The following is a 243,793-nucleotide window of genomic DNA, read 5'->3' as shown; positions in this document are numbered from 1 at the left end:
TGGTACATTAGCTTATTTGTTTGAGTTGTAAATATTTGTCATGCATTGTTGTTTTTCTGACATGTTCTACATCCTGGAGGACCCCCCTCACTACAAATCAATTGGAATGAAAGTAAATCTAATCTAATCTTATTCCCCATTACAAGCTCCATTGGATAAGTTGGCACCATTTTGTGTATTATGCAGTGGTCTGATGATGTTATGAACTGAACATTGCTGGGATGCACATAACCAGTTCAGCTTGCTAAGTTTGTTTGAGTCTGTAACAGCTTTCCTGAGTTGTTAAAGCCTCTGATGAAGTCTCCAGCAGTGGAAGATGAATTGTTAGGCAATGAATTATGCATTAGGCATGGAATTAGCCATAAATCTAATATCAACAATTCAGCCTACCAACCCCGTCAGTCATGGAGACCAGACAGAAATTTTGCACAAACACCTGCAGAAAATGACCCACATGTGGATCAGGCATGATGCAGTGTGCCCACTGCTCATTTCCCCATAATCAGGACCCCACAGGGTAATCTCAGGAGGAAGTCACAGTTTTGAAATTGGCAAGGGTGGCAAGCAGGAGATGGTTTCTATAGAACAGCTCAAACCTGTATACACCTATGATGGTGTACTACTTACTCAGCCTGCATCATTGCACTCAGTGTAGAGTACACTGAAGCAGCACTCACAGAACAGGAGAAGCCCATAGCTGCACCAGCCATCTTCACAAGAACTAACAGACAAGTCAACTGCAAATTCTCCCATATACCAGAGGTCTAGAGAGGGGCTGATATGACATCACAAATTTTCTTCGCAACAGCAAGGGAGCGAAGTTATTGTTGACTATAAAAGGAATCGCTGCTTGAATTGACATGGTGACCTGGGGATTTATTCTCTTTACAGTTGTAGTTGTGTTTCATGCAAGACTGAATAGATGTTATTAGTATTTAACTAATAGCTGTTTATGTGGAAATTGCCTATTGTACTAAGTTCCCTATACTGTCAGACAACATTTATGAAATATATTCAGGATCTAAATTTAAAACTGTACAACAAATTGTAGGGTGGCATTACTCCACAAGTTCTGTCATTGAGTTAGCTGCAGTTTTAGTACTCTACAGCACCTGTGTTTCAGTTCCACTCTGCCCATTAAGTGTTCAGTTGATCTAAGACAGATACTAATTTCTGCCAAGTGCTATGCAATGTATTTTCAAAAGTATAACTAACTGATCTTGGTAAGATATTCAACTAAATGGTTGTTCTACAGAGAAATACAAACATTAAGAACTTGTATTTCATTAAAGTTCATGGAAGCTGAATAATGATGCATTTTTCATCTCAGGAGATATTTAATATTTGCCTGAAAGTGATATTTCTTTCAAGTTCAGATTTTTACAGTACTAGATAATAGAAAGCATCTGGTTCGACAAGTATACTTCTGGTGAAAATTTTTTTATTTATGTACAAGAATTGTTAAAATTTGTAAAAAATACAAAATGTATTATAAATATCACATTAAGAAGCACCTTTGTGCTTTCATCACACAATAATACTGAATTGGAGTATCATCTCATACACTGTGTTCCACAAAAATGTCTTGTACTGAAAGTAACATATTCACACAATTTGGTGTTGGGAACAATTGTTCTTCAAAACTTACAACAGTAATAACTTCCAGCACTCTTGCAGCACTAAGAAATAGTTGACTGAATGAACCACATTGTGGCATTTGTAATTCATTTCTGGAGCAATAGATGTTCATATCTTGAGGTCAGTCACTAGTTTATCAGTGTATTGTGTACTGAACACAAAATCTTCACAAAATTTGGTGTTGATAACAACTGTTCTTCAAAGCTTACAACAATAGTAACTTCTCGCACTCTTGCAGCAATATAAAATACTAGACAAAATGAACCACATAGCATCATATGTTATTCATTTCTGAGCTACAGATTTCATGTACTGAGGTCAGTTACCAGTGTATCAACACTATAACTCTGTTAGCCTTTTTAATGAGGTTTCATTGTTTGAGTTTTAGCTTCTCCTTCTTCATAAATTTCTTTATCTTCTCACTTTTACAGCCTTTTAGAGCCTGAAATGAATAACTCCCTGAAAAAATGGAGAAGGAACTATATGACTCAAGTAGATATAATTGACAGATAATTTTGTTTACAAATCCTGCTTAAAATAAGTAAGAGGAGAATTTTTAAATAAAGTTGTCTTTTGTTCACGTGCTTAATATATTTAAACTGCTCACTGATGGCACAACTGATACTAAAAATTATACATGTAAATTTCAAAAATTTTAAAAACTTGATTTTCTGTTACTTATGCAATTGAGGCTTTTTAGATTTATGTCTGAGTTTAACTTCTCACATTTGTACCAAGAATATGAAGAATTTGCTTAAACAGCAATGGTAAAACAATACTGTACCAGTTGATATTGGCCGCGTTAATCTTAAAAGCTGCTGCGGCACGGTTATCTGTGGGTATTCACTGAGAGATGGTATTTGAGAGAGCAGGACAAATGTCTCACCCAAGAAAGTTCCACTCATTGTAAATATGCTACTGCTTTTTTAGAGTGAACCTAATGACTGCATTATTGAAATTGCATTGTTCTGTTGTGAGATCACTGGAAAAGAAAAAAAGAAAAATATAGATGAGCTCTCATACACACAATATGTTTAGTGACAGACATTCCACTTTTAAAAAATATTCCCAGGAAATTACTATTACTGCATAAGGAACAGAAAGACTCAAAACTCTATTGAGAAGAATATGCCAATCACATATGTGAAAAAAAATCTCGGGTGACATATCTTACTTGAAACTAAGGGGAGGTAGTGAGCTTGGAGTGCCTTAGAGTGACATACTTTGGGCTATTACAGTCACATATTTTGTATGGTCTGATTATATGGGTGCACTCCCCTCACATCAAGAACATTTTGAAATTACAAAAAAAGTCTTACACATAATATGCAAAAGAGGTCATAGGGAGCACTGTCATCCTCTTTTTTTTCCAGGCTCAGAATACTCACAATTATAAATTTATACATTTATGTGTCTGTACTCTATATTAAAAATAATATTTCAGAGTTCATTGCCAGAGGGGAAATACATGAACATAACACCAGAGCTAAGGGTAATTTAGACATAATGGTGCGTCTAAATTACCCTTAGCTCTGGTGTTATGTTCATGTATTTCCCCTCTGGCAATGAATTCTGAAATATTAGCAAGAACAGGAAATTCCCACAAAGTAAACTCATTCAAAATGGTCAATAAACTGCCAATTCTATGGATATAAATTTTTTAAAAATTAGTTGGTACTTCTGGCTGTCAGATCATCGATTTTATGACATTAAAGATTTCTTTGAGATTTCTGAGGAGCATATTCGCATTTCAAAGTTTTTTGTAGTTAAACATATTGTTGTATGCTTTGGTTAAGTTGTGTGTAATTACATTGTGTATACAATACACTATGTACAAGGTATACTTTACTACACTATAGTATATTATAGTATAGCTTATTGCATTAACTTTTAGAAATTATTGTGATGTAATCTGTTACACTGCCATGCTTTAAATATATACTATAGTGTAATGAAGTTAGTTTATTTTGTTATTATGTTTCTACTACTACATCCTGTATGGCAAAGCCAATGTCATTGTAAAATGATCTATGGTGAATAAAATTCTCAAATTCCTTGATTCTCGAATTCTTGTACCTGTCATGCCAATATTCAAGGGCAAATCCCGTTCTGGAAACTTTTATTATGTGGTCGGTCTCACACAGTGTGTGCCCATCCAAGGTTGGTTTCTCCACATTCCCCAATCTCAAATACCATTTACATTCAGTGATCCTAGTGTTGATGGATTGTCCAGCTGCTTCTAACACAGACTTTCCTTTGTGTACAGGATACACAGTATATTCCCAACATTGTAAGTTAGTTCCTTTTGTGCTTTACTGATCTGAGACAATCTGTCACCTTATTGACCACTTTTTAAATAGTATTTATGTCATATTTAAACAATATAGGACTGAATCTGTCCATCATTCTAGGGATGTGTGGCAGAAAGGCCACACCTGACACTGCTTCTCCCAATGCATCACTTTGCTGAGTGTCAGATTTTGTGATGCTTTTTATGCAACTCGTTGAGTACCTATTACTCCTCAGAATGGTTTCAAAGTGTTGCATCTCACATCCGAGGTACTGTGGCTCATACATTTGTCTTGCATGCATTATGAACTTATTAATTATCTCTCTTTGCTGGCTTGGGCAATGGCTTGCCAATCTGTGTGGGTATTGGTCCCTGTGTGTCAGTTTTCAATAGATGCTGTATCCCAGGTTCTCCCCATTTCCCATAACCAGAATATCTAAAAAGGGTAGCTGTTGGTCTTTTTCTACCTCCATAGTAAATTCTGTGTTGGCTTGGAGGCAGATCAGATGTCTAAGGAATTCAGTGAGCTGTTTCTTACCAAGGCTTCACACAACAAAAGTGTCATTAATCTGTCTGTGCTACACCTTAGGTTTACAATGTTCTAAGTCTAGTGCCTGTGCCTGTGTTTTGAAATGGTACATGAAGAACATGGCCACCACTGGACTGAGTGGATTGACCACGGTGATGCCTTCCGGCTGTTCATAGAAATTGGCATTCCACATGAAATAGCTCACAGTAAGACATGCATGAAAGAACTTGGTTATGTCATGAAAGAAAATGGAAGCAATACTCTGTGGAATATAAATGAGTGGCACTTTTGTACACACAGAAACAGCATCAAACTTAACCAAGATGTCGTTTGCTCCAGTTGCAGTTTCATCAGCTTCAATGAAATGTTGAGTGTCCTTTACATATGTATCAGTCTTTCCCACATGTGGCTGAAGCAGAGGCCAAATGTTTTTCTAGTTTATATGTCAGTGAGATGAGGGCTAGTAGAAATCCTTGGGTAACAGAAGAAATATTGAATTTAATTGATGAAAGGAGAAAATATAAAAATGCAGTAAATGAAGCAGGCAAAAAGGAGTACAAACGTCTCAAAAATGAGATCGACAGGAAGTGCAAAATGGCTAAGCAGGGATGGCTAGAGCACAAATGTAAGGATGTAGAGGCTTATCTCACTAGGGGTAAGATAGATACTGCCTACAGGACACTAGGTGCACAGTCCGGAACCGCGCGACTGCTATGGTCGCAGGTTCGAATCCTGCCTCGGGCATGGATGTGTGTGATGTCCTTAGGTTAGTTAGGTTTAAGTAGTTCTAAGTTCTAGGGGACTGATGACCACAGATGTTAAGTCCCATAGTGCTCAGAGCCATTTGAACTGTTTTGAGCCTACAGGAAAATTAAAGAGACCTTTGGAGATAAGAGAACCACTTGTATGAACATCAAGAGCTCAGATGGAAACCCAGTTCTAAGCAAAGAAGGGAAAGCAGAAAGGTGGAAGGAGTATATAGAGGGTCTATACAAGAGCAATGTACTTGAGGACAATATTATGGAAATGGAAGAGGATGTAGATGAAGATGAAATGGGAGATACGATACTGCGTGAAGAGTTTGACAGAGCACTGAAAGACCTGAGTCGAAACAAGGCCCCCGGAGTAGACAACATTCCGTTGGAACTACTGACGGCCTTGGGAGAGCCAGTCCTGACTAAACTCTACCATCTGGTGAGCAAGATGTATGAAACAGGCGAAATACCCTCAGACTTCAAGAAGAATATAATAATTCCAATCCCAAAGAAAGCAGGTGTTGACAGATGTGAACATTACCGAACAATCAGTTTAATAAGCCACAGCTGCAAAATACTAACATGAATTCTTTACAGATGAATGGAAAAACTAGGAGAAGCTGACCTCAGGGAAGATCAGTTTGGATTCCGTAGAAATACTGGAACACATGAGGCAATACTGACCTTACGACTTACCTTAGAAGAAAGATCAAGGAAAGGCAAACGTACGTTTCTAGCATTTGTAGACTTAGAGAAACCTTTTGACAATGTTGACTGAAATACTCTCTTTCAAATTCTAAAGGTGGCAGGGGTAAAATACTGGGAGCAAAAGGCTATTTACAATTTGTACAGAAACCAGATGGCAGTTATAAGAGTCGAGGGACATGAAAGGGAAGCAGTGGTTGGGAAGGGAGTAAGATAGGGTTGTAGCCTCTCCCAGATGTTATTCAGTCTGTATATTGAGCAAGCATTAAAGGAAACAAAAGAAAAATTCGGAGTAGGTATTAAAATCCATGGAGAAGAAATAAAAACTTTGAGGTTCGCTGACGACATTGTAATTCTGACAGAGGACAGCAAAGGACTTGGAAGAGCAGCTGAATGGAATGGACAGTGTCTTGAAAGGAGGATATAAGATGAACATCAACAAAAGCAAAACGAGGATAATGGAATGTAATCGAATTAAGTCGGGTGATGCTGAGGGAATTATATTAGGAAATGAGACACTTAAAGTAGTAAAGGAGTTTTGCTATTTGGGGAGCAAAATAACTGATGATGGTCGAAGTAGAGAGGATATAAAATGTAGACTGGCAATGGCAAGGACAGTGTTTCTGAAGAAGAGAAATTTGTTAACATCGAGTATAGATCTAAGTGTCAGGAAGTCGTTTCTGAAAGTATTTGTATGGAGTGTAGCCATGTATGGAAGTGAAACATGGACAATAAATAGTTTGGACAAGAAGAGAATAGAAGCTTTTGAAATATGGTGCTACAGAAGAATGCTGAAGATTAGATGGGTAGATCACGTAACTAATGAGGAAGTATTGAATAGGATTGGGGAGAAGAGAAGTTTGTGGCACAACTTGACCAGAAGAAGGGATCACTTGGTAGGACATGTTCTGAGGCATCAAGGGATCACCAGTTTAGTATTGGAGGGCCGTGTGGAGGGTAAAAATCGTAGAGGGAGACCAAGAGATGAATACACTAAGCAGATTCAGAAGGATGTAGGTTGCAGTAGGTACTGGGAGATGAAGCAGCTTGCACAGGATAGAGTAGCATGGAGAGCTGCATCAAACCAGTCTCAGGACTGAAGACCACAACAACAACAACAACAACATGTCAGTGAGCCATGAGTGCTTATGATTGGTCTTAGTGGAATATTATCTTTGTGGATTCTTGGTAATCCATACAGCCAAGGAGGCAGAACCTCTGTGATGTGAAGACACTCCTGTAGATCCCCTGAGAGAGAATATTCCTTGATTAACTGTTTTATTTCCATGTAATCCATTGCTCATATCTTTGCATAGCTTTCACCAGGTCATTGGGTCAAATAGGTCCCAATCCTTCTGATAATAATCTTCAGTCTCCATTAAAATGGTCACATTTACCTTGTCAGCAGACAGTACTAAAATATTCTTGCAGTGTTAAAGTTCTTGATAGTTTGAACTCTTGTTTTTGCAGGTTGTAGTCTGATGGTTTGCTTGGCACAATACCCTGGCAGTTACAGGGGATATTTCCTCACTTTTTCACAAGGAAGGGTCCAGATTGCCACTTCTGTGTTAGCAATCACATCCTTCATAGGTACAGTTCTGTGGATGACAGCAAAATTCACTCTATTTTGAAGGATAGTCTGTTCCTCTGATGTCAATGACCATTCACTGAGGTTGACTCTTATGCATGACAGGCCAGGAAATGACATGTCAATCTGCTTCCCACATCTTGCGAACTATTTCTTCTGTTGCTCTGTGCAGCAGTTGAGTTCATTTTGCATGCTCTTGTGAGTGATGCTGTCTATCTTATGCCAGTCATCTCAGTGCATGTTGCCCCTTTTTTTCTGTTGTGGTGCCACACCAAAGTTCCTAATCACCACCACTATAAGGAATACTGCTGTCTTTGATATTATGACACAGCAATTTTGTACTCCTCATTTATTGCTGGCTTCTCAAAATTTTGAATGTGAATGCACCTGTTCTGTGGATGAAGTATTAGCCACTGTTGGCTTCAGCACAGAGTGGTCATGTACAGTCATGTCATGGATAAACAGTATGACGAATTTTCTAGAAAGTATAATTAAGACTTGAAATTATTACATCAGTTACTAGGAGAAAAGTGTTTGAGCAATCCAGTTATTTGATGGGAAGACAGATGGGATTAGTTTTGAGATTTCTGGCTGAAACTGTATCATGTTCATGAATCAGTAACTTTCATGGAAGAATCTATTGACATTAGAACATAAATGAAAAAGGCTCTGTGATCAGTGATTACTGGTTTTATTTGTGTGGAAACACATTGTAGCAACTGTTACTTCAGTATGAATGTGAAATGAGCTTAACTGTTTACACATGACTGGATGAGTTGAGGAACTGTTAGGAAAATTTGAAACATGCTAAAGAGATAACAAAACAAAATTATCTGACTCGTACTGTTATTATTTCAAAGTGACATTTTCCATTTTTTCAACTGAATAACTTTAATATTTAAAACATACAAGACACATGTGTTTGGATTAGGCACAAGGTCAGATTTATTTTGTGACAAAGCATAGTCTCTCAATAAAGCCGCCAAACTCACATCTGATGACAAAGGTAAATGTATTACATCTGACAATTATGGCAGGATGTAGTTTGCATTTTATCACTTTAGACAATTGCTTTTTTGGTGAAGAATGGGGAGGTGGTATGGAATAATGAGTATTGAACAATAAAGCGGTGTGTCTGCAAGTGGAGAGAGTGACAAGAGTGGTTCATCACCAATAGAATTGCAGGTAAAACAGAATCTGTACCATCTCAGATTGCAGTGGTTTGAGATGAGAAGAATATTCAGCTTCTTCAATTGAAGTGGTTTGAGATGACCATCTCCACAAGGTAGTTGTGCAGTTTTCAGCATCAAACCACAACACAACAACCAACAGACACAGCAAAAATTGGAAGTGCTGCAATAATGGCAATTCTGAATGGTTTGAAATTACAGCTCAAGGCAAAACTTTAGAATCATTTACTGTGTGATGAATCTTGTGTGCAGAAAGTTAGTTAGGCTTGTGTTTTGTGCTTTTGACTCTTAAGTGTAAAAATGTCATTGGAAAAGGAGCAAACCAGCAGATAAGATTGTGGAAAATCAGCTTGATAAAGAGGGAGATTGAGTGTGATAATACAGGGTTCAAAGATTCTTATTTTGAAGATGTGAGTAAAGGAGACATGGAGCTAGTGGTGGAATTAAGCAAGAGCAAAATATCAGTTCCTCAGATACAAAAACAGGAAGAGAGAAAGTGAATCCTGACTAGTAGTAAAACTGAGCATCAGTTGCTCCTAGTTATCAGTCAGTTAGATACAGCAGCACTGTTAAACACAATAGAAGAAAACACAAAAGAAAACTCAAGAACCCAGAAAGAAATCTAGAGAGGATGCCAATTCATTTATGGAAAGTCAAGACAAATTTGCAAAAGAATTAAAAGAAAGTCAAAAAGAAATTGCAAAGGAATTAATGAAGGAATAAAAGGAGGAACTTAAATCAGAGTTTCAGGAAAACCAAGAGAAAATTGTGAATGAAATGAAATCTGCATTGAAGGAGGGTTGAGAGGAAATGGCAAAGATATGTGAGGAGAGACAAGAAGAGAAAAATGCAGACGTATGAAATGAAATGCAAAAAGCACCTATTATTCTTATGAAATGTTCATTAACAATAGAGTTGCAGGTGGAAGTAACATCAGACAAGGGTTTTATAATTGAGATATCTGGTTTTGACCTCAGTTTGTCATACAGAATGACTGATACTGCAATCTCAAATGACAAAACAACTAGTACATGCACAGACAGTGATAATACTTAACTGAATGCTAAAATCTTTGGTATGAATTCAAATGACTTCAGTGGATAAGGAATGTACTTTAAAAAGGGATACTCATACAGAGGACATGAAGAATATTATTGCAGAAGAGCTGAAGCAGACTGTTACAAAACAAAAACAAGATTTTGAGAGAAATGTCAGAGTTCATTAGATCGTCAGAAGAAACTTTGAAAGTATGTTGTTTGGGAAGCAAGAAGCAATCATATTCAGTATTTTGGCAAAAGAAATTAGGAAGGCCTCTGTATTTTGAAGTAAGTTTTAAGGAAAATAATATTGTATGCAGGGCAACCCTATGGCTACAGCTTGAAATTCATGATCTTCCACCAACTGAAACTGTAGACCGGGTGTGAAGAAGATTCACAGAAAATGGGATAGAGAATATGTCAAGAGGAAATGCAACTGAAGGGAACAAGAGAAGAGACAATTACCACTGCAAATATATGTGAGAAAACTATGGCTTGCCAGTTTATAGACAGAAACATAGAAAGGAATGGAAAGAGAGGAGAGAATGGCCAAGGTCAACCATGCATGCATACATGTTGTGAAGTCAAATAGGCAGAGCTGAAGTAGTGTATTCTTCTTTGTTTGTTTACAAGGATGTAAACATGGAAGAGAAGATGCAAAAAGAGGGAGAAGAGGTTTGCAATGATGCACTGTGCATGTTGTAGGCCTGCAAGAAGACTGAATGGTACTCACAAATTGCAGGAGTGTCAGATGTTTATGAAAAGTGAGTTATTTAGTATTTTGGATCATTTTTATTAATGCTAGCAGCAGTGTAGGCTGTCTGCAGAATTTTTCTTCTTATAGCATTTTACAATTGTGGCACTTACAAAGTAGGAATGTTATGCCCTACGCATAATCAATTTTTGTCGGTGTACGAATGCTGACTCATACTATTTGTTAGCGTGCTTGCGTTTTTCTGGCATCAGAGTCCAGTGGCATCCCAGCCTCTACTGCCTCTACAGAGCATGAACAGTGCAGTAGGGCTTGCATTCATGCCATTCACTTTTCGCTGCCTGCTCTTGCAGCTGCTGGTTGCTGACCAGCTGCCAGCAACCAAAAACAACAGCTATTGCCTCCTGCCATGAAGCAACTATTAATGCCTGTCATGCTCAATTTGGATTATCAGCAGAAATGAAGTGTTAAAATCAGCTGCTACAGCCACCTATCAGCGAGTGTGGACACTGTTCAAACTGTTGCACAGAAAAGTACAAGTAAAAGGTTTTTGTTGCAGGTAACTAATCAAAATCTTGTATTTTCTTATATTAGAAACTTATTTTTTCAAATTTTTTAATACAAATTTTTCTGGCTGTCTTACATTACCCCAACATAAATAAATTTTTATCAATTTTTTTATGTCATGGTAGTTAATGTACTTCAACTTGAGGACATGTTGTTTGCTGTACATGTATAAATTTTTAAGATGCTGTACCATGTTAGGGAAAGAGTTTGCAACTAACTAGGTTCTAGTTTAATGGAAGTTTACATTCTTTTAATTTCTTCTATGTACTGAGCAGCAGTTATAGATACAGGGTGTCCATAATTACAGTTCCATTTTCAAAATGCTGTAGAAAGAGAACCACTGCTTAGAGTGATGTCAAATATGAATAGCATATTATTGATACAGAGGGAAACATCATGGGAAAAAATTAATGAAAATTTGACCAATAGAGGGTGCATTATGTGTCAGAATATGCAACCAACAAAATGCAGCATATGGCTGTTCCTCAGTTTCTGTCTGAGGCAGTAACATGACTGTCTCCATGAAGGATCATGCACTGCTAGTAAAGCTCTTTTATGAGAATGGTGGCTGTGCACCAGTAGCCCTGCAGAATTTCTGGATGCTCAAAGGTTTGAGAAGAGGTTACAAAATGTTCAGTACCTGCTAAGCATCTGGAGAAAAGATTAAAAAGTTAAGAAAGACAATTCTTGTGAAGTGTAATGTGGCAGAGGGAGGAAAGCGGTTGATATGACATCTGTCAAAGATGTGGCCACAACACTGTAGGAGGTGTCAAGCAATGGTGTGCAAAAATGCAGTGCACAGGGAACTGCCCAAATGTTGGATGTGCCTGCGGTCAAGGGGCATAACATCCTATGAAATATCCTGCATCACTTTCCATACAAAGTTACCCATGTTTAGGAGTTGTTTTCCACTGACCTGCTTGATGGACAAATGTTCACTCAGGAATTTCTTGCCTATATGGAAATGTACAATCAATGGTGATGGAATGTTCTGTGGACAGATGAAGCCCATTTCCATCTCCAAGGGCATGTTAATGTCTAGAATTGTGGAATATGGGCAACAGAAAATCCACACACACACACACACATACACACACACACACACACACACACACACACACACACACACACACACACACACACACATCAACTGGTACCACTCCTTTCTGTAAATGCAGCTGTGTGGTGCAAGTTGAGGACACCATTTATCATAGGGCTGTATTTCTTTCAGGAGATGAGTCCTGCAGGTCCTGTTACCTGTGTCATCACCGGTAAGTGTTATGAATCTTTCATGCAGCAATGTCATTCCAACTGCTCAAAAGCATGAATGTGTGCATAGGATCATTTTTATGCAAGATGACATACGTCTGCATGTTCCACAGCCAGTAAAGCAGTTGCTACAGAGGCATTTCAAAAGTTCTAGAATTATCAGCCATCATTTCTCTGCATCCTGGCCATCAACATCACCTGATCTTAATCTGTGTGACTTCTGACAGTGGGGTTATCTGAAAGATGTTGTGTTCAGTACTACAACAATAAAAGTAGCTGAACTAAAGGCATGCATTGTGTAACACATTCTGAACATGGCCTCGAGATATTCCCATCTGCTGTGGAACATGCTGTTTCTTAGTTTCAGCTTGTGGCAGAAAATGGTGGACAGCATATTGAAGAAGTCTTGCACCAGTCTCACAACAATTAGAAACTGTTACCATTTTGCTTTTTATGCAGTTTTTGGCCCCAGGACAATTAAAAACCAATGTCATTTTGCTTTTTATGCAATGTTTGGCCTCATGACAACCAAAAACCTATTTTTCCATCTGATGTGATACAACTTTACCATGGTGGATGGGCTTTCCTAACTAACAGTACCACAGTACCACAAATGTTGACTGCTGAACTTGTGCAGTCATGCATATTCAGTATTGAACAGTATGGGTGGTGTGATGAGAAAGTCAAGCCATAGCCCTCATACTGCAATTCATTTACATTAAGACATGGTGCAATCTACTGGTAAAATTTTCATATCTTTTTCCATGATGTTGCGCCCTGAATAATAATACACTGTTCAAATTTGACATCATTCTGAGCAGTCATTCTCTTTCTAAAGCATTTTGAAAATGGAACGTTGTGCCTGTCTAAAACATGACATGTCTTCTTTACAGGAAGTTCCAATCTGTCCATTCCTACATTGCTGAACTTTAGTTATGTACAATCTGTATAATAATATTCCTTTTGCATAGACAGATCAATGTGTGTACACAAAAGACAACTGAAGTATCATAAAGGCTGAGGTTATGAAAATATGCCTGAAAGAGATAAAGTTCATGTACTAGTACAGTCAAGAAGTAGAAAAAAAGAGGTACACAATTTTTGAATTGTATGAGAACTGATAATATTGTAATACCACTGTTTTTCATGCATCCTGTGCCCATAACACCCAGTCTTTGATGCAGCAATATTGTACTCCTTACTTATTGTTGGCTTCTGGAATTTTTGAAGCTGATCAAGCCTTTTCTCTGGAGGAAGCATTGTCTTGCAATACAACATCAAGAATGCTGCAGTAGTACTGGCCATGGGCCAAGTTAATGTGCAGTGAGTCATCGTGGGGCTTCAGTATGGAACAATTATGCACAGCTTTGTCTCAGATAAGTAGTATGAAGAATTTTCTAGAAAGCATAATTAAGAGTTAAATGTGTTATATCAGTTTGTAAGAGAAAAGTGAATAATTCAGTTATTTTGCAGGAAAGCGTACGGGACTAAATTTGAGATTTATGGTTGAAACAGTACCATGTTCATGAATATGCAACTTTCATGGAGAAACATACTGATGGTAGAACACAAATGAAAAGTCTTTTGTGACCCATTGTAACATGTTTAATTAATATGGAAATGCAATGTAACAATTCATTATGACTGTGAAGCAAGCTTCACTACTGCCACACAATTGGATGAGTTTATGCATTGCTTGGGAAGTGTGTTACATGCTAAAGGGACAATAAAAAAGTAATTTGACATGCACTGTTATTATTTCAAAGTGACTTTTTCAACTGAATAACTTTAATATTTGAAAAATATAAAAGACACACCTTCGTATTAGTCACATGTCAGGTTTATTTTGTAATTAAGCACGTTCTCTCAGTAAAGCTGTCTAACTTGAGTCTGATAGCCATAAGAAAATTCATTAACAATCTTAAGAGACATGGAAAGATTTGTTACACCACACAGACACATCATATGTACGAGCTTTCCTTCGTGAGTGAATTCATACAACACGGAGAGATTTGGCAAGAACAGATGAGCTACTTTTGGACAGTTTATATCAAATAAGTGGCAGCATGAACTGAGACAACTAGGATATGGTTGACAGCTTCACTCACAAGAGCATGCAGAACAAACTTGACTGTAGCATCAAGCAACAGAAGAAAAAATTTGCAAGATTTGCAAATTGATTCCTTTAGTGTACAAGATGGCAGCTAGTGTAAAAATTCGTTGTGCGTGTCCGAGAAAAAGTGTGAATTTTGCCGTGAAAAAGAAAAATTGTGACAGTTGTAAGGATGAAATTACAAAGCTCAGCGAACGGGTGTCAAGTTTACAATTTATTATCAGTTCCTTGAAGATGGATATCAAGAAACTTAAAGAAGAAAACAGTGAACTGAACATGAAAAACTCGCGCCATGAAAGTACGAATATGTTGGAGAATTGGACGTAAGTGAAGTACAAAAGACGCAAACAGATAATACAAGATACAGAAAACGGTGAAAGAAACATAAATATAGTGAACGAAAATTACTTTCAAGCTCTTTCGACTACGGATTGTGAAAGTGAAGTTAACAGTGCGAGTGTACCATGTGGAAAACCAAATGACTTTGTGAATAAGGTAAAACATGGTATACAGCAGCAGTTAAGTAAAAGATCATATGCGAAAGTGCTCACGAAAAATCTTCCACCGCTAAGCTGCTCTACTGAGACAATATCGACATGTGTTAGCAAAAAAGACACAATAAATAGAGCCAAACAAGACTTCGCTTACTGCAAAGATAGGCAGGAAACAGGGAATCTTGGAACAGCAAGTACCGGTAAAATTGAACTGTATGCCGACAGCCAAGGACGAAATACAGCCGCTGAATTTCAGCGTGCAAGTAGTCAGAATTTTAGTTTTAACTGTACAATAAAACCAGGAGCAAAATTCAGTGCTGCTACGTCAATGAGTCAAGAAAAAATTTCCTCATTGAGCAAAAAGGACTTTTCCATCTTCCTGGCGGGATCAAATGATATAGCTAGGAACGAAAAAAACGATCTCTTAATCTCGCTAAAAAGAAAACTGTTTGAGCTGAGAGGAACAAATGTTATTGTTTTTTCAGTGCCACACCGTTACGACTTGATAGAATGGTCCTGTGTAAATAAAGAAATTGAAACAGCAAATAAAGAGATGCAAAATATTTGCAAGCGGTTTGAAAATGTAACATTTGTGAACATCAGCAATTTAGGGAAAAGATTTCACACAACACATGGTTCCCATCTAAATGTACTTGGAAAAAACGTAATAGTAACCAAAATTTTAGAACTTGTAAATAAAATCTCAAATGTGCAGTGTGATGATAGAAAAGTCATACCTCTCATGGACAGGAAGTGTGTGTATCCTGTAGAATCCAATGTGAAATCTGCTATCAGTGAAGCTACACCTCTCCAAGACAAATGTGAAATTTTATTAATGCAAGTGAACACTCCAAATGTTAATAATTCACAGAAAGGCACAGCAGTTATGGAACAACAAACACCAGAAATAAGTGAAACAGCAGCAGCACCATCATTATCAGCAGAAGCAGCAGCAGTAACAGAACCAACAACGACTGGAGCAGCAACACAGCAATGCTTAAGGAGGAGCCAAAGGAAAAATACATCTGTGTCATTCAGTGATAATTTTTTATGGTCTCAAGCCAAGAAGAAAATAAAAATGTGAAAAACCAGCCTGCTAACTCACAGATAAGCCACAACAACATCCTATTTTTAAACATTCAGGGTCTTGAAAATAAAGTTGAAATTCTGGATGAGTCATTGCCACAGAATAAGTATTCTTTCTTATGTCTATCAGAACATTGGCTTAAACCAGAACAAATACAATACTATGTACCAGAAGGTTATAAATATGGAAACAGTTTTTGCAGATCTCAGTACCGTAATGGTGGTACTGTTATCTATGTTTCAAATGAAATAGAGTGTAGAGAACTAGATCTTAGTTGGGCATGTGTAGAGAAAGACTTTGAAATTACCGGGATCATAAGTGATATAATGAAACTTATCATAGTATGTATCTACCATTCCCCTGACTCAGATGATAAAACTTTTTTAGATAATTTAGACAGTGTACTCTGCTACATAACGAAATGGAAACAGTATGTAACTGTAATTGGGGGAGACTTTAATTCAAGCTTTGATATAACATGTAACAAACCCAGTGTAAATAAGTTACTGAATATGCTAAGGCAACACAACTTCCATCATGTAAATTCAGAACCAACAAGACTACAAGCGTGCTTGGATAATGCTTTTGTCAACTGTGCTCGTGATATGTACTCCACCAAGGTAAAGGAGTTTGTTTTCTCAGACCACTCCATGTTAACAGTAAAGTTAAGACATTTTATAAAAGGGGATGAGAGCAAGGCTGGACAAAAGTTAACAAAATCTAATACCTTAATATTAACAAAACACAATCTCATAAAACTAACACACCAGTTGAGCATAACAAACTGGGACAAATTATTTCAAAACTTTGATTCCAGTGCCCAAACAGTTTATGAAACATTCCACAATTACTTAACAGGTATTTTAAAAGCCCATCTTCTTCAAAAGAAATGCCATAAAACAAGAAAAGGTAAATTTTGGTACACCAAAGAACTGGAGAATCTAAAAAATTAGCTACTGCTGTTGAAGCACCTTGCCAAAGTAAACAGTTCTAATGAAATTAAGGATCTCGAAAAAATCACTAAGAAACTGTATAAGAAAGAGTTGCAATTAGCGAAACTAAGATACAACACAAATTACATAAAAAATAGTAAAAACCAATGCAAAGCAGCCTGGTCAGTAATTAATACTGTTAAAGGTGAAGTCAGAAACTTCAACAAGACAGTCCCAATACCAGCAGATACATTCAATAAATATTTTGTAAGCTGTGCTGATGATATGAAAAAGCTGATCGGTAAACCCAATGTAACATGTATAGATTATCTGAAGAGAGCAAACCTAAATCATAATAGGGCCAGATCATCATTAAAACACTTCAAAGAGGTATGCCAACATGAAGTTCTTAAAATAGTCAAAGAAATGAAAAATTCATACAGTACAGATATTTTTAATATGTCAAACAATCTATTGAAAGAAATCATACATTACATTGCAGCACCACTAACATATTCTATAAACCAGTGTCTCATAGAAGGGTTTTTTCCTGATCCTCTCAAACTATCCAAAGTAACTCCAGTCTTTAAGAAGGGTGTCAAATCAGATCCTGCAAACTACAGACCAATTGCACTAATTCCAGTACTAGGAAAAGTCTTTGAAGGCATAATATATAAGCAGATGTATGAGTACCTAGAACTAAATGGTATGTTAAGTGCATCACAGTTTGGTTACAGAAAAGGAAGGTCAGCTATACATGCCATAGAGCTCTTAGTCAGAAACATTCTAAGAGCATTTGAGGACCATGGGCACGCACAGGTAACCTTATGTGATCTGAGCAAAGCTTTTGACTGTGTTGACCACTCACTTCTGCTCTCTAAACTTGAGTACTATGGAATATGTGATAAAAGTTTAAAACTCATCAAATCATACCTCAATAAAAGGAACCAGGTGGTGAGTTCAGGAAGTCATCTGTCAAACATACTCGAGGTTCAACATGGAGTGCCACAGGGATCTAAATTGGGACCCCTTCTTTTCCTTGTACACATAAATGACTTACCAGGAAATATAGATGTAAAGGCATATATGTATGCAGATGACACAACTTTTCTATCTGTAAACCATGTACTTGATAACCTTGTAAGTGATATGAAATTGGCAAAAGAAAATGCAACATCATGGTTTAATGCCAATGGTCTGCTATTAAATGAAGAAAAGACCCAGAATATGTGGTTCAGTCTATCAAAGACTACAAAAATAGAAAAACAAAAGCCAAAGTTTTTAGGTATTGTACTTGACAACAGTCTAACATGGAGCTCTCATGTTGATCACATAGTGGTTAGGTTGTCAAGAGTTATACATTTGTTGAAGAGACTGATGTGTTGTGTGACATTTGAGTACGTAAGGACAGCGTACTTTGCCTTTTTTCAATCTGTTTTAAGGTATGGGTTAATACTCTGGGGAAACAGCAGAAAAATAAATGAAATTATGGTGATCCAGAAGAAAGCAATCAGAGTAATGGCTAAGGTAGATAATAGAACACATTGTAAACCATTGTTCACTAAATATAGAATTTTAACAGTAATTAATTTATATATTCTTGACAGTGTTAACTACATACTTGCTGAACTACCTAATTTAAGTGTAACAAATGAAAGACATGGCTACTATACAAGAACGTGTACTTCTCTGCTGTTGCCACAAAATAGATTAGCTAAAACTAACAATAGTCATAAGTATATGGCAATTAAAATATATAACAAATTGTCTAAAAATGGGTCAATCAAGCCTGACAAATTATTTAAAGACAATGTTCATAACTTCTTGTTAACTAATCCATTCTATTCATTAGAAGAATTTTTAGAAATGCCCAATATCAACTTAAATATGTAAAATTTTTTTTTGTAAAATTAATAGATTAAGTGAACTGACGAAGTCTATTGCATGTAACAATGCTGAATGACTAATAAAGAATCTGAATCTGAATCATATCACACACAGTGGTCAACCTCAGTGAATGACCACTGACATCAGAGGGACTGTCTGTTCCTCAAAATGGAGGGAATTTTGGTATTGTCCCCAGAACTTTACCTATTGAGAAAATCATTGCTAATATCAAAGTGGCCGTCCAGGTCATTCCTTGTGAAAAATCTGAGAAAACGTTATATGAAACAGTCAGGGTATTGTGTTGAGCAAAACTACCAGCTTTAAACCTTAAAAAAGAAGTGTTGCAAGCTATCATGAGCCTTAACAGCTACAAGGATACATTAGTAGTGCCTGCCAAGAAAATGTTACTTAAAATGAAGACCAAAGATTATGAGGAAAAGATTTGGGACCTATTAGATTCGACAATGTACTGAAGGCATAGATCCAATGCAGCAGATCACAGGGTATATGACTCAATTAATCAAGGTGGCTTCTCTCTTGGCAGACCTATATAGAATGCTGTATGTCACAGAAGTCATATTATCTTGGCTGTATGGATTATGTTGCATTAAGACGGATGATAAAAACTCCTGACTCACTGATGTATAAATTGGTGGAACACTAGACCTCTCTACTTCAACTACACATAAGAAATACTGACACATACATAAAGAATTTGGGACATTTCACTGAGAAACTGAAGAAAGTCAAATTGGACCAAGCAATGTTTGGCCAGCTTTGACATTGTTTCTTTGTTTACAAAAGTGGCATTCAGTGATTCCATGGAGACTATGAATTCCCTTTTCCTGGATGACATCACCAGGGTCTTTCATGAACGTCTTACCACAAGCTATTTCATTTGGAATGTTGATTTCTATAAACAGTTGGAAGGTGTCACCATGGGTAATCCACTCAGTCCAGTGGGCCAATTTCTTCAAGTAACGTTTTGAAAGACATGCTCTGGACTTCGAATCTTGTAAACATAAGGTGTGGTACAGGCACATTAGTGACAACTTTGTTGTATGGGGTTGTAATTAGGAATGGCTTGGTGACTTCCTTTACTTCTGAACAGTCTCCATGCCACATACAATTTACTATGGAGGTAGTAAATGACCAACTAGATGTGCTGGTTATGAGGAAAGGGGAAAACATGGGACACAGCATGTATCAAAAACTGACACAAACTGACAAACCATCAGCTAAGCCAGAAAGAAAGGGGATGACTCTCAATGATTCAAAGACAAGTATTATGTCAGCCACAGTGCCTCAGACAATGCAACACCTAAAAAGCATTCTGAGGAGTAATGGGTACTCAACCATTTGCGTAAGAAGTGTTGCAAAATGTATCACTCAGGGAAGTGCCATGTTGGAAGAAGAAAAGTCAGGATGGCTTCTCTGCCATACATTTCATGGTCACAGACAAAACTGGCTGTATATTGTGCCAACATGGCATAAAAACTCATTACAACCAAGAAGATCAAAGGGTGTAGCAGATTTGCAAAGAGCAAAAGGGACCAACTTACAGTGTTGGAAATGTATCATATATCTGTACATGTGGGAAAATCTATGTTGGATTGATTGGAAATCCATAACACCAGGGTCACTGAATATAAACCATATTTTAGGTTGGGACAGGTGGAGTAGTCACCCATGGCAGAGCATGCACATGTGGCGCTGATCACATAATAAAATTTGCCAACACAGAATTTCTTGCTGTTGAGAACTACCACAACCACTTCTTCAGAGAAGCCATAATATCCATAAATGTGATAAGAGCTTCAGCAAGAGAAACTGATATGGTGAATGGATCCTGGATTCCTGTGCTGCAGTGCATGAGTGTTGCAGGCAGCAAGGATGGGGAGAAGCCCTCAGACATTGGTACAACAGATACATAAGATCTGTAGCCGCAAGTTCCATTTCAGTCAGCTAGCAGCAATGGAGGGTGAAGCTTTGACAATACCACCCAGTGGTGCTTGTGAAACTTAAGAAAAATCATCAAAGAAATTTTCACCAAAGAACTTGAGATAGAAGCCAATAGACAGTTTGTCACTGAATATATTGCCTGATCAAAAAGCAAGGTTCCCAGAACATATGATCAGGTTTCAGTGCAACTTCATACACATACACACCATTGGTGGGTATTTTGACTAGAATTGCAATTCTCTGTGGCAGACAGAATGGCCAACAGAGCGCATTAGTGTTGTTCACATTTAGGACTGATATGGTATATAAGGGGCATAATCTATGTCAGATGTTGGTGGATCATTGTGAAGGACATGAAGGTACCATGTAATTGTGTGAGAGTGTTTTATCAGCATCTGATAGGAGTTTTAGAGGGCCTCATTGTAGTCAAATTGTGCAATATCTAAATTTGTGGGGCACTGGAGTGTGAGAGTGGCTCAAAAAGTTTGACTTCAATGGAACATGAGGGCAGACATGCTTGTCAAGATTCTGGCTGAACATATCTGACCACCACAACAGAGGATCACCATATTCTGCACCAAGAACATCAAAACCCCTTCACAGCTGCACTTGCCATCCAGGAACCAGTAACGGGCTCCATGCAACCTTCTGTGTTATCGTATGTCATTGGTCAGAGACTAGCAACAGTCAGACTAGGGAATTATCATGTCATTGTTAGGCTGCTGTTGACACCACAAAACAAATGGTTGAGTTTGGAGTGGCACCATGAACAGGCAGCATGTACTGCTGATGAATGTCCTGCATTGGCTTCAGTGATGAATCATAGTTCTGCACGACCCTAGATAGCCATTATTGTTGAGTGTGGTGCCTTCCTGAAGAGGTCCCATTCTTCCAATGTTTTTGAGAGGCACAATGATCTTACTCCAGGAGAACCTCAGGTAGGACTTCAGGTCACGGCTGTTAGTGATGACACAATGGTACAGCTCACGTATCCTGTGTCGTCATGCATTAATTCTCATGCAACACAATCGTTTTGCCATTTTTCAACTGGGCAATGCTTACCGACATATGCCACATGTCTGTATGAAATAGACAAAGTATAATACCTACTAAAAAGAAATGTATCCGCCATATGAATATGTATGGAAGAGAGCAACAGTTAATGACAATGATAAAATGTGGATTACCTTAAAACCCTCTTTAATTGTTCCTATGACACTTGGCTGTACTCTTCCCTCCAGTCATTTTCATCTTAATCCTTACATGTTCCAACACTGGATTTCTCTTTTCATTTCATGTATCTTTCATTCACACTGTGCCATCCCAGTTTTGTGACAGATAGTAGTATGACTCCACATTTGCCATTACTGCTGATACAAAAACCTCTCTCCTCTCCTACTTCTCAGTAGATTCCTAAATCCTCCTTGCCTAGCACATTATGATGGTCCACAATGCCCCAATTGTCTCTCTTAATTCATGCACATCTATCTGGAGAATCAATCATAAACAATCTCTTCATGTCATCTCCATACAATGTCAACTCCATACAATGTCATCAGTTTCAGCAACAGTTTCACATCCAGTTTCTGCAATCCCACCTTTTTCTTCCATATCTGAGGTTTCAACAGTCCTTTTTTGTAGCATATTTCAGTAGATTCTGTAATTGTATGGAGTCAGATTTTATATCTCTGCTATAATGACACAAAGATATTCTGGAAAATGAACATTATGCCCACAATCATCATGGGCTACCACAAAACAATTAATAGATTTAATATTTATTGACACAAAGCAACAGCTTTGTCTCAAGAGACAAAATAAGATGTTTCTTAGCCATGCAATTAGCCTTCATCCTGCACATTTCCTTCTGCTTTCATTGATTTGCCATTAACAACATAAAAATCTCTAAAAGAGTCTTCACAATAATTTACCTGCTTATCCAATTTTCTTCAGCAGAGAGGTTTCCAATTTGTTGCTTATTGTCCGCCATCATTGATTATTATGACGTTGTATAATGTCATGATGCTGTCAAAAGCATTTACAACTATCTCAGTTGATTGCCACAGAACTTCAGTATTCTTGGCAGAATACTTTCACAGACTTTGTACATTTCAAAGCATAGTTTCATCTTCAGAACTTCAAGTGAATCTTGAAGGACCTTCACTATCAGTGTGACAGAAATATATGTCTGTGAATTTTACTGACTTCTGTTGCATTTATCTGTGATTTTTGCTGATTTATGTTACACATGAAATTACACTGAAGCATCTTCCATATTCTATGGTGAATTTAATGGAAAATGAACAGGGCACAAGTGCAGGGCCTTACCTCTTAGGGGCCCCCAGAAACTCAAAACTCACAAAACGTTTTTTGAGCAACCTTGATCAGATTATTGAATGTGATGAGATAATTAACAAGTTTGCAAAATAAAAACCATGAACAAATATTGTATAAGTATTTTCAGATGTTATTTCTGTAATATTTTATCATTTTTATTCAATTTTCTGTCATGTTATGTTGTAGGAGGATACATAATGATTCAGACAGAATTTGTACTTGGTGTGATGAATTGCAGCTTGTACAGAACAGGGAACAATGTAAGCTAATGCAGATGAACAGTCAATTACTCCTGTAATGTTCAAATACAGTATCAATAGTGTGCTGCCTAAACACTGACTTTAATTAAATATCTAGGTTTGAAGTTGCAAAACAATATGACATGGAAGGAGCATGTAAGGCTTGTTATAGGTAAGGCAAATGGTTGGTTCATCTATAAAGGAGACCACATACAGAACACTTACATTATCCATTCTTCAATACTGCTTGAGTATTTGAGACCCCACCTATATGGATAAAAGGAAGACATTGAAGGGATTTGTTACCAGTGGTTTTGATCAACACCTAAGTATTACAGAAATATTCTGTGGACTCAAATGGGAATCCCTGAAAGGAAGAAGACATACTTTTTGCAAAACACTCTTGAGAAAGTTTAGAGAGCTGGCATTTGCAACCGACTGAAGAACAATTCCACTGCCAGCAATATACATCTCACATAAGGACCATCAAGATAAGAGAAATCAGGGCTCATGTAGAAGCATTTTTCACCCACTCTATTTGTATTTGGAACAGTGTATGTAGATGTATATGTAAACATTAACCTACTTCTACAGTTTTGAAAAAGAAGAAGCTACTGAAAAATTACATAAAAGCAAAATGTAGATGGGAATGTTTAATTCCAACTTTTAGGAATATTCTTTCACCATTATGAAGACACTAGGCTTTTCTATATCACTTTTGTTACTGACTTCCAACATGCTTATATTTTCACATTCGAAAAATGTGTACTGTTTTACTGTACCTCTCAAACCAACTGGGATATCCTACTGAAGCATGAGCATGAAAAACCGGTACAAAATAATTGGTAACACCTGTATCTATTCTCTGGACAAGCTATCTTACAATGCTTGGCAGAGTGTCTTCATGTTGCTATGGTCACTTCCCCTTTTGTTGTTCTAATCATTAATAGTAAACTGGAAGAATGACTGATAGTAAGCCTCTTTATTAAGTAAAGTCTCTCTAATTTTACCTTTGTGGCCTTTTTGTGAGATACATGGAGGAGAAAATGATATGTCGACAGACTCTTCAAGGAAATTACATTCTCACATTCTCAAAACCTTAACACTATAAAGCACACTGTGTTACACAACATTCTATTACAAACTCATAAAAAAACATGCTGCTCTTCTTTGAGTAGTCTCTGTTTCCTATATCACCCCTCCTTCTAAGGGTCCCAGCAGGAGGGTGGACTGCACTTCCTAAGGATTATTTCAGTGAGACAGACTCTAACATCTATCTTTCCTATGATTAGTTTTTATAATAATTCAGTTTTTAAGCTAGATGAACATATACTGGGGTATATTTTTATATCTTGCAAAGGTTTTTGAGCTGGTCAACCATGCACTTCTCTAGCAGCATGTTCACATTTTTTGAACTCCTGTCTGCATACCTAAAAAGCCATAAACAAATAAATTATCAAAATGGGGAGAGAAAAATCAACAGTCAGTCTATGACTGAATCAGTAATGAATGACATGCCACAGGGGTCAAGACTGGGATCATTTATTTTTCTTGAGTATGTAAATAATATTGTACAACCTTCTAATTCCCATTTAATTACTTACACTGATGATGCCTCTGTGTTGTTTAACACTGACAATGAAAAGGATATAACATATTTTTCAAAACATGGGTCATCAGAAGTAACCAAACATTTTAGTAACCAGATATTAAAAGTCAATTACACAAAATCATGGTTACTGTAACTGAAAGCAAATATGGTTAACATTTACTTTTATTTCCTTTAGTTATTATTTTTTGGGGAAAGCCCATAATTTTTGTTACATCTAAGTCCTTGACCATTCTCAGCCCACCTGTATACATACACACAGTTTGGAAAAAAGAAGAAAGAAATGGTAGCTAATTGAAACCCTGAAGACCAAGCTGTGCTTCAAGGTATACACTCATGAATAAAATTTGCTACTGAAAGTGCAGTAGAGAGAGGTTATTGTGAAATTTTATATTTGCCAAGTTTACTTATTAGCGATTAATCAATATGGTGACCACTGTTAGGTAAGATTATGAAATAATACTGGATATGATGTAAATATATATTGGCATTTCCCACCATAATACATTTTCATGGTGCCCATAATGGCTATTCCTGGTAAGGACCAAGACAGTAAAATGAATGGAAAATATTCTAATATATTTGTCATTTTGTGTAATCACTTGCATGTGAGAGAAATCTGTCCATGCTAACAAGCAAACAGAGTAGTTTCAAATGAAAGAGTTCATGGCTTGCAGCAAAGCATGGTCAGACCTGTCTCACTTTCATCTTTATTCACAACAAAAGCAGTCATTATCATTATGGCCCCAAAAGGATATCTGAAAGTACTTCCTGGAAATCAGTTGCTATGAAGGAGACCACATTGTTCCACATATGGAGAAGGGTGCCTGTCTTCTTTGATTCCTATGGAATTTTGGGTCAATGTTAGATACCTTTTTGCTTGCTTCATTTGCCATATTTTTATATTTTCTCCCTTATCAACTAAATTTAACATTGTGTGTATTATCCTATGATTTCCACTAGGTGTTGTCTTGTTGACCAGTTGTTACTGCACTAACTTTACTATTTAACCTCTCAAAGATACCGATTCCTATTGCATTGCATTCCTTTCCCAGGTTTCAATTAGTCATTGCTTAGTGCTTTCTTTGAAATTCTCAAGACTATCTGATTTTTCAACGTTTTAATTTCATACATCTCCAGATTCACTGACTTTACTCTGCATTTCATAACTAATATTATCCATCTGAAACTGTCCAGAGATCTCTTCCTCATATAAAAAATACCCATTCCTATTGCATTGCATTCCTTTCCCATGTTTCAATTAGTCATTGCTTAATGCTTTCTTTGAAATTCTCAGTACTATCTGATTTTTCAGCTTTTTGATTTTATATGTCTCCAGATTCACTGACTTTACTCTGCATTTCATAACTAATATTATCCATCTGAAACTGTCCAATGTTTCCAGATCTCTCCCTCATATAAAAACTTTCCTCACAACTCTTAAACTGATTATAAGCAATGATTAAAGTGTGAATTGTGGAGAATTCTATCAAGTTGCTTCCCATTCATTCCTTTTTTCTACTATTTTTCTTTCTGTTATTTTTCAATTCTGAGTTACTTAAGACTTAAATTTTCATTTCCTTCAAAATACTCCAAATTTCTTTTATCTCCTCAGATATTTTTCCAGTATCTTCACCATCTGTGGAGTAAGTAGGCATATACAATTGTACTGCTGTGGTGGGTCATGGTTTTGTATCTACCTTGGCTATGATAATCTGTTATTCATACTGCTTGTTCTAGTTAACCTGCATTCCATTTTGTTGTTCATTATTACCTACTCCTACTATTTGATTTTGTGGTAATGGACTGACTTGACCAGAAATTCCTGTTCCTCCTCCCATTGCACTTTACTAATTACCACTATCTAACTTCAACCTATCTCTTTCTCTTTTCAGGTTCTCTAACCTTCTTGCATGTTTAAGGTATCTAAAATTCCACATTCTGACCCCACAGTTTTCTGATGATAGCATTCTCCTGAGTAGTCTCTGCTTGGAGATACGAATGAGGGACTATTTTATCCCTGGAATATTCTACATCAGAGAATGTCATCATTATTAACCCACACAATAAAATTGTGTGTTCTGAGGAAAATGATGATTGTAATTTCCCCTTGCTTTCAGCCCTATCAGAGTACCAGCATAGCAAGGTCATTTAGCTAGTGTTACAAGGCCAGTTCAGTAGATCATCCAAGATGTGCTGTTAACTGCTAAATAGGCTGCCAATCCTTGTCAGAAAGCATATATCAACCATTCTTTCCAAAGACATTCCTTCAATGTGGCTGCACCTATGGCATATGTGTCATTGAGACACATATGCCACCCCACAAAGGCAAGGTCCATGGTCCATATTTCATGCACATCTTACAATGATCTCTTTCAGAATCTTGGAATTCTTACATTCACTTTCCAATATGCATACTTCTGAATTACTTCATAATTTTTTGAAGAAGGATATCTCTATTAATCAATTTTATACTGTAGATATTCTGATGCAGTACTTGTTATTTAAAAATTACTTCCTACATACTATTATGTAGATAACTATAGCCTTCAGTACCAACAATCACAATGAGATACATTCTCTTTGTGAGTGCTTTTTGCTGACCAGTTCGGTATTGCTTTGGAGAGCTACTATGTAACATATTTAGCATGTGTAGCTGAGTATGGAAATTACTCTGATTTTATAATTTAAGTCCCAAATATTTTACTATCCCCCTTTTTTTCTTTTTTAAGATGCCATCTGATGATCAACTGCAAAGAAGTTAAATCAGTTCTTGTACCACTTACATATACTGAGGCTAAAAAACATAGTAAAAATTTTTTGATTATGAGTTATATCATTCTCCCAATTAAAACTTACACATTGAATGTTTCATCAAATATGGGATATAATGTATTTTTCTGCACCTTAGTCTTCATCTTCCCAACAGACTTATATTTTTCTTTGGGAAGGAGTTGCATCTTTATATATGCATTGCAATTTGCTGAAACAAAGAGAAACAATTATAAAAGTTTCTGTAAAGAGCATTACAATAACATGTTTCAAAATTGCATCACCAAGCATGATAAATGTGATTGAAATTAAATTTTCAATATATATCAGAAACATTACAAAATACAAATGACTAAGATTACAAAAATGTTCTTAATTTCTGATTCTGAGAATCTAGTATGTTATAATACTCCTACATGCTGTAATCAGAGTCTTTAAACATCACGGCATGAGAAAAGAGGTCTTGGATATGTTCCCCAAGAATCTCCAGTAATGTGACTTGTATGTGTACCCACAAGTCATCCACAATAATTTCTGAAGAACGATGACAAACAAGTTGGTAATGAATCACGTACCAAACATATTTGATGAGCAACATGCAAAGCAAACATCTGGACCAAGGTAACAGTAATATTTGTAATTCTTTGAGGAAGATGTCGTATTCACTGTTACTTGTGAATGGGCACTGTCTTGCTGAAATATGACGTTTGGAGTTGCCTGAAGCAGGTTATAAAAAATGAAAGCTGTCTCAATGACATGTGCATTTATAGTTCAGCCCACTGCAAATGGTGTAAAACAGCCAATGCAAACAGATCCATGCCAATTCCAATACTCCTGTATTGAACTAAGTCTCTGGACAACATAGTATGGTCCATTATGGTTATGGCATGGTATTTCAGTTGTCTCATGTTGTTCTCACATTCTGAGGTGTGCTGGTATGTCAACACCTTTACGCCTCACTCTCATCATACGTTTATGTTATGTCCTTTGATTTTAAGAAGGCATCGGCTGATTAGCACTCAATTTCAAAGGTACAATTAATTTGATCACTGTTTAGTGCCTGAGAACACTAGAGCATTGACCTTTCTAGGTAAACTAAAGAGGGCACTGCTGCACACTCATGTACTGTCTCTGAGCAATCTTAATCATTCCTCTGCACCCTGTTCTATGCATTCTCTGAATTTAAAGTCATTTTGGACATTACTTCAGGATGTTACAATTTGCACAAACATTGGTACAATTAACTCTGTAGCACAATGTGGCTACTACAGTGGACAGCTGTTAATGGTCACTTCTTTGCCATTTTCAATCAATCCTGAGGCCACGAATGTACACAATCAACTGCAATGGGCACTCCCTACTGGTGTTGTGCTCTGCATGTATTTGCATCCTCATGACTGATTGAAAACATCAGAGAAGTGACCATTAAAAGCTGCCCACTGCAGTGAGGTTTATCACTGAGTTACAACAAGTTCTACTTCTACATTTACCTCTACACTTTACAAACCACTATGACATGCATGGCAGAAGGTACATCCTGTTGTGCCAGTTATTAGGGTTTCTTCCTGTTCCATTCACATATGGAGCATGGGAAGAATGATTGTTTGGATGCCTCTGCACATCACTAATTATTCTAATCTTATCCTTATAAACCTTTTGAGAATGATACATAGGGGATTTAACATATTCCTAGAGTAATCATTCAAAGTCGTTCTTCTCAGGATAGTTTATGTCTATCTACAAAAATCTTCCAGTTCAGTTCCTTCAGTATCTCTGTGATACTCTCCACAGATTAAGTAAGCCTGTGACCTTTTGTGCTTTTCTGTAAATGTTAAATATCCCCTGTTAGTTCTATCTGGTATGCGTTACACTCATTTGAGCAATATTCTAGAACAGGTTGCACAAGTTTATTTGTAAACAATCTCCTTTGCAGACTGATTGCATATCCTCTTTATTCTACCAATAAACCAATGTCTGCCACCTGCTTTATCCACGACTGAATCTATGTGATCATTCCAATTAATACCTCTACAAAATGTTACACCCAGGTAATTGTAGGAGTTGGTTGATCCCAACAGTGACTCATTGGTATTAGTCATAGGATACTACATTATTTTCATTTTGTGAAGCGCAAAATTTTACATTTGTGAACATTTAGAGCAAGTATGTATTCAAGAACAGCACCACATATTTGTAACAATGAAGTACTAACAAAAAGTCAATTTGGTTTTCAGAAAGGCTTTTCAACAAAAAATGCTATGTATGCTTTCACTAATCAAATATTAAATGCTCTGAATAACTGATCATCACCCACATTGAGATATTTTGTGACCTCTCAAAGGCTATTGACTGTATGACTCATGAAATTCCTCTAGATAACGAGTGTAACCCCTATGTTTGTGTCATAGAGTAATGGTGGCGTATGCGTACGTGGAGAACTTTTTTGTGCAGCGATCACCAACATAGTGTAGGGGAACCAGCCCGCATGTGCCGAGGCAGATGGAAAACCGCCTAAAAACCATCCACAAACTGGTCGGTTCACCGGACCTCACCACCAGACCTCACCACAAGTCCTCCTGGTGAACTCATACCGGGGACCAAGCGCTCCTTCCCAATCCGGAAAGTTCCTTTTTCTTGACTGCTATGTACTTTTCATCCTTACTTCTACTACCAGTTTGCCCTTTCCTAGTCTCTCTGACTCATAAGTACTCTGATCCTAGTATCTCACTGTTGATTTTTATTTCATACAATCCTGTGTGGCTCTGTAGGACTATGATTGCAAATAGTTTTCCTACTTAATCCCTTTTCCCAGCATCAACAAACCAAACACAGTTCTCTAATAATGTCAGAAATGTGCACTGAACTACAACAGTCTGTCACAACTAGAAATTTCACTTTCAACAGTCTTCTGAGAAAAAAAAATCAGCAGAATATTAATGGACACATTATGACAAATAATACAGGCATATGATGTGACTATTGAACAAGCATGTTTAGTCCCTAGTTTGTGTATCTTTTAGCTGATGCTAGCCATTGGTATCTTATCTGTCTTTGTGTTTCCTACTCAGAACACATTAAAAATGAAACTGACTGGGATATAGTAAGTTAAAGGAACTTCAGTTTTTCATAAATGCATTTTAAGTTTTATGTATATTTTCTATGTGGAAATCAATTTAGTTAAATTCTGGAAGGACATTATACATTTCTGCTGTAAAATGGTGTTTTAAAATTTCAATGCTTACCATTTGATTTTTTGGGTGGTAGTATAATGTCCCTTGCATTTAAAATCTCTACATTGAGGACATTGTTGAGAAACCACATTTTCACAGCAACAAGACCAGTGCTAGTTAGTGAATTCTGCTGAGACATTCTCTCCAAATGATACCGATGAATACATTCAGATGATCCTTGAATCAGTTCTGGAGCCAGCAGATCATTAATACTTGTGAATATAACTTTTTTCCTTTCATCGAGCCCCATTAGAAATCTCTGTAACCTTTGGAGTGCTGCACTTATATTTTTATTGAAAGTGCATCTGGAATTCTGAAACAATGTATTAAGTCATTACTGCAGCCATTTGGTGGTACTGTATTTATTTAAGTCATCGTGATAAACATACCTTTTTCACTCCATTTAGGAACCCACGTGTGCTGCTTATAGAACAGTTCCACACACATGTTAACATGTGTTCAAAATGGTGTACATGAAGTTGCAGATGCATAATCAAAAAGTTTTGTGATAGGTATTCTACCAATCCTTCACAGTGTTGTGATTTATGTGTTTTTGATTCTTCCAATAAAAGCTTTTTTATAGTTGGCTCCATCTATAAAACAAAAATAGGTGTTGTCAGACATCTTGTAGGCTACTACACATATCAATAACACAAACTGGTATGTAAATTTGTGACAGATATGCATAATTTAGGAGCATAGATAAAAACTCATTGAACAGCAGAAGCATAGTCATTGTAAGGCACACAAATATGAATGAAAACTTCGCTTGCATTCAGACTCCTTTATGAATTTGAGTTCACACACACACACATACACACACACACACACACACACACACACACACACACACCTATATAGCTATAATGACCTTGCACAATATAGCTGTGTGTGCGTGTGTGCGTGTGTGTGTGTGTGTGTGTGTGTGTGTGTGTGTGTGTGTGTGTGTGTTTGTGTGTGTGCACATACAAGAATATGTGAGTATGTATGTGTATTCTAGCTCATAAAAAGTTTGCTCAGAAGCTAGTGAAGTTTCCTTTTTTGTGCCTGTTGACATATCATAGCTTCCACTGTTCAGTGAGAAACGAAATAGATATTAAATTATAAGTTCACTAGTAAACGCAGGCCTTATAGTTACGGGCAGGTGAAGGGGATGGGAACCAGAGACAGACCAATACATAGGTAGAGAGAGAGATGCACAGAGAGTGAGAAGATCTCACATATTATAAAGCTAATAATATTATATTTTTAGCCAAATGATGTGGCTGGTAGTGATGAATTCACACATTGCTGTAACAACTCTTTGTTCATTAACCTTTGATTAAAGTCATTATGGTTTCATAGGATGAAGGGCCAACATGAGTACATCTGAAAAGTCCATCATGACGATGTCTAGTGAGTACCCACTCTGACGAAGTCCACAATCATTGTTAGTGATGATGAATTAGAAGGTACCATAGATGATCAGCAGTACTGCACCACAAGGCTGTGAGTTTGTGGTCCATCAAGATGCAGATCCATGCATGGAAGGGGTTGATGAACATATAGTGGATGATGATCCCAGCAAAGATATGAGACAGCACTGTCTAACGGGTAGCAGCAGCAGCAGCAGGTGTGTATGGAATCTTAGACTCGAAGCTGCTGATGGTCAGTCTGGAGCACAGAATGGAACTGGCTATCAAGGGGCTGAGCAGCAACCTAAGTATCCATCAGCAGAGGAATACAGGTGCATAGTCATGTGGACATGTGACAGTGCTGAAATAAATAGACGCTTGCGGCTGCAGAACTGATTACCTCGACCTGCGTACCACGTATTAGCATGGCCTGTGGCTTCAGATGCTGTGGCATATGCAAGAGGTTTGGCAGTAAATGGCCTAGCAAATATTCTGTTGATAAACAACATCCCAAGGTAAAGCAGAGGCCATGCCTGACACATGAAGCATGTCCATGAGTGTGATAGCTGAATATGCATAGGTCTATGCCTGCTTATACTACACTCCTCCCTGCTTAAGAGTGATTGTGCAGCCATCTCACAGAAGCGCAACATCATAAGGACATGCACCATGACTTAAATGAAACAACAGGATAATGGATAAACAATTTGTTGTTAAGTATTATGCCGAAAAAGACTCAAAAGTTCAGCAAAAATTCTGGGAATATACAGAACTGGACCAGTAATGGACAAAAAGAAATTACCCCAAAGAAAAAAGCATACCATTTCCACATACGGGAATGACAATTGTTTGCTGTAGGTGGTGTGTGTGACAGGGAAAGGTGGGAGCAGGTGGGGTTGGTGGTGGAGTCTCCAAGAAGATGCAGCTCATGGCCCAAAAGAACACATGATGGGATCTGCAGTGCCAGCTGGACTGTCTGCAGGACAGCCACAGGGGAGGCAGGAGAGGTGATGGCCAGGAAGAGTGCCAAGAGAATCGGGCATGACTGTGCTGGTGGGGACTGCCAAAGCGGCAGTGTGGATGGCCGCAGCAGCATGAGTGGGGACAGTTGGGCTGGCCAACAAGATGGCCACAGATGCGGTGGTGCTAGCAGTAGCAGTGATGGCTGAGAATGGCATTGTGATGGCTGTGACAGGGCCAGCAAGAGAGCAAGCATTAGCATCAACAGGGATCGTGAAGACAGGACGGCTGGCTGTGACCAGTACAGTGATGACTTGATTGACACCAAAAGGGCTGATGACAGGTGGATCAGTGTCTGATGATGGTTTCATGAGTAAGCACTGGGGCTGATACCAGAGGGACTTCCATCAGATAATTCTGTGAACAAAAATCAGTGTGCCACATGGTATGATGACATTCCAACAAACTCAGTGGAATGTGGCCAAGCCTGTTAAACACGAATTCCTGGTGCAAGCGTCCAAATTCTGGTCCTGATCACTGTAAGAAAGCCTGTAGAACCTAATTGAACAGGGAAATGCTTCACAGCAGGTCCAGAATTGCCTGACCGTGGAAGGGGAAGGCATATTAAGGCAATGATGCCTCCAGCAATTGAACATACATGGTACACAGAAAGAAGAGGATACTCTAAGAAACTGAAAACAATGCTGACCAGCAACATCAAGCAAGAAAATGTGCATTGATTAACAAATGAAAGGACACCTAAAATATACTCAAAACAAAACATTGCGAACAACTTACATCTACTGAGAAATCTGAACATTAATTGCAAAAAACGAACACCTACTGAAATCAAGACAAGCATGCAATTTAACACAGTACAGAATTGAAGAATGGAATGGTCCCTGTCTGGTACATGGATGGATACCCTCACACTGTGGTAGGATTTGCCTACAGACAGTCACAACAAAATATCATTAACACGATGTCCCATCAAGATGACGAACCAGACACATCAGAAACCCTGAAACACATGCGAAGAAGTGGCCTCTGCATCCATGCCCTTTCCAGGCACCACCACTCTCAAGAACAAGGCCGGCAACAGCTGCATCGTCCACGTGAAATACGACATGGCATGGCAATGTTGGGCTCAACATGAAGGAGGGCAGTGACCAGATCATGGATAGACCAGGAGATGGTGCTGCAGCCAGCAAACCTTGGACAGCTATTGGAGTGGGCAAATTATGAATAAGTGCTATACTGTGAATCCTTGTGAATTACGAGTGTCTCACCTTAGAGAGTCACTCCCATCATCACTGTACTATACAGCAGACAAGGGAATAGTACTGTGTCACAAAACCATCATTCTCATCACCAGTGTTATAGCCTTTGCCAATCAGTGTAATTGATAGAGATTGAATTCATATATTGCTATAACAACTCTTTTGTTTATTAACTTGGACTTAACTCAGTTCAGTATTAACGGCCACACATGAGTACAACTGAAAAGTTCATCACAATGATGTGCGGCAGGTGCTCACTATGATAAAGTCCATAATTATCATTAGTGGTTATGAGTTGGGAGGCACTGTGAATAATTAGCGGCACTGCCCCATGAGGCTATAAGCTCATGGACCATAGAGACACAGGTCCATGCAAAGGAGCAGCTGACAGATGTCCAGTAGCTGATGATCTCAGTGAAGGATGGACAGCACTGTCTGATGGGTAGTAGCAGTGGCAGTCATTGTGGTCCAAAGTGCAGATTCAAGGCAGCAGATAGTTGGCCTGGAGCCCAGTGCCAAACTGGCTGTTGAGGGACTGAATGGTGATCTAAATACCAATCAGCAGAGGAATACAGGCACATTGTCACATGGACACATGACCACGTGGACACAAATAGATACCTGTAACTGTAATGCTGATTACCATGACCAGTGTGCCACATACCAGTGTGGCTTTTGGCCCCAGATGTTGTGATGGCTGCAGGAGGCTTGGAGATAAACAGCACAGGAAATCTTCTGTCAACAAAACAACCTCCTTAGGTAAAGCATGGGCAGTACATGGCCCATGATGCACATCCATGAGTGTGGTGGCTGAATATGATTGGGCCCAGCCCCGCATATATTACAAGTACAACGTGTGCTACCATATGAAAAGACAATAAAGGTAAATATCAACTTAAGACACAAGATACAAGATGTGACATAGTTTTACCTTCAGTAAGTGGAAATATATAATGGCTCACCCACCCATTATTTGTGAAAAGTGATGCTTCTATTATGATCCTCTGAGCTGATGAAGCCACCATAAAAATTGTGTTCTACATCTAAGTCAAATGACACACTATCAAAGAAGATGTTATCCATTTTACAGTTTCAAAGAAGGGTGTGTTAAAAAACTACCATTGACAAAAAATCAATCATAATTTTTTCAAGCCCTGTGAGACACCAACTATCCTTACTTATCTTTCATCAACAATTCTAACCTCTGTGAATAATCTCATTGTTAAATATTCCTGTTGTAATTAGGTGTAACTACAACATGACCAGTAGACTGAATACAACTTTATTCCATGGAAGCTTTAACAACTTGAACACAGTATTTAATAAAACTCAGTAGGAACAAATTATGTACACAAAGAGATATAGCAATACACATAGTGATCTGAGGCCTAGTATAGCTTGGACAGCCTTAAATAGACTGGAGGACTGGAGGCTCTCTCTCTCTCTCTCTCTCTCTCTCTCTCTCTCTCTCTCTCACACACACACACACACACACACACACACACACAACACAAACACAAGTCTGAGCTACCCTCTGTGGATGATATAGCATTGCCGCTTATGTGGCCTTTTGAAAGTACATCCACACATCACTACTGCAGTCCTCCGCTCTTAGGGAGACAATGGATTCTTGAGATGTCTGTGCTGTCCTCCTCATCTGCTGAGCTCTGGCTAAGGCGGAATATGGTCTGAAGAGCTTTGAGTGTGGACACATTCTGCAACCACCTTCCCATGTCACATCACATGGCAACACCAGCAACGCTGGGGTTGTTTCCATGTTAACCTAGGGCATCAGTTATTGTCACGGTGCTCATGGTGCTGATGATACTGATATCAGTGGTTGCTCAGGAATGGGTGATGAAATTCCTGACAACAGTGCTGGAAAAAAGAGAGGAACTGCTGGGTTGACCACCGAGAGTGGAAGCCCTCGGCCCTGTGGGAGGGGAGAACCAGTGGCAGCAGCAGGTGGTGTGATGGCAAATGTGGTCAGACTTGTAGGTGATGGTGTGACATCACTGGCCTGTCCACATGAAGGCAAAGCTGATTATGATGCCTCAAGCAGAGGCCACCCTCTGTGCAGATATTGCAGAGACACTGCCCCTCGTATCTGGGGATGACAGCTGGAATCAGTTTAGGGCGATGTCTGAAACTGCATGCCCAGACAGCCACACACAGCCAGAAGAGGCATGGTAGCTGCATGGGTTTATGTCCAGGTAAGGACACAAGAGATGTAGCAGTATCATCAGCTGGCACCTGTGGAGTAGCTCTGCTAGGCTCCTCGCGGCAAACGGTGTTAAATGGTATGAAGAGAGAAACCTATCTAAGGCAATGTCAGACAAATAGTTGGCAAGATACTTTCTCATCTGAGTTTGGAATGTTTGCACTAGGCATTCTGCCTCACCGTTGGATTGTGAATGGATCAGGGAGGCAAGAATGTGATGGGTACCATGGGAATCACAAAATGCCACCTACTCTTGAAATGAAAATTGGGGACCATTGTTGGACACAAATGTCGTGGGCAATCCTTTGAGTGACAAAACTTTGGACAAGGTTGCAATAGTGGCACTTGTGGATGTGGAAAAACAGCAAACAACATTTGGAAAATAAGAATATGGATCAATGACCAACAGCCAATAAACACTGAGAAAGAGGCCAGCGAAATCCACATGTATACAGTCCCATGCAGGCAACAGCATGAGCCAAGGAGAAAACGATGCCCAGGGATCTGCTTGGTGCATCACATAATGTGAACAGGAGGCAACCAGGTGGGTAATGTCACTGCCCAAGCCAGGCCAATGCTCTTGTGTGTGATACACCACAATGAATTGCATGTAATAAATGGAGAACCTCTGAACGAAGCACTGAGGGGATCACTACCCAAGGGGCTACATTATCTATGTCTAAAAGCTGATCATCACTGACAACAGAGAATCAATATCAAAAGATGTAATAATTATGGAAGGGGTCAGACACACTAGTAGGTGGTGTATCCAACCAACCATGTTGTACAAATATTATGACCTTCCACAGAACAGAATCTAAAGCTACCAAAGCTACAGCCTTCACAATCAATGTGTTAGTTACATAAAAAACTATCAATTGTCTGCTATATGACAACATCGATGTGGAAACAAACCAATTCATACTGAAGAAATCCTGGGTTTGGACCAGCTGGCAGGTGGGACAAAGCATCAGAATTAGATATCTGCATCAGGATTGTTGTGCTGAATTTATGCATTACAAACAGAGACAATGTGACCTTCTTTGCTGCAATTATGACAGGTAGCCCAGTGGTTTGGGCAGTCATGCTCTTGGTTAATGAAACAATAAGAGCAGGATGGAGCATTGAACACATACATTGCTGTTTACTGGACTGTTTACTTTGGTGGTGCACCAACTGCTGGGAGCAAGGCTGGGTGCCATGACTATGTCTTCCCCCTGCAAACCATCTGTAGCTTGGTGTGGAGGAGAAGGTTGTATTGCTCACACCTCACACCATGACTCACTTTGGTCACACCATGACTAACTTTGGTCACTTGAAGCTTGCAACACCTCAAATGACTGTGTAATAGCAAAAGCCTCATAGAGGAATGGATTTACACGCTGGAAGGCATGCTCTCACAACTCCCAATCCAGAGCTAAACAAATGATAGCATCTTCCACCATCTGATCAGCATATGGCACTTTATGCACATCAGACACAAAATGACAACAATGACTTAACCCATCAAGTTCAGCTGTCCATGCTAAATGGGGTGAATGTGGTTGGTTGCCACAGTGGTAAAACTCAACGGGGGATGCAACAACATGGGTCTGCTTAGAGTAGTATTTTGAAAGAAGTTCACACATTTGGTCAAATGTTAAAGAAGATGCATCCTGCAAAGGGGTGAGCTGATGTAGGACTTGATGTATTCTTGGTGACATCCATGAAAGGAACAAGGCATGACATAAAATATTGTCAGTAATCCTAAAAGCTTGAAAGTATTGTCACAGACATTTCTCACTTGCATCCCATTCCTCAGCAGACTCATTGTATATAGAAAAGGGAGGTGGATAAACCATGAGGGCAAAACAGCAGGTGACATAGAGTGAGGAGCATGCCAACTAGACAACGCAGAAACCAATGACTGAACTATCTGAGTTTGATTGTCCAGTGCCTGTCATTGTGGTGAAATACCATTGTGAATGGTTCTTGCTGTTTGAACAACTGATGTAAAATACCCTCTGATCCACCATCAGCCATTGTGAGGATAAACAGAGGACCAGCCAGGGTAGAAATTTATCCGGACCACAGTCACCGCCAATCATGTTTTAATTAGGTATAAGTAGAGCATTACCAGTAGACTGAATACAAATTTATTCCATGGAAGCATAAACAACTTGAACACAGTATTTAAGTAACATTCAGCAGGAATCATTATGCACACAAAGAGCTGCAGCAACACACATAGAGAACTGAGGCTGAGCGTAACGTGGCTAGTCTTAAATAGACTGGTGCCTGTGGCAGGCTCTGATGGTGATCTCTCCCTCCTGCACACACACACACACACACACACACACACACACACACACACACACACATGTGCAAACCACATAGCACTGCCGCACGTGCGGCCTTTTGAAAGTATGTGAATGCATCACTGCAGTTTCATAGTACCAAATCCACCTGATCTTAATTTATATTCATTCCCTGCCCATTTTCCTCCCCACTGTCTTCTTCTACCTACCTACCTTTGTATCCATTTACATCCACACTCTGCAAACTACTTTGAAGTGCATGAGAGACATTACTTTCTACTGTACCACATATTAAGAGTTTCTTCCCTTTCTATTTGTATATGGATAATGATTTCTTACCTGCCTCTGTGACCACTGTAATTAGTGAAATCTTGTTTACAAAGTCCCCATGTATGGTGCTGTAATATATTCCTAGATTTCTTACTTAAGTTTCTTGAAGTTTTGTAAGTAGGCTTTCATGGTGTAGATAGTACCTTTATTCAGAAGTCAACCACTTCATGTTTTACACCTTTTCTGTCAAGCTATTCCTTAAGTTAATGAGTCTACGTGATCATTTCTAATGCAAAACTAGGAACAAACTTATAACACAGTTGTTAAAACAGAAGAACTTTACACACCTGAAACTATGATAATTGCTGGTTGGTATCACATAAAAAATGTTGAGAAGTAAGACAGGAAGTTGAAAAATAAGACAGGTAGTTTCTTAGGAGAATCACAGAACCAAAATGCCAAAACAGAATTAGGGCGAAACAAAATTTATCAAGCTATATGCAAACATCGCAGATACAATCAGGAAATGGCAACTAATAAGTCAAGGTCACTTACATAGGATGGATAGCACCAATGCATCAGAAAATTCTGAACTTAGATTTACTGATAAATAACCAAAGTTGTTGGCTAACAGAAACTTGTGAAAATCTGAAGGAAATTAGCGTGTATGTAGAAATCGCAAAGACAGAACAAAATCCAGAGCTGTAATCAACATCAGGCTACAGGATGGATGTCAGAATGGAAGAAGAAAGTTAGGGAACAGATAAAGAAATACTGAGAGGAAAAGAAGTGGTACTTTATTTCAAGGATACTCCTTTGTTTTACAAACTCCTTATATAGAAATGTACTATCCTTCTGTTGTTCATAAAATGTGGCAACACTTTCTAATAAAAGTGAGAGGTTTAGGTCACTTTAGTTATTTGAATGTTCCATGGATCACATTTACAATAATTTGTTTTGATGTGGAACGTGCTGATGGTTTCACAAATATTATACATTTGCTCAGTTTCTTTCTTTCTGTCTTTAGCTGCATTTTGCGTTATCTATTTTCCAGTCCCTCATACCCTCTTTTCCATAATCTCCCCCCCCCTCTCTTTTCTCTCTCTTTTCTTCTCCATGTCTTTATCTTTTGAGTCTGTTTTCACTCTCCCATTTATTTCAAAATTATCTTTGGTCTTTAATAATCTGTGTAATGATTAGATAGGATTTGTTAACAGAACATCCGCAACTGAGCTGCTACAAATACTAGTATGGTATTAACAACAATATTCAATACAACTGTAATCCAAAAGAGTGAACAACAATAAAGAGGAAACCATTTTTAAGAATATTTTTTTCCACCAAGCATTATCATATATCCAATCATACAGCATTAGTACTATTAATTTATTGCCAATTTAGCACTATTAATATTTCTTGGCACCATCAGTTCCTTCATGTACTACATTTCCTGCCTCGTTTCAGTAAATTTGTTCATCTGAAGATGGGAATATAATTCTCCCAAATAAAAAATAAACAAAGTCACAATTGAAGTTGATATTTTAGATCTCACTATGTACTAATTGCTCGTTATTGGTGCCACTAGTACCAGTAAACTCTTCTACCTTGGTTCTCTTATAATGGAGAGATGTAGCAACATTTATTACTATTCAGCAGTTGTACATTTCTCATTTTTTTCCATTTCATGCCTTCCCCTTTTTCTCGAGGGAAGACTTGAATGGCTCATAATTCTAATAAATCAACTTTTTTTTAAACTGTTGGACACTGACTCTATCTGCTCTCCAGAAGCCTTGCCCACCCCTGCTACATTTGTGCCACCATCAGACCTTTCTGCTCTGAAAATCACTCACAAATAGCATTGGCTTAGCCACAGAGGATGATTTGTGTGTGTGTGTGTGTGTGTGTGTGATCTATTTTCGATTAAGGTCTTACTAGATGAAAGCTTTTTTTGTGACAGTCTTTTTGTTGTGCCAATCTGTGACTCGGCATATCCGCTATATAGTGAGTAGCAACTTCCTTCCCATAATATTGTTACATCCTGGAATTTTGAATAATGTAATAAATGTTTCTATGTGTTGTTCTTGGAAAATTATTCTAATTCATAATTATTATTATGGTTATTAGTAATATTCTACTGTGAAATTAAGATGGGAAATAACAGTATCATCTTGTTAAACAGTGGAATTGAAAATGAAGAAAGTTTAACTATTCAGCAGAGTGTGTGCTGATATGAAACTTTCTGACAGATTAAAACTGTATGCCAGACTGTGTCTCTAATTCAATACCTTTGCCTTCTGCACAAATGCTTTACTGACTGTGTTACTCAAGCATAGCTCACGATCTGCATTCAGAGCTCTATTTCTGCTAGTACCTCATCACTTACCTTACAAATGTCCAAGTTCATGTCTCTGTGCAACACACAGTTTTCATCTATTCAAAATACACTGTAGCTCTTCTTATTTGGAGTGGCCATCAAATGACAATCATTTATAGTCATTTACAGAAAAAGTGCACAATATTCACATACCCGTTCTGTTATGGAGTCAAGCTGATGTAGAACTTTCTGCTGTGCTGATTCAGATGTGCGTTCCACAGTATTTGATACAGTCTCATACCACTGGGATGCAAACGTTTCAGAACGGGCAGATCCTAGATCCCATAAAATTTCTTCTAATTTCATTTCAGTCACAAATGGAGCTAGTGACTGATAAACATATTCAGATGAATTAATCCCAGAACACATCTGTAATAAGAGAGAGTTATCAAAATCTCAAACTGGAGTAAGCATTTCCAAATTTTAAATGTGTTAATCATATTAGATGAGGAAAACATGTAAATTATGAAAAACAGGGGAAAAATTAAGCACATTTTAACAAATGTGAAAGAATTAAGTAGGAGTAGGTCTTCACAAGAAATACCATTGATAATCAATAATAAACTCATTTTGTTTTAATAGTATTATACTGAGTTTCATAAACATGGAGGAAACAGATACTATATACGAAAAGACGTGCTTTCATATGTTGGAATGTACCTATTAGTGGTTTCTAGTTTTTTCTTGGTGTCTCATTGATTGGAGATCATTGAATTTCTCTAAAGTGGTTTTATGGTGACTTCTCCAATAATGTACACAACACAACTTTTAATTAATTTGGCTTGTTCCACATTTATTGTCACTATTGACAATAAGATGACTAGTTGCAGCCCTCACATAAAATGTTATTCGCAGGTGGAAACTTCCAAAATCTTACTCATCAGTATGACAGTGTCCAACTATTCACAGTATGCATTTACAACCAAGTGCTAACAGAAAAATGCCACAACACTGGTTTTAGTTCACACAGTCAGTCAACATATCAGATTTCCAGATATGTGCTACCAATACACAGAGGTTCATAATAACAGGACCTGAATCAATGTTATTCACTGACTGACTCAAATCATTTAGTGTAAGATAATACACATCAACGCTTGATCTTAACACTTGGCATGAGTCATACAGATATGTTCATTGTACGAATACTGGTAACAGACTTCCACAGAAATATTAGTCATGTATGAACTTACCTGGAACTTGTTACACTGTTCTTATTTGCATGATTATCAACTGTAGGCTTTATAATTGTTTGGATTATTTATTCAAGAGGAAGAGCTCCACAAACTGAGAAAGTCAGTAACACATTGGTCCACCTCTGGTTGTTATGAAGCAGTTATTCAGTTTGGCATTGACTGACAGAGTTGTTGGATGCCATGCGAGGAATCATCATCATCTTGGACAGTTTTCAGCCTCTGGCCGTGTCTGTTTGGAACATAAGCCTCTCCATTGTCTTCTGTCTTGCCACCATCTCTCTGTCTTCATCTTGGTCCAGTCTTCTCCTTTCTTCTGGACACATTCCTCCACTCCTATCAGCCACCTGCCTCTCGGTCTTCCTCTTGATCTCTTTCCTTCCAGTTTCATCTTATGTATATTCCTGGGTATCCTCTTCTCCTCAATTTGCTTAACATGCCCATACCATCTCAGCCTTGATTTCTCAATCTTGTTCTGTAATGGTTCCACCTTCATTAACTCTCTGATCCTCTCATTTCTTAACCTGTCTATCTTTATCACTCCAGTACTGTTCCTCAAGAATTTCATCTCACTAGCTTGTATTTTGCTTTTCTCTCTTACTTTCATAACCCAGGTTTTGGATGCATATGTCAGGATTGGGGCATAGTATGACCAGTATATAACCTTTTTACTGATTTGGGGTACATCCTTGCTTCATATCAGGCTTTCGACACTCTTCTGAAATGCTTCTGCTTTTATCTTCCGCTCATTTATTTCTCTGTCATTTTTTCCATTTTATTGTATCAGGCTTCCTAGGTACTTGAAACTCTCCTCTCTCCTCAATCATTCCCCACCAACTGTTATTCCAGTTGTTCCTCTCTTCTTCATTCTTGTTGATAATCATCTCACTCTTACTTATACTAAATTTCATCCCATATGCTTGCACTGTTCGTTCCCCTACGTCCAGCTGCTCTTGTACTTCCTCCTCCTTATTCCCCCAAATCATCAGATCACCTGCAAAAACATAGCTTTCATCTTTCCTTCACCAATAACTTGTGCCACTGTACTCAATACATCATCCATCACTACAATGAAGAGTAATGGTGAAAGTGCACTTCCATGTCTCAATCTATTCTTCTGTTCAATCCAATCTAATCTCTCTCCTCCCACTTTCACACAGCTCACACTTTCATGGTACATTTTCCTTATCCTCCAAATAATCTGTTTTGCTACTCCTCTGTTCTCCAGGGCTTTCCACACTTTGCTTCTATGTACACTATCATATGCTTTTTCAATGTCCAGAAAGGTAATTAGTAGACCTATTCCATATTCATAATGCTGTTCCTACAGTTGTCTTACAGAAAAAATTAGATCCACCATGGATCTTCTTGCTCTGAAGCCATGTTGCTCTTCTCTCATCCTTCCTTCTAATTTTTCCCGACTTCAAGCTCCCAAAGTTTTTTCAAAAGTCTTTGCACAATGACTCATAAATGTTATCCCTTGGTAGTTCTTGCACTCTTTTTTATTTCCTTTCTTAAAGACTGTTCATACCCATACCCATACCCATACCCATACCCATACCCATACCCATTCCCTTCCTCCAGTCTTCTGTGATCATCTTCAGTCTCCACACAATTTTCATAACTCAATATAGCCATTGTATCCCCAATTCTCCTGCTGCTCTCACCATCTCTACACTTAGCTCATCCAGATCTGCCCAATGCCTCTGCCACTTCTCGCCATGTAAGGTCTTTTTCTATTTGCTGTCCCTCCTCTTTTTTCTCCTCGGCTTGTACCTCCTCATCCAGGTCTCCATTCGAGTTCAGGAGTTCTTCAAAATACTCCTTCCACACATTCTTGAGTTCCTCCTTATTCTCTGCGTCTTGGCCACTTTTGTTCACCATTCAGGCATAATCTGTCATACTGTTCTTCCTCTTACTTTTAATCATCCCATATAACACCTTTTTTGAACCTTTACTATCCCCCTCCATCATTCTGGTCCACTGGTTCATCCACTTTCTTCTCCTCTGCCACTCACTCTTTTTGATTCATTCTTTCTTGCTTGACACGCTTCTCTTGTCTCTACTGTTCTCTTCTGAAACCGTACCCTAAAGGCTCTATTCTTCATCTGTACTATATCCTTGTTTTATTATCCCACCATCTCTTTTTGTTGCTTGTACTCTCACATATTGTTTCAACCACACTTACTAATATTCCCTTTAGTCTACCCCATTCCTTTTCAACCATTTTTGGTTCATCCTTTGGAATGCGTTCCTTTACTACTCGTAGGTACTGTAGCCTGCTTTCTTCCTCCTTCAACTCCCATACCATTATACGTCTTTCCTGGTTTTCTGTCTCTTTATTATGCTTAGTCCCTCTCAAGTATATTACCAGCAAACAGTGGTCACTATTTAAGGCCTCTGATGGTATTACCATTCATCTCACTATCATACAGGAAGTAGTCAGATCAACTTTCTCTTTAAGTCTTGACTGTACCAGGTAATGTTGTGGCTCTCTCTTTTCCTGAACCAAGAGTTCTCAACCAGCAAGCCATTCCTTTGACAGAACTCCAATAGTCTTTCACCTCCCTCATTTTGGCAGCCCCAACCCTCCGGTCCAAGCACACTTATTCTCTTTGCTTCCTCATTTAATCCATCTCTTACTACTATTCCCACTCCACTTCCCCTCCCCTCCTCATTTCCACTCCAATACAGTCAGTAGCCTTTCCTCAGTTCTCTCCTTCCTTCTCCTTTCGATCTCATTTCAGGTAACCCCAATAGGTCTAACTTCCTTCTTTCCATCATGTCTACCATCTCTTCCACCTTTCCAGTCAGTGTTTGTATATTTAATGTTCCAAATCTTAGGGCATAAAATTCTATCTGACTGGCACATTATACTGTCAAAATCCTGAGCTAGTTGGAGGGCTCTGCCCACAATGCTCCAAACATTTGCAATTGGAGCAAAATCTGGTGACCTTGCTGAACAAGCAAGCATGAAGACAAGAAACTTACACCATTTATAGGTGGGCATTACCTAGCTGAAATGTAAGCCAAGGATGACTTACCATGAAGGGCAAGAAAATGGGGCACAGAATATTGTCAACATACTGCTGTGCTGTAAAGGTGCAGTGGATGACATAAAAAGACATCCTGCTATGAAAGGAAATGGCACTCTAGACCATCACTCCTGGCTGTCGGGCCATGTAATGGGTGACAGTCAGGTTGGTATCCCACTGCTGTCTGAGGCATCTCCAGACACATGTTTGCTGGTCACTGGGGCTCAATTTGAAGTGGATCTCATGAAAGATGAATCCTGCTTTGAATTCTGTTCTGATGACCAGTGAAGATGTGTCTGGAGACGTCCTAGACTGTAGTTGGTTACCAACCCAACTGTAGCTGCCATACAGCCCAACAACCAGGTATAATGATTTTCTGAAATTGTAATCATTTGTCTGTCTGTATATGTACATCACATCTATCAATTTCCATCCAGTTTGGAAAATTCCTTTGAGGTGTATGTGGTTTTTTTCCCTTAGAGTATAAATGGTTAGAAATTACAAAAATGTTATGGAACTCTAATGTGTACCTATGCTGTGAATGTCAGTACAGTTGTCATATTTGAAATTATGATAAATTATACAAATTCTTAGTTAATGGCTGAACTGATTAATGGTGGTTGTCATTTGGTCCAGAAAAATTAGGGCACCAAAATTACAATGGTTAACTTGGGAATTTAGCACACAAAAGGAAACAATAGTTTTAGGTGGATGATAACTTCAATTCTAAATATCTGATAAGTTACTTAGTTTCAGAAATATTAAAAATGTTACTGTAAAGTCTGGATTCTGGGCTTTCTAATGGTATACATCAATGTTCATAAAATGACTGATTAACAGTCAAGATCTAGAATTACCCACTACAGTAATAATTTAAGTTATTAATTACTCTGAATTAACCTGGTTTTCAGAAAACATAAATGCATCACTGCATTCTACATATTGAAAATTATTATCTGAGTACCAAATTTACTTGAAATAAGGTCTCAATAATATTTAGATAGATTTTAGGATGCACAACATATGCATGATATGCATAACTACATTTATAAGGGAACTCGGAAAGTAAAAAAATATATATAGTTATTAGCAGGACCGCAATAATAGCAAGTGACGTGGTTCCAGCTTGCTATGTTATAATATGCTCTTCATAGTATTGTGCTTATGCAACAGAGCACATGCTCCAAAAATAAATCCAGCGAGTGTCAGGGGAAGACAGCTACTTCCACCTTCTTGGGAAAAAAATATCTTGGGAAACCAAATTGCCACAGAGATAGAAGTACAAACTCAGTATTAGTTTGAAGAAAAGCAAAAAGTGTAATGGATATTGACTAGTAGAAAGTGCACTTAGAGCCACTTGTTGTGAAATGTCAAAACTATACCACAATTCATCACTATTATTCTTCCAGCTGAAAATGGTTCCAGTAGCATTATACCTTCAATTCACGATGCTTTTCTTGTGTTACCAACATATGGCAAAAACTATTAGAAAGCGAGTATACAAAGATCTGCCAATACTGCGGTTCTCTTCAGATCACCAAAGTTAAGTGCTGTTGAGCTTAGCTGGGTCTACCAAGCACTGTTGGCAAGCAGGGTGCACTGAGCTCTTGTGAGGCTAATTGAGAAGCTACTTGACTGAAAAGTAGCGGCTCTAGTTACAAAAACTGACAATGGCCAGGAGAGTTTTGTGCTGACCACAAGCCCCTCCATATCAGCAACCATCAGTTGAGGATGACATGGCAGTTGGTCAGTACTGTTGGGCCTTCCAAGGCCTGTTCAGACAGAGTATACGATCATCTCATATTACCTTCCTTACAGCAAAATAAAATGCACAAATCTCAAACAAGCTGTACTCCTTATGATAAGAATGCTGTAGTAGGTACTAGATATCTATTATAAAATGATAACATTAGTATGTTTGGTAATTAATAATCACAGATTTTCAATATACTTGAGTTTTATTTTGTAAGAAACTGTGCTTTGATTGCCCCACTCAATCTGTCTTCCACAAAATTAATATGAGTTTCCACCACCAAGCACCAGCTCAGATCCTGTGTATATGCTCACACATATTATTTCGTATTCCACCTCATATGCAGGTTTCTATATGATGTTGGCTCTCCACCTTTGTCTGTTTCCTGTCATTTTTATTTTGATTACCTATCTGACAATTTAACTTTGTCTATCATCTCTCCTTTTATTTTTCATTTAACCAATCCTTTCAGTGGATATACTGATGAGGACTGTCTTCTTAGGCAATGTGAAAGATAATTTTTGTTCCTCTTTATTATTTGCTGTAATATTAGTTTATTTTCACTAACCCTTTTTAGTATTTCCTAATTTTCAACTCTTTCTGTCATGCTTGTACTTTTTAACTTTCTCTGAATCCACATCTCAATGGTGTTCAATCTCATTTTATCTTGCAATAATATTTCTTATGTCTCTGCTGCATAAAATGTCACAGTGTAAGACACCTGACCAATATTTTCTCATTTCTGTAATCAATGTCCTACATGGTAGTTTTCCTTCCAGTTTAATTCTTGTTTGGCTATCGTAATTTTGAATCTTATTTCTTTCACCTTTCATATCTTCCTTGATTAAGATGCTTAAGTGTTGACTTACTTGGTCAATTGTGGCTGGTTCTATGTTGTGTTCTTATACTCTCTCTCTCTCTCTCTCTCTCTCTCTCTCTCTTTCCCTGTTCCTTTCACTTGCCACAATTAGTGATGGGATGCTGTTAGTAATGCTGAACAGACCAACACCATCCTGTAATGCTTTCTGCATAAACACTATGAGGGAGCTGCAGAACATTTTGGAGAGAGCTTCAGATAATGCAAAAAGTTTGTGCGTAGTATTCATTAAATGAAACACTGTCCTTGCAGTTTGTTAGGTCCTGCTGAGTAACAAGTTGAAATGAAATAAAGAAGTTTAGTCCACCAAGTATTGTGCTCGAAAGTATTTGCCAAGATGCTGACTTAGAAACTAGTATGTTACTTCAAGTTGCATATTTTCATTCCCTCTCTCCTGTGGCAATGCAGCTGAAGTAAATAAATTTTTTGTTCAGTTTATCTGAGCTGTAAGAATATTGTTTAAAGTATATATCTACAGATCTTTCAGAGGCTTTTTCAAAGATCTTGGGATTATTACACTCACATTCCAGTAGGCCAACATTTTCAGTTGAACTGTGATTTACACAATCAGGACATAAGAAACAAATGATTTTCATCTAGACTTTGTCTCCTTCTCCAGAGTTAAGTGTAGAGTTGTGGAATTTGGTGGGAAAACCCTCAGTGTAGTTGATTCTTGTTGGCCACACAGCAAGTAGCACTGTTCAGAATAGACAAGGCTCTGTTGTAATTGTTATGCTATGACATATAACAATCTCATCATATAGATATGAAGCTAATAATGTGAGCTAAATGACAAGTGGAAACTTGAGTTCAAAGCTCCTGTTTTTTAATTAGCTATGTGCAATTTACAAAGTCAAAAAACATAATAGACAAAGCAAGTCAGACTTCTGTTTCTTTGTAAGGAGTTGTCACCATATGATTAGTCTTAGAACTTACATTTTTTTGGTTTTCTTCAGAGAAATAGTGTTTTAGTATATAACAGTAAACAAAAATAATATAAATTTTAATTATTTCATTCTTTGCCAACTTTTATTCTCTGTTCCTGTTTCATTCTTACTGTTTGATAACTTTGAATTTTTATCTTCTTTGGGTCAATAATTAGTTATGACTCAGTGAAATAGTGTCATACCCAGGAGTTCCATCATCCAGAGAAAGAACAGAGTTTAAGAAAACAGAACTCAAGTTTGATAGATAAGAGCATGACATTCAACACAAAAACTTAAGAAAGGGCAAACAGTGCCAAACTCCAGCAAAGTTTACAGTGATAACTTAGTGCCAAATTGGCACAAAATGGGCTCTGTAGTGAAAAAAATTTGTTGCTATCCACAAAGAGACTGAACATCAGAAAACAGTGTTCAATTGAAGGAAAACTTATACAAAGTTTGACAAAATCTCAGTGTTATTTATCTGTGCAAGTGGGAATTAAGAGACAATCAGAACATTAATATAAATGTGCTGCATCTGTGTAATTACAAATTTACTGTTGTGCATGAGTTAAAGCATCCAGGTGAACTTTTGTGTGTTGAGTTCTGCCAGTGATTTCTGAGTGAAATGGAATCAGGACTTTAGGAACTTCAGATTTTCATTTCTTAAGATGAGGCCCAATTCATCCTGTCAAGGTGTGTGAACTCACAGTGCAAACACCATTATACATCAGAAAAAAACCATGGTGTTTTGAACAGCAGTTGGGTAATCTTGAGATTGGTGTTCGCGCATGTAATATCTGGTGTACACATCATAACACGATTTTGTCACCAAACTGTTAATGCTAACCAGTGTGTGCAGAAACTGTTTAACCCACATGTAGATCAACCCACAGTATATGAATGACTGTATAGATATTTTCAGCAATAGGAACAACAACATGTACCCTCTTGACAATCTTGTCAAAAATGCATGAGTTGTTCATTGGAAGAAGACACTCAGGAGAGGCAGTGCAATCTTCTGGCCACCTTGATCACTTTATCTCCCTCCCTGTGATTTTTGTCTGTGGGACAAATTGAAGCCCCAGGTACACTCAAATAATCCTTACACAATAGAAAAGCTACAGCAGAATATTGAAGACACTAGTGCTGTTGCTGCTGTCCCCCAGGCAAAGCTGCAATGCATGTCTCACAATTTGATAAATAAAATACAGCACTGCATCTAATGGTTGCCATTTACAGCATCGTTGATGATGTTAACTGATAAAGGTCAATTGGATGTTTCCCAGTTTATAAATATTTTCCAGGCTAGTTTTATTTTGCTCACCATGTATACATTTAATTGCACCTTGAAGGCTACAGCTCTTCACATATTTTGAGGTTATACCTTTAGTTGGAAAATTTTTATTTAACATTTACACTTACATTTAGAACTAAAAGGAAAGAGAGTAAAAAGAATGATTTACCAACAATACGTCAAAATATACTAACCTCAGGGGAAACTTTGAATGGCCTATTGCTGTCATCAGCTTCCTGGAGTGACTTAATCTTCTTGGTAATTTCATCAATGAAGAAGAGCACACATCTACAAAAATCCTTGAGAAAGAAATAAAGTCATAACTTTTTTGAACAAAATAAAAATGTGCTAAAACTTATATTGAAACAGAAAAATAAAATTCAAATGTAATGACCAATACATGAGACCCATATACGGTTTAAGAAAAGCCTGTTTTTTTTATTTTAGTCATAGAAAATCTTTATACTTTTACTGTGTTTGCCTTACACAAAAATGTTATGAGTGCTAATGGCTTTTGTCAATGTAGTTACCTCTTATACATGTTCCTCTTGTGAAAATTTACGAGCAAAAGAATTGTACAGGAAATCTTTGAAAAAATATCATAAGAAAAAACTGAGAGTGGCATGTCTCCCTGTGTCTGTATATGTGCAGATGGATATGTGTGTGTGTGTGTGCGCGAGTGTATACTTGCCCCTTTTCTCCCCTAAGGTAAGTCTTTCCGCTCCCGGGATTGGAATGACTCCTTACCCTCTCCCTTAAAACCCACATCCTTTCGTCTTTCCCTCTCCTTCCCTCTTTCCTGATGAGGCAACAGTTTGTTGCGAAAGCTTGAATTTTGTGTGTATGTTTGTGTTTGTTTGTGTGTCTGTCGACCTGCCAGCACTTTCATTTGGTAAGTCACATCATCTTTGTTTTTAGATATATTTTTCCTACGTGGAATGTTTCCCTTTATTATAACCATATATATAAACAAAGATGAGGTGACGGTTTCCTTCTATTATATATATATATATATATATATATATATATATATATATATATATATATATATATATATATATATATATATATATATAAAAAGAAAGATGATGAAACTTACCAAACAAAAGCGCTGGCAGGTCGATAGACACACAAACAAACACAAACATACACACAAAATTCTAGCTTTCGCAACCAATGGTTGCCTCGTCAGGAAAGAGGGAAGGAGAAGGAAAGACAAAAGGATATGGGTTTTAAGGGAGAGGGTAAGGAGTCATTCCAATCCCGGGAGCGGAAAGACTTACCTTAGGGGGAAAAAAGGACAGGTATACACTCGCACACACACACATATCCATCCACACATACACAGACACAAGCAGACTCCTTACAAATGTCTGCTTGTGTCTGTGTATGTGTGGATGGATATGTGTGTGTGTGTGCGAGTGTATACCTGTCCTTTTTTCCCCCTAAGGTAAGTCTTTCCGCTCCCGGGATTGGAATGACTCCTTACCCTCTCCCTTAAAACCCATATCCTTTTGTCTTTCCTTCTCCTTCCCTCTTTCCTGACGAGGCAACCATTGGTTGCGAAAGCTAGAATTTTGTGTGTATGTTTGTGTTTGTTTGTGTGTCTATCGACCTGCCAGCGCTTTTGTTTGGTAAGTTTCATCATCTTTCTTTTTAGATATATTTTTCCCACGTGGAATGTTTCCCTCTATTATATATATATATATATATATATATATATATATATATATATATATATATATATATATATATATATATATATATATATATATATATATAGAAACATTCCCCAAAACATTCCACATGGGAAAAATATATTATATTGGCCTTTGCATATGTCTGCTTGTGTCTGTATATGTGCGGATGGATATGTGTGTGTGTGTGCACGAGTGTACACCTGTCCCTTTTTCCCCCTAAGGTAAGTCTTTCTGCTCCCAGGATTGGAATGACTCCTTACACTCTCCCTTAAAACCCACATCCTTCTGTCTTTCCCTCTCCTTCCCTCTTTCCTGATGAAGCATCCGTGGTTTGCAAAAGCTTGATATTTGTATGTGTGTTTGTGTGTTTTTTATTGTGCCTATCTACCAGCGCTTTCCTGTTTTGGTATATATTGGGAACTATAGTCTGTATTTGTGTAGCAATATCTGAGAAATGAATGTAAAATAATATAAACTCTTGTATTTCTCTTAAAAGTGTTTCCTATTGTAAATCATAACACAAAATCAAATGCTTTGCAAATTGCAAGAGATAAAATGAACAAATCACATTTCATGTTTCACATATTGTTTGTGAAACATTGGCTGTAAACTGAAGTATTGGAGCTAGTTTTTATGAAACAAAAATACACTTGCTGCATAGCACTACACCAGTGAAAATGGCACTTAGAGAAGCATTGGTGCCAATAATTGGTAGGGAACTGGGTGTTACTACACTACAGTACAAACAAACAATATGTTTTTGCTTTAAAACTACACTTAATGGATTTTGTAAATTATCTGAGTAAATTTCTGTTAACTGTAAAGTTAATTGAAATCCTTAATACTTTCAATTTCTGTATGATTACTATTCTTATCCTATGTTGTAAAAAGAATTTAGCATGTAATACATACATCCAGCATTTTTGCGGCACATTTGTAAGATACTCCTTGTTTGTAAGTGGCCCTTTTCAACTGTGAAAAAATAAATGTATAGGCTATAGACATCTATACATTACTCTGTACAAGTGTTTAATCAAACACAAACCACTGTACATAAGCCATTTATTCAGAGGTACTAACTTGATAAAAGAGCTCCATCATATCCAGAGCTGATGATGTGTACTTAACATCATTATCAATGGGTTTTAAGGTGTCTTTCCTTATTGCTGTTTCAATCATTGTCATGATCCTAGTAAGTGAAATATCAAGCCAAGATACTTTTCCATTCTTTGATACTTCACACATTTTATGAAGATTAAATAGTTCCCAAGTATCAGGTTCTTGTCCACTCCCACTGCTGCTGCTGCTGAAAATATGTAGTGCATCGATACAGAAGTTTATTTATTTATGAGAGCCTTGTATTATGTATCAAAAGATAATTCTTAGATTTATACAGCAAACTATAGAAAATGAAATGCAAGATACAGACCTAACCCATTGAAATCACTTGTGTAGGAATGACAGTGGATGCCACAAGAAGATTTATTTACTTTGAAATTGTGATAGTACTTTACTGGTCATTTGTACTGCAAGAGAAACCGTATGATACAGCACAAGTCAGCCTTTAGGCTCCACAGTTGATATGAACTTGGTGAAGATTAAAAGCATGGGTCTGTTTGGACTCCAAATGTTTGCCAACAATTAAAATTTATTAGTACATCATTTCTGGCCATTTTTGGCCATAAAGGCCATTTTGAAGTGATACCAAAAGCAGCCAAATGTGTCAGTTATCATAATCTTGGGAGACACGATAGAGCAAAAGTTTCCTCACAAGTATGAGACACACGCTATGTCTTGTTTCCCAAGATTACAACAGCTGATGTATCTTGCTACTTATTGGCCTTCTTATTCTTCTTGCAGCCACAGTACCCTCTCTTCAGCAGTCCTTTTTATCTCCATGTATGAAGAACATCTCCTATCTCACTAATCATATTTTTGAAATAGGATGTTCTCAGTTGTCCAGTCATTACTTTCCCTAGAATCTTGCCTCTGAAAATGTTTTGTAAGAGAATATCATCTCTAATTAAGTATTGAATTAGTCTTGCTTAATGTTGAGCTATAGCTTTCAGCAATTATTTCTTCTCTCCTGTTTCTTGTAGAATTATCTCATTCATTTTTTCTATCAATTCAGCTAGTTCTTGCAGCACTTCTCCTGAACTACATTTCCACAGCTTTGAGATGAGGTGTCTCCTGCTTTAGTAACATCCAGATTTCACATCCATACATCAGGACACTCCAAACAAAGCTCTTCACACATATAGCTTCTTGCTATCACTTGAAAATTGTCTCTGGAGTAAAAACTGCTCAGTTATGACACAAATACATTTTAATTTCTGATTTACATGCCTTGTAGAACTGTGTTTTTAAAATAACTGTGACAAGGTGCCTTCCATCAGCAAAAGTATTTTACTCTGTAGACAAGTGCTTCTGAGAGGATGGAGCATTTGTGGTGCCTCTAGGATTTAATGGCTGGTGGTGGCTGCCGACATAATGTAGACAATGAAGAGAACTTGTTGCTGACAGTTGTGAGGAACTGAAATGAAGCACCAGGTCTCACAGCACTGTATCATGAGTGTCAGAAAGTTGAATTGTGTGAGTATTACCCAGTAACAAATTCCATCCCTTTCAAAACCAGTAGGTACAAGCTTTGTTGCTGGGAGACTACCATCAGAGACTGGATTTCTGGAGCTTCATTGTAAGTTATTGGATGCAAGATCAGCAATTTTCAAGCACTGTATTCTTGCAATAACAAAATTATTTCATAAAGGATGGTTCTTTCTCATAACATCCATAATGGAGAATAGAGAATCCCCACACCAGCAAAGTATGAGGGTACCAGCAATGGTATTGTGTCATAGGCTGATGTGGCTCTATTGATCATTATCTCAATGGACCACATGTGCTACTTCCAAGATTGACAGGAGAACAATATTTGCATTTCTAGGATACTTATTCGGAGGAAGAAGTTAGTGTGGTCATTAAATGGAAATGTGGTTCATATATGATGGAGTTGCCAGTCACTTCAGTGCCACAGTGTGATGCCAGCAAAACAATTTCTTTCCTTCAAAATGAAGTGGTTCTGGAGGCCCTGTAGCATGATCCATTACACCCTCTTGCCACAATTCACTTTTTCTTTTTTGAACCATCTGAAATCTTTAGTTTATTGAGGTGAGATCTCTGACAGCATCAATTTGTGATGCAGAATATAAAATAACTTGACACTATGTTAAAAGACACAGACATGACACATCATGTGTAGCAGTCATTTCTGGGAAGAGTCATAGTTTGCCTTACTCATCATAGACACCATTTCAAATAATAATTGTGGAATGCCAAGAGAGTTCATGACCTTGTGTTGCTACATTATTTTTATTTTTACACTTACTGCATTAATTTGATTTAACTGACACAATATTTGAATTATTTATTGCAGTTATTTGCATGTGTTCTTTAAAACTGACTCTAGAACATATATATTAAAAAATGAATAACATTAAAAGAACTTTTTTTAATATGTGTAAGGTCTGTTTTCTCAAACACGTTCAAAATAATAGCACCATTTATAATACAGCAGCCTTATTTACATGATGAAAAATAAATGGTGACATTGTTGTAATCAGGTGTTGAAACAAATCCAATGCTGAAAAGCAAAAATTTGTATTGGACCGGGACTCAAATCTGGATTTCCTGCTTATCATGAGCAGTCACTTAAACTGCTTTGCCTATCCAAGAACGATTCCCACATGTCTCAAATTACACACATAGTGTCCCCTATCCATTATCCTCATTGCTTGCAACCTCACCTGATTCGTGTAAGAGGTCAAACAAAGAGTGCATCCACACTGAAGGTATCATTATGTATATATATGTATAAATGTGGTGTCTGTTCTTTTTGATATGTCTGAATACACTATGTATACAGTGTGCAACATAAGGGAATTTGGGTTAAATGAGAAGTATTCTTGGATAGATGAAGTAGTTGAGGCAACCACTTGTGAAAAGTGGGAAATTTGGGTTTGAGTCCCAGTCTTACACAGATTATCACCACAGAATTTATTTCAGTGCCCAATTGCAGATGCTGTCAGAATTTCTCTTTTATTATTAATGCATGTCTTTCTTGATTATCTTTCCCAATGCCAACTAGCTGTGGCACATACCATGCACGCACACACACACACACACACACACACACACACACACACACACACACACACTAACACACACAGAGAGAGAGAGAGAGAGAGAGAGAGAAAGTTGACACTACCTTGATAGCTTTCAGCTAAGCAGACCACTGCATGATGCCTTGTGTTTTGCCATATAATCTATAGTAAGGACTACTTTGATGCATTAATGTTAGGCTGTCTTGTTTCTCTTTCCTCTTAGCTTTTGCAGTCTTATAAATACACTGAAAAGCTCTTTTCACACTTCAAGACTTTTGTGATGTTCAGTTGCACTGTCATTTCTTGCCACGAAACAAGAGGAAAACAATTTTGTGTGTAACTTAATATGGCACTATGTGCTACTTATACACCATACTACTTCTTTGACTCATGGCATTACGATGCTGCATGGATCTTAGCCTCTTCAACAAGTTTCCTCCATTCTACCTTCTCCAGTATGTTTATCACCATCCTCTGACATTAAGGAATTTGATATTTCCTTTGTAATCATCTATCCACCAAGCTCTGTCTTCTTCCAGTTGGTTTCCATTCAGAAATCTTCACTGTCTTCTTTTGGTATCCATCCTAAGGATATGTCCAAACCAGGCCATTCCCCTACTTTTTACCAATCTAATGTCAGTTTCTAGTATGAGGAACTCCAACTCAGCTTCCATTCTAGATCTCCAGAAACAATTCTCATACTGAACTGCTCTACAGATCTTGCACAGAACTCTACACTTAGAATTTGTACTGTTAATATTAGATCACTGTCTGTCAAAGTTCTGCACAGGTTCAAGATTGAAGCAAGCTGCTGAGAGTTTAACCAGGTTATTATTTTACTTCCTGATGAAATTTATGTATTTAGTCTTCATTTCATTGACAATAAAGCCTCTTGGTTGTGTGGTTTCTTTCCATTCACATATTGTTTTCCCTAGTGAAATTCTCCTTCTGTTAATAATTGGTACATCATCAGCATATGTCTGTCTATATCTGGGCTGACTGTGCCAACTGCACATTTAAGTTTGAGGATTACTAGATTCCAGTGCAATAATGAAGGTGAATATTTGTCACATGAAGTGAAAACCTTCTTTAAAGAGAAGGGAATCCTGTATGAACTGACAATGAGATTTGGCTACACCAACAAAATGAAGTAAGTGAGTAGATGAACAGGAACATTACAAACAAGGCTCACTGTGTGTTGCTGAACAATAAACTAAAAAAATCTTTTTGGTCAGAAGCAGTACAGACTGCTGTTTTGTTAATAAATGGAACATCAATATGTTACATTAAAAGTGACAGTTCCTGCTACTCTGTGGTACAGTGAAATGCCCAAGTTTCAGAAACTGAAAGTGTTTGGTTGTGTGGCATATTTAAAACTTCCTGAAGAAGTGATTGTTGAAAAGTTTGATTCTATTACAGGGAAGTCCTTCATGGTTGGACGCTGTGTTGAGGATATTGGCTATGGTGTCTGGAAGAGAGATACATAATTCTTGGAAGAGAAGCCAAGTTTCATGAAAATCATTCTGATTTTAATAATGAAGATTGGTTCTCTCGGAGGCAACAATGAGGTTACCATTGATGAAGAGAATATTAATGACTACAGAAATGACAATACATCAAGTGATAATGAAGTTGAATAAATGAGATCTCCTGAAATATGCAAAAGTGCAGAGAAAGAAAATGTCTGGCATAGATGAAAGACTATGCAGTATTAGAAGTGAGTGCAGAAGTATATATCAAGGATGTTCTGAGGACTTTCAGTGACATCTTCATCAGATCAGACAAAGAAGAATGACTTCCCAGCAGCAAAAGAGATTGAGTAATAAATGAAACCAGTATTTGAATTACCTGAAAACAAGAACAAGAAAAGGTTTATTTTTTGTTGTATGCAGCTATTGTCATCATTTTAAAGAATGATAAGATAAAAATTGAAGAATTCAAATTAGCTTTAAGGGTGAATTTAAAATGAAATGTTTTGGAGGTTTCAGACTGTTCTTGTGAATTAAGACACATAAGAGCAAAGATGGAATAATTTTGAGTCAGAAAACTTACTTGGAAAAATTATTGAAGAGGTTTGATATAAATGAGTGCAAGCCAGTTAACACACTCCTAGTACTCAATTACAAACAAGATTGTATGATAAAGTGCCTTACAGAGAATTAATAGAATGATTGCATCATTAACTCAAACAACATGACCTGATTTAAGCTGTGCTGTTAATTACACCGAGGAGCCAAAGAAACCGGTACACCTGCCTAACATTGTGTAAGGCCCCCACAAGCACACAGAAGTGCTGCAACACGATGTGACATGGACTCTACTAATGTCTGAAGTAGTGCTGGAGAGAACTGACACCATGAATACTGCAGAGCTGTCCATAAATCCATAAGACTATTAGGGGTGGAGATCTACAGAACAGCATGTTGCAAGGCATCCCACATATGCTCAATAATATTCATATCTGGCAAGTTTGGTGGCCACTGGAAGTGTTTATACTTGTAAGAGTGTTCCTGGAGCCACTCTTTAGCAATTCTGGACATGTGAGGTATTGCATTGTCCTGCCGGTATTGCCCAAGTCCATCGGAATGCACAATGGACATGAATGGATGCAGGTGATCAGACAGGATGCTTATGTGCATGTCACATGTCAGAGTCTTATCTAGATGTATCAGGGGTCCCATATCACTCCAACTCACACGCCTACACCATCAAGAGCCTCTACCACCTTGAACAGTCCCTTGCTGACATGCAGGATCCATGGATGATTCACGAGGTTGTCTCCATACCCGTACAAATTCATCCACTAGATGCTATTTGAAATGAGACTCATTTGACCAGACAACATGTTTCCAGTCATCTACAATCCGATGTCAGTGTTGACAGGCCCAGATGAGGCATAAAGCTTTGTGTTGGTAGTCATCAAGGATAGACAAGTGGGCCTTTGGCTCCAAAAGCCCATATTGACAATGTTTCATTGAATGGTTCACATGCTGACATTTGTAGATGGCTCAGCACTGAAATCTGCAGCAATCTACAGGACGGTTGCACTTCTGTCATGCTGAATGATTTTCTTCAGTTGTCATTGGTCCCATTCTTGCAGGATCATTCCCGATATTCACGCAACATCCGTGAAATGGTTGTATGGGAAAATCCCCACTTCATCACTCTCTCGGAGATGCTGTGTCCCATCACTCGTAAACCAACTATAACACCATGTTCAAACTCACTTAAATCTTGATAAGCTGCCACTGTAGCAACAGTAACTGATCTAACAACTGCACCAGACATTTGTTGTCTTATATAGGCACTGCCAACCACAGTGCTGTATTCTGCCTGTTTACATATCTCTGTATCTGAATATGCATGCCTATACTAGTTTCTTTGGCAATTCAGTGTATTTCAATCTTTACCAAAGTTATCCATTGGAAAAATTTAAAGAGAAGAGACACTGCAGGTTATGGGATGCATTATAAAAATGAAGAAAACAATGAAACTGTCATAGCTTATTTTGATGATGATTGGGCCAAGAGCTCACATAGAAAATCAAGCTGTTTGTTAACACTGTAAGTTGGAGAACTAAAAAGATGAGGTACTTTAAAGTAGTCTGTTACAGAAGTAAAATTTTTATAACTTGCAAGATGTGTTGTAAAATATTTGTGGTTTGAGAATTCTCCATGATCTAAAAATTTTGATGACTGAAAAACTCATAATTTATGAAGACAATCAGTCTTGCATTGCTTGTTTTTGTAAATGGAATATAAAAGACTAAAACATATAGATATTAAGTATAAGTTTATTAGATACTTATATTTTAAAAGGAAAACAAATATTATGTACATTGCTACAGAAAATCAGTTAGCTGACACTTTTACAAAATCATTGGGCAAACAAAATTTTGAAAAATGATCACAAGGATTGAAAAGATTTAAAGTTGCAGACTGAAGTGTAGTGAAAGAATAACAGTTCTATACTATCTTCTTATGATTTGTTTGATATGTGTACATCTTTGGTAGAGGGAATGTTTTGGATTTGTTGTGTTCATTGAGTGTGCATATTCTGTCTGCACAAATTAAGTTATCACTTTGTGCAGTGGCTGATAGAAGTGACTGTAGTGGCATTTTTAATTTACAGTTACTCCAATAAGCCACTGTGCTAAGTGTCAATTTAGTTTGTGCAGACTGTGTGTGTTGTCGTAAAGTGCATCTAATGTATTTTCTTCATTCAGTGAATAAATTAATTAAAACTAAAGTTTCTTGTTTGCAACCACACTCTGCTACCAGTTTATTCATCAGAAGGGAGGGACAGAGTAGGACATGAGTTGGTTGTCTTGAATAATTTTTGAAGAATATACTTAACAGAAGTTTCCAGCTTGCATTTTAGTTCCCTTTTCTTAGCTTTACATCCTTTTTTTTTAAGTTTTGCATGACAGATGTAGCAAATATCTAAATCTATTACAAATATATTTAGTCCTAAGACATTTAAATATGCCGATAGTGATTGTATTCATATTAACTGATGGGTTAAGAACTAAACTACTACCTCTGTCTATTAAAGTTAGTGTTTCCATTTAGTGACTCACTGGAACATGTTCTGTAATGAGAAGCACTAATAAAGTCCCTTGTTGTTTCTGTACAGACCTTTGCATTTCTTTATTGCATCTAAACGAACTATATAAAATATTGTCTTAGTTCATTGTATCCTTTTTATCATTGTCCTATTTTTCTATATTACCCAGTATCTACATGCCACAATGAAGGAGACTGAAATAGTGTCATTTAATATCAAAAAGTGACTATTTAGAGAGATCAAAAATTTTAGGAAGTCAGGGAGCTACTGAACTTCTATAGCAAATTTATTCATTTATTAAAACTTTCTTGGTCCTTAAATAGCTTGAAAGCTGGCTTGTGGCCTAATGAATGAATGAACAAAAAGAAAACGTGCAAAATCTCTTTCCTGCTCAGAGCTAGCATTTGTCTTAACATAAAAGACACAACTGGCTGTCTCTAATTTCCATTTTACAGACTCCTAGAATCTGTAGCAGGCAATGAATACAAACATATCTCTGCAGAAGTACAGTTTTCATGTTAGAGAAACAAATACGTAAAGCAATGTATGCAGCTCTCTCGCATCTAATGGATAAAAGAGGAATACCACTTTATTGTGACTGAGCTAATTATTATTATACACCTAAATAACCACTGTCAAAATGGTCAATGAGTATTCCAAAATGCTCTTTTAGCACTGTGACAAGTAAATACTTTATGTCTTGTGTGTACCACAGCAGTAGGAGTTATTACTGTCTTGTTTAGTTGATTATAAATACCGTAATTGCTACTGTTCTTTCACTTATCAGACATCAAGTTGTGGGGTACTTTGTCTTATGTGACCGTAGTTGTACCACAGAAATCTCTGGACATGGGCCATTATTGGTTGTATCAGTGCCCTAGGACTTTTATAAGTGGAAATTAGAAACATTCTTGTTTTCCCCTTTAGTTAAGGTTTGGGTCTGTTGTTCCTGAATTTATACCATTCCCTGTATCAATGTCTCAAGCAAAGCACTTCATGGATTACATATGACATAAATTTTAGATTTTGCTATAGCTTCAAAATCATCATTCAGAGAGCTTAAATATACGCTACTGGCCATTAAAATTGCTACACCAAGAAGAAATGCAGACGATAAACGGGTATTCATTGGACAAATATATTATACTAGAACTGACATGTGATTACATTTTCATGCAATTTGGGTGCATAGATCCTGAGAAATCAGTACCCAGAATAACCACATCTGGCCGTTATAATGGCCTTGATACACCTGGGCACTGAGTCGAACAGAGCTTGGATGGCATGTACAGGTACAGCTGCCCATGTAGCTTCAACATGATACCATAGTTCATCAAGAGTAGTGACTGGCGTATTGTGATGAGCCAGTTGCCCGGTCACCATTGACCAGATGTTTTCAATTGGTGAGAGATCTGGAGAATGTGCTGGCCAGAGCAGCAGTCGAACATTTTCTGTATCCAGAAAGGCCCGTACAGGACCTGCAACATGTGGTCGTGCATTATCCTGCTGAAACGTAGGGTTTCGCAGGGATCGAATGAAGGGTAGAGGCACGGGTCATAACAAATCTGAAATGTAATGTCCACTGTTAAAAGTGTCGTCAATGCGAACAAGAGGTGACCGAGTCGTGTAACCAATGGCACCCCATACCATCACGCCGGGTGATACGTGAGTATGGCGATGACGAATACATGCTTCCAATGTGCGTTCACCATGATGTCACCAAACACGGATGCAACCATCATGATGCTGTAAACAGAACCTGGATTCATCCAAAAAAATGACGTTTTGCCATTCGTGCACCCAGGTTTATCGCGTTGAGTACACCATCACAGGCGCTCCTGTCTGTGATGCAGCGTCAAGGGTAACCACAGCCATGGTCTCCGAGCTGATAGTCCATGCTGCTGTAAATGTCATCAAACTGTTCATGTAGATGGTTGTTGTCTTGCACACATCCCCATCTGTTGACTCAGGGATCGAGACGTGGCTGCACGGTCCGTTAGAGCCATGTGGATAAGATGCCTGTCACCTCAACTGCTAGTGATACAAGGCCGTTGGGATCCAGCAAGGCATTCCATATTACCCTCCTGAACCCACTGATTCCATATTCTGCTAACAGTCATTGGATCTTGACCAACGCAAGCAGCAATCTCGCGATACGATAAACCGCAATTGCGATAGGCTACAATCCGACCTTTATCAAAGCCAGAAACGTGATGGTACACATTTCTCCTCCTTACTCGAGGCATCACAACAATGTTTCACCATGCAATGCCGGTCAACTGCTGTTTGTGTATGAGAAATCAGTTGGAAACTTTCCTCATGTCAGCACATTGTAGGTGCTGCCACCGGTGCCAACCTTGTGTGAATGCTCTGAAAAGCTAATCATTTGCATATCACAGCATCTTCTTCCTGTCGGTTAAATTTTGTGTCTGTAGCACATCATCTTCATGGTGTGGCAATTTTAATGGCCAGTAGTGTAGTTACATTGAGGTATCAATAATTGTGAGAAATAATTTTGTAGAAATAAGCCAAGACCCTGGGCTTTTCACCAAGTCCTACAATTATCTGCCTTTGTTAACAAACTACAGGGAAGATAAACCAAATTTGTGTTCAGGTATTTTATGGGGAACCAGTAATATTAGATTAATACTAATGAGTAGGCACTACAGAGAAGAGCTGCTGGTGTCAGAAAATAAGTGGTGGTGAAAGACTTACAATGCAGATCAACTGAATTAGAGACAACTCTCCAGTAATATGTAGCCACCCTTCTCTGCCCTGGTGCTAGGGATTTGTGATTTTTCATGGTGTGGACTCCACATCAAATTCATTTGGGAGCCATACTGATTCCTTGCTGTGTTAAACAGTAAAAGGTACACTAGTTTCTAAGAGCGTACTTCATAATCATTATTGAAAAACTTCATAGGTTTTTATGACTTGGCTGTGGTTATGACCTAATAACTTGTCACTTGTGTAGGATATCTCATCTAACATCTGTGTCCATGAAAAACATTCATCTGCTCTGATATTAATCACATCATACATATGACTTACATGAGTTATAACACTTTCCAGGCACAACCTTGACAGAAAACTCTCTTTAAGTACAATCATGAATATAAGTAATTTTACCTTATACATCTTTCTGTTCTGTCCGTTCCAGCACAAGATTCATCTTGTGAAGGGATTCTCTTTCTTCTACCATTCTTTGGTGTAAACCTCTTACTGTTTCGCTGTATTCCAGATCTGGGAGTTTCTACAGTAACAGTCCTCTTATTTGCATTGTAATATCCAGCGTACTTTATCCTGTCTTTTTTATGGGGGCAGCCACATAGTACATAAGCTGTAACAGAAATAATATTTTATGAAATTAGTTGTCACTTGCAAGATAAATTACATATGCATTTGGGAAAGAACAAATTTCTTGAAAGTTATATCAGTCTTGCAAAGCTGCTCCTTTTATAAGAGATATTAGATTCATCTTATCTTTTTCTTTTACATATATCACATGTTACCATTCTGTGTCTCACTGATGGCTAATTCCATACTTTGATATACACTCCTGGAAATGGAAAAAAGAACACATTGACACCGGTGTGTCAGACCCACCATACTTGCTCCGGACACTGCGAGAGGGCTGTACAAGCAATGATCACACGCACGGCACAGCGGACACACCAGGAACCGCGGTGTTGTCCGTCGAATGGCGCTAGCTGCACAGCATTTGTGCACCGCCGCCGTCAGTGTCAGCCAGTTTGCCGTGACATACGGAGCTCCATCGCAGTCCTTAACACTGGTAGCATGCCGCGACAGCGTGGACGTGAAACGTATGTGCAGTTGACGGACTTTGAGCGAGGGCGTATAGTGGGCATGCGGGAGGCCGGGTGGACGTACCGCCGAATTACTCAACACGTGGGGCGTGAGGTCTCCACAGTACATCGATATTGTCGCCAGTGGTCGTCGGAAGGTGCACGTGCCCGTCGACCTGGGACCGGACCGCAGCGACGCACGGATGCACGCCAAGACCGTAGGATCCTACGCAGTGCCGTAGGGGACCGCACCGCCACTTCCCAGCAAATTAGGGACACTGTTACCCCTGGGGTATCGGCGAGGACCATTCGCAACCGTCTCCATGAAGCTGGGCTACGGTCCCGCACACAGTTAGGCCGTCTTCCGCTCACGCCCCAACATCGTGCAGCCCGCCTCCAGTGGTGTCGCGACGGGCGTGAATGGAGGGACGAATGGAGACGTGTCGTCTTCAGCGATGAGAGTCGCTTCTGCCTTGGTGCCAATGATGGTCGTATGCGTGTTTGGCGCCGTGCAGGTGAGCGCCACAATCAGGACTGCATACGACCGAGGCACACAGGGCCAACACCCGGCATCATGGTGTGGGGAGCGATCTCCTACACTGGCCGTACACCACTGGTGATCGCTGAGGGGACACTGAATAGTGCACGGTGCATCCAAACCGTCATCGAACCCATCGTTCTACCATTCCTAGACCGGCAAGGGAGCTTCTTGTTCCAACAGGACGATGCACGTCCGCATGTATCCCGTGCCACCCAACGTGCTCTAGAAGGTGTAAGTCAACTACCCTGGCCAGCAAGATCTCCGGATCTGTCCCCCATTGAGCATGTTTGGGACTGGATGAAGCGTCGTCTCACGCGGTCTGCACGTCCAGCACGAACGCTGGTCCAACTGAGGCGCCAGGTGGAAATGGCATGGCAAGCCGTTCCACAGGACTACATCCAGCATCTCTACGATCGTCTCCATGGGAGAATAGCAGCCTGCATTGCTGCGAAAGGTGGATATACACTGTAATAGTGCCGACATTGTGCATGCTCTGTTGCCTGTGTCTATGTGCCTGTGGTTCTGTCAGTGTGATCATGTGATGTATCTGACCGCAGGAATGTGTCAATAAAGTTTCCGCTTCCTGGGACAATGGATTCACGGTGTTCTTATTTCAATTTCCAGGAGTGTATCTTGGAACCAACAACAAGCAAATAGCAATATCAACACTTGGACATTTGTCACTCTTCTGATGATCCCTCTTCTATAATCCTGTAATTGTTGAAAAACATTTACCTTCAAAAGCTGGTACATTATCTAAATATACAATGCCTTCTTTTCTCATGATATCCCACCAACTCAGTTTGAAGTGGATTTTTCATGATGTCTCTCCCAGTCTTCATCCTACTGACTCCCTAAAAACCAATGGTTTGTACTTCGAGACACTCGGGAGTACTCTTGCCAGGATTACAATAGACAACTTCTACATCAAGATAATGGTTGACCAAAATTATGCCCTTTAATGAACCCCACCATACTACTTTTTCTAAAAAAATATCAAACTACCTTTTCAGTGCTCTCCCAAACTTTACAATAATCTGGTCAAATGCCATACTCCTCCTCACACCATTTCTTACTCTTTGAACATGACACACACTGTCAAAGGAATAGGCATTTGTGAGTCGACATCAATGACTACATCAATATCTACATCTACATGTATGTTCTGCAAACTACTGAAGTGTATGGCAGAGGGTATGTACCATTGCACCAGTTATTAAGGTTTTTCCCATTCCATTCATGTATGAGCACAGGAAGAGTGACAGTTTAAATACCTCCATGCATGCTGTAATTAATCTAATCATGTCCTCACAATCTGCATGCAAGTGAGCTGTAGAGGGTTGTATAGAGTCCTACAGCCATGATTTAAAGCCAGTTCTTGAAACTTTGTAAGCAGGTTTTCGTGGGATAGTTTATGTTTATCTTCAATAGACTGCCAATTCTGTTTCTTCAGCATCTCTGTGACTCTCTCCAATTGACCAAACAAACTTGCGACCATTCATGCTACCTCTCTCTCTATATTTTCAATATCCCCTGTTGTCCTGTTTGGTATGTGTCCCACACACTTGAGCAATATTCTAGGGTGGATCAAATGGATCAAATGAGTGACCTGCCAGCAATCTCCTTTGTAGACTGACTGCATTTCCCCAGTATTCTGTCAATGAACTGAAGTCTAACACCTGTTTTACCCATGATTGAGACTATGTGATCATTCTATTTCAAATTGGAACGAAGTGTTACACCCAGGTGTTTATATGAGTTGATTGATTTCAGCTGTGACTCATTGATATTGTAGTCATAGCATACTATAGTTTATCATTTTGTGAAGTGCACAATTTTACTTTTCTGAACATTTTAAAGCAAATTGCCAAAATTGGCACCATTTTGAAATCTTATCATGATACAAGTGAATATAAATATATCTTATTTCAGACTGTACTTCACTATAGATAACTGTGTTATCTGCAAAATAATGTTGTCCATAAGATCATTAATGTACAGCATGAAAAGTGAGGATGCCAACACACTTCCCTGGAATACACTCAAAGTTACTTCTATGTTTGTAATGAGCCTCCATCAGAGATAATATGCTGTATCCTCCTTACCAAAATATTCTCAATCTAGTCACAAATTTCATTTGATACCTCATAAAACTATACTTTCGGTAATAAGCATACATGTGGTACTCAGTTAAATGGTTTTTTGTAGATCACGGAATACTGTGTTTAACTGATTGCCTTGATCCAAAACTTTCAGTATGTCGTGTGAGAATAGTGCAAGCTGGATTTCAAATTATCGATGTTTTTGGAATTGTTACTGGTTGGCATAGAGGAGGTCATTTTTCCAAATTGTGTGATTATATTTGAGCTCAGAATATGTTCTAAGTTTTCTGAATCACTTGTATTACCCTTCTTGTAAACGGATGTGACCTGTGCTTTTTTCCAACTACTGGGCAAAGTTCTTTGCTCACAGGATCTGTGATAGATTATAGTTAAAATAGGGCTAATTCAGCCACAAATTCAGTGTAGAATCTGACAAGAGTTCCATTGAGCCCTGGAGCTTTGTTCAATTTTAACGATTCCAGCTGTTTCTCAAATTGAGACAATTCTCCTCAATTTTCCTTTGTAAAAGAACACTTGATAACTGAGTTAAGCATTTCTGCTTTTGCTTTGCTAGCTTGAGTTTCAGTTTGTGTCTCATCCCTGAATGACTGGACACTAACTCTGATGTGATTAACAGCCTTTACATACAACCAAAATTTCTTTGATTTTTGTGAAAGATCATTTGACATTATTCTGCTAAGGTAGTCATTGAGGGCCTCATGCACTGCTCTCTTGACAGCCAAATGTATTCCATTCAGCATCTCTCTATCTATAGACTCATGTTTTGTTTTACACCTATTATACAGTAGCCTCTATTTCTTCAGAAGTTTCTTTACAGCAAGTGTATATAATGGAGGCTCCATCCCATTATGAACTGTTCTACTGGGTACATATCTATCCAGTGCCTGGACAACTCTCCTTTTAAACCTGAGTTATATTTCCTCTATATCCTCAAGTTCCTGTGCTTAAAGTTTCAAGTTCCTCATTGAGATATGACACTACCGCTTTTTTATCTAGTTTACTGGACATATATAGCTTTCTGCTTAGTTTAGTTGTCCTTTGTACTTTGGTAATCATTGATACCAAACCTTGCCATGGTCACTGATAGTAGTTTTGGTGTGGAGATCCTTAAGGAGGTCAGGACTGTTTGTTGCCATTACATCTGGTATATTTCCATCAGGGGTGGGGTTCTGAACTCCCAGTTATATGAACTTTTCAGAGAAGGCATCCGCAGGATGTCTTGTCAACTCACCACTAAATAACTCTGAATGATTAAAATCTCCACTGAAGATTCCAGTATGATGGGGGAATTTACAGAAAAGTGGACTGAGGTTTTCTCTAAAATTTTCAGTTACATCAAGAAGTGAGTCTGCTTGTTGATAGAAAGATCCAGTTATAATTTTATGCCCACCTCTGATACTGAGTCTTGCCCACAAAATCTATTATGCAGCATTAGTTTCTATCTGCTGTATTTGAGCTTCTTGTCTACTGTGACAAATACACCACCTACATTCCCATTAGTCTGTCCTGTTGTTATACACTTAAATTTGCCCCAAAAACCCCATTGCTATTTAGGTTTTAACCAACTTCCTGTACCCAGTATTACGTGAACTTCACTGCTTTTCAGAAGGCCTTCAGCAGTTAATTAATAAAATTTTATTACTCTCAACCATGTGGGGCATGTCTTTGAATTTCACACTAATGCTTCTTGATTCCCTACAGCTGTCATTATCTGGAGTTGATGAAGTTTAGCCCAATCTAAAAAACCATTGTGTGCACCTCATACCATCAATTACATACATAGTAGCCTCTGATGTACACTGCACACCTGACCCATTTAGGGGATCCTACAGTTCTCAACCCTCTGACACAATGCCAGGAAATCGTAGCCTATTTGTTCACAGAACCTCCAGTGTCTCTGGTTCAATCCTTCCACTCAACTCAGAACCAGGGAGCCACAATCGGTGCTGGTGACAATGCTGCAAATCGTGAGATCCATTGAAATTCCATGCACGAGGCTGGCCTTTTCAACCTTCTGTGCCCATCACTGGAATGATCCATGTATGAACTTGTAGCCCAGATGAGAGATGTCATTTGTTCCACTGTGCACTACAATCTCAAGCTGGATGTATCCTGTTTCCTCAAGGGCTGCAGGAATAGCCTCATCAACATGTTGAATAAGGCCCCCAGGCATACATGCAGAGTGCACCTGATCTTCCTTCCTGTCCCTTGGTGCCATTTTCCTAAGATGTACCATTGTTCACCGTAAATTTGAACTGCCAGTGATTAATAGGCCCCTACCCTTTTTTGTTTGCCTCCTCTTCACACAGGCCACAGCAGGTTTCACAACAGGTGAAGTGAGTCCCACCAGCACAGTTTCAATTTCAGCAGAAGACAGCACCTCGGTCTTGTCAGTTAGGAGGACTGGTATAACATCCTGAGTCCTCCTGGTTGCTATCTACCCTGTACTGAATGCCTAGACCTGTCACAGGCAGTCAACTGGACAAATAATGACAAATACTGTACTTCCTGCAGAGGAGACAGGACCAACAGAAGAGAGTGGAACCTCTGGTACGTGACTCTTGGGAGCTCTCCCAACATATCAATTCATAGCAGTTCCCAGTCATCTGACAATGGTCAGGGCGATTTACAGCTGTTTATTGCTGTCAACTAACTCATCCTGTGTTTGAGAACAGCATTTGCACTGGTGCTGTATGTGGCTGATGCAGTGTTTTAGAGGGCAGTTAATAAATAACTTTAAACTAGGCCAGCTGATTATCTTTCAATATATTGGACTCAAAATGTTAGTAATTCCCTCTAAGAACTGAGCAATTAGAGCACAAAATGTTATTTCTATTAAGACAATAAAGAAACCTGTGGTAAAAATTACTACTTACTTTTTGAGTTTATAGTAGCTAACAATCGTGGAAATAGCATTAATTTATGATAAATGTAGATAATATACACTCCTGTTGAAAAGGGAATACTAGATGTAATGTGATATGTTACCATAGAATGGGGTGAAGTGGGACAGATTTTCAGGTTTTTAGTAAATTTACCTACCAATTTTGTTTCCAAACTTTATGAAACTTTAAATATATAATCTTCTAACAATGTTTTACACTAGGTTTGGGTTCATTAGCTAGAGGGACTGTTTAAGATTGGGTGAAGTGGAACAGAAATTTATTTGTGTTCAAAATACCCTCAAGTTCACTATGGCAGTGAAGCAGGACAGGGAAATAACACAAATGAGTATGGTAAGCAGAAATTCTTTTTGTTATACGCTACCATACAAAAAAGTTTTGTAGAGAAAAACTTTTATTTTAAATTCAGGAACTTTTTCTGAAAATAAGACTATTTTAATGCACTATAACATGGTAATAATTGTCTTACAAATCTATATGCAGCTTTGTACACTGTTCATCGCTAATTTTCTCTCATCGGACTTTTGCAATGTCAACAATCTTGGACGGTGTTGGGAAGATAAATCTTCCTCTTCTGACGTCTTGACACATGTCAATTTTCCAAACAATATCAGTGTGAGGGAAATGGAATATGGTCACTTTTCCCCCATACTTTTCTCCTCAGAAACTTTATTTCAATTGTCTTATCCTTCGGTATGCCAATGATTTCTCCCACATAGAATTTTGTTTGGTGGCCTTGCTCTGTGATGGATTTCACCACAATGAAGTCTCTGAGTTGTTCTCTTGTTGACAGTGTAAATTTAGGTTTAATTTCCCTACTTCTCTTCTTACCTCTAGGAATTTGAATTCTTGTTGGGTACCAATGGACATCTGGAGTTTGCAGACACTATTATGGTTGGCAGAAGTTGTGAAAACATTCATGACAAAATCTGCACGAGAAATGCTCATACCTGGATGAACATTTAGTTTTCTACCTCTGCTTCTTGTGGAATCACTAGATCTGGCTATGACAAACTTTTCAGTGAGAACATCTGTCCAAACTTTTTCAGACTCAGAATGCTGAACTCTCCTCGGAATCTTCTGCAGCACTTTTTCAGGATCTAATGGTATTATACCACATGCTCTAAAGCCATAGATGATGTTCCTCTGCATGTTATCAACCTTCCCAGTGCTTCCTTCAGTTTTTTTGGAAACTGGACTTTAGGCAGACGCCCTTGTACAGTTTCTTCCAGTTCAGCAAAACAGCTCTCCATGCTGCTTTAATTGGTCTGAATACTGCAACATCCTAGGGCTGTGTTAGATGTATAGAATTTGGAGGCAGCATTATAAAGGCAATGTTATGATCATGACACAATCCTATCACTTCCTGAGAGAGACGACTTGGAAGATTGCCCCCTATGACAGCTTTTCTTCCATCAAACCTTCTCAGATATGGCAGAGCTATTTTGACAAACCATTCTTTAAATAATGGCATATCAAACCAACCAGATTTGCTTACTGCATAACGTGACCCTTCAACACCACCTTCTGCCCAAGTTGGATAGAGACTTGTGCCCAAAGTCTTGTACACAATAACAGGGGGGAGCATTTCTCCATTAGCAGAAACAGTAAACATCACATTGGTTGACTGTTTGCTATGGACATTAACTCTTTCTGTATGTTGACATCCTCTTCTTACAATAACCCTGGAAGATCCAGGATCATCTGTGAAATTTGTTTCATCATGGTTTAGAATCCTTTCTGGAGGAATGTCTTTCAAATTAGCTTCCAAGTTTTTGACATATCCAGTAAGGCAGTCTTCATTAACAGCAGCTCTTGAGGTTTTCATATTTTCTGAAAGACGAAATGTGAGGTTAGGACGTCGACGAAAGAAATTCTGAATCCAATCTCTCCCAGGTCTATTGTCTTTGAATTTTTTCATATGGTTTCCAAGTCGATCAAGAAAAGTTTTTATTATGTCCTTAACATCATCACTTTGAAGAGGAAACCCCCATTCTGCACAGGTTAAAATTCCTGCCACTATTAAATTTTCGTGCTCCTCACTTAAAACTTGTTGACCTCCATGTTTCTTCTTAAATTTTTCATTTGCCCTATTTGCCAACTTGTAGTTTTTGGAACACCATATTCCAGCTATGATCCTTAAGCTTCTGCTACTTCTCCTGTACTCTGCAATAGCATTTTGCATCGCATTTTCATCATATTTAAAGAGTCCACCACTCCCTACAGCTTTTTTATAGTTTTGCTCCATGTCCCACTTCACCCCTGAAAATGGCAATTATTTAAACTATTTAGTCTCTTGAGTACATTAATGACAATAACATCACGACAATTTGGATAAAACATAACCTCAATACTAGTTCTGAGACTATAGGTTAAGCTGAGCATTACATTAATATTCTTCTGAGCACTGGAAGAGGTTTGTAAGGATATTTTATAATTTAACCATTTATGGCACAACAGAAAAAAACAATCTCTGAAGCGCTTACCAGCAAAATAAGCTTCAAACACTATGTATCTGCTTTGTTAAACTTTGATGAATGCAATTAAGTAAAGAGATCGCTTTTAGAGGCAGCCACTCAATGTCAGCACCAACAAAATACCAGAGAAAACATAACATCCCACTTCACCCCACATGTCCCACTACAACCCATTCTACAGTAGCTGGTATGTGCTACAGTATGTAAATCACATTTGCCAATTTACTATGCACTAAGTTATGTGCACAACAATGGCTTACAAAAATATAGAAAACATAGAACTAACTACAACATCAGGAGACAAGAAGAACCGCATTCCAGTCAAGAGTGTTGCAGCCCACGCCCTCCTTGATGAACCTTGTATATTTCTTGGATGTTCACTTAATTTTAGCTTGGATATAAACAACACATTCTCACATGGAAATGGATGGTTCACCATTGCCATAGTGAGAGATGGTAGTGGAGTGTCTAGTGTACCTGGACTTGAAAGTTTTAATGATAGAGATGTAATTGCCTATCGTACGTACCATATGTTTGAAATTGCTAATAAAGACTTTGGTAAATCCGCTTATGATTCTACGTCTCCACTTGTATTGTATACACGTAACAAAAGAAAACTCAAGGGTAGGCCAGCTGTTGCCAAAATTTTAAAAAAGAGAGCTGTCAATGAAATATTATGCAGAAGTGACTTGAAGAGTAATATGCCAGAATGTAGAATGTCAAATTGGCATAGTAATCTGCCATACACTGTCTCACACAAAGGAAGATTGGTAAAGTCAGGTTTTATACACACGTCAAAAAAGTTTTGCATCACCTCAGTTCCAGGAGCTCCAGAACCCGTACAAAAAATTGGAATAGAGATCAACACAAACATAATTACTGCCTTTTTTATTGCTCATGAAAACCACACATTGCATTTTGTACCACCGTGCTGCAAAACTTTCAGAGATGGTGGTCCAGATTGCTGTACACACCGGTACTTCTAATACCCAGTAATATGCATGCCTGTTATTCATCATGGCTTACTATCCACAAGTTCATCAAGGCACTATAAGTCCAGATTGTCCCATTCCTCAATGGCGATTCAGTGTAGATCCCTCAGAGTGGTTGGTGGGTCACATCGTCCATAAACAGCCCTTTTCAATCTGTCCCAGGCATGTTCGATAGGGATCATGTCTGGAGAATATGTTGGCCACTCTAGTCCAGCAATGTCTTTTTCCTGAAGGAAGTCATTCACAAGATGTGAATGATGGGGGCGTGAATTGTTGTCAATGAAGATGAATGCCTCACCAATATGCTTCCGATATGGTTGCACTATCAGTCGGAGATGGCATTCACATATCGTACAGCCGTTATGACGCCTCCCATGACCACCAGTAGCATACATTGGTCCCACATAATGCCACCCCAAAACAGCAGGGAACCTCCACCTTACTGCACTCATTGGACAGTGTGTCTAAGGAGTTCAGCCTGACCAGGTTGCATCCAAACACGTCTCCGATGATTGTGTGGTTGAAGCCATGTGCGACACTTATCGATGAAGAGAACATGATGCCAATCCTGAGCGGTCCATTCGGCATGTCGTTGCACCCATCTGTACCATGCTGCATGGTGTTGTGGTTACAAATATGGATCTCGCCAAGGACATCGGGAGTGAAATTGCACATCATGCCAGTTATTGCGCACAGTTTGATTCGTAACACGACATCCTGTGGCTGCACAAAAATCATTATTCAACATGGTGGTATTGCTGTCAGGGTTCCTCTGAGCCATAATCCGTAGGTAGCAGTCATCCACTGCAATAGTAGCAAATGGGCGGACTGAGCGAGGCATGTCATTGATAGTTCCTGTCTTTCTGCATCTCCTACATGTCCGAACAACATTGCTTGGACACTTCCCTTGTTGAGAGCCCTTCCTGGCACAAAGTAACAATGTGGACGCAGTCAAACTGCCGTGCAGACCGTCTAGGCATGGTTGAACTACAGACTACATGAGCCGTGTACATCCTTCCTGATAGAATGACTGGAACTGATCAGCTGTCGGACGCCCTCCGTCTAATAGGCGCTGCTCGTGCATGGTTGTTTACATCTTTGAGTGGGTTTAGTGAATTCTCTGAACAGTCAAAGGGACTATGTCTGTGATATAATATCCACAGTCAACATCTGTCTTCAGGAGTTCTAGGAACCGTGGTGATGCAAAACTTTGTTTGAAGTTAGTATGTAAACAAATGCATTAATTGTACAGATGTTTTACTTAGTTGATTCGGTGAAACCTTCTATGGTGGCATGCCAAATATGAACACTGCAGCGTCAATTTACCTCACAGTCAGTCAAAATAGCGAAAATTGTGCACCAACCAAACACATCTTGTGCTTGGAGCAGCTAACAATGAATCCTCCCTTGTAGCAGCTTATGTGAAATCTTATTCACTTACTTTTAAGGCACTGGCTTTAGAATCACCAAAAAATGTAACAGAAACAGGTATCACAAAACTGAAATAAATGGAAAGACAACAATAGAGTCCTGAGTTACTGCTTAACATTATACCTCCTCTAAGGTACTACCAAACATATGAATAGACTGAAATGAAGATCAAGTGGTCTTCCAAAGAATGAACAAACTGTAATGTGCTGATGTGCTAAAATTAACTGGATAACCATAGATAGCATGCAGCACACTGTGCAGTTGCTAAATGAAAAACCTCTGGAGGAAATTACACGATGCCATTGTAACACGTGTCTCTAGCTCCTGGTATTGTGCAGTGATACTTCCTGATGGGAAGAGATACATACACAAAAGTTACAAAAGCTCTACTGCAACTGCAATGATGAATATGTTGAACAGCTCATTATGTGAAATATGCCAGAATGTTTATATGAAAGGTTAGAGACACTCCTTGCTCAAGAGCATGAATGCTGAAATATACTATTGGCTTGATGCTGTGGTAACATGTGTCTTTCCAAATTAGTCACCATTACCACACCTCTTAGACAAAAACTTTTACTTTTTCTCTAGTGTTACACTTAATATCTTTGTAAGCTGTGTTGATTTATCCTATGATAGTCTCTTTCATTATTTTAGCTTGTCTCACTTGCTCATTGTGGTATTACATGTTTGCATTTGCTGTTAATTTCATTCCTAAGCATTCCTTTTTTCATGAATTCCTCTATTTCAACATATGTATGCATTCTATTTCCTGCAAGTAAACCTGTACAATGGTGGTTTCACTGGCTTCACTTCAGTCCTTAGAAGGACAATTCATTCACTGCATTACTCATAGTTACTCACACATTACTTACAGTTTGTTTTTACCCTGTAACCATTTCACAAGATATCTTTATGCTCTTGTAAAATCTCTTGGTTTACAGCCATCATATTTGGCTACAAGAAGCTCTCCTTACAGCTGCTGAGGAGGCAGCAGTGGCAAGATGACGTAATTATGGAGTGAGGTACCGATGACAGATGGTTTGTTCGGTTTGGGTGTCGTGAGAAAGATCGCCTAAATTGTAGTCATTCTCCATGATTGGCTGCTGCATTCGGAAGTTGCGCGCCAAAATGATAATCTTGTTATTAATATAAAAAAAAACTAAAGAGCGTATTTACTTGCATTTCATATTAAAGCAGCTCTCAATAGCGTGCTACCATTCCATTATTTCACAAGCATTAATAACTAGCACAATAATAAACAACGGCTACACGAAAGGGCAGACGAAGCATTTCGGTGATCTTCTTATCGCACCTAACTTGGATGGCGGGCGAAGTGGTTGGCTGTAAGATCAGAGCTGGTTCGGCAGTCGCGGAGGATAGACATGTTGTCTGCCACAGCCGGTATCAGTTAAGACTTAATTAGCAATGTGCAGTTTGTAAATGTGAGAGCTGGTTGGGCAGTGTCGGAGGACAGACACTTTGTCTGCCGCAGCCGGCCGAAGTGGCCGTGCGGTTAAAGGCGCTGCAGTCTGGAACCGCAAGACCGCTACGGTCGCAGGTTCGAATCCTGCCTCGGGCATGGATGTTTGTGATGTCCTTAGGTTAGTTAGGTTTAACTAGTTCTAAGTTCTAGGGGACTAATGACCTCAGCAGTTGAGTCCCATAGTGCTCAGAGCCATTTGAACCATTTTTTGTCTGCCGCAGTAGGTGTCAGTTACGATTTTATTAGCAAACTCTGCTTATTTGGACATGCAGTTGTGAACAGTGTGATAGTAGGCCTAATTACGGAAATACGCATTTCATTAATTTATAGAGGAATGGAAATTATTTGTGGCTCTAAACTGGAATGTAATAGTGCAGTTTCTCGTGTTCTGCTAATAAAAAGCGAGTGGAAATTTGTTTCTAAAATATCGGATCTTCGCTAAGAGTTTATTGCAGCCTCAAGAAACGGATCCACCACCTACGCGCTGGTTTCTGCACAGGGGACAACTATAGATGACTGCAGACTGGCGAACATTAATTAGAACTTCTGCATTCCACTCAGGGCGGTGTAAGCCAATAGATACAGCGCGTGTACTGCAATCTTTAAAAGTACAAATGAGATCAGTGCCACGTCATCTGTGATAACACAGAGAAGGTATGGAGAAGAGAAATTTTCAATGGAAGGGATTTGTCATATGGACGTATATATCTCACACTCTCTCCCACCCTTTCTTTTGCAGCCGGCCGAAGTGGCCGAGCGGTTCTAGGCGCTACAGTCTGGAACCGCGCGACCGCTATGGTCGCAGGTTCGAATCCTGCCTCGGGCATGGATGTGTGTGATGTCCTTAGGTTAGTTAGGTTTAAGTAGTTCTAAGTTCTAGGGGACTGATGACCTCAGAAGTTAAGTCCCATAGCGCTCAGAGCCATTTGAACCCCTCTTTTTCAAGTTGCCGTACTCTTTCCATTTTGCGTCATTAGTACTTCCTACATATAGCTTTACATCTACATGGATACTCTGCAAATCACATTCAAGTGAGTGGCAGAGGGTTCATCGAACCAACTTCACAATTCTCCATTATTCCAATCTCGTATAGCGCGGGGAAGAATGAACACCCATATCTTTCAGTACGATCTCTGATTCCCCTTATTTTATCGTGGTGATCGTCCCTCCCTATGTAGGTCGGTGTTAACAAAATATTTTCGCATTCGGATGAGAAAGTTAGTGATTGGAATTTCGTGAGAAGATCCCGTCACAACGAAAAACGCCTGTCTTTTAATGATGTCCAGCCCAAATCCTGTATCATTTCTGTGACACTCTCTCCCATATTTCGCGATAATACAAAACGTGCTGCATTTCTTTGAACTTTTTCGATGTACTCTGTCAGTCATATCTGGTAAGGATCCCACACCGCGCAGCAGTATTCTAAAAGAGGACGGACAAGCGTAGTGTAGGCGGTCTCCTTAGTAGGTCTGTTACATTTTCTAAGTGTCCTGGCAATAAAACGCAGTCTTTGATTAGCCTCCCCCACAACATTTTCTGTGTGTTCCTTCCAATTTAAGTTGTTCGTAATTGTAATACCTAGGTATTTAGTTGAATTTACGGCTTTTAGATTAGACTGATTTATCGTGTAACCGAAGTTTAACGAGTTCCTTTTAGCACTCATGTGGATGGCCTCACACATTTCGTTATTTAGGGTCAACTGCCACTTTTCGCACCATTCAGATATCTTTTCTAAATCGTTTTGCAGTTTGTTTTGATCTTCTGATGACTTTATTAGTTGATGCTCAGATTCATGGAGGTGTGCTGTGCAGGGTCGGTACAATTTTGTGAAACGCGCTGGGTTTCTTCCTGCGACGTAGTGGGAAAAATAGAGCGGGGAATCACCTGCTCGATCTTCCGTTTGCAGACCTAGGAAGGAGGAAAATGCGTGACCGCTATCTTGTGACCTACCTTCTCTCGCACAGCTACCACCCACGTGCCCCTGCCCCCCTCCCCCCTACTCCAAGACGTTACATCCCGGGAACGCAATTTAGCCCTTCATACCACTCAAGCTGCACTTAGACATGGAACACACGTTTAACATTTGTTGTCAACCTACTTCATTTAAAGATTTTGTAGGCTTAAAACAATATTTTTAATAATCTGCGATTTCTCCATCCCCTGCGATGTGGAGACTATTAGTCTTAGACAAAAAATATATATGGCAGTTCTTCAAAACACTGTACAAAATTTGGTGACTACACAAATGTTTTCCCTTGATTTTCCTTCGTTGATTGGACTTAAAGACTACAAGGTCGTGCGAGCATGCAAGAATTTCTAAGTAACTCATTCTACGCAGACCTCGCCATCGTCCTGTGACAACTTCTCAATTCAGACACTTCCAGATTTCCGCTCTGTCATACGTTACTAAAAGTTGATCGGCCTAGAAAAAAAACCATAAAACTAATTCGTTTTCGTAACCAAATTCCTTTTTTTTGTGGTAGTGATCCTTCCATCAACAATTTAATATGAACAACTGCATTTTCATACAGTTGTCCTCCTTTGTTAATCATTTTGAAAATTCACATTTTGTGATGATCATGTGAACATTGTCATAGATTTGTATTTGCGAAAGACTGAAGGTCATTTGCTTTCCTGTTCAGTTGTGTGAGTCAAATAGTGCGATTTAATTTAATTCTACCATTAATCTTCCTTTGAGCTTCTGTCATTGGAACTTCGCGCTGTGTGCAGCCTGTACGTAAAAGATGAAATGGGAGGTATGATACTGCGTGAACAGTATGACAGAGCACTGAAAGAAGTGAGTCGAAACAAGGCCCCGGGAGTAGACAACATTCCATTAGAACTGCTGACAGCCTTGGGAGAGCCAGTCCTGACAAAATTGTACCATCTGGTGAGCAAGATGTATGAGACAGGCGAAATTCCCTCAGACTTCTAGAAGAATATAATAATTCCAATCCCAAAGGAAGCAGGTGTTGACAGATGTGAAAATTACCAAACTATCAGTTTAATACGCCACAGCTGCAAAATGCTAACGCGAATTCTTTGCAGACGAATGGAAAAACTGGTAGAAGCCGACCTCGGGGAAGATCAGTTTGGATTCCGTAGAAATGTTGGAACACGTGAGGCAATACTGACCCTACGACTTATCTTAGAAGAAAGATTAAGAAAAGGCAAACCTACGTTTCTAGCATTTGTAGACTTAGAGAAAGCTTTTGACAATGTTGACTGGAATACTCTCTTTCAAATTCTGAAGGTGGCAGGAGTAAAATACAGGGAGCGAAAGGCTATTTACAATTTGTACAGAAACCAGATGGCAGTTAGTTATAAGAGTCGAAGGACATGAAAGGGAAGCAGTGGTTGGGAAGGGAGTGAGACAGGGTTGTTGCCTCTCCCCGATGCTATTCAATCTGTATATTGAGCAAGCAGTAAAGGAAACAAAAGAAAAGTTCGGAGTAGGTATTAAAATACATGGAGAAGAAATAAAAACGTTGAGGTTCGCCGATGACATTGTAATTCTGTCAGAGACAGCAAAAGACTTGGAAGAGCAGTTGAACGGAATGGGCAGTGTCTTGAAAGGAGGATATAAGATGAACATCAACAAAAGCAAAACAAGGATAATGGAATGTTGTCGAATTAAGTAGGGTGATGCTGAGGGAATTAGATTAGGAAATGAGACACTTAAAGTAGTAAAGGAGTTTTGCTATTTGGGGAGCAAAATAACTGATGATGGTCGAAGTAGAGAGGATATAAAATGTAGACTGGCAATGGCAAGGAAAGCGTTTCTGAAGAAGAGAAATTTGTTAACATCGAGTATAGATGTAAGTGTCAAGAAGTCGTTTCTGAAAGTATTCGCATGGAGTGTAGCCATGTATGGAAGTGAAACATGGATGATACAGGGTGTTTTAAATGACCGGTATATTTGAAACGGCAATAAAAACTAAACGAGCAGCGATAGAAATACACCATTTGTCGCAATATGCTTGGGACAACAGTACATTTTCAGGCAGACAAACTTTCGAAATTACAGTAGTTACAATTTTCAACAACAGATGGCGCTGCAAGTGATGTGAAAGATATAGAAGACAACGCAGTCTGTGGGTGCGCCATTCTGTACGTCGTCTTTCTGCTGTAAGCGTGTGCTGTTCACAACGTGCAAGTGTGCTGTAGACAACATGGTTTATTCCTTAGAACAGAGGATTTTTCTGGTGTTGGAATTCCACCGCCTAGAACACAGTGTTGTTGCAACAAGACGAAGTTTTCAACGGAGGTTTAATGTAACCAAAGGACCGAAAAGCGATACAATAAAGGATCTGTTTGAAAAATTTCAACAGACTGGGAACGTGACGGATGAACGTGCTGGAAAGGTAGGGCGACCGCGTACGGCAACCACAGAGGGCAACGCGCAGCTAGTGCAGCAGGTGATCCAACAGCGGCCTCGGGTTTCCGTTCGCCGTGTTGCAGCTGCGGTCCAAATGACGCCAACGTCCACGTATCGTCTCATGCGCCAGAGTTTACACCTCTATCCATACAAAATTCAAACGCGGCAACCCCTCAGCGCCGCTACCATTGCTGCACGAGAGACATTCGCTAACGATATAGTGCACAGGATTGATGACGGCGATATGCACGTGGGCAGCATTTGGTTTACTGACGAAGCTTAATTTTACCTGGACGGCTTCGTCAATAAACAGAACTGGCGCATATGGGGAACCGAAAAGCCCCATGTTGCAGTCCCATCGTCCCTGCATCCTCAAAAAGTACTGGTCTGGGCCGCCATTTCTTCCAAAGGAATCATTGGCCCGTTTTTCAGATCCGAAACGATTACTGCATCACGCTATCTGGACATTCTTCGTGAATTTGTGGCGGTACAAACTGCCTTAGACGACACTGCGAACACCTCATGGTTTATGCAAGATGGTGCCCGGCCACATCGCACGGCCGACGTCTTTAATTTCCTGAATGAATATTTCGATGATCGTGTGATTGCTTTGGGCTATCCGAAACATACAGGAGACGGCGTGGATTGGCCTCCCTATTCGCCAGACATGAACCCCTGTGACTTCTTTCTGTGGGGACACTTGAAAGACCAGGTGTACCGCCAGAATCCAGAAACAATTGAACAGCTGAAGCAGTACATCTCATCTGCATGTGAAGCCATTCCGCCAGACACGTTGTCAAAGGTTTCGGGTAATTTCATTCAGAGACTACGCCATATTAATGCTACGCATGGTGGATATGTGGAAAATATCGTACTATAGAGTTTCCCAGACCGCAGCGCCATCTGTTGTTGAAAATTGTAACTACTGTAATTTCGAATGTTTGTCTGCCTGAAAATGTACTGTTGTCCCAAGCATATTGCAACAAACGGTGTATTTCTATCGCTGCTCGTTTAGTTTTTATTGCCGTTTCAAATATACCGGTCATTTTTGAAACACCCTGTAAATAGTTTGGATAAGAAGAGAATAGAAGCTTTCGAAATGTGGTGCTACAGAAGAATGCTGAAGATTAGATGGGTTGATCACATAACTAATGAGGAGGTACTGAATAGAATTGTGGAGAAGAGGAGTTTGTGGCACAACTTGACCAGAAGAGGGGATCGGTTGGTAGGACATGTTATGAGGCATCAAGGGATCACCAATTTAGTGCTGGAGGGCAACGTGGACGGTAAAAATCGTAGAGGGAGACCAAGAGATGAATACACTAAGCAGATTCAGAAAGATGTAGGTTGCAGTAGGTACTGGGAGATGAAGAAGCTTGCACAGGATAGAGTAGCATTGAGAACTGCATCAAACCAGTCTCAAGACTGAAGACCACAACGAACAACGAATGAATTGCACATGTTGACTAACGACTGAGGCGGCCGTAATTCTTCATTGAAAGTAGTCCTACTCTCTCCTAAAGGATACTGGAGAAGTCGACTGCCGGATCTTTCGCTGCCGCCCAAGCCTCTGCCCGTAATGACTCCACTGTCGACAGGACTTAAATTCTAATATTCCTTCCTTCAGCTCAAGCCGGTGCCAGCAAAAGCTTAGGCTACAAGCAGTAATACACCTTATTTGTGAAAGTGCTATCTACATCGCCAGACGACAGCCTTGCATACGTAAGTGTGTGTGGCGGCATTTGTTTAAGACGGGAACACATTGTTTAAAACAGTTAGAAGGTAAGATTAGATATCAGACTCTGTGTAAAGAGAGCTATTTTCTCTTCGAAAAATAATGACGTAATTTCTCCACAGATGTTGTCTATATCATATAAAACAAGAAAAGAAATTTTTGCACCAATAGAAAGTATCAAAAATACGCGTAGGAACTATCATTATTGTCCAGTCAAATCCATTTGTGGCCAGTACAAACGGACAACGCTGCATCGGGCCACCAACTACGTTGCGGCAATCGTGAAGACACTGAATTCGCCTTCGGGAGGACATTGGTTCATGTCCCTCTCTGGGTTACTAGCTTTACGTTCTCTGAGCTTTCTTAAGGCTATAGCAAACCTGCATACTGCCTTTCACTCTGATTAGGTTTGAGCGAGAGGTGGTTGTAATGGTTTCAGATCGTGCCTCACACCGAGGTTGTGCTCCAGAACTAATCACACCGTCGTCGACGAGAAGTTAAACGATAATCTTCTGCTTTGCTTATCACCAGCGTTACAAGTAGTTGATAAAATTATTGATGTGCTCCTTCAGGCACGTTCTTTCACTCTTGAGGAGTAATGAACCTCAGATGCGTTAATATGTTTTAGCTCGTGGAGCACAAAGGACACGGATTTTGAGAGAGAGCTCGTCCCGTCGACGTCAGGATCATTACAATTTTGTCACAAACTCAGCTGGGATAGAAAAGTAGAAAAATCGGCTGTGACCTTATTGATCAAATCGTTATGGCATCCACCTGTAGTGATACGATTAAATCGATAAAAACCTTCACCACGATGGCCAGAAGCGGGTTTGAACTATGATCCTTCAGAATAAGCGATGATGTTCACGTGGCATACTGACAATGGTAGAGCATGTCGACCTCTGTTGAGTATAGTCATGCACAAAGTGGTGATAATCACTCGTAAAAAAAAAATTATATAGAAAGCCTAAAGGAGAGAAGATAGCGTTACCATACCTTCGAGCCAGTAAAGAACACTTTAGGATCACGAGGAGATCCTTTAGTCCGCAAACGTCGATTTCTGCCCACAATATCTACCTCCACGATATCGGGACATAAAGCATGGAAATGTGTTGTCTAGTGCAGCAGAGTTCGCATTCAGTCCAGGTGCTATTCGTCAGTTGACCAAGTCTAAACAGAAGCTCATTAGGAACCAAAAACCAGCTCTGTTTATTGTATTCCCTTGTAATATAGTTACCTGTCTTCAGTCTTTGGACACTGCAGTTCGTTAATGTAACACACACCGCGTGTCATCATACATAGGGATCATCCTCGCAAAGACTACAACTATATACTATGCGTCGTACTGCTCCAAATGACTTGCTATAGCAAACCTGCATACTGCCTTTCACTCCGATTAGGTTTGAGCGAGAGGTACCGATCGTCTCTGGTTGTAATGGTTCATAGGCGGCCTTGCCCGTAATCTCTTTGAACGCTTCCTATGGTTTTAATGCGAATTCGTGTGACGTAATTACACTTTGAGCCAGTTTAGCGTCAGTTTCTTCCTCAGCTTCTGTCAACTCTTCGATACAGATTATGTCAAAGAACATTGCAGACTCACTGAAGCGCAAAGAAATTGGTATAGGCGTGCATATGCAAATACAAAGCTATGTAGAAAGGCAGAATGCGGCGCTGCGGTCGGTAACGCCTTTATGAGACAAGTGCCTGGCGCAATAGATAGATCGGTTACTGCTGCTACAATGGCGGAGTATCTAAGATTTAAGTGAATTTAAACGTGATGTTATAGTCGGCATACGAGCGATGGCACACACATCTTCGAGGTAGCGGTGAAGTGGGGATTTTCCCATACGACCATTTCACGAGTGTACCGTGAATATCAAGAATCCGGTAAAACAACAAATCTCCGTCATCGCTGCGTCCGGAAAAAGATCCTGCAAGAACAGGACAAAAGACGATTGAAGAGAATCATTCGATGTGACATAAGTGCAACACTTCGGAAAATTGCTGCAGATTTCAGTTCTGGGATATTAATAAGGGTCAACGTGCGAAGCATCCAACGAATCATCGTCGATATGGGCTTTCGGAGCCGAAGACCCACTCATGAACCCTTGATGACTGCACGGCACAAAACTTTGTCTCGCCTGGGCCCCTCAACACCGACATAGGACTGTTGATACTGGAAACATGTTGCCTGGTCGGACGAGTCTCGTTTCAAATTGTATCGAGAGGATGGACGTATACGGGTATGGAGACAACCCAGTGAATCCATGAACGTTGCAGTCAGCAGGGGATTGTTCAAGCTGGCGGAGGCTCTGTAATGCTGTGGGGCGGTACAGTTGGAGTGATATGGCACTCCTGACACATCTAGATACGACTCTGACAGGGATGCATATGTAAGCATCCTGTCTGATCATCCGTATCCAGTCATGTCTATTGTGCATTCCGACGGAATATGTCCGGAATTGCTACAAAGTGGCTCCAGAAAACTTTTCTGAATTTAAAAACTTCCACTGGCCACCAAACTACCCAGACGTGAACGTTATTGAGCGTATCTGGGATGCCTTGCAACATGCTGTTCAGAAGACATGTCCACACCTTCGTACTCTTACGGATTTATGGACAGCCCTGCAGTATTCATGATCTCCAACACTACTTCACATATTAGTCGAGTCCATGCAACGTCGTGGTGTGACACTTCTGCGTGCTCGCGGGGGCCTCACAGGATATTACGGCGGTGTACCAGTCTCTTTGGTTGTTCACTGTACATAGCACCACATAGAAATTAAGTTTATGTCTAATTCTAATTTTGGCTATATAAGCGGAACGAACTTCGTCCTCTTTCGGTTTTATTTCAAGCAGATCCAGCCCAGACACTCTTCCCAACATTTATCAAAATATCTCGTCTTCATCGAGCACTGTTTTTACTGGTGGGGATAACTGGGAATTGGTATCACACTGACGTCGGCGACTGAAATGTTACGATCTGCTAAGATTCCGCCAATACAGACAGCTTCAGGAGGAATGCATAGCGGAAGGCGTAAGTAGTTCAACTGAAGGAGGACGCTTACAGTGAAAATGCAGAGCCAGCGGCGCGTCTGTTCGCTGCTGCGATAGCGCGGTGCTTGCGTGCTCTCTACAGATGCCACGGCTGTCGGAACATGAAGACTGCCTGCGGCAAAAATGTACAATTTACCGCTTCACCTCACAAACCATTCTACTCTACAATGTTCTTTTTAAGCAGGCGTCTTCTAGAATGGTTCTGTTCAATTAAACTTGGACTGTCACCAGCCAGTTTAGCGATAAAAGCGTATTTTCTACGTAATATCTGTAGTTTTCGATCAATTTTAGATATCAGCACCCTCTCGCCCACAGTTTCAGGCGATTTTCAGGTAGTAAGTTGGATGTTCACGAAGTCTGAAATTTCTCCAAAGATTCTGCAGTTACGCTGTCCCCGTCTTTCCTTCCCTATCTCCACGTACAAAGGCACACACACACACACACACACACACACACACACACACACACACACAGGAGAAAGAAGGTGGACTCCTAATGATGATCCATCTCTATCATCCATATAAACGTCTGTTCCTAATGGTCTTTTGCAAGTGTTTATCTTTTTAACCATCAAAAATGACATAAAAATGACGCTTTAATAATTTAAATCATTCTTTAATGTCACTATTGCTTCTAACGTTTGCGTCGGTGTTTTTCTCTTCTGGATTTTTATACAGTCATTGCTAGAGCGTCTGCATCTGCACTTTCATATGAACTCAGCAAACTGTTCTGCACAGTACGGTGATGAGCACTCAGTACTGTTATCAGCAATCCCCATTTCCGTTCCACTCGCAAATGAAACGCATGAAAGAAGGCTACTTGTAGACCACCTCATCTCGTATCTTGTTCTTACGGCCCTACATAAGATAAGCAATAGACGTTGTAGTATCGTTTTACTGCCTGTTCCAGGTTGTAGATTCAGAAAACTATGCCAAAGTGTTTCGTATAAACATCATTGTTTTTCTTCTGAACATTACCGTGTAAGATCGCTAAACGCCATCAAGTACTTTTGTTCTGAATATACCAGTGGGTTACAAATGTAGCGGTTTATCTTCGAATTTCTTTAACATGACATGGTGCGAATTCGAAACACTCGGACAGTAAGAAAGTTTGTCTCACACAAATATCTTGAATGCGATCTATTTTTCAGACACATTATTATTTCTCAGATTTCTTCCAATAAACTCAAGCTGCCCGATTATCCTTCTTGCGACTGACCTCGTGGATTCGTTCCATCCCACTTCATTTCGTAAAGTTAACCTTAAATATTTATTCAACCGGACTGAACCTGACAGTGTATCACTACTTGTGAACACAAAAGCCGCTACATTTTTTGCCTATCGATTATATATGCTTCTCTGTAATGCAGTGCCGTACACTCATGCAGTTTTCAAAACAAGCCGCCATTCACTATGCGCGGCCAACATTTTATCCGATTGTAAGTCGTTCAAAATTTCTGGATGATAAACTCAGGAAGGATAAAGTTTTGTACATAACTTCGTCATGAGCGAATAATCTGGGCATCTATGATTCGGGTTATTACCAGGCTTTGCGTGAGACGGCGCCGAAGTTGCTGAGAAATGAATGGGCTCACCCAGCAGCGCTCACGACCTGAAGAATGTCACAACTCGGACACGCGTCGCGTTGCTGCAACTTGGCTGAACCCGACCGCCTTCACTGTGCTCCACTAAACTCAACTGCGCCATCAGCTTCCGTGGTCTCGGGTATAAGGTCAGCTCTATTATTCATCAAATGAGCTTGACGGGCAGACTCAGGAATTCCTCATTGCCATTCAGGGCAATGTCCAAGTAGAAGTGGTCTGCCACTACCTTCCCTCAACCTGTTATGAAGTGTCTGATGTGTATCCGTATTATGTGTATGGCTGTTATACTCGGCAAGGCGAAGTGGCGACACAGCCATGTATACGTCTGAAAAGCAGGGGGGAGAGGTAGGAATAACGTACACTCCAGTATCCTGTACAGGGGCCCTGTCACACACTACATGCCTTTACTTACCACTGAATGAAGTGTCCATTTAGAACAAGAACAGAAACAGAACGTACAGTAATGTCTCATCTCTGCTGCTCGCGAAACTTTGCTGACAGTATCTGTAACACTGCCTCGCCTGCGCTGTCGCCGGCCACTGTGACCGAGCGGTGCTAGGCGCTTCAATCTGGCACCGCGCGACCGCTACGGTCGCAGGTTCGAATCCTGCCTCGGGCATTGGTGTGTTTGATGTCCTTAGGTTAGTTCGGTTTAAGTAGTTCTAAGTTCTAGGGGGCTGATGACCTCAGATGTTAAGTCCCATAGTGCTCAGAGCCATTTGAACCATCTGAACCTGTGTTGTCACTGTTTTTCACGGCTGCCCGTGTTGATTTTCTACCGTTTCAGTCACGGATGACACTGTCGACTCCTACCCATCGAAGCAAAGGCGACTGATTTTATCACAGTTTCAGGTCCCTAGTCAATGAGAGTGCCTTGCCTCCACTAGTTGGGTTTATTTTGGGGGAGGAGACCAGACAGCGAGGTCATCGAATTAGGGAAGGAAGGGGAAGGAAGTCGGCCGTGCCTTTTAAAAGGAACCATCCCGGCATTTGCCTGGAATGATTTGGGGAAATCACGGAAAACCTGAATCAGGATGGCTAGACGGGGGATTGAACCGTCGTCCTCCCGAATGCGATCCCAGTGTGCTAGCCACTGCGCCACCTCGCTCGGTGCCTCCACTAGTCATCACACAGTTTTTTGATGTGATTCACTGACTTTCAGTCTTTTATCTTACAACGGTGAAAACTAATATTACAGCAACATAACATACTAACTGTGTGGTTTAGTGGTTATAGTGGTTAGCGTTTGTGGCTCTCGGATTCGATTCCTAGTAGCCACCTCAAATTTTTCTTTGGTGGAAATGTCTGAAGAGAGGTCTATTAAGCCTTGCGAGGCCGAATGAAAAGCTGTTTGTTTATAAAACCAGCGTAATTGACTCTGGTCAGGCCTAACTACTAGCAGCAAAATCAGCAGCCATTTCTTTCGGGTTAGAGAACGAGATATTTGTCGTTTTACTACCAGGGACCTTATTCTTTGCAAGATTCCAGACCATTTCTCTGAAATTTAGGTCTAATCTGAATGGCGGCAGTTGGAAGGGAACCATTTTCTGGCAAAAACTTGTCAGTTGAGCAAGGAGAGAAGGTAGATGGGCCTACTCCTTAATTAATGCCAAAAGTTCGGGGACCTTGTTTCATCATACTTTTTTCTTTCCTTTTTTATGTGATAGAAGTTTTCCTGTTACAATGAAATGAAATGAAATAATTGTATGGCATTGCTGGCCAGATGCCCCATCCGGGAAAGTTCGGCCGCCGAGTGCAAGTCTTATTTCAGTCGACTCCACATTGGGCTACTTGCGTGCCGGTGATGAGGATGAAATGATGATGAAAACAACACATCACCCAGCCCATGAGCGGAGAAAATCTTCATGCTTCAGCATAAAATGTGTTACACAAGTCTATAACACATTGACGTCAACGATATTGGCCTCTTTCTCCAAATGACTTGATCTCAACTAAATTGACGTCATTGTCGACTAGATGTTAAAGATTTTCAATTATTCCTCTTCTTCCTTCTTCCTCATTCGTTACAAATAAAAGTTATTACTGTAAGAACGTTATAAATCATGTCCAATTATTTCTCGTTTCATATTTCATGGATTAACGTTACTTCCTCCTGACGAATAGCCTACATTTGAACTTTACCACAGTAGATATTAAGATTGTTCTTTACTGTTGCTAGTTGATACTAAACTATCATAGGTTTTAGGAAGATAATTAGGTACTTACACAATATCTTCTTCCAGATGCTTAGAAGACTCGGTGGCATCCTGAAAATAGAGTGCATAATTAGTTACACGACACAAATTTCCTTTTGATAAAGACGTTGCAATGTTCTACGTTCCAAACATTTATAAAAATACAAGTAAAGTGCTTAAAAAGCTAATGAAATATGAGTTCCCCAAACAGATGAAATGTCTTGCACGAGACAATTACTCTGCCTCTATTACGAAATATTCGTAAGTGGTATACCAAGGGGCACTGATAAGGCTCTAGAGTCGTATTTGATATGAATAGGGCTCGAATCCCAGTCCTAACTTCCTGATTCAGCTTTCTCGTGGTTACCCCAGATCAGTTCAGGCGAATAGGGGACAATCTCACCAACAAAGACACCGCTGTCATCTTCTCATTCTTGTCCAGCCCACTATGCCTCTAATAACGTAAATGTGACGACACGCTTACGTACCTCCCACATTTGAATACATCTGCAGTGTAATTCATTTATTATTTTCGACATTATGTCTTCGCAATTCGTGAAATGGTGACTAAAGACTATTTGGTTTTACAAAAGACGGCTCGTCGGTTTTCTCTCAGTACATTTCTCGCGCCACAACACATCGGTGAACAACAAACTATCTTTAGAAATATTGCTAGCAACTTGAATCCTCTTTTCATACATCGTAATTTCAGGCATGTGCAGCTTGAAAGTATTTGTGTATTGCTTTAATTAATCCATTATAGTATTACATAAATTTCATTACATTGTACGACTTTTCTTCCTTTGTATCAGCGTCTAGACATATTGTTTCTAATATTATTTGGATAACAAGTGTATTTTCTTCGAGAAAGGGTTTTTTGATATTCCCTGAAGGTCGATTTTGAGTATGCATAAGGTAAAAAGCTATGAATAATGAAATTAAAGCAAAACCTAGTGTCGGATATTTACAGTCAACGTTAGCGACACTTAGTGATGTGCATCATTCCCTCTCTCTCTCGGTCTTTTGCTGTGGCCGATACGAAAGTAATTTGGTAGATTCAGGTGCCGCCATATAGTATACTTTCTGAAGCACTAGCGAAAATATGAAAACCAACTTTCCGTCAGACAGAGGGACCGCCTTCAACAAAGTCACGTTCTCGCTCCATCAGGCGCGGCGGAGAATACTGAACTATTGCACAGAACGATCTTGTAATCAGGAACAATTCTTTTAACTTTAAAAATTCCATTTAAAGTTTGGCAGAATCGTGTGTCGAATGCCATGATGAACACAGCCGCTTTCCTCCAGGGAGGGGTGGGAGGGGAGGGGGGGTGGGTGGATATTGAGCCTGGCTGAGAGGGAATATTACAAAATCCAAATGCTAATGATGCAATACTAAAAAAATGGCAACGGATTAATATTTAAATGTTTCACTTCATCTCCTGTGATTAATCAAATTATGTGCAAGTAATAAGTAGGCATAACCTAAGTTAGTTACTTATCTTAAAGAAAAACATTATGAGAATCAATAAAATAACACGATTGCCTGCAATAACTAATATTTACAGTCGAGGCTTTTTTACAACATATTTGTTTATGACATCACCAGAGAAAGTTTCTCTAGGTTGCTAGTCACCTTCTGATCCTATGTCTTGACTTTGTCATCACCTTATTCATTGTGCTGAATGACTTTTCTATGCCAGCAGAGGAAATGGGAATCCACAGCATACATAACATTCGCAGAATGTCTTTAGTGCTTCAAAGCCGATGTCTGCACTTAAGATAAAAGAAATACCATCAGAAGACGAATCTTCTGATTTCTTACGAGCATCAACAGAAATAGTCTGCAATAACAGCATCAACGTTTTTAAGTCCTGACATCATTTACAATTCTTTAGAATCATTGTCATTAAATTCTTGAAATATTTTAAAACTTCCAAAATATGTACGTAGTTCTATCACTTTCATAGCCTTCTCATTGAACGGTTGCTCAAGTTCATTAATTAAATTTTTCACAAATTTCCTTAAAATTTTGATATTTTACTTCTAGTCGTCCGTGAATAGCACACTTTTAACTTGTGTTGCATCCACTTGTAGTTTCTTAATTTTGTTTTGTGTTTCATTTATTTCTAGTCGTCCGTGTATAGCACACTTTTAACTTGTGTTGCATCCACTTGTAGTTTCTTAATTTTGTTTTGTGTTTCATTTTCCGCCCGATTTTCATCGCAGTCGCTTCGCAGTTCAGTGTTCCAGAAAAAAGTACAAGGAATTGTGAAATTCCGAGTGATTGTTTTTGGAAAACTTTACCTAAGTCTGAGACGGCATTCAATGTATCGTCAATAACCTACAATGAAGCTGGAACTCATAACTTCTAACAAGATTCTTCCTTCCAAACTTGCTAAATCCGCACCGGCCTTGTGTATATGTTCACATGCCATCATAATCATGCACTGTGCAATAGGTACTCAACCAACGGATGTCACCAGCTTTGGGTACTTTTAAAAAGGTTTTTTTTTTAAAAAAAATCACACTGAGTTTTACCAAAAATATTTTTTCGTTTAGGAGAAGCATGAACCAGTTTATAAATCTCCTTAACAATATGTAATGTGTGTTTTATTGTAGGATGTTTGCTCTTATAGTTGGTGGCAATTGAAGCCGCCTTTTTGCTGATAATAGCCGGCCGGGGTAGCCGAGCGGTTCTACAACCGCGTGACCGCTACGGTCGCAGGTTCGAATCCTTAGGTTAGTTAGGTTTAAGTAGTTCTACATTCTAGGGAACTGATGACCTCAGCAGTTAAGTCCCATAGTGCTCAGAGCCATTTGAAACTTTCTTTCTTTTTTTTTGTGCTGATAATAGCCGAGCGCCGATCCCAGTGACAGAACCACTAAAATTAGCAGCACCATCGAAAGAGCACTTTGCCAATTTGTCATCAGAAAGTTTTCGATTCTTTAGTTCATTATCAGTTGCTATAAGTACAGATTCAGCTGTCGTAGCCTTCAATTCAACCACACATAAAAATCGTCCCTTCTCTTCATAAGACGAAGCTGGCGCCACATTACGAACTAGCAAAGGCAATTCGCTTTGGTTAGAAGAACCTGCAGATTCATCTGTCATTAAGGAAAAGTATTTATCATGGAGAATCGTTTCATCTTGGTTGTCTAGTGCCTCAGCAATGCAACTTAATAATTCTCAAGCAGTGTCTTTGCTACCATATGTGGGCATTTACCTCTGAAATTTAACCCACTTTTCAAGATTAATGTCGCTTCTTAGTACAATCTTACGAATTAGAAATTCATATTTTGTTGTGTGGGGGATTTCTTCAAATGGCTCTGAGCACTATGGGACTTAACATCTGAGGTCATCAGTTCCATAGAACTTAGAACTACTTAAACCTAACTAAACCAAGGAGATCACACACACCCATGCCCGAGGCAGGATTCGAACCTGCGACCGTATCGGTCGCGCGGTTCCACACTGAAGCGCCTAGAACCGCTCGGCCACGCGCCTAGAACCGTTCGGCCACTCTGGCCGCTACGGTCGCAGGTTCGAATCCTGCCTCGGGCATGGATGTGTGTGATGTCCTTAGGTTAGTTAGGTTTAAGTAGTTCTAAGTTCTAGGGGACTGATGACCACAACAGTTGAGTCCCATAGTGCTCACAAGGGAACCTCCCCATCGCACCCCCCTCGGGTTTAGTTATGTTGGCACAGTGGATAGGCCTTGAAAAACTGAACACAGATCAATCGAGAAAACAGGGAGAAGTTGTGTGGAACTATGAAAAAAATAAGCAAAATATACAAACTGAGTAGTCCATGCGCAAGATAGGCAACATCAAGGATAGTGTAGGCTCAAGAGGGCCGTGGTCCCGTGATTAGCGTGAGCAGCTGCGGGATGAGAGGTCCTTGGTTCAAGTCTTCCCTCGAGTGAAAAGTTTACTTTCTTTATTTTCGCGAAGTTATGACCTGTCCGTTCGTTCACGGACATCTCTGTTCATTGTAATAAGTTTAGTGTATGTGTTTTGCGACCGCACCGCAAAACCGTGCGATTAGTAGACGAAAGGACGTGCCTCTCCAATGGGAACCGAAAACATTTGATCGCAAGGTCATAGGTCAACCGATTCCTCCACAGGAAAACACGTCTGATATATTCTATACGACACTGGTGGCGGCATGTACGTCACATGACAGGAATATGTAGTCGACCCACCTAACTTGTACACTTGGCGAATGGGTAAAAAGATTCTTCTACCTTGCCCGATATAGGTTTTCTTGTGGATGTGATAATCACTCCCAAAAAAGTGATGGCGGACAGATAATAATTGTATGAAAGTAAAAAATTAAAGTTATCACTCGAGGGAAGACTTGAACCAAGGACCTTTCGATCCACAGCTGCTCATGCTAACCACGGGACCACGGCGCTTCTGAGCTTATACTGTCCATGATAGTGTCTATCTTCCACATGGACTACTCAGTTTATATATTTTGCTTATTTTTTTATAGTTTCACACAGCTTCTTCCTGTTTTCTCGATTGATCTGTGTTCAGTTTTTCAAGGCCTATCCATTGTGCCAACTTATAACTAAATCTGAGGGGGGTGCGATGGGTAGGTTCCCTTGTCAGAGCCATTTGAACCATTTGAAGCGCCTAGAACCGCTCGGCCCCTCCGGCCGGCGGGATTTCTTCCTTAATGAGGATACACACACTTCGAATTAAAGAAGACTGCTTGGTGATTTACACTTTTTCAGTTTCATTTTGTTTAATTATCTGCGCATGAATTGGAGTGTCTAATGCCCGTAATTTCCAGTTCTCAAGTGCAACGGACTCTGCACGTTTTCATAGTTTTCCCATGCTTTCAGTAGCTTTTTTAAATGCATTTCAAGTAATTTGCAAAAAAGCCCCTCCCTATCTGTTGCCCGATCACGGTCAAAGTATAACCAGTTGAAGCTGGTTCTTAATTTCGCGTTCGACGCTTTGTTTAGGATGACGTTTTAATGATGGGCCAGAAACAGTACATTTTACGACGAAGACCGAGAAAGAGTAACAGAAGACCCAGAAAGCAATCCACCTCTCATGCACTAGCATTTCATTCAATAGACTCACACCCAACTATGTCTTCTGCAATACGCCTGTATCAGAAAAGAAAGCAAATAAATTTTGTTGTTTCGACATTGTTTTTCGGCACTTACACATTTTTTTTAATACGACGAATTGACGAAGACTGCACGCCTGTCTCATAATCATATCATCCTTCCATAGTAAGCTATTTAGTGACTAACCGTTAAAAGAGCTGCTTATTAGAAACTGAAATTTATTACAACGATGGAAGCGTATTATTGTTGTTGCTCGTAACAGGCGGCAACCTTTGTCTTTAGATAGATCCTTTTCGCCTGTATCTGCATATCCAGAGTTATCACGACTTGTCCATTGCTTCGTAAACAGCAGCTGTCGGCACAGATGAAATTTGTCAAAACAATACAAGATTGTTAGTTATTACATTACACCAGCCTAGAAGATAATTTAAATTCACACATTATTATTTTGACTTTTAATGCTATATACTAATAGATATGAATTTCTCAGCGGGGAGGGGGAATTTCTAATTTCTGGGGTGGATTCCCCCTATCCGCCGCATACCCCCTGAATTTATAACTGGTCGAATGCCTGCTCGTTAATATGCTTAGAAACTAAGCTCACGGAAGGAGATAAGGACTTAATAACATGTTGCTAAAAAGGTCATATTCGCTGTACGGTTGGAGCTGCTGTCGGATTTATAAGAATCATGGTGGTAGTTTCCTTATAGCCTCAGTTTGCTTGCTTGTCTTCCCACGTGGTACTAGTTTACTGTGTAGTGCGGAGTGAAGAAATATGCTCGACCTGAGCCGCCCTACGTAACGCCACCGAAGGACGGTTGCAGCCAGCGACTGGTGATTTGCGTCTCATTATTTTTCTTCTTTCTCCTCTCTCGCTAATTGGGGTCGTGCGCTGACACCAGATAGTTTATTACGACATAAAACGTTCTGCAGTCCAAAGATAGTGATGGCATCCATCAGCTGTGTTTTGTTTCCTCCAGCAGTGTAGGTGTCACTGAGCACAGGTCAGGGGTTTCGGTACACCGATAGCACAGCTGGACCAGCTGTGGGATATCACAGAACAGAGGGGTGGTTTGCAACCGTAAATGGCAACAAAGTGATGGCGCAATAGTGATTCTGAAGCTAAAGCTTAAGTGAATATGAATAAAAGTTAATTTCCTGTCACTTTAATCGAGCACAGTCGTTTATTTTAAAGCTCTTAGACTACGCGAGGGGTAGTCACGCAAATAAAGTTACTTACCAGCAATCAATTATTTGTTTGTTTGCACGTATTTGTCTGAAGTACTGGGATGCAAATGAAATCCCCGCGCTACAGTAACGTAGCACATCTCTAGTGGAACCAAAAACAAACGGATAACCCACTAGTGAACTGATCGTAATTCGATTTTTGCAATTCAAGGAGAACTACGCGGTAATAATCCATGATGATATGCTGTGTGTTTACAGCAACAATGCACCATCGTATGATTAGTTTTTGCACACAGGCTTCTATTGTGGTGGAGCGAGCCTGAATGACACAGTACGAAGTGCCAGACCAACTCTCTGTGAAAAGCCGGGAAATCTAGGAGAAAGGGAGGTTCTGGTCCTCGAAGGCCGACAAATCACAGTCGGGGTGATACTGAGAGAAGTGAAAATCAGTCAGGCATCAGTTTTCAACATCTTGCAGCACATTTTGAATATGACAGAGATTGCCACCCACTGGGTTCCTCGACTGTTCACACCCATTCAGAAAGCCCACCGAACTGAGACAGAGGTGGAAATCTTGCAGTTGTGCAGGGACAGTCCAGATGACATTTTCAGCCGTCTGATGGTATTACTATGGCCCCCAAACAAAGGGGCAATGCAATCAGTGGAAACACGTGGCGTCATGATCGTTGATAAAAGCGAGGACGCAACCCTTGATCCGGTAAGGTGTCGCTGAGTATTTTTGGGACTGCCATGGTCTGCTTCCATCAGACTATACTCGGAGAGACAAATCGTCACACAAGCGTACTACCGAAATCTACTGACATGTTTATGGGAGGTTATCAAGACGAAATGTTGAGTGCAACAGTCCAAGGAGGCGTTTGTGCTCCACAACAATGCTTCAGTTCTAAATGAAAATCAAAACGCCTGAAGTCGTCTCCTCAAGATTTAATTTATTTACGCAGCCGGTTTCGTTGTCCCATTACAGCATCTTCAGGCCCCTTGATAACGTAAATTGGGAGGAACCCAGTCTCGTGTGCAGTCATAACAGGAATCAATATTAAATTACCCGTGTCCATAGATCCCTGGTCAACAGGACTATACCTTCATTCATCAACTAACGACTGTCAGGAATGTTTTCCCTACCGTCGTTGGTTGATGAGCGAAGGAACAGTGTCCTGTAGACCCGAGATCTACGGACACCGATAATTTTAAATTGGCTCCTGTTATGATTGCACACGAGATTGGGTTCCTCCCAATTTACGTTGGGCAAGGGGCCTGAAGATGGTGTAATGAAGCACCGAAACAGGATGCGTAAATAAATTAAATAAAAAAGAGACGGCTGCAGGTGTTATAATTGTCTTTTCTTACTGGACAGCCGAAGTCCTTGTAACAGACTGTTACAAGGATGGACATATAAAGATGCCTCAGCTCGGTACACAGTCAGGCATATTTCCTCATTGAGCTTTTGAATTTTGCCTCACTCTCGGCTGCTTCCCCATATTCTCTAGATCTGTTACCCAGTGACTTCTCTCTCTTTCCTTAGATGAAGAGGTTACTGCGTGTCAGACATTTCCAGAATGACGGCATGGTGATTTTCCTGAACATACAGAATACAGATTACTGCAACCAAGATCTTCGCTGCGTCATCCATCGTTGTGAACCCTACGTCGCGTTGAAGGATGGATACATAGAGGAGGGCTGACTTCATTACTAAGTTTCATTCTCACAGTTTAACACTTTATAACAATCTACCGTATTTTACTCTTCCAGAATTAGTTCAATTAGATAACACTGCTTCATTCCCAAAATGCGTGTAAACACTAACAGTGTACGTGAAGCAGAATATGGGCTGATATGTCCTTCACCACGCAGGGATATCGCATGACAGAAACCGTAAATCTAAAACATAGACGCATATCACTTCAAGACTCGAATACTGCTGCTCCTCGGGGAAAATATCGACTTAACCTTCATTGAGAAACATTTGCAATGTTAACAAGGTATCTGAAATCTAGTGATAATTTCCGTATCAATGCTTCATATTTCACTCCTTCTTTATATGGTTTTCTCATTAATTCAAATGAACTAACACAGAGCTCGAAACTTAATACACGCTACTCCGGATGATGGTAACCCAAAAGATTTCTTGGAATTCTTACACTGGATGACAACGTGCAAATTTTGCACTTCTTTCATCGTTCATAGACCAGAGAAGGGAGCTCGCATTAATTATCTGAGCTTTTCCCATAAGAAACGCAACTGCAATATATTTGTGATAGTAAACCAGAAAGAACATTATGTATTAGGCTATGAGACAAAGACGGTACTGTATTCGATTATATTATTTATTACTATAGACCTGTTTCGAAGTGACTGCCATCTTCAGGTTATATCCAGTGGTCTTGATATCCGTGTGACACCGGCGTCTCAGGTGCTGTCACACTACTGTGTAAAGTTGCTCCTTTGATATTCTTGGAGCTATAGTAGGTGTTAAACTTTTGCCGGAGCACTTATTTGTGAAGTTGTCGAATTATGAAAGTTTATTTCAAAACGACGTTACTTGACAGCTGTACTGACAGTTAAATCAGCTACGTTACATGCATGATTGAAAACGAAGAAGCACGCATAATGGGATCAGTTATCCTATTAAGTGAGGCGTAGAATGGGAAGTTGGAGAAAGAAAGTAGAGAGGAAAGTGACGTTTTAAGTTTAATGTCGCGTCGACAGTGATACGAATAGAGTTGAAACACTAGCTTCGGTGGACGAAGGTGGAGAATAAGGTTAACTCTGTCCTTCTAGATGAACTATTCCGGCTTTTGCCTAAAGAGAGACAGGGAAACGACGGAAAGCTTAAATCAGGGCGGCAGGTAGAAGATTTGAAGCCTGACCTTCCTTATTCAGAGTCCAGTATCTTACCACACTACTTCGTTCTGCCTGCGACGGCTGGAGTACTTTGTTACTCATCTGGTAACACAGTTTACAGTCTACTTCAATGGAAAACTAGACGAACACGAGGAAAACGTCGCCAGGATAAAGAAAGTACAATAAGATTGATTAAGAAGCTGAAAAATCTCATTTCACAAGGCATAGAATAAGTTCATTATGTCCTCAACGGCAAGCTTCAGTAATTATAGATTTATGGCTGAAACAGGTAGACTGTTCGAAAAATCCGAAATGTGCCCTAAAGGGAACATAAATATACACCCAACGAGGATGGCGGAAGTAGGTTGAAAGAAGTGTAATCTAAAAAGAACGCGACTTAAAGTCCTCTGAGAATTCCACAACTGTGGTGAAATTTAGGTAAACACAAACTTACAACAGTGTTTTGCTAGAAGACAGACCCTGTTAATCATATTCTATGCAAACATTGGCTCAGAGCTTAAAAAATCCAAAACTTCTACTCGAGTATATGCATACTCCAACATTTCTGTCAAGTTACGAGGGCTGTTCGGAAAGTAAGATCCGACCGGTCGCGAAACGAAAACCATAGTGAAAATCAAACAATTTTTATGTGCAACAGTTAGCCACACCTTCCAGCAACCTCTCTAGATAGCCGCCGCTGTGACTTAGCTATTTGTCGTGGCGTTGTACAAACTTGCCAGTACCTCGTCACAGAAAGCAAACGCCTGTGCTTTTCACCAATTCTCTACGCTCGTCTGCCTTTCGTTGTTTGTGCCAAAATGTTGTCTTCGTTGTCAGCGATTCATGTGAGCAGAGACGAACAACAGAGAGAGCCAATTAAGGGCTGTATTGTGGGTGATCGAACACTTACCATCGAAAACGCTGCAGGAGCGTCTTCATTGCCCCTGCAGAATGCAGCTGAAAATTGTCTTGAAGAAAGAAATGCATGACATTTATGTTATGTGGACTGCATAGCTTCAGGCGAAATCTGTCACCAGATCCACATACTTGGCGGAAGACACTGTCGTTTTAAGCACTTCTATGTGATCACTTAGCGCTCTGAACTGAAAAGAGCGACGTTGAAGCGATCGAGAGGCACACTGAAGACACTGACCAATACATCTGTGCGAAGTTCCATGGGATTTTTACAATGGCTTCCATTTCACGCCTAATCGCATTATTGAAACCCTAGAAAATGTAATTGAGAAAGGCTGTAATGATTAATGCTACCGTCTCCTCAGAATTCACTAATTCACTTTTTTGCGTAATTCTATTTGCAGTTCGATTACAGCACGAACCAATGACTTGCATCGATCTTTTGAGTTGATGGACTTACAAAAACTAAGAAAATGGGGAAAGAAAATATTAATGTTGTAAGCTGAAATGTATCATTTTGGATCTTTACTGTCTCTGAACAATGTTTATGAAGGATGCAACTTGCGTGGAGCTGCTTACATGGAGTGTTTAGAACAACACATCAACAGAAAAGTAATGCAGTCTGAATAGTTTACAGGTACCAACCCGTGACTTGCACCTGTTGTGACAACCATTCCTCATTCAGAAGCATCGATTCAAATGACTGGTGACGTGAGAGTTTCTATCGAACGGCCAGCTGTACTATTCCGTGTTTATGGAGCCGACACATACAGATCTTCGTCCAACTGATCGCCGAGTCCACCACTCTGCCCAAAAGAATTCAGTCCTATGGTAGTTAATATAAAGAGCTCAGACAATATCAGATTACAAAAACTTGAGAGCTGAAATGAAATATTTAAATGCTGTGCTAATAAGAAAGAATATAAACGATGCGAAATAAGAGTTGCGTCATAGAGTGAAAGAAGAGTGAATCACAGTCAGTCAACCGAAAAAAAGAAAAAAAAGAGCCGCAGCAATCCTTCTTTTCTGCGACGCTACATCAAGCAAGGGAGGGAGCTAGATAGGCAAATATCGTATTAGGCTCGTGTGTCTACCATGGCCGAAAATTAAAACGATGATGCGTTGAGTGAACAATGTAATTACACCGAACATGACCGGCACATCAAGTTCAAAAATGTCAGCGATAGCGGAACATTAAGTTACGAACTAATATAAGGCCAGATTAAATGATACCACACTTCATTTTTCTGGGACTCAACTGTGAAATAATCGGCAGAAATTCGCTTTTTTAGCCGTACATTTAAAAGATACTGGTTGTTTCCTTTGTAGAGCACGGGGACAGTCACAAAGAGCAAAAATTAAGAACTTACTACCAAAGAGGAGGAGGCATGGTGTTGGGGTGGTCTCCGTTCCCCAACCACTCCGTAATCCCGTCGTGGAGTTCCTTGACTTACGAAGGCGGATGACACACCCCCTCCCACTGAAGCTCCTCATCCCATGTGGCAACACTTTGCCTGTAGTAAGCTACAATCAGAATATATATCGATATCGACAATCGACTTTCAGTCACTGTCGATTGCTTAACTGCGACTAAAAGCGAACCATCTACACTGCACATGTCGAGGACCTTATCGCCTTTGTTTTGTATAGGTGTATATGTTACAGTGAAACACCGAAATCTGGACAATGTCGACTTTTACCGGTGAATGTCAACATTCACATAGTCGCTTAGTGTATGTCCGAAATATTTGTTAAATACCCTTGTTTTTGACTTACACCGGTAAATGTTGACATTCACCATGCACTAATGGTGAATGTTGAACATGTTGGAGATTTATATTTTCTTCTCCGTAATTCAGTCGCTATAAAACGTCACACGTGTGACGTAACTTTTTCACCTCTCTTTCTGAAAGGAATGACCAAGAACTTAAAATACACAGTACATTCTACATGAGAAAAGAAAATAATAGTTACAAAAAAATTACTTACTTATGTGTTTCAAAACTTATTTATTGCAACAACTTAAACTATGATGACACTTTGAATTGGACAAGGGTCCCTTGCTTTTAGAATTGCATTTATTTGTGGAACACTTCCTTTTGCAATGACAGCGTGTATAGCTTTGTCCCCCTCTTCTCGAATTAGCTGCAGTTGCTTCTTTCAGCGACATTTCTTGAAAAGAAATCTCATCTATGGAAAGTAACTTTTCTTTACAAACTACGAACTGATTGCGTGTGTAAAGCTGCTTGAGGGTACCATTTTTATTTGCCAATTTATAGAAGTCGGAGTCTTCTATTCCAACAAGAACCGCTAACACATTTCGCCTATCTATACGACCACGGTCGACATCAGGGACTTTTATTCGTACATTATCACCAATTTGAGCAGGAGGAAATTGTTTTTGTGAGGTTTGTAACATCTTTGTTGCTTGCAGTAGAAGATTTTCTTTCGCGGCCAGGCGTTTAACTTTTCATGAAAAAGATCACGATTAACTGCAGCATCCATTTAGTATAAATCAGGATATCGGAAAAAAATTAAGAAAACGTTGCTCGTGTTATCAAAGCTTGCATAAGACTGACAAGCTGATTGACTCCGAGCAGAACAAAGGATTTGGTGGGAGAGAGCCAGTAGCTTGTTTTTTGATTCTTCTGTTTTGGACCTCCACCAGAGCATATCTGTGATTGTCGACACACACCGGAGAGCGTCCGCATGTACAACAATATAATGAAATATTCGATCTTTCACCGACGTATTTGGTATCCGTTGACATTCACCGGTGAAAGTCGACATTCTCCAATTTCGGTCATTCACGGTAACATATACATAAACAAATACTATTTCACATACACTTGGCTTATAATATTTTTGGGATCATATCATCCCAAAATTAAACTGAAACTAATTTCTGTTTCCCCGCTACGACAAAGATTTACGGGAGGTTTCCCTTGGTTGAGAAGCAAATGCTGTAAGTTGGAATCCCCTCCCAAATGTTCCTAACTGAGACTCCCTGCGCCCCATTTCCAGCTTGCCTAGTACATCGCTCGTAAGTTGAAAATTCGAGACTAAACTGAGGGAATTGACACATATGATCAAAGCTGTGTTTGTGGATAGTGGTTTATTTTACCCTGGTGCTCTCGTGTAATATTTCAATCTACATATATGATGCCATAGATAATACATTTCTCTTATACTAAGACGTTGATTTGAGTCAGCCCTTGTTTTGTACTGAACTGCGCATATACTCTGTAATTTAAATTACGTCGAATTAAACAGTTAAACGAAGCGAAAGAGCTAAGAATGATATCCTCTCTACGTGCAGATCCATTTGACGATCTTCCCGACCATTCTGGCTATCTTGACGGTCACGTCACGAGCGATATATTTATACAGTGTCCTGTTCATTACGCGTAAAGTACTGAAAGAAATGTAGGTGGGAGATTAGCACTCTGTCGACATCTAGTCCTTTAGAGACGGAACACTACTGCAGTTGGGTTCGAATGAACCTTCTTCCAGGCACTTAACTGTGAATTATAAAGTAGTCATATAGACAACGTAAAGCAGCTAAGATATAACAGGTTACAGTGGTGTTAGCCAGCACCATGCGGAGGTATGCAGCAGATATGTCCCTGATAGTAGAGTACACCCACCTGTTATTCCACCAGTTACTGCGGCAGTTGACTTGTTCTGGTAAGACGCCGCACGTTTTTGTCCTTTTCACTTCTGTGTTAAAATCCATCGCACACGTATTAGCAGACAACGTGAACCAAACAATGTAGCAGTCACCTGATGCGATACAGACACACACATGTGACAATAAAGACGAATAGAGTTCAGTCAAAGAAGAGTGCTGGAAGAAACTGATTGTGGTGCTATTGGAAACGGCAGTCTTACCTATTTCATGGAAGCAGTGAAATTAAATTGGGATAATCTGAAGAGGAATTGAATCCTTTCCTTTAAAATACTAGTTTAGCGTTTCCACTACAGAGTCATTACTCGTGTGCGGAATGAGTGACAAAAGGAAGAAAAATTCTGATTTTACATTTGCTTATTGTTCAGGACGGAGACAAGGCAATATTCGCAGTTTCATTTAATAAAGGGAGTAAACGAGGCGTTTGATTAAACAACAATGTGCACTTTTCCTACCACCGTTCAAAACGCAGTCGCCAGTTGAGATCGCAGCTTACCTTCAGGGAGCATTGCCAGCGGTGCTGGAGTCACCGTCGCAGAGTGGCTTTTGTCGCTGGAAGAGCCGTCACGCCGTACACAAGAGGAGCACATTCGCGAGGACCATCTGTTGGGTACGCGGGCACACGATAACATCGCCGTCACGCACAACACTGAAGCCAGTCCAGGCCGCTCGCTTTATCTGGCGCTCGCCAAACGGCCGCTCTGCCGTCTAACGGTCTCTGCTGAGTACGTTCGAATGGCATGAGATGCTTACATAATTGCTGTCGATGTATAAATCAGGATTCATAGCCGCAGACTGTCTGGTGCCAAGACGATTAACTCCAGCACTTAATTTATCTTAATGGAAACGTTTCAAGACTTATCACTCTGTCAACGACTGTTTTGGCATGGTTTTGTGTCGTATTTCTCGGCGTTCTGTTGCTCTTCTGCGTTCCAAGACTGGAGCCGCTGGGCCGAATGGAGAAAGAAAACATGATCACGCATTCGTCGTCACTAGAATGCGAACGGCCATTTTACCCGACATGTCAAATGGAAATACTGCTTTTTCCTTTCTGTTGTTTTCGGCTTCCTGTCGAAATCGAACGCGAACTCAAATGGATGCACTGAGAGACATCACCTTGGTCAGATTGAAGCCATCATCCAGCAGATCGACAGATGAACTCTAGTAAAATTAAATTAGCATTGACGTACTTGAAATGATATAAAGCTGATGTTTTAACGGTTGCGCTGCTTTGTGATGCTTCGTCCGGTTCTCACAACATTCAAAAAGCGTTCACATTGCATATTAACCCGTGCGCGTGACGTGAGTAGCATATATTGGTCGGTCCAGCCAATGTATCTCTAGCCACGTGGAACTCAAGTCCGATGATCCACATCAGAATGTGAGACGGTTGTCGTTAGCCACTTATACATAAATGATACACTAAAAATTGCTTTCAACAACTGTGTGTTTAAAGCATTTGACGCAGTAGAGAAAAAAAACTGTCCGAATCATGTTCTGACTGACTAACGGCACGAGGTCCGTTTCACTCAGACGAGATCTTTTAAGATATGTTTAATAATGTGTTTCCAATGCAGTCAGCGGGCGTAGACGCTGGTCCAACAGAACCGCATAGCGCCAAGTTACGCCTATAACATCCAATAATATTGAAATCAAATGCTAAAACTCCTTTTCGACGTCAGTGAGCGCATTATCAGTATATGGGGTGAGTTCGAATAGTGCAGAATGACTGGCCTCAGAGGAAATGCGTTCGAAGTGTTTCGGTTCGTGTCCGGCATGCCTTCAAGGTAGTGACCCCTGAGTGGAGGCAGTGAACAGGAGAAAGTCATGCACAGTGACGAGTGGTTACTGGACCATGCGATTGATTGATGAAGACTGCATCTGAATATGACGCTTAGATCACGAATTATGCGAGTTTTAATTGAGCAGTGCATCAGTATTTTGCAAAGGGCGCAGCAGTCGTATTCTACCACTGGTGGGCGAGACGCACCCTCTGAAGACACAGGTCATCCAGGTGGGCGGTAGCGATGGCCCGTGGAAGGACGAAGCCGTGGTGTCTCGACGGTTCTGGAAGCTTGCTGCAGCAATAATTTCGCCGAACTAAAACGGACGACTCAATTTTTATGGGAAGACAGCTGGATTTACTCGTTCCACAGCCGTTGAGGGTGGGAGAGAGAAAGTAATCCCTCAGTAAAATTATGTTTTGATACACAGAAAGGTCGTAAAATTATTACAAGAATAGTTCCTAGTGAGTCTACGCGTCAGATAAAATTGTGGAGCACCAAAGTAACTATATTATGTATGTTCGTAAAAGTGATCCATCTGATGTCATACTCGACTAAAGGGCAACATGCCTTTCTTCACAGCAGGGTGCCTCGAATGTTGACTGAGGACAGCCGTTTAGATGACAGCAGTTCAACGCCTACGACAGTATTAGTTTTCGTTGGCTTACTCTAATGGGTAAGAAGTATAACTATGAACAGTCGCGGATGAAGTACGGTAACTTTAATTGATGCTCTATACTTTTGATTTTGACAGTAACTAAACGTAATTAGATCAGGGAAACAAATCTTATGTCGTGTCGTTACGTCATCTCACACATAGATACTAGTAAACGGGGCTACGCTTATTTTCTCACTGTGCGTACATGCGCTGTTATGGTAAATAATCGCAGATGACTTGCTGGTTGCTATTGCTTGTGACATTTTGATAGTAGTGAAGAATTTAGGATGTTTTTGGTGCTAAGCAGTATCAGAACTATACTTGCGTTTCAATTATAAAATACTGAGTCGCAGAAGCATATTTTATTCAATATCCCTCTGGGTCGCTAGTTCTTCAACACTCCGTTGTGAAAGCGATTACCCATAAATAGTGCTTCCTGTGAATTTTGGTGCATATTGATCTTTGATTGGAAAATTGTTATTAATGTATGTGAACTTAATTGGAGTACACAAGGCCTCGCTAATATAGTCTGTTCTCTCCAGACTTTTCTTGCTGGCCAAACAACCTTTTCCCCCCAGACTTCTTATTCAAGTCAAAAAGTATATGTGTACTACCAGTTGGAGAGCAGCGTCAAAATTATTGCAAACATATTTTGAAACTGTCCTGGTAGATTAAAACTGTGTGCCGGACCGAAACTCGAACTCGGGACCTTTGCCTTTCGCAGGCAACTGCTCTACCGACTTGTTTTTTGTCTCACTTTGTTCGTTGCATTTGCTCGGAGCGGACATCCCATGACACGCATTGAATTTCATTATTGATCTATTCACACAGGTTTTTTTTTTTATTACAGAGAGCAGCTAACCCTCTGACCGAACACGCTGAGCTACCGTGCCGGCTAAAACTGTGTGCTGGAGCCGACTGAGCTACCCAAGGACGACTCACAAACCGTCCACACAGCTTTACTTCCGCTGTGAGGAAGGGTCGTAAGTCGTTCTTGGGTAGCGCAGTCTGTACAGTACTTGCCAGCGAAAGGCAAATGTCCCGAGTTTGAGTCCTGGTCCAGCAAACAGCTTTAATCTGAGAGGAAAGTTTCATATCAGCGCACACTCCGCTGCAGAGTGAATATTTCATTCTCACAAATATTTTGTTGACTCTCACCTACGTAGGGATCATTGTAGTAAAATAAGAGAAATCAGAGCTCCCACGGAAAGACTGAAGTAGTCGTTTTTCCCGCGCGCGGTTCTACAGTGGAACGGTAGAGTGAAAGTTGTTCGATGAACCCTCTGCCAGGCGCTTAATTGTGAATTATAGAGTAGTCATGTAAAGCAGGTGAAACAGGTAGGATTTAACAGGTTACAGTGGCGTTGATCAGCACTAAGTGGACGTTTGCAGCAGGAGGTCCCAGGTACCACTAGAGCGTGGACATCTGTTACTCTACTAGTTACTGCTGCAGCTGGCTTATTCCAGTAAGACTTCACATGTTCTTGTTCTTTTCGCGTCTCTGTTAAAAGCCGACACACACGTATCAGTAGACGATCAGACCCAAGGTTACAATATGATCTTGTACCAGTGGCGAAAGTGGTGTGTATAACCCGTCGGTTGCATGGAATCAGCGCAGTACGATGCGTCGACATCACAATGGTAGAAAGGAGTTATTGTGTCTGGACCTGCCCGTCACCACACCGGGAATGACGTTGCTCGATTTACTCGTGTATCAACTCGGACTATCCAGCGTGTCTAGAAGGAATGGTGTACCACTCGTGGCCTTACGAATGGCATAGAAACAGCGGTCGTCAAAAGATCCTAACTGACGGGGACTGGAGAAGAGTGACACGCGTAGTCAGTGACAGTCGGTTTCAAAAATAAAAGTGTCAGTCAGCGCAGGGCTACGTCAACAATTACCGAGAGAGCGATGCAAAGGGAACTTCAAGCAGTGGACGTCTGGAGCCCGGTACCTTGCAGTAGGCCATTACTCGCGGCAGTGCCTAAAGCTGCACGTCTTCGATGGCCAAACAACGCAGAACAGTAGCTGACTGAAGTAGTACAGTCCGACCAGTCGCTATTCAGCCTCTTTTCACGCGATGCAAGATGTTGAATGCACCAATTGCCCAATGATGCATTCAACCCGGAGTGGATTAAGAGTGTACTTCAGAGGTGAGGTGGTGCTCGAATGTTTTGGGGGTATTTTGAGTACCACGACTTGGCCGCACTCATTCCAGTTACCGTCAACACGAGACAAGATGTCTGTGTTAATATTCTCAGTGACCAATTGTTGCCCTTTCTTCTACGTGTTAATTGTGAATAAGCATGGACATTCTCGTCTTTCAAGATGTCATCAGCCGTATTCACAGAGCTATATATTTGCATCACTGATTTGACAGACTCAAGCACGCTGTCGTACCGTGACACGCCCGCTTAATTAGCCGATCTAAATCTCATAGAAAACGTCCGAAACTATTTAGTATAGGGGGTGAAAGGTGGTAGTCAACATCAGAGAAATTTGGTTGGTCTACGACTTTAGTAATCATCGAGTGGTCTCAGCTAGATGTAGTATACCCGAAGAATTTTTTGGACTTCCGTTCTTGCTGAACTGAGACCATTATCAATGCTAGTGGTGGTGTTCCGTAGTATTAGCCGTGGAGTTCGCTGATGGCTGTGGGCGGAGATTCACATTTTTTTGGTCCAGCGTTCTTTTACCACACTGAAAAATGTACTATGTTCCACACATACGCCGGCCGGTGTGGCCGAGCGGTTCTAGGCGCTTCAGTCTGGAACCGCGCGACCGCTACGGTCGCAGGTTCGAATCCTGCCTCGGGCATGGATGTGTGTGATGTCCTTAGGTTAGTTAGGTTTAAGTAGTTCTAAGTTCTAGGGGACTGATGACCTCAGATGTTAAGTCCCATAGTGCTCAGAGCTATTTTGAAGCCATGTTCTCGCCAATACAGATTTGCCGTTGCGCCCCATATCTGTGTTATCTGCACTGTTGACGACTGTAGGGAAGTTACGCAAACGTTACTAAGGCAACACCGCAACACCTTCCGCAGCACTTTTAACGGTTTTGCGTCACTCAACCGTTCATGCGACAACGGTGTAAACCGCGCGTCGGCAATCCGCTACGTTCCCACAATCAACTGTGGTAGGTCGCGACCTGTTTAAGAGATACCATCCCACACTAGTTGAGCGCAGCGGACCGTTCCCCGAAAGCTCTCCCCTGTTCAGCATTACCCAGAGGCCATCTGTCAGCGACGGTGACAGAATCATGCTGCTGCCTGCCCACGCTGCGCTGATTCGCGATGACCAATTTGTCCCCTTTCAGTGCCTCTCCAATTGATGACTCTAGAGTTAATTTATCAGCTAAATGGACTGTGAAAGGCAACACAGCGAGCCTGATGCAACGAAACGTAAAGTTGCGTATATGGTATTGCTGCTATGCAGTTTTCATCCATACTCAACAATTACGACACAACTCTAGCCCATGCTGCCGATATGAACTATGAAAAGGGACCAAAAGTCTTTTTCCGTACTCACTTACACCATTCCTGCGCGGACTGTCACTAAACAATGAACGTAATTTCCTGTAGAGCAGTAAGACGGAACAACGCAAACTAAAGCAAGCACATCTCAGAATATGCCGCACTTTGTTCATATCGTGTAGGTCATAAAGGTAACTTGCGTACCAGGTATTAATAATATAAAAAAAATTTGTCACACTGCAGAGAACTTTACACGGTAAAACAGATGAGTTTTTCCATGATATTTCATAAAAAAAATATGATCAAAATGAAATAATACAGAATTTTCGAGTTTTCCAATGAAATCTTACTTTAGAGTTACCTCTGCAACTAAAAATATCCATTCAGACTAACTCACCCAAAATTTCCTTTTCTTCTCTTATGTCTCCGATCTATCTTTCGAGATTCGTGTTCGAATCCTTTGCAGGGTAATTCTTCCTTCTATTCACTGTACTGAGTGCAAGCAGCGTCTACACATAGCCTTTCACGGACAAGTGCTTTACCGACTGAGCAACCCAAGCACGGCTCACGAACTGCCCTCACCGTGCTACTGCCGCCGGTATCTCATATCCTACCTCATAGCACACAGTTTTAATGTGCCAGGAAGTTTCACCTCAGTGCACACTCCCGTGCGGAGTGAAAATTGTTTCTGGAACATCTGCTCAGTGTCTACTAGTGTTTACCAAAATAAACTGACGCAGCAAACGCGTAAGAAACACCGTCTGCCTCGCCATCAATTCGGGCCCAAGCGCTGTGACCTATTTTGACGAATGTACGTTGGACCCACCGAAACACTGTCCTAGGATCCGTCTTGTTTCGTCAGTGTTATATGTGAAACGTGCACTAACGTCTTCTAGATGGCTATAGCCAGTACTGGTGCATTAAAGTGTTGCGTCTCTGTTGTTGTGGATGGTTACGGAAAGAGAAAATGAGAGAGAGTACCAAGAGGAGAACAAGCTTAGCGTTCTCAGTCGACAGCTGGATCACCATCGACAGTCTCAGACTCACTAGCTTCCACATGACAGCGCCAAGAGGGCTAGGATTTAATCACGGGCACTTGCGTACAGTGGTGACCAGCAGCGACTCGTCACTTCCACTGTCCGAACATTTTCTTCAACCACCACTATTCGATCCGAGTCATTATAATAGCGTGCGTGTTCGACCTGGTTTCAGATGGAAGTTTATCAAGAAAGACACACATGAAAATGCTGGAAAGGACATCGTAATGGCTCTAAATCCTATTAATTAGTTAACGTGCCGCAAAGGCTCGAAGCACTATGGGACTTAACATCTGTGGTCATCAGTCCCCTAGAGCTTAGAACTACTTAAACCTAACTAACCTAAAGACATCACACACATCCATGCCAGGATTCGAACCTGCGACCGTAGCGGTCGCGTGGTTCCAGACTGTAGCGCCTAGAGCCGCTCGGCCACTCCGGCCGTCGCCGCAAACGAAGTTAGAAATTAAGAATTCGATATTAGGCTGCTGACAACTACTGCACTTTGAGAAATAGGAGGTGTACCTTACTCATTCCTCTGTACTTTCTTTGTGCTACCTTACATTACACACGAACCATTATATTACATTCTTTATTGTCATTAATCATGGAAAAATTACGAGGCTATACTGTGGGCTATGACACAGCGACCGAATAAAGGTCGTGTTAGTCGCACAAGGGGCTTCAAAGTAATCCTCTACCCATTGTTAAAAATATACGTAGATTAATTACTCTAAAGATAGATTCACGATTTGTCAAGAGCTCTATCGAACGGTGTACTAAGCACAGCACAGAATACAGTACACCTTCAAGTTTTATTTACAAATGTTCAGTATGGCTACCTTTTGTAAAATGACAAATTTCCCACCTGTAGTCAGTTTTCTGTCGAATCCCATGAAGCAAGTCTAAATATATGGTGGCAGCTGCTCGTGTTATCTGTTGTCGCAACTCGTCGACGTTTACCGGAAGCGGAGGAAGAACAACTCTGTCTTTAATGTAACCCTATACGCATATGTCTGTGGGGGTTGAATCGGGTGATCCTGCTGGCCAAGATATTGCTGCACTACGTCCAATTCAAGTCAGCGCATTCCTACGGAGATAAGCGACAACTTCACGACGATAATGTGATGGCGCGTAAATCTTGTTACAGCTTACAGCGCAGAAAAAAAAAGCATTTACCTTTGGCGAGTCCCGTAAATGTTCGATTACGTGACGTGGTTTCCGCTCACCCCATATCCAATCATTATTACTATTCATCTTACCGCAGGTATGGTAGATGGCTTCGTTACTGAACACAATTTTATTAAGAAAATCATTTTCAGTCTGCATTCTGTTAAACACTTCTACTCAAAACTTAGCTCGTTTTTATTTGCCATTTTCTTTTAAAACTTGCAACAGTTCCAATATGTAGGGTTTGAACGACAGCCACTTCCGTAATATCTTTCACACTGTAACACTAGGCATATTCAATTCTAAGACGCCATGACTCGTTGATTTACCCGGACTGCGAATGTAAAACTGACTGACTTGTTCCACTGCTGCGTCCGAGACTGCTGGCAAACCGTGACCTGAAGTCCTATATGATACGCAACCAGTTTCGATGGAACGATTTTAACAATTAATACCAGTTTGTATTTGAGGTGGCAGCTTGCGATATTTAGTCCAGAGTTATCTCTGAAGCGTTTAGCGAGTTTGGATTCATGAAACCGTAAACAACAACGAGCACGCTCTGCAGCATTATACGACCCCATGATGTCTGCTGGAGTAACTCATTCGTGCATGCCACCTAGCGGAAATGTTACGAACTAGCAATGTTTGGTGGGAATAAAACTCGAAGATATACTGCATTCAGTGGTACGTCAAATATTTCTGTAAGTTATTTATTTTTCCGAAATAAAGATTGCTTTTGTATAATTAATTTATAAACAATCTGTACTGTGTACCGAACAACGCTGGTCAATGATTAAGACAGAGGGCTAGCATAAGCGAGAAGTGTGGTTCAAATTATCCATCCTGGAATTCTGACTCAGGTGTTCCATGATTTCTCTAAATCGGTTCACTCATATAGCAGGATAATTCCTTCGACAGGCGCATAGCTGTACTTTGTGCGGCTCTCCGTATACAAAAAATATCTTAAAGAAAATTGTATCACTTCCTCAAATTATTAATTACGCAAAAGGTTTCTGTGCACCAGTTACGCACTGGAAATCTTCGATTCCTTAACATGGGATATGGCTGTACAGCGCAATGTTAAAAACATTATGGATGGTGGACCATAGTGCTTTTGTCTATACGAGAAATACGAAGGGAAATAAACGAAATCAGTCTGTGAGCGCAATTCAGCAGTCCGGCAACAGTTCAAATGGCTCTGAGCACCATGGGACTTCACTTCTGAGGCCATCAGTCCCCTAGAACTTAGAACTACTTAAACCTAACTAACCTAAGGACATCACACACATCCATGCCCGAGGCAGGACCGTAGCGGTCGCGCGGTTCCAGACTGTAGCGACTAGAACCGCTCGGCTACCCCGGCCGGCTGGCAACAGTACCAAATCTGGTATTTAGTGAGGCGCACTGCCTATGTCTTGTTCACAAGCATAAAGCAGTAACGCATCTAGTGTCCTGTATGGAATATTTACATACACACTTACTTTTTTCGCATAGTGACGAATATTGCTCTAATGGTCTCATTAATAAAGATAGTTGCTTCCGCACTGTAGGGGTTATGATGTCTCAGGCGCATGCAGATTGTAATATAGGTATTCCATTAAATTTTTTTCCAGGCAGACGCCCTCTAAGCTCTCAGAAAGCGGATTGGCAGCTTGTGAGGAACAGACGGAAGAAATAACATAGAAGTCGCATATATGAGGTTCATTCAAATGAAACCTGGTCAGTACTTCTACCTTTGCCTTACACGTAAGGTGGCACCACGTAACTGCGGTATGATGACGCCATCTATTGGTAGAGAGATTGACGGATGCGCACTGTTTGATGTTGCATAGTGCCAGTGTGGTTTGACGCCGAAGAGAAGGTGGTCACACAAGTTATCGTCCACTACTGAACATGCAGGCGGGTGAGCAGGAACAGTGAGGAGTGAGTGATTCGATTTTTGGCGGCGGAGGGATGCTGTGAAATCTATCGACGGATGAAGGCTGTGTACGGTGAGTACAGTCTGAGTCTTTCAAGCGTTGTGGAATGGCGCAAACGATTCCTCGAGGGGCGCGAGTCACTGGAAGACGATGCTCGTCCCGGACAGGCTCATCGTGTCATGACACCGGAAATGGTTGCGGAAGTGAGTGCTTTAGTCTTGGACAGCCTTTCACCGTGTGACTTTCATATGTTTAGACATCTAAAACAAGCTATTCGCGGACAACGATTCACAACGGACGACGAAGTGTGTGACTGGATCCAGGCCTTATACGACAGCAGCCTATTACTTCTTCAAGGATGGAATAGACCGGCTAGTGTCCCATGGGATAAACGTGCCAACAATTTTGGCGAATATTTTTGAGTATGTGTACTGTGTATAACTACATTTTTGAGTTAGTAAAATCGTTACCGTTACTTCACACTAGTGACCGAGTTTCATTTGAATCCCCGACTCAGTACATTCCATGTGAACACAGCCCACACCATTATGAAGTCACCGCCAGTTTTCACGGTGCCTTGTTGACAAGATGGGTCCACGCCTTCTTGGGGTCTGCGCCACACTCGAACCCTATCATCAGCTCTTACCAACTGAAATCGGGACTCATCTGATCAGGCCACGGGTAGGGCCCAACCGATATGGTCACTAGCCCAGGAGGGGCGCCGCAGACAGTGTCGTGCTGTTAGCAAAGGCACGTGCGCCTATAGTCAGCTCCCGTAGCCCATTAACGCAAAATTTCGCCGCGCCTTCCTAACGGATACGTTCGTCGTACGTCCCACATTGATTTCTGCGGTTATTTCACGCAATGTTGCTTGTATGTTAGCACTGACAACTCTTGGCAAACGTCGCAGCTCTCGGTCGTTAAGTGAAGGTCGTTGGCCACTGCGTTGTCCGTGGTGAGAAGTGAGAGGTGGGAGATAATGCCTGAAATTTTGTATTCACGGCACACTCTTAACACTGTGGACCTCGGAATATTGAATGCCTTAACGATTACCGAATTGCTTCAGCTACGACTGCGCGTTCAAATCCCTTAATTTTTTCGTGCGGCCATAATCACGTCAGAGACCTTTTCACATGAATCAGCTGTGTAAAAATGACAGCTCCGGGAACGCACTGCCCTTTTAAAACTTGTGTACGCGATATTACCACCACTTGTATATGTGCAAATGGTTCAAATGGCTCTGAGCACTATGGGACTTAACATCTGAGGTCATCAGTCCCCTAGAACTTAGAACTACTTAAACCTAACTAACCTAAGGACATCACACACATCCATGCCCGAGGCACGATTCGAACCTGCGACCGTAGCGGTCGCGCGGTTCCAGACTGAAGCGCCTAGAACCGCTTGGCCACACCGGCCGGCGTATGTGTGGATATCAGTATTCTATGACCTTTGTCACCTCAGTGTATAGTACTTGTACCAGTATGGTGGTAGACCACATAGTTTTACCTGCCTCTGAGGACGAAATTTTCCTCACCATGATTTGGTTGGAAACGGGAGAGATGATGCCGTACATTTCTTTATAACTAGGTTGTGTAAAATGTTTTCAATTAAAATACAAACTTCCTTGCAGTTCATTAAGGCGCGAGAAAATGTAACGCAGGTGATAGGACTCCGTCTGTTATTGGATATTATTCGGTAAGAGTAACTTATGTGCAACAGGCACGTTTCAGCCTCACCATTCCATTCATTTCCATAATCAACATACTAGCACTGATTTCTAAGTCCTTGAGGAAATGAGTCGTATTCAATTACACTTCAAGTTTTACGTATCACATATAGTACAACCCTTTGATTGCCAAAATTGAAACCGAGATCCTGTTTTTATTTTTTTGTTTTTCCGCCGAGAGTCCCTGCTCACCTCTAGTTTACCAGGACTCTGACAGGCTAGCGCATAACCATTTGCACCCACTGAACTTCGTGAAATGTTTGCATGCATGCCAGCAGACGAGTTTTAGAGTAAGTAGAAATCACGTAAGTTCGTGCTTCTAAAATGAGGCCCGATCACACGAGTTCCGAGCCTCCTACAGTATAGGCAACACACCTTTTAGAACACTGCTGCGAGTAGCATATACGGTAGTGATTGCCCAGTGTAGAACATTACTACTGTCTCTTAACATATTCTTACATGCACGTACATGCTATTGTCATAGTGTGTGTGTGTGTGTGTGTGTGTGTGTGTGTGTGTGTGTGTGTGTGCGCGCGCGCGCGCGCGCTGGCGCGCACGGGCGCGAAGCTAAGGCGCTCCATGTAAAATCTAGTTCAGATAAAGTCAAAAATATGTTTTTACCATGATCCTTGCGTAGAAGCTGATATTGCTGTTGAAACCCACTTTTTTAAAAAAGTTTGTGTTTAACTTGCTGCCGACGACGGGGTCATTAGGGGCTGGCTGATCATAACCTCGGAGTGGAGAAGAAAGGGCCAGGTAATAAACGGTGACATTTTGAAATGTACCCTCCAATCACTCACCTTATTCGACGTGGAGAAACTACAGACAACCTTAAAGTAGACGGTCTGACAGGGATTTGAACTCTTCTCTCTCTGAATCCGAATTAAGTGCCTGAATCATGGTGGCGCCTCATTAGGTACCAATTCAATATTTCTGATTGTTTTGCGATGATTTGCTGGAAATCTTCATAGAAATATGGAAGATGCGTACTTACGAAAATGAAAACACGTTATTGTTAGAAGTAATTATTTCTAAATATGTTAACAAATACTCGGTTTTCGTCCTAAGAATAAATTTCGCTTTTCTGTTTCTTAATTGTGTTTCATTTGTTATGGTTACTTGTATGATTTCCGTCTGTCTACGTGATTTCATGTTATCAGTAATTTTTTCCAAATATCTTTAATATCGTCGTGGAATACATTTATATTTTTCAAAAGCGTTTCATTGTAAGAACTCTTCAATTTGAGTCTAAAATGAAAGACGATATAAATAGAATGGGGAGAAATTTACGCTCGTGCTTCCGAATATGATGCATTTCTGAAAGTTTGTTGAGATTAGTTACGCAAATGTATTGAGCGCTACGAACTTAATATATATTTAGTCGCAATATGCTTGCTTCGACAAGCTCGTAAAGTTATTAAAAGTAAATGTGCGAGTGAAAAAGTGTTGCTTGATTGAGTTAAATCAGTTTATAACAAGCATAAGTTCCATCAATTTATAAATTTTTAAAACGGTGCGCTTGAGGAATAGTACCCGGAAGCAAAATACGGATGCCCAGAATTTGTACATTAAGGCTACCGTAAACGTTTTAAACACCTTGCTTTAGGCAATTAGTGTCACCATTTAACCCGAAATTACTTAGAGCGAGATTCTGTGACAGACCATGTCGCAGGAGGTATCTATTCTGCCTGAGCGCAGCTAACTTATCCGTTCCAACCGTACGTGTCTTCTTTCAGAACGCGGCTGGGATCACGGGGAGACGTGACGCAAACTCCAAGGTATTTCTGTGCACCGCGACGACGCGGCAGATCGTCTGACCCTGTGGAGGGAAAGCTGCGGTCAGAATTCCTGACGTTCCGAAGCGGGTACTTACAGAGGAAGGCAACAGGTTCAAAAGAGGTTTGCTTCAATGAAATTATTCCCAGCATGTCGCTCGTACAAACTGAATTTAAATTTGGTGTTTACACCGTTCAAAAATTATTATTTTGAAAACTAAAAGTGCAGACCAGCTTCAATAAGCTTAATGTTTCTTACGAAAGCTGTTTCGGCTTTACTGCCTTTCTCGAGTTTCGTCTAATCTGATTTTAGGTTCAAATACCATCAATAATAAACTTCACTATCTAACTGGTAGTGAATACATGACAAACAGTAAACGAACTCTCAAAAACGTTTTCCATGTGTTTATAATTACTATATATCACGTAATCACTATGCATTAGACAGTGCCAGTTTACTACAGATGGAACGTGGCCGTCAAATCAAACTAGACGTTATCTGAGAATGGCAATAAAGCCGAAACAGCTGTCGTAAGGAATATTAAACTCACTGCAGCTATTCTGGACCTTTGATTTTCAAAATATCACACTATGACGTGTGCTATGCAGCAGCCCAATCAACAAAAACTATTATTTTATAGGAAAATGACGTCACATTATCTTGGCGACTGAAGCTACCTGAACTTTCCTAAAGTTTCAGTCTTTAGAACCAGTACTTGTGCAGATAGTCTAACGTAGCAGCATCATTTATCACGTGGCTGGGCAACAAGGAATGTAGGTTACAATGTTGGGAATGTTAACTTTTTTAACAGAAATGTGTAGGCAAAAGGAATTGTAAGCGAACTCCTACGATGTCATCATTTAGTAGAAGAAATTTTTTTGTGCTTCTCTGCTCGGGGCGGCCCTTACGGAGTATAAAATGGAGTACATGCCCACGTTATCACTTGTAACAAAAGACAATTAATGTAATAGTTCATTAAAAGGATTCATAGAAATGGGTAAGAGAGGTGCAGGGCAAAATCCGGGACTCCTGTTGGACAGATGCAGGTTGGAACGCCTGAAAAGAAATGGAAAATGTGAAAAGTAGCATTCACGGAATCAATATAGAGAATACTTTATAGATATCAGGAGGTTTTGCACAACTGGAATTACTGTGACATGTTGTTATCTAAAGGACATCCTGTGCTATGGACTTAAAGGCAGCAATCTAGCATAACCTGTAACAGAAATGCTTGTGATTTACAGCACACTGTCGCTGGTTATACGTTGCTGTGCTTTGATTTTCTACGAATCTGCAGCGTGGCAGCTGCCAGTTGTGTTTCTCGGAGACACCGATGTAAAAAGGCAGACAGATTTAGCCGTGAACTCGCCGGGAGACTGGGTCGTGTCCTCGGGCGAGCGCAGTGGGGAGGAGGATTCGCAAGTCTCGTGCAACGTTAGCCACCGGACAGACAGATTCATCAGCACTGGTGTTCTGTACAAGCCCGTCCCCGTGGCACTGCGCGCACCAACGCAGTCGCACAGCCATTTAGTCGCGTCATTCTGGAAGAGTAAATGAGGTTTTCCTGAACACTCCGATAAACTTACTTTTTGTGTGCAGTGAAAACTTTGGCTTGGAAAATAGGGAAGAAGGGACTGACATTTTATACCTTCAAGAAGTTTATCTTTATATTAATTTCGCAACAGAATGACATTTTTTCTCGCTTTCTGTTAACTGAGCTCTATTATGCTAAGAGCAGCGGTGAATGTTCCTTGAAAGTTTTTGGAAGGTGCATCTTGAGAACGCAGCCTCAGAAGATCTCGCACTTGTCCCCATTTCTTTCGTTTTTCTCCCCATGAGCCTTATCTTACACCATTAATAATTATGCAGCTCTAGTTGGGCACGCGACTAGCACTCATATAATCCTCCTGTAATTATCGTCTCCTTCCACCTGACTGAATTTTCATCCGTGTGGTTGGGTTACCAAGTTAACACTCACCTTGATCAACTGTGCAACAGGTGGCATCTTCTGCTAAACTTCGGATTTGATTAACTGTTGTATTAGCACCATTCTTTGCGTCACTATCCCGCACTATTCACGGTGACAAATCTAACGCTGGGATAAAACACGACAACTTTGAAATGAGTTAACTTTATCTGGTGCAATTAATAAATGCTTTCAGCTCCCTCAGTGGTTGAAATCATCTTTCGACCTGCTCCGCAGTAAATACATTGATGAAAGAATTTGTTCCAAAAGATGCGAAGCAGCGTGGATCACTGTTCTAGTCTTACATTCCAACAGCTCGGACCACATTCCCATCTGTCAAACGAATTGGAACAAGTCCGCAGTAAACATTTCTCTACTGTTTGACTTCTACAAAGAACATAGAGAAATGTTCGCTGCCGCAGCGCCTTGCCTGACACAGTTTTTTTACCTTTTCTTGAGTAATCTGAAATGCTTCACGCTACATGTGAGTTGTACGGCACTGCAAAAGAATGCCGTTCTTGAATAACGTTCCTCCAAATGACTCTCAGCACTATGGGACTTAACATCTGAGGTCATCAGTCCCCTAGAACTTAGAACTACTTAAACCTAACTAACCTAAGGACATCACACACATCCATGCCCGAGGCAGGATTCGAACCTGCTACCGTAGCGGTCGCGCGGAAGAACGTTCCTCCGCAGACACGGTTTCCGGCGAGTATCACTTGGATGATACCATTACTATGTGAATCAATAAAATATACAAGTTAGCCTACTGTTTGAGAGCTACAACGCTTTGAGACGGATAACTCTTGTCGGAACGGTATGGCCTTACCTTTTTCTGTGCGGTGGAAACAGTTTTTTGTGACTACAATCCTGGACAAGAGTACGAATTGATCTTATACATTTGTGACAAAACTTTGGGACATGTGGAAGCAAGAACTCAAGGTCCTCTCTGGAATTCACTAAATCATAAAATAAGCCAGACGTAATCCCGTAGAATAGTCCGAACATCGCAGAGCTTTAAGAGACATAATCCAAAGAACAGCACTTTTTTGCTTTATTCTGACCAATAAAATACCTTACACAAACATCTTTCATATAAAACCCACTATAAACACCGCTTTTAACAGAGTATTTATTAAACGTCAGGGTCAAAAAACGGTCTTTGAGCGATTACTGGTTTCCGGCCTCTAGCAAACTATCTTCAGAACAAATCATTCCTTTTACTACAAGAGTAATAAGTCTATTCCATGATCAAATCGTGTGACATCCTGCGACGGACATGCTAAACATAGTCTGATGTAGCATACCATACCAAGTGAACACTGAACAAACGTACTACTCTCCAATGGGAAGGAGTTATCTGATCTTACGATAGTTTACTGCAAAACCGAAACCAATAATCCCCAATTATTTACACAGAGGTGACAAAAGTCACGATATACGTCCTAATACTGTGTCGGACCTCCTTTTACCCGAAGTAGTGCAAAAACTCGGTGTGACATTGATTCTGCAAGTCGCTGGAAGGCCCCTGCAGAAATATTGAGCCACGTAGCCTCCGTAGTCGTCCATAACTGCGAAAGTATTGCTGGTGCAGGATTTTGTGCACGTATTGAGCTCTCGGTTATATTCCATAAATGTTCGATGGGATTCAGGTCGGGGGATCTGGGTGACCAAATCATTCGCTCGAATTTTGTTCAGAATGTTCTTCAAACCACCAGCCCGGTGGCATGGCACATTGTCATCCACAAAAATTTCCATCGTTGTCTGGGAACATGAAGTCCATCAATGACTGCAAGTGGTCTGCAAGTAGCCGAACATATCTATTTACAGCCACTGATCGATTCACTTGGACCAGAGAACCCAGTCCATTCCATGTAAACACAGCACACACACACTATTCTCGAACCATCACCTGCTTGCACTGTACCTCGCTGACAACTTGACTCCATGGCTTAGTGGAGTTCGTGCCACACTCGAACCCTACCATCAGTTCTTACCAACTGGAATTTGGACTCATCTGACTAGGCCACAGTTTTGCAGCCCTCTAGGGTTCAGCTGATAAGGTCACGAGCCCAGGAGAGGCGATGTCATGCTGCTAGCAAAGGCTCTCGCGTAGGTCGACTGCTGCCACAGGACATTAACGCCAAATTTCGTCACGATGTCCCAGCAGATACGTTCGTCGTACGTCCCACGTTGATTTATGTGGCTATCTCACACAGTGTTGCTTGTCTGTTCACTGACAACTCTACGCAAACGCCGCTGCTCTATGTCGTTATGCGGAGGCCGTTGGCCACTGTGTCGTCCATAGTGAGAGTTAGGCCTAACGCCTGAAATTTGATATTCTCGGCACACTCTTGACACTGTGGATCTCAGAAGATTGAATCCCCTAACGATTTCCGAAATGGAATGTCCCACGCGTCAATGTCAAACTACCATTCCGCGTTCAAAGTCTGTTGATTCCCACTGCGCGGCCATAATCACATGGGAAACCTTTTCACATGAATCACCTGAGTACAAATGATACCTCCGCCAACGCACTGCCCGTTTATACCTTGTGTGCGCAATATTACCGCCATGTGTATATGTGCATATCGTTATGCCATGAGTTACGTCACCATAGTGTGTAGTATAATCCTCATGGTTAATAATAAACTGTCAAAATAACGAGTTATAAGAGTTTTCCTGGACACAATCTCCTTCATATAAAACAGTCCGAGTTGACATTTCTCTATACATACACCTTTTTCAGAGGTGAACTTCACGTCAACGGGATCATCCAAAAGACAACATAGAGTGAAAACATGCTAATTAAGCCAACCCTTGTCTTTAGATCAACACAATAAGATTGATTAGTTTATCTATGTGTTGACGCCATTTTAACGTGATATCCAACTGGACACCAAGGAACTGTGCTACATTTAGTTTATTACCATTTACTTCCAGTTCTGCTGCTAACAGATCATTATCGCATGTTTGAAATCGCATTATATGAGTGTCTGTGAGATTAAGACTAAAATTGCTACCTATGAATCCCTTGTAAGCCCAACCAGCATACATAAATTAGAATGCTGTGTACGCTCCACAGTCTCCACAAGGAATCTATGGTCTGTTGCTTTTCCAAGCAGCTACAAGGGAATGCGTATCGCGACTCATTTTCGCATAGTCATATAAAGCAAAGATTTTTTTTACATTTGAAAGTTACTTTCAGTCAGAAAAAACTTCAGATCCCACTGTAATTCAAGCTGTAGGTGTTGAATGTTTCCACCTATAACAAACAGAGGCACGGAGCTGGAACGTAATATCTGTTGTAGGAAGAGCATCTTCCACATACAGTGTACACACAATCTCAGGGATGACGGAGAAAGGTAAATATATCAATTTGAACATAGGAACCCTAGTCCAAAAATGACTGAGTCGAAAGCTGCAAGTGGAAATTATTCTGATACCTCTGGCAGTGGACTATACGTACCGGTACTGTTGCTACGATTGCAGGTTAGGCAACTTTTAGAGGTGGTAATATCAACCAAAGTAAGAAAAAAATGTCCACTAAATATGGGCTCTAAAATGCATTAAATAGAAAAGGTGTGTTTCTCAGTAGCGAAGGTTAGCAAGTACTCGTAGCTCTTACGATATGCGTTAGCCATGTTTGCTAGACATGTTTTCCTTGTTTCAGTCCACACTACAACCTCTGGAAGTTGTATACCCTACAATCTTAGCAACGATAGTACCGGTAAATGTATTCCACTGTCAGAGATATCAGAACGATTTTCTCTTATAACTTTCGACTCGGTCTTCCGAGGCAGGGTCCCTCGCCTCAAATTGATGCATTTGCCCTTCCTCATCATCCCTGTAAGTTTGTAACTCACATAATCAGCCTGTATGTATTAGTCCGGACATACATACAAACGTGCATGAATGAAATATATATTTGTTGTAGCTATGCTATTTACATGAAGTATTGTAAATGAGTTCCAATTTCAAATCGAGTGAGGTAATACAGTAGTAAAGACGCTGGAGCCAGATTCTGAACGATCGGGGTCACATTCTCGTCCGACCATCCCTCTTGAGGCTCTTGTGGTTTCTCTGAACGATGAAGGTCAATGCTGGCATGATATCTTCAGAAAGAAAACGCCCGATTGTCGTGCCTAACATGAGCCTGTGCTCCATTTCTAACGACCTCGCTGTCGATGGGCTGTCCGTCGCTTATCGCTTCTCTCGTTTTTATTTGAATTCACCAGCCTGCCTCTGTGGGAGTGTTTAGAAATATATCTCTTCTACCAAGATTTGGTAGCGATATTAGTAAGAACTATGAATTAAAAGTGCGAGAAGATTTTGGCTTGGGGTGAAAAATAGTGAGGAGTGACACTGTAGCTGTCGGAAATTGCCCCCTGTTACCAAATACAAATACACAGGAACAATAACTAGGTGAACTTAAACTCTGCACCCACGAAAGAAAATGCAACTGTTATTTCATGCTAAGCTTTCACGCTTGAAAGTAGTTTCGCTAGTGAGTATTTGTTACAAAGTCATCTTGTTGTTGTTGTGGTCTTCAGTCCTGAGACTGGTTTGATGCAGCTCTCCATGCTACTCTATCCTGTGCAAGCTTCTTCATCTCCCAGTACCTACTGCAACCTACATCCTTCTGAATCTGCTTAGTGTATTCATCTCTTGGTCTCCCTCTACGATTTTTACCCTCCACGCTGCCCTCCAATGCTAAATTTGCGATCCCTTGATGCCTCAAAACATGTCCTACCAACCGATCCCTTCTTCTAGTCAAGTTGTGCCACAAACTTCTCTTCTCCCCAATCCTATTCAATACCTCCTCATTAGTTACGTCATCTACCCACCTTATCTTCAGCATTCTTCTGTAGCACCACATTTCGAAAGCTTCTATTCTCTTCTTGTCCAAACTAGTTATCGTCCATGTTTCACTTCCATACACGGCTACACTCCATACAAATACTTTCAGAAACGACTTCCTGACACTTAAATCTATACTCGATGTTAACAAAAAGTCATCTTATGAAATTGGAAAAAACTCCCGAAAATGACGACACTCTTCCCACATGCAACTGGAAGCCAGATCATGCCCTATGCTCTTACTTGCTAGACACGGCTACAACCCATTCCTTAATTTCCCAAGTTTTAAACGTTGTTTTTGTTTGTGGCTACACAGACTGACCGCCTGTACTGGTCGTATGTAATGAAAGAGACATAGTTAACCGGAAATATATTCCTGACACAATTGTATGCGTTGAGAATGATTCTTAGATTTATAAACAAGGTAAGAAGAAAAGTCTTCTGTGGCATGTGCAATCTTTAGCCACAATTTGGTCACAACGGGCTTGACTTGCAAGCGACAGCACCTACTCGTCATCGCCGATTTCTCTCACATTTACGGTGCTCTTGCAGGGTTGGCTAGAAATGATGACGAGGTCTCATACTCCGGGGAGCGTAGGGGACGATGCGAGAGACCGGCAGCACTGTACTAGACAAGGTTCTAGCGGAGGTGGTTTGCCGTTGCCTTCCTCCGACCGTAATCGGGATGAATGATGATAATGAAGACGACACAACAACACCTAGTCATCTCGAGGGAGGAAAAATCCCTGACCCCGCCGGGAATCGAATCCTGGACCCCGTGCAAGAAGCGAGAACGCTACCGCAAGACCACGAGTTGCAGACTGGCTAGAAATGAAAGTGGCGCAAGTGGCAGCTCCAGGCCGCCAATTCTTTAGAAAAAATAGCGTTTTTGAAGCAGGTCGGGTGAAGCATGAGCCATCCATGTTAGGTGGCTGGTGCAGTGGGGAGAGCAGAAGACGTAAGTCCAAAGGGCGTGAGCTCAACTCCGAAAGAGGAACATCTTTTTAATTTTTTTAAAATTTCATTTACTTACAACACAAGTAAATTGAAATAATGCTCTATAGATTGTATTTATTAAAATTTTTATAAAGGGCACGGAAAGGAAAGGCAAAGGAAAATTTGCGATTGCAAATAAATTTCCAGGAAGGAACTGTAAAACGTATACGAGAATACGATATTCTAGAAAATTTTCGTTTCTCGTCGAGAAGTACGAAGGTAATGAGCTCCGTAGCCGTAGATAGCGTAGTCCGCAACTGCCTATGGGCCAATTTTACTTGTACCGGTAACTTATTGTTCGTGGGGCCTGCCGCTGGCTGCTCGGAGATCAAAAAGAAGCTAACGGTATACCAAGTCTGTATACTTTAGTTACAACCCTTTCTCGGAAAAGTATTTGCGGAGTTCTCGTGGACACTGTAGCTATAATCCTTCCCTGGAAATTTATTTACAAACTCAAATTTTCCTTTACATTTCCTTTTATGACATTTTTGAAAATGTTAATGAATACAAAATACTGAGCTTTCACGTTATTTTTAGTGTAAGTAACGTAAAAATTGAAAGTAAAGAAGTTCCTCACATGGTTACTCTCGACCCGACTACCTCCACGTTACTATAGTGTACTCTTTCCGCAGTGCCAACCATTGCATTTGATCTGCGCTATCATTAATGGCACATGCCTCTCTTGACCCGCGTCAAAAACGCAGTTAAAAAAACAAACAAAAAAAATAAAATAAAGGAAGCTTGGTCACCTGGAGCTCCTACGTATTTCAGTTTCATTTCTGGCCAAGTCCTGCAATTACCATAAATTTAGACGAATTCGGTGATGACGAGCACGCGTGGTCCCCTTGTTAACGAGCAGAGTAGCAGGATGCAAAACCTGAGCGAAAGCTCGCCAGGCACTGCGCCTTTTCGCTGACGCCGGTCCCACTTTGCGGGAAACGCGGCAGCGCCGCTCCACGCCCCGCCACCTAGCGCCCGCACACCGGAACAAAGCAGCGGCTGCCTGCGCTCCCGCCCATCGTAGCGACCGGCTTTTTGTCCGGCGCGGCCGGCAGCAGACAGCTCGGAAAAATTGCGCAACGTGGTGCAGCTGACCTTGTGCGGAAACTACGAACCAGGATCGCGCTAGACCGGCCGGTTACTAGGAACGGAAGTGGGCGCTTCTGTGTCACATCTATGAATAGCGCCTTACGCGTGAACCTATACACAGATGTTGACAGGCACGTAATAGATGTGAACCTGCATGTCCGAACGCTAGCTTACTTCACCTTATGAATGGAGCATGAATGAATGCAGACAGCACTATGCATGTTTTCTGGGGCCGAAAAGTGGGCTCGAATGTGTGGGTGTACATGAAACGCTGTCCTTGTCAGTGTTTCAAAGCAACCAGGTATCCTAGCAATGTAATTTTATCTAACGATTTTGCCCTATGATTGCTCAATAAGGTCATAATGCTAGGACATCTAGTTTTACCTGAATATGAAAAGTACCAAAAAAATGAAACTTCCTGGCAGATTAAAACTGTGTGCTGGACCGAGACTCGAACTCGGTACCTTTGCCTTTGCTCCACTATCTGAGCTACCCAAGCACGACTCACGCCCCATGCTCACAGCCTTACTTCTGCCAGTACCTCGTTTCCTACCTTCCAAACTTTACAGAAGCTCTCCTGCGAACCTTGCAGAACTAGCACTCCTGAAAGAAAGGATATTGCGGAGACATGGCTTAGCCACAGCCTGGGGGATGTTTTCAGAACGAGATTTTCACTCTGCAGCGGAGTGTGCGCTCATATGAAACTCCCTGGCTGATTAAAACTGTGTGCTGGACCGAGACTCGAACTCGGGACCTTTGCCTTTCGCGGGCAAGTGCTCCGCCATCGAGCTACCCAAGCACGACTCACGCCCCGTCCTCACAGCCTTACTTCTGCCAGTACCTCGTCTCCTACCTTCCAAACTTTACAGAAGCTCTCCTGAAAACCTTGCAGAACTAGCACTACCAAAAAAATGATAATTTCAACTACATATAAGAAACATTTTGAAGAGGCAGTGCTCGTGTCACTTCGGTGAATGTGATAACGTGAAGTCGTGCGGGACAGTGATTTTGTCAGACCTAGGGCTGGTGACGTAAGCGACCTTATCTGTCTCTCTGCCGATTTGAGTTCTTACAAGCAGGCCTGGATCCAAAAGAAGGGGTGGCCATGAAACCCATAAAAAAACGCTTTAGTATCCAACAGTGATTTGGATTCTCCGCTCAGCCTGATTATCGATATGGAGGAAGGGTCAGAGATACTCCGGCTTCATACAATGGGTGCAGCTCTCTCCCACGGAGGGCGCCACAACTGCAGGCATGTCACATGGTCCCGTCCCTTGACCGCGGCCTTGCGCTCCTTCGGCAATTCTCGCCATTTTCTGAAGCCTACAGTGAGTGCCATTGATAAAGTGATCGACTCAGCTAGTGCCTTTGTGCTTCACTTACGACGATTTTCGCTATGCTCTTGGCTTTGCTACTACCTATCTTTTCACTTCATGAATTACTCCACCATTGACCACAGGAACCACCCACCTGTTGTGGTCTCTGCTTCATCATCACTGTGTGTGATCATGAACTGTGTTCTACCTCGTCGAGTAGGATATAAAATATGACATACAAATTTACAAATTTCTCAGGTACTTCTGAAAAATGAAGGAGCATAGAAATTAAGAGTCTCTAAAATGGATATTTTAAGAAATTACAAGCAACTTTTCAATTTCTCTCCCGTATGGATGCACTCATGTTCTAGCGACCTGGAGTAAACACTGTAGCCATGTACGAGCACTCATTCACACGCTGCTCGTACCGGTTGCAGGACCTACTCCTCCCGAAATCAGAGTAGCGGGTAACAGGATCCACTCCTCCCGAACTAACCTAATGGCCTGCAGGTAATAAATAGTCCCGAGACCTCCCAGCAGTTTGCAGGTTCATGCTTCAGTATACGGCAGATCACTTTTAAGTGAACAAGTCCTCCGATCCCACTGTAGTTTCAATAAACAGAATGGGAGTGAAAGTGCTTGTTCTTAAAGATAACGCCTTTCGATTTCAAAAACTGTTGAAAATTGGTGTCTCGCGATGGACGCTTAACATTAAGGTTCAAATGGCTCTGAGCTCTATGGGACTTAACTGCTGAGGTCAGCAGTCCCCTAGAACTTAGAACTACTTAAACCTAACTAACCCAAGGACAGCACACACGTCCATGCCCGAGGCAGGATTCGATCCTGCGACCGTAGCGGTTGTGCCGTTCCAGACTGTAGTGCCTAGAACCGCCCGGCGCAACATTAAGGATTGCAGAAGCTTTAGTGAAACTATTTCTATTGAAGAGCTGTATGTTGTGGAGACTCAAGAAGACCACAATCACCTGGAAATACCTTGCGGCAAAATACAGAGGCAAAAAATAATTTGTATTCTGAAGAGAAAAGCTACAGAAGATATTTGTGAGATACCGTCAAAGCTAATTTACAATCCCATGAAAGGAGAAGATAAGATAGAAATAACAACCAGAGATGTTGACAGCTTTGGTAAAACAATTAAAAAAGCTTGTGAAATTGCCGACAAGTATTGAAGAGGTTCATGATACTATCAACATGCTAAATTTGGAAACTATAGTCGGTGCAAATTTCTTGCTAGAAAATGATACTGAGAAAAAGTTGTAATATTTTGTGAATCTGAAAACCTTAGAATACTTACTCAGTGTGACACGAAATATGTTGATGGAACATTCAAGTGTTGCACAAGGTTTTTTGTCAGCTGTTTACAATACTTGGGCTAATTAGTAGACATTATATTCCAAGGACTTTTTTTCTTTATTGAACGACAAGAAAACTTCGTCGTATAAGTATATCTTTCAAACAGTTATCGATAAATGTAATGACCTAGATCTGAAATTTTCACCATCAACGATGTTTTCAGATTTTAAAGACGACATAATGAATGCTAGAAGTGAAATCTGGACAGATACAAGAATACATGAATGCAAATTTCATTTAACGCAGAGCTGAAGCGAATAATACAACCATTGGGGCTTGCACATGATATTACACACGATATGAAATTGGAAGTTTTCTGCCTTATATATTTTTTTGCCCATGCTGGATCCTGATACGGTTGCTGACTGTTTTGTTGAGGATTTTATGTCAGTGATGCCTGCACCGGAAAATTTGCAAACGGTGAAAATTGCTGAAAGAGAGAGGAATCCCTCATCTACGAACTCGTCAGTCATATCGTGCAGGCCTGTGTTAATAACCGCTAGTGCTAAGTGAAATGTTGCTAATGATAAATGCTCATTTCGATTTTATATTGACAAATTCTGAAGCTGTCAAAATCGTGAGAGCTTGTTGCTATTATGGTTCTTAAATCAATTGAGTGCCACACGTACTTCTCTAATTGTTTGAAAAATGTTTTTCAACTCTGAAACGGAATTTCTTGGAAGTTACACTAAAAATATACTCATTAATTTAAACAAATTATTATTGTATTAAAGAATGTTATAGTTATTATAATCAAAGGCGATTGTGTGAAAGCAAGTGGTCATGGCTAGTTAGATTTGATGTTGGGAGGGGGGGGGGCAAATTACGACATCGCTGCTTCGGCCTCCCCTCCCCCCCTCCCGGCCTCCCCTCCCCCCCCCCCCCTCCCGGCCTCCCATCCCCGCCCCTGAAACGAACAGCAGATCCGTTACAGCGCAGGCGACGATTTGGCTACCACCAGATCGAAAGGGCGAGATGCATGTGGTGTTTCATCTCTGAACCAGTGACCTTGCTTGCTATGGAGTCCAACTGTCTACCGCAAATACCTTGATACATTAAAAGTGCCGTCACCAGAATAAGTTGCAAGACTGAGCAATATGGAGTAACAGTGCACATTGCTGGCTAGTACGAATTAATTAATTACGAGTCAGTCACAAAAGCAGTTTTCCGCAACATTTGAGTTTTTCTTTTTATTTTCAGTTGGATCTAGAGGGCTGTACTATCAATAACTGTCTCCTCATCGTCATGGGCAGAAGCCAACACTAGAACGCAACTACTTCTGCTAACTTTACGTACAGAAGTACAGAAATAAGCATCAGTGCAGCATCATTGTCATAGTACACACGAATTGTGGAGGAAGGGAATTTGGGTGGTGACTGGTGCAATATGTTGGTATGAGGACAATGGAAAGGACAGCACCAAAGCAATATTCAAACACTGTTAGTATCCTGATGTGGAGAATATTTATAGGAGATGAAGTGGGCTGTCTGATACTCAGCTTTCCTTTTCAATAGATGTTTGATATTGGGACCTGACGATCGTGTGTACACATTTATTCCTCTAGGAAAATATATATTCAACCGTAGAGTGCACCATCCTATCAATTTTAAACTGAGTCAGAGCTGTTTGATTAGCACTCCGTGGACATTTGGGTAGTCACCTGTCATTCAGAAACCTGAACTCTGCGTTACTCAGCGCGTCTATGATGCTGCCGAAATTGATGTCTGGATGTCTCTCCCTCAGACCTACTCCTATGGTTCTCTGTGAGTCGGAAGCAGCTGTTGATGGTATGTACCTCTTTTGACTGCTATAAGCACTGCTTAGCTGTCTCTGTTCAAGTTTCTATTAATGTGCACTGCGTTTTTGATCTGGGGAATCAAATTTTCAAAGAAAAGGCGATTCCTTCTGGCGCATCAATACAAAATAGAATAAGTTCACCACTGCTCCTCAAACAATTTTCACAAAATTTTCGAGATTCAGTAGGTCACCTGATAGTTCACACGAATTTTGTTACACTTAAAAGTATGGAGCTGTAGACAGTCAAATACGCTCCAGTTTACATTCTCTCTCTGAATTAGGTATTAACTGATGATGACTTCATTTTGTACAGTCTCATTAATAAAAAATTTTATACCATTCCAAGAGATATTTGATACTCATTAGAGGACTTGTCAAGGCACATTCGAAAAAATATTATTCTTGCTTCACATATTTTCATGCATTACATCAATTTTTCTGAAAAGAGTAATTCGCAGTATTGCAGCTAATACACTCAGCATTTGTGTTCTTAAAGCTTCAAAAGATTCCATTAGAGCACAAGTTGATATTAATTTAATCTTTAACCTACCTCTCAGTATCACAATATATTGAAATTGGGGCAAAGCTTCTTCTCCCATTATGTAGCAAAGAACGACATGATCGAGAAAATGGTATGTTCACAGAGTAAAGACCGCTCCAGTCATGAAATACAGGTAAGATTTTGGGACGGATTTGGAGGTTTCATTTTGATGTACTCTCGCACAAAAGGCAGGTATTTGGATTTGAGTCTACTCTGCCATGTACTTGGAAACTATACAAACATTTAGTCAACAGAATATATCGCTCGTATTCCATGAATTATTGACTGACATATGCTCTATATTTACTCATACGATTTATTTGTTTTTGCATATTGTTACTAATTTTTGTTCATTACATCTGGCCTAAATGATGAGCAAGAGGGAAGTGATTACATTCTATTTGCAAACGATATTCGAGGAATACTGAGCTGTCCAACTGATTAACGAAACATTGCCAGTATTCATGTGGAACGATCAAAACACATGACGAAAGCACTTCTTAGATGTATCAGTGAAGTGGTGAGGTCGTCTGTCTCTCGTCGTTACAGTAAAAAGGGAAAGGAGAAAAATACATACCCCTCCATGTCAATTTTTTAGAACAGTGTGTTCTCTGAGTTTAATCGAAAATATCATAAGTATTTTCCAGACTGTGTCTACCAAAGGCACCTGCTCTTTTTTTGTCACCGTGCTTGGACCTCAACATAGAGCAGTAATTAACTGTCCAGTAGGAAACTGGCAACCCTGCAGTGGAAGCTGCAGCTGCCGGCCGGCCCACTTGTCAACGGCCAGAGTGCCAGGTGAGCAGAAACGGCAGGAAACACCAAATGGCTCTGCACTGGCACCTGCAGTGGTGACGTCAGTCTATCAGCGCGGCCAGTTCACCCAATTTTTCTAGGCAAGCAAACTCGATTTCCACAGCGTACAGGGAAGAAAGAGCGCTATGCGATAAAACGAAGAGGAGGACAGTACAGTACTATGTTATCTGATCGTGAGAGGAAGGCTCTTAAATATTTTTAACTTAGAAAAAGAAGTCATCCTTAAAACATATAATGCTGTTAACTATCACGTGGGACACCAGCCGACCGGTGTGGCCGAGCGGTTCTAGGCGCTTCAGTCTGGAACCGCGCGACTGCTACGGTCGCAGGTTCGAATCCTGCCTCGGGCATGGATGTGTGTGATGTCCTTAGGTTAGTTAGGTTTAAGTAGTTCTAAGTTCTAGGGGACTGATGACCTCAGACGTTAAGTCTCATAGTGCTCAGAGCCATTTGGGACACCATTTATTGCCGCTGTCAGTTCTAGCATCATAAACATCCTTATACATTATGGACCTGTTTCTTCTTGTGTAACTGTCACTCAAGAATGGTTCAAATGGCTCTGAGCACTATGGGACTTAACATCTGTGGTCATCAGTCCCCTAGAACTTAGAACTACTTAAACCTAACTAACCTAAGGACATCACACACATCCATGCCCGAGGCAGGATTCGAACCTGCGACCGTAGTAGTCGCGCGGTTCCGGACTGAGCGCCTGAACCGCTAGACCACCGCGGCCGGCTGTCACTCAAGAAACAGAGACTATGATCACTGTAAAAATAACGACCATTATGATAGAAAAAGAAGACAGAGCAAGGAAGTAAGTAGAGACAACAATAGGACTGAATGTCAGGCATCCAGCAGTGTGAGCTCCAGATGCGGCCTCTGCAATGATGGGCTGAGCTGTGACAACCAGCCTCTATCGCACAAACAGACAAGGACACTGTCAGTTTACCATTCATCATTTAGACGAGAGAAAGGTCCTACAGAGATGAATGAGTAACGGTATCGGCGCAGAAATCTGACATTCGCGATTTGATCCCTTGCTAATTTAGTATCTCTTCAGACATAGCATCATATACATGAACAACCTCACATTCCACATCTACTGCTAGCACGTTAACTAAATTACAAGACAGACTAACCATGTCATTAGTTTTGAATCGTTCTGAGGGTACCAGTAGCTCTGAAGATTACTTGAAGGGCTTCTTGGCCTTTGTACTGGATAGCACAAATGACCAAAGTTGCTATGTTCTTTGAAGGAAGAGATTTGGACCAAACAGATGCAGTTCATACAACAAAAATCCACCATATGCCTATATTACTCTAATATCTTATGGCATTCATGTTTACTGTAAAATATCTGCAAGTATTGTATCAGTCTGAACAATATTAAACTATTATCTTGCTTATATTGGATGAGGACCAGAAAGTCAGACATTGCTCCAACACACTGTTGTTTAATATTATTTAAATATTTATATTTCAATTAAAAGTAATAATAAAACAGTGTAAAATATTTTTACTATTTACAGGTACTTACAAAAAATTATCATAAAACTAGTTGGAAAACCTGAACAGAAATGATACTATACAAAAATGATTTAAAATTGTTTGTAGTTATTCTTCCCTAACTAATGCAACATATCAGCACTTTAGAGATGTAAAAAATGTATTAAGCAGCAGAAGCGCTGACTAATTAGCTTAAACAATGTCTTCATACATCATGATGTACTGTACTGCATAAGAGTGGAGCAAATAAGTTCGAAATATCAGATAAATATATTGCTATTAACTTTTTTTATATTGCTTTGCATAGGTGTCATCATTACAAAAAGTTATTACCAAAAATAAATGATTTGAGTATAAAATGATATTGAACTGAGTATAAAATGATATTAACTGTAATATATCTAATGTTTTAAATATTAACTATAATAATCAGAGCTTCTTTAAATAGGACAAAGATAAAACAAGAAATTCATGGCTGAGTGATGTAGTAATACGTCTAGAACAGAAAAAATCTAAATAATAATGAATATAACTTGCTCTAGGAGTAGGATAATGGTATTGCTGATCAATACGCCTAATAATATAAAAGTAATCAAAGACTAAGATAATAATCATATTGAGATAGTCGAATAAAGATTAATATTCTATAAGTAATACATAACTATTAGTTTTTGAACTGAAAATGAACTTCCTTACTCCAAAAATTGTAGTGTTGTCAAGGAAACTGTACAGTGAATATTCACTAATTCATAGTATTTCTACTCGTGGTTGCGGTAAGTCAATTTCATTAATCTAATGACAGCAGAAATATATATAACAATTATAAAGTGTTCAGAAATGATGGTTGTTACAGATAAATTCAGGAGATGACAATAAACTGAGATGCTACCCCTTTGTGACAGAATGCTCTTTGTATTTGTGAAATGTATTTTCTTTCAATGACCAGCTGGCCCTGTGTTCTAGAAAGGCGATCAGTGTGTAATACACTACTTCTCTCTGAATACTCTGAATACTAGTAACAGAATGTCTCACTGCTATAGCTCAAGGAATATCTAAACGTACCTTATTATCATAGCACCAGTCAATGAAAGAGTATTATTCATTTTCTTCACAACTTAACGACTATCACAGTCGTTAAAATTGTATCATGAGCAAACAGAAGGACCAATGATATATTAATAAAATTTAAAAGAGCTCTTTATAGATTTTAAGTAAACTGAAGGACGTTTGAATATAAAATGACGTAAATCTTCTAAAGTAATCTTATTTGCTGAATCAGTCTACTTTAGTTGTAAAATTTAAACTCTAAACAACACTGCAGAATATCAGTGCATTTATTAATATTTTATGCCATGATAACATTACTTGGTAACTTTTGTGTTCATAGGAAATATTTATTGCAGAAATCTCAATAGCTTTTCTTCAACACTTAATTTTATAGAGCTTCACAGCTCATTTCCATACTCAAGAATATTTTAAATTGTGAATTAGTCTGCATTTCAAAGCAACATTCCCTTTCACAAAGAAACACTAAAAAGAAACAAGTTTCTTGTGGTGGTCAATTTCTGCACTAGCTGTAAATAAATTGCAGTTGTTTACAGAAAAACGCCTTCTGCATGCTACATGTTAATTTATTTTATTTATGAACCCAGACATGTTCCATCTTTTTAACAAGGCATCATCAGTGGGTGTCCTGCCATATTTTTAAATTGATATCCAGTTTGTGACAATGAAAGAATCAGTAATATTCCAGGACCCCAACTGAAGAAGCATTGTTACATAGGCGAAACGCATCTGGTGTATAAATAAAATAAAAATTAATGTGCAGAATGTAGAAGGCGTTTTCTTACGTACTACTGCAATTCACTAAAATCAAAGTGAGATTTTTCGTTCTTTCAGTACAGTTAGTTTTTGTTGAAGCAATTCCTGTTTATCATCAGCTCGTCTTTCCTAGCATTTTGCAAATAACAAATGCTTCAAACACAATAAAGAGATCTCTTATACTTTACAAAAGTCTGCTGGCGAATACTTACAATTATAAATTACACTGGTGAATGCTCAAATACAGAACGAAATACATTATTCGCTATTACCTAAGTTGTGAACCCAGTACACTTCACTTCCAACATGGAACACACACATATTGTTGGCTTAGTTTTCACTGCTGAATTAGTTAATTCACCGTTTATTCCAGTTATGCATAGTTATGTGATAATTTACAATAACACAGTAAAGAAACTGTTTCTGTGTTTATCGTACGATCATCTTGTTTAGAAGCAGATCTCGATGGAGAATACATAGTACAGACCAATCAAAGGCCCACACACGACTGCTCTGTCGCCGTCTCCAAAATGGCGCTCTCTGACGTTGAAGGTCACCAAGCACGTGGTTACAGTAGAACCACATCGAAAAGCCGCTGTAAAACTGGCTTGCTTGCCAGCTGGTTGTACAAGTGTGAATAGAAAGGTGTATAGAGGTTTGAACAATTCAAGGATGTGCTTCATTGGTTGTTACCACTCACACGAAATCCGTATTCAGCAGATGGTGAATACATTCTTTTGTTAGGCTGTTTCATATCATTTTGTGGCATTGACTTTATTACACAGTAAAAATCCAACAATACAAGAGCAACCTATAATTTTTTGCATCCAAAAATTGGTTTTGGAATCAAAAAAGCAAAACATTTTATATGTCACTTAGATGTGCTAAAGTAACTGTGATAATCAATCACTGACGACATCCTTGAAATAATTTGCGAGTTGTTGACAGCCATACTTTAGATTAAGTCTGATGATGCCTTTAAAACGTTTCCTTGGTGCGCCACTGTTGCGTTTCATACTTTCAGGTCAGACTATAAAATTTGTCCAGGATGATATTTGCTGGGCATACGAACTATATTACCTGACAAATACAGACGGCCACTCGCTTATAAGGACGGAGACTGCTGTACAGTTCAGCTTCCAACCATTTTTAACTGCTGTGCATGGAACTACACATGAGGAATAGTCGTGAAGACAACTTGGGTAATTCTCGGTTCACTGGTTAACTGTTGCAGAAAAAGTGAATGCACATTCCGGATTTGTCCTTCATTTCTTCTCTGTTGACGAGGTAAGTATTTATACCCGAAGACCTCGCTACTAACAGAGTGTTAAACACAGAAGCAACGGCAACATATCAAGGTGTTTCGTGTTGCAGTTGCAATCACTCATGGGAGAAAGTAGAATAGCGTTTGGTAGGAGAAGACATATCGGAGGAGGCTCGCGTCAAGGTGTACGCAGAGTCCGTACCTGCTGCCTGCTGCTAAAGCCTTTCCCGTAGCAGCGTAGTGACACTAACTACAAAACTGGTTCCAGTATCCGAGGCAGAACCCCTCTTTGTCTTGCACTGCAACTCGAGCGTGTTAATTTCTTCATGTTCAGTAGCTGCGCTTCTGTTATAAATAATTCGTCGGCGGGTACGCTGTTGGAAACAATGTATTTACTAGGACTGCACAGAAGTAAGCGAAAATTGTCTGTGAACTTGTCCGAGGAACACGCAAATAAATGTTTAGGCAAATAACGGAAAACAAATCAGTATTAACAACCAGTGACGCTGCAAATACAATATAACGTCCCATCGCTGATGCAGGTCTTACCTCTGAGATGCCATTATTATGAAGCACCAGAAACAGTTCATCTACATCTACATCCATACTCCGCAAGCCACCCGACGGTGTGTGGCGGAGGGTACCTCGAGTACCTCTATCTGTTCTCCCTTCTATTCCAGTCTCGTATTGTTCGTGGAAAGAAGGATTGTCGGTATGCCTCTGTGTAGGCTCTAATCTCTCTGATTTTATCCTCATGGTCTCTTCGCGAGTTATACGTAGGAGGGAGCAATATACTGCTTGACTCCTCGGTGAAGGTATGTTCTCGAAACTTCAACAAAAGCCCGTACCGAGCTACTGAGCGTCTCTCCTGGAGAGTCTTCCATTGGAGTTTATCTATCATTTCCGTAACGCTTCCGCGATTACTAAATGATCCTGTAACGAAGTGCGCTACTCTCCGTTGGATCTTCTCTATCTCTTCTATCAACCCTATCTGGTACGGATCCCACACGGGTGAGCAGTATTCAAGCAGTGGGCGAACAAGCGTACTGTAACCTACTTCCTTTGTTTTCGGATTGCATTTCCTTAGGATTCTTCCAATGAATCTCAGTCTAGCATCTGCTTTACCGACGATCAGCTTTGTATGATCATTCCATTTTAAATCACTCCTAATGCGTACTCCCAGATAATTTATGGAATTAACTGCTTCCAGTTGCTGACCTGCTATTTTGTAGCTAAATGATAAGGGATCTTTCTTTCTATGTATTCGCAGCACATTACACTTGTCTACATTGAGATTCAATTGCCATTCCCTGCACCATGCGTCAATTCGCTGCAGATCCTCCTGCATTTCAGTACAATTTTCCATTGTTACAACCTCTCGATATACCACAGCATCATCCGCAAAAAGCCTCAGTGAACTTCCCATGTCATCCACAAGGTCATTTATGTATATTGTGAATAGCAACGGTCCTACGACACTCCCCTGCGGCACACCTGAAATCACTCTTACTTCGGAAGACTTTTCTCCATTGAGAACGGCATGCTGCGTTCTGTTATCTAGGAACTCTTCAATCAAATCACACAATTGGGCTGATAGTCCATATGCTCTTACTTTGTTCATTAAACGACTGTGGGGAACTGTATCGAACGCCTTGCGGAAGTCAAGAACCGCGGCATCTACCTGTGAACCCGTGTCTATGGCCCTCTGAGTCTCGTGGAGGAATAACGCGAGCTTGGTTTCACACGATCGTCTTTTTCGAAACCCATGCTGATTCCTACAGAGTAGATTTCTAGTCTCCAGAAAAGTCATTATACTCGAACATAATACGTGTTCCAAAATTCTACAACTGATTGACGTTAGAGCTAAAGGTCTATAGTTCTGCACATCTGTTCGACGTCTCTTCTTGAAAACGGGGATGACCTGTGCCCCTTTCCAATCCTTTGGAACGCTACGCTCTTCTAGAGACCTACGGTACACCGCTGCAAGAAGGGGGGCAAGTTCCTTCGCGTACTCTGTATAATCGGACTGGTATCCCATCAGGTCCAGCGGCCTTTCCTCTTTTGAGCGATTTTAATTGTTTCTCTATCCCTCTGTCGTCTATGTCGATATCTACCATTTTGTCATCTGTGCTACAAGCTAGAGAAGGAACTACAGTGCCGTCTTCCTCTGTGAAACAGCTTTGGAAAAAGACATTTAGTATTTCGGCCTTTAGTCTGTCATCCTCTGTTTCAGTACCATTTTGGTCACAGAGTGTCTGGACATTTTGTTTTGATCCACCTACCGCTTTGACATAAGACCAAAATTTCTTAGGATTTTCTGACAAGTCAGTACATAGAACTTTACTTTCGAATTCATTGAACGCCTCCCGCATAGCCCTCCTCACACTACATATCGCTTCGCGTAATTTTTGTTTGTCTGCAAGGCTTTGGCTATGTTTATGTTTGCTGTGAAGTTCCCTTTGCTTCCGCAACAGTTTTCTAACTCGGTTGTTGTACCACGGTGGCTCTTTTCCATCTCTTACGAACTTGCTTCGCACATACTCATCTAACACATATTGTGCGATGGTTTTGAACTTTGTCCACTGATCCTCAACACTATCTGTACTTGAAACAAAACTTTTGTGTTGAGCCGAAATCTGCTTTTTGTCACATTTGCTAAACAGAAAAATCTTCCTACCTTTTTTAATATTTCTATTTACGGCTGAAATCATCGATGCAGTAACCGCTTTATAATCGCTCATTCCCTGTTCTGCGTTAACTGTTTCAAATACACTCCTGGAAATGGAAAAAAGAACACATTGACACCGGTGTGTCAGACCCACCATACTTGCTCCGGACACTGCTAGAGGGCAGTACAAGCAATGATCACACGCACGGCACAGCGGACACACCAGGAACCGCGGTGTTGGCCGTCGAATGGCGCTAGCTGCGCAGCATTTGTGCACCGCCGCCGTCAGTGTCAGCCAGTTTGCCGTGGCATACGGAGCTCCATCGCAGTCTTTAACACTGGTAGCATGCCGCGACAGCGTGGACGTGAACCGTATGTGCAGTTGACGGACTTTGAGCGAGGCCGTATAGTGGGCATGCGGGAGGCCGGGTGGACGTACCGCCGAATTGCTCAACACGTGGGGCGTGAGGTCTCCACAGTACATCGATGTTGTCGCCAGTGGTCGGCGGAAGGTGCACGTGCCCGTCGACCTGGGACCGGACCGCAGCGACGCACGGATGCACGCCAAGACCGTAGGATCCTACGCAGTGCCGTAGGGGACCGCACCGCCACTTCCCAGCAAATTAGGGACACTGTTGCTCCTGGGGTATCGGCGTGGACCATTCGCAACCGTCTCCATGAAGCTGGGCTACGGTCCCGCACACCGTTAGGCCGTCTTCCGCTCACGCCCCAACATCGTGCAGCCCGCCTCCAGTGGTGTCGCGACAGGCGTGAATGGAGGGACGAATGGAGACGTGTCGTCTTCAGCGATGAGAGTCGCTTCTGCCTTGGTGCCAATGATGGTCGTATGCGTGTTTGGCGCCGTGCAGGTGAGCGCCACAATCAGGACTGCATACGACCGAGGCACACAGGGCCAACACCCGGCATCATGGTGTGGGGAGCGATCTCCTACACTGGCCGTACACCACTGGTGATCGTCGAGGGGACACTGAATAGTGCACGGTACATCCAAACCGTCATCGAACCCATCGTTCTACCATTCCTAGACCGGCAAGGGAACTTGCTGTTCCAACAGGACAATGCACGTCCGCATGTATCCCGTGCCACCCAACGTGCTCTAGAAGGTGTAAGTCAACTACCCTGGCCAGCAAGATCTCCGGATCTGTCCCCCATTGAGCATGTTTGGGACTGGATGAAGCGTCGTCTCACGCGGTCTGCACGTCCAGCACGAACGCTGGTCCAACTGAGGCGCCAGGTGGAAATGGCATGGCAAGCCGTTCCACAGGACTACATCCAGCATCTCTACAATCGTCTCCATGGGAGAATAGCAGCCTGCATTGCTGCGAAAGGTGGATATACACTGTACTAGTGCCGACATTGTGCATGCTCTGTTGCCTGTGTCTATGTGCCTGTGGTTCTGTCAGTGTGATCATGTGATGTATCTGACCCCAGGAATGTGTCAATAAAGTTTCCCCTTCCTGGGACAATGAATTCACGGTGTTCTTATTTCAATTTCCAGGAGTGTAGTTCGGGTCTGTTTGTCACCAGAAGGTCTAATATGTTAACGCCACGAGTCGGTTCTCTGTTTAACTGCTCAAGGTAGTTTTCAGATAAAGCGCTTAAAAAAATTTCACTGGATTCTTTGTCCCTGCCACCTGTTATGAACGTTTGAGTCTCCCAGTCTATATCCGGCAAATTAAAATCTCCACCCAGAACTATAACTACTCGAAATATTTTCCAAATTATCCTTCAGGTGCTCAGCCACAACAGCTGCTGAGCCAGGGGGCCTGTAGAGACATCCAATTACCATGTCTGAGCCTGCTTCAAACGTGACCTTCACCCAAATTATTTCACATTCCGGATCTTCGTCAATTTCCTTCGATACAATTGCATTTCTTATCGCTATAAACACACCTCCCCCTTCACTGTCCAGCCTGTCTCTGCCGTATACATTCCAATCTGAGTTTAGAACTTCATTACTGTTTAATCTGGTTTCAGCCAACTTTCTGTCCCTGGTACTATGTGGGCATTGTGACCGTTTATTAATGAGAGCAGTTCTGGGACCTTTCTATAGACGCTCCTGCAGTTTACTATTAGCAGATTAATATTGTTATTCCCTGTTGCATTTTGCCTACTCCTACCTTGCCGCGTCTCAGGAGGCGTCTTGTCGAGCCCAGGGAGGGAATTCTCTAACCTAAAAAACCCACGTGTGCACTCCAACTCCACAGTTTCCACAATTTGGAAATTTGTGACATAACCTGATTAGAAGATATCAAGGGATCGCGAATTTAGTACTGGAGGGGAGTGTGTGTGTGGGGGGGGGGGAGGGGGGGGGTTAAAATCGTAAAGGGAGACCAATAGATGAATACAATAAGAAAATTCAGAAGTGTGTAAGTTGTAGTAGTTATGTACACGATAGAGTAGCATGAAGAGCTGCGTTAAACCAGTCTTCAGACTGAAAACCATAACAACAACATTGCTGCAGCAGATCGTCTTACCTCTGTGATGCATTAACTGTGAAGAGCCACAAACAGTTTCCACAGTTTGTTCTAAATACAGGTAACCGTCATCATAATTTTTAGTAAATGATACGTTTAATTTCTCACGAGGCAACAAACGGTTTCATCATTTGGGTCTACATTTCTGCGTATGATGAGTAAGTATTGATTGTCCTCCACGATTAGTTATGTGCAAGTAATGAATTTACTAGTTAGGTTCTTACTTGCAAGCAATGTGGAAGAAAGAACGAAAATGTAGTCTCCACTTTTTGTGAGTTACATGAGCACAGCTATTATACTTCTCATAATTCTACGGCGAACTGAGTGTAGCCCAAGCATTTCTTTTATAAATTGCAGTTCGATTTTACTTTATCGCTTCAATAATTTCATGAACTACGTTTTAAAATGTTTGGTATCAATAACTGATGTATTTATACTGTTTCATGGGCAGCAAAACACTTCACATCAGATTAGTGGTAATTGCTATTTCATCTGTCAAGGTCACGCAAGTGATTGCTTGTTCACGCCGTTTCATCCGCATGTACATCTACCTGACTACTGTATAAATCAGTTCACACTTAAAGTGCTTCGCAGAGGTTTCACAAAACCACTGTCAGAGTATTTCTCGATCGTTCCACTGTCAAAGAGTGCGGGGAAAAATGAACACACAAATCTTCCCGTGCGAGCTCTGATTTTTGTTATTTTATCACAATGGTTGGTTATCTCTGTGTAGGTGGAAATCAAAATATTTTCACATCCGGAGGAGAAAGATAATGATTGAAACTTGGTGGAAAGCTATCGCTGGAATCGAAAACGCTTTTGTTTTAACATTGCCACCCCAGCTCGTATATCATATCCACAACACTCTCTCCCCTATTTAGGATAATACAAAACATGTTTTTTGAAATTTTCCAAAGTTCTTCGTCAGCGCTATCTGGTACGGACCCAATACAGCGAGCAATGCTCTAGAAGAGGACGGACCCGCGTAGTGCAGGCACTCTCTTTGGTAGGTATGTTACATCTCCTAAGTGTCCTGCTAATAAAACTCAGTGTTAGGTTCACCTCTCCCACAACATTTTCCGAGTGGTGCTTCCAACTTAGGTTGTTCCTAATTGTAATCCCTAGGCGTTTAGCTTAATCGACAGCCTGTATGACTGTGTGATTAGTCATGTAACCGAAATTTGATATATATTTTTAGTACTCATCTGGAAGACCTCGGATTTTTTATTGTTCATGGTCAACTGCCACTTTTAGCATCGTGGAGACACCCTGTTTGTATCATTTTGTAATCCGTATTGATCTTCTGACGAGTTTACTAAACGATAAACGACAGTGTCATCTGCAAACAATTTAATTGGCCAGATCGTCTCCTAAATCATTTATATAGATTAAGAACACCAGAAAGCCTGTAACAACTCCTTGGGGTACCCCAAATATCACCCGTGTTTCACTCGTGTCAATTACTACGAACTGTGAGTGACTTTTCTGACAGGACGTCTTGAACCGAGCTGTACAACTGAGACGATACCTCGCAGGTATGCATACGATTAGAAGACACTTGTGATGAACACTTCAAAAGCCTTCTGGAAATCTGGAAATACGCAATCAACTTCATATCCCCTGTCGAAAGAACCCATTACCTAGTATAAATAGAGAGCCAGTTGTGTTTCACAAGTACGATGTTCTCTGAATCTGTGCTATGTGTAAATATAGCGTTTTCTTCGAGGTGTTTCTTCGCGTTCTGACACGTTAGGTAAACAGGTAAATTTCGGGCCCGACCGACCACCATGACATCCCTCGCCAGTGGCGGCATAGGATGCGGTATGGAGGGAAATGTGGTCAGCACTCCGTTCTCCCAGTCGTTGTCGGGTTTCTTGACCTTGGAACCGCTACTAAGCGTCCGATTAGCTCATCAGTTGTCCTCACGAGGCTGAACGTATCCCGTACCAGTCCTTCCACCAAGGAAAAATCGCTGGCAGTACCGGGGACGCACCTGTCTCTCCCCCCCCCCCCCCCCCGCCCCTCCTTTCCCCTCCACGTCGGTCAGCCGCGCTGACTACTAAGCTACGGAAGCGGAAATTCTCACACACTGTATGTGGCCAAATCCTATAGCAAATGGTATCGGTTTAGGGCATCCGCAGTCGTTAAAACCCCACAGTCCGTGATATCCCGCATCTCCAAAGGCTAGACAGCTTCGCCGTATATTTTTCAACATCTGGTAAGAATACCAGATCCTATTGTGCTTCAGATTACTGGTTAGTAGTATACATCGTATATCGGTCAGCAAACTGAGGTATGATGAAAAGCAGAAGAGAGCAATGTAGGTCTTCTGGAATTTTCATTGACGCTTATTATAGAGCAGTCTTTCCATTAATCCCGAAGATCTTATTCAAAGAAAAAAAAGAGACTATCTTTGACAGTGCACTTGTGGCATATACTGTGAAATAAAGTAATCTTTCTTACTGTCTGAGCGTTTTCTTTGATAGATCCTAAGGTCGAATCACAGTTCGAAGAAGTTTTGTGAATAAAAAGATCGTCGGTGTCTCTAGTAAAACAGAGGAGTCAGGCACGTCGATGGAAATACGCTTGTTTCGAGGTTTACACTTAAAGACCTCATACATTATTTTCCAAGTCAGGTAAAGCAGGATGACCTATTAATGGAGATCTAATGAGTTAGATTTAATATCAAAAACGTGATTTATTTTGGAGTCTCTGGGTCCAAACGAATAGGAAGGTATTTCCATGGTAACCAAGGGAGTTCCTATTCTGTGGTTCGAGCACATGACACCTCGCTGCAACGACTGATAACCAATAAAATTAGAAATTCCCTTACAGGGGTCTACCGAAGTTCGATCTCCTCAATTCAAGTTGACAGCAGCTCTATTGATCCGCAAACAGCATTCAAACTGCGTAAGAAGTAAATCTGATGCAGCAGCCGGTTCACTGTCAGGCTATGCACAAAATAATATCGCACCGTTTCTCAGTAAATCAGAGTTTGATCAGTTGAAGTGTTAGCATGCCGTAGTCAATGTAAACCGTTTTTCCTTCTTCAACACTTAATAATCGGGGCTCGGATATGGGCCTGTCATTTCTCAAGCAGAGTTTTGGCAGCTGAATACCCGAACATGGTTGCCGACCCACCCAGAAGCTTGACACATAGCGAGGTAGCCGCTTGCTTAAGACACTGCACTATTTTCGGACGTTGGGTAGACTACCTGACAATTCTGATCAGTTTTTTGTGGTTTAAGTGAAACATGCGGACACTGGTTTCTAACATCTTCGACATCGACAAGACATTTGTGTACACCCTAAGGTGCATTCCTAAGTTGCATTCTTTTAGTTCATCAGAGCTTCAACCAGTAGTAACTTTCTCCGGAATTTCCAAAAACCTCACAATTTCCTCTGAAAGTGAAACTTGTCAATAGTGCATTTTATTCCATAACAAGTGTTGGTATTTTGGTAGCACTTGCCTGGATGATAGTCGGTTCAAATTATTAAAATCATTTTTATCTCTAGTGGGATCTGGTCAGCAAGAAAGGATGTTTTCGTACAGTTCGTTCTCATCGACGTCTTAGGTAAATCGAAAACCTAGACTCACTGTGTCCTGCCGTGGAGACATCCGACGTTAGTGACAATGCGTTTGACGAGTGAGCGTGTTAAGCTCAGCGCTTCTCTAGATTCTGTTTAAGAGGAATATTAAAATCTATCAAGACCCAACATTCACCAATTACGAATGTGCGCAAATGTGGAAATAATTTCGAATTCCTGAGATGAACAAGGTTCTTAGTACTGCTGAGCAACAAACCGAGTATTGTTTATTAATTTTTTTTGAACTAACGTTTCTGATAGAAAAGATGTAGCGTAGACTGTGTTAGCCACGTTTGCAGAATGAAACATTACTCATGCAATGACCTTGCTTCGAATCCTGTTCGGCTCTCAGTCTTGATTCGTATGGATTTTTTGTCTGAAAATCTATATACGACCAACAGAAAGGATGTGGGTTCTGTAGGTCATAATGTTATGAGAAATACGAGTAAGAAATGTCCTTTCTGTGACCAATGAGATAAAAACAGCTCGGATCAGATGACACCACCTCGCCTATTGTTGCGAAGACTGTATTCCTCGTTGTTGAAGATCTTCTAACAAGGTGAAGATACGATCACGGCGTAGGACATTATTTGGTCTTAGGTGACACAACGCTTTTGTCAATAGCACAGAATTTGCTGCAACGAGGGGAGGGTCTCAAACCGTAATAATAAAAAAAAAATGGTTCAAATGGCTCTGAGCACTATGGGACTTAACATCTGAGGTCATCAGTACCTTAGAACTTAGAACTACTTAAACCAAACTAACCTAAGGACATCACACACATCCATGCCCGAGGCAGGATTCGAACCTGCGACGTAGCAGTCGCGCGGTTCCAGACCGAAGCGCCTAGAACCGCTCGGCCACCGCGGCTGGCCCGTAATCAACGGTTTAGGCTTTCTGTGGTATCCACGGGTCATTCCAAACGAATGCCGAAAGGGTTCTGTCAGAATGGCCATGTCAGGCCCCTTCATCCGTGCTTATGTTTATCTAACGACATCAGTGCTGATGCAAGATTGTAGATTAGATAAGCGGAGTTGGGACGGTACCTGTTGCCAGCGTTATACACTCGGGACGCGGCAGCAGCGGCGGCGGCGGACGCCGGTCGTCGTGTGAGGGAGCTGGACTGTGCAGGCACTGTCACCGCGCGGACGGTCAGCTTCCCACTGCGGGCTGCCGCCGGTCGCGCGCGCCGCCGCCGCCGTCAGCGTCACGTGCTGCGCAAGGTGGCCGGCAGGGGCCCCGCGCGCCTCGCCCGCGTCCGGAGGATGTTCCGCCAGCGGCCAGAGGAGCCGTCGCTTGGGATCGGGTGGCGCCTGGCGTGGGTTGTAACCCCTACTCATTTCTCTCTGCAAGGAACACGGTCCTCGTCCCCTCCTCAGTGAAGTACACCAACTATACATTTGCTTCACAAACATTCTAGACTGAATCTGTCAGGTAGTATGATTCCTTCCACAGGATCACCCCTTATGGTGTCCACCCCCGGTAGCTGAGTGTTCAGCGCGACAGAATGTCAATCCTAAGGGCCCGGGTTCGATTCCCGGCTGGGTCGGAGATTTTCTCCGCTCAGGGACTGGGTGTTGTGTTGTCCTAATCATCATCATTTCATCCCCATCGACGCGCAAGTCGTCGAAGTGGCGTCAAATCGAAAGACTTGCACCAGGCGAACGGTCTACTCCGACGGGAGGCGCTCGTCACAGGACATATATCCCTTATGGTGTGGTTACACCTCTCACCACCATATCTTTTCTCCCTGGGATGCCGGTCGAACAACACGCACGCTGCTGGTCACTAAAAATTACTACACCAAGAAGGATACGAAATTTTAACTACTGTGTGTATACACTGAGGTGATGAAAGTCAAGGGATACCTCCCAGTATCGTTTCGGCCCTCCTTTTGCCCAGTGAAGCGCAGCAGGTCGATGTGGTATGGGCTCAATAAGTCGTTGGAAGTCCCCAGCAGAAATATCCAGCTATGCTACCTCTATAACCGTCCACAGTTGCAAAAGTGTTGTCAGTGCATGATGTCGTGGACGAACTTACCTCTCGACTATGTCCCATAAATATTAGATGGAATTCATACCTGGTATTGTCGCTGGCCAAATCATTCGCTCGCACTGTACAGAAGTTCTTCAAACCAGTTGCAAACAATTGTGGCCCGATGATATGGCGCATTGTCATCCATAAAAATTCCATCGTTGTTTGGGAACATGAAGTCCATGAATGTCTGTAAGTAGTCTTCAAGTAGCTGAACACAGCGATTTCCAGTCAATGATTGATCCAGTTGGACCAGAGGACCCAGTTCATTCCATGTAAACACGGCCCACACCGCTATGGAGCCACCACCAGTTTGCAAAGTGCCTTCTTGACAACCTGGTCCATAGCTCAGTGGGGTCTGTACCACATACAAATCCTAAAATCACCTCTGAACAACTGAAATCGGAACTCATCTGACCAGTGTAATATTTCTGGCTTAGTCAGCCATCATACTGGGCTCCAAGGAGCTGTTCCCAGAGCAGTGGAGATGCAAGACGTATATAGATGACGAAATGTAGTGTGAGATACCTGTGACAGATGTTAGATTCGGTACCATTCCCGTGAGAAAGACCGCCTGCATAATGCTACTGCTCTGCGATTGGCGGCTGTGTTCGGAGCAAGGGCACCAAAACGTTGAAGTATAGTTATTGCTATCAGTTAATTCTACTCATTGAAATGACTTCACTTTTTAATATAAATATCTCTCAACAGTTGACTACCAATCAGTCATTTTATAATTATTAAAAACAATTTAAATAAAAAAAAAAGACTGACGAAATTGCAGACGAAACACTTCCGAAGCGTTCGGGTCACGCCTTTTCTGGTATGGTGCGCGAAGTGTTTCGGGCTGTTCGTCACTCTGGATTAGGCAGTCGAGAAGAACAGATATGTTGTCTGTCGTAGGATGTGCTTCCAATTTTTGTTTAAGTTCCTGTTCGTCACTCTGGATTAGGCAGTCCGGAAGAACAGACACTTTGTCTATCGTAGGATGTGTTTCCAATTTTTAATTAAGTTCCTGTTCGTCACTCTGAATTAGGCACCCGAGAAGAACAGACATGTTGTCTGTCGTAGGATGTGTTCCCAATTTTTATTTAAGTTCCTGTTCGTCACTCTGGATTAGCCAGTCGAGAAGAACAGACATGTTGTCTATGGCAGGATGTGTTTGCCAGTATTCAGTATTAAAAGATTCACTCCGGTAGCCATGGGACTCAGACACGTGCCACAAATAGTGTAAAGATACATTTTCGTAAACATTGCGTTTGATCATGTACTTTGCTGTATCAGAAGGTGTTGTGTTAAGATCATGTAGTCTTCTCGTGTGGCTATATTAAAATACGCGAGTGGCATCCCAAAGAAGTGATACATTGTTTCAGAACAGAACCTCGCTAAAAGTCAGTTTCAGCCTCGAGATACAGAACCTACGACCTGCGGGCTGTTTTCTGCGCTTGGCACGTCAACTTGAAGACAGCTGGTTAGTGAACTATAATAGAACCTTCGTATTCCACTCAGTGCAGTGGAAACAACTAGGCGCCTCACGTGTACTGCATGCTCAGAACAAATGTGGTCAGTGACACGTCATCTGCAGTAATGCAGAGGAGGTAAAGGAGGATGATCGTTATTAACACCAACAATCCGTTCATTCTTCCTTTCTTGCCGAACCAGCTCACGATATCTAGTCGTTTAGGGTCCAATCGACATAATCACGAGACTAGGAGAGGCGCTGCTGGCGATGTCCTGCAGTTAGGAGAAGGACTCGCGACGGTCGTCTGCCACCATAGCCTTTTAACGCCAAATTTCGCCACACGTTCCTAACAGATACGTTCATCGAACGTCCCACATTGACTTTTGTGGTTATTTCGAGCAGTGTTGCTTGTCTGTTAGCACTGACAACTCTACGCCATCGCCGCTGCTCTCGGTTGTTAAGTTACATCTGACGGCCATTTCGTACTCAATTGTGAGATATAATGCCTGAAATTTGATATTCTCGGCACACTCTTGACACTGTGGATCTCTCAATATTGGATTCCCCAACGATTTCCGAAATGAAATGATCCGTCCGTCTAGCTCCAACCACCAATCCGCGTTCAAGGTCTCCGTAATCACGTCGGAAACCTTTTCACATGAATCACCTGAGTACAAATGACAGCTCCGCCGATGCACTGCCCTTTAATGCCTTTTGTACGCGACACTACCGCCTTGTGTATATGTGCACATCGCTATCCTATGACTTTTGTTACCTTAGTGTACAGTATAGTGCGGAAAATACATGATTAAATGTAGTACACAGAACGGCAGCCTCTGGCACCAGCAACAACTGTAGCTCGCCTGGGCATGGAGTCCAGCTGCAGCTGGATGACAGACGTGGGTACCTCATTCCACACGGCTTCAAATATGTGCCAGAGTTCATCTATCCCATTAGGTGATAGATCTGGAGAACATGCTGGTCTCAGAAACAATCAAACACTTTCTGTATCGATGTAGCTCAGGACGCATGGACAGGATCTGGTCTTGCGTTATCTTACTGAAAGATAACCTCACGCAGTCCACGAAGATGGGGCATAGCCACCAGCCTTAACACGTTACAACTGCAGTAGTAATGTCCAGATTATCAGCTTTGCGAACCAGACGTAATCATGTTATTCACCCAAAGGAAACCCAGGCCATCATTCCAGATGCTTGGCCCGTATGACGATGATGACTACGACCTGACAATGTTCATTGTCTTCGGAGCCATCACACGTTGATTTGTCCATTGCGATGCTGTACATGGAACCAGAACTGATCTGGAAAGGCGGTGTGGTGCCACTGATGTGTCCAGTCATATCGTTTGATGCACCATTCCCGGAACGCTTGTTTTTGCTGCCCTGTCAAGGGAAGCCTCAAAAATTGTCTCCAGTCGATGGTGATTGGGACATAACTGCACTATACATTTGGGTCCATACCTCGCTGCAAACAAATCTGTTTTCTGAATAACGGTGCATAAAGTGACCTTATGATCCTGCATGGTGGAAAGAACAGGATGCCTGTCCTTTCCGGCGCTAGTCGCTTGGGGCATAGATATTCCACGTGGAGTGGAGCACAGCTTTCCAGAACCCATCGGTTCCAAATTTCCATGGAAATCATGAAATTCCGACCAAGAGGGCAGGAATATCGCAGACTGATTAACAGAAGCCACGATAGGCAACGACCCTGCCGCTGTCGAAGTCCAATCTGTGGTGGCAGATGTTTCTCTTTCTTACACGAGGCATAACATGACCTTCTCACAAACAAGAAAAGTTAAAACGCACTTTCAGAACGAGAAACTCGCTGCATTATCTTTCCTTATGCAAAGAGTGTACATGACGTCACTACTATCTGTTTTGCGCGATTACGCTGAAATGCTAATCGTATGCATATCAAAATATGTAGTACGCTTCATGCCAGTCAGATGTTTGTTGACTGCTGCCTTTGCAATGTTGCCGATTTAGTGACTGGCAGGGCATACGGAAGAAACTCTGCACACTTTAGAAGGTAGATCTTCGGAGGGATAGGGTCTAAATTACCATCTAGTCGCCTTAATTTCTGTATACCGTGGTTGCCTAAATCGCGTCAGAGCCTTCTTACTTCATTGCGTTGCCAGCGAGACACCAATTATAGTTTCTTCCACCGCCAGTATCCACACCTTGCGACCACAGAACTACGGAGCGAAGTGGCGCGTTAGTTAGACACTGGACTGACGACGGTGCTTCGGCCATCCAAATACAGATTTCCCATGGTTTCCATAAACAGCTAAGGGCAAATGCCTGGTTGGTTCCCTTGGAAAGGACAGGACAGACTACCTTCTCAATCTTTTCTCACAGAGTGTTTATGATCTGTCTCTAATAAGCTCGTCACTGAAGAGACTTTGTGGTCTAATATTCCATCACTCTTCTGTAGTTGCGCATACCCAGCCTAAGACACGCGATGAACGGACGTGTGAATGTGTCATTAGACCTTTAATGTGAAAATATAGAATATAAATTTATCAGTACCCCACAAACTCTCTGTATGTGACTATTAACAATTTTACATCTCATGTCAGTCAAAACAGAGGTCTACTCTCTCATTCGGTCGTTTCTTCAACGTGTGTTTCGACCCAAGGGATCTCCGTTATAGAAATGAGTTTTTTTTATATAGAATTACCTTTTAGATAAGGGCAAAAAAGTAGAGAGGCACGTTTCGTAATTTTCACATGAACACGTCATTCAGATATTTTATCACCTTGTTATGTTCTTATCATTGTACACTATTACACCGGAAACATGGAGCTGGGTTGTGGGGATCTTTATTATTGCTATCAATTTCGAACGTTATTACCAGATACCTCATCACATATGTGAATAAAACTATTAGCGTGCCACAATATTTTTATTGGCGTGTCACGGATTCTCTGAGTAGTATGGCAAAGTATGATTCAGCACAAATTGTTAGTCCAGGTCGCCTACATCAGGGATAAGTGTGCATTCAGGGCAAAACCATTGTTCTCTTCTGACTGACAGGTCCTTAACCTATTGTTCTGCTAAGAGGATTAAGACCACCTCGGGATAATTTATCCTTTTGATTGACCTCCTGGGTATAATCCTTCCATTTGATTGACAGGTCCTTAACCTATTGTTCCCCCACCCCTCCTCCTCCCCCTCCTCCTCCCCCATCCCTCTGGAACCCTCTCACCGACACAAGCACACTTTTGATATCAATTTGATTGACTAATTAATTAAATCGATAAATTAAATTAAACCCCCTCTAGGAAACCTCCCAGCCCTCCCCCGCCCCTCCCTCGCCTGGAAATTGGTGGGAGGAAGAGTCAGTTGATTGGCCATTTGGCAGGAAATCGATTGCAGTGTATGAACATCGTTTAAACAATTTCCACAATGCGTTGAATACTGTTTATTTAAACAATGTATGGGATACAAGGCGATGTTCATTATAGAGTTTATTTATTTGGTTAAAGAATTTGTCGGAAAATTGACTGCACTCTGTGGAATTCTGTTTATTTAAACAGTTTGTGGGTAACAAGGCACTATGGAATATTTTAAACAATTGTGGCGCTTTTTTATTCTCATTGCGCATGGAAATGTTGAATGGTCTTAGTTTATATTTGCTGCCAGAGTCAGGGATGTTAAGGCTCTTATATTTAATTTTAATCACACTGTGTCTGAGATCAGATAGTAAAATCAGAACAATTACTTAGTAAAAGATCGTGACATATTTCGAAATCCACCGCCACTTTCTGCAGACGACCAAATTACGCGAATTTCAGTGGCAAACTATTTTGTACAGATTGAGAAACATAAATAAACACATCAAAAAGAGTTATGCATCACCCCGGTTCCCAGAACTCCCGAAGATAGACGTTCACTGTGGATATTGTATGGATATTGACTGTTCAGAGCTGTCACTAAACCTGCCCAAAGATGTAAACAACCATGACGAACAGCGCCTATTAGACGGAGGGCATCCGACAGCCGATTAGTTCCACTCACTCCACCAGGAAGGAGGTACACAGCTCATGTTGTCTGTAGTTCAACCATGCCTAGACGGTCAATACCGCGGTTCGATCGCGTCCGCATTGTTACTTTGTGCCAGGAAGGGCTTTAAACAAGGGAAGTGTCCAGGTGTCTCGGAATGAACCAAAGTGATGTTGTTCGGACATGGAGGAGATACAGAGAACACTAACTGTCGATGGAATGTCTCGCTCAGCCCGCCGAAGAGCTACTACTGCAGTGGATGACCGCTACCTACGGATTACGGCTCGGAGAAACCCTGACAGCAACGCCAACTTGTTGAATAATGCTTTTCGTGCAGCCACAGGACGTCATGATACAACTCAAACTGTGCGCAATAGGCTGCATGATGCGCAACTTCGCTCCCGATGTCCATGGCGAGGTCCATCTTTGCAATCACGACACCATGCAACAAGGTACAGATGGGCCCAACAACATGCCGAATGGAGCACTCAGGATTGGCATCACATTCTCTTCACCGATGAGTGTCGCATATGCCTTCAACCAGACAATCGTCTTTGACGTGTTTGGAGGCAACCCGGTCAGGCTAAACGTCTTAGACACACTGTCCAGCGAGTGCAGCAAGGCGGAGGTTCCCTGCTGTTTAGGGCTGGCATTATGTGGCGCTGACGTAGGCCGCTGGTGATCACGGAAGGCGCCGTAATGGCTATACGATATGTGAATCCCATTCTCCGACCGATAGTGTAACCATATCGACAGCACATTGGCGAGGCATTCGTCTTCATGGACGACAATTGGCTCCCCCATCGTGCACAACTTGTGAATGACTTCCTTCAGAATGACGACATCGCTCGACTAGAGTGGTCAGCATGTTCTCCAGACATGAACCCTATCGAACATGCCTGAGACAGATTGAGAAGTGCTGTTTATGGACGACGTGACCCACCAACCACTCTGAGGGATCTACGCCGAATCCTCGTTGAGGAGTGGAACAATCTGGACCAACAGTGCCTTGATGAACTTGTGGATAGTATGCCACGACGAATACAGGCATACATCAATGCAAGAGGATGTGCTGCTGGGTATTAGAAATACCGGTGTGTACAGCAATCTGGACCACCACCTCTGAAGGTCTTGTTGTATGGCGGTACAACATGCGATGTGTGGTTTTCATGAGCAATGAAAAGGGCGGAAATGATGTTTATGTTGATCTCTATTCCAATTTTCTGTACAGGTTCCGGAACTCTCGGTACCGAAGTGATGAAAAACTTTTTTTGATATGTGTACATATCGCACTGACAGTTAAACCCTGCAAAAGGCGTCTACAGATCATGAATGGAATGAAGTGTGATATAGTAGTCACTGTTCGAGATCTCCCATGTGTGCGTCTATTGTCACGGCGCCACCACGAAGGTCAAAACAGCCCAGTGTCTAATTACAGATCATGTTACTAAATACCGCTGACCATGGACCAGATATAAGCCTCCCTTGATCTCGCGACCTCCAAATAAAGCATCAAGTGGCAGCATTCTGTGGATCGGCAAATCCAGGATTCGCTCCATGTGTCTGTCTATCTGAAGAGGCCACTACCTGTTTGTCTGTATGAACCAACGTCTCTAAACTTGAAGATGGAGGTTTTTATCTCCCTTCAGAATATTGTATTGCTATTGCCTAATGCCGGAGACAAAGAGAAAGCTGAAGCAATTTCGATAACAAAAATAGAGTGAAATAATCCATTTGCGCTACCCTGTCAAATTACTTACTGAACAATTTACAGGAGTCAAATAGATCGCTTAAAACACTCACCTACGCCTGAAGATGATCCTTCTTCACAACGTTTGGGTATCACACGCAAACATTATGCAAGTCAAGTAATGAAATATCCGTCACAAATAGACCGCAGCGCTAAATATACCCGAGGTCTTGAGAACACAAACACCCTTCTCCACCACAACGTTTCCACTAAACATATCTGGTGAAAAAAAAAAAATCCTTCCGATCACAGAAACTCGGGATCAAGAAGCGCGCCATTCGCCGAGTGCAGGGTAGCTCCGTCCGTGCTGGCCAGGGGAGAGAGACCCACTGTCGCGCCGGCCATGCCCCACACGTACTGAATGCAAGCGTGCGTGCAACACAACTATCGCAAGCGCAGTTGGGTTTTTGAAAGTAGTATAGAATTCGTAAATTGGTCCACTCTGATTTGGAAGGGTGGAGAAAGCTGCTACGGCACGATAGAATAAACAGTAAATACCACTGCAAGACAGAGTCCATTGCGATGTATTGAGAAGCACTAAACACGACACACTCAAACCACTATCCAACCGTTGTAGTATTAGTTGCCGTGGCTAGATATCGGAGATCGCTATCAGTCGGGAATTTGACGTCGCGACTATGTTTTTAAAGAAGTATAGAATTCCTAAATTGGTTGTCTCCACTACATTCGGAAAGCGGAAGCCCTACTGTGTGATAGGATGGACACAAAAGAAAATACCACTGCAAGACAGAGCCCACTGTGATGCATTGAGAAGCGATAAACACGACACACTTAAACTACGATTCAATGCGTAGCCGTAGTTGCCGTGGGTAGATGTCGGAGATCACTGAAACACTCGCACATCCCACGCACTCACTTCCCACACGTCCACACACAGTGCGCCAAGCCCCTCAAACGCCGCCGGCGCCAATGTTCAGGGACAAGGCAAAACTACAGCCGCGGCCGCAGCCGCAGTTGTGGACGCACATATATGCCAGAGTGAACCAGCCCCGCCCAGGTAGGGCATTTGGGGATGGTTGGAGTGAGAGAAATTCGGATCATATCAATACGACCAGCGCAAACACCCATTATTTTGAATCTTCTCTCACGCAACACACACACATCCGCTTCTGTCGCGCTCACCCAGCACACTGGTCACTTCGCCAGCCCTCACTGCCGTGGACAAGATCAGACAGGTCGGCGCATTCTTTTTACCCATCACAGGCCGAGTTAATCCACTATTCCGGTTGCCGACTGCCCATGACAGCCGCTGCAACCAGTCGCAGTGCACTGCGAAACAAGCAGCTGCAGCTTGGACGTATACAGTAGTTGTAAACAGTTCCACCCCGACATAGATCCAACAGTTTAAAAAACCCGTTGTACCGAATCCGAGGCAGCGGTGTTGTTCACTGTACACCTCGAATTTATCACGCGGAATGTTATTCCTTCCTTTTACACGAGTTAATTTCGAAGACAGAAGAAATCGGACAATACACACGTTTTCACATACCTAAAGTATCGCTACTTTTTGTGAAAATCCTCTACAGGACTAAGGCATAAGTTATATCCCCTCTAAGTATTCTTTCATCAGGTAGAAAAATATGATTTATTATCTGCCACGTCCTGCATCACAAGACTAGAATATTAAACTCATTTTTGGCTCATGATGGAATGCACTATCACAGAACGCCTCCTCACTTTCGGACTCTCTCTTAAGGTAACAGCACAAAGAAATTGTAAATGTAAGGTTTATATTACGTATCACTTTACAAATTCGGTAATACATATAATTTTTTTACGACGATTGTCTCTCCATGGCTGGATGAAGGATTCAAATACCGTTAAAAGATATGGCTGCAAGGACAAAAGCGCCAAGTTAAGAATCGCCTCCACCCTCCAGGTGGCTTTTCATTGACATCAAATTAATGACTAATGAATTAAATTGATGATGAGAGTCACTTTGCATGGCGAGTAATTTTTCTTTTTCAATAGTCGGATTACACTCACCAGGTAGTTCAAATGGGAATCCTCTGGAGGGAAGACGATGATCTTTTCGAGAAACACTGTTGAGAACCAACATTTGAAGCTGATCACAGAAGGACTCTACCGCCGGCAACATATATTTTGCATAATGACCACGCTATTAAAAACACGATCACAACGATTTTGTTACCGTCGTCCTGTATAAATGTGGTGTTCGCTATACAGGCACACACGAGAGTCGCTGAGAGCGTTGCGATTTCTGGTAGAAAGGCTGTCTGCGATTTGGAATCAAGTCTATCCAGTCAACTAGACACCTGCGTTGGATCCTATGGAGACGCCTTTTAATGATAACAGCCACTGGAGAACCATATTCATGCCACTCTTGTATCTTGAAACGAGTCGCTTTTCGAACCTATGTGCTACAGAAAAAATCCAACACGATTTTAGACAGTAGCTCTGCATCTTGTAACTGTTCATCAGTCTCTGCCCCGCCCTGCCTGCAGCTTCGTTCAAGTGATCATTCCAATTTAAGTCGGAACTGATCAGAAGTAAGAGAGCGCTGTATCTACCATCTTCTGCAACTTGTGTAGAAACAGGTTGAACTGAGGGTGCGACAGGACCGTCTTTTTTGATCACTCGTTGGAAATGGGGACATTTTGTCGTAGCTCCGCCAACAGTGTATGAAGTGTGAGGTCAGTGCCAAAACGAACTTTTCTCCTGCAGCACGAGGCTTTATAAAAGACAGTACAAGAACTGAAAGAACGACGAGGATTTTGCTGCTGCACTGCTGTGCATCTCCAAACTACATACAGGTAAAGGAGATCTATTGCTCTCAGGGCGCATTCATGCCTGTCATCCCAACATTCTCTCTATCGTCACTAGTTTTTAACATCCAACAAAGAAAAACTACGAACCATAAAAGCTGTACTTCATCCACCAGAGAACACGATAAGATTTTACTGCGTTCCTGTCTTCTGATGTATATATCGAAAACAAATACCGTTTGCGTTTTGGCATCGAGCATATGTGGCGATCCTATTAAATATACAGGTATTGACTGAATGAATGATAGAAGTCGCTTGCACAGACCAGTTTAATGTTTCATCGCCTGTATTGTTTGAGGGCCATGTCCTGCAGACTATCAGTCACAAGAGAGGGCCTCCTGTTTTGTTGTCTGATACGTTGTTTTTTCTGCTGTGGCACATCCAGGCTGTAACACAGCTTTTACACCACCATACAGATTCTTTTTCCATCACGACCTTGAGGCCTGTGTCAGTTCCTAAACTGGCATCAACACGTTTCAATCCATTGGCTCTGACTGAAAGCTGGGCACCGCACGGTGTAAATTATGCTGCTGCTCCCACAACACACACACTGGATGATTTTAAGTGAAAGACAGTCACGACATACAGAAACTGGAAGAGTTGTGCATCATTGTGGAGCGTTTCCAAACAGCTGTCCAAGGGTGATTGATAACCTCTACATTTAAATTCATCTTTCACAGTGACGGGGGAGCAGATGGCTCAGGGTTCTATTTCGATTGATTCCTCATATTGTGGTCATATACTCGATCACAGTTTTGGTGCTGGCCCTCCCCGGAAGGTGTTGCCCCTCCGCCAAGACTCCTTCTCCATCTCAAACCAGCGATGTCAGTCAATCAGCATACCAGTGGATGGGTGGGATGGAAAAGACACTGTAGATGTTCTGTAAAGAGCACCACAGTTGATAGTGCGATGAATTTTAGCAATTTTGCCAGTTTTTTCTGTAATGTCAACTCCGACTAATGACATTGCAGCATGCTTCCCAATTTCTGTATCATCGCTAAAACTGCCCCTCCTCTGCTTTGTGAGTACCGTTGCGAATGTTGATAGATGATAGTGAAGTACATCCATTCATTGTTAATACTCGAACATATATACCAAGTTATACCAGCCAGTGAGATACATATTTCTGGAACTTCGATCATAATGCGCAATTTTCGATTAGGATTGCCTATCTTTCCCTATACAGTTAGGGGTCACAGGGCATTCTCGCATTCTTAGGATAAAGTTAGTGATTGAAAGATGTGCTCGTACTGTCTTTGAACAACCCTCCTTGCAACACTGTCACCGATTTAAAGTGCAGACTGCTACCCGAGTTCGTAACTGCTGTTCCGCGCCAATATTACTCATTGCACCCTTCCAACTGCACAAAATTTCCCCAGATGCAAGCATGTCGAGGAGGTTAGCTCCGCTTATCGGTGTATAGTAAATATGAAACTGTTATGATGATGTAACAGATGGTTAAAAAGAACAAGAAGAAAGTGTGGTTTTTACGTCTGATGGAACTCCACACGGACGGAGTTTGAAACATTTTACATAAATCAACTGTGCTATCAATTCTAAAGTATTGTTCTAGTGCCTGGGGTCAGTAACAAGAAGGTGTTGGTAAGAGCGAACATAAAAACATGCATTCCTAAGGCTACATGGTTCTGCACTTAAAACACGCTATAATGCTAGAACAGAGCAGCTTCCGACCTATTAGTCGTGTGGAATTGAATGCTGTTAATATTCCGATGTAAGATATATATCCCCAGAGCATGACAAACTTTCCATGTAAGATTCTCTACAATAAACTTCAGTAACAAACTGTAAAGTGATAAAACTACTACCTTGCACACCAAACAAAACATCGATTCTGTGTAGCACAAACACTACATCGGTAACGCTGGAATTCAATACGGTGTTGGCCCACCCTTAGCTTTGATGATAGCTTCCACTCTCGCAGGCATACGTTCAATCAGGTGTTGGAAGGTTTCTTGGGGAATGGCAGCCCATTCAACACGGAGTGCTGCACTGAGAAGAGGAATCGATGTCGCTCGTTGATGCCTGGCACGAAGTCGGCGTTCCAAAACATCCCAAGGGTGTTCTATAGATTCAGGTCAGGACTCCGTGCAGGTCAATCCATTACAGGGATGTTATTGTCGTGTAACCACTCCGCCACAGGCTGTGCATTATGAACAGGTGCTCGATCGTGTTGAAAGATGCAAGCGCCATCTCCGAGTTGCTCTTCAACAGTGGGAAGCAAGAAGGTGCTTAAAACATCAACGTAGGCCTGTACTGTGATAGTGCCACGCAAAACAACAAGGGGTGCAACCCCTTCTCCATGAAAAACACGAACACACCATAACACCACCGCCTCCGAATTTTACTGTTGGAAGATCACGTTCGCCGGGCATTCGCCATACCCACACCCAGCCATTGGATCCCATCATTTTGGACCGTGATTCGTCACACCACACAATGTTTTTCCACTGTTCAATGTATACGCTCCTTACACCAAGCGAGGCGTCGCTTGGCATTTACCGGCGTGATGTGTGGCTTATGAGCATCCCCTCTACCGTCAATTCCAAGTTCTCTCACCTCCTGCCTAACTGTCATAGTACTTGCAGTGGATCCTGATGCAGTTTGGAATTCCTGTGTGATGGTCTGGATAGATGTCTGCCTATTACACATTACGATCCTCCTCAACCATCGGCGGTCTATGTCAGTCAACAGACGAGGTCGGCGAGTACGCTTTTGTGTTGTTCGCGTCCCTTCACATTTCCACTTCACTATCACATCGGAAACAGTGGACCTACGGATGTTTAGGAGCGTGGAAATCTCCATGAGTTCCGCAGAGCACCCCATTCTGCTCTTTCACGATGTCTAATGACTACTGAGGTCACTGAGATGGAGTACCTGGCAGTAGGTGGCAGCATAATACACCTAACATGAAAAACGTATGTTTTTGGGGGTGTCCGGATACTTTTGATTACATAGTGTAGGTTTCCAGAGGTGTATGACACCTGCTATTGACGGAGTTCATGCCCGATTACAGTTCGGAAATTATGATATGTTCACAACAGCCCTATAAAACGGTCGTCGATGTCGAAAATGCATACGAAGAAACACTGACATCTTATGTGGCAATAAATACTACGATTAGTAGTCAGAGGAGATGGAACAGTCTTACTGCACTTTACCACTGCCCCTGGTAACCTATCTCTTGCACACAGTCTCTACTATTAAGATATGTATATGTATCGTCGGTCTACTCTCCTCTCCCAGAACATGCAATTTTATTGATTTTGCTCAGTACTCTTTTCACAGTATTTCTCTCTAATTTTATGCATTCTCAGTCAATTTTCGTAATTTTACTAGGTTTTCGCGATTTTACGTATTTCATTGTTGTTGTTGTTGTGGTCTTCAGTCCTGAGGCTGGTTTGATGCAGCTCTCCATGCTACTCTATCCTGTGCAAGCTTCTTCATCTCCCAGTACCCACCGTAACCTACATCCTTCTGAATCTGCTTAGTGTATTCATCTCTTGGTCTCCCTCCACGATTTTTACCCTCCACGCTGACCTCCAATACTAAATTGGTGATCCCTTGATGCCTCAGAACATGTCCTATCAACCGATCACTTCTTCTAGTCGAGTTGTGTCACAAACTTCTCTTCCCAAACCTATTCAATACTTCCTCATTAGTTATGTGATCTACCCATCTAATCTTCAGCATTCTTCTGTAGCACCACATTTCGAAAGCTTCTATTCTCTTCTTGTCGAAACTATTTATCGGCCATGTTTCACTTCCATACATGGCTACACTCCATACAAATACATTCAGAAATGACTTCCTGACACTTAGATCTATACTCGATGTTAACAAATTTCTCTTCTTCAGAAACGCTGTCCTTGCCATTGCCAGTCTACATTTTATATCCTCTCTACTTCGACCATCATCACTTATTTTGCTCCTCAAATAGCAAAACTCCTTTACTACTTTAAGTGTCTCATTTCCTAATCTAATTCCCTCAGGATCACTCGATTTAATTCGACTACATTCCATTATCCTCGTTTTTCTTTTGTTGATGTTCATCTTATATCCTCCTTTCACAACACTATCCATTCCGTTCTGTTCTTCCAAGTCCTTTGCTGTCTCTGACAGAATTACAATGTCATCGGCGAACCTCAAAGTTTTTATTTCTTCTCCATGGATTTTAATACCTACTCCGAATTTTTCTTTTGTTTCCTTCACTGCTTGCTCAATATACAGATTGAATAACATCGGGGAGAGGCTGCAATCCTGTCTCACTCCCTTCCCAACCACTGCTTCCCTTTCATGCCCTTCGACTCTTATAACTGCCATCTGGTTTCTGTACAAATTGTAAATAGCCTTTCGCTCCCTGTATTTTACCCCTGCCACCTTCAGAATTTGAAAGACAGTATTCCAGTCAACATTGTCAAAAGCTTTCTCTAAGTCTACAAATGCTAGAAACGTAGTTTTGCCCTTCCTTAATCTAGCTTCTAAGATAAGTCGTAGGGTCAGTATTGCCTCACGTGTTCCAACATTTCTACGGAATCCAAACTGATCTTCCCCGAGGTCGGCTTCTACTAGTTTTTCCATTCGTCTGTAAAGAATTCGCGTTAGAATCTTGCAGCTGTCACTTATTAAACTGATAGTTCGGGAATTTTCACATCTGTCAACACCTGCTTTCTTTGGGATTGGAATTACTATATTCTTCTTGAAGTCTGAGGGTATTTCTCCTGTTTCATACATCTTGCTCACCAGATGGTAGAGTTTTGTCAGGACTGGCTCTCCCAAGGCCGTCAGTAGTTCCAATGGAATGTTGTCTACTCCGGGGGCCTTGTTTCGACTCAGGTCTTTCAGTGCTCTATCAAACTCTTCACGCAGTATCGTATCGCCCATTTCATCTTTATTTACATCATCTTCCATTTCCATAATATTGTCCTCAAGTACATCGCCCTTGTATAGACCTTCTATATACTCCTTCCACCTTTCTGCTTTAGCCGGCCGGGGTTGCCGAGCGGTTCTAGGCACTACAGTCTGGAGCCGCACGACCGCTACGGTCGCAGGTTCGGATCCTGCTTCGGGCATGGATGTGTGTGATGTCCTTAGGTTAGTTAGGTTTAAGTAGTTCTAAGTTCTAGGGGACTGATGATCTCAGAAGTTAAGTCCCATAGTGCTCAGAGCCCACCAATAACCTTTCTGCTTTCCCCTCTTTGCTTAGAACTGGGTTTCCATCTGAGCTCTTGATGTTCATGCAATCGGTTCTCTTATCTCCAAAGGTCTCTTTAATTTTCCTGTAGGCAGTATCTATCTTACCACTAGTGAGATAAGCCTCTGCATCCTTACATTTGTCCACCTACCTGCTTAGCCATTTTGCACTTCCTGTCGATCTCATTTTTGAGACGTTTGTATTCCTTTTTGCCTGCTTCATTTACTGCATTTTTATATTTTCTCCTTTCATCAATTAAATTCAACATTTCTTCTGTTACCCATGGATTTCTACTAGCCCTCGTCTTTTTACCTACTTGATCCTCTGCTGCCTTCACTACTTCATCCCTCAAAGCTACCCATTCTTCTTCTACTGTATTTCTTTCCCCCATTCGTGTCAGTTGTTCCCTTATGCTCTCCCTGAAACTCTGTACAACCTCTGATTTAGTCAGTTTATCCAGGTCCCATCTCCTTAAATTCCCACCTTTTTGCAGTTTCTTCAGTTTTAATCTACAGTCCACATCTACCCCTGGAAATGTCTTACAATTTAAAACCTGGTTCCTAAATCTCTGTCTTACCATTACATAATCTATCTGAAACCTGTCAGTATCTCCAGGCTTCTTCCATGTATACAGCCTTCTTTTATGATTCTTGAACCAAGTGTTAGCTATGATTAAGTTGTGCTCTGTGCAAAATTCTATCAGGCGGCTTCCTCTTTCATTTCTGTCCCCCAATCCATATACACCTACTATGTTTCCTTCTCTCCCTTTTCCTACTGACGAATTCCAGTCTATGAAATTTTCGTCACCCTTCACTATCTGAATAATTTCTTTTATTTCATAATACATTTCTTCAATTTCTTCGTCATCTGCAGAGCTAGTTGGCATATAAACTTTTACTACTGTAGTAGGCGTGGGCTTCGTATCTATCTTGGCCACAATAATGCGTTCACTATGCTGTTTGTAGTAGCTTGCCCGCATTCCTATTTTCCTATTCATTATTAAACCTACTCCTGCATTACCCCTATTTGATTTTGTATTTATAACCCTGTAGTCACCTGACCAGAAGTCTTGTTCCTCCTGCCACCGAACTTCACTAATTCCCACTATATCTAACTTTGACCTCTCCATTTCCCTTTTTAAATTTTCTAACCTACCTGCCCGATTAAGTTATCTGACATTCCACGCTCCGATCCGTAGAACGCCAGTTTTCTTTCTGCTGATAATGACATTCTCCTGAGTAGTCCCCGCCCGGAGATCCGAATGGGGGACTATTTTACCTCCGGAATATTTTACCCAAGAGGACGCCATCATCATTTAACCATACAGTAAAGCTGCATGCCCTCGGGAAAAATTACGGCCATAGTTTCCCCTTGCTTTCATCCGTTGGCAGTACCAGAACAGCAACGCCGTTTTGGTTAGTGTTACAAGTCCAGATCAGTCAATCATCCAGAGTGTTGCCCTTGCAACTACTGAAAAGGCTGCTGCCCCTCTTCAGGAACCACACGTTTGTCTGGCCTCTCAACAGATACCCCTCCGTTGTGGTTGCACCTACAGTATGGCTATCTGTATCGCTGAGGCACGCAAGCCTCCCCACCAACGGCAAGGTCCATGGTTCGTAGTGGGGGGGGGGGGGGGGGAGGGTATTTCATTGTATTTCCCTCAATTTTTACGTATCCCACATCAATTTTTCGTGATTATAACAGGTTTTCCTCGAATTTTACCGATTTTATATCATCTCCATATTTGTTCCATTTTCATATGTAAATGGTCATGTTGCTGACTGTACCAACCTACTAAAAGATCCTAAGACTTGCCCTCTCCCCAATGAGCCCCTTGCATGCCTTTAGGATAGGACGAGCATGGAAAGTATGATACCAGTCGTTTCGTATATATATGAAACTGAATACTAAATTTAAGCCCAAGATGTTACAGCAAAATGGTCTACTTCGCATACATCTTCGTTCGTCTAGAGGAGGATACCGAAATAGGATTTCATCGATGCGCGTGTTCCATCATACATGAGTTGGAAGTCCTCTGATGACTGTGGTTTGGAGAGGTTTGCTGCTACCAATCACATGAAGATAGTGCTGCAAGTCGCACACAGTACACGCAGTTGTATACGAGTCGACCGCATGCTATAATACACAACAGATGCACACTGAGAGAACAATGAAAAAAATGGTTAAATGCATAATAAAGGACATGCAGCAATATCTCACTTTCACCCTCTCGTCTGATCACTTCATCTACTTCCTATCATTCTTTAACGCAGGTCCATATAAGTATAGAGGCAGACGGCTCTCTTTTCCAGGAAAACATCAAAGACAACAGTCATCTTGCACGTATCACTGTTATCTCAATAGACAGTAGAATGTTGCCTTACTGTTTATTAGATGACACGGCAAGGTTGTGATTGACGGAGAGTACAGAGAAGCATATTGTAAATACAGTTCGTTAGTGTTTAAAAAACCTAAACAATCCTGCACAGGATAAAACATGTGATTCACCCTGTAGTTTTTTATTTACTTTTTTATTTGCACGTCAAGTTCCGTAGGACCAAATTGAGAAGCAAATCTCCAAGGCCATGGAACGTGTCAGTACGAGATATTACAACATAAAAGTAATAACAGATAAAAATAAAATTTTTACGAACCCCAAAAAAGCCAAGCCATAAGTTTAAGAAAATACAGTCTACAATACAACAAGAATCAGTTTAATTTTCCAATGAACTCCTCGACAGAATAGAAAGAGTACCCATGAGGAAACTCCTCAGTTTCGATTTGAAAGTGTGGATTACTGCTAAGATTTTTGAATTCTAGTGGTATCGTACTGAAAATGGATGCAACAGTATACTGCACACCTTCCAGCACAAGAGGTTAGGAAGTCCGACCCAAATGCAGGTTTGATTTCTGCCGAGTATCAAATGAGTAAAAGCTGCTTATTCTTGGGAATAAGCTAATATTGTTAACAAGAAATGACATTAAGAAATATATATACAGCGAGGCCAGTGTTAAAATACCCAGACTCGTGAATAGGGGTCGACAAGAGGTTCGTGAGCTAACACCACTTATTGCCCGAACCGCCCGTTTCTGAGCCAAAAATATCATATTAGAATGGGAAGAGTTACCCCAAAATATAATACCATACGACACAAGCGAATGAAAATAACCGAAGTAGACTAATTTTCGTGTCGAACGATCACTCACTTCAGATACTGTTCGAATCGTAAATATGGCAGCATTAAGTCTTTGAACAAGATCCTGAACTTTGGCTTTCCACAACAATTTACTATCTATCTGAACACCTAAAAATTTGAACTGTTCAGTTTCACTAATCGTGAAATTAAAACCTCAGGTTTTGTTGAATTGTGTGTTAGAAACTGTAAAAACAAGTCTTACTGCGATTTAGCGTTAGTTTATTTTCTACAAGCCATGAACTTATGTCATGAACTGCACTATTTGAAACCGAGCCAATGTTGCACTCAACACCCTTTACTACCAAGCTAGTGTCATCAGCAAACAGAAATATTTTAGAGTTACCTGTAATACTAGAGCCATATCATTTATACAAATAAAGAATGTTGGCCACAACACTGATACCTGGGACACCCCCACTTGAGAGTACCCCACTCAGACCCCACATCACAGCCATTCTTAACACTGCGAATAATGATCTTTTGCTGTCTCTTGCTGAAGTAAGAGGTGAACCAATTGTGAGCTACTCCCCGTATTCCATAATGGTCCAACTTCTGGAGCAATATTTTGTGATCAACACATTCAAATGCCTTAGTTAAATCAAAAAACATGCCTAGAGTTCGAAACATTTTGTTTAACCCATCCAGTACCTCACAGAGAAAAGAGAATATAGCATTTTCAGTTGTTAAACGACATCTAAAACAGAACTGTACATTTGATAGCAAATCGTATGATATAAAATGACGTATTATCCTTACATACTCAGCCTTTTCAATAACTTTAGCAAACACTGGTGACATATAAATAGGTCTAAAATTGTCTACCTTGTCCCTTTCTCCATTTTTATAAAGCGGCTTTACTACTGAGCGCTTTAATAGTTCAGGAAACTGACCATTTCTAAAGGAAAAATTACAAATATGGCTAAATACATGGCTAACATGTGCAGCACACTACTTTAATATTCTGCCAGGCACTCCATCATAACTATGAGAGTTATTAGTCTTCTGTGACTTAATTATTGACTCAATCTCCCCCTTGCCTGTATCACAGAGGAATATTTCAGACATCAATGTCGGAAAGGCATTTGCTAAGAGAGTTATATGATTCCCTGTAGAAACTAAATTTTTATTTCATTCACCAGCAATGCTCAGAAAACGATTGTTAAATACTGTACATATATCTCATTTTTCAGTAACAGAAATATTTTTATTATGAACTCACTTTATATCGTCGAACTTTTGCTGCTAACCAACACTTCTTTCACAACTGACCATATGGTTTTAATTTTATCCTGTGAATTAGCTATTCTACTTGCATACCACATGCTCTTTGCCTTCCTAATAACATTTTAAGCACTTTACAGCACTGTTTGTAATAGGCTACTGCAGCTTGATTGTGACTACTTCTAACATTTTGATATAATTCTCGCTTTGTTCTACATGACATCCTTACCCCACTAGTCAGCCACCCAGGCTGCCTTTTACTGCTAGCACCCCGTTTAGAACGTTCTAATGGAGAGCAACTCTGAAAGACCGTGAGAAATGTGTTAAGGAAAGCATTATATCTGTCATCTATGTTATTGGCACTATAAACATCCAGCCAGTCTTGTTCTTTGATGAGGTTTAAAAAACTCTCTGTTGCAGTTGGATTGAATTTCCCACATAGTTTGTAATTACATGTGACATTTGTTTGAGTAGAAAAGCCTTTTAGTGTTAAAATTTTTGCATCACGGTCTGAAAGGCCTTTCACTCTCTTACTAACAGAATGCCCATCTAGTAATAAAGAAAGAATAACACTATTGTCTATGGCTGTTCTACTGATCCCCTGCACCCTAGTTGGGAAAAAAACACAGTCTGCTTCAGGTCATATGAATTTAGGACATCTACCAACAAACTTTTTCTTGCACCATCACGCACAAAATTTATATTGAAGTCACCATATATAGCTAATTTCTTGTACTTACTATACAGCGAATCAAGAACCCTCTCTCGCTTGAGCAGAAATGCTCTGGAGTCAGAGTTAGGGTACCTATAAAGAACAACAATTAGAAGTTAAGTTTTACTAAATTCAACTGCCCCTGCACAACACTCAAATATCTGTTTAGTGCGTAGCCGAGGCACGTCGATGGACTCAAATGGAATACTGTCTTTTATGTAATGGCCACTCACCCACCCGCAAGGAAATCCTTGAAAAATAGCCAGCTAAACTCTATCTTGGTAAAGGAAGCTTCTGAGTTGTCAAATTATTTAAGTGGTCAACATCTGTAAGCAGTTCACGAACAATATCATCTCTTATATTTTGATGAAATATGCTAATTGCTTCTCTACTTGGAAACATGACGTCCTCTGAAGGTGAGCCCTTAGAGTGACTTCAATCAGGTATACCTATCAGCTGGCTTCACCCCAGCCAGTAATACAACACTCTTTAGCTAAGGACACTTTAAAAAAATGTATAAGGCAGTTCCCAATAACTTTGGGATCACATTTGAGCTTGTGATCCACGTGGTCATCCACGGTGAACATTCTATTCCAGCCGTCTTATCGCTGTCGACGAAAAATGACTACTTCCCTGATTCCTGGTGCTTCCATGTCAATGTTTTGTCGTATTACTCTTGCTGTCGCATACTCATTACCATGTACAGTCGTGCTCAAAAGTATCCGAACGACCTGAATTGCATTTCGCCTGATTCACATGCAACCGGCATAACGCAGCTGTCTAGCAGGTCCTCTAATCACTCCTTGGTACAGTCGTTTGACTATTGAAAATGGTTCCAACAAGTCTCCACTAGAAAACACTGTTCTGTATCTCAATAACTCAAGTTGTAAAGTAATACCACGATACTACAAATATCAGGGAACACCTTATCACAGATAAGACTGTCCTTAAGGCTTGTAAGCTCACATTTATTACAATAAATGACATATCTGAAATGTTACCACTCTCATTATTACATCAGATAGGTAATGCCCGTAGTAAGTTTGTCGTATTCATGATTTACTCTTGGAAGTAACAAATGGTTCAAATGGCTCTGAGCACTATGGGACATAACATCTGAGGTCATCAGTCCCTACAACTTAGAACTACTTAAACCTAACTAACCTAAGGACATCAAACACATCCATGCCCGAGGCAGGATTCGAACCTGCGACCGTAGCAGTCGCGCGGTTCCGGACTGAGCGCTTTAACCGCGAGACCACCGCGGCCGGCTTGGAAGTAACATACCGTCCTTATTATTTAACACAAAATGACATTAAAAATTTAAGATATTCACGAGCAGCTAGTTGAGAATATGTATGAACTTCAAATGACACGACGAAGCGTCTCGTTCTGCATATGGATTCAAACCCAGGTCATGCAGATTAAGCAAAGATTTCGTGACTGACGGAAACTAACAGTCATTCCTGATTAGGCATACAGAGAGTGATATACCTCGATTTTAGACAGTATCAGTTAACAAATATCAACTTTAAATTACATAACGCAGACATTTTTAACGGACGCGAATTCCTACCCAGCATCTACTGTCCCTGTTAACGAACTACGAGAGATGTTAAATATTGCTTCTTCACAAGTAACTTACCTGAAATGACGTGAGGTAAAGCTTTGTGTTGGACAGGGATTCGAACCCAGAACATAATCGGATTGATATCGAAGCACAATCAATTGTGACATATCGGATTTTCTCGGCAGTAGCTAGATCTTTTAACTGAAATGACGAGACGAAACATTAATTTTTTCCTTCCCAGGACTCCAGCCCGGCACCTATCGCTGTTATATTCTAGAGAAAGCGAACGTTAAATATGGGTTTGTTGCAACAGCAGCGACATGTGAGCATGTTTTAACTAGAAATAATATGACGAAGAGTTCAGTGCTGACTGGGAATAGAGCCCCACACATGTCGTTGTTGACTACACACAAAGGGGCGTCAGCTACCGAATTTTTCGCCACCAGCAGCTCGGAATAACATCTTGAACTTACAGTGATCTCGCAAATAGTTCTGTGTGTCACTGTGAGTCAAAAACGTCAAATATCGTTAGTGTTGACAACGAATGAAAATTCATTAAACATCAAAATTATTATCCACCAGTAGAGAGGTGTTCTCATGCTAGAGCTTGATAATACATAATGAAATTTTTAGTTCCGGACCACGATTCGAACCCATTCACGCGCAACATGTGGAGATGTTGAGGAATCTGCAGTTTTGAACAAACAACAAATTGTAGCCGAGCTGTATTGTCACGAAGGGATCAAATTCCGCGTTAAGGGCGGTCTGAGTTGCATTCCCAGTTCAGAACCAATTTTATCGACATACAGAAGCTCACATAAAAGATGGAATAAGTGTCCTGTGACCCTACGTAACGTTTGTTTCGTCACTAGAAATAAATAACTAGTATAAGAAAGGTTACTGGTGACAGAGTTTCTACATGTCGCCACTCCAGACTTTATTGTGGTTGAAACTAATTTCTACTTGGCAGAGGAGGAATATCATTTTTAATGTGAATTGCAGACCACAGTACCATTATATCTTCTTCGCTTGGTGTAGCCAGAAGAGAATGGAATCTGTCTCTCCCTATCTAAAATCACTGACAGAAGTTCGAATCGAACCCAGACCGTAGGTATATGAACTTATCATCAGTCCAACAGACCACCAAATCCTCTTCTCCGTGACTCGTTTTTCTATTGTAACGCCGTTGCGCCACACTGGATGAAAATTCTGACACATAGGCTCCCTGTAGTAATTTGCAGCATGTTCAGTAAATTCATTTACTTGGTTGACCGAATCACCATGAACTAGCTGCCTCGGCTATCCAGTGCATACATTCGACTCTATTTTGTAATCACCGAAATAGAATCACGTAACTGCCACCTACACAGAACAGCCAACAGTGTAGGATGCAGAAATTTAAATAGGAAGTGTTCCTTTCCACTTGAGCTACTGTATTGCGCTTTCTGTTTGTTGAAAACGTCGAGCAGTGCAAAAGAAAAGCTGTAACTGTTTGTCTCTCAGAAGTCTAGACCCGGGTATATGCATTATCTCACAGTGGAGTGGAAGGCAGAAGTTCTGGAGGAATTGTTGAGTTCATGGTAAGTGTCGCGCACTGTAGATAAGATGTCGCGAGTTCGAGTACATTCACTGCTTCTGCTGTCTGCTAACGTTACAAATCTAATGGAACTTTGAACATAATTCCCTTCAATTCTCAACCCAAAATAGTCGCATGTCAAAAAAGGGGTAACTACTGCGACATTTTGTTCTTTTCAGGCTTAATAGACATCCAGGGAGCAGAGGCATCTCGAAACTCTTGTATTATGTATGGGGATAGCGCATCGTGCCAAAATGCGCCAGAAAAGTATTTTTTACATTAGCTGTCGTGTGGTAGTGGCATTTTATTCTTCTTCAAACCTTGTTTGACAGCTTTAACTCAGAACAAGTTTTCTACATGCATGTAATCAGTAAACTGCATGTGCATTGTCCGACTGTTATAGATAACATCAGAGAATTCGCATATATCCTTGATGATTAATATCTCCCTCATGTTTACTATTGTTTTAACAACACTAAAGGAAAACTTACGAAAATTGTGCACTGTATTACAAGAAATGAAATAAAACTACCCACGATAACCTTACGACGAAAGTCTGTTTTAATAAAACTGAGTATCTGTACACAAGCGTGCCTCTATGGACACGAATTAGTAAAATACTACTCATTTAGATTTTGATTGGGTCTGTGTTTAATTGGTATGCTGTGACATACTCAAGGGGTACACAAATGTGGCATTTCATAAATAAAGTTACATATTCCTAGAACCCAAAATTTGCTTGGCAGCAGCGGAAAGAGGCGTTACCTGTTGTGCAGCATTGTAAGTTTTTCACCATTGCACTATGAGCCGAAAGTATTTTCTTGTGATTTCCTTATCGATGTTTGATCTGACTGCTTGTAGCTCTCCCACAGAAGGGATAGAAACGTTGTCGTTAGTGAGACTGGAACTGCGAACCATAACAGACACTTTTTCACAGGTCAGCACGTTACCAAAGAGCTGGCGAAGAGGTATGTGTCTTAGCTTCGTCTTACGGGTCCAGTGGTTGTTAGAACTCGCAAACCGCTATTTAAAGGACGAGATTAGTTGCGATTTCCACGTGCAACGACTTTCCTGGGCTGAAAACCGTAAATTTACAATCTTTTATTACACCTCAAGCGATAATAACTCAGATTATGACAGGTAAAATCAAGTGAACTTTGAGGCTTATTTCCGTGCACACCAGGAAGTAACTCGTCGATCACAGAGTTGCCAAACATACCCTTCCTTGTTGCCAAATCTCAGTCACAGTACCAGCAGGAAGAAGACGAACCGACGTGATCCTACAGCGAGCTGGGAAGTGACCATAGCTGGCGTCTCCAAGTCGCGGCTGCTACGGCCTGGAATACGTAATGCGTCTGATTCGGATTTCTGTAACTAGGTTTAGGGACTGGAGCGTAGTTACTAATAATACTCAGAACTGACTGCAAACCAAGCATCATAAATCAGTAACTCTCATAGTTGTTTTTACATTTCTTTCGTAAGTGTACTCAAAACTAAGAACTCATTCACAGAAATTTTCGTGCCTCGCTGATAGTCGAGCACAACAAACAAATAAAAATAAAAAAAAGAATGTGTGTGTGTGTGTGTGTGTGACAGACAGACAGAGAGAGAGAGATAAAAATCAAAAAGAATGAGAGAGAGAGAGAGAGAGAGAGAGAGAGAGTAAAAAATTGTTGTAAAGAAATTGAATCATGGTATGTAAAGAAATCTTTCATTAAAATAACACGTTCCACAACATTACGAAATGATCTATGGAACAAGAATTAATCTAATGTAATCTAATCTAATAATGTCGTATTGAGAAATAGCAATGAAGAGTCATGAATTACCGAAACTTTCGACAATTCCAGTAACCAGGTCTAAACTTGACAATAAAAGACGACAATTTTTGTAATAAACCGGGACTCCTATCAAGACCCTTTCGTCCCTGTTAACTAACCACGAAAGATGTGTGATATACCTCCATTCTGGAGTAACAAAGTGTGCATGCAAATAAAGATGAAGTGCATGATGTGGAGTTCTGTGACGGAGATACGAACCCAACACATAATCGGATTGTTGACTAAGTAAAATCAAATATTACGTATCGGTTTTTCTTACCAGCTGCTAGGTGTTTGAATCTAAAACAAGGATACAAACTTTCGTGCCTAAGCGACAATCGAACTGCACACCTACTGTGTATCCACGAATATAGCTTAAGTATCAGCTGCTTACTCACCAACAGTAAGATGTGTGCGTGTTTGACCAGAAATAACGGCACCTAATGCGATTGTTGGCAACACATAAACAGACATTAAAAATGCACGTTAATTTTCACTAGCAGGCCGATAAGCACGTTATAGGGCTTGAAATGACATTATGAATATTTTTGTATTGGATCAGCATTCGGTTTTCAGCCCAGGAAAGTCGTTGCACGTGGAAATCGCAACTAATCTCGTCCTTTAAATAGCGGTTTGCGAGTTCTAACAACCACTGGACCCGTAAGACGAAGCTAAGACACATACCTCTTCGCCAGCTCTTTGGTAACGTGCTGACCTGTGAAAAAGTGTCTGTTATGGTTCGCAGTTCCAGTCTCACTAACGACAACGTTTCTATCCCTTCTGTGGGAGAGCTACAAGCAGTCAGATCAAACATCGATAAGGAAATCACAAGAAAATACTTTCGGCTCATAGTGCAATGGTGAAAAACTTACAATGCTGCACAACAGGTAACGCCTCTTTCCGCTGCTGCCAAGCAAATTTTGGGTTCTAGGAATATGTAACTTTATTTATGAAATGCCACATTTGTGTACCCCTTGAGTATGTCACAGCATACCAATTAAACACAGACCCAATCAAAATCTAAATGAGTAGTATTTTACTAATTCGTGTCCATAGAGGCACGCTTGTGTACAGATACTCAGTTTTATTAAAACAGACTTTCGTCGTAAGGTTATCGTGGGTAGTTTTATTTCATTTCTTGTAATACAGTGCACAATTTTCGTAAGTTTTCCTTTAGTGTTGTTAAAACAATAGTAAACATGAGGGAGATATTAATCATCAAGGATATATGCGAATTCTCTGATGTTATCTATAACAGTCGGACAATGCACATGCTGTTTACTGATTACATGCATGTAGAAAACTTGTTCTGAGTTAAAGCTGTCAAACAAGGTTTGAAGAAGAATAAAATGCCACTACCACACGACAGCTAATGTAAAAAATACTTTTCTGGCGCATTTTGGCACGATGCGCTATCCCCATACATAATACAAGAGTTTCGAGATGCCTCTGCTCCCTGGATGTCTATTAAGCCTGAAAAGAACAAAATGTCGCAGTAGTTACCCCTTTTTTGACATGCGACTATTTTGGGTTGAGAATTGAAGGGAATTATGTTCAAAGTTCCATTAGATTTGTAACGTTAGCAGACAGCAGAAGCAGTGAATGTACTCGAACTCGCGACATCTTATCTACAGTGCGCGACACTTACCATGAACTCAACAATTCCTCCAGAACTTCTGCCTTCCACTCCACTGTGAGATAATGCATATACCCGGGTCTAGACTTCTGAGAGACAAACAGTTACAGCTTTTCTTTTGCACTGCTCGACGTTTTCAACAAACAGAAAGCGCAATACAGTAGCTCAAGTGGAAAGGAACACTTCCTATTTAAATTTCTGCATCCTACACTGTTGGCTGTTCTGTGTAGGTGGCAGTTACGTGATTCTATTTCGGTGATTACAAAATAGAGTCGAATGTATGCACTGGATAGCCGAGGCAGCTAGTTCATGGTGATTCGGTCAACCAAGTAAATGAATTTACTGAACATGCTGCAAATTACTACAGGGAGCCTATGTGTCAGAATTTTCATCCAGTGTGGCGCAACGGCGTTACAATAGAAAAACGAGTCACGGAGAAGAGGATTTGGTGGTCTGTTGGACTGATGATAAGTTCATATACCTACGGTCTGGGTTCGATTCGAACTTCTGTCAGTGATTTTAGATAGGGAGAGACAGATTCCATTCTCTTCTGGCTACACCAAGCGAAGAAGATATAATGGTACTGTGGTCTGCAATTCACATTAAAAATGATATTCCTCCTCTGCCAAGTAGAAATTAGTTTCAACCACAATAAAGTCTGGAGTGGCGACATGTAGAAACTCTGTCACCAGTAACCTTTCTTATTCTAGTTATTTATTTCTAGTGACGAAACAAACGTTACGTAGGGTCACAGGACACTTATTCCATCTTTTATGTGAGCTTCTGTATGTCGATAAAATTGGTTCTGAACTGGGAATGCAACTCAGACCGCCCTTAACGCGGAATTTGATCCCTTCGTGACAATACAGCTCGGCTACAATTTGTTGTTTGTTCAAAACTGCAGATTCCTCAACATCTCCACATGTTGCGCGTGAATGGGTTCGAATCGTGGTCCGGAACTAAAGATTTCATTATGTATTATCAAGCTCTAGCATGAGAACACCTCTCTGCTGGTGGATAATAATTTTGATGTTTAATGAATTTTCATTCGTTGTCAACACTAACGATATTTGACGTTTTTGACTCACAGTGACACACAGAACTATTTGCGAGATCACTGTAAGTTCAAGATGTTATTCCGAGCTGCTGGTGGCGAAAAATTCGGTAGCTGACGCCCCTTTGTGTGTAGTCAACAACGACATGTGTGGGGCTCTATTCCCAGTCAGCACTGAACTCTTCGTCATATTATTTCTAGTTAAAACATGCTCACATGTCGCTGCTGTTGCAACAAACCCATATTTAACGTTCGTTTTCTCTAGAATATAACAGCGATAGGTGCCGGGTTGGAGTCCTGGGAAGGAAAAAATTAATGTTTCGTCTCGTCATTTCAGTTAAAAGATCTAGCTACTGCCGAGAAAATCCGATATGTCACAATTGATTGTGCTTCGATATCAATCCGATTATGTTCTGGGTTCGAATCCCTGTCCAACACAAAGCTTTACCTCACGTCATTTCAAGTAAGTTACTTGTGAAGAAGCAATATTTAACATCTCTCGTAGTTCGTTAACAGGGACAGTAGATGCTGGGTAGGAATTCGCGTCCGTTAAAAATGTCTGCGTTATGTAATTTAAAGTTGATATTTGTTAACTGATACTGTCTAAAATCGAGGTATATCATTCTCTGTATGTCTAATCAGGAATGACTGTTAGTCTCCGTCAGTCACAAAATCTTTGCTTAATCTGCATGACCTGGGTTTGAATCCATATGCAGAACGAGACGCTTCGTCGTGTCATTTGAAGTTCATACATATTCGCAACTAGCTGCTCGTGAATATCTTAAATTTTTAATGTCATTTTGTGTTAAATAATAAGGACGGTATGTTACTTCCAAGCCTGACGCGGTGGTCTCGCGGTTAAGGCGCTCTGTCCGGAACCGCGCGACTGCTACGGTCGCAGGTTCGAATCCTGCCTCGGGCATGGATGTGTTTGATGTCCTTAGGTTAGTTAGGTTTAAGTAGTTCTAAGTTGTAGGGGACTGATGACCACAGATGTTATGTCCCATAGTGCTCAGAGCCATTTGAACCATTTGTTACTTCCAAGAATAAATCATGAATACGACAAACTTACTACGGGCATTACCTATCTGATGTAATAATGAGAGTGGTAACATTTCAGATATGTCATTTATTGTAATAAATGTGAGCTTACAAGCCTTAAGGACAGTCTTATCTGTGATAAGGTGGTCCCTGATGTTTGTAGTATCGTGCCAACTTGAGTTATTGAGATACAGAACAGTGTTCTCTAGTGGTGACTTGTTGGAACCATTTTCAATAGTCAAACGACTGTACCAAGGAGCGATTAGAGGACCTGCTAGACAGCTGCGTTATGCCGGTTGCACGCGAATCAGGCGAAATGCAATTCAGATCGTTCGGATACTTCTGAGCAGGCTGTACAATAATTGTCCTGCACCAAACAGAAGACGTGCTAGTACTCCCAAAATTTTCCCACATTTTGGCATATTTTCCCTCAATTTACACGTATTTTCCGCCATTTTTCGTAATTTTATCGATTTTATGCCACTTCTACCCATGCGATCATGACATCACTTCTCGTATCGTATTCTAAAATTGCTTGTGAAGATAGTACCGCTGCCAGCATCTAGCACAAATTCACTATTTTCCTGTCGGATGTCATGGCTCAAATGCTCAAATGCATCCAGTTACGTCCATCCACACATTCTAAATTTGCAATGCATTTTCTATGTCTTCTGCATGTCTGTGTCCGCACATGTGCCGCAGATAGCTCCACAAACGGAACTCCATATAGTGCAGGTAATTTCCCCGACAAATGCTTTAACTAAATGAGTAAACTGCATTACAAACACCACTTTATATCCCATAAATTATTTAAATAAACAGTAATCCACACATTGTGCAAATTGTTTAAAGAATAGTCCATACTCCAAAATCGATTTCCCTCCAAATGGCCAATCAAATGAGGCTTTCTCCCGTCAATTTCCAGGTGGGGCAGGGGAGGGAGAGGGCTGGGAAGTTTCCCACAGGGGGTTTAATTAATTTATCGAGTCAGTTAATTAGTCAATCACCTGAAAATGTCAAGGTACAGCGTGCCCAAGGGTATAGCGATTGTATAAAGCCTACTATGCGAGCAAAAACAGCCCAACTGCTGCTGAAAAGAGGTTTGCGACCGAGTTCAAGCAGAAGACAACCGGTCCAAGTGTGCGAACAATCAAGAATTCGATTCGCAAGTTTGAGAGGAACGGGTAATGTTCGTGATGACAGTGTTGGCAACGTCGGTCATCCAAAACGGGTGAAAATGCCTGAAAACATCGAGAAGATAAGCGCTGTGTTTCAAACCAGCCCCCAGTAAATCGATCAGACGAGCTACACAACAGGTGGGAATCAACTGGGAGAAACTGCAACAGATTGTTGTTGAAGACCTGCATCTCTTCCCGTACAAACTTCAAACCCATTAGCCATTAAGCCCCAGGGCCAAGGAACAGCGGCTTTTCCGCCAACACTATTGTCCACAGAACTGACGAACAGGATTTTGGTGTGAATATGATTTGGTTTAACGACGAAGCTTATTTCATTTGGATAGGTTCGTCAATACGCAAAACTGGCGGATTTGGGAAACTAAGAACCTGCATTTCGCGATCGAGAAGTCTCTTCGCCCTCATCGGGTAGCTATGTGGTGTGCAATGTGCAGTCACGAAACAAACGAGGGGGGGGGGGGGGGGGGGATATTCCTTGATGGAACGTACCGAAAGGTACGTGAAGGTTTTGGAAGATGATTTTATCCCCATTATCCAAAGTAACCCTGATTTCGACAACATGTGGTTCGTGCAAAACGGATCTCGACCCCGTCGAAGCAGGAGGGTGTCTGATATCTTGAAGACCACTTTGGGGACCGTGTAGGCTCTGGAAACCCAGAGACCACTGGCATGGGCCTCAATTGGCCGCCGTATTCTCCGGATCCGAACACATGAGACTAATTTTGTATGGCTAAAGACAAGGTGTATAGCAATAACCCCAACACCATTGCTGAGCTAAAAGCAGCCATTCAGGTCATCGACAGCATCGATGTTTCTAAACTTCAGCTTGTCATGTAGAATTTCGCTATTCCTCTGCCCTACATCATGGCCAATGATGGCAAGCATATAGAACATGTCATAACCTAAATCCAAGTACCTGTAGTGACGTTTACATGTTAAATATATATATATATATATATATATATATATATATATATATATATATATATATGTATATATATATATACACAAGATGGTTGTTGTCTTGCAAACGTCCCCATCTGTTGACTCAGGGATCGTGACGTGGCTGCACGATCCGTTACAGCCTTGCGGATAAGATGCTTGTCATCTCGACTGATAGTGATACGAGGCCGTTGGGATCCAGCACGGCGTTCCGTATTACCCTCCGGAACCAACTGATTCCATATTCTGCTAACAGTCATTGGATCCCGACCAACCCGAGCAGCAATGTCGCAATACGATAAACCGCAATCGCGATAGGCTACAATCCGACCTTTATGAAAATCGGAAACCTGATGGTACGCATTTCTCCTCCTTACACGATGCATCACAACAACGTTTCACCAGGCAACGCCGGTTAACTGCTGTTTGTGTATGAGAAATCGGTTGGAAACTTTGCTAATGTCAGCACGTTGTAGGTGTCGCCACCGGCGCCAACCTTGTGTGAATGCTCTGAAAAGCTAATCATTTGCATACCACAGCATCTTCTTCCAGTCGGTTAAATTTCGCGTCTGTAGCACGTCATCTTCGTGGTGTATCAATTTTAATGGCCAGTAGTGTATATAGTCTCATGGACTTTTCGATTGGAGAAGCGGCTTGCGTTCATCAACGATACAGGTAGCCATACCGCTGGAGAAACTGCAATTGGGGGGGGGGGGGATGGGGTATCTAGTGAGAGGCCAGACAAATTCGTGGTTCCTGAAGAGATGCAGCAGCCAGTTCAGAAAACTTGTGTTCCGAGGATCGGAGTGTGAAATGTTGAATCTCCTTATCACGCAGGGAAATGGATTGGTTGAAGTTCGATATAGTGGGAGTTAATGAAGTTCAGTGGCAGGAGGAACGGAGCTTATAGTCAGATGAATATAAAGTCAAATAGGGTCAATGAAGGATTAAGTTTAATAATGAATCAGAAAAAAGAACGGGACAGTGAACACACTATTGTAGCGAAGATACAGACAAAGCCAACACCCACAACAGTAGTACAAGTTTATATGCCAACTAGCCCGGCAGATGATAAAGAGATTCAAGAAATGTTTGATGAAATAAAAGATATTACTCAGACAGCCAAGGGAGATGAAAATTTGATTGTGATGGGGTCCTGAAATACGTCAGTAGGGCAAGGAAGAGAAAGAAAAATTGTGGGTGAATATGGACTGGGGGAAAGGAATGAAGGAGGAAGCCGCCGGGTAGAATTTTGCACAGAGCATACTTTAATCATTGGAAAACTTGGTTTAAGGATTATGACCGAGGTTTTTTTATTTGGAAGAGACCTAGAGACACATGAAGGCTTTAGACAGTTTATGTAGTGGTAAGATAGTGATTTCGCAAACAGATTTTAAGTTGTAAGACATTACCAAAGGCAGATGTGGACTCTGGACACAAATTATCGGTTATGAACTTCAGATTAAAACTGAAGATATTGGAAAGAGGTAGGAAATTAAGGAGATGTGGATAGATTGAAATAACCAGAGGTTGTTGAAAGTTTCAAAGGAAGCATTAGGGAACGACTGAATAGAACACGGGAAAGGAATTCAGTAAAGACGAATTGTTAGCTTTGGGAGACGAAATAGCGAATGCAGCAGAGGATCAAATAGGTAAAAAGACAAGGTCTAGTAGAAATCCTTGGATAACACAGGACACATTGAATTTAACTGATGAAAGGAAAAATATAAAAATGCAGCAAATGAAGCAGGCGAGAGGGAATACAAACGTCTAAAAATGAGAGTAATAGGAAGTGCAAATTGGCTAACGAGGAATGTTTAGAGGTTAAATGTAGGGATTTAGAAGCATATTTCACTATGGGAAATATAGAGGAAAATTAAAGAGATTTTTGGAGAAAAGAGAAGCAGCTGTACGAATATCAAGAGCTCAGATGGAAAACCATTACTGAAGAGGAGAAACCTGAAAGGTGAAAGGAGTATACAGAGGCTTTATACAAGGGAGATGAACTTGAAGGCAATATTATGTAAGTGAAAGAGATATAAATAGAGATAAAGTGGGTGATACGATACTGCGAAAAGAAATTGACAGAAAGTAAGTCGAAAAAAGGCCCCGGAAGTGGATGACATTCCCTCAGAACTACTGATAGCCTTGGGGGAGACAGCGTGACAATACTCTTCCATCTGGTATGAGAGTTGTATTAGACGGACGAAATATCCCAGACTTCAAGAAGAATGTAATAATTCCAATTCCAAAGAAAGCAGGTGCTGACGGTGTGAATATTACGGAACTATCAATTAATAAGTCATGGTTGCTAAATATTAATACGAATTATTTACAGAAGAACGGTAAAACTGGTAGAAGCCGACGTCGGGGAAGATCGGTTTGGTTTCCGGGAAAGTGTAGGAACACGCTAGGCAATACGGTCCATACGACTTATCTTAAAAGGTAGATTAAGGAAAGGCAAACCTGCATTCATAGCATTTGTAGACATAGAGAAATCTTTTGACAATGTTGACTGGAATACTCTCTTTGAGATTCCGAAGGAAGAAGTGGTAAAATACATGGAGCGAAAGGCTATTTACAACTTTTACAGAAACGGTAGCTATGAGTCGAGCAGCATGAAAGGAAAGCAGTGGTTGGGAAGAGAATGAGCCTGGGTTGTAGTCCTTCCCCGATGTTATTCAACCCGTACGCTAAGCAAAAAATGAAGGAAACGATAGAAATATATGGAGGAGAAACTGAAGTTTACGGAGAATAAATCAAAGCTTCAAGGTTTGCTGACGTAGTTTTAATTCTGTCAGAGATAGCGAAGGACTTAGAAGAGCAGTTGAACGGAAGGACAGTGTCTTGAAAGGAAGATATAAAATGAACTTCAACAAAAGCAAAATAATGGTAACGGGACGTAGTTGAATTAAGTAAGGTGATGCTGAGTGAACTAGATCGTAAAATGAAACAGTAAAGGTAACAGATGATATATATTATTTGGTTATTAGAACAACTGATCTGTCAAAGGATAAAAAAGTGTTTCTGAAGAAGAGAAATTTGTTAACCCTGAATATAAATTTAAGTTAGGAAGCCTTTTCTGAAGGTATTATTTCGAGTGTAGCCCTGTGCGGACGAAAAACATGGATGATATCAGTTCAGACAAAAAGAAGATCTTTTGAAATAGCGTCTTACAGAAGTATGCATAAGATTAGGTGAGTAAATCGCGTAACTAACGAAGGGCTACAGCAGTAAACGAAATCAAAGAAAAATTTGGAGTAGGCATCGAAGTTCAGGAAGAAGAAATAAAAACATATGTTGTACCTCTTTGTCGCTGATCAACGTCTCAGGCGTCTTCTGTGTCTGTGGCCGCATGCGCAGTGACGCGGTCCGCGGGTTTAAAACGGCAGAACAAGTGCTGGAGCGACAGTCACCCGGCTCACTCTGAAGGAGACTCGACGGTATATAGCCCAAATATCGGAAGAAAAATGAAATTTATTGGGCTGCACGCCCGAAATGGAACAAAAGCTTTGAGATTTGACGATGGCGTTGTTGTTTAGTCAGAGACGGCCGAGGCCTTGGAAGAGTAACTGGAGGGAATGAACAGTCTTGAAAGGGGGAAATAAGACGACCGTAACTAAAGCAAAGCAAAGATAACAGAATCAAATTAGGTGATACTGGGGGACACTTAAAGTAGCAGATGAGTTTTTTAATTTGGCCAGCAAAATAACTGATGATGGCTGAAGTAGAAGGTATACAATGTGTAGCCTGGCAATGGAAAGGAAAGCATTTCTGAAGAAGAGGCATTTATTACCGTTGAATATCAAATAAAGTGTTCGGAAGTTTTTTCTGAAAGTATTAGTATGGAGTGTAGCCATATATGGAAGTGAAACATCGACGATAAGCAGCTTAGCAAAGAAAATAGAAACTTTTGAAATCTGTTGCTACAGAAGAATGCTGAAGAGTATGTACGTAGATCACGTAACTAATGAGGAGGTACTGAACAGAATTGGAGAAAAACAAAATTTGTGGCACACACTGAGTGTAAGAAGGGATTGGTTGATAGGACGCTTTCTAAGACATCAAGGGATCACTTATTCAGCATTGGAGGGAAGTCTTGCAACATCCCCCTCACTTATCGACCTTAATGACAGTGAAAAACTAAACCGCGTGTACCTATTGGAAATTTGGGAAAAAGCAATCGTCACCGAAGTTAATCTGTCGGTAAAGAGGAAAAATGCAAACGAAATTGGTGCAAATTAATTTTGAAAAAGGGTAAAGTTAATAAAGAAAGTAAATGTGCGGTCGTTACGTTATCAATTAACTGGCGTTAATTAGATATTTGAGATTCGGGGAAAATTACAGTCGCCAGTCCTATGGACAACTACTATAATAACTAAAAAAAAGGTTAATGCACATAAAATTAGCCCCAAAAGGTTGGCAACTGAAGGTTGACACTTGTTGTGTGAAAACTGAATGTTTGTCAGAAGTAATAAATTTCGCTACACTCTGACTTAATTTAGCAAAAGAATTAATAAAACCAGAAAAATTGAAAGATAATTTAGTGACTGAAATTAATAGTGAACTTTGTTTCTGAAGCACTACGAAATTAAATAAAATACGGTTAGTCTTGGGCTACCTCAACAATCATCTCAAAAGCAACTTCAATCTACGCAATTTAGAAATAAGAGATTTAACTTTGAACTTGAATTAAACGATTTTGAACAATTAACAATAGTAAAATTTAGTACGTACCAAGCTGAGCTGCAGTCACAGGTAAGCTAAAATATGGTAACAAAACTCGCACTCTTAATCTGTGCTTGTGTAATCTAAATATAGTTCTGTTTCCTTATTGTAGCCAGCTATGAGTACTTCAACTGAACTTTGAAATTAAAGTAGTGAAATGGAATGATATTACTTTAATGCTGGCGTTTTAATTTCAACGATACACGGGTTCATTTCGGAAAAGGAAGGGACCCTGCTTGGTAATGCAATTGGGACAATGAGCAACAAAGATTCATGCTAAGTTGCTGTATTTTAGTGATGCAAATGGAACAGTTTGAAAAGTTGAGGTCTGCCATACAGTTATAAAACTTAACGTGCTTTCAGTCTTTCTTGTTGGTTGATTGAACGTTTGAAGTCGTCGATCGAGGTGTCGACAGTCACTTATTGCCGGCCGTCGCTGCTGCAGAAGCTGGATGTTGGCGCGCCTTCTTCTCGACACGGTCACCAGGCGAAACGGGCTCTTGATGTGTGCCAGCTAATGTTTCCCTTCCGCGACACCGTGTCAGAAAGTATTATAGCAAGTCGAGCGCAATTACAAGCTACCAAACGCCGAAAGCGCAGCAACTCGCGGGAGCGTCACTCGACACACCTGCTCCACCGCCCTACTCCAGCCAGACTCTGCTCTGCCCGCGCTCCACACGGCAGAGTTGACACTACCCAAGATCCTAAACACTTTGGTTCTCCACACGACCTATCGATGTAATCGTTCGATAGCATAGTTTTTCCTAGGCAAGACCCAGCGTAAAAATACAAATAATATTTACAAAACAAACCAATTACACATCAACATAAATGCATAAATATATATATATATATATACAAATTGTAAAACAATTATAATATATAAAGACACAGAAATGTCATATCTTCAGGTAACAAAATAAGGAAAAAATTTAAAGTACAATAGATGGAAATAGGAGGATATGCAATTCCGGTGTTACACGTGCCCCACATTGTCTGAGGATGTTCGTGTAACCTAAGCAGACTCAGAAAATGTCCCAAAAAAAAAAACCCAGCGGAAATGTATATGCTCAAAACATAAAGAAAATTTAGCATTAGGCTAATTAACCATAAATCAATTTTTAGACCATAATAATTGAGTGGAGACACTCCTAATCTTATTCCATGCTGTCATCTTGCACAAAAGAAAACAGGTTGACAACATATTAAAATTCATAGAAAACATAGGAATGGATTGGCTATTTTACAATCAGCAAAATCCCTAACAGTATCAAGAAATGGAATACTACTTACAAAATTAATCAGAGTACATGGCCATAAAAGCAGGTAGATAAATATACGCACATTAATAATTAATTACATAGAATACACATTTTTATATAATCTCTTCATAATTAAGATTCTCGCCATGAGAATCCCCTTAACGCTAAACAAGAAAATAATATACAGCAGATCGAAAAAAAACGAATATTGACAGCAGAATTCTTTCACATCAGCTGTCCGGGAAGAAAAACAACTCCGCCTTCCGTACTCGCAAGCACAAAGAATGCCGACAGCGGCACAAGAGCCGACAGCGGCTCCGCCTCGCCAGTATTGTTGCGCCCGCCTGTGCGGCATGCTTGATCTCACTCGCCTGTGTAACGGCATTTCCAGAACGTCCGTTTCACTGAATTCTTTCGAAAAAACTCACTCCCGAGTAATCTTAAGGAGTCCGTTAATACCATCACAGTGGATAACTCGACACTGTCCATCATCACACGCATGTACTAGCGTGAAACTTAAAACGGCGTCTAAGTACATCGCCAATGACTAGTAAAACACATATTCATGAAATCTTACAGCTAGTTACAAAATCATATTTACATTCCTTAATCTGCTGTGACTAGCTGAAAACTTAAACTAGCAGCTTGGATTTTTCAATTAATTAATAATCAGTTACTCTTATAGATCATTTAATCAAAATTAATTACTTATTAATTACAACTTCTTTAATCACCTCTTGGTCAGGCAAAAGCATGGCAACATATCAAATCCTTAAATCTTATACTCTATATCTACATACTGTACAAATTACCCATTCTGTGGTATTGATCAATCCTTGGTTGGTACAATTTCAAGTCTTTAATGTTCCGTATACCTAATAGTTTTCCAGAGCTTGGATACTCTAAGCAATAAGCATTTGTGTGAGGTATTCCAATGACTTTATATGGTCCATTATAAACAAACTTAAATTTAGAGATTTCATTGTCTATCTCGCTCGATTTCTCATGAGCTTTTCCAAGTACTAAGTCTCCGATTGCAAACTTAGCAAAACGCGCTTTAGCGTCATGACGACGTATGCGAGCATCGGCTTTTAGCTTCATTATTTCTAGCAAACGATCTTTTTTCACACCCATACTAATGTTATTCCGTAGAGGGAATTTGATTATCTCTTACACTAAACTTTTACTTCTGTCATCTAACAGGATTTCCTCTGGATAAAATCCCGTAGATTCATGTCTCAAATTTTCTCAAATTCTGCTACATATTTGCCCCATGCCCTATGGTTGTGATGGCAATAGGTACGGCAAAGTCCGCCTAGATCGCGCATATACCTCTCAGAGCGATTTCCAGCCGGACAGTAAGCTGAAATATGGATCACTTCGACCCCATTACTTACCATGCCTTCATTCCACAACTTAGAAGTAAATTGTGCCCCATTGTCTGATAGAATCGCCTTGGGCTTACCAATATGAACAAAATAATCGTTCACAAGCTTGCTATAGACCGCTTTGGCTGTAGCTTTCTTAATCGGGTATAGTTTGATGAACTTGGAAAAAGCTTCTAGCACTACTAAAATGTAGGCAAAGTTTCCTGATGACTTGGGCAAAGGTCTGTACAGGTCCACGCATAGTAATTCAAAGTTGTCGTTAGTCCTTATACTTTGCATAGGATCACGACTCGTACAGTTGGTAACCTTCACCTTCTGACATAAATCGCAAGTTTTCACTCTGTCAGTAAAGCGTTTCAACATGTTGTTAAAATGCACTGCTTCACTCAGCTTTTCCGTACATTTCTTTGGTCCACAGTGACCATACGACTAATGGCAGTAGTCTATTACTTCCGTGACGTATTTGGTGGGCCAGCATACCTGCCAAATATTACTATCTTCACCCTTACGTATGTACAAGATATGATCGTATATCTAGTAATACTTCCTTAATTTCTCTCCTTCTGGACTCCTTTAGTCATACCGGGTTTTCACCATATTTAAACAACCGTCCTCGTTCTGATGACAACGTAGATTCTTACGGATGCTCACTATTAATTTACGTCCCTCAACTTCTTTAAAATAGTATAATTTGACTAGTCCATCTGACTCATCTTTCAATACATCTTGATTAGACTCGGACAACCACGATAGCGCATCCGCTACGCAATTGTCGGTCCCTTTTACGTAACAGATGTCATAGTTAAATTGCCGTAAATACAGCGACCACCTAGTCAGTCTTTCGTGAAGTAATTTACAATCATTCAGATAAGTGAGCGCCTTACGGTCCGTATGAATAATCCCATAGGTAACCCGTGAACTTCTTGAATCCCCACACGATAGCGAGGCACTCTTCAGAAATCGTGTAGTTTCGATCACTTTTTGATAAAGTTTGACTCGCGAACGTAATCGTCCGGTGTTCCTTATCCTCTCCTTCACCAACTTCTTGGGACAGTTCTACCCCCACCCCGTAATTCGACGAATCCGTCCCCAGATGTAAGGGTAGCGATAAATCAGGCTGAAATAGTACGTTAGATCTTAACAACTCGTCTTTTAATCTCTCGAAAGCGGCCTGACACCCGTCAGTCCACACAAACGGAACATTTTTGCCTAAGAAGTTATTCAAATTTTCATCATTAAACACCTGTCCTTTTAGAAATTTACGGTAAAGTCCTGTGAGCCCTAGAAAACTTTTTAACAATATGCTAGACTTGGGTGGAGGACAATTCCTTATTGCCTCTAGTTTCTCTGGGTCCTTCGTAATACCAGCAGTGGTAATTACATGCCCTAAAAATTTCAGTTCCTGCTTCACAAATTCGCATTTCTTTAGTTTTAGAGTCATTCCGCCATGGCGCAATGCTCTAAAAACTTCATCTAACAGGTCACAATGCTCATGCAAAGTGGCATTGGCCAACAATAGGTTGTCAACATATACAGTTAATCTTGAACTAAAAGCCGGGCCTAGCACTTTATTTAGGGCCCAGAAGAATATGGACACAGATATATTAAGTCCAAACGTCACTACTCTATACTGATAACACCTGCCCGCAAACAAGAATGCGGTGTATGGCCTAGATTCTTCATCGAGTTCTATTTGCCAGTAACTTCTGTGTGATCGAGGCTAGTCATGAGCTTAACGTCATGAAAACGTTGCAAAATCTCCTCCATACTCTCTGGTCTGTCGGTTTCGCGTTGAATGACCCTGTTCAACGTGCATGCGTCAATCACAATACGCACACTACCATCCCGTTTTGCTACAATGACCAAACCGTTATTATATGGACTCGTACTTCTTTCAATCACTCCCCATTCGATCGTCTTAGCTATCTCTCGTTGCACTGCTTCCTTTTTGGACAGTGGTATAGCATACGGTCTCACGAAGAATGGTTCGTGCGGAATTACATGAAACTTGCATTTATATCCTTCCACAAGTACCGGTCTGTCTGAAAACACACTCTTATTCCTCATTATTACTTCATACAGGCCACGTCTTTGTTCGTGTGTTACGTTTGACATACCGTCTACAATACTTTCCGATTCACTTTCTACACTATTGTCAATGCCGAGATTCCTCACGTCACAGTAGTTCAAATTCATAGTCGTGTAAAGTTAGCACCCTTTTTTTCAGAAATGTATATTTTTTACAGAGTTCTTGATAGATATGAAATAGTTCTATAGTTCTTTGTACAAAATTTCAATAGTTCTGCAGAATTTAGCGAAGAAAACAACAATACTCGAAAAAAATTTTCGTATCGAAAACATTCTTTGTCAATTTCCGCAAAATGTAAATAAGTACGACAGTTCTGAGCACAGTTCTGAACAGAGCTCCAAGAGTTCTATCGAAAATCCTAGTAACATTTTTTTGTGCAGCTAATAGTTTACGAGATAATTGCAATTTAAGGAGAAGATCTTTTCACTTACTGTGAAGTTGGCACTCTTTTTTTCAGAAATGTATATTTTTTTCAGAGTTCTTGACAGATATGCCATAGTTCTAGAGTTCTTTGTATAACATTTCAATAGTTCTGCAGAATTTAGCGAAGAAAACAACAATATTCGAAAACATTTTCGTATCGAAAACATTCATTATCAATTTTCGCAAAAATTAAACTCGTACAACAGTTCTGAGGACAGCTCTGAACAGAACCCCAAGAGCTCTATCGAAAATCCCAGTAACATTTTTCTATGGCTGTAACGGTTTATGGGATAAATTGATTTAATGTGGGACACACTTTCTCTACAGAAAATATAAATATATTCGTACAACAGTTCTGATGACAGTTCTGGACACCACGTGAAGAGTTCTATCGAAAATCCTGGTAGTATTTTTTTGTGCAGGTAATAGTTTAAGAGGAAATTGCAACATAATTAAGAACTCCATAAGGTGCTCCCACTGTGAAGCTGGCACCCTTTTTTTACAGAAATATACATTTTTTTCAGAGTTCTTGATAGATAAGCCATAGTTCTAGAGTTCTTTGTACAAAATTTCAACAGTTCTGCAGAATTTAGCGAAGAAAACAACAGCACTCGTAAAAATTGTGGTATCGAAACGATTTTTTGTCGATTTTTGCAAAAAGTATATTCGTGCAACAGTTCTGAAGACAGTTCTCAACAGAGCCCCAATAGTTCTATCGAAAATCCCAACAACATTTTTTTGTGCAGCTAATAGTTTGCGAGATAATTGCAATTTAAGGAGAAAATCTTTTCTATTACTGTGAAGTTGGCACTCTTGTTTTCAGAAATGTATATACTTTTCAGAGTTCTTGATAAATATGCCATAGTTCTAGAGTTCTTTGTACAAAATTTCAATAGTTCTGCAGAATTTAGCCAAGAAAACAACAATACTGGAAAACGTTTTCGTATAGCAAACATTCTTTGTTAATTTTCGCGAAAAGTAAATTCGTACAACAGTTCTGAGGACAGTTCTGAACAGAACCCCAATAGTTCTACCGAATATCCTAATAACAGTTTTTTGTGCAGCTAATAGGTTACGAGATAATTGCAATTTAAGGAGGAAACCTCTTCACTTACTGTGAAGTTGGCACCCTTTTTTTCAAAAATGTATATTTTTTTCAGAGTTCTTGATAGAAATGCCATAGTTCTAGAGTTCTTTGTACAAAATTTGAATAGTCCTGCAGAATTTTACGAAGAAAACAATAAAATTCGAAAAAATTTTCTTATTGAAAACATTCTTTGTCAATTTTCGAAAAAAGTTAATTCGTACAACAGTTCTGTACAGAACACCAAGAGCTCTATCGAAAATCATAATAATATCTCTTTGTGGTGATGTTAGTTTATACGGTAACTGCTTTGATGTTAGACCTATTGTCTCCACAGAAAAAAATAAATTCGTACAACAGTTTTGATGAACAGTTCTGGACAACACCCCAAGACTTCTATCGATAATCATAATAACATTTTTTGTGGTTATAATAGTTTGTAAGATAATTGATTAATTGTGGGGCTCACTTACTGTAAAAAAAATTATGTCTATTCGTATGTTCTGATGACAGCTCTGGATAGCAATGTAAGAGTTCTATCGAAAATACTGGTAACATATTCTGTGCAGGTAATTGTTTACGTAGTAACTGCATTTAATAAGGAATGCTTATGAGCATTTCCCGTGACGTTTGCACCCCTTTTACGAGAAATACAAATTTTTTTTCATAGTTCTTGATATGTATGCAATAGTTCTAGATTTCCCTGCTCAAAACACGAATAGTTCTGCAGAATTTCGGGAAGAAAACAATAACTGGGCAAAATTTTGGTATACTAAAAAATTATTTGTCAGTTTGGAAAAAATAAATTTGTATAACAGTTCTACTGGCAGTTCTCGATAGCACCCGAAGAGTTGTATTGAAACTGATAAGAACATTTTTGTGGCGATAATAGTTTATACAATAATTGTTTTAATCTGATACTCACTTTCTCTACGAAAACAAAATTCGTAGAATAGTTCTGATGACAGTTATGAATAGCACCTACAGAGTTCTACCAAAAACTATAATAATATTTTTCGTGACGATAAGATTATATTAGATAATTAATGTGGGACTCACTTTTGTCATGTAAAAGTAATAAATTCGTAAAAAAGGTCTGATGGCATTTCTTAATAGGACCCTAAGAGGTCTACCGAAAACTTTTGTGGGGATAACAATTAATGAGATAATATCATTTTCGAGAGACCCACTTGGTCTACATTATAATAAATTGGCACAACCCTTTTGCTGACAGTTCTGGATAGCACCGAAAGATTTCTTTTAAAAACCCTCATAACATCTTTATGGTGCCAATAGATTATGAAATAGATTGTGTGTTCACTCTGCAGTGGGTGTGTGCCGATGTGAAACGTACTGGCAGATAAAAACTGTGCGCTGGGCCGGGTCTCTAACCCCAGGCTGTGACGAAGGAACATCGTCACAATATCCTTTCTTCCAGGAGTGCTACTTCTGCAATTTTCGTAGGATAACTTCTGCGAAATTGGGAACGCAAGAGATGAGGTACTGCTAGAAGTACAGCTATGAGGACGGATCATAAATTGTCACTTTTATTTTGGAATTATGTGAGACATAAACAATGTTACAATGTGCAGTGCGGTACACAAGAAGCTCTTTTATCCGGACTAGGTGGGACCGGAAGTAATCCGGATAACCGAAAATCCGGATATATATTCTACTAAATACAAAAAGTCTAAATGTTCAGCACTGTACAAATGCCGGTACACCTTCTTAAGACTGATTGTAGTAACTGTAGGTGGAAGCGTGGGATGTGCACGCTTAGATGATTCAAAGAGAAAAGGCTCGTCAGTGCAAAACAGATGGCTGAGAGGGCAGATACATTCACACACGCCATTAACCAGATGGTGTCACACCTGTCGAGAAGCGCACCAGAGGTACAATGAGCTCTGGTGGAGTGCGGTTGGCGTGCTTACTATGCAACTTACTTGATGGATACCAATACACCGTTATATTAATGTACAATACTTGAGAAACAATGTCACTCAAACACTCTGAGCTCCTTTATCACTTAGTACTAGACTAAATAACCGGACTAGTGATAAGCAGCCTATGTACCTCACCGACTACATATCTTCATTTTATAAGAAAAAAAGAGAAAAATACCAAGGGACACGAAATATGAATCCGGATAATCCGGAAATCCGGATTAGTGAGGACCAAATAAACAAGGTTCTTGTTTACAAATTTCGAACTCCTTAGTAACGTTAATACTTTATTCCCTCAACATAATAACGCCTCTATCAGTCATGTACTGAATTAGGATTTAAACATACTACTTAGTTCGTTTGTACAATATATTCATTTAAATATACTTACATTTCTATACATTGAAAAGACTTTTGACCCTCACCGTAGTGTAACTCAACAAACTTCCACACTTCCTTTCTAACTAGAACAAATGTTTGCAACAATATTAATGATAGCAATTTCAGATTTATCCGTTACACACAGCACATGTTTTTATGTATCCTAGCGTCTGGTGATGTTGCCACCTAACTTTCATCCATGAGGGTCCTGGGCATATTTTTAGCTGTTAGTGGGTCCTGGATGTCATGAGAGCTCAAAACAATTACTGTTTTATGTACTAAAATTCTTCTGGTTCTTCCTGATTCTAAAAATATACACTTCATGTACAGTACCTCATCACGCTGATGCTTAAATGTCATTTTGTTTAATGTGGGCGCCACAGTTTCCGTAGAACCTCGTTTATGTAATATCTTTGAAGAACCTGTCGACTGTCGCATGTGCAGAAAAAATGTTTACATGGCATAAAACAAAATCAGAATGCGTTTCAACAGTAGCAATTTGTTTTAATGGTGGAGTAAAAATGGTTCAAATAGCTCTGAGCACTATGGGACTTACCTTCTGAGGTAATCAGTCCCCTAGAACTTAGAACTATGTAAACCTAACTAACCTAAGGACATCACACTCATCCATGCCAGAGGCAGGATTCGAACCTGCGACCGAAGCGGTCGTGCGGTTCCAGACTGTAGCGCCTAGAATGGCTCGGCCACTCTGGCCAGCCTGATGGAGTAAAGATTAAAAACAATGAGCAGAACAGGCATCAAAACTAGGAACAACATGAACATTGTGCTGGTATGGGCGGACAGGCAACGTGTCACATAAACTGAAAGAGCTGCTGAAAGCATAAAAAGGAGGCCAGAATAACACAGAAAAGAAGTAAAAATAAAGAAAATGAAAAGAACACGAAAGGTATCAACAAGATTATGGAGCAGGAATGGTTTGCAATGTCGTCATTGAGAAGAGAATGACATACAAATCTTTAGTTTCAGTTTTCTGTAATCAACGTGTTTGCATACAGAGATACTGCTACCGGTATCTCATCCACTATTAAAGCTACATAAACAAAGCTATGGATGAATAATAGTATAGTGCTTGCCTACACACTAAACCACATTATTCAACAATGGATTAAGTATTTTAAGCTGCACTATGTCATATTATGTTCTTAACTCATTAGGAGAAAAAATTTACTCTTAAAATTCATTTTTTTTAAATAATCAAAACATGAAATTGGTAAATATTACTGGTTTGCTGTTTCAACAATGTAATAATTCAAAGAATAAAATTTGTTTTTTATTTTTTATTTGGAATAGCGTTAAGTACATTGAACCTAAAATAACATTTACGTGTAATTCAGTATGTAAAACAACATCAATATTCATTGCACAGTGTATTCCACAGATTTACAATTTTTTTCACCTGGTGCTCACAATATACCAATTCTTTGATAAAAGTTTCATTCCTGAATCTATTGACAGTCTTGCATTATTAAATTTCAAAGTACCAGTAAAAACTACAGGCTGTGATGTACAGGTCCCTTAACAGCTCTTCTTCAAGATACACTAAAACCTAGAAGGAAATACATATGTAGGAAATTCAGTAATAAATAAGCATAGAACTTATGTTAGTCTTTAGACCTCCATTTGTTGCATCTAAGAAGAATAAGTAAAAAAAATGTATACGTGAAATTTAGGGCATAAAATGCTCTTATTCTAGTAACCAAAACAGGAGGCTGTGGTACCAGAAACAAAGATACTAAGAATTAACATAAGAGCTGTATTTGTAATATTTAGATACCAACTTTTAGCAATTGCTTACCTTATAAAGCAAAGTTCCTATGTAGGAACTACTTGTTTCGTCTCGTCGGACTTGTAGCTTCCATTTGAAAATTTTCCTGTCGTGACATACATGAACAGGTGCGGAGAAATTATCGTTTCTTTTGAAACTTTCTGTACATCTTTATACAAGTCATCGTACTGCTTCCAGTAGGCTCCATCGAAGACATATGCCGTGTAGTGTTTGATGGAGCTATTATAATGAATGGCTCCAACGAGAGTGTACTCTTGATTGTTGACTACGATTTCTTTCGTGATCGTTTGCAAAACACATTTCTTCCTTTGATTCGGAGGAAACTGACCTTCAGTTAGTTGACAAATTGTTATACTAGTATCCATCATCAAGTAGCATCCGAATTTCTTTTCTGCGACTGCTTCTCCTTTACATTTCTTGCATTTTATGTTAGTCTTTAGACCTCCATTTGTTGCATCTACAGCCTCTTGCATGAAATTATAACCAAGTCTGAAAAGAACATACGTATCAACGGAAATATAATGTCGTTTCACATAGCGTGAATTTAGGCACGTCAGACACGGGAGTTTATAATTTTTTTGTCCAAAACATCCAAAGCCAGATCCAAAAATGGATGGGCCACCATTTGAATTTTACTTTTGAAATCATCACTGAGTGATATTGCTTGCATGAATAAGGTCATCAAAGAATCGAAACCGCACGTTCCCTTCAAGTTGTAGGTAGCAGATTTGAATTTGCTTGAGGACCCATTTAGGAAAAGTGGCAAATTAATATCTATGAATTTCTTAGTCGAATTCCAGTTTGAGCAATCATCTAAGTACTTTTTCTTGCTCTTAGTTTGTATGCTCGATGTGACAACGATTTCATTTTGAAGCTTTTTCAGCATTGCACTCTCCTCCATTTTATTGTTACAGGTCTCTCTGTTTTCTTCTGTTTTCAAACCACAGGATGAAATTTCAGTGACATCCCTGGTGAAGTATGATTCTTGATAGTCTTTTGTGGAATGAAATATCTCTTTAGAGTCCAAATTGGGCAGTAAATTATTATCTGAAGAGCGCTAAAAACACACACTATCACTCTTGACTCAGAGACTGTTGTTCTCCGCATTCATAACAAATGAGCTCGAAGTAGGAGAAAATCTGCATTCAAAACTATTAAAATTTTGTCTAACTCTTGTCTCATTGCCATCTTCGTGTTGGGTCTCACTTCGTAAGGTATTGTTCAGTGTGCTCTCAGAATTATCGAGTATATGATTGCTTTTGGGGTTTATTATCTTCAGCTTCTTATTTTTTCCTCTCCAGTTTTCTTCTTCATGGTAAGGCAATGATGCTTCAGTTGGTTTGTGCTTCACAGTTTGTTTTGAATCTTCTTTTTCCATCATAAGTAGTGCTAACAGTTTTGTTTCCTCATGCAGCCACTTCAAATGTTGAAAAATGAATTTGTCTACTCGTAAAGACAGCTTGTCAAAGCCCATTGTCTTTAATTATGAAAATTGTCCTTTCATCGCTGCTGAAGAACGAATAGATAAAGGAATACGAAAAGAAGGATACACCACTGCTGTCCACAGTGGTATATAGTACATTAACTCTTTCAGCATCTCTGCAGCATTAGGAATGTTGTACAGATTCACATCAAAGAAATTGTCATCATTAGTCTGATTCGTGATGACTTCAGCTTCATTGTAGATACGTTTTGCCTTATCAATCCACGAGTTTGCAGTAGATTCCTTAGAGTTCAAAATTGATTCCAAAAGACAGTCATCATTGTTTTCAAAATCATCAGTTTTCTTCTCATCATCTTTCTTTTCGTCAATATATGAATGACGTGGACCACCTCTGATAATGTTATCAAGGTGGCGCTGATGTTCCATTGATGAATATTCTTGACCGCAACGCAACAACCAAAAGTGAGCGCAAAGCACTTTCAATATGACGAAAATCTGTCATCATGTAAATATGGACCAAAACTCGAAGATAAAGTTGTTTGACTTGTGATTTACTTCTTGAGAAGCATTTCCACCTCGAAATCATGACCATAAAATGGTTTAAATCTATTCTCAAACAACACGAGCGTAGAATTACTCTTTCATGCAAAACAATATGACTATAACACCTATTCAAATAATCTGTTAAGTCCGAGCAATTGGCTATTGTTCTAGAAATGGCAACCAACAAAGTCTTACCAAAATCAGTTACCATGATTTTTGGTCTGGGAGCTCCAGATCTGACGATTTCCACAAAGAAAAATGACAAGAATGATGCGTCATGCCTAGAAGATATCATCTGATAAGTTGGGCAACTGATTGATGATCGATTGACGATATTTGGATGTTTACTAGTGACGTTTACTTCGCGGATCCACATGTACTGGTACAGGCATATGTACTTTGACTTAATTTCCACACAGTCAGCCCTGTTTGACAGATCCCCAAATCGTGAAATAACTCGAAGTGCAACACCACCTGTAGCATCTATTGAATCGTATACACTGCTATTGATTTGATGACAATATTTGTGCAACTGACTTTGATCTTTCAGCCAATATATACAGAAGAATGGGTCCAATCCGACTGCGTGAATTTCGTCCTGATGGGTTGTATGCTTTGCGATTTCCAGGTTTTCAAAAGGCTTGTCGTTGTTATACCAAATCGTTTGTCCCTTTCCTGTTCTTTAGCCTTTCTCAAGACATCATCATTTGGTAAATTTGGAGGAATCATGTCTCCGAAAGACATATTTTTCGCTTCATCATTTCGCCAAAGAGCTGCAGGCATCCTGTAATCAACCAATTTAGCAGCTACCTGTTGTCTTCTCGTGCCACGAAGTTGTCTTCTTTTCAGGTGATTACTATCATCTGAAAAGTTTGAAAATCAGCAGTTCAGAATAATATCGTTGTCCTTTTTTCGCTTCTTCAGAGTAATCCCTTCGAAAGTGGCTCCGCATTCTGTACATCTTCCTTTGATCTTCAAGAAGTGCTTTGAACTTTCACACACTTCCGCATATTTGAAAGGAAAGGCACATGGAATTTTGTGATGTTGATAAATTTTATCAGCCATCAAATCGGTCCATTTCCTTATTTCCAGTCTTGAAGGCTTTAAAAGTTTCCTCTTTGTTGGTTTTATGGAAGACCATTTTTCTGCTGACAGTAGTAAGTCAAATTGCTTTGTCATGTCCTTGTTGCACGAAGAACCAAAAACATTCCACGAGTCATCATTGCTGTCGTCGTCTTTTTCTTCGACGAAACATTCCAGCCTGAAGGTGTTCGTAACAAAAGTAAGCAGGTCATGACGATCTTCTTTAATTGTTGTGTAAATATGTTTTGAAGACATTTTCGGACAGTTTTTGGAAGACCGGATGAGACGGAGTGAACTGAATGCCTCTATCATCGATTAGTTTAAATTCCTCCATGCTGAGAAGACGTTTCAATTCTGGTAGATTGTACATTTTTATGGTTATTGCGGTTCATAAATATCACTTACACAACAGTACCGACTGCTCAACGGGCACCGACTGCACAAGAGCTCTGACTGAACGAGCATAATGATTATTCGCATGAGAGTGAGTAGTATTGTTGCGTATAGTCATTAGGGGCAGATCAAGGAGCGAAATGCAACGCTGGCGGACGCCTTCGCACGACGCGGCGCGCGCCACCCAAAAAGTGCAGCTGTTGTTGTCATTAGCTTTGATGCTACCGCGAGAAGCTTTCGTGCTACCTCTATTGTAACTGCTACGCTGACGTCATTTGTCGATTGTTTAAAAGACGCAGTTCACGTGTTCATTGTTTCCTGATGTAGTGCCACGACTTTTGCATTGTTGCTGTGCTTTGTTTATTATTTTTTGGTCTCGAGAGGTCTCAGGGACGTATCATAGTTTTTATTATCCTTCCATCGGGCGCGGCTATTCAGATTGGTACATGTCGAAATTTTCTGTAAATTACTTTTCAACAATTTGCAGTATTGGCGCCTTCTCGTAAATTGCTTCCCTTTTCCGTATGCCTTTCATTGTTGTGTGATTCTGTAAATTACTTGTCAACAATTGGCAGCACTGGCGCCTTCACGTTATAGCTTCCTTTCTGTGTATGCCTTTCATTGTTGTATGATTCAGTATCGACGCTAATGCTCTCTTGATGAGATATGAGCCGATTGCTCGTTTTTGTCCACTGTGCCCTTTCGTATTTCATTTCAACAATTAATTTATTTGTTTATCAATGTAGTAAGTAGTACAAAGCCAATCCATAATGTAAATGCACTTAAATTCTGTTTGAACTGTTTAATCGTCAGTGTCCGCTGTCTGAACATCAAATATCAAATTAATACACTGCGCCTGGTTGCGTTATGTTATAGGAATTTTATTATTTTAAGTGGGATGTATCAGATCATGTTGAAGAAATCCAAAGCATATTGTTCGAAGAGGATAATATTATTAAAAATTTACCTGGACAATAGGCGCAGCCAAAGCAGCCTTTGTGATGCTGTAATTGCCTCATAGATGACGATATTTGTGTATCGTAGTCTTGTATTCCATTCAGCATTTTGAGAGCGTCAAAGCTTCATTTCAGCGTGAGAGAGCGGTAAAATCAACAGATGTTATTGAATTGAAAGCCTTCATCAGTCTCTTGTTTTTAATTGTTGTTAACAAAAGTAACAGATAAAGCCTGGAAGATCTGTGTAGAACTTGTAATGACACATTCCTATGCAGAGACATACAATATCTTAAAAGCTGCGCCAAAGATAAATTGAGAGGCATGTATATTATAATCTTTGTAAAGTTCACTTTGGATTCTCTTTTGTTTGATACTCCAAGGAGCTAAGGGACACTTTCGATTCTTGCCTTGTGGAGGATGGACGTGATTTTTGGACTGTGCGGAAAGGCAGCCATGTGGTTGGTAATTATGGTTTGTGCGACGAGCACAGCAAGTCTTATTGTGTTGTGAATAAAGAATAGTGAAAAGTATCGAAGTGTTACGAAAATTATTTATAGCGACGTAGCATTGTATTCCTTGGTTTCCACCGTCTTCGTGAAGAGAACCGATGCCGACTCATGATGGTACACACGGTCAACAAAGAGAAGAACATCGATGGCGACTAATGAATTAATATTGTGGCAGAAGGACTAATTCTACGTCTAAGGTGAGAACTCTGATTAAATCAACAATGACGTGGAATTTAAAATATAAAATGTTTTTTATTTATTTCGCCACAAACTGATGGGGATGGAACTGAAAAATTTCACCTCGCAAATGAACTTAAAACGTTTCAAATTTATTGTGGAGTGCCTTAGATTTTACAGTCGCGCTATTCGTGATGAAAGGAGACAAGTAGACAAGCTAACAGCAATTCGGGAAATATTTACTGTGTTTGTACGCAACAACCAGAAATCTTATACCCTCGGAGAAAATGTTACAGTAGACAAGAAGCTGGAAGGATTCTGTAGAAGGTGCAGTTTTTGCCAATATGTACCTATCAAAACAAACAAATATGGATTTAAAATCTATGATTTTGTGGATTCTTAAGTATTTTACCTGTACAATTTGGAAATATACACTGTGTTGCAACCAGAAGGATTTACCAACTGAGCAATAAACATTTTGATGTTGTTCTGTGACTGTGTAACCTATATATCAGTCAGGTCGAAATGTGAAAGCGCACAACTGGTATACTAGTATTGGAATGATAATAGAGCTATGAAGGGAGAATTTTTCGTTTGTTGGCACGATGACGAATAACAAGCATGAGATTTCTCTAGAGTTTGCTATCAGTAAAAGAAGGGCTGCCCACAGTTCCTTTTTTGGCTTCCACAAGACTGAACTCTAGTTTCCTCTGTACCAAAAAAGGGGAAGTGTGTGATCCTGGCATCACGTTTACATGAAGATAATTCGATAGATGCTGACACTGTAGATAAACGGAAGCCATCCATCGTAAATTTTACAATAGCGTTAAGTGTGGTATTTTCACAGCGGATAAGCTGAATGCTTTGTACAACGCTGCAAGAAATGTGCACCGTTGGTCACTGGTTATATTTTTGTAATGATCAATACAGTTGGAATCTATGCACAAGTGTTTTATTGTGGCAACAGTAAGAATTGTACCAGAAGGAAAGGGTTCCTGAATCAGCTATGTTATACATTGTTGTTTTCTTCGCTAAATTCTGCAGAACTATTGAAATTTTGTACAAAGAACTCTAGAACTATGGCATATTTATCAAGAACTCTGAAAAGTATATACATTTCTGAAAACAAGAGTGCCAACTTCACAGTAAGTGAAAAGATTTTCTCCTTAAATTGCAATTATCTCGCAAACTATTAGATGCACAAAAAAATGTTATTTGTATTTTCGATAGAACTATTGGGGCTCTGTTGAGAACTGTCCTCAGAACTGTTGTACGAATTTACTTTTTGCGAAAATCGACAAAAAATCGTTTCGATACCACAATTTTTACGAGTGCTGTTGTTTTCTTCGCTAAATTCTGCAGAATTATTGAAATTTTGTACAAAGAACTTTAGAACTATGGCTTATCTATCAAGAACTCTGAAAAAAATGTATATTTCTGTAAAAAAGGGTGCCAGCTTCACAGTGGGAGCTCTTATGGAGCTCTTAATTATGTTGCAATTTCCTCTTAAACTATTACCTGTACAAAAAAATACTACCAGGATTTTCGATAGAACTCTTCACGTGGTGTCCAGAACTGTCATCAGAACTGTTGTACGAATATAATTATATTTTCTGTAGAGAAAGTGTGTCCCACATTAAATCAATTTATCTCATAAACTATTACAGCCATAGAAAAATGTTATTGGGATTTTCGATAGAGCTCTTGGGGTTCTGTTCAGAACTGTCCTCAGAACTGTTGTACGAGTTTAATTTTTGCGAAAATTGACAATGAATGTTTTCGATACGAATATGTTGTCGAATATTGTTGTTTTCTTCGCTAAATTCTGCAGAACTATTGAAATATTGTACAAAGAACTCTAGAACTATGGCATATCTCTCAAGAACTCTGAAAAAAATATATATTTCTGAAAAAAAGGGTTCCAACTTCACAGTAAGTGAAAAGATTTTTTCGTAATTTGCAATTATCTCGTAAACTATTAGCTACACAAAAAAATGTTACTGGGATTTTCGATAGAACTCTTGGAGCTCTGTTCAGAACTGTGCTCAGAACTGTCGTACTTATTTAAGTTTTGCGGAAATTGACAATGAATGTTTTCGATACGAAAATTTTTTCGAGTATTGTTGTTTTCTTCGCTAAATTCTGCAGAACTATTGAAATTTTGTACAAAGAACTCTAGAACTATTTCATATCTATTAAGAACTCTGTAAAAAATATACATTTCTCGAAAAAGGGGTGCTAACTTCACACGACTGCCGCAGAGCCATCAGCTGTAGCTGAATTCCGCACATGCCAGGCCACTGCAAGCTGTCGAAGATTCACCACTGCCTCTCTCACCGCGAGCTGGCCCCTCGTAATGGCACACTATCGTCTTAATAGAGAGTATTTCTGTCTTGTATTGTTTGCATCAGATAATAAATTGGGTCCCTATTTTCTCTGAATGTTCCCCACCTTGCGCGAATCGTGCTATCTACAGTACTAAAATATTGTCTTAAAGATGTTTTTAAAATAATACATAGAATGAAAAATAATATAATTTTGAAGAGGGAATGACAGAAAGGAGTGTGACTCAAAGATAAATCAATGTACGCAGAACAGTTCTGGAAGAATGCGTGGAAGTCCACATGGTAAGAAAGCAAGAGGTAATGTTTTGGAGGTGAAAAAATAAACGAAATTAGTGGAAGAGTCATGTAATTGCGTCATTTCCGCGAACTGTGTGCCTGAACCGGAAATAACGAATTACAGTGACCTGGGCGTAGCGTGCAGTCAAAAGCCTTGGCAGTGCCCGCTGTACAGGATTTCTGGAAGAAAGAAGTGTTTTTGGCGATGTTGTTGGATTTGTGGAAAAATTTTGTAATTACTTTCTTGAAACTGCAGTAAACGTCTCTCTGTTGAAAAATCTGTGAAGCTCAGCATTGCTATTTAAACCCATACTTGAAGTTCCTCCACTTAGCTTTATCCCATGATAGGTTTTGTTTGTTCATTTTCAATCAGGACTTCTCTTGTAGCGGCATAGTTGTGTAGGTTACACCAGAATTTTTAACCTGACCCATAGTAATCACAAGAGATAAACAATATGTGCTACTTGACGTTAATTATGTAGTTCAAACTCGCCTATTTTTCAGATGTTAACTGTAAACTACCGGTGAACAGCATATTTTCAAAAACACTTCATCTAACAACACAAATAAGTTCAATGCAGTAACTACGAAAATGCAAGTTCAAAATAATTTTCTATATAAGCAACAAGAATTAAATTGCCTAAGTATGGCATGAAAAACTACGTTATTTTGAAAGATTTCCACTATTTTTCACTTGATGCTGTGAGTTCATAAGTGACTATAGCGCAGTTTTTTAATTCCCTGAAACATTACCCCTCTATACAAAATCTGCTCCATATCTGAATAAACGCTATCTAACCGACCGTGCTTTTTAAGTTTCGCAGTGGTAAAAACTTTCACAGAGCGCAACGGAATAGCTGAAGGAGGCTTAAGAAAAGTGAAGAGACACAAAATTGAAACCATAATGCTTACAATAGACGTCATATAGCTACTAGCTGTAGAAGTGTAAAACTAACATATTATAGATGGAATTCGATCCATGCAGATGTCTTTGCTTTCTGTACCTACAACATCTAACAAAGTGAAGAGACCTGAGTTAATGTGATAGCAGAATTTTACGACGAAGTCTCCTTCTCCGCAAACACGGATCTTGAAGTTCAAGAACAACAGGAATTTACCCGCATAGCTGAAAATTTTATTTAAATAAAATATGATCACTGCTGAAGGCAGCTTATTCTCTTTCGGCTTTAGATGCAACTAAAGCGAATATAATGGATTGGAGAACGTAGTTCTTAAGGAAACTGTTATGGAAGTACGGATCACATCAGAGGTTAACTTGAACAAAGACCAAGGGGACTGAAAATAAGTTTGTAAGAATCCCGAATTACATTTATGCTAAATACACTCCTGGAAATGGAAAAAAGAACACATTGACACCGGTGTGTCAGACCCACCATACTTCCTCCGGACACTGCGAGAGGGCTGTACAAGCAATGATCACACGCACGGCACAGCGGACACACCAGGAACCGCGGTGTTGGCCATCGAATGGCGCTAGCTGCGCAGCATTTGTGCACCGCCGCCGTCAGTGTCAGCCAGTTTGCCGTGGCATACGGAGCTCCATCGCAGTCTTTAACACTGGTAGCATGCCGCGACAGCGTGGACGTGAACCGTATGTGCAGTTGACGGACTTTGAGCGAGGCCGTATAGTGGGCATGCGGGAGGCCGGGTGGACGTACCGCCGAATTGCTCAACACGTGGGGCGTGAGGTCTCCACAGTACATCGATGTTGTCGCCAGTGGTCGGCGGAAGGTGCACGTGCCCGTCGACCTGGGACCGGACCGCAGCGACGCACGGATGCACGCCAAGACCGTAGGATCCTACGCAGTGCCGTAGGGGACCGCACCGCCACTTCCCAGCAAATTAGGGACACTGTTGCTCCTGGGGTATCGGCGAGGACCATTCGCAACCGTCTCCATGAAGCTGGGCTACGGTCCCGCACACCGTTAGGCCGTCTTCCGCTCACGCCCCAACATCGTGCAGCCCGCCTCCAGTGGTGTCGCGACAGGCGTGAATGGAGGGACGAATGGAGACGTGTCGTCTTCAGCGATGAGAGTCGCTTCTGCCTTGGTGCCAATGATGGTCGTATGCGTGTTTGGCGCCGTGCAGGTGAGCGCCACAATCAGGACTGCATACGACCGAGGCACACAGGGCCAACACCCGGCATCATGGTGTGGGGAGCGATCTCCTACACTGGCCGTACACCACTGGTGATCGTCGAGGGGACACTGAATAGTGCACGGTACAGCCAAACCGTCATCGAACCCATCGTTCTACCATTCCTAGACCGGCAAGGGAACTTGCTGTTCCAACAGGACAATGCACGTCCGCATGTATCCCGTGCCACCCAACGTGCTCTAGAAGGTGTAAGTCAACTACCCTGGCCAGCAAGATCTCCGGATCTGTCCCCCATTGAGCATGTTTGAGACTGGATGAAGCGTCGTCTCACGCGGTCTGCACGTCCAGCACGAACGCTGGTCCAGCTGAGGCGCCAGGTGGAAATGGCATGGCAAGCCGTTCCACAGGACTACATCCAGCATCTCTACGATCGTCTCCATGGGAGAATAGCAGCCTGCATTGCTGCGAAAGGTGGATATACACTGTACTAGTGCCGACATTGTGCATGCTCTGTTGCCTGTGTCTATGTGCCTGTGGTTCTGTCAGTGTGATCATGTGATGTATCTGACCCCAGGAATGTGTCAATAAAGTTTCCCCTTCCTGGGACAATGAATTCACGGTGTTCTTATTTCAATTTCCAGGAGTGTATATTGTTCAATAATTGTATACAAAATATCATGTTTCATATGTAAACCCTATTCAACGGACCATGTGTCTTTATTTACATGACCATCCATGTACATAACACAAGGAAAACACAACTTACTAACATTAACGCCCGATTGTGAGTGGAAAAGCAATGGCATGAAAGGAATGAAAGTTGTACTTCTTGAGTACTTTTATTGTAATATTAAATTTAAATCTGGCTCAACTACAAGCATGCGGACCCAGAAACAAGCCTATCATTACAGTCGTATCTAAGCTGAACATTTTAGTCACAGCGCATTATGAAAGATATTGTTAACTACATAACAATGAAACTGTAAATACGAATCACTACACAACTTACTGTCAATAAAGATCGATTAAGTTATACGTTCCCATTTTTGTCGACAGTAGTTGATTCCTAAAGGAATCTAACGGCTACATTAGTTTACGTGTCTTCATTTAAGTTAACTTGTGTTAACCTTTTATGGATATCAATAACCTTAGCCAGTCTGTGATGCTCACTAGAGACATATCCAAGTTAGTTTCATTTAGGTTGAACATTCGATGTCCTGTATCATATTCCTGGTTTATTACTGTACCTAATGCCTTTCAGATATGCATAAATCTCTTTGTTCGTTAACACCTCTGCTGGTTTTCACTGTCTGACTTGCTACGAAAACGTATCTGTGTTGTTTACTACTCCGCGGCTCGTGGTCTTGCGGTAGCGTTCTCGCTTCCCGCGCACGGGGTCCCGGGTTCGATTCCCGGTGGGGTCAGGGATATTCTCTACCTCTAGATGAGTGGGTGTTGTGTGTCTTTCATCATCATTTCATCCTCATTCTCTCGCAAGTCGCCGTAGTAGCGTTAAAGAACTTGTGGAGCGGCGGCCGAACCGCCCCGTGAGGGTCTCCCGGGCACCAATGCCATACGCTCATTACACTGGGCAACAACCAAAAAAACGTCATGGGTTTCTCAGCTGATTTAGACTAATTTTGGTGTTCTGAGTCCGAATATCACATTGATTTTGATCAGGTCAACTTTTTGAGATACAGCCATAGGCCTACATGACCATTTTTCCCTGAAATGTAAGCCTTTTTATGGGCTTCAAAATGCTAATATTAGGGGTTTTAAGGGGATTATTCAGGACATATGAAAACAAAAGAAGCCTTTAAGATTGTAACAGTTAATCATTCCAATAGATGCCTTTTTTTCTTACTATAGTATAAAATTTATTCTAATTTTTATTGTCTGACAGTCAACTGCATATTTCTATTACTATTTCAGATTGATATGGCTTCTGCGCGACGTTCATGCATGAATAATCCAGACGTTTTCTGCTACATCTGCGGAGAATACACGCTTTCAAGGGACAGGAAGAACATCACGGGATTTGTGAAGAACGCCTATCAGGCTTACTTTCATGTCAAGCTGGGTGACCAAGATAAGCCCTGGGCACCGCACACGGTCTGCAAGAAGTGCGTGGAATACCTCCGGCGGTGGACGAAGGGCACGAAAACTTCACTGAAGTTTGGGATTCCGATGGTTTGGAGGGAGCCCTTTGACCATGCATCGGATTGTTACTTCTGCGCCATCAATACTGCTGGCATCAACCGGAAGAATCGGCACAGCCTCCAGTACCCCGACCTTCCATCTGCCCGCCGTCCAATTGCTCACTGCGAAGAAATTCCTGTACCAGCGTTCACAGAGGTTCCTAACATCGACGACGAGGCCACCACTGCAGACGAGGGAGGATATATAGCAGACGAGGAGTATGAAGCACAAGATGGTCGGCAGCTCTTTTCACAATGTGAGCTTAATGATCTTGTTCGGGATCTCAGCTTGTCGAAGACTTCATCCGAGCTGTTGGCCTCCAGACTCAAAGAGAAAAATCTACTTGGCGAGGACGCGCGTATCACTTTCTTTCGTAGAAAGCATGAGGACTACATGGGCTACTTCTGCCAGGAGGAAGAGCTAGTGTACTGCCGAGATGTCGCCGGTCTTCTTGTTAAACTCGGGGCTCCTACATACGATCCGAGAGATTGGCGACTCTTTATTGACAGCTGCAAGCGCTCTTTGAAGTGTGTGCTCCTCCACAACGGGAACGAGTTCGCCTCAATCCCTCTTGCTCACTCCACAACTCTCGTAGAGAAATATGAAGCAGTGAAGTACGTGCTCGACAAAATCCAATATGAGCAGCACCAATGGATCATCTGCGTCGACTTCAAGATGGTGAACTTTCTACTTGGTCAGCAGTCCGGGTTCACGAAATACCCATGCTTTACATGTATGTGGGACAGTCGAGACAGAGCCCAGCACTATGTAAAGAAAGTGTGGCCGCCACGAGAGCAATTAGTACCTGGTGCGAGAAACATCATAAACGAACCTCTTGTTGACCGGGAGAAGATATTGATCCCACCGCTACACATGAAGCTTGGGTTAATGAAACAGTTCACGCGTGCTCTGGACAAGGATGGGAGGTGCTTCCACTACCTGTGCCGAGCCTTTCCGCGACTGACCATTGAGAAGCTGAAGGCCGGCATTTTCGATGGGCCACAGATACGGCAGCTCATAAAGGACACAGAGTTCCAAAACTCCATGAACACGTTAGAGTGCGCCGCGTGGAAATCGTTTGTGCAGGTGGTGAACAACTTCCTGGGGAACACGAAGGCAGCAAACCACGCCAGACTCATCAGCAGCATGATAGAGGCCTTTCAAAAGCTCGGGTGTTTGATGAGTATAAAGATGCACTTCCTGTACTCACACATGGAGAAGTTTCCTGGAAACCTTGGGGCGATGAGCGACGAGCAGGGAGAAAGGTTCCATCAGGACATGCGCCAAATGGAGGATAGGTACCAGGGGAGGTGGGACGCAGTCATGATGGCGGACTACTGCTGGATGCTGAAGAGACAACCCAGCAGCTGCTCACAAACGGGAATCGAAGAAACGCCGATTCATGCCGTGAACTCTGAACTTTTGTGTCACGTAACGCTCATGGTTATACTAATATTATGATAAATATGCTTATTTAATTTGATGGAGTAAATAAAAACTTAATGAATTTGCATACGTTGACTTTTATTTCTTGAGGAAAACGGAAAAAATCTTCCGGGGTTTCTCAGCAGATGATACAAAGAAATTTGTTTTTTTTTTACGAAAAATCGATTTTTAAAAATTTCTGTAGCAAAAAAATCCTGACCTGATAGAACAAAACCAAGGTCATTTTCGGACTCAGGGCATCAAAATTAGTCTAATTCAGCGGGAAAACCCTAGACTTTTTTAGAAAAATCTTTTTTTGTTGCCCAGTGTTATTATTACTGATAGAGCAAAATTTGTGGCAGAGTTCAGTACACAGCTGATGTGTGTGTTTGTGGTTCTTTGTGGTACCATGAAATATGCTCTGATACTACATGGTTTTTATCCTCCTACGAACCTATTAAAAACACATGTAGAGCGGCCTGAGCGAGCGAGGTGTGCACATCGCTGCCGCTGCACGCTACGCTTACTCGGCCGTTGTGAGCTCGTGAAGAAGTTCTGTGCTGTGGGCGCCGCGGGAAACAAATTGTCGTGTCTTGTTTTCACAACGCCTGCAGATTGTCGTGTTCTGCGCCCCACAGCATGGGAAACAAGTAGGCGCAAAGAAAACCTGCTGCTACGAAGGGTCTTTCGGTTGTGCAACTCACTGAGTCTGCCGACCGAGCAAGGAATTCCCGAGAACACGAGTCGCGGCCTGTCCCCCCTTTGTACGTCAAGTGCAGAGGCGGGTGGACAGCGCTGTTCGACACCATGACGAATTGCGCTCGGAACGAGATGGTCTACGAGTCTGACGACACAGACTCACTGATCTGCGTTCGGGTTGCAAACGTGGCTGACCACAGGGGGATCAAGGTCGCAGTGGCCGACCACATCGTCGACGCGCCGCCAGCTCGTAAGGAGGCACCTTCCGCTGGAAGGAAGAAGACGACCAAGGCACTCCTGAGGGGGTTACCTTGGGGTTGCGACGAGGCAGCGGTCCGGGAAGGGCTGCTGCGAGCCGGGTTTGGTAATGCAACCGCAAGGTTGCACAACCGGACCAACAAGAAGAGGGCTCCGCTCTATGCTGTGACCGTGCAAACGGTTAGCAGATAGGACTAACGGAGTACATCGAAAAAGTCCAAAGAAGGGCAGCACGTTTTGTATCATCGTGAAATTGGGGGTGAGAGTGTCACTGAAATGATACTGGATTTGGGGTGGATATCATTAAAAAAAAAAAGGCGTTTTTCGTTGCAGCGAAGTCTTCTCAGCAAATTTCAATCACCAACTTTGCCCTCCGAATGCGAAAATATTTTGTTGGCGTCGACCTACATATGGAGAAACGATCAACATAATAAAATAAAGGGAAACCAGAGGTCGCACGGAAAGATACAGGTGTGCGTTTTTCCGCGCGCTATACGAGAGTGGAATAATAGAGAACTGTGAAGGTGGTTCGATGGACCCTCTGCCAGGTAATTAAATGTGATTTGCAGAGTATCCGTGTAGATGTACATGTCACAAAAGCTCCACACCTCTCTCTAGATCGCAGCATTCCATTCTTCGACATTGCTCGGGCAACACATCTGTAGCGTACAGTATCATAATTTTGTAATATTACGAGTGGTGTAACTGCTGTGCACGGTATATTTAAGCTACAGATCTGGTTAAGCTTCATATAGCTGGCAAGTTGTCATGAAGTGGTTGGGCCAGGTAGGTAAGCGAGCGCTGAGGACAATGAGTCGCTGCTGTAAGCCTCAACAGGAGATGAGGTCTCCGTCAAGCAAGCCGCTGAACGGACACAACTTAAAATTCCCGTGACGGTCAGGTAAACTGTACCGCCGCTTGCTCCTGAACGCCGAGTAACATGGCGAGGCAATGACTGTGCTAAAGCTAATAGCTTCGGCTATTCATTAAAAACACGAAAACCAATTCCAGACATTCTACAGAAAATTTAACGACAGCGTTGAAATCCTAATACAGAGACGAATTCAGTGAAACTCTTACCATATTTGTGAAGCCAATATTAACAAGGTTATTAACATTAATGTGTAAAATTGTTTATGATAACGGTGACTATATCGGCAGACGTACTACATTTGCGTACGACAGCCAGCCTGAGTGGCCGAGCGTTTCTAGGCGCTTCAGTCTGGAACCGCGCTGTTGCTACAGTCGCAGGTTCGAATCCTGCCGTGCGCATGGATGTGTGTGATGTCCTTAGGTTAGTTAGGTTTAAGTAGTTCTAAGTTCTAGGGGACTGATGACCACAGAAGTTAAGTCCCATAGTCCTCAGAGCCATTTTTTTTTTTTGCGTACCACACACAGTTAGATAAGTCTTGCTGTCAGCTATAAAATTACCATATGAACAGATACATAAACTGTTGTGAATTATTTCACACTTTTGAATGTAGTGCTAAGACAAAGAATTCTCCACAGATACGCTATAGATTAGCATCAGCACGAATGATTTGTCCTATTATTGCAATTTATTTACTTCTATTTAATGACATTTTTGTAAATTAATGTTTGCAAAGTGTCTGTTAAAATAGTTTAGTACGGCACCAGCAAGCTAAATAAAGACATGCCTTTGACTAGTTTAGCCATTCTGGTCATGATATGTGAAGCATAAATCAAAGTTGATCTTTCTGCGATGCGTAGCGTGTAATAGTGTAATGTCTGTCTGCAAATTATCTAAAAGTGTATATGATGTACGTTTCAAATATCTAAAGATTATAAAACAGAACGGTGCTCCAATTCCAAGATACTCACTTGACTATAGTGGTCGGTAACGTGCCAGATTTTAAACACGCTAGCAGAGCATGTTTCGAGGCCTTTTGATGTTCGTTTCTTATTGAGTAAGGTTGTTTGGTAAGTTTTGCGCGGCGAGTGATCCGCATGAGTTTAAGTGATAGTTGTGAACATAGAATTATTCAATGAGGAGCAATTTGGAGCTCATTAATTTTTAGTTTTACAGTACGGTACTTCCAAAACATTTGAGCAGTTAATGTAAGTATACGTAAGTCTGCAGGCTTTCGTGGCCGTTCTTACTAAAATTAAAATATTTTTAACTTTAATGTAAGTATAGCTATCAGTGACTGAACTTTTGTCATGGTGAATGGTTTGTTGCATTTTGTCTTGAATGAACCGATTAAAATTTAGGAATTTAATTCATTTTGAATGCTTTGGATGCACTCACTGCACAATGCTTTTGTCCATATTCGTTAATGCCTGTAAACGCTCTGCTTTCTTTGCTAGCATAATCAATTAATCTTTTACTGCTTCGCCATGTTTAAATATCAATCTGTGTAAGGCCACCATTCGAAGTAATTTTGTGATAGATTTGAATAATCAGTACTGAACTTTAATCTTATGGCTATGCTACGTTATTATACTCAGAGATCATTGCTTTATTATCTCATTTCTTTACAAATCTATTCATTTACTTATGTTGTTTACAAAATTTTAACTAAGCTCTAAATGTGCCTTCTCAATCATCGATGCTCCTATAAGGGCTTAAAATAACACTCCATCAGCGAACGTCAAATTTACAAATGAGTTGTACATACAAAGTGTTTGTTTTATCTAATGGCAACTAAATATCAGGGAAAAGAAACATCGTACGAAGAAATGATAGGTGAATAGTTAATAGTAGTAAAGGCGACATCTGTCTGTTCTCCAACTGGCCATCTTCTAACCACCCCTCCTGCATGAGCGGGATCAACTTTTTATTTTCAAATAGGACGCCCCCATTTTTTTGCATATTCGGATTCTACGCCAAAGAACCACAGTTTTTCATTCTTGGTAAGAGGCGCTGTTATCGACAAATACCGATTTATCTGTTTATGCAATTAAGAACCGACGCCTATGATTCTATATTTCATTCACGATGTAAATGTAAGCCTTTATGTTCTAACAGTTGATATTTGTGTTCGAAATTTACTTTGCTGTTGCAGATTTCGTTATACAGTACAATATGATTAACCGTTTCAGTATCTGATTAGAAAGTACGTTTAGGGTCATCCAGGAACAACGAGATGGATGCAATAATTTTCCGTTTCCATCGGGATGCTTGATATCCTTGAGTGCCCTTGCCTCTCCGTATTGGGGTGCCTGATTTCGGTGAGTCCCCTTGCCTCTTACCATTGGGACACTTGATTTCAGGGAGTATCCACGGCAGATGCGTTTGACTATCAATTCATGAACATTTTACTTTCTTACAAAGATTGTGGTTTGTATTTCGTCAGTATCGGCCTAGCCACCAGCGCTAGAATTAAGACGGTTGGATGGAAACACGTCGAAATCAGTCACCTACCGGGGTTCGAGGACGGCCACAGAAATCAAGCATTCAGATAGTTTTGAGACTCACCACAATCAACCCCGTAGCGAACGGAAAACAATGGTAAATATAAGTAGCTTAAATGCCAGAAATGTCACTGTCTAGCCATATTATTTACCTGTATAATCACATTTGCAACACTCAAGTAACGTCTGAACATCAGTAACACAAATATTTACATCTACATCGTAAATGAAATGTAGAATCAAATGCGTCGGTTCTTCATTGCAAAAACAGGTATACTTGATATCTGTCGATTACAGCGTCATCTACGCCTGTTGGAAAACAATGTTTTGAGTAAACCGCACATATTTTTTGGTGTAGAATCCGAATATGCAATAAAAATTTAAAGATGAGATCGTCCTCGCAAAAGCGGTATTTAGGAGGTGTTCAGTGTAGCACAGACAGATGTCTCCTTTAGTAATATTAACTTTTCAGATAGACTTTTTTTTCGTACGATGTGTCGTTTTTGAGATATTTAGTTGTCTCAACTTAAGACAAACTTCTTGTATAGCTATAGTCGCATACTCGTCTCTCGGGTGATTAGGCAGCCACAAACTGATCCCAAGTGGCGGTTAATTTTAAATATTTATCACTTACCAAATACACAGCGAGAAGTGGAATTTGGTTGGTTCCGTGCGGGGTTAATAAACTGTAGCCGGTGAAGTTTCATTTGTGCTCCTACAGAGAATATCGACATGTTCTATGGTTCAATTGTCACTACACACGCAGCTGTCATCTCCATTACATTTAAACTTATATAAATAACAAGGGTAGAGCCAATGTTCAGAGACGATGTGGGCAAGACCTCTTGTGGGAACTAAGTGCTTCATTCTACTCCATTCTTTTACATTTGGCGGAAGTGAACACACTGTGTTGCCAATGAATGTATTTGTTCAAATGTGTAGCCATTCTTTGGCTACCAATCTGCGTACTGCTTTCATATTGGTCGGCACCTCTCCAATCATTGTCCGTACTTTCTCTGTTCAGATTTTATAGCCAGTAAATGTCTCCTCTCCTTTGAATCTGCGGACCTGTGGGGTATATTCACAAGATTATTAATTGTTGTTGTTGTGGTATTCAGTCGGAAGATTGGTTTGATACAGCTCTCCATGCTACCCTATCCTGTGCAAACCTCTTCGTCTCCGAGGAACTACTGCAGCCTACATCCTTGTGAATCTGCTTACTGTAGTCATCTCTTGGTCTCCCTCTACGATTTTTACTCTCCCCACAGTTCCCTACAGTACTAAATTGGTGATCGTTTGATCCCTCCGAATGTGTCCTACCAACCGACCCCTTCTCCTAGTCAGGTTGCGCCACAGATTTCTTTTCTCCGCAGTTATGTTCAGTACCTCCTCATTAGTTACGTCATCTGCCCATCTAATATTCAGCATTCTGCTGTAGACCACATTTCAAAAGCTTCTATTCTCTTCTTGTCTAAACTGTTCGTCGTCCATGTTTCACTTCCATATATGGATACACTCCATAAAATAGTTCCAGAAAAAACTTCCTGATACTTAAATCTGTATTCGATGTTAACAAATTTCTCATCTTCAGAAATGCTTTTCTTGCTGTTTGCAGTCTACGTTTTATATATACTCTACTTCGCCCATATAACAGAACTCGTCTACTGTTTTAAGAGTCTCATTTCCTGACCGAATTCCCTGAGCAACAGCTGAGTTAATTCGACTACATCCCATCATCATTGTTTTGCTTTTGTTGATGTTCATCTTATATCCTTCTTTCAAGACACTATCCATTTCATTCAACTGCTCTTCCAGGTTCTTTGCTGTCTCTGGCAGAATTACAGTGTCGTCGGCAAACATTAAAGTCTTTATTTCTTTTTCATGGATTTTAATTCGTACTCCAAGTTTTTCTTTTGTTACCTTCACTGCTTGCTCAATATGCAGATTGAATAACATCGGGGAGAGGCTACAACCCTGTATCACTCCCTTCCCAACCACTGCTTTCCTTTCGTGGCCTTCGACTCTTACAACCGCCATCTGGTTTCTGTACAAATTATAAATAGCCTTTCATTCCCTGCGTTTTACCCCCGCCACCTTCAGAATTTGAAAGACAGTATTCCAGCCAACATTGTTAAACGCTTTCTCTATGCCTACATATGCTATAAATGTAGGTTTGTGGGAGGTCGTAGGGACAGTATTGCCTTGCGTGTTCCAAATTTCTCCTGAATTCAAACAGATCTTCCGCGAGGTCGGCTTCTGCCGGTTTTTCCATTCTTCTGTAAAGAATTCGTGTTAGTATTTTGCAACCATGACTTATCAGACTGATAGTTTGGTAATTTTCACACCCGTCAGCACCTGCTTTCTTTGGAATTGGAATCATTATATTCTCCTTGAAGTCTGAGGGTATTTCACCTCTATTAGTAATAGGGATTACTCGTAGGGACTTTATAGGCGTTGTCCTGTGTGCACCTGTGAGGTGTAAAAGTATTTACCTCTGCATTCTTCTCAGGGCTCTCACTGGCTCTGCTTGCCTCAGTTTGTACGCCCAAACTCTGGCTGTGAATCACACTATAGCCGATAGGACAGCCACATCACACTGACTATGTCGGCTGGTGTTCTGTTGTGAACTGTTCCTGTACAAGTAATCTACTGCATAATTTTTATTACTAGTTCTGACGCTGCTTTTAAGTGACCTTTAAGACTCAGTCCCACTGAGATACCGACACACCTGCTGTCTTTTGACTGAAACGTTGTTTAGTCTGATGGACGCATTCCGTGTCCTAGGCAGTCTGTCCTTCAGGAGAATGTAAATCTGATTTACTGCCACTTATGCTTGTTGCGCGAGCACCAGGACTAAAATTTCGTTACATTTCTTTTCTGCTTTTGCTCTGAAATCCATTGAAATAATAACCAGCAGGTCATCTGCGTATGATACAATTCCAGCAACTACTTGACCAACAGCTCAAGAAGAGACTCCGTCACTATAGCCCACAGATTAGACCCACAGGTGGGTCCCTGTGAGCACCCCTTAGTCATCATACTATTGCCTGGGTGATCCACTGTAACTTACGGTTTTTGTAGTAAAATATTTACTTCAAAGAAAGATTTCTCAGAACCCTCAACTTCCCGAGCCTGGCGAAAAGAGATGGATACTGTAACCTCCCCACAGAAAAATTAAAAAATAATAATATGAATAATGAATGTGATTCTAATTTAGTGTAACCTCCCTACAGAAATTCATTCACATTTAACCTCCACACAAAATTTGTTTCCCATTTAATGTACCCACAAAATTCTTTTCTCATTTAATGTAAGCTCGAGACAGAAAAATTCCTAAACCTCGTAATAAAAAAAAAATAAATTCAGTAACCTGGTAAATTCTGGACGACAACAGTGCTGCGTCATGGCCCTGTAAGATCATTCTGAATAAAAAGCAAAAACTCTAACCTCAATAAAGTGCCAACTATCTGCTCTTACAATAGCTTTTTCCGGCACGGCTCTGTGCAATGCTGGCCTATAGATTTGTCATTTATGAAAGGAAGCAACTGATTTTTCTTTTGCAACATTAGGAATGATCATGGATTGAAGAAATTAGTAAATTCTTTAAATTGAAATGAATGCTTGTTAAAAATTACTTTATATCACAAAGATTGTTATTAGGACATTTTTAAAAGATTTACATGGGAGTTCACATAACATTACTAGATATGCGCGAGGCTGCTTTTACCTTATACTATAACGCTCAGGCTCCGCCATCGCTGCACCACGACCGGCCCAGCCAACACGATACACCAGACTGCTCGCTAGCAACAACTTAACTGCTACACAGTTCCTACTGCCTACAACACTGCTATTTGGTCTCAGATTCTCTTATAGCTTACATGTCGCAGGCAGCGCGTGAGCAATCCATCTGCTCGAGTGCGCTAGCAACAAATTCCTGAATCATGGACCTCTTACAATACCACCAATGATTGGATGATCTCAGGATATTTACCATTGCTTGTACGGCGTAGCTAGGACTCGCGAAAAGTGCAAGAGCACTATTTATTTCATCCTCGATATATCTCCCAAAAGCCATACAGATTACGATTCAGTCCACTTAATTTTTATGTGTAAGCAGACGTACGAAAAGAAGTCTTTCTTATACTTTTACCAACGTATTCGAAAGGCATATCGGGTCGGTATGATTTCGCCGAAGCAGTGTCTCGGTCCTGCACTACTGGAGTCTTCCGTCTGTTACGTACTCATCCTGTACCAGACACTAATTCAAAAGTGCTTTCACACATGGTGTAAGTAGGCTGTTTATGTTTTCTCTATGTAAGTAGGCTGTTTATGTTTTCCCTATGTAAGTAGGCTGTTTAGGTTTTTTTATGGTAACGCCACCTCTGTATGAAAATCACTGGCTGTGCCAGGTGCAGTCTGTGGCTGCTTTGCATTGTTGTAATACTCGCTATTGTAGTGTTAGGCAGCTGGCTGTGAACAGCGCGTAGCGTTGCGCAGTTGGAGGTGAGCCGCCAGCAGTGGTGGATGTGGGGAGCGCTCGCTGTATTGCAGTAGCTTGAGCAGCGAAGATTTTTGTGAGGTAAGTGATTTGTGAAAGGTATAGTTTAATGTTAGTCAGGGCCCATTCTTTTGTAGGGAATTTTGAAGTCAGATTGCGTTGCGCTAACAAAATATTGTGTGTCAGTTTAAGCACAGTCATGTATAATTGTTAAAAAAGGGGACGTTTCAATGGTAGTAGTTGGCTGCGATTCTTGCAGCACCTCTCCACTGATCCCATCCGGTCTGGGGACTTGGCCTCTGTTTAAAGACTGAATTTCATCCCAAACTTCCTCTTGTGCGCACGATACTACTTCCAATGGCACTCTGTATGGTGCGTTAAGCAGCTTTTTAAGTTGGCACTGTTGTTCGTTGTCCTCTTCTGCATAATCCACTTATAGTAGAATGCTTAGTAAATGTTCAGCAGAATCCTTCCACGCATGTGTCATTGTGCCATCTCCCTTCTTTATAGTCTACATCTACGTCTACATGACTACTCTCCAATTTACACTAAGTATAGCCTGCGCATGTTTGCAGGAAGCTATTTGTCATTCAGGAATAGGAAATCTTCTGTAGCCAAGACCGCTGGGTATTTTTATTTCACAATGATCTGTTTCTGTAGAATCTTCCTGTGATGTGCTTCGGCTATGACTGCACTTTCTATTTGCTTACCTCCACTTCTGGGTACAAAGATAGTGCAATGGATATTCTATATGTTCTTTTTTATGTGTTAGACAAACCAACGTGCTGTCGTTTCCTTTGAGGGGAAAGGGCTCTAATTTTATTGATGGTATGTATGCAAATTAAAAAGAAATTCCGAAGATCCGATGATGACAGCAAGATTCTGTCGAAATCGATCATTGTGAAATAAAAATATTAAGCTATCTTGCTCCGCAGAAGATTTCCTATTCACACTTAAGGGCTTGGCAGTGGGTTTAAGGAACCACTTTTCACACTGTCTCTATCGTTCCACTCTCTAACAACGCGCGAGGAAAACGAGTACTTCAGTCTTTCAGTTAGAGCTTTGAATTCTCTTATTTTGTTACAATGATCATTTCTGCTATGTAGGCGAGTGTCAGCAAAATATTTTCATGTTCGGGGGAGAACGTTGGACTGAAATTTCGCGTAAAGATCTCGTCGCAATGAGAAACGGTTTTATGTTAATGATTGCCAGCCCAACTCGCGCATCATATCCATGACACTTTCTCCACTATTTCACTATAAAATAAAACTAGCTCCCTTCTTCGAGCTTTTTCGACGTACTCCATCCATCCAATCTGATAAGGATCCCATAACTGCACGGCAATACTCTAGCAAGGGACGGATAAGCGTAGTGTAGTCAGTCTCTTAAGTAGACCTGTTGCATCTTCTCGGTGTTCTGCCAATAGAAAGCAGTCTATTTGGTTTGCCTTCCTCACTATATTGTCTATGTGATCTTTCCAAATTAGTTGACTCTCAGCTTTTAAATTGACCCCTAAATCGTTTATATAGATTAGGAACAGCAGAGGGTCTGTAACACTTCCTTGGGAAACTCCAGAAATCACTTTTGTTTTACTCGATGACTTCACGTCAATTACTACGAATTGTGATCTTTCCGACAGGAAATCACGAATCTACGAATCTAGTGGCACAAATGGGACGATACTCCATAGGCATGCAGTATGATTATAAGGCACTTTCAAGGATCGGTACCAAAATCCTTCTGGGAATCTACAAATATGGAATCAATCTGAGATTGCCTGTCGGTAGCACTCATTACTTCGCGAGAGCAAAGAACATTATTTTCTTAATCCGTGATGACTGTGCGTCAACCGATTGTCTTCCTCGATGTAATTCATAGTACTTGAAAACAGTATATGTTCCAAAACCTAGTGCAAATCGACGTCAGTGATATGGGTGTGTAATTCATCGGATTACTTCTTCTTCCTTTCTTGAGTATTTGATGTGACCTGTGTAACTTTCCAATCTTTAGGCAAGGATCTTTCGTCGAGCTAACGGTTATATGTGATTGTTAAGTGTGGAGCTATTATATTAGCATACTCTGAAAAGAATCTAATTGGCATACAGTCTGGACAGGAGGACATGCCTTTATTAAGTTATTTAAGCTGCTTTGACACCGAGGGCATCTACTTCTAAGTTACTCATTTGGGCAGCAGTTCTTGATTCGAATTCTGGAATACTTACTTTGTTTTCTTTGGTGAAAGAACTTCGAAAAACTGCATTTATGTCTCCCCCGTAGTGGCCCTGTCATCTCATAGTGGGAGGTACTGATTGTCTTTCTGCTGGTGTGCTTTGCATACAGACAGAATATCTTTGGGTTTTATGCCAGATTTCCACACAGAGTTTCGTTGCGGAAACTATTAAAAGCATTTAGCATTGAAGTTTTCGCTAAATTTTGAGCTTCTGTAAAACTTCAGCAATCTTAGGGATTTTGCGTTCTTTTAAAGGTGACATGCCTTTTTCGTTTTTGCTGGTACAGTATTCTAACCTGTTTTGTGTACCATGGGGAGTCAGTTCTATCTGTTATTATTAATTTATTTCGTGTAAATCTGTCCATTGCTGTCGATACTATTTCTTAGAACTCGAAACATATCTCGTCTGCCGAGCGGTTCTAGGCGCTTCAGTCTGGAACCGCGCGACCGCTACGGTCGCAGGTTCGAATCCTGCCTCGAGCATGGATGTGTGTGACGTCCTTAGGTTAGTTAGGTTTAAGTAGTTCTAAGTTCTAGGGGACTGATGACCTCAGATGTTAAGTCCTATAGTGCTCAGAGCCATATCTCGTCTACCTTCGTACAGCTACTTTGGAAGAAGTGGAGACTGTCTCTTAGGAAAACGCCAAGAGATTTTTATCTGCTTTTTTAAACAGGTATATTTTGCGTTTGTTTTTGGTGGGTTTGAGTGTTGCGATATTGAGTCCCGCTACAACCTTGTGGTCACTAGTCCAGGTATCCGTCACAATCCTCCCTATTTGCTCGGGGTTATTTGTTGCTAAGAGGTCAAGTATGTTTTCGCAAGCATTTACATTTCGAGTGGGCTCCTGAACTAATTGTTCAAAATAATTTTCGGAGAAAGGATTTCATACGATTTCGGACTATGTTTTATGCCCGCCACCGCTATGTAATTTCGCCATTATATCGAAGACCACCGCCAAGTATAACTGTATGAGTGGGCTACCTATTCGAAATGAGATTCAAGTCTTCTTTAAACTATTGAGCAACTGTATCGTCGACTGTTACCAGTGGCGACTGAATTTTTTTTGCTGCTGTTTTGAAAGAGGCGTCCCTGGGAATTGTTTCGAAAAACGTCTGCCATTTCTTTATTGGCGTACTTTGAATTTATCTTTGTACATCTTCTTGTGTTCCCTATACACTAATAATTCCCTAATCCTTTCCGTTACTCCGAATGCTCTTTGATAATACTCCCTTTTAGTCATTAGATTCTGCTTAAGTGATGTTAGTTCTTGACTCCGCGGTGTAGTTTTATGAGATCTGAAGACACACTGAATACATCCAGCAAATAGCTAGGACGTAGGATGCAAGTCTGAGATGAAAAGATTAGCTCAAGAAGGGAATTCGCGGTGGGTTGCATCAAACCAGTCAGAAGATCGCAGACTTTAAAAAGAAATGACACATTTTGGAATTGTCGTACTCTGTGTTTTGCGTATGGCCTGTTCCAAGTCTTGTATTGCAATGTCAAAATTAAAACCTGACACGGGATCTGGTAACCTAATCTCGTTCCTCAGCCACTCCCAGCCGCACTTTCGTAACTGTAAACCCATTTCGCACGGCCTGCATATCGTTGTAGGGTTTCGTAGGTTTTTAAGATCAAACTGGATCATGTTATGATCGCCAATCTCATACTTTTCTGCTTAGAGACGCGTCGAACTGCACTGTTATTGTTCCATAAAAACACGGGAGAACTGCCGGATATCAGTAACGTTCTGCCACGATATTTCGGCGCAGAGTCTTCTGGCCATCTTCAGGTGAGTGCCACTGTAGTAGTACTGGCGAGTACGCGCTGAGCTCCGCTATTTAAAGCCTTCTGAGGTGACATTGCACATGCGCTGCTCAGCGTGCGCGTTCATAACGGCTCCGTGCGCCTCGCCTCGCGCCCTCCACTGTGAAAGCCTGGCGTATCGGCGTCAGGTCGATTTCCATCTTTATGCAGATAACTACGTCGACTACGAAGTTTCTCTATAACAAGATTCCTACCAGAGTTTAGCTGATAACCGCTATCTCGATTGATGGGAGTCTCGTTGTCAGACAATCTTATTTCCACAGATTCATTGATAATCGAGCTCCAAAAGTTTGATGTATGGACCAAAATTTTTGTGTTGTCGTAATTCATGGAATGGTCTGTGGAAATACAATGTTCGGCGATTGCGGACTTGGTGGGTTGGAGAAGGCGAGTATGCCGTTGGTGTTCCACAATGCGTTCCTGCACAGTTCGTGTAGTTTGCCCTATATATGATTTGCCGCATTCACACGGAATTTTGTAAACACCTGGTTTATGCAGGCCCAGGTCGTCTTTAACGGATCCCAGCAGTGATGAAATTTTGGAAGGAGGACGAAAGATGACTCTCACTTGATACTTTCTCAATATTCTGCCTATCTGTGAAGAAACATTCCCAATAAATGGCAGATAAACAGTCGACCTGAAAGCCTCTTCCTCTTCCTTGTTCCGTCGTTTGTAGGTCTTCATCACTCTGTTCACTTGCCTAGGTGAAAAGCCATTCTTCAAATATATATTTTGCAGGTGTTCCAGTTCCGCTTGAAGACTGTTGGCGTCAGAGATAGTATGGGCACGGTGGACCAAGGTTTTGAGAACGCCCATTGTTTGTGCTGGATGATGGCAACTAGTAGCTTGTAAATATAGGTCTGTATGAGTGGGCTTTCTGTACACCGAGTGACCAAGTGTGCCATCACTCTTCCGTCGCACCAAGACGTCTAAAAATGGCAGACAACCATCTGTTATTGACCAGGTCACGCCTGTGTTTGTTGTTGATCCCGCTCTTCCGCAATAAGTGTGTGTAGTGCTACGTGTGTTCAGTTTGTGCAAGCTTCTTTCTTGTATCACATCCGCTAGTTCGGAACCCCCTCGTTCTGTTTTCCTACACAGCTACAGAGCCGACTGGGTGTTGATATCTAGAGCAAAGACATGACATCTTGTACCGCTAATAGCAATAGCCATTCTGAGTCTGTCTAAATATGGGGCTATCTCATGGTTGAACATAAAACAGATGCTTGTCAGCACGCAGTAGAAACCTGCAGCCTGTATCCTTATGGTCAGTGCGTGCTCATCGTATATCTTAACTATTGCTGTGATTGTAACGTCCCCTTTCAAAACAGCAGTGACAGCCGTTGGTTTGGTTCCTGCGCTGCTATCTGGGATTGTGAAGGTGGTCTCACAAACTTACCATTTCTGATATAGTATTCTTGGATGTAGATTACATCTACGACTATCTCTGTCATGATAACAGTGCTTTACTTAGCATTTATTTGCGCCACTCTTACCAACTTGCTGTTGATTATGGATGCCTGTTGTATATATACCATTTTGGAAACAGGTGATTTGAATAGAAGAGCAACCTGCCCTAACATTTAATTAAATTTTGGTACGCTTCCACCAAATGCAGAGAATTCTGGCGACGTGTAAACAGAGCGTACCCCACAGTTCTCTGACACCTCTTGACAAGTTATTGAGACTAAAAAACTGTAACGGTCGACAGCCTCTGTGATTGGAAATACTATTGCCCTTCCCTTGGGGTTCTCCAGTCTGATGGCATGTCTCAAAACGTAAGAGCCGGCCGCTGTGGCCGAGCTGTTCTAGGCGTTTCAGTCCGGAACCGCGCTGCAGCTACGGTCGCAGGTTCGAATCCTGCCTCGGGCATGGATGTATGTGATGTCCATAGGTTAATTAGGTTTTAGTAGTTCTAAGTCTAGGGGACTGATGACCTCAGATGTTAAGTCCCATTGTGCTTAGAGCCATTTGAACCATTTGTAAACGCAAGAAGCCAGTTTCTTCCCCAAGCCTGGCAAAGCTCATGTTGTCCTTGTATTCCCCTTCTTCACCTCTGATAGAAGGCATCCATAAGTTATACCCAATTCGTCGTATCTGCTGTTATTTACATCTAGGTTTCTTACTGATTTGCTATTTTCTTTTCTGTCCATATCAGAGATACAACGTATGATGTCTCCTAGTATATTATGTCATGATCAATGAACACACACTCTTTCGTCCGTTATGTTCTTTGTAGTAATGCAGTAGCACTTTGTGGGAGATGTTGGTCTTTTGTCACACAGTTTTCTTGTTTGTCTTCGAAACCTGACTCTCAAGTTTTGCTCGATTACACTCTGCCTGACGAAGCTGTTTTGCAGAGAATGAGTTGGAGACAAATTCTTGACTTGTTGCCGCTCACGCATTTTATTAGGCGCTAGATGCTGTCTTAACATCTTTCTTCGTGTAATGTCCCTCCTCTAGTTTCACAGTCTAGTGGAGGCGGGGTTCATTTTTCCTTCAAACGTTGCCCGTCTCTTCAGTCTGTGTCTGTTTATTAATTCTGTTTGTGTGCTTTTTGGTTTGCATTCTTTCCTTACTGGCCGTGATCGGTTAGTTCTGTTTCTCTCTACAGGAGCATTTGGTAAATCGGCCATTCTTATCCGCCTGTTTGGCATGTTTTGCCTCTGGCTGCGCATGGGATGCATTTAAGTGGATGATTTAAATTCGGACAGTTGTCTCTGCTGTTTGTGCTTACCACAATGTGACTGCCTCCTTGTCTACTGCGATAGGTCGCAAATTCTAGCAACTGAAGCATTTGCAAACTAACATGTAATCTTTCACTGGAATTGCTCAAAAATCAATGTACACCCTTTTGATATCCAGCAGACAGTTCCCTACCAAGGACTGACCTCTAACACACGGTCCACAGCTACTTTACTGTGTGCTCCTGTCCTGTCTGTTTTACTGCTCGAATAATCATTGCATTAGTTGGGCCGGTAGGCACCGGTACTGCCTACCAATGTAAAATGGTATTCCTCTTTCTGTATCAGGAAAAGAAAGTGCCCTGGTACGTTGTACTGGCAGTAAGAGAAATTAAATTATAAAATATTAAATTTTCGATTCGGGATGAGAATACGTTTGTTAATAAAGACAAAGAATTATTAAAATGGCATAGATATGCGTGCTAATCCTCAGTGATTTTTTGTTTAGATAACATGGCGGTTAGTCTGCCATGGTCTTAGATTATGACCGCTTGCTTCGGTTTTCGACTTTTCTTTTCGTTAAGGTTCTGGAACAATTGGAGGCAAGCATTATTCCCGCCAGTGACTGCTATTGTCTTGTGTTCATACAGCTATCTGGTTAGCAGTTTGAAATCGTGTGTAATATTTGTAGACTAATAACAACATTGTAAATGTTGAAGTGGTTGAAAAGCACATCAAAACGAGGAGGCGAGGATCTCAGTGACACTAGTGCAGATAAGCGATTGAGTTTTGTATATTCAAATACACATCCGCAAATGATCCTAAAAGAGGTGGCAAGGAAAGAAGCAAGTACAATGGTCAACGCAAAATTATGACTAGCAATGAATTCATTCAAAATTTAGGTCTACTGTAGGGTGCTCTACAGAGCTTTCGACTTATCTTTGTGCCTACAAGACAGAGGGATCACAGTCCTAAATGCAAACGAGGTGACTACTCGCACAGTCGGTTTGTTGAATAAATTTTACGGGCAAGCCAATAGTGCAGTAAAATCTCACTTATTCAAAGACACAACTCTAAAATGTAATATTGGAATAAAAGAAAGTCACAGTGGACGGATTCTGAGGAGCCTAGCTGAAAATCTAAATGAGCAGTTAGAGCAATACGTAAGCCAAGTTTTACACATTACCTCTTTAGAGGTCAAACTTGCTGAACAATTGGAAGCACTATTTGGAGGCCTGAAAATTGTGACCATAGCTCATTGCAATGAAGAAACATAGATTCCTAAAAGTGACAGAAGTCTAAGCAATCTGTGTGCTATTTTTCAGTAAACAGAGAAGAGCAAATGCGTAAGTAGATTCAGGGAATATATGACGTCCCTTGATTTGAAACCATTAATGGAAGTTGTGCATACAGTTCCGTGGCCCAACTCTGAGTGCGAATTATTGTTCGGTGCCGTGAATGAAGTGTTAACCAAGAAAAGAAACAGCCGTCTTGAGCAACACGCAAGTAATCTTGCTTTTGTAACATGTGTATGAACACCGCTTGACGTTTTTTGATCTTGCTCCGTAAGATGGTGGTTACAAGAAGTCAAAGAGTACAGCAGAAGTCACGGCACGCAGAAAATATCAGTCGCACAATGGAGTTCAATATGAGGCGATATCGACAATTTTGAGGTGAGGTGAGTTACCCCCAAAAAGTAGCACTGTGAATTATGAATCCATGAGCTCTGTCTAAGATAAAACGGACGACTCATCGCATATTATGATAACTGGCCTCCTCTTCCGTTGGTGCTTGCATTGAAGGACCTCTGTTAGTATCGTGTTTGACGTGATTTTGGCTACGAATTCGGGTGACTAACTCTCTATGATCAAGAATTTGTTTTCATTTCTGATACTCTTTATTTTGTTTAAGTTTTACGGGTCTAGTTAGTCATTAAATATTTTCTTTATAGCCTTTGCTTCATCTTTTCCTTTCGATCTAATGAACTGCAATGTTTGAGTGTTTGGCACGTGCGGGTGAAATTTTCAGGCATGTCGAACTGATAAACGCTATTTTTCCTGACCTACAGGAACTGGGCCAACAAAGCACGGTTTCTCCCAGTTGAGAAGATCGATTCCAAGTTGCTTGACGTCTTTCTTTTTATTCATTTGTTCCTAGCCATAAGGTTTTCCCTCAACCATTTGTTCTTTTTTTCCTAATTCCCCATTTTTTTCTGTCAGCCTAATTTGGTGCGTGGGCCAGATTGAGAGCTTTCTTTTCATATCTGCAATCATTCGTATGGGAAGTTTCTTTTGGCCTGTTATGGCGTCATCAGCATATTTTAGGATATCTTCGTAGGAGTGCTGGATATTGTTCATAGCAGAGTTCATACTGGACCTCATGGATCCGCAGCGTTCTTGTTTGTGTTTCAGAGAGGACAGCAGATGACTGAGTGTTTTCGTCCTCCATCTTGGCTGCTGACGAGACGGCGGCTGCTGCTGCTGCGTCACGGCCACCGGCGCCACGGCTGCGGCGTCCGCTGACTCCTCGCCGGCGCCGCCTGCCCACGGCTGCTGCCGGCCAAAGAGTTGCGTAGCAAGAGCGTCAACCGGTCGCAGGCACCAGAGATTGTTGCTGCTTCCTCGCGGTGGAGAACGTCTTTACAGGCTCGCGCCTATGATTCCCACCTTGCGCGGTCGACAGCCTAACTATTAATAACTTGACTTAACCCTGAGAAACGTCTTTCCTGTAGCATCACGTCGCCAGGTCACATTTAGGCCGTAGCAGCCACGAAATGTTCAGTTTTTAACCTCAGTTTAATAGACGACCACTGGAAACAACGTCTTTCCAATTATTTGTACTTCTACACTACTGGCCATTAAAATTGCTACACCACGAAGATGACGTGCTACAGACGCGAAATTTAACCGACAGGAAGACGATACTGCGATATGCAAATGATTAGCTTTTCAGAGCATTCACACAAGGTTGGCGCCGGTGGCGACACCTACAACGTGCTGACATTAGCAAAGTTTCCAACCGATTTCTCATACGCAAACAGCAGTTGACCGGCGTTGCCCGGTGAAACGTTGTTGTGATGTCTCGTGTAAGGTGGAGAAATGCGTACCATCACTTTTCCGACGTTGGTAAAGGTCGGATTGTAGCCTATCGCGGTTGCGGTTAATCGTATCGCGACGTTGCTGCTCGCGTTGATCGAGAGCCAATGACTGTTAGCAGAATATGGAATCAGTGGGTTCCGGAGGGTAACACGGAACGCCGTGCTGGATCCCAACGGCCTCTTATCACTAGCAGCCGAGATGGCAGGCATCTTATCCGCATGGCTGTAACGGATCGTGCAGCCACGTCTCCATCCCTAAGTCAACAGATGGGGACGTTTGCAAGACAACAACCATCTGTACGAACAGTTCTACGACCTTTGCAGCAGCATGGACTATCAGCTCGGAGACTACGGCTGCGGTTACCCTTGACGCTGCATCGCAGACAGGAGCGCCTGCGATAGTGTACTCAACGACGAACCTGGGTGCACGAATGACAAAACGTCATTTGTTTGCAGCATCAAGATGGTCGCATCCGTGTTTAGCGACATCGCGGTGAACGCATATTGGAAGCATGTATTCGTCATCGCCAAACTGGCGTATCACCCGGCGTGATGGTATGGGGTGCCATTGGTTAAATGTCTCGGTCACCTCTTGTTCGCATTGACGGCACTTTGAACAGTGGACGTTACATTTCAGATGTGTTACCACCCGTGGCTCTACCCTTCATTCGATCCCTGCGAACCCCTACATTTCAGCAGGGTAATGCACGACCGCATGTTGCAGGTCCTGTCCGGGCCTTTCTGGATACAGAAAATGTTCGACTGCTGCCCTGGCCAGCACATTCTCCAGATCTCTCACCAATTGAAAACGTCTGGTCAATGGTGGCCGAGCAACTGGCTCGTCACAATACGCCAGTCACTACTCTTGATGAACTGCGTTATCGTGTTGAAGCTGCATGGGCAGCTGTATCTGTACACGCCATCCAAGCTCTGTTTGACTCAATGCCCAGGCGTATCAAGGCCGTCATTACGGCCAGACGTGGTTGTTCTGGGTACTGATTTCTCAGGATCTATGCACCCAAATTGCGTGAAAATGTAATCACATGTCAGTTCTAGTGTAATATATTTGTCCAATGAATACCCGTTTATCATCTGCATTTCTTCTTGGTGTTGCAATTTTAATGGCCAGTAGTGTATTTACTTTTTATAACGTTTTCACGTGCAGTGATCACTTTCCCAACACACAGTCGTGCGGTACTGACGTTACCAATATTTGTCTGTTATGCAACTCGGACCTAAGATTATTTTCTGCTACATCACACGAGCCACTGAGTCACTCTCACACTTGTCACTATAATCACGTATTTGTAACTAGGGAGGTTATGTGGCCAGCGAGTGGTCAGTCGGGCTGAGGCCACCGTGTTTTTGGCAGACCGTGCGCCAGATTGACAAACAGACAGCGAAGCAAGGTGACTACCATCACAATAGCTGGCTTTGTAAGTGATGTCACAGTAGCACTTCTAATGTCTAATTTGATGACAGTTTAAACCAAACGCTACTCCTGTATGGCAATTTATTTAGATGTAGGAGGAACAGTTTGCCACGAAACAGGGCCCATGCCCGACGAACGACAGAGTTAGTGAAAATTTAGTCACGTTATTCGGTGTTTTGGAAATAATGAGAACAATATAATAAAAATAAGTTTCGTTGGTTTCACTATAGAGAGACTACATCGATTTCAGATTTTCCTACTTGGACATTCATCGCCGAAGTTAGCAGCCACTACGCGTTCTCTATCATTCTGGCTCTAATTTTTTTTATGTAGGGGGATTGAGCAGAAAACGTTTTCTTGTACTCAGATTTCGAACCACTAAAACAAAAAATCTCGACGCACTTCTACGCCACAAGGATGCATTGTTAAAGACGACAAAAAGAGCAACAGTACATGAGTGTAACATTTTATTGTGTGCATAGCAATACTAAGAAAGGTCGAAACGTGATTTTATAAGCGATTATTTTGCAACATGAGTTAATTTCCTGTTAACTGCATTACGTTATAGTCAACCAGAAACAGTTTTAACCATCTCACTGCTGCTAACGTTACAGAACGATGTTTACAAATAACGATATGAAATTAATGTGCTTCTGTTAGCAATACAAAAAGTATGCCTAGAGTGAATTTTCACTCTGAAGTGGAGTGCTCACTGATTAGAAACTGATGGACGTAAGCTATGAAGTAGCTCGTGAATAGTGCGTGGATAGCTCAGCCATTAGAGCGCTTTTGAGCGAAAGACAAAGGTCCCGGGTTTGAGTCACGTTCCAGCACCCAGTTTTAATCTGCTAGGAACTTTCAGTTCAGCGCGTACTCCGCTGCTGAGAGAAAATTCATTCTGAGAACAACCCCCTTAGTAGCCTTTCCTCCAGCAGTGCGTGTCTCGCTAGGTATGCAGGACAACTTCTACTAATTTTTGTAGGTAAGAGATGAGGTACGGAGGGAAGTAAAGCTCTGGAAGCGATTCCTGAGTTGTGCTAGCTTAGGTCAGCCATTAGAACATTTGCTCGCAAAAGCCAAAGTCCCACTTTTGAGTCCCGGTCCAGCACAAAGTTTTAATCTGCCAATAAGTTCCACAAAACTATATTTTTCAACAGAAACAAGTTCTTTTGCAACAGATACTACGAAATATTATTGGTTGGACATTTTGTAATGCAGTATCAGGCGACAAAATATTTACTTGAAATAGAAAAGAATTATTAGTTAGTTGCCACAATGTGGCTACAGAGTTCACTCTTCTCTAATAAGTGCCACTGCCCACCGTTTTCGGCTTTATTTGCTGAAAATACTAGCATCCCGTAAGAGCCAAGAGACTGTTTGTATGCGATATCTTTTCTCCCAGGAATACCAAGCCGAGGCAGTCTTCAGAAAAATTAGAATTGATGTATACGAAAAGCGATGCTCTCAATCGGTCCCTGGTGTTGTCGACTGACTAACCTAGAAAAACCAGTGTTGCGGGTTTACTCTCTGTTGGGCGTTCTGTCTTAATACATCAGCAAGATTAGTTGAAGTCTGCCTTTGTAACGGCTCTTACATTTACATGAAAAACAATAAATGTATCTGCAGCAGTGGCATGTGTTTCAGCAGTTACAAAAATAATTTACCATGTAACCCGTTTTCAATAGAAAAGTAATTAGAAAAGAAACGAGCCCCCTAACAGATATTAAAAACAGGTCATGCGGATGTCGTTTCGATGAAGGTGCAGGATATTAGGGATGCTTTCTTAATAAATGGACATGAGCAAATGTCACGAATGTCAAACACTATCAAAGTGTGTCTAGGTCAAGATATACAGGGACTGCAGATTTTTTTGCTTGTTGATACGGTAGGTAGGAGATTTTTGCTATTCATAATATGGTGATAGGAAGTAATCTTGGGTTTTCAGGAAGAAAGTTCGAAGGACAGTTTGTGATTAGGTTGGCAAGGATTGCTATAAAAAAATAGGATCATACGAGTACCTTTACTGTGACACGCCGTACCGCTGTGGCTGGGACTAGTGCTGTGTTTTCTTATTGAGGCCTGTATGGTATGTTTTGTAATGTATGGCAACAGGAAGCACGAGATGGAGCGATGATATCTGTTCTACTATAGGCAGAGCGAAATGGAGCACAGTTGAAACTATTATCCTCAGAGCCTGTGAATGTGTCAGACGATGGAATCGTTATCACAATGCTCTGGGTAATACGGAGCTGTGTTTTTACCGATGAGACAGTGAAAGGCTGCTTATGTTTAGAATAGTTGGTGTGGAGAGTATGAGGACTACTGCACGTATGGCTCCAGTCCAAGTGCTTCATTGCTTACGTGCTATGTCCTTGGCTTTGCTGGCGCCATATTAGCGTGTGATTTCTATATATATATCGTGAAAAGATCACGAAAGTAAAATCGGAGAGAGTCGAGCTCGTACGGAGCCTTGCCAAGAGTTTTCCTTTCCGCACACCATTCGCGGTTGGAACAGAAACGTGGGATAGTGACAGTTACACGCCAGGTTTCCTCCGTCACACACAGCAAAGTGATTTGAGTATAAATGTAAATTTAGAAACATTATTTAAAACATATTGTAACTGATTTTCAAGTCCACTGTCAAACTTCCTCCAGTAATTTCTTCCTTTCATTGTCGAAGGTCATCTGCAGCAGAGGGAACAGTATTACGACAGAAACAAAACTGTTGTTCTAGTATGTTACAGTAACAACCATGCCTTCTTAGTTTTCGCAGATTTGGACATTGAAAATGTCCTCTGGGAATGGTGAGTATAGCTTTGTGATATGGAATCTGCTTGCCTGACTCCTAATTTAATCCGCCAAATGGTCTATGCCCCTACGATAGCATTGGCACCACCAGAGCAGACGCTGACCGTATCTGCGGCAGCATAACGCATTGATGGCGTGCGTCAACCAATCAGAAACCTTCCATCGATTATAGAAGAAACCACAGCAGCAATTGCTCTTGGCGAAGACGATGGGGCCGGCCGGTGTGGCCGTGCGGTTCTAGGCGCTTCAGTTTGGAACCGCGTGGCCGCTACGGTCGCAGGTTCGAATCCTGCCTCGGGCATGGATGTGTGTGATGTCCTTGGGTTAGGTATGTTTAAGTAGTCCTAAGTTCTAGGGGACTGATGACCACAGATGTTAAGTCCCATAGTGCTCAGAGCCATTTGAGCCATTTGAAGACGATGGTATTAATTGTCGAAAGCTTGAGGTTTCAGCTAGAATTCACACAGCAAGAAACCCGAGAATGTTTTATACTAGAATGTCGTCGCGAGAAACTTCGTTATCGTCCTACTTAGTCTGCTTTATTGTCTTGATGAAGTTTAATGGTTGCTGCATTGACGTACCCTACTGTTTGGAAAATAGCAACCCCAATAAGGAGACATATGATTACAATGAAATTTATTACACAGAACTGGGACATGGCAATAAACAAATGATTATAATTATAGAGACACGCATCCACTCTGACCGCGAGAATTCAGTACACGTGCTACAGTCAAAGCGTCTGAGCACTGTGGCATGGAATCAAGCAGGGCGTGGACTTGCTGCTGGAGAACACAGCCATGCACTTTGTAGGCGCATCTATAAAACGTCGTTAGTGGTTGCAGGAGGACCATAACAAACAAGTTGCGGATCTGCCATATTCCAGATATGTACGATGAGCAACATGTCGGGTTAATGTGCAAGCAAGGGAAGAAGTGGTAACCGTCGTTCTTCGAAGAAGACTTTCTCATTCCTCACCACATGTGCCCATCCTTGTCGTCCTCAAACATGGCATGTGGGGACGCCTACAGCAGGAGCAGTGCAATGGGCTCAAAGACTTTCCCAGTTTAGCGGCTGTTGTTAAAATTGTCCTAAATACGCAGGGGACGAGATCGCATGTTATAGTCAGTGGCTTCCCAAACCATAACACTCTTAGACTGTCCGCTATGCCACTCAACAATGCATTCTGCCCGATTACAGTCACCACAATAGAGTCTAAAACATACGCAGCCATCGTTGTAGTACAAGCTGAAATGGCTGGCGACTGTTGCGGACATACGGACAAGATGGCGTTCATCCTGTGCTGTATGTGGCCAACTATTGTCTCGTTACTGTGTAGACCCACTTATATCCACTGGCTGCACACACGCATCACTGTCATAGCAGCCTGACTTGTACGAGCCACAGTGTCATAGTATCATAAACACGTTTCCCGGGACCAATCTTTATGCACCGTTTCATCTCATATGCTGATAATGTGCCCTTTGACGCCGACGAGACACACCGACACATGTCTGCACGTTCCCATTTCGTTTGACCGCGCTGCACCGACTGGGCGTGGCTCTGACTTGTCCGGCCGGACGAAAGAGGGCGCTGCTGGGTTTACATGCACCCCACCTCTGTACAATCTTAACCCTTTAATATGTGATTAAGACCATTGTTCTAGATAACCCACGATTCTGTAGTGATTCAGATTATTCCTTCTGGGTGTTTCAATTTTCATAAACAGTAGTGTATATATTTTTCAATATGTTAACGTAGGTTGAATCAAAGCCTTATTCAGTAAAAACTGATAGCAATCAATAGTATTCCCGTCCTACACACAGCCCAACAAAGAGTTTCGAAAAAAAATGTTCTTATCATCAGAGTGTAAAGCTTAGCTCATGAAGTTAAAAACTCTAAAAAACTACCAACATTAATAATTGCGGCGTTCATACGATAAAAGCACATTGGACTGTGGGTCTTCGTCTTACATTAAAATCGTCGACATCTGTCAGTGGCAGCCCAATCTCACATCGCACACTACATCTGGCCGTATACTGCTGCTCTGCTGTGGGCACTAAGAGGCGGTTGTGAACTGACACAGTACGTCCGCGGTATTACTGTGCAGCTGCACCTATTGGCCCAACCAAAAGGATGTTTTGTTGGCTGCCTACCTTTCCTCATTTCCTAAGCCTACGATCGTCAGCCTCTAACTATTCCGTCAAAAAGTTATTACAAATTTATAATCATGTATCTGCCTTAGCCGCGCGGGATTAGCCGAGCGGTCTCAGGCGCTGCAGTCATAGACTGTGCGGTTGATCCCGGCGGAGGTTCGAGTCCTCCCTCGGGCATGGGTGTGTGTGTTTGTCCTTAGGATAATTTAGGTTAAGTAGTGTGCAAGCTTAGGGACTGATGACCTTAGCAGTTAAGTCCCATAAGTTTTCACACACATTTGAATATTTTTATCTGCCTTAAAATAATTTTACAAAACCGCTAACAAATCTCACTTCATTGACTTTCACTTCTGTATTTAGAATATTGCCACGAAACGCGATCTCTATTCCTTCCAGCAAGTCGAGTTCCCTTCCTTTCGTTTCTATGCACAAGATTTCGAAGTCGTCTTCTATTCCCTTAAGATGATAGCCTGTTTCGTATAAACGATTCTCAACATCTGATTTGTTATAATTAGTTAATCTGAATGTGTGTTATTTGTATCTAATCTAAAATGGTCTTCCTATCTGTCCAATGTATACTGTATTCTGTAAATTACAGGCCAGCGGTTTGTGAGCGCGAAATCGTAGCGTCACAGATGTGATCCACTGGGTTCGGACAAGCCGAATTTTGTGACCAAGACATCAATATGAGTTTACTATCAAGCTCCTCAAACCACTGTACTTCGATTCTGATCTTGTCACACGGACAGTTATCCTGCTGGAAAATGACACCTCCGGCTGGTGTGGCCGAGCGGTTCTAAGTGCTTCAGTCTGGAACCACGCGACCGCTACGGTCGCAGGTTTGCATCCTGCCTCGGGCATGGATGTGTGTGATGTCCTTAGGTTAGTTAGGTTTAAGTAGTTCTAAGTTCTAGGGGACTGACGACCTCGGATGTTAAGTCCCATAGTGCTCAGAACCATTTTTGAAGATGACACCATCGTCGGGGAAAACATCAACCATGATCTCGCTCGGATGGAGCTCGATTACTACAACAGGTCCTAAAGATGACCAGGTGAATGACCCTGAAGCGTAATACAGACTATCGCCGCCCCCCCCCCCCCCTTCCTCCTCCATGGGTCCGTGACGCGGTGCACGTTTCGAGCGAGCGTTCGGCGGGATGATGGAAAATCGGACACGACCATCGATCTAGCGTAACAAGAAACGTGATTCATCGAAATAGGCGAATCGTTTTCATTGATCCATGGGACAATCTCAATGATCCCGTACCCGCTGATATCGTAAATGACAATCTCGTCGGATGAACATCAAAAATGGTTCAAATGGCTCTAAACGCTATGGGACGTAACACCTGAGGTCATCAGTCCCTTAGAACTACTTAAACCTAACTAACCTAAGGACATCACACACATCCATGCCCGAGGCATGATTCGAACCTACGACCGTAACGGTCGCGCGGTTCCAGACTGAAGCGCCTAGAACCGCACGGCCACATCGGTCGGCAACATCAAGCACATACGGATCGTCTACTGCAGACTCTATGTTTAACAACGTGCGTTAAATGGTGTACTTCGAAACATTTGTGCCTTCACCAACACTGTACTCTGTCGTCAGATCTGCCATAGATCGCTCCTTGTTCTGCTTTGGAAAGCGACAAAAACTACACATTCTGCGATTAGGTGGCACATTTAACACAATGTCATCTACTCGGTTTCACCGTCCTTCAACCATTTTCATAGATACAATTGCAGCGTGTGAATAACCGACCTGTTTCGCTCGTTCCCAGACAATGGACCCCATTCTCTAGAATCTACATCTACACTCCGCTAGCCACCAGACGGTGTGAAGTGGAGGGTACTTCTGTTATCAGTAACTGATGCCTCCTTCCCTGTTACATTAGTGAATGGCGCATGGGAAGAATGGTTCTCGGTAAATCTCTGCATTAGCTCTAATTTCTCGAATTTTCTTGTTGCGGCCATTTTGAGAATCGTATGTGGGAGGAAGTACGAGGGGCATCCAAATGAAAACCGAACATCTGCAACAATGGGACCACGCCCATTCAAAAGTAATCACCGCACGCATTAAGACATTTATGCAACTGGGAGACGAGACGATCATTTTCTGTTTCACAGAACGCGGTCGGCCGCTGACGGATCCATAACCACACTCACTCTTGGACTTCTTCGTTCGACTGAAACCGACGTCCACCCGCTCACGTCTTTCTTCATCTCCCAAAGAAGTGAAAATCACTTGGCGAAGTGTCCGGGCTGTACGGAGGATGTTGCACTGTTTCGCAACCAAATCCCTGAAGCTTAGCTTCGTAGGATTGGCAGTGTGGAGGAGGGCGTTGTCATGCAACAGGGTGATTCCGCCCGACAGCATTTCCAGCGCCCGAGGGCAAACGGCAAAGCCAACAGTGGGAACATCCCGCATCTCCCCCGACAACCCAAAGCTGTTAACGCAAGTTCCAGTAAGGACATGATGACCTCCTCCTTCGACTGCAGGGGCCTTCTGCTCGTCGAGTTCCTCGAATGTCGAACCGAAACCAATGCGCAACGCTATGGAGAGACTTTGCAGAGACTGTGAAGCTCCATAAAGTCAAAAAGCCCAGGATTGCTGTAGGACAGAATCATCCTGTTGAAAGATAGCGCCCGGACTTCATTGCCAGGCTCACGAAGGCTACGCTTCAGAGGTTTGGTTGGGAAACGCTGCAGTATTGTCTGTATAGCCCTGACCTTTCGTCGTGTGGTTTTCACATCTTTGTCAACCTGAAGAAAGACATGTGCGGACGATGGTTTCAGTCGGATGACGAAGTGCAAGAGTGGGTGCGGTTGCGAATCCGTCAGCAGTCGACCGCGTTCTGTGGAACGAGAATTGATCGTCTTGTCCCCCAGAGGATAAATTTCTTAATGCGTGCGGTGATTACTTTTGAATGGAACCATTCCGTGGTCCCGATGTGGTGGGTGTTCGGTTTTTATGTAACTGCCCCTTATACACACATAAAAAATGTTTTGCATTACCCCGTTTCCCAGAACTAGTGAAGATAGACGTTGACTGTGGATACTGTATCCCAGGCACAGGCCCTCTGACTGTTCAGGGATTTCACTAAACCCGTCCAAAGATGTAAACAACCATGCATGAGCAGCGCCTATTAGTTCCAGTCATTCCACCAGGGAGGAGGTACACAGCTCATCTTGTCTCTAGCTCAACCATGTCTGGACGGTGAATACCGCGGTTCGATCGCGTCCGCATTGTTACTTTGAGCCAGGAAGGGATCTCAACTAGGGAAATGTCCATGCGTATAGAAGTGAACCAAAGCGATGTTGTTTGGACATGGAGGAGATACAGAGAGACAGGAACTGTCGATGACATGCCTCGCTCAGGCCGCCCTAGGGCTGCTACTGTAGTGGATGCGCAACCTCTCCCGATGTCCATGGCGAGGCCCATCATTGCAAGCACGACACCATGCAGCGCGGTACAGATGGGCCCAACAACATGCCGAATGGACCGCTCAGGATTGGCATCACATTCTCTTCACCGATGAGAGTCGCATATGCCTTCAACCAGACAATCGTTGGAGACGTGTTTGGAGGCAGCCCGGTCAGGCTGAACGCCTTAGACACATTGTCCAGCGAGTGCAGCAAGGTGGAGGTTCTCTGCCTTTTTTGGGGTGGCATTATGTAGGGCTGATGTACGCCGCTGGTGGTCATGGAAGGCGCCATAACGGCTGTACGATACTTGGGTCCGACCGATAGTGCAACGATATCGGCAGCATATTGGTGAGGCATTCGTCTTCATGGACAATTCGCGCCTTCGTCGTGCACATCTTGTGAACTAATTCCATCAGGATAAGGTCATCGCTCAACTAGAGTGGCCAGCATGTTCTCCAGACATGAACCCTGTCAAACATCCCTGGGATAGATTGAAAAGGGCTATTTATGGACGACGTGACTCACCAACCCCTCTGAGGGATCTACGCCGAATTCCCGTTGAGGAGTGGGACAGTCTGGACCCACACTGCCTTGATGAACTTGTGGATAGCATGCCACGACGAATACAGTCATGCATCAATGCAAGAGGACGTGCTACTGGGTATTAGAGATCCCGCAGTGTACAGCAGTCTGGACCACCACCTCTGAAGGTCTCGCAGTGTGGTGGTACAACATGAAATGTGTGGTTTTCATGAGCAATAGAATGGGCGGAAATGATATTATGTTGATCTCTGCTCCAATTTTCTGGACAGATTCCGGAACTCCCGAAACCGAGATGATGCACAACTTTTGTGACATGTGTAATATGTTATCCGACTCTTCCTTGAGCACCTCCCGTGCCGATTAAATAACCGCGCGACTAAAAGTGTCGCTTTTCGTTGGGACTTGTCAGTCTCTTCTACTAATCCAATCTCTTAACGTTCCAGACTGATGTGCAATACCCAAGAATCGGTCTAACAAGTGTTTTTGTAAGGCACTTTTTTGGTGGTTGAGTTGCATTTGCCTAAGGTCCTTGCAATGAATCTGTCTGTTATCTTCTATTCCTACTATTTGTTCTATGCGGTCATTTCGTTTAAAGTCGCCCCGGATGGTTCCTCCTAGACATTTTACGGTAGATACTGTTTCCAGCAACTTGTCATCAGTAGTGTAATTGTTCAATAGCGGACTTCTTTACTTGCGTAAGTGCAATTTTTTACGTTTACTTACGTTCAGAGTCAGCTGACAGTCGCTGCACCATTCATCAGTCCTCCGCAAGATCTTCTTGTAAGTTGCTACAGACTTCTGGCGCTACTACTTCTTTAAACACAACCGCAGCTTCTACGAACAGCCTTATGGAGCTTTCGACGTCATCTACAAGATGATTTATAATGATTGTATATAGTAGAAGTTGTAACACTTCTTAGGGATGCTGATGAAATTGCCTTTATATCTGTCGATTTTGTTCCGTTAAGAGCGCCTTGTTGAATTCTACCTGCAAATCTTCAGTTCATTTGCATATCTGGTCCGTTACTCGGGGCCGGCCGGAGTGGCCGTGCGGTTCTAGGCTACAGTCTGGAACCGAGCGACCGCTCCGGTCGCAGGTTCGAATCCTGTCTCGGGCATGGATGTGTGTGATGTCCTTAGGTTAGTTAGGTTTAGTTAGTTCTAAGTTCTAGGCGACTGATGACCTCAGAAGTTAAGTCGCATAGTGCTCAGAGCCATTTGAACCGTTACTCGGTAAGTTCGTATTGTTTTTCACCAAACGGCAGTGGGGGACTGGGAAAAATCCCTTACTGAAGTCAAGGAACACAGCATAATCCTGAGCGCCGGTGTTTATAGTGCTACGAATCTCATGGGGAAACAAAGCGAGTGAGTTGCGTTTCGCAAGATCTCTGTTTGCGGATACCATGTTGATTTATACAGAAGAAATTTTCGTTCTCCAGAAACATCGTAAAACGCAACCATAAAACCGATGATTGTACGAGAGATTGACATTAGCGATATAGACGTTTAAATACAGACATATGTCCTACTGTCTTTCTTGCAAACAGGAAAACTCTGCACTTTTTTCCAGTGACTAGGTACCCTTTGTTGCTCCAGCGATCTTCGATTAAGTGCTACTGGAAGGGGAAAAATTCTTTCGCATAATATCTGATCCATAATTAGTCTTTGCTCTGCCTATACAGGGTGGTCAGAAAGAGTCTGAAAAACTGTACGGGTAGGTCGTGCAGAGAAATAATTGTTTAGAGAAAAATTCGACACGTAGCTTTTTTTCCGAGTTAATTAGCACTAGAGTTAGCCAATCACGCTGTTGCGTGTGCAAATTCAAGCAGGTCGGCAGATATGGTGCCGCCAAACGTATTCTTCTTTTGGTTACGTAAAACCCAACAAGAGAGTGATACAAAAATTGGACTTCGGGCAGCAGTGAGAATCGAACTTGAGCCAAGGGCTGAGCGCTCTCGTACGCTATCATCTACGCTATGAGAACAAGTGACACCAATTGAAGCTGGCGGACCGCTTGAATTTGCGTGCGCAACAGCCTGATTGGCTAACTTCAATGCTAATTAACTCAGATTAGAAAAAAAATTCAAATGTGTGTGAAATCTTACGGGACTTAACTGCTAAGGTCATCAGTCCCTAAGCTTACACACTACTTAACCTAAATTATCCTAAGGGCAAACACACACACCCATGCCCGAGGGAGGACTCGAACCTCCGCCGGGACCAGCCGTACTGTCCATGACTGCAGCGCCTTAGACCGAGATCAGAAACAGCGCAATGTATTTTTTCTTAACAATTATTTCTCAGCACAGCCTACCCTGCAACAATATTACAAGCTCTTTTTTTCCCTCCGAACAGTTTTTGACAACTTTCCTCCTCGGACGGCCACTAGGCATCCAGTCTGGTGCTGGGCAGTGGTCATAATGTTTCGGATCGACGGGGAGAGAGAGAGAGAGAGAGAGAGAGAGAGAGAGAGAGGGAGAGTGTGAGAGTGAGAGTGTTTGTGTGTGTGTATACGAAAGCTCACCATCCGCCAGCTGCAGAGCTCCAGGTTTGCGACGCCCGTACCTAGGCAAACCTGGCCAAGTTCCAAGAGGTGCTCGTCATTTCGTGCGGCTCAGGAGGGACGTACGTTTTATCGAGTATCACAGGCACAACGAGCATAGATTCCCGTGATCACTGTGATTCTTCGTTTGACGCTAAACGTAATGTCAAATTTTCCGCAAGAAAAAACAGAGGAAAATTAGTGTTAAAGTTCCCTTCGAGAACGCGGTCATGTGAGTCGGAGCACATGCTCTGAATGGGGAAAACTGGAGAAGGAAATCGTGTCATTTCACAGAACCCATCCCACCACTCCCTGAGTGATTTAAGGGAAAACTCGGAAAACCGGAATCTGCGTAGGATTCGAACCACCGTCCTCCAGAATACGAGTCCAGTGTCTTATCCTTGCACCACCTCGATCGATTTTGTGCAATAAAAGTAACCCTCACTGTCTTCAACACGAAACTCGAGTACCTAGCGCTAACATAACTAAGTCAGGAATTATTTGGGAGAGAACTGCAAAATTCCTATGATGCAAAACATAGACATACTATGAACAGGAATAGACGCTGTCATCTCAAGATGTGAAGTTCATTTTACAAGATGCAGAAACGTGGTTTCCAGTGTCCGTCCCAATTTTCAGAGTCCTTTGTGGCTCTCGGGTGACACGAGCTGCTTAATATAGACGTTCGCGTCACTCAGCCGAGTCTGTCGCTGCCGCGAGCTTCGACTGGTTTGGCTGACGGGCAACGCGCTGTACTTCCTGCTGCTTCTGCTGGAATGTGAAGTAAAACATCCCTCACGTAACTTGTATGTGTGCAAGATGTTGTACCACGCTGACACGTCAGTAGAGTCGAGTATTTGCGTCGTGAGTATTTTTAGCACTGGAGAAACAAGAATTTCTCGAAGGAGAAAGCTACCGACACAAAAACCTTGAAGTGGCCACGTATGACTGCAAACTGATTTTCACTGCAAAAGGAAGGCTGAGAATTATGAGTCACGTAAATGAAGTAAATTTAGCGCAGACGTTTGATACCGAAGAAAAAACTGACAGTTTTTTCGGCTTGTAGCTCAACACTTCGTAGTTTTTGAGGAATTCGATGTGGAAGTTATATTTGTGTAATAAATCCTAATGACAGTATCCAGGTGGCGTCTGGGGAAGGCCACACAATCAGCATTTTCGGCTTCGGACTGAAGTTAAAGTCTACCCGTCGCTCTTGAGGCATCGTTCCTTGGATAAAGCACACTTCTAATCAAAATGATCGCTATCGAAATATTGATTGTTTTGTTTGTTTGCTGTGTAAGAAATGTCATTGGTGATAGTGTTAGTCGTTCGCTGTACATGACGCAAGGAAGCCTCGCGTTTTTGCCTCCCGTACACGACGCATCCAGAAACTTGTGAGACGGAGATCGGATAAGCTAGAATGATGTAAATTTTACATTAGTCTGCAGTAGATGCAAATGGTTCAAGAGGCTCTAAGCAATATGGGACTTAACATCTGTGGTCATCAGTCCCCTAGACTTAGGACTACTTAATCCTAACTAACCTAACGGCATCACACACATCCATGCCCCAGGCAGGATTCGAACCCGCAACCGTAGCAGCAACACGGTTCCGGACTGAAGCGCCTAGAACCGCTCGGCTACAGCGGCCGGTAGTCTGCAGTAGAACCAACAACAGCTTGACTATAGATACACACTTCAATGCAAAACAGGTAGTGAAAAAAATAAACAAGCTGTAATTGCCAATTTTAATGAAGTGTAGCTTTCCTTTAGTATTTTTTTGTTTTACAAAAACGAAAAGCAGAAAATAAAAATTGTGCAAGAACAGAAAGGAACATTATTCTGTTATAGAGGTGAAATAGTAGTCATGTTTCAAAAGTTCAGTTTAATGGGAATATCTGCTGACTATTGACGGAATTAGCGTTATTCGCCTCCAAATACGTCAAAAGATGCTTACGACGCTAAAACAACGAATTGCACGCCACCGAATGATGTGACGTTCCAACGCATATGGTGTTGCAGTGCAGTTCTCATACATATTACTACTATGCTCCACAGGCACAATGTTTGCATTCGCTGAATAAAAACGAGCTGCTTAAAAAGACTAGCGGGTGAAACGACTTCTACCCACAATGCTTTCTGCTTGCGATAGGAACGTCGAAAGGTCATTTCTTTTAAAAATCTGTTCATAATTTTCTGTACCTATTTGTGTTAATAAATGAAATATTTTGGTCTTCTTTTATACAACCCTGGGCTGAGATTTAATTATTTATTTGCCGATTAGAAGCGTAAATAAGTGTTCCTGTTGCCCCACGCTAGTGATGGCGGCTATCACTGAGACAACCAGTTTAATCGGACTGTTACAACCACTGAAAACACCAGATTTCTGAAGTAACTGATTTTCAGTTTTTATTGCTATTATTTCCAGTAAAAAACATAGACATCCAATAAAGATTGTAAAATTGAAAGACTCCCACAGACTTTTGCATTTTACTCTTCGAGAGGACTAGAATCAATATCTAAAATAAAGTAGGCCTATTAAAAAAATGAAAACTCAGTCCATATTCCATTCGGTGCATTTCACATCAGTAGTTTCTTATTGAATCTAATTTCTTTGAAACTCTGCTTAAAAAAAAATCATGGCCGTGCGTAGTGGCCGCTCGGTTTGAGGCGCCATGTCACGGATTGCACGAGGTCTCCCGCCGGAGGGTCGAGTCCTCCCTCGGGCATGGGTGTGTGTGTGCTTAGCGTAAGTTAGTTTAATTAGTGGTCCGTTAGGAACTTACACACATTTGAATATTTTTGAAAAAATCATATTGTAATCGACGATCCTGCCCCTGTTTGGGCATTAAGAATGGTCAGTGGTAAAGGGGTGAACAGTAAGGTTAGAGAATAATTTTCAAGTCAAAAAAATGGCTCTGAGCACTATGGGACTCAACTGCTGAGGTCATTAGTCCCCTAGAACTTAGAACTAGTTAAACCTAACTAACCTAAGGACATCACACACATCCATGCCCGAGGCAGGATTCGAACCTGCGACCGTAGCGGTCTCGCGGTTCCAATTTTCAAGTCAAATTGTTCGGCCCAACAGATGACGGCATATCATGTAGTCGCAGGCAGCAGATCAGTTACTTTCTATTTTAGTTATAAACTATGATTGAATTGTTAAGTTTTTAGTTTATTACTGTTATCATAATTTCCTGTCTGTTTTCTTATTTCATAGAAACGACAGGCAAACAAGATTTTGAGTAAAATTTGCAGCGTTCTTTTATTTTAATTATTTAGAATGAAAAACCTGTTTTGTAGTAAGATAGATAAATATATCTTTTAACAGGAATTTGATTGCAATTGACTTTATACCGACAAAACTGAAAATGTTCTTTCAAAACATTCAAATGAACAGTTTAGATAACAGGCAAAATATAACATTTACCCGGAACAATCACAGGACAGTAGTTAAAATTTCAATAATAAATTAAGCCATTTTCAGTATTTATTGTTCAAACTTTTAAAGGAAATGGAGCACGGTACCCCACTGCTGCCCAGCTTCGTAAAATATCTCCAGACTAGTGGAGGCGCCATTGTGCAATACAACTGATGTCCGACGACGGCAGTAAGAAACTACTACATATGCCAGGTGTGGGCAAGTCCTGCGCACTGCACGTGCACGCACAGCACCTAACAGGCCACGCCACTCTGCATCACGTACGTTGTTGTCTCAGCACCGATGTACCGATTTTCATGCCAAGAATTAGGTACTCATTTCTAGCTGTCGGCATCGTTATTAAAATAGCACTGATCTTTTTTCCTATTTTCCAAAATAACCCAATATTTCAAGCAATTGGGAACTTTACAAATACATATCACTTGTCTTTATCAAAAGAAAGTTTTGCTTAAAAATTCAAAATTTTAGCATATTTTGCGGCAAATTGATACATCGATTTTTACCCCGTTATCAGTACAAAATGAAAAAGAAATGTTAGAAACAAGAACAAATAAATACCGAAAAATATTGGTTGCTTAGAACTACACTACTGGCCATTAAAATTGCTACACCACGAAAACGACGTGCTATAGACGCGAAATTTAACCGACAGGAAGAAGATGCTGTGGTATGCAAATGATTAGCTTTTCAGAGCATTCACACAAGGTTGGCGCCGGTGGCGACACCTACAACGTGCTGGCATTAGCAAAGTTTCCAACCAATTTCTCACACACAAACAGCAGTTAACCGGCGTTGCCTGGTGAGACGTTGTTCTGATGCCTCGTGTAAGGAGTTTCCGACTTTGATAAAGGTCGGATTCTAGCCTATCGCGATTGTGGTTTATCGTATCGCGACACTGCTGCTCGCGTTGGTCGAGGTCCAATGACTGTTTGCAGAATATGGAATCGGTGGGTTCAGGAGGGTAGTACGGAACGCCCTGCTGGATCCCAACGGCCTCGTATCACTAGCACTCGAGATAACATTCATCTTATCCGCATGGCTGTAGCGGATCGAACAGCCACGTCTCGATCGCTGAGTCAACATATGGGGACGTATGCAAGACAACAACCACTTGCACGAACAGTTCGACGACGTTAGCAGCAGCATGGACTATCAGCTCGGAGACCATGGCTGCGGTTACCCTTGACGCTGCATCACAGACAGGAGCGCCTGCGATGGTGTACTCAACGACGAACCTGGGTGCACGAATGGCAAAACGTAATTTTTTCGGTTGAATCCAAATTCTGTTTACAGCATCATGATGGTCGCATCCGTATTTGGCGTCATCGCGGTGAACGCACATTGGAAGCGTGTATTCGTCATCGCCATACTGGCGTATCACCTGGCATGATGGTATGGGGTGCCATTGGTTACACGTCTCGGTCACCTCTTGTTCGCATTGACGGCACATTGAACAGTGGACATTACATTTCAGATGTTTTGCGACCCATGGCTCTACCCTACATTCGATCCCTGCGAAACTCTACATTTCAGCAGGATAATGCACGACCGCATGTTGCAGGTCCTGTACAGAAAATGGATACAGAAA

At 41.1% G+C, this 243,793-nt stretch overlaps 1 protein-coding gene across 1 annotated transcript; it reads right to left on the bottom strand.

The window, feature by feature from the left end:
* Positions 1-1,424: 1,424 nt before the first annotated feature.
* LOC124710804 (protein unc-13 homolog 4B-like) lies at positions 1,425-146,507 on the bottom strand. Its single transcript, XM_047240954.1, has 12 exons — positions 146,402-146,507; positions 90,001-90,041; positions 64,372-64,582; positions 53,597-53,822; positions 53,429-53,488; positions 51,011-51,115; positions 41,892-42,107; positions 31,332-31,535; positions 30,955-31,255; positions 27,800-27,923; positions 2,423-2,620; positions 1,425-2,097 (listed from the first exon to the last, which is right to left on the bottom strand). Exons 2-11 carry the CDS (start codon positions 90,038-90,040, stop codon positions 2,554-2,556), a joined length of 1,554 nt encoding a protein of 517 aa, XP_047096910.1. The 5' UTR covers position 90,041; positions 146,402-146,507; the 3' UTR covers positions 1,425-2,097; positions 2,423-2,553.
* Between the last annotated feature and the right edge of the window lie 97,286 nt (positions 146,508-243,793).

This window comes from Schistocerca piceifrons, chromosome 1, assembly GCF_021461385.2.
Source record: "Schistocerca piceifrons isolate TAMUIC-IGC-003096 chromosome 1, iqSchPice1.1, whole genome shotgun sequence".
Taxonomy (NCBI): Eukaryota; Metazoa; Arthropoda; class Insecta; order Orthoptera; family Acrididae; genus Schistocerca; species Schistocerca piceifrons.
The sequence above is the reverse complement of the archived record's forward strand: the minus strand, read 5'-3'. Positions and strand labels throughout refer to the sequence as shown.

What these genes read in the sequence shown, in the direction of transcription:
- LOC124710804 (XM_047240954.1), bottom strand. Translation starts at nt 90,040, where the DNA reads ATGCCACCGAGTCTTCTAAGCATCTGGAAGAAGATATTGT. An exon ending in AGAACAGAAAGATGTATAAG is followed by an intron (nt 53,823 to 64,371) that starts GTAAAATTACTT and finishes ACATATTTTCAG; the next exon opens with CAGCAGCAGCAGTGGGAGTG. An exon ending in TTGACTCCATAACAGAACGG is followed by an intron (nt 31,536 to 41,891) that starts GTATGTGAATAT and finishes TTTGTTTTATAG; the next exon opens with ATGGAGCCAACTATAAAAAA.